At 38.2% G+C, this 288,358-nt stretch overlaps 1 protein-coding gene across 2 annotated transcripts; it reads right to left on the reverse strand.

The window, feature by feature from the left end:
* Window positions 1–29,107: 29,107 nt before the first annotated feature.
* Window positions 29,108–205,155, reverse strand: LOC131033277 (uncharacterized). 2 transcript variants are annotated; one of them, XM_057964452.2, is made up of 7 exons: window positions 204,627–205,155; window positions 166,280–166,466; window positions 165,896–166,146; window positions 164,573–164,687; window positions 105,885–105,977; window positions 29,608–29,754; window positions 29,108–29,488 (listed from the first exon to the last, which is right to left on the reverse strand). In XM_057964452.2, the coding sequence occupies exons 1-7, from the start codon at window positions 205,043–205,045 to the stop codon at window positions 29,387–29,389; spliced, it is 1,314 nt and encodes a 437-aa protein (XP_057820435.2). In that variant the 5' UTR covers window positions 205,046–205,155; the 3' UTR covers window positions 29,108–29,386. The 2 variants fall into 2 exon arrangements, with proteins under 2 accessions (XP_057820435.2, XP_057820436.2); XM_057964453.2 differs by having other exon boundaries at window positions 29,608–29,700; window positions 204,627–205,147.
* Window positions 205,156–288,358: the final 83,203 nt, after the last annotated feature.

The raw sequence follows: 288,358 nt of genomic DNA on the forward strand, positions 1-288,358 counted from the left end.
CCTAAAAGATATTACAATAAGATCATTACATACATCCATATTATAATGATATTCCATGTCGGCTTAAGACCAAAACAACAATAACCAATCCATAAATCATCTTGATAACGTGTAGAGAGCATGTTAACATGATATCGGTCCATAACCTAGATAGGTACCGGACCTAATCTGGGTCCACCACACCCAAGCGATGTCTCCAATCAGTCGAGGCACGATCAAGGATCACCTTCTGCATCCTAAATTCCATCTAGAAGCCGCACCAACACCACTTATGCATTTTGTCAAAGATTCTCAGTGAAAGCTCTGCTAGTTAAACCTTAAACCCTTACCGGTAACTAAAAACTGTCTACTGGTAACCAACCATAACAGCTAGTGTTGACATCAATCACAAAATATCAATGCAAAACATAATCAATTCATCCATATTTCCAACACAAACATACACCTCAAAGTCACCTTTGATTTCATCAAGGATTTCAATGTGAGAAAGTTTGAGGCAAACCTCATGATACCAGGACGAGCCAACTCGTTTTGCCCCGTGTATTGCCTCATAATGCTAAGGACCAATGCATGATTGTAGATAAACTTGCTGATATTTTTAGCCCTTTCAACTATTGATTTCACCCATTAAAGCTTACCAATATCCTCCAACATGAGGTCAAGGCAATGGGCCGCACATGGAGACCAAAAAAATTTTGGGTTCCTCTCCATCAAAAGTTTACTTGCAGGAATTTTAAATTAATTAGAATTTTTGATGTGTTAAGAAAATTTTAAATAATCATAGATGCCTCTCCATCGAGACTTGAAAAGTTCAAATTTTACCTGCAGCAACATAACTTGTTGCATTATCTGTCACCACCTGCACCACATTTTCTTCTCCCACATCTTGTAGACTTCCTCAATAGCTTCACATAAGTATGTGACATTTTTCACATGTGAGGAAGCATCAATAGACTTCAAGAACACGGTGGATCCTGAAAAATAGAGTTTCAAGAAATCAAAATTTAATTTATTCAATGAATTTGAGAAGTACAAATTAGAATGAATCATGATCAATCACCTCCACAGGAAACAAGAAAATTTAGGAGTGTTCTATTCCTCCTATCCGTCCAACCATCTGTCATGATGGTGCAACCCTTTTGGCTCCAAGACTGTCGGTGGTCCTCTAGCTGAACTTTTATATCCTCAACCATTTCTAACAAGAGGGGGCCACTTAACTCAACATTAGTAGGGGCTTTAAACCCCACACCACAAATGGTTATGACATCTACCATGCCTTGCCAATAAGGAGACCTATCACAAATAGATTATGATTAGACAAAGTAGAGTTCAACTTCAAACTATAAATTTCCTTTTAAACTTAAAGCAATCAAATCAAAAAGAATTACCTAGCTGCAATAAATGGAATGTTGCAAAAGTACCAAAACTTGCAAATTTGTTTTCTTGTAGCATCATGAGCCTCCTTGTTCCAACCCATGCTCTCAAGCGAGGGTTGTGCCCCAGGAGTACTACATGGCACAAAATAACTATCCAACCTAGATTTCTGAACTCTAGAGTCAAAGGTAATAGTGCCAATATGAGGAGTAGAAGTAGAAGCACTAGCACTAGTAGAAGCAGTAGGACGAAAGGGAGGCATGGAAGAACCCTCTCCAACACAGCCCGCAGATGCAGATGCGGGTGCATGGGAGGCTGACCCAATAGCACTTAACTCTTCCAATTGCCTCTTCTTAGTTAAATTTTCTTGTTCATGTGTTTCTAATTGGACATAACAAAAATGTTTTGCCTCGGCAGTTTGTAATTTGCATACCTCAATATCATGGCCAGGTATGCCAGCAATATGGTATTTAAATCTATTGATGCCACCAAAATTAATTTCTTTGCAAAAAAAACATTTTGTTTGATTTTTTGTCTGCCAAGAAACTCTTCAGTATATTTCCAAGCCTCATCCTTTTTAGGCATTTGTGGAAAATGAATGTTTTTAAAATGTGAAGGCTGCTGCAATAAGAAAATTTTATAAAGTTATAAACAAATAGAAAAAATCAGCAAACCCTACTTTTTTTTAAGAAAATATTGTAAATACATGTTTACAATTTTTTTCTAAAAAAAATGTAGGGTTTGCACTTTGCTATTATTCTACTTCTCTCATTGAAGTTACTCTAAAAAAATTAAACATTCAAGATTTGGAAAGTTAACTGTTAAACTAAAAAAATTAACAAACAAATGAAAAAAATCCATTAACATACCTAAAAAACGAACAAAATCTACACAGTTTAACACTTACCTCTTTCAAATGAGTTGAGAAGTCTTGCTATGGACTCCTTGATTCTTTCAATGCAATCCTATGGCTTCCCCAATGTGATTTTTGGTCTCCTTGATGCTCTTCTTCCCTACTGGTTGAAAACCTATGGCCTCTTGTTTTCCTTCCTCTCTCTCACTTTTCCTCTCTTCTTCTCACAACTAGCAATTAGAAGACCTTTTAGGGTTAAATGAAAAATAAATTTAAAAAAAACATGTCAAAAAGCTTTTATTTTTTTGCTTTTTGAAGTCGAAATTTGCACATGCCGCGGCCGAGTCCTGGAGCTCGAACTCAACGAGTTATGGTCAAAACCCGCTGAGTCTGAGTCCCGAGTCAGCAAAACTCGTCGAGCTTGGCTTGACTTGCCAACTCGGCAAACTCACCTAACTCGCGACGAGTTTGGGAACTCTGGTATGAAATCCTTTACACTCCAAAGTCTTGACCTCTTCATGCCATCATGATGTAATGACAGTTCTTGAATACCTTGAGATCCTTCCTATGTAATCACCTTCCTTGATACCCTTGTTCTTGTTGCTAAAATCCTTCCTCCCGAAGACTCCTTTCTTGGGAAACTTATTCGGATCCTTCTACAATCTGTCCCCTTTTGATTTCCTCCTTTGCCACTTTCAATTGATGCCTCTAGGCAAGAGATATGTTTGATAATGCTCAAGAAGTTTGTTGGTGTTGAAGGTGGTTGAGCAAATTAGACCTAGGTCTACTCCATTTCGCTATAGTTGTGATTGAATTCTTTTCTCTTATGATCAAATTCGCTGCCCTTTTGGTCAAATAGCGGTGAATGCTGATTAGAATTTGTTGGTGTAAATAAATATTCATTTTGGATATTATTACACTTACTTAAGTTAACTTAGGATAATGCATCTCTTTGTAGTTTGGATTTGAGACACTTAGGGAACTATGCACATAGGGATAGAGCTTGTAGGAGAAATTCCACCTTTTGTGGTCTTATTTTGCTGTTACACTCCACATTCGGTGGGTCATCCACCTATTGTGGAATATTATATTATTTCTCCTACCTACCCCTAGTATTTCTTACCTACCCTTGTTTCTCATTGAGCCACATGTCATATTTGTGTGCTCATACATCCATATGGCCTTGCCTATATAAGCAGGCCTTTATTCATTGTATTGGTTAATCCAGTTGATCATTTGCATATTGATGAGAATACAGTTTGTTCTTGTCATTCTATTGTCTCTTTTATGTTTTTCATTGTGCCCTTGATCTTGGCAAAATCCCACATGGTATCAGAGCTATTGGGGCTTCATTGATTGGTTTTTGGAGACATCGTGGAAGGCTTCTATTTTCGGATTTGGGGATCTTCATTTTTTGGGGGCATCATACAGCGATTTGGACATCACTGTTGAATCCGGGAAGCCGTTTCCATAAATTTTGACTATAAAGTCGACCTATTTTGGTAAGAAATTTTTTTTCCCCATTTTGACTATTATCGTACGGATTTCAAAAAAAATTATTTATTTTTCGAAAAAAAAAAAATTTCTGAAAAATTTCGAAAAATCAAAAAAAAAAAGTTTTTTTTGCTGGTTTTTGGGGGGTCCGCAGACCCCCCCGGGACCCCATACCTGCATGTTGCAAGTGTTGCAGGTTGTACCTGCTTTGCCACCCGTACCTGCCGGTCTCTGCGCTCGTGTACCTGCGCCGCCGCTGAGTCCCGTCGCCGCCTTCCGCAGGTCCCCACCGATCTCCGCCGCCGTCGGCCCCCTCTGCCACCGCCGCCGGCAACCTCAGCTCCCGGCCCGCCGCCGGCCCCTCAGCTCTGGCCGCTCCCTCCGTCGGCAACCACGTAAACCAGGCGAAAACCATGTCCGCCACGTGGCAGGTGACCACTGGCCCGCGGGCAAAACCGTACATTGCACAGTGCCACGTCAGCATCCGTACTGCACAGTCACCTGCCCAGTCAACAGTTCGTACAGTACGGACGCCTAGTCAGCAGGGAGGCAAAGTTTTCGCGACAGCCAGACGATCGTCAAATTTAACACAGTGAATTGCTGACGTCAGCGCCACATTAGCATTTTTTGAAAAAAATTTAACCCCTCTCCATTGGGCTTTTCAGTTTTGCAGTCCAACTTTGAAAGGCCATATCTTGCTCATTTTTGCTCCTTTTTTGGTGCAATTTTTTTGAAATGGGCTAAAATTTCATGATCTCCGCAATGGTGTGGTTATTTTTTGATTTTGGTGCACAGATTTTTCGAAATTTTTGGATTCTCTCAGCTGTACCTATCCAATCCTCAATTCTGCAACTTCAAAGGCCTCGTTTGAGCTCATACGACCTCCTTTTCAGGTGCTGTTTTTTTTTTAAGTGCTTATTTTTTCGTCTACTTTCATAATCTATGATCAGATTTTAGAAATTTTGAGTGGAAATTGTACTTTCAGATATTGGTCTTATTTGGCCTATTAGGTACTTATAAATTGCTTGGATCTTAGTTAGATCTCTTGCATTATCAGTTTAAGACTCTTTTGGCCTTATTGAGGCAGTTGTAAAATTGTAAATCAAAAGTCCACTTTGCCATTTTTTGCAAGTGGCCCATTGTATACGCACTACTTATAAAGTGCCAAAATCATCACATTTGGGGGGGGTTCTTTGATTGAGTGAATTTGGGGGGGTGTCTTGTGTGATTGTGCCTCTCTTTGTGCTCTTTCCATTTTTGTTGCAATGAGTCCTAATAAATTTCCACCTTTAACTCCACATAATTATGCATCATGAAAAATTAAAGTATGGAGTAAACTAATGGAAAAGGGTCTCACACACTACATAGATGGAACAATAATAGCACCACCTGATCTTAAGGCTAATCCAAATGCTCAATTAGAATGGCTCACAAAGAATTGCATGGCTCTTGGAACCTTATGCAAGTATGTATCAGATGACCTCATTTTTCACATAGAGAAGTGTAAAACAATCAAAGAGGCTTGGGATATGTTTCAGAAATTGTATAGACAAGTTGATGAAATCAGAGGCTATCAGATTGACAATGAGCTCACCAACCTAGATCCCAAGAGTTTTGATACAATCCAAGATTATGTCACCAAAGCAAATGAGCTAAGAGCAAAGCTTAAGGATTGTAGAATTGACAAAAAGGATGCTCAGTTGATATTCAACTATTTGCACAAGCTTGCACCAGAATATGCGGCATTTGTATCTAGCTTCCAAACTCATCGTTTGATAGTGGGGAGTTCTTATGTTATGCCTTCATTTGATGCTTTCACAGAAATGTTAATATTGGAACAATCTAAGTTGTTGAACATGGGGTTTCTCAAGTCTTCAAAGTCCAAGGCTTTGGTGGCTAATCAAGGGAATCAAGGAAGTCAAGGCAAAGATTCCAACAAGAAGAAGAAGCACTCTAAGTCTAAGCCACACCAGGAAAAAGGACAATCATCCTCTCCATCACAAGGTGATTTTTCATCCTCTTCCAAGAAGGGGACACCACCTAAGAAGGATAAACCAACTTGTGCATATTGCAAGAAGTATGGTCATGATGAGCATCGATGCCACGCAAAGCAAGTTGATGAGTTAACTAATCCTCTTAAGAAAAAGAACATCAACTTGCCATCCGCCTACACAAAGAAGGATTCATCTCCTTCCTCTTCCTCACAGTCTAAGGGAAAAGGGCAAGCATTTGTGGCTACAACAGGTTCTTCACAGCAATGGATACTTGACTCGGGTGCCTCATATCACATGGGTTCTACAAAGGAGCAGTTTTCTTCATTGGAGCCATCTCAGGTACCTCACATTTACATAGGTGATGACACACAAGTAGAGGTTGAAGGGAAAGGTTCAGTTGACATGGATGATGGAACATTTGAGAATGTTCTCTATGTTCCTAACTTGTCTACCAACCTTCTCTCCATCTACCAAATCACTCACTATGGGAATGGGAAAAAGGTTGAGTTTACACCAGATTCAGTTGTGGTAAAGGAACTTGATGATGATGCCTTGGTAGCAGTGGGACAAGTCAATGACAACTCAAGGCTTTATTTATTCTCCCACTTTGTGCCAAGTTCACCTTCTAGGGCCTTGCTTACTCATTCAAATTCAGAAAGTAAGCTATGGCATGACTGGTTTGGTCACCTCAACTACCGCTATCTTCAGCAGCTAAGCACTAAAGACATGGTCACAGGTCTACCTCGAATCAGTTTTTCAGAGGGTGTATGTTCAGGTTGTTCCATGGGCAAGCATCCCGAAGAGAAGTTTGATAAAGGGAAAGCTTGGAGAGCTTCGGAAATTCTTCAACTTGTTCACAGTGATGTAGCAGGTCCATTTCCAGCACCTTCATTTAGTAAGGCCCGCTATGTTCTTACCTTCATTGATGACTACTCCCGCTTCACTTGGGTCTACTTTCTCATTCATAAGAGTGAAGTATTTGACAGATTTCAGGACTTCAAGACTCGTGTGGAGAAGCAATCAGGGAAAGTGGTCAAGATTATTCGCACAGATAATGGAAGGGAATATGTGAACAAAAGACTTGAGGATTTTTGTACATTTGAGGGGATTGATCTTCAGCATTCTGTCGCATACACTCCACAGCAGAACGGGGTTGCAGAACGCAAGAATAGAACTCTCAAAGAAATGGCTAGCTGTATGATACATGCACGTTCTCTTTATCCCGCCTTTTGGGCAGAGGTTATCAGTTGTGCCACACACATCCAGAATCGGGTTCCTCACAAAGCTTTGCAAGGTATTACTCCTTTTGAAGCTTGGGCTGGTAGGAAACCGATTGTGAGACATTTCAGAGTCTTTGGGTGTCCAGCATGGGCTCGCATACCTCTGCAGAAACGCAAGGCATTGGAACCTCAGAGTTGGCCTTGCATATTTGTTGGATATCCTGAGGGTGTTAAGGCATACAGATTGATGGATCCAGAGACACATGAGGTGTTCATTGAGAGGAGTGTTCACTTTGAGGAAATCTCTCCTAGCTTAGCCTCTCTACCTCCTCCACCTTCCTCAATTGTGGATAGTGATGTTAGTGATTCAGATGATGAGACTCCCTCAACTCCGACTCGCAGGGTTACACCTCCGCAGGGTCCACTTGCAGTTGAGGAGCCTCGTTCTCCACCTCCACCTAGACCTTGTTGGGCTCGACAGACACTTGAGTCCGCGGGTTCTCTTGTTGGGGATCCTTCAGATACATGGAGAACTCGATCACAACATCAGGATCTTCCACATGCATTCATTGCTACCGCTTCCGATCCACAGACATTTAGGGAAGCATCAGGGGTTCCTGAGTGAGACCAAGCTATGGAGGAAGAGTATAGTTCCTTGATGAGGAACAACACATGGGATCTAGTCCATCTCCCTAAGGGGAGAAAGATGGTTCGATGTAAGTGGATCTATCGGACCAAGTTTGCAGCGGATGGTAGTGTGGATAAGTATAAGGCTCGGCTTGTTGCGAAAGGTTTCTCGCAAGTTGCAGGTGTTGACTATACTGAGACCTTTGCACCCGTAGCCAAGATGAACTCCATTTGTTTGACACTTGCTATTGTTGCAGCTCATGGTTGGGTTGTACATCAGATGGATGTGAAGAGTGCTTTTCTTCATGGTGATCTTGATGAGGAGATTTATATGGAGCAGCCACAGGGTTTTATCCAGGATACTTCCTTGGTTTGTAGACTAAGGAAATCTCTCTATGGCCTTAAGCAGGCCCCCAGGGCTTGGTACGCCAAGATGGATTCCTTTCTTCTCTCCACAGGTTTCACCAGGTGTCATTCCGATCCGAATGTCTACATTTTGCGACAGGATGACTCTCACTTGATACTTGTGCTCTATGTTGATGACTTGATCATTACAGAGAGTACTTCATCCATCATTAGCAGGGTCAAATCTGCTTTGCATGACAGATTTGCTATGACTGACTTGGGTCTTTTGCACTACTTTCTCGGGATAGAGATTTCACAGTCACCTTCCGGGATTACACTATCGTAGCCCAAGTATGCTCTTGATCTACTTGCACGCTTTCATATGGCTGATTGTAAGCCTACCCCAACTCCCTTTCTTTCAGGAGTCAAGCTTGAGGCTCAGTGTTCTTCTCCACCCGTTGATGCCACTTTGTATCGACAGCTTGTGGGTAGTCTCATCTACTTGACTCATACACACCTTGATATTTCATTTGCAGTTGGCATGGTTTCCCCCTTCATGCAGGAACTACATGAGCTTCATTGGAAAGCCGCCAAACGCATCCTTCATTACATCCAGGGTACACATCACTATGGGATTCACTATGCAGCAGGCACAGGACTTCGCTTGGTTGGTTACACAGAATCTGATTGGGTTGGCGATCTTGATGATCGTAAGTCTACTTCTGGTTACAGTTTTCACCTTGGTTCAGGCTCCATTTGTTGGCAGAGCAAGAAGCAACATGCTATTGCTCTCTCTTCGACTGAGGCTGAGTATCAAGGCGTTGTTAACGCAGCAACTGAGACCATTTGGCTCCAGCAGATTCTCACAGAGTTTGGTTTCACCACTCCACGGCCGACAGTTCTACATTACGACAATCAGAGTGCTATTGCAATCTTGAAGAACCCAGTCTAGCACCAGCGGACCAAACACATCGAGATTCATATGCACTATATCCGAGAGCTCATCCAGGAGCAAGTCATTGATTTGTCGTATTGTGCTACAGCAGAGCAGGTTGTTGACATATTCACCAAACCTTTCACCGAGAGTAAGTTCCAGCAGTTGCGAGCTCTCTTGGGGGTGCGGGATGTGTCATTAGGGGGGGTCAGCTGACTTCTCCTTCCTCTCTTATGGGGGGGACTTTTTCCTCTTTGAGGTTTTGTCCTTCTTCTTTGAGATTCTTTTGTACATTCATCTCTCTTTTGGGGGGGAGTTTTTTCCCACTGAGTTTTCTCCCTTTCTCCGTTTGTGAGAGATTGCATTGCATAGTTTTGCTTGCATTTGCATATTGTACATGGGTACCTATCATGGCCTAGTAGCCGGGACCCATCTTGCATTGTAGACTTGAGTCTTCATTCCCCTAAGTTGCACTTAAGGGGGGGTGTTGGTGTAAATAAATATTCATTTTGGATATTATTACACTTACTTAAGTTAACTTAGGATAATGCATCTCTTCGTAGTTTGGATTTGAGACACTTCGGGAAGTGTGCACATAGGGATAGAGCTTGTAGGAGAAATTCTACCTTTTGTGGTCTTATTTTGCTGTTACACTCCACATTCGGTGGGTCATCCACCTCTTGTGGAATATTATATTATTTCTCCTACCTACCCCTAGTATTTCTTACCTACCCTTGTTTCTCATTGAGCCACATGTCATATTTGTGTGCTCATACATCCATATGGCCTTGCCTATATAAGCAGGCCTCTATTCATTGTATTGGTTAATCCAGTTGATCATTTGCATATTGATGAGAATACAGTTTGATCTTGTCATTCTGTTGTCTCTTTTATGCTTTTCATTGTGCCCTTGATCTTGGCAAAATCCTACAGAATCGTTGCTCTGCTTTTGAATTCGCTATTAAGAAGAGTGAATTTCTTTGAAATGATGATCAAATGAGTACTTTGAATGCCCTTTTATGGGCGCTTAAGGAAAAGGATGTGTCTTTTGGGGTGAAAGCTGACCTGGTCTTATAAAAATTAAATTGTCTTTCCCTAGGGTGGCCAACTTAACAAGCATTTTAAAATTTTTCTTTTTGAATTTAAATTGTATTTGGCACCAAATGTGTTTTGAATTTCTCTTTCAATTGCCTAATAGAGAATTCGCTCCTAAACAAGAGGAAAGGAAGGACTTTTCGCTCCAAGAAAGGAGCAATGGAACAAAAATTCACTCAGCTTTCAGGGCAATGGAAACATAATTTGCTTCAACTTGTGAGCAATGGAAGTACGTTGATAACCACTCAGCTAGATTCCAACCTCTTATGCCTCAAAATTGGTGCCTCTCCTATGTGAAATGCTTTAAATTAACATCAAAATTGCCTTGGGAATATTTTCGCTCTCAAAGAAGGGCAATGGAAGGCAATTTCGCTCCACTCAAGGAGCAATGGAAGTGATTATCTTCAACGATTCCTTCTCAAAGTCTTCATCAATTTTATCCTTCCAATGGTTGAAAGTGAGGTTGCATTCAAGGTGGAGGCTCCACATTCATTCCTCATGAGTTAAAACCCACCAAATCACCTTTGAGTATGCCAAGACAGTGACTCGACTCCCAATATGGGACAAAGGAATCCATATTCCCTCCTAAGGAGGAGCAAAGGAAGTCATTTCCTACTTAGTCAAATTTTCAAGTTGCTAGCCGAAATTTGAATTCCTCACTTGACCAAGGCAGCCTACAATGACCAAAAGTTGTCATAGATTCTTTAGAAGGTGAAGGAAGGAATTTCGCTCCTAAGAAGGGGCAATGGAAGTGCAAATCGCTCTAGTAAGGGAGCAAAGGTAATTTTTCGTGTACTTAACCAAATTTTGTCCCTACAACCTTCTTCTCAATGAAATACAATCACGCTACTTGGCGGCTTTCTTGTGTTCCTTTGGACTTAATATCTTGGATCATGTTTGATGTGGCAGCAATTAACTTTTGTTATGCACATACAGGTTAGAATTTTGGTGTTTTATGCACAAGCATCTAGCAACCTTCAAGATCTTTGTACAAAATTTTCATCATGACTGAATTTTATCTCTTATTAGCATAATCAAGTCGGCATTCTGAGATTCATGTGCACAAGAATTTCAGCATTTTGACATCCAATTGCACAAGGGAGTTGGTATTTGGGGCTTCATTTGTAGGAGCAAGTCTATTTGATCAATATTGTTCACATTATTTCACTCAAGCAGATTAGTGTTCTATGCTATATTGGCAAAAAGTGGCATCTTTCACCTTTGTTTTGAACAAAACCTCTCTTTGCTTGTGAATTTCAACTTCCTTATTGTATTGTTGATTAATCATTCTTGTGATTATATCACTATGTTAGTGAGGTCTTATTCTACTTCATGTAAAGTAATCCTTGAATGCTTCCTCAAACTTGATGTTGTCTTGAAATGTGAGTTGCTTATCTTGAATTTGATCTTCCTTGCTTCTCCACGTGACTGGTCTTCCATGCTTCCTTAAATGCTTATCTTTCCCAACCTTCCATCCTTGCTTCAAAACCTGAATTTTGAACATAACTTGAATTAAGGAGAATGAAATAAACCTCAACCTTATACATCCTCTATTTAGAATGAAGAAAGAAAATAACACTTTACTAATCACATTTTGAAACCCTTTCAAGTCTGGAAATGATATTCTAAGTTGATGCTCTAGGTCTGGTTATTGCCCGGATTTCACTTGGATGCAACTTTTGCCTTGGTCTACTAGAAAATTTCACACTAATGCCATAAAAAAATGAGGATACCTCCAAAATTGCATCAAAAAAAACCTCAAGACTTTGCCTCAATGTCTGACTAAGAATTCACCTTGATCATGGAAGAAGTTTGTCCTAAAAATGAGATGGAGTTCACCTTATCTCTGCTCATGAAACCGAGTCCTAAACCTGTCGATGAATTCACTCAGGCCTGTACCTCCTGAATTCTCCTTAGAATCTTATTATCTCAATTCAAATATGAATTCACACCTTTATCTTGTCATTTACTTGTGCTCTTCTTATGATCTGGTTTTGAATTTAAATTCCCCCCATGTTTTGTTCATGTGACACATCTTTCACTTCAAAGGCCAGCTTGTTTATTTCTTTAGTGCCACACCTTGCCTTTGTATTTTATCGTGGATTTAGGGGCTTGAGCATGTGTTATAATAGTGAGGTGGATGAGAAAAAAAACAAACAAACAAACACACAAACAAAAAAGAAAGAAGCCTTAGAGGATTTTCTCTTAGAATTTGTTGGGGCCCAAGCATGCTATGTGGTAGAGGGGATGCAATTCTCAAAGGTTTTAAAATCCTCACATTAAGGTTTGTGGTGGGGCCCGATAATATGTGGCATGGTACAAAGGGATTAAAGGTAATGAAGTGGATGGAAAAAGGTGGTAAGGAATAGTCAAGGGGGGTTGGGGGTAGGATGTAAGGAATGTAGGATGGGAAAAATAATCCTTGCATCAAGCATCTTTTGAACTTCAGAAAGAATGGTACCTGAAATCTTCGGATTGTACTGGCGTTGCTTCTGTCTGAAAGGTTCTGCACCAAGCTTAAGAGGGATGTCGTGCTGCACTTCCTTGGGTTGAAAATATTTCAGATCATCATATGAGTACGCCAAGACATCATGGTATTGGCACAAAAGCTGAATAAACTGATCTCTCTCATCTGAAGTGCAATTATTGCCAATATTGACAAACTTTGGATCTCCATCAGATCCAATATTATTTCTCATATCCCATAGGAGAATCAGTACTTTCTTGTTGTCGTCTCTTGATATAACGATCATGTTGATCGAAAAGTTTTTCAAGAGAAACCAACCCCTTGGGAATTTTATTTCCTTTCAGCTGAAGGATATTTTCATTTGATTCAGATGATCTATCAGACACCGAATCTGATGACGAAGAAGAAGGAGAATTAATTCCTTCAAAATACAGGTTGTTGAAACCATCCTCAGCTTGTAAGAAATTATTGATCTACTTATCATCATTGAAGATCTGCCAATGATCCCAATTATCAGGCACACTAGGTCTGCAGATTATCTCAATGATATATTTATCTTGACCAAAGTCAAGATGGGGAATTAATGAAGTAGCTGAAACAGCAAGAGAATCAGCTCTATCATTGTATTCATGAGGAACAATTGAGATATTGAAAGAATTGAAATCTTCAATATTCTCCCATACCAAATTGCGGTAATGCTTGAGTCTATCATTCTTAGTTTGATATATGTTTCTCACTTGACAAACAATTAATTCTGCACCACCTTGAACATGAAGGTTTCTGATTCCTCTTTTCAATGCAACACTCATCCCTAACAAAAGCGACTCATATTCAGTCGTATTGTTGGTATTAGCAAATTGCAACTTGAAAGAGTAAGGGAAGATCTCTCCCTTGGGTGATATAAGAACTACACCAACTCCGGATCCATTCGTAGCGCAGCTGCCATCAAATTCAAGAGTCCACATATCATTTGAACTGTTGTTTTCATTGGAACGATTAGAGCCACCTTCATCCGAGATGAGCACATTGTGGAAAGAAAAGTTGTCATCTTCTTCCATAGGGAAAGATGAACTTTCCTTTTGAATAGACGAAGAATGAAGCTCTTCTTGTCGGAAAGGTTCTGGAATACTTTTATCAGCAAGTGAAGATGTGACTTCTTCAACCATAACATATGAACTGGATGACCCATCTTCTGATGCTTGGTCCTGATTGGTATCATCAAACTTTTCATTTGCTGAAAGTAATGAAATATCAGAGCTGCTAGAAGGATAATCTTCAGTAAATTCTGAAATCTCATCTATATGGAGGTAATAATTCCCAAAACCCGAAGATTCAAAAAGAATCTGAGCATGAGGGTCATTGGTCTTGACAACCGTGTACTTGGTTTCTCTTTCAGGAATTAACTTCTGCACAACACCTTTGACAGGTATTCTGGCTTCTGTCATATCCATGTTGAGTTCACCTCCAACATCTTTACAAAAATTACGGCCAAGTAACATTCCGTATGATGCAGGAACGTCAAGCACCAAGACAGTCATCTTTATTTTATTATCCGGGAAAGCAGCAAATGCAAATTGCGCGTCCTTGATTTGCCCAATAAGGGGCACTTGCTTGTTCTCCATGGAATAACAATGACCAAAAGTTTTGGTCAAGGTCAGCCCCAAAGCTTGAGCAACTTTTGCGGGCATGACATTATCAGAAGCACCAGAATCCAAGACACAATTGCTTAATTGAAACCCATTGATCAACAAGGAAATGTAGAAAGGTTCTATCTTTCCTTGGGTAGTAGATGGAATGGTCACCAAATGATTGGGCAAATTCTTGGGTTCTTGTGGGATAGTGTTTTCAAGTATAGGACGAGTCTCCTTACTTTTAACAAAATCAGCTAATCTATCAAATTGATCAGGATTAGCTTGTAAATACTCAACTTTGGACATTTGAATCTTAGTCTTCCTAGCATGGTCAATAATATCAAAGGCTTGAAATGAACCAGCTAGAAAGGGATTAACATTGTTCGATAATGGTTTGGGGTTGGGCATACTGGGCTTGGGATCAACAGATGAAGCAAGAGGAGGACTTTTGTTACTTACTTGGATTTTCGCTGCATCCTTTGGAATATAAGGCAGCGGTGTTCCTCTTTTAGCAATAACAACAGGTGATTGTAAATCACTTGCGATCTTTGTAGCTTCTTCTTGCTGGGCCAACCAGGTCTGGGATCTTGTCGTTACAGCAAATGCTTGGCTATGAGCCCTATCAGTAGCAACAGAGTCATCATAGTGCATGTAATTTACAGTAGAATCGCCAGTCACTTCTTCTTCTTCTTGTTGAGGAAGAGCAACTTCATCGGACTGATAATCAAAATAAGAAGACTCATTTTGATCAGTCTCATAATAGCCAACTGCTACCTTTGAAGGAGGTGGCTGAAGCGCAAGTCTCTTCGGAGGGGAAGGCAACTTGGGTTGATTTTTGGCAGCATAACTGGCAGCAGTATTAGGATATGTCCTTCTTGGGATATCCTTGTACGGTGCGGGGTAGGAATTCTGAGATACTTGCTTCTTTAAAGCAAGAAGTTCATTTGCCAATTTCTGTACCATAGGATCGGTAGAACCAGAAAATGAACCATCCATATGCGAACCTCCTTTGGACCGATTAGAATCTTTTTTGATCTTACCAGCTAAGATCAAATCGTCCTCAATTTCAGTAGCCATTGATTGAGCAACTTCTAAATCAGCAGGAGATGCTCGTCTTAAGAAGAAACTGACCTTGGGCAATTGAGTGTTGATGAAAAAACACTTGAGGTTTTCAGGAGTAGGCTTAGAATTAATAGGAATTCTATTTGCTAATTTGTTAAATTTAGCAATGAATGCACGCATGCCTTCATGCGTATCCTTTTTCATTTGTGTCAACTGGGCCAACAAGGCGTTCTCATCTTCTGTAGGCTTGAAACGTTCCTCGAACTTGTCTCTCAACGAGTTCCACGAAACAATCGAACCAGCAGTAAGATTGAAAAACTAGTCGGCTGCAATACCTTGAAGAGTCTCTATAAACAACCGAACAGCAACATCTTGATGTTCAACCCCAAGAACACCACATGCCATATAAAAAGACTTGACATGTTCGTCTGGGTGTTGCTTTCCATCGCCATAAAATTTGGGAAGATTTTTGCGTGAACCTTGTGGAAGCGGATGAAGAGGTGGGGTTAATGCCAAAGGACCAAAAGCTACTCCCCAGGGACCGGGAGGAGGAAGCGGAGGTGGATTAGCCATATTAGGTAATGAAGGTATCAGTGGTTTGAAAAAGAAGGAAGAATTTTCACTTGGGATGGATTTCTTCTTCCTTGAAGGAGGATAACTTGTGGTTCGTGAAAGGGAAGATGTACTAGTGAGCAAAAAGGATCTAGCTCTTTCAGCAACAGATATTTCTTTTGAATATTCACCTTTCTTCCGACGAACGTAAACATGCAAACTTTCCAGCTTAAAGAAATGAAAGAATTTCCAAGCTCTTCTTTCGAAAACAACAGGACACTAGTCTTCAAACGAAAGCGTGAGGCTTCCGAATGCGTCCGTGTCCCCAGCAGAGTCGCCAAAAAACTGTTGGTTGAAAATTTTGTACACTTGGGGAAATATACAAAATTGTGGTTTCAACCACAGCACACGAGTAAAAACTCTCCTAATTAAGGGAAGGCTCCCCCTATCTAACTAAAACTGAAATAAAAACAGGATGGGACAGCAGTCTTCCTTCTTTCTTTAAGAAAGACAATATCCTTTTCTCTTCACAGAAAAGGATAGCGATTGAAAATGAACAACAGTAACTACTCTTAAGTGAAATGAGAGAAAGGAAATGAAGTTTCCTGAAAGCACAAAGACTTCCGTCACTTCCTTCGGGACGGGATAGCAATATCAAGTTCAAAGACTTGACTATTGGAAGTCCTATCTACCCTTTGCTATATTAAATTTTTACAATGAATAAAAGATAACAGCTCAAAGACTGGAATAATCTATTCTTTTAACACAAAGACAAGAACTAATGCAAGCTCAAAGACTTGCTGCTATTTCTTATCAAACAGTAATTTTCCTCAAGAATAGACGCAAGCTCAAAGACTTGCTGCTCCTTCTAGAGATTTTCCTATTTTAATTAATCTTCTCTACTTGCAGCTCAAAGACTTCAAATCAGATTGGACTAAGCTCCTTTAAAAACACTTTGCATAGAAGATATAAAAAGATTCAAACTCAAACATGTAGCTCAAAGACTCAAAACTTGAGTAATCCTTCTTTATTATTCTTCAAAAACTTTCAATCGACATACATAAGCTCAAAGACTTCTTGCTGTAAATTTGGCAGAGTTTTTGCTTGCTTTCCAAAAGATATATTTACAATGGACCTCTCCAGTATTTATAGAAGAGGAGCCTTGAGAAAAAGGTGGGAGGATCCTAACTAACTTGAGAGATTCTCTCAACCACCAAGACTCATTCAATAAATAACTGAGACTTCATTAACTAACTAAGAGTTACTCTAACTAACTAAGACTTATTCCAACTAAAGTCCTAATCGGACACAACTTGTAGTTGCCTTACATGTAATTACAAAAGTGCAAGTAATGTGTAACTTGCATTTTACAAAAATTACTTTTACATGTAACTTGTCAAAACGAAATTACAACTAAAAATTACAAAAGAGGGAAAATTCAACTAAGTGTTGAAAAACACTTAGGTTGCCTTTTGTGAAGACACGAATCCTTGAAATTTTCTGATGCTCACTTGTAGTTCCTCGGGATTCGGTTCATGGGTGTTCTTAGCAACAACCATAGTCTTCACAATAGTGTCGTGACAGCGGAGGAGCGCAGAATTGTCTTTATCCAGGATAGACTGGATATCATGCAAAAAGGCTTCGTGTTTCATTAATGCTTGAATTGAAGCTGTCGAGAATTGTTCGCTCCTCCATTCATTATGAATCCTCATTTGTAAATCAGCAAGAACTTCTTCTTCTGGAATCAGCTCTCCATCCTGACTTACTATATTGCATGAGGCCCTTTCACAATGTGAGACAATACCTCGATAGACTTCATCCCAGAATCTCCTTGCATCACTGATCTCCTCAATGAGGGATTTAAGAACAAGGGTTTTGTTTTCTATGAGTTCCTCAAATTCCAAGTACATGACCCTGGAAGAGATGATGGCGTGCTCCTACAAAATACTCAACTGTTGTTGGGGCATGGTACGCCAGATTGCTAGACTTTTCTCAACACTTTCAAGATTCTTTTTGAAAGTGTTAGAAGTCTGATCCAGTTTTTCCTCAATGGTTTCCAACTTAGACATTATTTGAAAAATGTCTTTTACCACTTGAATACATTGATCATGAAGCTGATCAACCCAGGAATCCAGTGCTTGTACTTTCTGAGCAGCCCTTTCAACTCCACGAATTGATTCTTGGGAACCAGAAGAACCTATGGAGTTACTCCCTTCAGCAGCAAGTTTTGTGATTTTATGAATGGCTGCCATGAGCTGTCGGTTTTCTTCTTCTAGCTTGTCTTTCTTTGCAAGAAGATCGTCACACCTTTGCACTAGTGAAGCAACAGAAAACAGAGCATCATGTTTAATGACCTCATGTGTTTGCTTGCCCAATTCTACCCTTGTAACCTTATAATCAACAGCTGACATTTCATCAAATGGTTTATCTGTAATAGGTTCCACAATTTCAGCTACTTTCATCTTGTTGCTATCAACAGTTACCCTAGAGATAGTCTTTGCCTTCTTAGCAACTTTTGATCTGGACTGTTTGAGTTGCTGGTAATCAAAGGCATCAGGTGAGATCTCCTGCTTCTTTCTTTTCGGGGTGAAAGAACTAAGCCATGGAGGCAAAGTCATCAACTCACTTCCTGTAGTAGCCGTAGGTGAAGGAGAAGCAGTTTCTGTTTGAATTACTGTGGTCACCCTGGGAGGAATATCTGTTTGAATAGAGACCACGGTTTTCTCAGTTACCAATGGACATGAAGATTGTCTCATGAATTCTTCAAAACCAGAAGTGGAAGTATCAATTTCTGATAACTGAATACAAGTGGGATTATCTTCAGGAACTTCCAACACACTTTCTCATTGTTGATCAGGAGAAGGCTCGTATGCTGAAATAGGAACTGCATTCTGAGGAGACTCATCTATGAGCAAATTAGGAGGAGAAAGAGGTGTCTCAATGGAAACTGGAGGAATGACCTCGTGAGGTGAGTCTGAAACTGAAGACCTAGGTGCATCATCAGATTGCTGCCCCTCTTCTGGATTATCCAGATCGATCACCCAAACATGGAACCGTGATTTCTCCTTCCCACGAGTAGTCGTCTCCTCAGGAGGAAGCACTACTGCACGACTAACTCGTAACTTGATCCTTGTGCCTGAAGATGAAGCACCCTCCTTGTTATCAATCTAAATCTCAGACTTCCGTCCAAGAGGCCCTATAGAATCATCTTCTTTACCAACCTTGATTTTAATAAGTCTAACAGCATTACTTTTCAGCCATGCATTAGTGTTGGCCAAGATAGACTGAAATCTATCAAGGATGGAGATGCACTCCTTGTGTGACCATTGGATCAAAGGAAGTGGAGCTTCCTCAACCCTTCGTGAAATGTATTCAGGATCAAGTATATGCCCGTCATCGATCATCCCTTGTGGGATATCCACCAAGTTCAAGTCAACAATTTGCTCAACAGTGAGCCTGCAGTAATCCATCTTCAGAACTTCGACTTCCGTGCGGAGATCTACCTAGATGTCTTCAATGCGATGAACATGCACAAAGAATTTCTTGATCTTCTCCTTCATACCTCTATAATCAAAATCAGCTCTAAGTTTGAATCTCTTAAGCTTTATTTCCTGCAATTCAACCTCCATGGCCTTAGCCTTCACAGATGTGACAAGGGAGTATCGACCAATTTTCAATGGGTTTGTGCTAGAGATCCCCATTCCAACTTTGTGTCTAGCAGACTGAAAAGTATGAACAGCCATGATCTGTCTTCCCAACTCCATAAGAATTATCTTATCGGTTGGGTATCTTGGAAGCATGTATGGTTGTCCATCATAGCATTCAATCCTCATGTAGGTGAAGGTGGGAAATTGCAGGAATAAACACCCATACTCCGACACCTTGACCCATGCCTCATCTGATACTCTTTTGTTTCTGAGATCCATGTCAAACTGACACATGAAATATCCAAAGAATGCATCTTGGACTCTTCTGAAATGCAGTCTACTAGGTTTCAATGGCAACTGGTCATAATATTCCCAAACTGGTATAAGCGAGCGATCACCCTTGGTAGAAAGACCTGGAAAGTGTCTAAGTGACGCTGCTAAATATACCAAATAAGAATTCATGAAGAAGGTCATAGTGGTAGGAACTACTGCAAGTTGTTCACACAAAGCATCGCTGATGATTTCACCCCATGAAATATGATGCGACTGCCGTATGAACATAATGAATTGATACATCCATGGCTCAAAGATATTAGAGTGCTCAAGACCCATCATCCTACTGAGAAGAGTGATGGTGTCTCCTATCTCCCACTTGAAATCACAACGGTACAACTTTGCCCATCTTGAGAAGGAAGGACGAGGCTCTTGGATCCATCTATTGATGTGTCACTTGCAATCTTTTTCCCTTTTCACATAATACTCTGCTGCACTTTCTTTGGTGATTTCCATATAAACAGGTGCAGGAGGTATCTTGAAGACCTTCTCAATTGTATCCGCATCAAGGCGAATTATAGCTTCACCATCATCATTTTTGATGACTCTTGACTCTTTGTCAAAATGATGGGCGCATGCAAGAACAAACTCAGGTTCTAGGGCAGCCACTGGGAAAGAAGATGCATGATGAATATGGTTGTCCAACAGCCGCTGCAAGTTGTTATCCTGTGGATCTTCTACCCTGTGAATGAGTTCTGCCATATCAACGTGCCCTATTTCTGTGTCCCTGATGCGGTCCAATGGAGAAGATACCTGAGAAGGTGTAACCTCATTCTGGTATTTGTCATATTTGTATTTCATTTTCTTTGGAGTTGGCGATGCCGACAAATCTGACATTGATTGTGAACCTGGAATGCTGTGATGAAGACTTAAAAGAGTTAAGGCAACATCATAATCAGCTGCAAATATCATTCTTTCTTCTTCAAATGGGTAAAACTTTGATCTCTGAATTTCACGGTTTTGTGAGAGGAAGAGGGAAGATATGTAGAAAAGGGAAAATCTTGACTTTGACCAATTTCGGATCTTGGGAGAATTTTCGCAAGTATACAAGTTGGAAAGTACATACATGCAATCGGGGTTTTAAAACCCGAATACAAGTACACTTGTAAATTCGAAAATGGAGAAATGGATGAAAAATGGGATTTTGACTTGCGGGAAATGATGGAAATGGAAAGTACGGATATGGGGAACGCGAATGAATAGAAATGGGAATATCCGGGAAAGTCATTTTCATGAAAATGATAAGAACTTTTCAACATGTAATCCGGTTTTTAAAACCCGAATTTGCAAGGGAAGGGTATTTCACACTTTTCAAGCTTGGAATTTTAACCAAAAATAGTTAAATTCCTTAACCGTAGAGGAAGAACAAGAATTTCCAGCGAACTTGTAATCGAGATTAAAAATCCCGAATACAAGTTTAAGAGGGAATTTTAGGAAGAACAATGCAATTCAACAATTGCATTTCAAAGGGGAAGATTTCTTTCACGAAAACCAATTTTTAGGGGAAGAACATCACATGCCAAAAATGCAACTAATAACGAAAAATAAAGGAAACAAGAAAATAATAAAATGAAGAGAAGAAAGGAAGAACATACCTTTCTTAAAAATGCAAATGCTTCTCCAATAATGCAACAATTCTTGGAATGAAGAAGCAAAATCGGTCAACAAAATCAAACCGCAATGCCAAACCCTTTACACGTTTTTGCAAGAATGTCTTATATGGCAGCAAATTGCAAACTTAGAGGCACAAGCAAAGGTCAAATCTTCCTCAAATCCCAACGCCTTAGAGTGGAAAGCAAAAACGATTCCTCTTATCAAAGATTCATGGCATTTAAACCCTTCAAATTCGTAGTCAAAGGAATCACGTTTTTGCAAAAACGTGGTATTCAATGCATCACCAATGGATCATTAAATGTCTTGAAACTTATCCCATACTCCACGCCTAGATGGGAGAGGGCAAAACGCCTTAGGAGATTGCAGGTTTATGGAGTAAAAAGCGCCCAAAATGTGGATTGGATAAACCACGTTTTTGCTGATTCAGCTCCAAAAACCAATAATAATAAACTCTAAATGGCGAAAAATGTGTTTGAAAATGCATGAGAATAGGATACAATCCTAAACACCTTGTATCTCTAGCAAATCTCCCCAAAAAATCGCTTTGACATCTTCAAAAAATCCATTTTCCTTGCAAATCGGGTTTTGGGAGACAAACAACAAGTTCGATTTACCCAAAAACATGCAAATCGGGTTTTAGGGAGAAAATAACAAGTTTTATTTTCACTTTTTCCATTTACAAGCCAAAATCGGGTTTTACAAGACAAATAGCAAGTTCGAAATTGTTAAAAATGCACTTTTATGTCAAAAACGGGTTTTAAAAGACAAATGACAAGTTCAAATTTGTCAAAAATGCACTTTTATGTCAAAATCGGGTTTTAAAGGACAAATGACAAGTTCAAATTTGTCAAAAATGCACTTTTATGTCAAAATCGGGTTTTAAAAGACAAATTGCAAGTTTAAAAATACTTGTAAAAAGGAAATAAAACCCCTACAACAAGTTAAAAACACTTGCACATATGTAATGGGGATTTAAAATCCCTATTGCATGTGAAAACCACTAAAGTAGGGGTTTTTTGAACAAACTACAAGTTTACTTGCAGTTGGGTCAAAAAATCCCTATTTTAACTAAAAATGACCAAAACACAATAAAAAGATAAAAACATTAAAGGGGAAACTTAAAATAAATTACAAGTGACATATTTAAAACAAAAGTGCACATGTAATTGATCAAAAATTCCCCTACAAAGACCATAACAATGAATATCATTAAAACTTGCAGTTTGAAGAAAATTCTCCACCTGCAGTCTGGGTTTTAAAACCCGAAATTGAAGGAAAGGCATAGCAAACGAACCCAGAATTGGACGAAATTCGAAACGTAGTTCGATAATGGACTGAGGATCAAGCCAATCCAAGGATTAGTCGAAATTTTGCCTCGAGAAGCGTGCCATAGAGTAAAAATTTCAATTTTTTCATAAAAATTTCACTGTAGTGGTCCTTCATTTTTGAAAACAAAAATGAGGACAACAGGATGTAGGGAAACGAGGGGTAATTGAAGGTGGATACGGGGTTATAAATGTTGCGGCGGGAGGTAGGAGTTGGGAAAGGGAATAAAGGGGTAAGGGAGGTGGTTATGATATATGGGGAGTAAAGTGGAGTGGGAGGTATAAGGGGATAGTGGAAGGGTAAAGGGGATAAATTAAGATGGGATGAGGGTTGGGTAGGTCGGTAGGTAAAGGAAAAGGGTATGGTGGTAGGGGAATAAAATAGTGGATGGGTAGGCTAGGGGAAGGGTAGTAGGTAAGGAAAAAGAGGGAGGTCTAGAGAATGCATGGGAAGGTAGAGGTAGGAGTAAATGTAGGTGAAGATGAGGGTGAGGTAGAAGGGTAGGAAGTAGGAGGTGTAGTTTAGGAAAATGGGAGTTGGGGAATGAAGTTAGGAGATGAGGATAGATAAGTGGGTAGGGAAGCAATGATATGAAAGGTAGTGATATAGGATGGTTAATAATGAAAGATGTAGGGGAATGTAAGGGATAGTCAGGATGGGATGTAGGTAGTGGTAGGGATAGGTTAAAATGCGGGTAGTAAGGGATGGGAGGTAAAAAGGTTAAAGGATAGGATGGAGCTTATGTAGGTGAAGTGGGTTAGGATATGGGGATGGTGTTGTGGCGTATTCACACATCGCCCCATTGCAAATGGGGACCCCTCCTTTTTGCCATTTAGGGTTTGCTTTCTTGATCTGTTAGGTTATTGTCCATTGACCTTTTGCATTTGGAGGGTTGTCAGAGGGATTATTTAGATAATAGGCTTTGTTTGAGCTAGGGTGAGTCAGTAGGTGGTCCAGGTCAGGGTTTCATTGAATGCCTTCCTTAGGTCAAGTTTTTCTCTTGTTGCTAGTTGTCTTGTTTGAGTTTGAGGTGGTCAATGAAGTTTTGTGAGTGAGTGTCATCTTTTGAGGGTTTGAGATTGGTCCAATAGATGAAAGATGAAGTCCTGGGTGTAATTTGATGTGAAGTTAACCTATTTATCCTCTGGGAACGCCTTGGACAAGGCCAGAGTTGGCGAGATTGATGAAAAGGTAAGGAATTTGAGCAAAAGCATGAATTTCGCTCCTGACCCTTCCAAAGGGTCCAGAGCCAAATTTCACAAAAGACCCCAAATTTCACCTAAAGTCGTTGAATGGTTGGATTGATTTGCAAGGGTACGGAAGGAAATGTATCAAAGATCAAGCCTAGGGCGAAGTCAAGTCAGTTTGAAGGTGAATTGAGCCTAGAATAGGAATTTCACTCCTAACTCTTCCAAAGGGTCTAGAGCGAATTCCTCCATAAGACATTTTACCTTGCCCCAAACTAAGAACTAACCCATTCCCAGGCATTATTGAGGGCAAAACACTTGTTTGGATAAGGAAATGTGGGAGATGAAGTCAAGATTTGAGCCTAAGTGCAAATTTCGCTCCTGACCCTTCCAAAGGGTCCAGAGTGAAATTCTTGTATGACCTTATTTCCTCACAAAATCTTGAAGTGAAACGCCAGTTTGAGAGCAAATTGACTTGATGATGATAGGAGGAGGCTTGAGAAGTTATATCCGAGGTAAGGAAAGGAGAAAGGAGGTGTGAAATGACCTCAAGGAAGAATTTCGCTATTGACCCTTCCAAAGGGTCCAGAGCGAAATTCCCATAACCTCTATGTTGCTCCTTGTTATGACCAAATTTGTTGACTTCTAAGGCATGTTGGGAAGGCTTTGATGCATATTTGCCTTGGAAAGGTAGTTTGAGGCGATGAGGTGGTGAAAATCAACCTAGAACAATAATTTCACTCCTGACCCTTCCAAAGGGTCTAGAGCGAAATCCTCAACTTGACCCTATATTTTGCCTAATGCATCAAAAAGACCTTGTTTTGAGCTAAGTGGATGGCAAATTGACTTGATTGTGGTGAGGAAAGATGGGTTTGATCAAGTTTAAAGGTGAGTTGAGAGGAAGAAGTGTGAAATCAACCCAAACTGTGAATTTCGCTCCTGACCCTTCCAAAGGGTCTAGAGCGAAATTCTCCATAGACACTATTTTCTTCCTTGTTTAGACCAACATCCTTGTTCCTTGGACATAGTGGGGGTGGATTGATATACTCTTGCCTTAGGAAGTGATTGAAAATGAAGGAGATGAAGGATTTTGTCCAAAAGCATGAATTTCGCTCCTGACCCTTCCAAAGGGTCCAGAGCGAAATTCCTCAAACCACCTATTTTCTCCTTGTGTGAGCTCAAAACATTGGTTCTTATGGCCTGGTTGAGGGTGGAGTGATGTATTCTTGCCTTTTGAGGTGGATTGGAATTAATGAAATGAAGGAATTAAGCCTAAATCATGAATTTCGCTCCTGACCCTTCCAAAGGGTCCAGAGCGAAATTCTCAAAATCTCCTTTTTCTCCCGATTTCGTGTTGAGCCAAGTGTTGATCAAGGTGAATTGAGCTTGAAGATATCCCTAGGCATGTATTTGAATGGGTTGTGATTCCAAAAAGTGAATATTTTGAGCTAAAACTTGAATTTCGCTCCTGACCCTTCCAAAGGGTCCAGAGCGAAATTCCTTATAGGTCCTGTCCTTGGCCATGGTCTAGAGCGAATTTCTCCTTTCAGGCCTTCCTGAGGGTCAAACAAGTGTTGCATTCATGAGAGAGGAATCCAAAGATGAGAATCAAGGTAAAACGAAGTAAGAGGAAGGAGGAATTCAACCTAATGGAATAATTTCGCTCCTGACCCTTCTAAAGGGTCCAGAGCGAATTTCTTCATGAGGCTCTATACCTTGCTCCAATTTACAAGCTAGCTCATTCCCAGGCAATTTTGAAGGCCAAAGACTTGTTCTCAATGACTCAAATGCATGAAGGATGGGGCTAAGTGAGGGAAAACAAGCAAAGTATGAAAATCGATCTTGGCCCTTCCAAAGGGTCCAAAGCGAAATTCTCAAAAAACACCTAAGTTGCTCATGATGGAGGCCAAAATATGAATTCCTAGGCATTGGTGGAGCAAAGATTAATGTATACTTACCTTGAGAAGCAATTTGGAGCAAGGAAGGGATGGAATTGTGTCTTAATCATGAATTTCGCTCCTGACCCTTCCAAAGGGTTCAAAGCGAAATCCTTTGAAATCCTTATTTTCACCTTGTTTGAGCTAGGCAACGAGGCTAGTTGTGAGATCATGGTGGCAAGAGGATTGAAGGGTTAAGTTTAGCATTGTGAAATGTTGAAAATAAGGTCTAATTGAGCAAAATAGCAAAAAATCGCTCTTGACCCTTCCAAAGGGTCCATAGCGAAATTCCTATAAGGCCTGTCCCTAAGAGGATCCTAAGAGAATTCCATTTTGATGACTTCTTGTTAATGATTTGAGGTAAGAAATGCTATGTTGGATAAATTTATCATGTGTACTTGATCATCTTTTGGTTTGTTTTGCAAAAGGAGGAGGACTTCAAGTGTTCGAGAAAAGCATTGAGAGATTTCAAGTGTTCAAGGATTTCCAAGCTATCCTCAAAGACTCCATTCCGCCACACAATGGAACCATATGATGACAGAGAAGAATGACCTTACAAGCACTTCAAGATGAAGTAATGCTACCAGAGAAGAAGGAATGACCTGACCGTGAGAGGGCTTCATCCAGCACATGGGAGTCAAAGGGGTACATCATTCATCGCATCAAGGACAAAGGAGGATCAACCAAAATCAATGCAAGGGTACATTGAAGAAGCAGATAGTTTCAGAAGAGTTAATCAAAGTTAGCTTCTCAACATCACCAAATTGAGTATCAAAAGAGATATGAGCAGGTACCAGACAAGGTGGCATCCCAATCACCGTTCCTCCAGTCAGATTGCTCCACCTCAACACGCCAGATTCAATGTACTTGACTCACCAGTGATGGCACAAACTTCGAGGCACCTACCCCTGAATTCTATTGGTCCACACTCGTGAAATGTAATTTTCTCATTAGCTAAAGGAGTTTGTTGTAACAAATCCTAATTAAGGTTTTCATCTTGTAATCCTGGCCATTGATTGTAAATCAATCAGAGCCATTAAATTGTAAAGGGCTCCCTATATAAAGCTTTGGCTCTTCATTTGTAAGGTTAATAGTTAAGAGCTAGTTAATAGAGGTTATAATAGCTAATAGTCAATAAAATAGAATAGCAAATAGAATAGAAATAGAGTAGATTAGGAAGAAAAGGCAAGAAATTGTTACCTTGATTGTAAATAAACTCCATTCTCATTGAAATTATGGTGAAGAGTGTTGTTTCTTTGCGATACGCATGATCTCTTGCTGAATGTTCATTTTAGATGGTAAATAATTAGATTGAATGAAGAAAGTTATTGAATGCACTCGCGTGGAATCTGCCTAGTCCAAACCACTAGCCTCTTGCTGATTGTAAGTGCACCCTGTGTGGTCAACTAGCATAGAATGAACTTAATCTCGAGTTGTTACGCATCTATTGTTCATGCATTATCTTGAATGGCGATCAGTGTCTAATGGTGCGCGATTTGAACATATTCGAAACATCCCTTAGAAGATAGTATTGAGTTGGTGTTGAATTGTTCAACCTGATGGTGAAACCCAACACAATAGGACTCCAACTAGTCATTCATCCATCTTCTCGCATTCTAGGTCTTAGATTAGATTCTCCAAACCCTGTATCTTTTGCTATTTCTTTATCTTCCAACGAGTAGATAGGATTCAAGTTCTAGCAGATTAAACACTCAGGGCATCAAATGTAAGTCCCCTTGTGATTCCAACATAATCACATCAGACCAAATTGAGTTTATCCACACGCAGAGACCCTACATATAAGAACCTTGGAGTCTTCCTGAATTATCCGTAGGCGAAATCTTCAGCATTCGAAGAAACTTTGTTCAAGAGAGGATAAGATACTTTGGTATTTTATTCTGTGTTCGCATGTACATAAAAAACACATCAACAGATGGGTGGAAGGAAGGGTAGATGGAGTATAGAAAAGTAGGTAGAGGATGAGATGGAAGGAGAGATTTATGGATGAAATGTTAGGAAGATGAGGTGGAGAGGGATGAATGATGGAGAGGTGGAAGGGAAGATGAGGGTGCATGGAAAGAAATGGAAGGAGATGGTAATGAGAGAGGGAAGGTAGAAATGGAAGGAAATGGAACAGTGAAATGGTGAAGAATGGAAATGGGTGTGATCGGGTTTGGGCGCCCACTGACAATGTTGGGAGAAGTGGAAGTGATTATGCCTTGGCCGGGCAAAGGAAGTGTTGAACCTCACTTCATCCTTAAGAGAGAGACTTGATCAGCTCCTGAGCAACTACAAACAAAAGGTTAATAGCAAAGACTCGGCAACAACCAACAACTAAGCTAAGACAACTAACCTAGAAAGCGAAAAAGTGGGGGTCCCATTTGCAATGGGGCGATGTGTGAATACATCACAACAGGTATATTGGTGAAGTTCAATGGCTTCAAATGAACCCACCAGGGATCAAGTCTTGTTGAGTGCAAGACTCCAAAATCATTAGGCAAATTTGGCGGAATGGATTCCCCTCGGTCCTTGCCTCTTAGCTGAAGAGGTTTCAACCTATTACAAAAAAAGAATTCTATTTGTCCAATAGCCATCTGGTCAAGACAAATGATTTAATAATTATGCAAGGTTGCATGCTAAGTTCACTCCATTTAAGGGTGTGACTATTAGTTGAGCCAAAACAGTGCCCAACAACATTGCTTTAACCTCAACTCCATTGCCTCTACAAAAAATATTGTTGAGCATCGACTCAGTACTCTTAAACCTTGCATCCAAATTCTGTAAAGTTCCCTTAAAATTGATTTTATCCCTCAATATCCAAACCAGACTTATATCACCCTAAAAGGCACAACCTGGTAGTTGTCTAAAACAAATCCAAAAATTAGTAAACCTTCTTAGAAGAATATATTTTGCTGATGTAATGTTTGAACTATACTTGAAATTATTATATGTTAGGAAATACTTGATACCACGTAAGATGGTGATATGAGCAGCACTCTTATCTCTATTCTAAAACAAGCACTTAAGCATTCTAGCGGCAAGGAAAGACTATTAGTTAAACACATTGCTATATTTCATTAGGTCAAATGATGTATGTATCTTACTTTTGAAAAATAATTGAATCAATAATCGAATGATATTGAATGAATTAATAACGAATATACAAGTGTATATAAAAGAATTACAAGACGGTGTTCTAAAAAGAATGAACCATTAAACTAAAGCTTAAAACACTAAATGAAGCTAAAAAACTTATAACTAAAAAGCAAACTATGCATTCTTATAAAAGAAGCAATAGTTGCACTTAAAGTCTAAATGAACTAAAAAGCTAAATAAGTCGACAACTAAGATGACCATTATAAAATAGATATAATTATTATTTTAATAACTTTAAGCTAGCATGCACAGGGAAAAATACAATTAAAGCCTCAATTTTGTCAATACATTAAGAATACTATATCTTGCAACTGTTCATTTTATATCATTCAATGTCAATGTCCAGCTCCTACTTTGAAACCTCGTGTATGACAATCCCAATTCCAATGCTATAAAGGGCATGTCTATACCATAGTACAACAATTATGCCACATCTGCAGATGCTTGAGCATTGCACTGCATCTCTTCTAGGGTTAAGCCATAACCCAGGAATAAGCATTTAAATCTGCAATGGGCAATAAATTAGGCATTTAGATGCTTAGTCCGCCATAACTGTATCACATTCCTCAGAGGAATCAATAGATGACAGTAAATCTTCAATAGTCAGAGGTGAATGCCGAGCTGCATACTGGAAAAGAATCTGTATCATATGCCAGAAAAACTATTAAATAATGGGTTCACGAGAAAATCTTTAAAGATTCCATTGCATTGTAGAAGCTCAGAAACATATGCCAGTTTGGTGTCTACTACAGTACATACCTTTGAGCAGCTGTCTGCAAAAGCACGAGCATGAACAGTACCCTCAAAGTGCAAGTCAGCCAATGTGGGCTTTCCATCAACAATATGCAGGCCCTGATTACCAACCACAAACCGTAGAAGACTCCCAGGTTTCAGATGCTTGTTATTCTGCCGAGGAAGGAGAATATATCAGGGACTACATCTACAAAGAGCAGTACTACTAGCTAGCATACTATTTATGGTTTACAATGTAGAACAGCTTTATGATTCAAATGGTCCTCTGGTGATACGAAATGTATCTTAACAGTTACAATAGGCAACTTGCGTCTTTCCGAAGGTAGCAAGCATATATTCCCTCACAAACAAGCATATATTTATAAGTCAACAAAACTACAAAAATCAAGGAATCTTCCAAAAAGAATATATTGTGCTTTAAAGTACTCTAATAGGTAGATCACCGTGGAAGCTTTTACTGCCATATATTTTTGTTTTGAATTACTTCCAGGAATAACTATAACTCATTCTATGTCAATTTTGATAATTGTCAACAGTGCATAGTGCATCAGGTAGGTTTAATGATCCAAAAAATATTTGACAAACATTGAGATTCAATTGGACCATTGACAGCATGAAAAAAAAAAGTTTTGTTGCAGGGTCAAAAACAGCAAAAGGAGGTTCTCTACAGTGATATTTTCAGTGTTTCACAGAGTATCCAAGACGGGGGTGAAATTCAGGGATGGCAAATTCCATTCCAAACTTTGGGGATGCAGCGCCCTATTAACATAATATATAAATTTAATATTTGAAAAATTAATTATTAGTAAAATAAGTTGCAATATATGGTACATGGGGACACATCCCCAGGGAATTCTGCCCGTGTCACCTTACCAGGGGCATTTTGTCAGGTCTGAAACTCTATATAATACATGCTTTGAACAAGTCATTGGGTTTTCAAAGAAGGTATATAGACTTAGACTGACTATTCACAAGAATGAATCCAATGTTTAATAACATGAAGATTGTTGTGTTTTAAGGATTCAATAATGTATATGTCAATATGATGAAAGATTCTATAATGTATAAATATATTTTTATATGGCTGTCCCCTTAGTCATCCCCAAAAATGGCCTGAAAAAATCCCATCCCCGAAACACATCCCCCCATCCCCATGTCCCTGCGTTTTGAAAAGTTGGTGGCACATAGGTTCCAATTTATCATTTACATACACAATATGACAAAAAGAAGCTGAAATTATACAAAGTTGTGCTGATGGACAACATTTTGCATCTTAGACAATGAGTTTTAAATGTTAATGTCTTCAACCCTACCTTGCATGGAAATTTTAACATTGACCAAGGCTCCACGGTTAGATTTTGTAGGATAATCTTTTGCAGGGTCCAATGTCTCAATGTCAGCCATGCTATAAACAATCCGAGTAAATTCTAGCATTATTATTTATTTCTACAAAAGTTTGTTTTCAAAGATAATACAACCTTTTACCATGGAGCATCTAAAAAATTTAAAAAGAGTACAAGGCTTCAGCATTATTCATCAAACAAATAAAAGTAGAATACACCAATGCAGCCAAATTTTGAATGATCACTTTATAATATCAGTAGGAGCTTCAGCATGTTCCCAAGTAAGAGACTCACTAGAGAATAGAGCACAACAAAGAGGTCCAAAAAAGTTGTGGTGCCAATGTTAAAGGGATTCTGGTCAATTAGCAGGACCATTTGGATCTCATGCAATAGAAAAGAGGATATCCTAACACCACTGGGCATGCTAGAGTGATATACATCTCCAGTGGCAGTGGTATCCTTATTTAAGTCTTTTTTTAAAAAATGTAATAAATTTTTAGGAGGACACTGGTATATATTAAAAAATATATCATGTTAAATTTTGGACATATCTTTTTATAAAATATAATTTAATATATAATAGACAATTTTAATAATAATTATTTTTAAAATTGCTTGATAATCAATATCGACCATCTGATTTAAACCTTATCACAGTTGGTATATCCCCTTGAACCTTCCTAAGTGATTCTGTAGATTCACTTTCAATACCTATACCAGTTATCGAGCCTATTTAGGCCCTTAAATATACACCATTTGGAAACCTTTCACCCTCCTTATGGCTTACTCCTTACACCAATTATTTGACCTGGATTAGAAAGTCTTAAGAAACATTTATATCATGGATGTGTGCATACTCTTTTCTAAGATTCTATTTTATTTTTTTAAGACACTCTTAAATAATACTCAGAAATTAATCCATAATAAACAAAAGTTATGAATACTCATGATCCAGGGACTGTTCCAATTCAAATCAGAAGAATGAAAAATTTGGTCTGTAGCTGATGGAGGAATGCAAGGAGGAAAGTGAGTGGTTGAGCTGCAAAAGGATATAGAAGGAAAACTCATTCAAACTATAGGAGTGAAAGATGGAGAAAACAAAGTGGATGCTTTGCAGGAGGAGAAAGGAGGCAAGAGCTAGATGAGGCATTCAAGTACTAGGAGCACAAGTAGGAGAATTGTAAGTCCACCAGTATCCACACTCAGAGAGCATCAGAGAAAAAGCACTAGCCCTGCTAGTTGTAAAAGGTGGGGACCTATTGATGTGATTTTTACAGTGTTCCACGGATGGTGGGGACGGGGAGACGGGGGGACGTGGGGACGGGGAGATGGGGACGGGGGGACAAAGGGAAAAAGTTTCAGGGATGGGTTTCGGGGACGGGGGGACAAAGGGAATGGGAGGGGGAAACGCGTTTCCATGGAACACTGGATTTTTATGACAGCACCTAACACAGAATAAAGTTGCCTAACGGTCACTTCACTCTCACTTGATCTAAGTATGATTGCGTGCTAAGATTGTAATAAGTTCAAACAATCAACTCCAAGGTTCCTATATGCTACGGAGGTGACTCAGTTGACCTGAAGTAATATGCTAGTAATCCAATGGGCCTTACGTTTGGATCGTTCTTTCACTTCTTTGTTGTGGCATGGACCTTCATCATCAGATATGGCAATTCTGAGATGCTTCTGCTTTGAATGGATTGAAGTGGAATGGAATGAAATTAAAGGGGAAAGGGTTAGAGGATCTAAATCTACTCCTAAGGGCAATGATATCAATGAATAGTGCTCTGGTGGACAAATTCCAAATAAACCAAGCTCTGCTTCGCCAAGATTAACTACCGCAAGAACTGGTGCAATCTTTTGAGGATATTGAAGGACTTTCACATTGAGAAAGTGCATTTGAATACCCAACATTGCACAATCCAAACGACTATTCAGGCTAACTTTACACTGCAACTTATAATCAACAAGATGCAAAAAATATGAACCATGGAAATTCATCAAACACCATTACATTCTCCATTGAAATCAAAGCACTATACTACTACTCTAAATGAGGAAGGTGAAACCATGCAAGTTTTGAAAAATAACTTATCAAAGAACAATGTTTCACTGTTATTATCTCAAAAACTTATCGCAACAATTTTATACAAATCTCCCTCCCTTCACAAATGAGGGGGTCACCCCTTTATATAGGCTTCAAGCCTTGGTTACATGCAACTATAAAATTCCCCACACATTATGTGACAAGGTGGGAATCAACAATAAATGCCCATTATGCCAATATAAAATTAATTACAACCCATTACAATTGGTATCGAAAATGCATTAAATGCACCATTCTTTACTAAATTCGCTCAACATGCACTGAATATTCCTCTATGCACAAATCACCCCATCATGCCATAAATGCAACATCATCTCCACATGCGACGACTGCATGCAAAAGGAATCTGCCATAATGCCTTAAATGTGACAGCTGCATGCGAAAGATACTCCATTAATTCTTCATGCGTTGACCTTGCTGCCACTTGGCGAGAAACCCTTGGAAAGAGAAATCCCTAGAGAGAAAATTTTCAAATTAAGGTTCCAAGGTCTAGAAGGGAGAAAATTTTCTCACGAATCCAAATCTATCATCATTTTGAAATTCAAATGATTTTTGATGACCGAAAATAAATTTTTCAAATTTTTTTCCGAGGGGAAAATTTCTTGCTAAGTTCATCCTTGATTTCAAATTTCCATACCTTGGAATTCAACCTTCAATCTTGGGTGTTGGAATGACCTTGTGGAGCAATTTTCTTTGGAAGGAAAATTCCTTGACTTCAAATTTCCATGCCTTGGAATTTGATCTTCAAACTTGGGTGCAGGAATGAACCTGTGGAGGAATTTCATTTTTTCAAGTTTTCCTTGATGCCTTGATTTTAGTGTCATCCTCAACACTTGGGCGCCATTTTGCACCTGCCAAGGAATTTGGCATTTTGTAATTTTTCCTTGCTTCATTCATTTTGGCACCCCTTTTTAGACTAGTGCGTTGTTTCCACTTGATGAAGGAAATTCATGTTTTTAGATCTTTCCTTAGCAACCTCCTTTTGGCACCCTACCTAGCCCCTTGGGCGCTATTTCCACCATGCCATGGAATTTGGCATTTTTCAAACTTTCCATGCCTTGACCACTTTGGCGCCCTCCTCTACTTGGGTGTTGTTTTGTCTTGAGCAAGGAAATTTGTGATTTTTTCAATTTTCCTATACCCTGTCTCTCTAGCACCCATCATCTTCCTTGGGCGCAAAATCACCATGGGCAAGGAAATTTCCATTTTTTGACTTTTCCATGAGATGCTCATTTTAGCACCCTAACTCGATCTTGAGCGCCATTTTGCCTACATAGAGGAATTTCACAGTTTTAGATTTTTCCAAGGCACCCCTCATTCTAGCGCCCATTCTTCCACTTGAGCGCCAAAGTCACTGCATGGTGGAATTTTCAACTTTTTCATCTTTCCTTGGCATCATCTTTCCAGTGCCCATGCCTGACTTAGGGCACCACAATCACTGCATGGAGGAAATTGCGTTGTTTCTCTCCAGACTTGATCAATTTTGATTGTTTTCTAGATTCAAGATGTCATATTGGGGAATTGAAGTGATTTTCCATGTGCCAGACTTCAGAAGATTTTCACGCTGCTTTCCACTCCTAGAATGGATGCCCATACTTAGCTATTTTTTGATCCATTTAGCCTGCTTTTTCGAATTTTCCGGATTTAGACAATTCTTCAGGATTGTTCAGTCTTCATTACTTGCCTGCAAAGAACCTGCCACAAATAGACTTACCCAAAATAGTAAGTGTTTCGAAATGTTAAGATTAGGGCAAAACAGGTCAAGAAAGCACTGACTAAAAATAGAAACTACTAAAAAGAGTAAGTTTGATTTTTGACAAAATTAGACCAATCCAGGAGGCAGTGAAATCCCTAAAAAATAGCAAGTTTCTAAAAATAGAAAGTTGCTCAGAATTCGCTCAAATTTCACAGAGTACATTCCTTACAGGTCCCCGATTGCAATGCAATGTTCAGTTTTTCCAAAACCCTAAAGGAAAGGCCTCAAGTTCAAGTTTGAGGGTCAAAACCCTAAAACAAACAAAACAGGCTCTAGACTAAACCAAATTTGCTCAAACGAGAGTTGCAGGCTTGATCAAATTAACCTCAAAACACTTGTGAACCGAGGAGATCGAAGAGATTGTCGCAAAAAGAACCAACAAACAAAAGCCAAAAGACCAAGAGGACCATAAAAGTAGGGGTCCCCATTTCCAATGGGGTGATTTGTGAAAACGTCACAACAGGACATTGTTACGAACCCTCACTATATTATCAAACAAAAAAGTTGCAGCGTCAACATACATATTTGAAATAAAAGCATCTTCAATAAGATCATTATCTTTACTTCTTCAATCATTTGATTGTAACCATAACAAATGAAAAGTAATAATGGAATTCAACAACTCGGGCTTTAATCAAGCACAACCCACAACAATTTTTGTGTTTCGTTTTTTTCAACCAAAGCTAGGGTTTAGGGGCAGCAACAAGGACCCTAATTGCGTATGCACTTTTTTTTCCACCTTTTATCAAATTAAATGTCTTATTTCCAATTTGCAAGGGACTTCTTCCTCTCTTGTTTGTGATTGCATTAAAGCATGGGCTAGTACATTTATAAAAACCTAGGGTGGGGTCCTTTGTGGGTCCCTCTTTCAGGTTTATGTTTAGGGTTCTTTAATTCCACAGACCTTTTTTATGAGAACTTGGGGTTTCCCTACTATCCCTAGGACAGTCAAGGTGTTAGATCCCTCTTTCTTGACTTTGGGAAATGCTTATTATGCTTTGGTTTAGCTAATCAATGATATTGCTTTTGATTCTACTATGAGTAAAAATTCTTAAAGAATGGAAAATGAACGATGAAGTTATTTTGTTATCAATATTTTATGAAATTCGTTAATACGGTCAAGATGTGGCTAACTGAATTTTCATGTAACCAAGTGGATGCAGGAATCGCAACACCCTTAGGAGGGAGGTACAGTATCATCAAGGAGAGTGTTGTGACCTTTTCCCACATCGCCCCATTGCTAACGGGGACCCCCCTCTTTTCCTGCTTTCTGTGTTGATAGGTTAGGGTTTTGGCTGCTTAGTGGGCAATTTTGTGTTTCCCATGCCCGAGTCTTGGAGTTTTGATCATGCCTAGTGTCGTCTAGGGTTTTTGAAGGTGTTAGGATCAAGTTGCAAACGTTGATATTTTAATGATCCTAAGTTTTGTCTAAGTGTTGACGATTTGAGCATTAACGTGTTTTTAAACACGCGCATCAGTGATTTTAAAGTGCCAAGGTATTCCCCGACCTTTTGGAGTTGTTTTCTCGCTCCTAAGGTATTATTTAAATTGGTTTCACACTTTATTCCAATATTTTCCTAGCGTTTTGCTCATATTTTTGGAAAATTTGCCTAAGTCCGGTTTAAATTTAAAGTTTCTAAGCGATTTTGAGTGGTTAAAATGATAAAATTCTAAGGGAAATTCATATTCCAAGGGTTAGAGGGTCAAATTCCATGCTAGAGGTGCTTTTCCCCTCATATTCCAGACTGCCCAACCCATTCCCCCACTCAAAATCCACACTACACATGGGTTTCCCCTGAAATCCATACTGGCTATTATTTTCCACCACTGTTTATCCATACCCGGATCGATTTTCCCCTAGAAGTGTTAAAATTTGGCTAAGTGTCAGGATTTATCCAGACTACCATCGATTTTCCACCAAGAGTGCGGACTAGAGTGCGGACTATAGTGCGGACAATGTTAAGGATGATTCCATGCCTGGGTCGATTTTCCACCAGGATGTTTTGTGACAAGTGACTGCGGATTTTTGTCTGGATTTTCATTCAAACAGAGGTCGATTTTCCACTGAGAGCATTTTAATGAATTTTGAGTTCGTATTTTCATCCAGACTGAGGTCGATTTTCCATCAGGGAGTGATTTTTGCAAGTAAATTGAGTTTGGAGTGTGGATTTTCAATCCAAACTGCCATCGATTTTCCCCTGGGGAGTTTTGTGTGCATTTTTGATGAATTTGAGCATGGATTTTTATCCAAGCTAAGGTCGATTTTCCCTTGTGGGGAAATTTTTGACACTTTAATGATTTTTAAAAGGATTTTTCAATCCCAACCCAAGTCGATTTTCCCCTAAAGGCTTAATTTGGATTTAAATTGCAATATTTTAATAAGTAAGCCCCATTTTAAATGTTTTTAAGCAATGATTAATGATTATTTAAAATTTTAAAAGCAAAATTTAATAACTTGCAATAAACATTTAATATTTAAACCTTCTAGAAGCAAGTTAGTTTTTTGCCAAACAAGTATTTAAGCAAGTGTTTTACCCCACATTGCTTGTGTGGTGAAAGTGAGAGGTAAAAACAAGTATAAGAGAGGAGCCTTAGCATTATTTTATCATTAAATCTGTCAGGTGTCTCCATGAAAAACAATTTTTCTCCAAGTTGGGCAAATTTTAGCAAGGCATTGAAGTGAAGTGTTGGGTTGAGGATTCTTTCCTCCTCCATTTTTTCCAGCTTGCCAATCCATTCCCCTTGCTACCATTGAAGACCATTTCCAGATTTTCGATTTTCCAAGTTTGGCGATTCTTTGCAAATTTGGCAATTTTTGGTGAAGGGTGGCGATTTTGTGTTTGGAGACTTGGGCGATATTTTCCTCCATTTTTTGCTTGCTGTTCCAAACCTCCATTGTTGCAGATCCGGGCTGCCATTGATGACATTTTCAGAATTTTAATATGGCCCATAGTTGGGAAAATTTCGATTTTGTTTGGAGAAGTGTTTGGTGCCACATTTTGATGATTTTCATGCATGCTTGGTGGCTGCCATCATTTTCAGCTCGCCGATTCGCTTTAGATCTGAGGTTTGCGTCAGATTTGACCTCCATTAATGGCTGCCCATTAATTTTCAGACTTCAATTTTAGTTGCCCAGCCAATTCCAATTTAGGCGATTTACATTTGGAGGTGTTTTGTGGAGTTTTTTGTGCATTTTCAGACCATCTTGTCGTTGTTGCAAGTCTGAAAACTCCATTGTTAGGCGGTTGTCCTCAGAAATTTTCATTTCCAACCACCTAACCACTTTGACAATTTTGCTTGGAGCTGATTCCTTAGCTATTTTCCATCATTTTCAAGGATTTTTAACTACTTTGCAAGGTGTTGGTAAGTCTGAAGTAACCAATTTTCAGACTTGTCCTCATAAATTAATTTTTTACCAGCCACACTTACATTCCTGAATATGATTGTTTTCATCATTAAAACTGATTTTTATCAAGTTTATGCACATTTTTTAAGATTACAACGTGTTTTAAAAGTCTGATTTTCAGGTTGTCTTCAGAATTTTTGACCTCCATTGTTGACTACGGAAGGTGTCTTTAGACATACATTGTGTGAAAACACAACCTTTCACACCTTTCCTTAGTCATCATTAATCCGGTATACTCCTTTGCATTTTAGCTAGCATATTTTCTAAGCATAAGGAGGTATTAATGGATTTTATAGAAGGCTTCCATGCCTTAGTGTTGTCACACTTTGAACTTAATTGTTAAAATTTACCAAGTGTATGGATTATTTTCCTGACTCCATGCTCTAATTAGCTAAAATATTTAGAAAGTCAAGAATTTTATTAAGAGCGTTATTTATTTTCCTAAGTCTAACTTTGAGCTTCATACAGGTGCGATGTCAAAGTCTAGATATAAGGAAAGGAAAGTACTATTGAAGATGTTGGAGATTGGATTTTATCTAGAGCTCAAGATTTCATCGAGATGGAAGGAGATCACAGATACAAACATGCATTTCCTAAACTTTGACCAAATGCAACGGCGGATGTTCGGAATCGGAGATCAAGTTCCTTCCCCAGCCTATGCGAACATTATGAAGAGTGGCATTTTCCATGCCGCTGGATTTCCACAGTCTATACAGTGCAATGAGTTTATCCTGGAGTGTGCACGATGTTACGATCCGCTCACAAGAATGATCAAGACTCCTAAGGGCGTTGTCATCGCCTACCTTGCTGATGATGTTATTGCAGAGGTGTTCGGAATTCCACTCGAAACGAACATGAAGGATGTGACCAAGGATGAATATGCAGAAAGATACACGAAGAAGATGGGTTTATGCAAGAATTTGATTGACAAATAATGGATGATTGAGCCTAGGTCTCATCATTCCAAGGCTCCCAAGACACTCATGTGTAGATTTTAAGGAGGAATATAGTGATTTGATATTCCTACTCAACAGAGTGATGGGGATACCACAGGGAACAATATTTGATGGATGGATGTTCTGCTTCATCCAGGATTGTCTTAGAGGAACACTAATAAATTGGTCAAAAATTATAAGTGACAACTTGGATTTTCAGTTGAGGTATGTAGAGCGGTCCAAGTCATTCGCTATGACTTCTTACCTGGTATACCTGCTTGCACGGTTTGTTTCATACAGAGGATTAATATGCAAAGGTGAAATTGGGAATGGACAAGGACAATTCAGGAGTCATGAATGCTACCCCCAACTGAGCATGTATAGAATTGAAGACTATAAGAGAGTGAATGATGCATTCACTATGTACATCACACGGATGCTGCAAGGCGGAATCCACAGAAGATTGTCCAAAGAGGCAACAAAGTTAATCGAAAAATATGGATCGTGGTATATTCAATTTCCCATTTTCACATACCTTAGGATTCATGGGTTTCAATCTGAACCCAACAGACTTCCTAGGTAGTCGACCAATAGAATGATATTGTTGGAAGTGGTGAGACAGCTTCTAGAGTTCGATGTCATTCAGAGACAGAAGCACAAGACAGGCATGACATTCCCTATTTCAGTTGGGAAGACGTCAGAGGTTTGCCAGTCTGCCATAGCCGCCAGCACTGCGAGTGAGGAGCTTCCATTTTATCGATTTGCTAGGTACAAGAAAAGAGAAAGATTCGATCCAGACAAGAAAGTAGGAAGGATCAGGGGAGAGAAGTTCATTCACAAAATTGACATAGAAGATTATTGGGCCAACCTGATGGACGAGCAAGTAGTGAAGAGAAGAATGTGGTCCAGAATGTCAGTGGATTTTATGAGGAAGTGTGTACTTTTCCTCATTCCTGATCAAGTATTAGATGACAGAAATCATACACATCCACAGTAAGAGAGCGAAATGAAGAAGGCAATCTTATTGCCTAATTGGTCAGAGTCGGAAGAGATTGACCCGAATATATTGATGAGAGAGGTCTTGAGTTTCTCCCGTACATGGGTAGATATACAGATGAATAAGCTAGTTGACATGGGTGTTCCCTTCACTTATGAAAGGATGAAGCCGAAAGAGTCTACATCCGAGGATGATTAGAGGACTATCAGTGATGTCACGATTCATGCAGACGAAGAGAGTCAAGCTCCTAAGAGAAGGAAGAACACTCCAGGGGAAGTCAAGGCCAGAGGGAAGAAGATTGAGGAGGTGAAGGAAAAACAAAAGATTATCATTCCTTCACCCCCTCCCAGTGTCTCATCAATCGAAGTGATTGAAGCAACTGGAACAGAACAAGGAGACTCGGCAGTGTTCCAACACAGTGATACTACCAGGGAATACTCAGGAATTTCATGCCACAGCAACATCTGCACCTCCTAATGAGAATGATGATCAACCGGGATCCCCTACTGTCCTTTTGGAAGTTAGTTTGGGAAATGATCTATATGACTGGACCAGAAATAATCTTGATGACAATGATGATGTTATCTCGGCATTGAGAGGACTTGATCGAGAAATATGTCTCGATAATGATATGGAGATGGCCACTATTCCTAAATGGCTGATGAGAAGTATGGAGAAAAGTAAACAAATGATAGAGGTACAGCTTATTGATGATATTGATGACTACCTAGCTAGAAGTGCTAAGGAGAAAGAGCCCAAGAGAGCAGAGATTTTGTCGCATATAGCTAGAGATGAGACAGGAATGTGGATTGTGCAGATTGTTGTTCCTATTGCAGGCGTGACAACTGACATTGCTACTCCTATGGATTTCCAGATCACTTCAGTTGCCCTTGGTCGTACATCCAAAAAGCAAGAATTTCAGGAGGTGGATGAAAACCACAAGGCAATCGATACAAGGTTAGATAGAGAGATTGCAGAGAAAGAAAGGTACAGAGAAGAGAATATCAGACTTAGAGAGTATATTGCAGGGACAAGGCGTGAAGATCCCACCCTTATTTCCCCTATTGCAGTTGACCATGGAATGCATTCACACTATGAGGCAGCAAGAGGTACACTCTCGAAGGTGGAAAAGTGGATTGAGAATACAAGAAAGCAGGCAGATGATTTCCTTACTCAGTTTGTCCATGCGTATGATAGGACAATCGGGCTTGTATTTAGAATCCAGTATTTGGAGAGAGTTTGGGAAGAATTCCGGCCTATTCAAGACGAGACTATTCCACGCCTCCAGGCTTTGAAAAGGATTCCTAATTCCACCTTGGTCAGCGAGAACATTGTACACAATGGAGACAGATATGATTTCCATGGCAGGTATTGTTCATTAGCCGTGAAGAAATCAACTTATGAGAACGCCCAGTCGAGTTGTATGGAGATGGAAGGATTAATTCAAGACATTCAGATGAAGATCCTTGCCTCGATTGAGGAATTATTGGGTGTTGATGTTAGTGATGCTAGCGGTTTACACTTTGCCGAATTAAGAGACAAGATGAAATTTATGTATTTTTGTCAGTTGGACTCTTTGAAGAAGAGTCAGATAGATGACTTGGTCTCTTTGTTGATTCATATTCATAGTTTGCAGAAGCTCATGCCAGAATGGGAGAACACTTTGAATGCTTGCTCGGATTCACCGGACGTGATTGATTTACAACAGGATACCTTGCCTAGCATTTCCATGGAGGAGTTGGATTCAGTATTGGCTAGATTCTTGAAGTATGCTAGGAGAGAGAGAGATGCAGGGAGGAATCTTCTAGAAGATTCTCTATTTGATGACTAGGTATCTTTTCATTGGGCCATTTGTTGGTGGCACCATTTTTTATATAAACCCTAATTAGGGCAATTTTAGGGTTTTGTTGGCTTGATCTCGGCCGTTGATCTTGGATCAATCTTGGCCATCCATTTTGTAAGAGACTATATATATGCCTCCTTGTCTCTCATTTGTAAGAGAGAGTTTTTATAGAATTGTTGGTATATGCAGCAGCTATTTGAATCATAATCATTGTTCAATTGTTGGTGATTTTGCTCTTCAAGTGTTGTATTTGCATTCATGGTTCTCAATTCCTCCAAGTAAGATTAGAATTTTAGTTTAGAATTTATTTTCATGTATGTTAGATTGAGTGGAAGATTTGTTGAATTCATTGGTGTGGAATCCATAATCCATACCACTAGCCTCTTCCCGCTGGTAAGTGTGCCTTGTGTGGTCAACTAGAATTTTAAGTAAGCTTAACTTCAACTATTATGCATCCCTTGACAAGCATCAACTTGGATGGTGCCAACGTTTGATGGTGATAGCCTAAAAATCTTTAAGTATACCTTAGACGATTGCACTAAGCATGTGTCAATACCTGATTGTGAGACCTTGCCTAGTTTGATTCCACTAGATCCATTCATCATTTCCTATATTCCTAGTCTTAGAATAGATTTCCTGAACCCTATTCCTTTTGCCCACTTTTTTAGTAAGTAAAATCCAGAGCCATATTGATAAATCTTAAGTTGTCAGCACACTTATTCCGCATCATTCATGATAATCCAAACATTTGCGTAAGTCCCCAAGTGAAACACAACAATTCACATCAACCATTGAGTTACCCACTCGTCAAGACCTGACATGTAGAAACCTTGGAATCATTTTAGTTGATCTCATTCTTAGCATCTGAGGTGATTTTGTTCAAGAGAGGGTAAATTACCTTGGTACTTTATTCTGAAATATTTTGTGCATAAAAAACACATCAACAGAGAGGATCGCAGAATTTAGAAAAGAACAACTGCCATTGAGTCTTGAGCCAGGGAAGTAAGATGTATTCCTAAGAGCGTTGCCACCTTGGTTGAGTGGTGTCTGTTCCATCCTTCTTGTTGATGTCAGCCACTATTTAACTTGTCGCCTCATGTGTCTCTTGAGCAGTTAAGTATCTTTATGTTGAACCATGTTTTCATTTGGATGTCTTAATATTATCATTAGCAAATCATATACATATTCACACACTTACGAAGATGGACGTGTGTGTATGAATAAATAAATATATATCTATATATATATATATATGCACCGTTTTTCATATTTTGAATGCATATGATTGTGCTGGTAACCCCTTTGTGGCAGATTCCATTTTCATTGGTCATCGACAAAGCATGTCGAGTGAGTCCATGTTCTTTGTGGCTTATGTTTCCTTCGTAACGTTGGACTGTAATATCCCACTAATTTTTTTTTGTTTTTTCAGGCCAATAGCAATTCATCCACAACAATTACCCGTTAAGGTTAGAGTAATAAGCAAAACAACTAAAGGGAACCCTTACACCTTTTGTTCACCGAGAGCCCAGACTGGGAGGGTGAGAGCATACGGTGTTTCGAGGATCGTCAACATCAATAAACAAACTGAACATTACAACTGCATGGGCGGCAAGCCATCCCCTTCTGCTTATCCAGCAGGATAGAAACTAAACTTCTTGGCGGTAAACCGACCAAGGGAACTATTACAAGAAATAGAAGTTCAATCACTCTACCGCGTATTTCAGCGGGAGGACATTACATTAACAATCACTCTACCGCATATTTCAGTGGGAGGACCAAAACATTGAACTTTATCACTCGACCACTTATTCAGCGGGAGGACATTACATTAAAACATCACTCTACCGCATATTTCAGCGGGAGGACTATTTATCAAAGAAAACTGAATTACAAAACTGAGAAGGCGGCAAGCCAGCCTCTTCCACTTATGCAGTGGGAATTACAAAATAAGCAGATAGAATGGGATGCTCAGTACTACTGAAACAATCCTTACAATATGGAGATGAGATGAGAAGATTAACTGCAGATTTCTACACAATACTGTAATTTTCTGTTACACTGCTCTGCAGGCTGAAAGTACAGTTCCAGCAGCCCATGAAAACATGAAAATACTCATAACTCACTCAATTCTTACCCGAATTGACTCAAATCAAGCCCAATCCCACCATACATCCAATACAATGACAACCAATCACAGCCACACCCCAAACAACCCTCTTTTTATTTTGCACGCATCCCAATGCAACCCAAAAAACCCACGCCTAGACTAGGAATTTCGATTTTGCATAATTAAATCAATACTCAAACAAATGTGCTAAAAACTTACAAACTTATTTGCCAGTGCTGGGAAGGAAGATAGGAATAATACCCATAACTATCAGACGCTCCAACAGAGAGATATGAGCAAAAATGTGTTTCAGCCACAGGCAAAACCAGCAAGTCCAGAATCGTTGCAACACCAAGATGTCTATGGCAAAGCTCTGAAAGCGATAGGAGAATACAAGGCACAGCTAGGTACTGTATTTCAAGTACGAAACCGGGTAGCACTAGGGAGACGCACTCCGAAGCCTCAAGTTCTGTCGCCAATCCGGCAGCATAACATTACAGATTTTCAAGATGGTGCAAATGGGAACCCAAGCCTCATATTTATAACTTCATTCTTCAAATCCAAATGACATCCCTCCAAATTCCACGCTTGCATTTGAATTTCATTCCACTTTCATGTGGACCCAAGAGTAGCGCCCAACTCCCTAAGTCAAAAGTCACGCCCAAGAGAGGGGAGGACCCACGTTGGACACTTAGGCACAAAATGGCGATGTAAAGTGAAATAATATCCCTTTTTAAAAAAAAACATTTCACATCCCATAAAATAATTGAATTTCGCCCAAACTTAGGATTAAACAGGCATTAATCCCAAATTTAATAAACCAGCAGCCAATAAATAGATTAATTAAATATTAACCTTAGGAAAGAAAATAATATTTAATTATGTTGCAAATATCTCCCGCACTGATTATTATCACCTCCAAGATGAAACTGAACCCAGACGACCACAAACTGCCGCAGAATTCAAACCCCTGACTACTGCCAAAAATAGAAATGTGCCACCCAGCCACTTACTAAAAATAGTAAGTCAAGAATTAATGCTCAGAAAAATATGATCATCGCGTCCAGAGGCAAAGCAAGGAGTGTTCGGTCGGACAATGGCACCAGAACGGTCATCCCCTGACTTACTAAAAATAGTAAGTCTTCGTTTCATCGATGCTAGACCCTGATTACTCATTCCACCTAGCCTACGGGTCTCAGGAATAGGCAAATGGACCTCTGAAAGAACATCAGTGAGAAGGGGACATTACATGGACATTGCTACCTTGCACTTGCTATTTTGGTTTTCTTGGCTCGAAGCCTCCTCTTGCATCGACTATAGATAGCCATTTGATAGCCAATCGCGGGGGTTATGCTTTCATTTTCTCTAAAAAGACATTCTTGGAAAAAAATAGAAATATGTTTGAGAAAGGTGGTATGAAAAGAAAAGTAGAGCTCTGATAATCGAGAGCGGACCATTGTCCTATGTTAAGGAGGAAAAGAGTTCGTTGAGGACTCGGAGGTGTTAGTTTCTCCCCTCAAGCTTGAATTGTGTACTAAGTTCATCACCCATAACCAAAGCCGAACCTAGTGAAGCTTTGGCAGCATTGTCATTCCGATCCTAGTTATATAGGCATGAGTTTATCCTTATCGATCTTCCTATCAAATTTATTTGAGCAATCTCTATTGATTTGATAAAGTGATATTATGAGTCGTTTTTCTCTTATTATGTCTATGAGTTCTTTGTGAACCATTTTACTTGATGTGTAATGAATGTGAGAGCTTGAAGGGACATATATTATCTATTATTATTTCCTGTAGTATTTCACTATGTATAAGTTTGATTGTGTGAATGCATTCATCATGTTGCTATTCAACATACCCATTCCATGGTACTGTTACTAATCGATCCGATTGTAGATGTGCCACATATGCTTGAGCGTACATTCTTTTTTCTCTGTTGAAACTGTGTCAGAATCCGATCATGAATTGGAGGTTTGTTTTCTTAGAGAACCAAATCAATGTTGTGAAATTTGTATCAATAAAGAAAGTAAGTCAATGGACCAGTATGTCATTTCTCTGTCCTTGTTACCTTGATGTATTGCTAAATGTTAAATATTCGATCAACGTTCAAGTCTCTATCTGAGCTGAGTTAAATAAATTGTATACTTTCAGTTCTTGCAACAAGTTGAATTATTGATACCAAACCCAATGTGTTGGTAGTTAATGTTGTCTATTCTTTTACAAATGGTTAATCGTGGCTATATTTGGTCAATAGGACCCCTATGTAATGTTGTGAGTAAGAATACTTCCTTTCATTATGTCGAGTAAGGGTGGTGAACATTGACTGCACACTATCGTGCTTTGTTATGAAACCTTGGCCAAGGTGGCGCTGCAGTTAGCATGCGACCGTCAGTTCACAAGAATCGGATACACCACTAGCCACAATGTCATGCTAGTTAGGAGGTACCTGTTGTGATGTTTTCACGCATCGCTTCATTGCAAATGGGGACCCCTACATGTTTTTGCTTTCTGGAGTAGTTGTTTTAGTATAGTTGCTTAGCTTAGCAGGAGTTTTGGAGCTTTTAGCCTCTTATTTGAGAGAGGACGTAATGCAATTTCCAGGTCGTGTCCAAGCATGAATTCCATGATGAAGGTTCAAGGTAATTAATATTCCTCAAGCAAATTTGTATCTCACCAAAAATGATAACTGATAGGTAAGGGATGTATGAAAGAGTGAAATTTGGAATATCAATTGCTTTCAGAAATCCAAGGGTAAAATCTTCACACGAGGGAGTCCACCTCTCCATCCTTCCGTCCATCCATTTCAATCCTTCCTTTTGCTCATCCGTCCTTGATCTCCTTTTCATCATCCTTTCATCCATCCTTCCTTTCATCCTTCATCCTACATCCTCCATCCTCCATATCCTTTACACCTTACCTAGCCACGGCATCCTTCATGCCTCTCTCTATCCTCCCTTTCGTCCATCCACCTCCATCTTCCCTCCATCTTCCTTCATCTCCTCCCACACTCCATTTTTCATCCTATCCACCTACCTATCCTCCATCTACCCTTCCTTCCATCTCATCCATTTCCTAACCCACATCTCATTTATCTTCCCCTTCACCTTTCATTACCCATTTCACCTCCCCACCGTTCCTATCCTCCATCTATCTTTCACATCCTCATCCCTTAACCTCCTTCACTTTCCTACCTTCCACTACCCCTCATACCTACCACTACCCTTCCATTTCCTACATCCTATCCTAAACCTTCACCTCATACCCCTCTACCCTTCACCTACCTAAACCCCATCCAATCCTACCCTTCTACTACCCATCACCAACCCCTTTTATCTCCCAATATCCCATGGCACCCATCCTTATTTCTCCCTTTCACCTTCCACATCCTTCACCCCTTATACCTCCATCCCTTACCACCCTCTTTCCTTACCACATCCTTTACTTTCCATTCCTCATACCTATCTCCCATTTTCTACCCACCACCAACTCCTTATTCTCCTTCCCTACATCCCCTGTAAGAACCCAACTTGGCTCTCCTCTACTGACTGTTTCTTTTGAATGCAGTTGATTTGAATTTGTTTTGGTTTTTGAATGTTTATGGATTTTTTGTGTTTTTTGGTAATAATGAGCAATGATACAATACTGAAATAAACTCCTATGCTTAAAATAATTCTGAAACAATAATATTACTGCTGGAATTAATTTATGAGACTATCAAGGGAATGTTTGTTCTGTTCTATGGCCAATATGCCTGAAAAACAAATTCATTACAATGTAAGATAAAAACCTGATTTTTGCTGTCCCAGTAGTTGAAAATCTACAAACTGCAAATTTTAATCTTAAAATTTTTTTACTGTTCACGCGGTACTGTAGCAGTCCGTACGGTGGCACTGTTCACGCGGCACTATAGCAGTACGTACGGTGGTACTGTAGCAATCCGTACCATACTTGTTAATCACCAAAATTTCTTCAATAAATCTGCAATAATTTCCCATGAATTTATTCTTCAATTCTATACAATTAGATGCAAGTAAGACCTCTGAATGAAGTCTTCCTGAAACCAAATATCACTGAATATTTCATCAGCTCAGATGGTGAACATTGAAGCAACTACGTCCTCCAATGGTGGCTGAAAACCCTAGTCTCCAGAGCAAAACCCTTTCAATTTCACAATGTCAAAATAGCAAAATAGCAATCCCCCCCCTTCTTTCCAAACCCAACGCTATATATCCTTTTTGCAAATTGTACCCCAATCCTCTTAATTACAATTTTGCTTGTAGTTTCATTTAATTTCACTTTGGGTGTCAAAACGATTTTAATAATTAAATGGGCATTTAATTTTAATATTTCAATAGTCTGGCTCAGATAATTTAATTAAAAACATGGCCCCGTCTAATGATGAGTTGACCCTCAAGTTAAGTGATTATAATATAAAGTCACTTTATAACTTTATTATTAAATCACTTAATAATAAATGCTAAGTTATTCAAACTTGTCTAACTCCATGAATACTTTGAATTTAGCTATGTCGTCTGAAACTGGAGCTCACCAGTTGACCACCCATATGACCGTGATGTCTGCTAAAAATAGCAGGGGTCCATCTCCAACTGCTAAAAATAGCCTGACCAAGCCAAACTCAAAGCAAAACTCATCATAAACAAACTCTGGCAACCCAGAAGTGTACTCTGCTCTGTCCCCAAAAGTGTACTCTGCTCCAAGGTGACCCTCTATCCAATCCTACTAGCCTACGAGGGTCTTTGATAGGCTAATCACAAGCTAGAGTGATGTCTCTAGCTAGAAGGGGACATCACATCCCCCAACATCCTCTACTTCACATCCTTCACACCCTATTCACTGCGGCATATCCCTTATATCTCCCTTCCTTACACCTCTTCTCCCACGGCATGTCCTTACCCCATATCCCTTACCTCCTATCCACTATGGCATACTCTTTCACCAACCTTCCTTACTCCCTTTCCACCACGGCATATCCTCACCTTCCTTACCAACCTTCCACCGTGGCACCTTCCTTTCTCGACATTCTTCTCTCTCTTCCCACCACAGCACCTTCCATACCGAACCTTCCTTACTTCCTCCTCACCATAGCACATCCTACTTTCATATCCCTCCCAAGTCTCCCATCGTGGCACCTTTATTAAGCATATCCTCCACCAAAATGCCACCATGGCATGTGATTCCTAAGTCTAAAACACCCGACAGAAATGACTAAGATATATTTAAAGCCAGCAAGGATAAAGAGAGCCCACAAAGACAAGAGTGTAATGTCCCCTTCTCACTAGTTCGCAGACTTTCGTGGAGTTTGGCCTATAACTTGACCCTCGTAGACCAAGGATTTGATGAGAGGGTCATTTGGGCAGTTGCTTGTGGCTTCACATTTTATTTTTATATGATTTTGGGTGAGATAATGTATTCTCATATATGATGTCACAAATGGAGTCAATTGCACTTTACATTTTTAATGATATTTTAATATTATCTAAAGTGCAATTAAATATTATTTAATTAAAATGGAACCTTCTAGAGGGTGACCGATCCATGGGAGAAAAAGAATAAATTAAGAGGTAGGCTAATTGTTTTGACATCGAATGTTTTGACTACTTCTTTCTTGATAGCTTGTGGAGCCAAGGTTTCTGCAGTTCATTTTCAGTCATTGAGAACGATAACTCTCTTTGATTGGCATAATTGAGGTGGTGAAAGATCCTCCGAAGGGTTGCAATTGCGAGTGAGGGATACTTCAGTCCTTCATGTTTGAGCTTATTAAGTTTTGCGTCAGCACTCATGGAGATCGAATTGGGAGAATGCTTCAGCTACATGGTTAATTGATATCCATGATATATCTGCACTTCGAGGGAAGATAGGTGATCTCCTGGAGGTGATTTGGTGATGGTTTTTTGAGGAGTTTGGAGTTGATTTACAGTCATAATCGTGGTCTGCCATGGAGGCCGGTCAGACCTACTGAGACACACCTTTTGGTTCATTACTTGTGATTGAGAAGGCAGAATTTTGTGGGCAATTGTTCATTCAACTTGTCTTGCCTTGGCAATCATTTTCATCATTCCTTGGAAGGGAGAAAGCGCTGCATTTATTTTCATTGCATCTGCAACTCTAGGGTATATGGCGGCCAGCTCCTAGTGGGGCGATTTCACCTTTGGAGCCTCCAAAAATCTTGTGAAAATTCCTACATGATCGCTGGGATTCATCCTTCCTTTTGGCATCATCAAACCAGGTTCTTGATCATTATTTATTAATAAAATAACTATTTTCTGAGTACTGGTGATCAGAAATTGGAAGTCAGCCATTAGAGTTTTCAATTACATCTTGTACTTTTATCAATAATTGTTATTGTTTATCTAGTGAAGTCTGAATTAGGATCAGAAAGTTAGTTGCAGTATAATTCAGACTCATTATTTCTGACACATGTATGGCAATTATTTGACAAAATGTCAACTTCAGAATTGATGCATATTTGAGTTGTTTCCATTATTGTTCAGCTTGTTATATGATTCTTAAAAGCTTGCAATCAGTTTATGATAAGTTTCAGATCATATGTGAATTGTTTGACAATATTCCTCGAATCATAAAACTTCATTTCTTAAATATATTAGCAAGGAATATTACAAAGAGGATAAAGTGGCCCCAGTTGAGATAAAGAATAGCCAACTTCAAAGGAAAAAGGGTAATTAGAAATATGACCGTTGAAAGTCAAAAAAATAATAAAAAAAATATCATCCAAGTCGGCTGTGTATGAAAGTAAAGAGGTACGATTCAGGGAGGCATATATATAAGAAAGGTGCAAAGTAACATTTCAACATTATACAAATTTGTTTCAAAGCAATTTAAGGAGCAGATTGGAGTACGAAATGAAGGGCCAGGCATAAAAATCAGAGCAGACCTGAACAAGCAGATTGAATCTAGGAGAATCTAGGAGAATTTCATCCGCTTTATTTCCAACAAAGCATCCACGATTTTGGAAGCAAGAAAATTTGAGAATCGAAAAGGACATTATTGTTACAAAATTGTAAGCAAATCATCATTAGGACTCAAAGGAAGACGAGTAGATTATTGCCACAGCTAAAAGAAAACATTTTCAGACCTGAGACTTATATTTTCAGATTTCTAAAACATTCATTTCCAGAATTTTGTTATTGTAGGGGTAAAATTAGAGATTTATAAGGTCTAATTTATGGAAATTGTGAGAAGAAGTGTATATGATTTGATGTCTTGTATCTTGCAGGGAAAATTGAGAAGATGGCGAGTATGGGCTTGCCATTTGAAAGAGAGGTTGAAGTTTGAGCCACACAAGAAGGCGAATGGATGATTCATCAACAGATACACTCACTATTTCAACATTTGCAGAGGAAGATATTTTACAATCTTGAATTTTCTTTGGAAATCCAAGAAGCATAGGGTTAGGAGTAGTCGGCTTGTGGCCACCTTAACTCTTAGTTAAGTTATATTAACATTATTATAGTCTTGTTTAGATAATTAAGTCATCCTAGGCATTATATTTAGGTATCTAGGTCAGACTAGGTGACATCCAAAGCATGAGTAGGGTATATATAGGGTATATATAGGAGCTATCAGTCAGTTTAACAGCATTGCATTACAAATTGTGTTCTTCTTAGATACTTTTAGAGGTTTACCCCCTTCAAGTGGCTTATCATTCTCAACTATTATCAAATATTTGCAGCATATTTTCCTCTCTTGTGCAATTCGTTTCATTACAAATGTAAAAGTGGTACAGAGCAAGATCTTGGCACTTGGAAGGAAACAATCATATTGATTTTTTTCAACTCAAGAGGTCAAACAGTAAATCACATAGCTCTCTCAAAATGGCAAAAATTTCCTGATTATTAAAGAGTTATTCAACTGCATTTTGAAGCTGCTACAGTCTAGATTTGAGGTCAATTGGAGCAGATTTAAAGGAGTTATTGCAAAATTATGGTTTACACTAAATTTGCTCCCAAGACTGCAAATCAATGAATTTCTTGGAGATTATTTTGAGAGGTGAGATATAGGTCCAAATAAGTTACAATAACAATTTCATATTAGTTTGATTTGGTTTAAGTTATTATGAAAACTATATTGATGTCTTCATGGTGGGGCCTGCAGCAAAGGGCAAAGAGAATTTTGTCACACTTAGAAAATCTCTAGACAATGAGGATGTGGCAATTAAAGTGATTTATCCCATAGACAATGAGTCTATAAGGGAACAAACCAAGGGAGAAATCAATAAGACGCAGAAAGAAATGTTGTCAAACATGGATGGGAGCATAGAAGATTTCAAGATGATGACTGGACAAATAGCTTCTAGCCAAGGTTCTAGAAGTTCCAAATATTTTGAGCCACACAAGAAGACTTAGGAAGAAGATGAGTTTCCTAAGATAAATGATGCTTTTGAGTTTGAATCAAGTCTGAAGATGGACCGTCACTCATGCAATTATATGGCTAGGTATTTCACACCACAAATGGATATGAGTTAGTTCGTTTGTAAGGATCCGCCAATTTGCTTTGCCAAATAGAGTAGTTATTTGATCTTCATCATTTCCATGTCAACAAAAAGTTGCAATGGCATCTTTACCTTAGAATTAGACAAATTCAATTGGCTTCATTGGCTATGTGAAAAGAAGAAAAAGAAGGGATGTATTGTCACATGGTTTGTTTTCCAAGACAAGCTCCCTACACATTATGGTAACAATCATACAGATACCTATTGTTAGCGTACAATGTCTTATTATGTTAAAACAATACTGGATATCCGACTATATAATTATTTTCCGTATTAAGTGTTTCTCGGCCTCAAGTAGTTATAAGCATCAGTTGGTTGGCAATTGTGTTCCTCTTGGCAACCGTGTGGTCCTTTAAATATAGTGTATCATCAAGGAAAGTAGTATGATCTAGTCAGATCAGCTCCGATCCCTAGCTGACCATCTCTATTCTTCTGTAATAATTTCATGTGCGAAAAAATAATCTTTCACTCTCATATTTGGTATGCATTGTCATTTCTATTATTAATTGATGTATTTATTTTTGAGCTATTCTGTAATGTCCCCATTTTTGGAGAAGAATTGATTAATTAATTTAATTAGTTAAGTTGTCCTAATAATCATTATTTTTCATGGATAGCTTAATTAATAATATTAAGTTAATTATTTATAAAGTTATCAAATAAATTAAAAAATAAAAGATGACTTTATATTTAATTGATCTAATAAAGTGACTATTTAAATATTATTTCATAAAGTCACTTCTAGAAGCTTTTGGATGTTGGGATGAAAAAAATATTAAAAGAGATCAAGTTGAGCTTCAAAGCAGCCATCAGTTGATTATTGAATTGATTGGGTTTGTAGAACCAGGAGGTTTCTGCAGAAGAGTGTCTTTGGGAACGAAAACTCCCATAGATAGCATAAATGAGGGAGTGAAAGACCTTCCAAGGGGTTGCAGTTGAGAGTGGGAGACAAATCAGTCTTCCATATTGACCTTAATTGAGTTACTACATTTTCATGGTGAATGGGTTTCATGATATTATCAGAATTTTCAGATTATAGGCCCATAGTGTATCGATCTTGATTGGAGAAGTGAGGCGATCTTATTGGAAAACATTCTGAGGAGAGCTTGTGAGTTTGCTGTTGTAATTTCCAGGTCTGAAGCCAGTTCATGTTCTTCCAACGTATCCTATGATTTGGATCAGAATTCACCAATAAGCCATCAAATCTTCCTCCTAAGGTCAGCGATATTTTTGAAGGAATTAGGCAATTCATTTTAAGACAATTTGGAGGCGTTTTGTGGAAGAATCAGTGATATACCAGTCAGAGACAAAATCGTGGCAGTCAGCTTATACCTTCAATTTTGCTCATATCTCACCTTTGTGGTATCAAATCTCCTCAATAAGAATAGCGCTACATTGGTGAAGGGAAGGCGATCATTTTAGAAGAAGATTGGAGGACTTGCAGCTGTCATTCACTACTGTATCAGACCTCTATTAGCAGCAGCAGGGGCGATTTGATAAGGAGGACAAATTGACTCATTGGAGGCTCACAAGACCGTGATATTGCTTCCTTCTTCAAGGCGCTATACCCCAGGTTCATTTGGCATTGTTAATTTATTGTAATCTCAGTTGGTATGCATGAGTCTATAGCTGTCACTCGTCTTCAGAAAAACCTGAAAGTGTTCATTATTTAAGTTCAATGTGTTTGATCATAATGCTGTCAATGTAATGTCCTATTTGAGCATCATATGTAATAAGGAAGGAGTATTTGGTTGCATCTTTATTCATGATTTTCTGAGGTTGTATGTCAGTTGTTTGTCATAATGTCTGCTAGCTGTAACTTCATGTTTGTGGACCTAATCTGAAATGATAAATCATAAGATAATCGTATATGCATCCCTAGTAAACATTCAATCAATAATTGTCATTAGTAGTTGTTAAATCATGAGAAATACATGTGTGATAACCTTCATATCAGACTGAAAATTTCTGAGACACTCTGTCAGCATCACACGCAAATCTCACAACAGCATAACACGCAGTTTGGACGGTCAAATATTCCTTGTTTTCAGTCATTTCAGTACAGGGGATATTTCATATTCATGCCCTTAAATTCTAATAAAGGCGAGAAGAGGCCACAAGGTGGTCAAGACCATGAGACCAGGCGATCTTTAATAATCATCTAGCAAACGGAACGAATGAGAAGATTATGACAAACAATTGAAGAAAATACAACCAAACGATTTCCCAGTCGAAGCCCTTCCCAAAACTAGACAAGTTGAAAAGTCAAGACAACCTTCTCTAGATGAGGGAAGTTAGGAAACGAAGACACATTCATTCATAGAATTGTACAAGTGTAGCCTCCTGCGCATTGAAAGGTTGTCAATCAAAGAATAAGTCAAGAAAAATAAAATCTAAAGGTGAAACAAGTGCGCGGAAGGCTTATGTAAAATCCCTTAATTATCTATTCGACAAATATCTAATTCATCAGGAATTTTGATGTTTTAAGACATAGGTAATGAGTTATTGACTGAAAAAAATGAACAGTATTCAAACAGTGATATTCTTCTTTCCCAATGGATATTTTCACTTACTTACAGAACAACATTTATTATTCAAGGAATATACAAGTTTATCTATTGGTGCACCTAATATTCGTGCTAAACTATAGATGCTTTGTCACTTCCACCACGGTATGATACTTCTGCTATTCCGGTTTAATACACAGCACTAATCTGGAGTTTATCCTTCCGTTGTATATACCCCGTACCATATGCAGCCAGCATATATCACGTCCCACGCACAGTCACTTTGTTCTTTCCCGCACCATTAACCAAACTGTACGTTCCACGCACAGCTCTTGTATCCTTCGTGAATGTAGAATACGCAATTATAGACCCGATATTGGGTTTCCCTGGGTTACGTTATTCCGATAGTTTCACTTCCGTGTTACACACTACGGCAAGGGAAACTCCCGTGACATTTCACTTCCATCTTTTGTTATTCCACGGAGGCATTTGTGACTGCAGGATCTCATGCGAAGATGGCTATTCTCGGTTCTCTTTGACGCAAAGGGAAATGGGGTTAATGTGCACTTCCGCTATTGCTACAGAGTGACTTTGGCATCCCTGTGCGAACTGCAAATGTCGACCGGTCTCCGCAACCAGTCCGAAAGGATAATGCCGTCGGGACTCTATATCCAGAAACACTTCCCACACGAGCAATATAAATATGGAAGTGTGCTTGAAACTTCGATCAATGCTAGACTTCCGCGATCATACACGTGCCCGATGATCCTTCTAATGCACGTTGCCACCCACTGTTTACGCTTCCCTATTCCACCAATAGGCCAATTTCTCACTGACGAAAGGAGGATGATTTAGATAATTCTTTGTCACACCGGACTGTAAATTCTCTTCTCCACGATATCCTTCAATACTCCCGCTATGCCTTTTTATTCTTCTGCGAAGTAGTTTCATCAACTACCTTTATTGCATTAACAATACAACATTAATGTGGCGTTAACAATAGAAATTAATAATATTAATTATTTATATTAATCCCAGATTAAAGTATTAATATAAAAATAATTAATATCATGAGCCTTATTTTCACGGTTTATTTCTTATTTGGGGGACATTACAGTCTCCCCTGCCCAATGTTGCTTGCCCACAAGCAACTGTAATCTAGGATACTGAAGAACCTGCTCATTTTCCCAAGTAGCATCATCCAATGGTAAATTCTACCATTTAATGAGGTATTCCCTGATTGTCCTATTCCTCAATTGCCGATCTTGAGTTTCCACAATCACTTCGGGTATCATTTCTAGTTTCCCTTCTTCATTCAGTGGTGGTAAGTTCTCTGATATTGTCACCTGCTGACCCAAAGCTTTTTGGAGACAAGATACATGGAATACATTATGTATTCTGCTTTCTTCAGGTAATTCCAATTCATATGCCACTGCGCCAACTTTCCGAATCACCGAGTATGGCCCATAAAATCGAGGCTTCAATTTCTCTGCCCCGCTCTGTTTGAGAGTTGACTGCCTATAGGGTTGCAGTTTGAGGTATACCAATTCACCAACTTCAAAGTGACGTTCAACACGCTTCTTGTCTGCATAAATTTTCTGTTGATTCTGAGCACATTGCAAGTTTTCTTTAAGTGCTTTCAGTATATCTTGGCATTCTTGAAGCATGTCGTGGGACTTGGGAACATTACTCCGATCGAGAGCCAGATCAATAAAAGAAAGTGCATCATACCCATATAGTGCTTTGAAAGGAGTCATACCAATAGATACATGATGGGTAGTGTTATAGCAATATTCACCCAAATATAGCCAACGGACCCATGCTTTCTGATGACCTGACACATAATTACGAAGGTAACCCTCAATCCACTTGTTCACTATTTCTGTCTGTCCATCGATTTGTGGAAGGTAACTCGTGCTGTGATTTAACTCAATACCTGTCAATCTGAAAAGTTCCCCCCAAAATATACTCAAAAATCTGCTATCTCGATCACTGATGATATTTTTTGGTAAACCATGTAAACGGAACACCTCTCGGAAGAACAGTTCTGCGAGCTGAACAGCTGTGAATTCTGTAGTGATAGATAAGAAGTGTGCAAATTTAGTTAATCTATCAACCACAACAAAAATGCAATCTTTACCTTGAGATCGTGGTAAGCCTGTAATGAAATCCATAGATATACTTTCCCATTTCTATTCCGGTATAGGCAAAGGCTGTAATAGACCCGCTGGATACATATGCTTTGCTTTGTTTTGTTGACAAGTGATGCATTCTTTAACATAACGAAGAACATCATTCTAAAGTCCTTTCCAAGTGAATCTTTCTCTTATCTGTCGGTAAGTTTTGAAGTAGCCGGGGTGCCTTACTAAAGGAACATCATGCATAGACTGGAGGATTTTCTCTTTCAACTTCGATCCTGGAGACAAATAAATTATGTCTTTGTAATAGATAATATCATTTACAACCTTATATTTGTCATCTTGTACATTACCATCTAGCAAATCACAAGCAAAAGAATCCTTTGAGTATTCTACTAGCAATAAAGATTTCCAATCTGATGTTACTACAGAGAAAGCATTGAGTTTAGGCCTTCTAGATAAAGCATCTGCAACAATATTATTTTTACCCTTTACATATTCAATCTCGAAATCATAAGCTTGGATCTTACTAATCCATTTCTGTTGCCTATCATTTAAATCTATTTGTCCAAAGAAATATTTTAGACTGTTATGGTCAATTTTCACCATAAATCTGCTACCAACCAAATATTGTCTAAATTTTGTCAACACATGCATGATTGCCAACATTTCTTTATCATAGATAGAATACAATTTCTCAAGTTTATTAAGTTTCCTACTTTCGTAAACTATAGGATGCTTGTTTTGCATTAGAACTGCCCCTATTCCATCACCCGAAGCATCACATTCCAACACAAAAGGCTGATTAAAATCAGGAAGAGCAAGTACCGGACAAGAACTCATTACCTCTTTAAGTTTCTCAAATACCTGCTAGGCTTCCTCAGTCCACCGGAATGCTCCCTTTTTGGTAAGATCTGTTAAGGGTGCCCCAAGCTGTGAAAAACCTTTGGCAAATCTTCTGTAATAATTGCATAAACCAAAGAATCCCCTTAATTCTATAAGGTTCCGAGGTGGTGGCCAATCCAAAATGGCTCTTATCTTTTCTTGATGAACCTGTACCCCTGTTGCACTGATCATATGACCTAAATACAAAATTTCAGTCATTCTGAATTCACATTTAGACGCCTTTGCATACAAGGATTGTGATTCCATAATGCCAAGGACTATATCAATATGTTTCAAATGCTCTTCCTAGGTTTTGCTATAAATCAATATGTCATCAAAGAATACTAGCAAAAATTTCCTTATCTGCTTGTTAAAAATATGATTCATACAGGATTGAAATATTGCCGGAGCATTTGTTAGACCAAACGGCATAACCAGGAATACATAATGACCATAATGACAAGGGAAAGCAATTTTATGATACCCCGATCTCAAATCAATTTTAGAAAAATAAATGGCACCATGCAATTCATCTAGCAATTCATCAATTCGAGGAATTGGATGCCTATTTTTGATTGTTTTCTTGTTAAGAGCTCTGTAATCAATACACATTCGAAGAGTTCCATCCTTCTTTTTGACCAATACTACAAATGAAGCAAAATGACTAGAACTAGGTCGGATATGTCCATATCCAATAACTCCTTAATTGCCTTTTCTATTTCATCCCTGAATGTTTTAGGGTGTCTATAAGGAGTAGTAATCACTGGTTTAGCACCTTCTTCTAATTCAATAGTATGTTCAAAACCTCTATCAGGTGGGACTCCTGGGGGAATATCATTAAAAACCAAATGATGTGAATCTAATACTGTTAACAAATCAGCTTGATAAGATTTAGATTCAAAACCTGATACCTTGTTGGAGATTAAACATTGTGCTGACCATGCCACATCTCCATGTCTGAAAATAGCTTCCATTCTTTTCGCACTAACGACCCCGGGGCCACTATTAGACATACCACAAAGGACTACCTTCATATCATCAATTTTAAAAGAGAATTCCATTCTTTTAAAACTCTGTGTATATTCATCTAATGTTTCCATCCATTGTATGCCTAAGACAACATTAGTGTCAGCCAGATCAATCACAAAGAAATCATCAGTAACAGTGTAATTGCCAAGAGTAATATTCAATTTAGGAACTTTATGAGTGCTAGACAAATTAGTTCCATTTGCTACTCTAACATCAAATCCCTCGTGTTTTTCAGTCTGCAAACCACGTTTTTCCACAAGTGTTGCATCTATAAAATTTATGAGTAGAATCACTATCAAGCATAACAATTACACGTTGTCCATTCAAAACTCCTCTAACTTTGAGAATATTAATAATGTGGGGTTCTCGTCATGGATGCTATTACTCCTCCTTGTTTGGTACCTGCTTCTAACTCAGTATTCTAAGGTGTTCGTTCTATGTTAGGATCAACATTCTCTTCATCCTCACTGTCAGACATAACCTCAATATAATGAATTTTACCCTTCCCTAAACATTTGTGTCCAAGCTGCCATGCTTCCCTACAACTAAAACATAGTTTTTTCCTTCTGAGCTCTTTTCTTTCCTCTTTATCTAGCCTATTTTTAGGAAAATTATCTTTGTTGAAAAGTTGTTTATCCTTTTCGGGTTTAGGAGGTGGTCCTTTGTTAACAAATTTTCCTTTTGAAGATGGTTCTAGTTCTCTTGCTCTTTTGACAGTTGTTTGTAAAGTAAGGGGGATTAAGGACTTAACCCAACCTTTGAGGGAATCAGACAACCCATCTATAAATATCACAATCTTGTGTCTTTCTGAAATTTCAGTAACTGAGACAGCCAATTTTTCAAATTCAAAAATATATTGTTCAACAATTCCAGTTTGCTTAAGCTGAGTCAAATCCTTAAGATGTAATTCAAGATCTTTAGAATCAAACCTATCGATAAGTTTCTCAGTGAACTCAACATAAGTGCCTATCAAATATGACCCAAGGTTATTTGTCCATGATGCCACCATTCATGTGTTACACTGTCAAGATGTAACGCAGCATATTTAATTGCCTCTTCTTCCAACATAGGATTTAATTGGAAATATGTATCTAATTTTTGCACCCAAGCCCGAGCAGTTGTCTTACCTGAACCATCGAAATAAGGAATGGACATTTTCCCACTTTTTCTTTGCAATTCACTATTATTTCCTCGCTATCCTCTTGGCCTATGTTTCATTCTGACATCTAAATATTCTCTAAATGTCATTGATGATCTGAATTCTTCACCGGAACCTAACCAGCCCTGATGTATTTCTTCCTGTATTTCTCTTATTGTAGGTTCAATTTCAAGCAGCTGGTTTCTAGCGGTAAATGTAGGCATAAATGGTCTAGTTGTTCCTGTTCTTTCTGGCTAATTATTAACTGACTGTTCATCTCTACCCCCATTGTTTCCCCCATTATTTTGATGTTGATTATTCTGTCTTCCATTATTTTGGTGTTGATTTATATTATTGGCCATAAACTGGGTCATCAAATTGATCATTCTATTAACGTTATCTTGCATATCTTGCTGACTTCTGATTAATGCAGCCAATAGATCCCTATTGTTATCTGGGTCTCTGTTGTGACGTTTTCACACATCGCCCCATTGCAAATGGGGACCCCTGCTTTTTGCTTTCTAGGGTTTGTTTTCTAGGTCTTTTAGGGTTTTGTCCGTTAGCCTTTGCATTTTGAGTGTCGCCCAGGGGATCACATGGATAGCAAGTCCGGCTTGAGTGATGCCTGATCCTGAAATTTTGGCTAAGTCTGAAAGTCCTGATCCTGAAATTTGGCTAAGTCTGGAATGTCCTGATCCTGAAATTTGACAAAGTCTGGAAACTGAAAAACCTCAAAAAACTAGATTTTGCAATATAACTCCTGGAGGTCTAAAACCACTCTCAAACATCCTGAAAGTATATATGGAATATAACTTAAAGTATAAGAAAGTATAAGAAAGAAGAAACATAGAAGGAAATGTCACTTAAATGTTATATTCCATAAAACTTATCCTGATAGAGAGTTCAAAAAGTCAAATTTCGCTCCTGTCCTTCACTGAGGATCCAGAAAGAAAAGCGCTCCTGTCCCTCTCCAAGGGTCCAAGGCGAAGCGCTCCTGTCCCTCACCAAGGGACCAGGGCGAAAAGGCTTATTTGAGTCATTCCTGGCCTTGTTTGGTCAAATTGAAACATCAAAGGCATGGTGAAGGACAAAATGAACATGATAGAGCATCCAGACTTGATCGAAAACAATGAAATGATGAAGTTTTTGCCTAGAAGGTCAAAAGTGCTCCTATCCCTCACTGAAGGACCAAAGTGATTTTCTTTATATGCACAATTTTAGACCTTTCTTGGACATTAACTCTTATTCATAGCGTGAAGTAAGATGAAATCTTCCCTAGCAAAGGAATTTCGAGATGAAAAGTGAGACAATTTGGCTTAGAAGGCAAAAAGTGCTCCTGTCCCTCACTGAAGGACCGGAGCTTGATTTTCAAATTTGCACTGTTCTTGCAGGATCAAGACAATTTTATGATTTGAAGAGACCAAGGAAAACGTGATTTATCCATTGAATATAATTTAAGTGGTCTACAAAGGAGTAAATTAACCCAAATGACAAAAAGTGCTCCTGTCCCTCACTGAAGGACCATGGCACTTTTTCAAGTTTCTTCTCTTTGTTTGATATTGTATGGCAAAACTTGACTTGGATGGGAAGGACGAATGATGTTTTATGCCTTAGATGCAATTGAGAGGTTTAAAGAACAAAGAAATACACCAAGATTTAAAAAAGTGCTCCTGTCCCTCTCCAAGGGTCCAGAGCGATTTTCTAAAAAATGTAAATTTCTTGCAAAGCCAAGGCAAGTTTGTGATTGAAATGAATGGAAGAAGGCATGATTAGCCCATTGAAGATAATTTGGAAAGCTAGCAAAGGACGGATAGGCTTGAAATTGCAAAAGTGCTCCTCTCCCTCTCCAAGGGACCAAGGCGAAAAACATGTTATCTAGCCTTTCTCGCCAATTTTGGACAAATTGAGGCCAAGGCGCAAGTTTGAAATAATGTTTAAAATGCTTCGAGGTGGAATTGAGATGCAAGAGTTGCAAATTTTGACGACAATTTGCAAAAGTGCTCCTGTCCCTCTCCAAGGGACCAGGGCGAAATTTCCAAATATGCCCATTTACCTTACATTTTGAAATGCTATTTTTGTTTCCAGGACTCAAGAACGAGTGGGGAATGATGTTCTACGCCTTGAGGGTAATTTGAAGATTAATGTGATCAAGAATTTGCACAAGGACTCAAAAGTGCTCCTGTCCCTCACTGAAGGACCAGGGCGATTTTTATAAAATCAACAATTTCCCTCCAAGATTATGCTAAGGCAAGGTTGTGCGAGATGGGAAGGATCTTCTAAAGCATGATGAATAAAGGTTTGACTTCAAAAATTGAGAATCCTAGCCTAAAAATGAAAAAGCACTCCTGTCCTTCACTGGAGGACCAGGGCGAAAATCTTGGGAGAGCTTATTTTGCCTTGCAAAAACGAGTTAAGCATGCATGGAACAAGTGAAAGAGATCATTGCTTACTCCACAACAAGAATCGACAAATGAAAGATGAAGGATTGAGGACAAAAGTGAAAAAGTGCTCCTGTCCCTCACCCAGGGTCCAGGGCGAAAATGTCCTAAGGCACGTTCCTTCTAAAGATCAAGTGAATTAAACTCAAGACTCCAATCTAAAATGCCTAGATGAAGTTTTGAACGTGAAAATGAGGAATGCAAGGCCTAGATTGAGAAAAGTGCTCCTGTCCCTCTCCAAGGGACCAGAGCGAAGTCATTGGCATTCATTATTTTTTACCATATTTGGGCGTTAATATCCTCCAAATCGCATGAGATGCCAAACTTGCCAACTTCGAAATATTTGAAAAAAATTAATTAAATTGGCATTTGATAAAGAACATATTGGCATTTAATAAATTAATTTTGGGCCTCAAAAAAATCGAATTTCTATTATAAAGACATTTAAAATTAATTTTTGTGAAATTAAAAATTAAAAGTTGAGCGCACAAGGCATTATTTTGCCTTTATTTGACAAGTCGGCCTACTCCTTTTGAGGTTTTATTTATTATTTCACCTTTTATTTGCAAGGTTGGCCTCATGGGTAAGTGGAAGGTAAGCGCTCTATTTATTGGAGGTATTGTTTCACAATTCAAATCATTCAATCATCCTTTCAAGTGCGAATTTGGAGAGCTAGTTGAAGGTGCGAAATCTAGCTGGAGTGGAGCGAATTTCTACTAAGTGTGGAGACTAAGGAGGGCGAAATTCATCTTGAAGGCTATTGGAGAGGCGTATTTCTTGCTAGTTTGGAGGATAATTTCCAGATTTTTTGAAGACATTTGAAGGCGAATTTCCAGATCTTGAAGAAGCTAGTGGAAGGTGGAGTTCTTTTCCAAGCTAAAGGAGGTGCATTTTATCCAAGGGAGAGCTTTGATCTACACTTTGCCTAGCAAAATTCATCTATTTTTACATCATTTCTTAGAGTTTAAATATTCAAAGGAAGGTATGAAGAATTACTTTTTTGAAGATCTCATTCAAGACTTATTGTGATCCCATTGCAATTTTGTAAAATCTAAGTCTTGAAAATCCAATTTCCATTCATGGTTAATTTGAAAATGTATAGTTCTTGATTTAGCATGACTTTTTTCAAATTAATATCTTAAGTTTTACCTTTGAAAGGTCTTAAATTTCATGCTTTAAGGTTTGATGCTCAAAAGACTAACTTTAATATTTTGTGTAGGCATCAAATGGAGATCCCGGAGTTGGAAAATCAAGCAAGGACAAGGACGACCTTCTTCGATCCAGCCTAGCATCGACAAGGGCGACCTCTTCCAATCCAGCATTCCAAGGCGAGGTACATCATCATCCTGCAAATAAAGGACACAAAAAGTCAGAGCAAAGGGTTCGTTGAAGAAGCAGATAGTTCTGGATGAATTAATTAAAGCTAACTTCTCAACTTTACCAAATTAAGTATCAACCAAGTGTCAAATGAGGTGGCATCCCAGTCATCACTTCTGCAGTCGGATAGGTCCACCTCAGCGTGTCCAGATTCAATGTACCTAACTTATGGAAGGTGGCACAAACTCCGATGTACCTACCCCGGCTATTCATTGGTGGAATTTTTCAAAGAGGACATGTGTCCAAGCAATACAATTATTTCATTGGTCAAGCATTAAATGTTATGTAATGGTTGTAACAAACCCTAATTAGGGTTTTCATTATTGAATCTTGGCCATTGATCTCGAACTGATCTCAGCCATCGAATTGTATTGAGGGCACTATATAAGCCCTGGCATTTCATTTGTAAAGGCAGTAAGTTGGACGCAGTAAGTTAGAGAGTTAGAAAGGAGTTAGTAAATAGAGAGTAGTTAGAAGGTGATTAGAATAGCAATTAGAGTAGAGTAGAGAGAAAAGGCAAAGATTGTTGCCCAGATGTTGTTGTAAAAGACTTGTAACTTCATTGAAGAAATGGTGAAATTTATGGGTCGATTCGACAATTTGCATGGTCTCTATACTTCTCATATTTGATTTCGTGTTATTAGATGAGTGGAAGAAATGTGCTTGATTGATGGTGAAATTCGTATATCCATACTACTAGCAGTTTGTGGATTGCAAACTTGCCTTGTGTAGTCAACTGGAATCATTCAGCTTAAGCTCAACTTCAATTGTCGCTTCTTCATTGATATGCATCAACCTGATGGTGTCTATGCCTGTAGTGATGATTTGAACATCATAAAGCTTTCCTTTGAAGATCGCACTAACCTTGTGGAGATGGTCATGTGATGTCAAAACAAGACTTAGTTAGAATTTCATCAAAGATCATTCATTGCTCTTACATTCTTAGTGTTAGGATTAGATCCTTTCCTCGCCCTCATCTTTTTTTTTTTTTTTCTTTTTTCAAATCTAAGGCAGTAAAATCCTGTGTTCCAGCAATATTCAAAGCAAATCAGAAGTTCAATCATCAAATGTAAGTCCCCTTGTGATTCCAGCAAAATCACATCATACCACAGAGAGCTTATCCACACGTAGAGATCCTACAACGAAGAACCTTGAAGTCACCCTGATTGATCCTTTTCGCGATATCTTCAGCATTCAGAGACTTTACTCAAGAGAGGATAAGGTACCCTTGGGTATTTTATTCTGTGTTTGATAGTGTACAAAATACACGTCAACAGTCTCCCATGTTGGTTTCAAAGATAAATTCCTCATCAGTTTCTGTGTGGCTATCCTCAATTTCAAATGGAATAGATGAACTACTCTGTGCAAAAAGAGAGTTTGGAAATCTGTTCTGACGGGCCCTAGTACGTCGGAAATTATAATTTCCCTGGTGCATACGCAACTGTGCATTAAGTTTTCATAAGATTTCACTACCCTACAGGGTGGCAGGATTCAGAGCTCTGATACCACTGTAAAATCCCTTAATTATCTATTCAACAAATATCTAATTCATCAGAAATTTTGTTGTTTTAAGACATAGGTAATGAGTTATTGACTGAAAAAAATGAACAGTATTCAAACAGTGATATTCTTCTTTCCCATTGGATATTTTCATTTACTGATAGAACAACATTTATTATTCAAGGAATATACAAGTTTATCTATTGGTGCACCTGATATTCGTGCTAAACTGTAGATGCTTTGTCACTTCCACCACGGTATGATACTTTTGCTATTCCAGTTTAATACATAGCACTAATTTGGAGTTTATCCTTCCGTTGTATATACCCCGTACCATGTGTAGCCAGCATATATCACGTCCCACACACAATTACTTTGGTCTTTCCAGTTTATCACGCACCATTAACCAAACTGTACGTTCCACGCACAGCTCTTGTATCCTTCGTGAATGTAGAATATGCAATTATAGACCCAATATCGGGTTTCCCGGGGTTACGTTATTCCGATAGTTTCACTTCCGTGTTACACACTACGGCAAGGGAAACTCCCGCGACATTTCACTTCCATCTTGCGTTATTCCACGAAGGCATTCGTGACTGTAGGATCTCATGCGAAGATGGCTATTCTCGGTTCTCTTTAACGCGAAGGGAAATGGGGTTAATGTGCACTTCCGCTATTGCTACAGAGTGACTTCGACATCCCTGCGAACTGCAAATGTCGACCTGTCTCCGCAACCAATCCAAAAGGATATTGCCGTCAGGACTCTATATCCAGAAACACTTCCCACACGAGCAATATAAATATGGAAGTGTGTTTGAAACTTTGATCAATGCTGGACTTCCGCGATCATACACCTGCCCGATGATCCTTCTAATGCACTGTTTACGCTTCCCTATTCCACCAATAGGCCAGATTCTCACTGACAAAAGGAGGATGATTCAAATAATTCTTTGTCACACCGGACTGTAAATTCTCTTCTCCACAATATCCTTCAATACTCCCGCTATGCCTTTTTATTCTTCTGCGAAGTAGTTTCATCAACTACCTTTATTGCATTAACAATAAAACATTAATGTGGCGTTAACAATAGAAACTAATAATATTAATTATTTATATTAATCCCAGATTAAAGTATTAATATAAAAATAATTAATATCATCAGCCTTATTTTCACGGTTTATTTCTTTATTTGGGGGACATTACAGCTTAAGCCGAGGGAAGAGTTGAAGATTCCTACATACTCGAGAGTAAGAGAAGCATTGGGACATCCAAATCAGAACTCCCAAGCAAGCAGATTCTAGGCGCTAGATTTGCATCAAAATAAAACCATGGAAAGACCTAGTGGAGAAAAGCATAAGTTGCCCAAGTTTATAGGCAATGGATTAAAGGAGGGCTTCAAACAAGAGTTTAAATTGCTTTGTGGTGATAATGAAATAATAGCAGAAATTTACAATACAAAATAAGGTAAGCACAAAAACATACGAGCTTATAATCGTAGACTTGAAGAATTGCCGGTAAAATTGGAAATAGAACCAACTGACGGTCTAAAAAAGCCATGGTTCATCAAGGTTTACTTTTGTCATTAAGAAAAAAAATGAAGGTAGTACCATCATCGTCGTATTCTGAAGCCTAAAATCGAGTGATGGACATTAAGTGAAAATAAAATGTCCTTGTGTAGTTAAAGAAAAATAGAGGAAGGTGGAAGTTTCGATGAAAATAGTGACAATGAGTTGGGAACGATACAAGCACCTTGAAGGGACATGCTCTGAATGATGGAAGAATTGAAGGCAAAGAAAGAAACCAACAAAGAAATTAACGAACTATGTTGTACCAAGTGCAAAATTGAAGGACAAACAAAAGGTAATTGTCCTAGAATGATGTTTTGTGAGATTTGGCAAGTCATGGGTCATTCAATAAAGGAGTGCCCATACAATTTGAAGAAGAGTACACAAGTACTTTTTATGCAAGGAGAGAGAAGACCACTCCATCAGAATGCATCTCCAAGCGGTTATCGAAATCAAAGAAGAGAACGAAATCAAATATAATACAACTCCAAAGGACGTCCTATCATACAATACTGACTATGTAGCGAATGGGGGCACATTGCAAGAGATTGTCAAAACAAGCAAGACAAAGTGCAATTATTATGCAAATGGTGTGGATCAAGTGACATGAAGACACCGACCACCCGAAGCAAAAGGGTATCAATATGTTGAACAAGACAAGGTAATTCTAGGTATCACTATAGCACAAATGAAGAAAGTTGTTTACCCATACCCATAACAACTCCCAGAACCCAAAGCAAAAGCTGAACAAGCAATGGCAAATGAACAAAGAATTTCCAATTTAACTACAAGTACCTCCTTGCGGTCAGAGTCAAAGAAGAACATAGTATGGCAAGTGCTACAAACAACCATATCGATAAAGGTGACAAACCATAACTAAGAGTGCCAATCACCAACATGGTCAGTGACAATTAAAATCGAATACAAGGAGGTAAAAGCAAGGACATGATAATAGAACCACCACCACAAGGAGAACAAGTCATCGATCTGATGTTGTCGATGGTGAAAATAGGGAAGAAGTTGGTTATTGTACAAATGCAGATCATGGGAAGAATTTGACAAATACAATTGTCAATGGAGGATCGAGAGTCAATGTAATATGAAGAATACATGGAAATGCCTTGTGAAGCCAATCCTCTAGCCATTGACATTCCAACTAGTAGGCGCCAACCAACATGGAATCGCATTCTTGGAAACACTAATGGCCCAAAAGCTAATGACCAAGACCCAATAGTTCATCCTAAATTTTATGGTCATCCCATTGTAGAAGAAAACGTACGATGCGTTGCTCAAGAGAGGATGGCTGGTAGCAACCAAAGTTGATCACAATTAGAAAAAAAATACAATGTCCATTAAAAACGAGGGTCAGAAGTATGTAATTAATTTAAAGAACCAAGATGTTAGTGAGGAAGTAGCTTCCTTGGATTCATCACATTCAGACTTCGGAGAAGAATGGAAGAAGAGTCAAGATCCAACGAAACCAAATGACAAAGCAATTTTGGACTTACAGTCAAGCTCAGAGGATGAAACAAATCCCCTTCGTGGCCTATTTCACTTGCAAATGGAGGATTATGACGTATTTATATTGACTTGTAATCTTATCAAAGCTACAACTCTTAGTGAAAAGAAATCGATGAAAGAATGCAAAATTAACGACAATGCGTATCAAAGTACTAAGAGCAATTATTATAAATGACAAAGAAAATTAGAAAAAAAAGAAAGAAAAAGAAATATTGGAATAGAAAAGGAAAAAGTCAAATATTAATGAAAATATAAGAGGATGATTATAAAGTGTGGCCAAATAATTATCAAGCCATATAGCAGTGTATAGTAAAATTGCATTTAATGAAGAGAATAAATGGTAGCAAGAGTTTAGTTATTGCATTGTGCAACTTCCATTCCATAAGAAGCAATTAAATTATTCTTTCATTCGATAAGCATAAGTAAGTATTAAAATAGTGACAATCCATCAATTCACTCTCCTACAAGTTGTACAACACACTACACAAATTGTCAAGTGGCATCATCCAAGGGAATCCACTCACACTATATGGCCTAATCACATCCAATGACCAAAGCAGCATTCAAACCAACAATTCATACGACAAGGTATCTGATAGCCAAGAATTCACATCATCGAATGACATGCCCAAGCTAACATATTTCATTTAGCGAGTATGTAGGTCTCTTGAAATTGTACGGCATTTCGTGGTTCACCTCCTCAGCTATTCCACCCCAACGTTCATCAAATCACCTTTGGCAAAGATATCATCGTTCAAAGAAATATTTGTGGCGACTCGCTTGCATCATTTCCTCCCACCATGTAGTGTTCACACATTGTACAACAACTAGCATGTTCATTCATCACCGTACGACAACCTTGGGGAAGCAACGTGCTATGTTTTGTAAGGATGTCCCAACAATTCATGTGGCATTGCACCGTACAACACGAATGCTTGGCCAAAGCAATTAGACATACAACTTCTTTTGTCAATTTCCTTGCACATCATACAAGTTGCCTTCAACATTGTATGACGAGCAAAGCTCTTCTTGTTATGGCAACACACTACTTCCAATCATAGTAATTTTGTCCTCTTGCAATAGATAGATTCCCTCATCACTTGGCAACTTCTTTTCTTCATAGTATAGTGCAGTGGATTCTTCAAGAAACATCAAACTTTATTGTGTTGCATATGTTGGTTGAACACTCCAAAATATCTATTTTTTGGCTTTGTCAACATTGCTTTTTACCTCTTAAAAAATCACGAAATTATGTGCCCCTTGAACCTAGTAGGGGCTTTGCCCCTAGACCCCCCATTGCACTCATTTGATTTGCCAAGTATAGTCCAAGTCCAAGTTTGGAAAGTCTTCTTTTATGTTAATTGATGTTTGCCTGTCGTGTAGAAGACAACTTTAAATTGTTCTTTTTTTTCTTTCTTTTTGTGGGGGTGGGGGTGTGTGGGGGTGGGATGATGTAGTTAGCGTACAATGTCTATTATTATGTTTCAACAATATTGGTTATCCTTCGCATTAAATATTTGTCGGCTTCAAGTAGTTAAAAGCATCGATTGGTTGAAGGTTGTATTCCTCTTGGCAACCATTGGATCTTTTAGACATATTGTGTATCATCAAGGAAAGTAGTACGATTTAGAATTTTAGACAGATCAACTCCAATCCCTAGCTGACCCATCTTTCGTCTTCTTCAATAATAAGTCATGTGCGAATAAAGATAATTTTTACTCTCATATCAGGTATACATTGTCATCTCTATTATTAATTCATGCATTTATTTTATCAAATAGATCTGTAAACATCTTGTACCTTTGGTTTGCCAATTTTTCCCCAAAGGAATTTTACTACTATGAGTTGTATTGGTGTAATGTTTGATATGTATCGGTATTGTGTTGCACATTTGATTAATCAGAATCAGCTTCAACATATGAATTTTCCATTTACATGTGCAAGGTTCTATAGAACATAGGTTTACTACTGAAAGGGAGGGCATGAATCAGTAGTAAATAAAACTTTAAATCCTTATCCAATTAATCCTTTTGTAAAACTTATTCAAAGCTTATAAACTTAATTCTGAAATGAAAGCACCAAACTGAAATCTAAAAGATACACCCATACAAAGAAACCAATGCACAAGAGATTACGTGGAAACCCAAAACGGGAAAACCACGGTGAGAAATGCTGCTAGGATCTATTGTCCTAATCCAACCTCACAGTTAAAACTTCAATTACAATGTTTAAAGGCACCAACCCTAAGGAGTCACCAAACCCCTATTCTAAGAGCACCAACTCTTTCAAATATGAGTACTGTTAATGTGTTTTTTATGCACAAAACATTTCAGAATAAAGTACCAAGGTAATTTACCCTCTCTTGAACAAAATCACCTCAGATGCTAAGAATGAGATCAACTAAAATGATTCCAAGGTTTCTACATGTCAGGTCTTGACGAGTGGGTAAGTTCAGTGGTTGATGTGAATTGATGTGTTTCACTTGGGGACTTACGCAAATGTTTGGATTATCATGAATGATGCGGAATAGGTGTGCTAAACTTCTTGCTAAAAAAAGGGGGAAAAAGAATAGGGTTCAGGAAATCTATTCTAAGCCTAGGAATGCAGGAAATGATGAATGGAATTAGTGGAATCAAACCAGGCAAGGTCTCACAATCAGGTATTGACACAAGCTTAGTGAAATCGTCTAAGGTATACTTAAAAGATTTTCACGCTATCACCATCAAACGTAGACACCATCTAAGTTGATGCTTGTCAACGGACGAGTAATAGTTGAAGTTATGCTTACATAAATTCTAGTTGACCACACAAGGCGCACTTACCAGCGGCAAGAGGCTAGTGGTATGGATTAAGGATTCCACACAAATAAATTCAACAAATTTTCCACTCAATCTAACATACATGAAAATAAATTATAATCTAACTTGGAGGAATTGAGAACCATGAATGCAAATACAACATTTGAAGAGCAAAATCACCAACAATTGAACAATGATTAGGATTCAAATAGCTGTAGCATATACCAACAATTCTACAAAAACTCTCCCTTACAAATGAGAGACAAGGGGGCATATATAGAGTCTCTTACAAAATCGATGGCCCAGATTGATCTAAGATCAACGGCCGAGATCATGCCAACAAAATTCTAGAATTACCCTAAGTAAGGTTACATCAAAAATGGCGCCACCAACATATGGCCCAATGAAAAGATACCTAGTCATCATATATGGAATCTTCTAAAAGATTCCTCCCTGCATCTCTTTCACTCCTAGCATACTCCAAGAATCTAGCCAATACTGAATCTAACTCCTCCATGGAAATGCTAGGCAAGGTATCCTGTTGTAAATCAATCACGTCCAATGAATCCGAGCAAGCATTCAAAGTGTTCTCCCATTCTGACATGAGCTTCTGCGAACTATGAACATGAATCAACAAAGAGACCAAGTCATCTATCTGACACTTCTTCAAAGAGTCCAACTGGCAAAAATACATAAATTTCATCTTGTCTCTTAATTCGGCTAAGTGTAAACCACTAGCATCACTAACATCAACAGCCAATAATTCCTCAATCGAGGCAAGGATCTTCATCTGAATGTCCTGAATTAATCCTTCCATCTCCATGCAACTCGACTGGGCATTCTCATAAGTTGATTTCTTCACGGCTAGTGAACAATACCAGCCATGGAAATCGTATCTGTCTCCACTGTCCACAATCTTCCCGCTGACCAAGGTGGAACTAGGAATCTTCTTCAATGCCTGGAGGTGTGGAATAGTCTTGTCTTGAATAGGCCGGAACTCTTCCCAAAATCCCTCAAAATACTAGATTTTGAATATAAGCCCTGTTGTCCTATCATATGCATGAACAAACTGAGTAAGGAAATCATCTGCCTGCTTTCTTGTGCTTTCAATCCAGTTTTCCACCACTGAGTGTGTACCTCTCGCTACCTCACAGTGTGAATGTATTCCAAGGTCAACTGCAATAGGGGAAATAAGGGTGGGATCTCCATGCCTTGTCCCTGCAATATACTCTCTGAGTCTAATATTTTCTTCTCTGTACCTTTCATTTTCCACAACCGCTCTGTCTAACCTTGCATTGATTGCCTGGAGGTTGTCACCAATCTTCTGGAATTCCTGCTCTGTGGATGTATGACCAAGGGCGACTGAAGTGATCTGGAAATCCATAGGAGTCGCAATGTTCGTTGTCACGCCTGCAATAGGAACAGCAATCTGTGCAATCCGCATTCCCATCTCATCTCTAGCTATGTGCGACAAAATCTCCGCTCTCTTGGGATCCTCCTTCTTAGCACTCCTAGCTAGGTAGTCATCAATATCATCAATAGGTTGTACCTCTATCATTTGTTTACTTTTCTTCATACTTCTCCTCAGCCATTCAGGAATAGCACCCATCTCCATACCATCATCGAGACATACTTCTCGATCAAGTCCTTTCAATGCCGAGATAACATCCTCATTGTCATTAGGATTATCCCTGGTCCAATCATATACCTCATTTCCCAAGCTAACTTCCAAAAGGACAGTAGGGGATTCCGGCTGATCATTATTCTCATCAGGAGGTGCAAATGTTGTTGTGGCATGGAATTCCTGAATATTCTCTGGTAGTATCACTGTGTTGGAACACTGTTGAGTCTCCTTATTCTGTTATGTTACTTCAATTACTTCGATTGATGAGACACTGGGAGGCGTTGAAGGAATGATGAGTGGAGGAATGATAGTCTTTTGTTTCTTCTTCACATCCTCCGTCTTCTTCCCTCTGGTCTTGACTTCTCCTAGCGTGTTCTTCCTTCTCTTGGGAGCTTGACTCTCTTCGTCTGCATGAATCCTGACATCACTGACAGTCCTCTGATCATCCTTGGAAGTAGACTCTTCCGGCTTCATCCTTTCATAAGTGAAGGGAACACCCATGTCAACTAACTTATTCATCTGTATATCCACCCATAGGCGGGAGAAATTCAAGACCTCTCTCATCAATATATTCAAGTCAATCTCTTCTGACTCTGACCAATTAAACAATAGGATTGCCTTCTTCATTTCTCTCTCATACTCTGGATGTGTATGATCTCTATCATCTAATACCTGATTAGGAATGAGGAAAAGTCCACACTTCCTCATAAAATCCACTAACATTCTGGACCACATTCTTCTCTTCACTACCTGCTCGTCCATCAGGTTAGCCCAATAATCTTCTATGTCAATCTTATGAGAGAACTTCTCTCCTCTGATCCTTCCAACCTTCTTGTTTGGATCGAATCTTTCTCTCTTCTTATATGTAGCAAATCAATAGAATGCAAGCTCCTCACCTGCAGTGTTGGTGGCTATGGCGGACTGGCAAACCTCTGACGTCTTCCCAACTTAAATAGGGAATGTCATTCCTGTTTTGTGCTTCTCTCTCTGGATAACATCGAACTCTAAAAGTTGTCTTACCATTTCCAACAATATCATTCTGTCGGTTGGATACCTAGGAAGTCTGTAGGGTTCAGATTGAAACCCATGAATCCTGAGGTATGTGAAAGTGGGAAACTATATATACCATGATCCATATTTTTCTATCAACTCTGTTGCCTCCTTGGACAATCTTCTGTGGATTCCGCCTTGCAGCATCCGTGTGATGTACATAGTGAATGCATCATTCACTCTCTTATAGTCTTCAATTCTATGCATGTTCAGTTGGGGGTAGCATTCATAACTCTTGAATTGTCCTTGCCCATTCCCGACTTCACCTTTGCATATTAATCCTCTATATGAAACAAATCGTGCAAGCACGTACACCAGGTAAGAAGTCATGGCAAATGACTTGGACTGCTCTACATTCCTCAGCTGAAAATCCACATTGTCACTTATAATCTTGGACCAATTCACTAGTGTTCCTCTAAGACAATCCTGGATGAGGTAGAACATCCATCCATCAAATATGGCTCCTTGCGGCATCCCCATCACTCTGTTGAGTAGGAATATCAAATCACTATATTCCTCTTTAAAATCTATGCACATAAGTGTCTTGGGAGCCTTGGAATGATGAGTCCTAGGCTCAATCATCCACTCTTCGTTAATTAAATTCTTACATACACCCATCTTCTTCGTGTATCTGTCTGCATAATCCTCCTTGGTCACATCCTTCATGTTTGTTCCGCGTGGAATTCCGAACACCTCAGCGATGGCATCCTCAGCAAGGTAGGCGATGACAACGCCTTTAGGACACTTGATCATTCTCGTGACCGGATCGTAACATCGTGCACATTCCAGGATCAACTCATTGCACTGTATAGACTGTGGAAATCCACCGGCATGGAAAATGCCACTCTTCATAATATTCGCATATGCTGGGGAAGGAACCTGATCTCTGACTCCGAACATCCAACGCTGCATTTGGTCGAAGTCCAGGAAATGCATGTTTGTATCAGCGATCTCCTTCCATCTAGATGAAATCTTAAACTTTGGATAAAATCCAGTCTTCAGCAGTTCTTTCCTTTCCTTATATCCTGACTTTGACATCGCACGTGTACGGAGCTTGAAGTTAGACTAAAGAAAATATTCGTAATAAAATTCCTGACTTTCTAAAGATTTAGCTAATTTAGAGCATGGAGTCAGGAAAATAATCCATTCACTTGGTAAATTTTAGCAATCAAGTTCAAAGTGTGACAACACTAAGGCCCTTCCATAAAATTCATTTATACCTCCTTATGCTTAGAAAATATGCAAGCTAAAATGCAAAGGAGTATACCCGATAAATGATGACTAAGGAAAGTTGTGAAAGATTGTGTTTTCACACAATGAATGTCTGAAGACACCTTCCGCAGTCAATAATAGAGGTCAAAAATTCTGAAGACAACCTAAAAATCAAACTTTTAAAACATGTTGCAATCTTCAAAAATGTGCATAATCTTGATAAAAATCAGTTCTAATGATCAAAACAATCATTTTCTGGAATGTAAGTATAGCTAGTAAAATTTAGTTTTCTGAGGACAAGTCTGAAAATCGGATACTTCAGACTTACCAGCACCTTGCAAAGTGGTTTAAATCCCTGAAAATGATGAAAAATGGCTAAGGAAACAGCCCCAAGCAAATTCGCCAAAACTGGTTAGGTGGCTGGAAATGAAAATTTCTGAGGACAACCGCCTAACAATGGAGTTTTAGACTCACAACAGCGATAAAATGGTCTAAAAAAAAGGCACAGAAAACTCCATAAAACACCTCCGAATGCTAAATGTCTAAAAGTTGGAATTGGCTGGGCAATAAAAACTTAAGTCCGAAAATTAATGGCAGCCATTAATGGAGGTCAATATCTAAAGCAAACCTCAGATTTGAAGCGAATCAGCAGGCTGGAAATGATGGCAGCCAACAAGAATGCATGAAAATCATCAAAATGTGGCACCAAATCACCTCCTTAGCAAAATCGAATTTTCCCAACTATGGCGCCAAACTGAAAATCGGAAGATGATGTCAATGACAGCATTGATCTGCAAGAGCAAGGATGGCAACAATCTGAAAAATCGCCCAAGTTGGGATTAGATACCCCAAACACAAAAAACCGCCTGCCTTAGCAAAAATCGAAATTTTCAGAATTCTGAAAAATGTTGTTAATGGCAGCAATCTGCAGTAATGAAGGTCTGAACAGCAAGCAAAAATGGTGGAGGAAAAATCGCCCAAGCCTCCAAACATGAAATTGCCAATTTTCACCAAAAAATGCTAAAGTTTGAAAAAATCGCCAAACTTAGCAAAATCAAAATTCTGAAACTGGTCTTTAATGGTAGCCAAGAGGAATAGATCAGCAAGCTGGAAAAAATGGAGGAAAATAAATCCTCAATCCCACACTTCACAAAAACGCCTTGCTAAAAAATTCGCCCAACTTGAAGAAAAAATCGCTTTCATGGAGACACCTGGTAGAAATAATAATAAAATAATGCTAAGTTTCCTCACATATACTTGCTTTCACCTCTCACTTTCACCACACAAGCAATGTGGGATAAAACACTTGTATAAATACTTGCTTGGTGAAAACCTAACTTGCTTCTAGAAGGTTCAAACATTAAATAATTATTGCAAGTTATTAAATTTTGCTTTTAAATTTTAAATAATCATTAATAATTATTTAAAAGCAATTAAAAATGGGGCTTACTTATTAAAATATTGCAAATTAAATCCAAAATAAGCCTCCAAGGGAAAATCGATATAGGTTGGGATTGAAAAATCCCTTCAAAAATCATTAAAATGTCAAAATTCACCCCATACGGGAAATTCGACCCATGCTTGGATAAAAATCCATGCGTAACTTCATCAAAATGCACACAAAAAACCTCCCAGGGAAAAATCGATGTGAGTTTGGACAAAAATCCAGACAAAAATGCACTCTATTTGCAAAAAATCACCCCCCGGGGGAAATTCGATATTAGTCTGAACAAAAATCCACACTCAAAACTCACTTAACCTGGAAAAAACCTCCCTGATGGAATTTCGACCTCAGTCTGGATGAAAATCCGGACTCAAAACTCTTCAAAAATATTCCCAGGGGAAAATCAATCCCTGTCTGGATGAAAATCCGGACAAAAATCCTTACAAATGCTCTCAGGGGAAATTCGACCTTTGTCTGGATGGAAATCCGGACAAAAATCCTCACTTAGTTGTCACAAAAATCCTGGTGTAAAATCGACCCAGGCATGGAATTATCCTTGCACTCCAGTCCGCACTCCTAGTGGAAAATCGATGGCAGTCTAGATAAATCCTGACACTTAGCCAAATTTTAACACTTCCAGGGGAAATTCGATCCAGGCATGGATAAATAGTGGGGGAAAATAGTAGCTAGTATGGATTTCAGGGGAAACCCATGTGTAGTATGGATTTTGAGTGGGGGAATGGGTTGGGTAGTCTGGAATGTGAGGGGAAAAGCACCTCTAGCATGGAATTTGACCCTTTAACCCATGGAATAAGGATTTCCCTTAGGATTTTATCATTTTAACCACTCAAAATCACTTAGAAACATTAAATTTAAACTGGACTTAGGCTAATTTTCCAAAATATGAGCGAAACGCTAGGAAAATATTGGAATAAAGTGCGAAACAAACTTAAATAATACCTTAGGAGCGAGAAAACAACTCCAAAAGATCTGTGAATATCTTGGCCCCTCGGGACTGACCGGGGGGGGGTGGGGAGGTGGGTGGGAGGTTTTCCTGCGTGTGTATCGTAAGTCGTCAGTAGACCGAGATAGGCTGACGTATAGATGAGGAGAGATAGTTCTACACACCAATTCTATTCTACCCAACCGCCCATGTCGGTTGTTGCGGGTCACAGATCTTGGCACTTTAAAATCACTGACGCGTGTGTTTAAAAACATGTTAATGCTCAATAGGTCTACACTTAGACAAAACTTAGGATCATTAAAATATCAACTTTTGCAACTTGATCCTATAACTTCAAAAAACCCTAGACGGCACTAGGCATGATCCAAACTCCGAGACTCGGGCACGGGAAACGCAAAATTGCCCACTAAGCAGCCAAAACCCTAACCTAACAACGCAGGAAGCCGGCAAAGAGGGGGGCCCCGTTAGCAATGGAGCGATGTTTGAAAAGGTCACAACAAGTACCCACTCAATATTCAAAAAGCACCAATTACAAATCTTTTTAAACCACATTACACTTCATGATTATCATAAATGTTTTCATAAAAACAGCTTCTAATATATACTGCTCTCCTTTATTTTCTGTGATATCTGCATGAATGTAATTAACTTGTTCAAACTTCAAATACATATCACTGTTAAACTTCTCAAATCTTTCAAAATTAGTATCCACAAAACTTACAGCCCTTACGCGCTCCTCCTTCACAGCTTTTATGCACAGCTTCTTCACAGAATTACAAACTATTTCAATATACTTTAGACACTGTGTCTTCAGCACAACTCTCCTTCATCAGCTTGGAATCTGCTTCAGAAATACTCTACCATTCACTTTCCAGAAATATTTGAAATCATTCTCAGGAAAACATAGATACAATCATCTTCTTTACATTTTCTGTATTTTACTTCGAATCAGAACAATGCCATTTATCATGTATAAACTCTCTTCATAGTTTTTTTTCACTAACTCACAAATGCCACACCTACAACAGTCAGGTAAGTTATGTGATAGTTACAACTGCTGTTATAGTTTCTGCCAGATCATCAAATGTTACTCTATAATCAATGATAAATATAGACTACAAAGCTAAGTGTTGTGATGTTTTCAGACATCGCCCTATTGCAAATGGGGACCCCTACTTTTTTCGCTTTAGGCTTAGGGTTTTAGGTTAGTTGTCTTGGCTTAGTGTCAGTCTCTTTGCCGTTAGCCTTTGCTTGTGAGGAGGAGGTTGGTTCTATCGAATTGAGACTCTCATGATTAAGTTGTTTTAGGTGATCAAGCCATCAAGATTTCATTTGCAAGCATGAGTGGGTCTTAGGGTTTTTGGATGTCAAAGGCTGGGTTCGAAAAATGGTTGTTAGAATTGCTTCCAATGATGAAGAATATCTAAATGATGAAGTGTGAAAACATTGGGCTTTCCAAAATTTTGAAGGTGAAAAATTGACTAAGCAAGAATCTTGCTCAAGGCATCTTAGTACTGGCTTGCTCACCATGAGAATTTTGTGCAAATGGACCCTTGAAATGCGCCCATGCTAGAGAGGCAAGAATTCCAAGATAGCCTAAGGCAATGCTAGTAAGGGATCAAAACTAAAGAATTAGGGTGCAAAAACAAAATTTGGCTAAGTCGAGATTTTCTTCAAGCCATGCTCCTTGCCCTGAGCAATGTCATTTGTGCAATTGAGCATGAGACATGCGCTCATGCTAACAATTAAAGAGAGAGGTTAGTAAGGTGGTAAAATTGATAAATTTGGATGAAAATTCAAAACATTTGACTAAGGTAAAATTTTGCTCAAGTCATGCTCTTAGTAGTGGCTTGCTTACTAAGAGAAAATTTGTGCAAATGAGGGGTGAAAACCTGCCCAAGCAAAGGGCAATTTGTCTAAGGCAAAGGTGAAATTCAACTCCAACTTGTGCAAATGAAGCCCCAAAAGCTGCCAAAGTTGTGCAATTACATGATCAAATACTGCCAATCTTGTGAACATGGAGCCCTAAAAGCTGCCCAAGTTGTGCAAACCAGTCCCTAAAAGCCGCCCAAGTTGTGCAAACCAGCCCCTAAAAGCCACCAACTTGTGCAAACCAACCCCAAAATGCCACCAAGATGAATTTGTGTAAATGAGATCCAATTCACTGCCATCACTGTGCAAATGAAGCACAAAATGCCGCTTTGCATTGTGTAAACAAAGGTCAATTTGCCAAACTCTTTGTATGGTTAAAGGCTGAAAAGGCCGCCTAAGGCATTGTTAAGTGCAAATGACCATGAGATGTGCGCCTTACTTGTGTAAATGAGATCCAATTCACCCCCATCATTGTGCAAACCAAGGGTTTAAGAACGAATTGGTTATGCAAACAAAGAGATAAAGGCTGCCTGAAGTATGATTGTGTAAATGAAGGGATCAATACCACCAGGTTAGGACAAACAAACTATAAAACACTACCCAAAGCAAAGTGGTCTAATGCAAAAAAAGGATAAAACACCAAATTCATTATACAAATGAAGGGTTGAGGGCCGAATCCATTGTGTAAATGGAGGTTAAAGTGCCGCCTAGATAGTGCAAATGAAGCAGTAAAATCCACCTTCATTGTGCAAATGGAAGACTTAATGCCGCTAGCCAAGTCGTGCTAATCAACCACAAAAAACCGACCTCTCCTATACATGCTTATGCATTGATATTAAGTCTGCCATCTTGAGTGAGATAATGTAATGTCCCCTTCTAAATGATGTGCTTTCAGTGGTCCATTGGCCTATTACAGAGACCCATAGGCTATGTGGAATGGAGAATAAGGGTTTCAAACGTTGGTGAAGCGAGAACTTACTATTTTAAGTAAGTTAGGGTTTGGCTGTTTGGATGATGCTATCTTACTGAGCTTTCCAAGCTCTATCTCTCGGTGCGAAGATCATGATTTTCGGAGGAGTAATTCATGACTTACTATTTTTAGTAAGTGGCAGTATGGAGCATTTCTATTTTTGGCAGTGGACGGAGTCCTGATCCTACAACAATTATGTGGTCTTCTTTACTCCGCTTCATCCTAGTTTTGTTGATGATCAGTATGGGAGTCATAAGTGATTTAATTAAACATTATTTCCTTGTTCTAAGGTTTAATATTTAAATATTTGTATTTACTGATTAAATGTATTGAGGATGACTTAGGGAAAAATAATTATCTGATATCACTGTGTTATTTTCCTAAGTCAATGGCGTAATTTTTGGTGGCAATTTGGGATGATAAAACATCTCATGTTATATATTTTTTATGTTGCCAAATTGTCACCAAAGGTAAAGTTCAAACTTTGCCTAGGAAGAAGGGAAGCGGGCGCCATGTTGGGTGAAGGCTTGAAATGAAATGAAAGGAGTTTGAGATGAGTTTGGGCGCCATTTGCATTTGAATTTGGGGGAGCATGAAGTTATAAATATGAGCCTTGGGCTCTCATTTTGGGGATCTTGAAAAATTGCATCGTTATGCTGCTGGATTGGCGTATGAACTTGAAGCTTCGGAGTGTGGCTCCCTAGTACTACCAGTTTCGTACTGGTGACATAGTACCTACCTGAGTGGTGTATTCTTGTGACATTTTCAATGCGTATTTTCAGTATTTTGGAGTGGTGTGTGTTTTCTGGAGTTGCTGGTTTGCTATGGCTGAAGCAAGTTTTCGATCATACCTCCCTGCCTGAGCGACTGGTCATTCTGGGTACTGGCTCAAACCTTCTTTATGCTATTGGCGATATATCTTGAAAGTTTGCAGCCCCTTATTTGGAGTATTAGATTTTATTATGCAAATCAAAATTATCTAGCTAGGCGTGGGTTTTGGTAAGTGCATTGGGATGCGTGCAGGGTGTTTGCGGGGTGTTTAGTAGCTCTTTTTGGTGTGTTCTTAGTCATTGCTTGTCTAGTGATTGTTTGGGAGTGATTTGGGGTGAATTGAAGGAGATATGAGTGAGATATAGGCAATTTAGTGAGTTTATGTGTTGCTGGTTATGCATTTTCAGCCTGCTGTTTTTTGGTGTTGGGTTAGTTTGATGATAATTATCTCATGTGTTCAGCACTATACTTCTATTCTATCCTTCCTCTCTATTATAAGGTTAAGTAGTGTTGGTGTTTGTTTTATCATCTACCAAACATTAGGATAGGATACCCGAAGGCATTCTATCCTGTCCTGAAAAATCACTACTGATTCCAAGGTCTATATGTGCGAACAAGCGACTTTAGTGGAATAGCTTCTTGGGTAGTGTATGCTTAAAATCTCAAGAGGGACTTACGTTTAACAACTGTCTTGAACTGCTGGACTTAGATGGATTTAGCAATTTTAGGCTCTCTTTTTTTTTTGGATTTTTTGGGTTTAGACTTTCAAAAAGGAGAAAAGAGGTAGGGTTTAGGAGAGCTAATCTAATCCTACGAACTCTAGAGACGGTATCAATTGGATGCTCTCTAGAAACTAAACTTTGCTTCGCCACACTAGGGACAACTAAACAAAGCCGGTGCAATCTTCAATGGATTGTGCTTATGATTAATACATTGGGATGCACGGAGGATGCGAAGGATGGGCCCAGACTAACTTTGCATGATAAAATGGAAATCATCTATTTATCAAAAGTATGAGCGGAGATACACCATCAATTGACACTTATCAAATCCTTCATTCAAATTAACAACAATGAAATCTAGATTCATTTTAACTAAGTGTTGAGGAAATTGAAACCATGCAAATCATTCAAACGATAGGGATTACAAAGCAAGCGCACATGCAATATATTATTTGGAAATGACCTTACGCAACATAACATCAAAAACCTCACACTCTCCAAATGAGAGGAGGTAGCCTTATATAGTTTTTCAAAAATGAATGAACGGCCGAGATCAAAAAGTGATCAAGGGCCAAGATTGAAAGCTATAAATCCTAATTAGGGTTTCCCAAAACACTATTAGCTTGAATGAATAAGAAAGTGACATGTGGCACAGCTGCTAATCTCACTGAGGTGAGCATCCACTTTCCTCTTTCGCAGATTCGATGTACCTGCACACAATAAGCCTGACCTCCTCCATAGTGACACTTGGCAAACTGCTAATCTGGAAGTCGATGATGTCCACATCATCGGTACATGTGGCGAGGATGCTTTCCCACTCAACCGCTTGGGCAAGAAAGTTTTCATCGATGAGGAGAAAGTTTGCAATCTTTGAAAGATCGCCCTTGTCAATCATCCCTGAATCCTTGAAGAAGCTTGACTGAATCCTGGCTCTCAGGTTCTCTACCTACAAATGCTTCTCCCTTATACTCTCTTTCTTCCAGATATCAGACGCTACATGAAACACCTTGCTCAAGATCTGCCTGACACTTTCCTCTGTCTCGAAGCACTTGGTCTCGGATTTCTTCAAAACTTCAATCTGAGTGACCAAGGCATAATACCAAGTGTTGAAGTCATACCTATCTCCAGCCTATATGACACCTGCATCCACTAGGCTTCTCTTCGACAAGCCTCAGATAACTTTTAGATGCGGAATTATTGCATCCTGAATTTCCTCCACATCCATCCAATTGGTAGCTAGGTCTTGGATACGGCTGATCAGCGAAGAGGCCGACTCATGTGCTGACACTAAATTTTCTACTAGTATATCAGCATGTGCTGAAGCGTCTGAAATCCACTCCTTGGCTTGTGTAAACGTGCCCTTCATATCCTCATAATCCTTCATCGATTCCTGCTGAAGAGTCTGTGGAGGGTTAACTGGGATCTCATGGTTAAGCGGTCTGGTAAGATGGAGAACATACTTTCTCCACTGTTGTTTTTCTTCTTCAACCTTCTTTCTCTTTTCTTTCTCTTGAGCTAAGCTTGTCTTCAGAGCGTTACAAGAGTCATCGAAATATTGGACCTCTTGGTCTTGGGTGGGCTTACCCAGCTCTATCTTGTAATCATCTGCGGCAACATTGTCCCTAGTTTTTCCTTCTTTAGGCACTGCTATCTGGATTGTCCTGAATCCTACACTGTCTCTCTGAATCAGAGAGAACTTTCTAGCGGGCTTGGGTGGTTTAGCTGTAACTAGCTCATTCACCTTCTCCAAAAATGTTGTTGTGATTTCTTCAGAACAGGCCTCCTTGGGCACCTTAGCCTTTATTCTTTCCCTTAGCCAATCCGGGATAGTTGATTGCTCTACAGTATTCTGGTCAAATCCATCATTTGTCCCTCCTGGGTTTGCAGCTATGCCATCTAAGAAGACTGTAGGCGTTTCAGTTTGCTCTTTGTCCGGACTTTGGACAACTTCCTTCATTACTTCCTCAACCGAAGGAGAAGGAACTCTCACTTCATCACTAATCATGCATATGTTCATCTCCTGCTCCTCAACGGCATTCTGATTGGGTACGATAGAAGCGGGGCTTAGGATGGACTGGCCTTCGTTGGACTCCCTTCTTTCCCCTACAATCTTCTTTCCTGTGACCTTTACGAAGCTTCCAACCAACTCCTTCCTCTTCCGAGACCCAACACTTTCTGGATTATGGGCATTACCTACAGAGGTACAAGGATTGGAGGACAAAGAGTCATCCATTCCCATCAATTCATAGGTCAAGGCCACACCTTTGGACTTTAATTGCCTTGTCCTTTCAGATGTCCACCACCGAGAATACTCAACCATCGTCCTCATGACGTCTGCTAGATCGGATTTCTCTCCCTCTGCCCAATCTATCAAAACTAGTGGTTCATTCTTCATCTTTTCAAAGCCCGATTGCTGAAGCTCAAGGCTATCCTCTACTTGGTCAGCAACTCTGAATACCTTTGTTGCTCTTACCATGCTCAAAGGAATTCTTGACCAAAATCTCTTCCTGATCTCGAAACTATCGGCTGTGTTAGCCCAATAATCTTCTATATCAGCCCTGTGTTCAAATGTCATTCCTTCGACCTTCTTTATTCTTGCGAATGGATCGAAATTCCTTCTTGCCTTGTACTGATAGAGGGGATACCAGGTCAGCTCCTTCTCAGCAGTCGCAGCAGCTTGTGATGATGGACATGTTTCTAGTCCATTACCAATTGTAAGAGAGGAAGTTACCGCCTTCTTTTGTTTATCCCTTTGAATTGCCATATACCCCTCCAATTGCCTCACAACCTCGAGTAACACCACTCGGTTGGTAGGGTAAGCTGGAAGCTTGTAGGGAGACCCAGAGAATCCCTGAATTCTAAGGTAGGTGAATTTTAGGTATTGGATATACCAATATCCGAATCGATTCATGAAATCCATAGACTCTTGAGAGAGTCTCTGGTGCAGTCCACCTTGTAATGTCCGTGTGATGTGCATGAGGAAGGTATCATTCACTCTTTTAAAATGGAACTTTTCTTCCATGTGGAGCTGGGGATAGCAATCATAGACTAGAAACTTGTTCTCTTTGTTCCCTACTTCTCCTCTGCAAGTGAGGCCTCTGTATCTGTAGGTTCTGGCCAAGGAATAAAACAGGTACGAACTCATGAAGAAGGTCCTATTCGCTTCTAGGTTCCTCAGCTGGCTGTCTAGGTTGTCACTAATCATCCGGGCCCAGTCGATCATCTTTACTCCATTCATTATTTCATTAATCAAATAATACATCCAGGGCTCGAATGGAGCACCTTGAGGATTTCCCATTATTCTATTCGGCAGAACAATCATGTCTCCAATGTCTTCCTTGAAGAATGCTCTCACCAGGCTCTTCCTTTGAAGTTTGGAGGCGCCCTTCCTTGGCTTGTCCAGCCAGGAATGGTTGACTATGGCATCATATTCCTCCAAGTGGTCCTGATACATGCTATCAACTTCGTCCTTTGTCACATACACCGTGTTGTGATACTCTAGGATCCTGAAGGCCTCTCTGATGGCCTCATCACTAATGTTCGTGAGCACTCTTCCATCAGGTGCAACAATGTCCTTACTAGTGGGGTTGTAACGTTTAGCGCATTCAACTACTAATTCAATGCATTGCATAGTGGGGAGAAAACCAGCAGCATGCACGATGCCACTCTTCATCATCTTTTGTGCGGTTGTGGTAGGCACAAGGTTGTCCAGACCAAACATCCGCTTCTTAAATTCCCTCAGATTGATGTTTCCGAGGTTGGTGTCGCTAACATTTTTCCACTTCGAAGTCATCCTTGACTCTGGAGGAGCATCTTTGTCCACTTGAAATTTCATCGTGTCTAGGATCTGCAAACAGACAATGAAACTTAAAGTTAGAAATTAATTCGTAAATTGACAAAGGGGGCTGAACTCCAATCTGAAAATACTTTACTATGCTCTCCTTAAAAACTTCGAACTTCTTAGTGTAGAAATGAAGTTACAACGAAGTATTTGTAAACAAAGTTGAATCTTCAATTAGAAACACTCAAAATCGTCCAACTCATGTTTCCAATTTTAACTCCACTCTTTAGGAAAGTGTTGTCATCTCTCCAAGTTCGGAAAAAAATATCTTCCAAAAGTTTCTAATTTGGCTACAAGTTCGAAATCTTTGGCAATCTTCCAATATTCCCTTTCTGAAAACTTTCTATTTTGGTTTTTAAGTTTGAATTGCTTCATGGATTTTGATGATATCACTCCAAACTTGTTGACTTTGTTTGACTCCAAGGCATAGGGCGGATTTTTGAAGCTCTCTTCATGGGCGGACTTCCTTCATGTTTCGCGGACTTATTTCCTCTTCAAGGCATAGGGCGGAGTTTGGAGGCCCTTCCATCATAGGGTGGAATTTTCATGCTCCCTCTATGGCGGACTTTCAAGGCATCAAGCATAGGGCGGACCTTTGGTCTACCTCAACATGGCGGACTTTCAACTCAACCTTTACATAGCAGAGTTTGGAGCTTACTCTTCAAGGCGGAGTTTAGAGGGTCTTTAGCACCTTGGGCGGACTTTTGATGCATTTCCTAGGGCAGAGTTTTATGAAGGCTTCTACATAGGGTGGAGTTTGAAGGCATATCCTTCAACATGTATGGCAAACTTTTGAAGTGACCCCAAGACATGGCGGAGCTTAGAGTATTCCCTAGGGCGGACTTTTAGACTACCTTCATCATCTATGGTGGACTTTGAAGGTGACCCCTTTGAGGGCGGAGTTTTCATAAGGCTCCCACATGAAGGACTTTTCCCACTCCACAAGGCATGGCAGACTTTTGAAGGCTCTCCCTTGGGCGGACTTTGGCGCCCCTTCTATCTTGGGCGGACTTTTGGCCTACCTCCTCAAGCATGGCGGACTTTAGGAAGGACTCCATCCCATCCTCTTCAAAGCGGACTTTTATGACTCCTTTCATGGCGGACCTTTGAAGGACCTCTAACATAGCAAATCTTGATCATCTCTCCAACATGGCAGACCTTTGCTTGGGCAGACTTTCTGCACACCTGTCATGACACTCAACCTTATCCATTAGCCATACTTAGAAAAATTTTGGAAAATTTCAAAATTTCACATTTTAAACAAATTTAGCCAAATTAACTTGAAATTTGAAATCCATATTTAGGCAAACCATCTGAAGCAATAAGACCCCTAAAACGTAGGGAACTAGCCTTTTAGGTCAAAACTTGGAAATTTTGGGTCCCGGTCAAAGCAGGTCAGTGGTGTTAGTGCAAACCCTAGATTACCATCCCGAAAAAGCAAAAAGCAAATATCTCTAAAAAATAGGAAAAACTTTCTAAAAATAGCCATATCAAGGATCGGGCTAAAAATGCCAAAAATGAAAATTCCTAAAAAAATAGGAAAAAGCGAAAAAGCAAACTTTCTAAAAATAGAAAGTTGTCCAAATTCGTCCAAATCAATTGTGATCTTCGTCCTTTGGCCTTTCTAAGCACTTTGGCGGTGTTCATACTCTGGAATCACATGGTTCTCAAAAACTAACTTTCAATATCTAGGACTCAAACCGTCCAAAACTGAGCAAGGCTTGGCAAAACTGAGGTGGAAGGCTACGGGACACTAACAAAAACCCTAGAAAGCAAGAAAAGAGAGGGTCCCCATCTACAATGGGGCGATGTGTAAAAAAGGTCACAACAAGTAGTAGTACTACTAATCGTTTCTGGATTGTATTCTTCATATCCCGTTGAAAAGTGGAAGAGGCTGGCTTGTCGCCTATATCTGATATTTTGTAACTCAGTCCTCCCACTGCATAAGCAGTTGAGTGATATTGATTGTAATGATCCTCCCGCTGCATAAGCGGTTGAGTTGAGTTTGTTCGGTGTATTCAGTCCTCCCGTTGAAATATTGCGGTAGAATGATTTGTGTTTAAAGTATTGTTCTCTTGGCTGGTTCACCACCAAGTTCCTTGCTTTCCCTCTGGATAAATGGAAGGGGTTGGCTTGCCGCCCGTTATTGTATTCAGCAATTTCAGCATGTTATCTCTAACGATCCCTTGCTACTGTATGCTCCCACCCTCCTAGTCTGGGCTCTCGGTGATCAGAAAGTGTAGGGTTCTTTCTAGCTGTTTGGATTTCATTATCTAACCCTAACGGGTGATTCGTGTGATTGTGATATTACTCTGAAAAATCAACAAAAAAAATAGTGGGAATATTACGGTGGTATCAGAGCTGGTTTTCCTATCAGCCTGTGAGTTTCAAAGTGGTCAGAGTTCTCCATGAGTGACAGTAGTTTCAGATTCCTTCAGTGCTGGAAGAAGATACCTTCTCAGAGGTATTGAGAGACAGAGGGAAATAAGTGGATTCTGCAGATTCAGTGGATTCGATGGCAGATAAGACTATAGAACAGAATGAGGCACCTGATAAAAAGGCTGAGAGACAATTCAATGCCATGATGAATATAATGTCTCAATTCCTGGCCAAACTTAACCAGAATGTAGTTGGGAACCCTAATCAACCCAACACTGGACCGGAAGCCAGTACTTCTAATGCTCTTGTAGGTAATAAAAATGGGAGTAACAATGGGAGCAATAGTGGAGGTTCAGCACAGCTGAAATTGAGATACCTACAGCTGATGAAATAAGGAACAGCTACATGGAGTATGCTTCTCTCCCTGGAGAGATCTGAGATATCCTCACCTTAGATCAATTCATGAATCAAAAAATGAAGTGAAGGAGGAATGACAACAAATTTTCTGCCCCAAGAGATTATCAACAAGCTCTTGGAAGGGTGACTCTAGCACATTTTGATGGAAGCACTAAGAGCACAGCTAGAGTGTGGGTGCAGAAGTTGGACAATTATTTGTCCTTGAGGCCTATGCCTGAAGAAGACGCCATCAAGTTCGCTACTTTGCACTTGGATGGAGTGGCCCACGAATGGTGGTACCATGGGTTGGTCACCCTTGGTCATAACTTGATCACCACATATGCTGATTTCACCAACAAGCTCATTGAAAGGTTTGATACCAAGGACTCGAAGGTGAAATTTAGAGAACTTGCTCAACTCAAACAGCAAGGTTCTTTGGACACTTTCATAACTGAGTTTCAAAGTCTTTAAGTTATGGTTAGTAGCATCTCCGAGAAGAGGTTGGTGGTCCTATTTACTGAGTGACTTGAAGAACCATTGAAAGGTTGGGCAAAAGCCTTTGACCCGCCCACCTTGGCTGATGCAATCAAGAAGGCTCGAAGCATGGATTTGGCTGCCCCAAAGAACAAATTTCAGTCCAAGCCTTTCCCTTTCCGGAAGGATAAGAAGAAGTTTACAAATCAAACCAAGAAGTTTCCTTTGCGAATGGATGATGAGCTCCATCAAGAGCGTCGAAGGAAGAATCTTTGATATTCTTGCAAAGAACCTTGGGCCCCAGGGCATAAGTGTCATGGGAAGGGCAATTTGCATCAAATGGAGTGCTATTCTGCGGATGGATCAGATTCTGAAATGTCAGAACAGACGACTGAAATTGAGGACAGCGAGTATGAAGAGGCTCCTAAAGGGCCTGAAACTGAGTCAGAAGACAGAGGAGTAGTTGCTCAACTCTCGAGCATTCACAAGAATGAGTCCTTTAGAGTTCGAGGTGTGATAGGAGAACATCGTGTCATTGCTCTCATTCACACAGAAGCGACCCATAACTTCATTGATGAGAGAATTGTTGCAAAGAGGGGGCTAGTGGCAAAGGAAGTAGAAGGCTTCAAAGTCATGGTAGTTGATGGCTCCACTATATCTTGCAACCGGATGATTTCCAACATGTCTCTGAAGTTGGGAAATCATGAAATTAGAGATGATTTTTTTGCGGTTAGCATTGGTGGGACTAATGATACAGTCCTCGAGATTCGGTGCTTAAGATCTCTTGGTGAGATCACATTAAATTTGCAAACCATGAAGCTGAAATTCATGTTTGATGGGAAGAAGGTGGTATTGAGAGGAATGTCAAATGGCGATCTTAGAGTTGTTTCATTGAAGAGGATGGAGAGGCTGATCCGCCATAACCAAGTGGAGTAGGCAGCAGAGTGTTTGATAATGTCGTCAAATCCATTGGAAGACAAGGGTAGTTACGCAACAAACATTCAAGCATTGATCACAGACAAAAGTAAGATCCTTGGGAAGCCATATCTTGGTAGACCTCCTGAGATTATGGTCATGCCTTCCAAATCACTAGAGGAGAATCGGAGCTATCCCAAAGACATTCAGGCTTTGATAACCAAGAGAAGTAAAGTGTTTGAGAGTCCACCTCTTGGTAGACCTCTTGAAAGAGGTGCAAAACACATCATTGAGCTTGAAGAAGAAGCTAAGCCGGTTATGACTACTCCATATCGGTACCCCAAGAAGCAGAAGGATGAGATCGAGAAAGCAATCCAAGAGTTGCTTGACATGGGTTACATACGGCCAAGTAAAAGCCCATTTGCTTCGGCTGTTGTCTTGGTGAAAAAGAAGGACGGGACCATGCGCATGTGCGTGGATTACTGGGCCCTGAATCAGAAAACTATAAAGAATCAATATCCTATCCCGAGAATTGATGAGCTACATGGTGCAATATTCTTCTCTAAGATTGATCTCAAGTCGGGGTATCATCAGATGTGGACAAGACTGCTTTCAGATGCCACTTTGGGCATTTTGAGTTCCTAGTCATGCCCTTTGGCTTGACTAATGCCCCTGCAACATTCCAGTCATGCATGAACAAAATCTTCCAGAAACAGTTGAGGAAGTTTGTGCTCATATTCTTTGATGACATACTCATATTCAGCAAATCTTGGAAGGAGCACTTACAGCACTTGGATGAAGTGTTGAGCATACTGGAATCCGAGTCCATGCTTGCAAAGGAGTCCAAATGTGAATTTCGAATGGAAGAATTGCTCTACCTTGGTCACATTATCAATGCAAGAGGTGTGAAGGTAGACCCTGAAAAGATTAGAGCTATTATTGATTGGCCTCCTCCTGAGAATGTAACACACTTAAAGGGATTCTTGGGTCTTTGTGGTTTTTATCGTAGGTTTCTAAAGGGATACTCTCAGTTGGCTACCCCCCTCACAGATCTTACAAGGAAAGGAGCTTTTGAATGGTCAGAAAAGGCACAGACAGTATTTGATCAATTTAAGGGGATCATGAGCTCCTGCCCTATTTTGGCTCTACCTGATTTCACCAAACCTTTTGAATTGCAATGTGATGCATTTGGAGAAGTGTTGGTGCAATCCTCATGCAAGACAAGCATCATATAGTCTTTGAAAGCAGGAAGTTGAGAGGGTCTGAAAGGCTATATTCAATATATGACAAGGAGATGCTTGCCATAATGCATGCCCTTGCAAAGTTCAGGCAGTATCTTGTGGGGAGTAAATTCGTTGTTAAGACTGATCATAACAGTCTTAAACACTTCATGCATCAGAAAGACTTGAACGAAAGGCAGCAAAAGTGGGTGAGTAAGCTACAAGCTTACGACTTTGATATCGAGTATGTCAAAAGAAAGAATAACATTGTGGCCGATGCCTTGTCCAGAAGGCCCCATTTGAGCTCACTGTGCGAGCTTACTGTTGATTGGAGGGAGTGGTTGCTTGCTGATTATGCCAAAAATCAGTTTGCAACCAGCATCATAGAGGGTACTTTTCATGATGAAAAGTACAAATTGGTTGAGAGATTGATTCTATACAAAGGAAGGATCTTCATTGTGGCTGAATCTAAGCCAAAGGAGAAGATTTTGAAGACTTTCCATGACATTGCCCTTGCTGGTCACCAAGGTTACTTCAAGAGATACAGGCAAATCCGAGAGATTTTCTTGGAAGGCACTAAAAAATGATGTTTTGAGGTACATCAAGGAGTGTCATACATGCCAGAGAAACAAAGATGGGCACACTTTGTCAGCTGGTTTGTTGCAACCCTTGCCCATTCCCAGTCAAAAATGGGAAAGTATATCCATGGACTTCATCACTGGGTTGCCACGGGCTCAAGGGAAGGATAGTATTTACGTGGTGGTGGATAGACTAGCTAAGTTTGCTCACTTTTTCGCCATCACCAGCTCATTTACAGCAGCTCAGGTTGCTGAAGTGTTCTTTCGGGAGGTGTTCAGGTTACACGGGTTACTAAAAAACATTGTGAGTGATAGGGACAGCAAGTTCCTAAGTGCTTTTTGGCAGGAGATTTTCAGATTATGTGGTACTGTGCTCACTCCAAGCACAAGTTATCACCCACAAATTGATGGGCAGACCAAGATAGTGAATAAGTGGTTGGAAGGATACCTTAGAAACTATGTCTCGGAGCAGCAGAATACATGGGTGAGATGGCTTCACATAGGAGAGTATTTCTACAACCCCTCCTATCACATGTCCATCCGGATGTCACCATTCATGGCACTATATGGTTATGAAGCTCCTAGCTTCGCTGACTTGTAATTTGGTGATAGCAAAACCCCTCAGGCGAAGGATATGATGCAACAGAGTCGAGATATTTTGAGGAAGTTGAGGGACAATCTCCAGCATGTGCAGAATCAGCAGAAGTTGTATGTTGATCAGCAGCGAATTGAGCGTACCTTTGAAGTGGGCAACATGGTTTATTTGAGGCTCCAACCCTACAGACAGTCTACTCTCAAGAAGAGTGGAGTTGAGAAATTGAAACCACGATTCTATGGGCCTCTCAGAGTCAACAGGAGGATTGGAAAAGTGGCATATGAGTTGGAACTACAAGCGAGCAGCAGGATTCATAATGTATTTCATGTATCTCACCTTAAGAAGGCCCATGGACAGAATGTTGTTGCTTCGGCAGAGTTACCTCCGCTTGATGAGGAGGGAGAGTTAGTTTTGATTCCTAAAGCTATCCTTGATTTCAGGGAGTGTTCTTTGAGGAGAAGGGTGATCAAGGAATACTTGACCAAGTGGAAAAATTTGCCAGCAGAAGATGCTACATGGCAAAATGAAGAGATTTTATTGCATCCAACCTTACAGTTGCTTGAGGACAAGCAATTTTGGGGAGGGTGGACTGTAATGTCCCCTTCTTAATGATGTGCTTTCAGTGGTCCATTGGCCTATTCCGGAGACCCGTAAGCTACGTGGAATGGAGAATTACGATTTCAAGCGTTGGTGAAGCGAGAACTTACTATTTTTAGTAAGTTACGGTTTGGTTGTTTGGATGATGTTGTCTTACTGAGCTTTCCAAGCTCTGTCTCTGGGTGAGAAGATCATGCTCTCTGGAGGAGTAATTCATGACTTACTATTTTTAGTAAGTGGCAGTATGGAGCATTTCTATTTTTGGCAATGGATAAGGTCCTGATCCTACAACAGTTATGTGGTCTTCTTTAGTCCGATTCATCCTGGGTTTGTTGATGATCAGGATGGGAGTCATAAGTGATTTAATTAAATATCATTTCCTTGTTCTAAGGTTTAATATTTAAATATTTGTATTTACCGATTAAATGTATCGAGGATGACTTAGGGAAAAATAATTATCTGCTATCAATGTGTTATTTTCCTAAGTCAATGGCGTAATTTTTGGTGGCAATTTGGGATGATAAAACATCTCATGTTATATATTTTTTATGTTGCAAAATTGTCACCAAAGGTAAAGTTCGAACTTTGCCTAGGAAGAAGGGAAGTGGGCGCCATGTTGGGTGAAGGCTTGAAATGATATGAAAGGAGTTTGAGTTGAGTTTGGGCGCCATTTGCATTTGAATTTGGGGGAGCATGAAGTTATGAATATGAGCCTTGGGCTCTCATTTTGGGGATCTTTAAAAATTGCATCGTTATGCTGTCGGATTGGCATATGAACTTGAAGCTTCGAAGTGTGGCTCCCTAGTATTACCAGTTTCACACTTGAGACATAGTACCTAGCTGAGTGGTGTATTCTTGTGGCATTTTCAGTGCATATTTTCAGTATTTTGGAGTGTGGTGTGTTTTCTGGAGTTGCTGGTTTGTTGTGGCTGAAGCAAGCTTTCGATCATACCTCCCTGCCTCAGCGACTGGTCATTCTGGGTACCAGCTCAAACCTTCTTTATGCTATTGGCGATATATCTTGTAAGCTTGCAGCCCCTTATTTGGAGTATTAGATTTTATTATGCAAATCGAAATTATCTAGCTAGGCATGGGTTTTGGTAAGCACATTGGGATGCGTGCAGGGTGTTTGCGGGGTGCTTAGTAGCTCCTTTTGGTGTGTTCTTAGTCGCTGCTTGTCTACTGATTGTTTAGGAGTGATTTGGGATGAATTGAAGGAGATATGAGTGAGATATGGGCAATTTAGTGAGTTTATGTGTTGCTGGTTATGCATTTCCAGCCTGTTGTTTTTTGGTGTTGAGTTAGTTTGATGATAATTATCTCATGTGTTCAACACTATACTTCTACTCTATCCGTCCTCTCTATTGTAAGGTTAAGTAGTAGTAGTACTAACCGTTTCTGGATTGTATTCTTCATATCCCGTTGAAAAGTGGAAGAGGCTGGCTTGCCGCCTATACCTGATATTTTGTAACTCAGTTCTTCCGCTGCATAAACGGTTGAGTGATATTAGTTGTAATGATTCTCCCGCTGCATAAGCGGTCGAGTTGAGTTTGTTCGGTTTATTTAGTCCTCCCGCTGAAATATTGTGGTAAAGTGATTTGTGTTTGAAGTATTGTTCTCTTGGCTGGTTCACCGCCAAGTTCCTTGCTTTCCCGCTAGATAAGCGGAAGGGGCTGGCTTGCCGCCCGTTATTGTATTCAGCAATTTCAGCAGATTATCTCTAACAATCCCCTGCTACTGTATGCTCTCACCCTCCCAATCTGGGCTCTCGATGATCAAAAAGTGTAGGGTTCCTTCTAGTTGTTTGGATTTCATTATTCTAACCCTAATGGGTGATTGGTGTGATTGTGATATTGCTCTGAAAAATCAAAAAAAAATATAGTGGGAATATTACAGATAAGGTGCTCAACAAAGAGAGGAAATTAAAACATTTTATATGCTAAAACAATTCAGCCTAACATGAAGATGGAGAGACACAACCCTCACATCCACGCCTATATAGAGGGAGTCTCTCACCTCATTCCAAACATCATTCAAATAGTAATCAGCAATTCTGATCAGAGCAGAGCGAAATACCTTTAAGGCAAAATATTTTGATAATAAAGATCATTGAAAGTTTTATCATTTCATTAATCATACTCCCAAGGCAGATTTTGCTTAAGGCAGTGATTTTGTAGCAAAGTTTGATCATTTCATTGATCAAAATTTACCCCAAGGTATTGCGATTTTCATTAGAAGAGTTTTGAGCCTAATTCGAAAGGATTTTCAGTCCAATTTGAAAGTAACCTGGGAAGATTTTAGAAGAAATTCATCAAATGATCTAATCTGTAGCAAACATAAAATCAGACCCAAAGAGTGAGCAATCAGACTTCAATCAGACCTTGAGACACCATTTGATCACACAAAATCAGACATGTGGAGATGAAGGATAGGTAAAATTAATATGTACCTTATGATGTTTGATACCTTTGTGTTTGTTTTGCACATGAAAGAGAAGGAGCAGGTCTGATTGTTGGAGAATCAGAACAGCACTCCAAAGGGGTTACTTCAACATCAAGGTCAAGTTTAAGTCATGCAAAATGAAGATCAAGGTCAAGGTCCAAGATTGAAGAAAGATTAGAATCTTACACCCTAAAGCATATCAACATCATTGCAAATTCAAAAGAGAAAAAACTTCATCAGCTAGCAACAAAGAGGACATTCAAAGCTAGCATTACAACTTGAATGGATCTATTTGAAGCTTTCCTCACATCAAACTTACATCATCAAGGTCTCTACTTGATCAAGATATCATCTCAACACCAGGAAGTCAAGGCCTTAAGGCATGGTGAAAGAATGTTTTACAATATTGAATTTCCTTCGAGAATCCAAGAACCATAGTTAGTACATTGAGGAATTAAATCCAACCAGGTGTATCATTCATTAAGGTAGAATCATGAACAAGGGAAGTTCAACTAAGGGCATCATATAAACTACATCCAATGTGATCAAGGAAGCAGATAGTTTCAGAGGAGTTAATCAAAGATCGACTTGATCACAGTGATGCTTCCCTTCATCATCATACCATCACAATCAGTCAAAAGGCTAGAGATGTTGAGTATCAAGAGATATTGCTCAAGGCATCGACACTTGCTTGTGATGTTGAGTATCAAATATACCAAGCAAACTAAGGTGGTATCCTAGGCACCATTCCACCAATCAAGAGGCACCACGTTAGCATGTCCAGATGCAATGTACCTAACTCACCCATGGAGGCACAAAATTCAAGATAACTAACCTCAATTTCTATTGCTTCACATTCAGTATTGAACCTAAATGTAATTTTCTCATTGGCCAAAAGGATTTGTTGTAACAAACCCTAATTAGGGTTTCCACCTTGTAATCTCGGCCATTGATTGTAAATCAATCTAAGCCATTCATTGTAAAGAGCTATCTATATAAGGCTTAGTTTTCTCATTTTGTAAAGGTTAACAATAAGACAAGAAGACAGTAGGAGAAGAGCAGCAGTTAGATAGCAATTAGCCGATAGTTAGAGAAGAGTAGGAGGAGGAAAACTTGAAGTTGTTGCAAAGGCTTGTTGGAGTAATACTTAATTTCATTGAAGTTATGGTGAATTTGGTGTTATTTCCAGTTGTGGCATGGTTTCTTGTCTACTTCTCATAGTTTAATTGAAGGTCATTGATTATAATGTTTGCTTATGAAGATATTTTTGATGAACTCCTTGGTTCATACTTTTTGTAGCTTGCTGATTGTATGCTACAGTGCAAAGTTAGCCTAAACCTTACACTTGTGTTTAGTTCAATTGTGGATGCTTATTCAAGTTGCGTCATGTATGGGTATTTGCATGAGTATTCATGATACGAAAACCTTTCTCATCCTTAGAAGATTGCATCAATCTTGTGTAGTTGTTGTTATCATGGCGAAGAAAGATTTGATATGGAGGAGTTTGTCTATCCAAGTAACATTCATTGTATCTTTGCTCTTAGGAGTAGCGTAGTCTTCTTAAACCCTATCCTTTTGCCCTTTTTGATTCAAGCTAATTTCCACATTCCAGCAACATCCAAATGTTCAACATTCAAGTATTCAACATAAGTCCCCTTGGATTACCAACAAACACATCAACCAATCAAGCTATCCACAAGTCAAGACCTAACTATTGAAACCTTGGAGTCATCTTGGTTGATCATATAATTTAGCACTCGGGAAGATTTTGATCAAGGGAGGATAGAATGCCTTTGGTATTTTATTATGTGTTACATTGTGCATAAAAACACATCAACACTAAGTACAAGTACAACCAAACATAAACGACAACTATCAAACAGAAATTAAGATTAAGAAATCGTTCTTCTGAATACCGTCACTAATTTGCTTTTTAAAATAACTGTCAATTTGAACATATGGCAGATGTTAGTTGAAACCGATTCATCAACACATGTCAACCTTTGATATAAACATATAATTACTGCATATTACTAATTCCGGTAATCACTATGCATCAACATATACCCTTACCAAATAAAATGGCAAAAGATTATGTTCGAACTTAATCCCAAACACCGTCAAACATGTCTTGGATACGTTTCATATCATTTCATCTGTTGCACAAACCAAACATCAAGACCAATGATCGAGCATTGTCAAAATTGCCTAAATAGACGTCACGAGCATGTAAGAAAAAAAAACAATAGTCTCTGACATTTCTCACGACAGTCATATTGATGCCATACAAACGTGGTGATGATATTTTCATTCTTCCAATCTTCAATAATAATCTTCACTGTATAATATTTGAGCCTCCCAGATTTTGATGCCCAGATTCTGACGTCGGTACCATGCCTGTGGTCAGATAATCTCCCTTGCTATTTTCTCCAATGAAATTCGATTTTGTCCAACCATCTAGAGCAAGTTGTTTCTCTGCTAAAGAATGATCTCTAAGACTTCCATTCCCATGGATACAAGTTTAGGAAAATTCCCAATTCATATATAATGACACTCTTTCATTTTGTGACATCAATGACAAAAATACTAATGGGTCGATCTATCTTTAGAATAATTTTTGTGAGCAAATTTACATAGTTTCTTCAATTTATCTCACCATATGCTCTCACTTCGACTTTTTGGGATATTGGTGATTAGATAGTGGTTAAAATTTATTATAAATAGTTTATTATAGCTTTCATTTGATTATAAAAATTCTTTTGTTTTAGGGTCATGGCAGTGCATGTCTAGTTTTTAGGTGGATTTGAGTGCAAACTCTTCTTAATTATTATGGGTATTTCAGATTTTGGATATATTATATTTGGTTGTTAAAAATAATTTCAATATTCCAGATCTGAGTACATTTACATAAAAGTTAAGCTTGAAACATTGCATAACATCAAATTTCAAGAAAGAATAGTGGCAAAAGGCAATGGGATATTTCCAAGAATCAATCCAAAAGATATCATTCTCATAACCAAAGAAGCAACCCCAAAACCCATTATATCAAGGTGGATTATCAAGACAAGCCAATTGCAATCACAATACTAATACTCATATGGGATCTTGGACCCTACTTCCAAAGGTGGATATGTGCAAACTTACTGGTAAAGATCCATTGAATTGGATAAATCAAATTCAAAAAAAATTATTTGCATCAAGTTCCAAGTTGGCAAAAAATCACAATGGCTTCCTTATATTTAGAATTGAAGCAATCATGTCTTCAGACGTGTAGTGTCGCAATTAAAACACTTCATTGGTGAAACGGCCACCAAGGTTCAAACCCCTGTTGGGCCACTGTGCTCGCAGGCCTAGTGTCTTCACTGGGCCATTGTGCTTGCAGGTTTGAATAAGTGAGGTGTGGGGATGAGGTCCCATGTTTGTGGCCTCACTGGTTCATAGCTTCAGGTCAAAAGTGTTTCACGTGGAGTCGGAGGGCATGTCATGCCAACGTCACCGGTCATGTTAAAAAGTTTACCAGGCATTAATTTTTTTTTTAAAAAGAATTGAAGCAATCATTTGGTATCGATGGCTATGCATCCAAAGGAAAAAAAATCTCACTATCGAACAACTACAACAAACAAGATCACCCAACGACTATATTACCAATTCCAAAACCCATAATTGCAAGTGGAGACATTATAGAGAACTTGAATGACTAATTTCTGGGTGGGCTCAAGGATCACATCTAAAATGAGGTACACGTGTTTGGACGTACTTCTATATCTGATTCTTTTGACCTAGCATGCAAGGTAGAGGAGATTTTTTTAGTTCTTAGAAGGCAAGGCTTCAATCGCATAAAAGAAAAGAGCTTTCAAGACAACCATTCCCTCATGATTGACTCCTCAACAAATTAAAGAGCAAAAAAAAAAGGATTATGTTTTAACTATTATAGCAAGTCAATGCAGGACATGATTGTGCAAAAAATAAGTTGTTCTACATTGAAGGGTCAAGTAAGTAAGAAGATGATGAAATGGAAATACTAGAGTTTGGCGATGAGCTAGATGAGGAATCAAGAGACCCCCAACCAACCATTTATTGTCATGCCCTTTATGGCATTAGCACCCCACAAACTCGAGGCAATGGATTTCTTGAATAAAGACTAAGTAAGTCTTGACAAACTAAGGAAGCATCACAACTTCATCAACAAAAAGTTAGTTGCTCATCTACATTGTTTTATCCATCTAGCTCCAAAATCTCAAGTCATCATTGCAAATGGGAGCACTGTCGATTGTTCAAAGAAATGTCATATAGCATTAAATGTCTATGGGAAAATACAAACTCAATTGCCCTATGTTTGTTATCTCCATGGGTGCAACAACCACTGTATTGGGAATCCAATCACTTACTACATTAAGGATGTTAGCCACATTTTTAAACATACAAAATTTTAAACTTTTGTACCAAAATGATTGCATTGAGTACCTCCTTGTAAGAAAGGTCCTTGTTAACCCTCACACACTAATTGCATTGAGTACCTCCTTGTAAGAAAGGTTCTTGTTAACCCTCACACACTAGTTTATCTGCCATTATAGAGTGGAACCATCTATGGTTTTAGTCAAAAATCCTAAGAGCACTCATGCATCTCAACAAGAATCATGAAAACGGTTAAATTTGAAAATCTATGTAGAATGATGCAAAATCCTTCTGTAAAAGTGTTCTTGGTAATATTTTGGCTTATGTGGCAATTTGCAACTCGAGAAGTCTTTTGGATTGATATATTTTAAAGCTTCAAGTTTTCCTCAATTGGATTGTAGAAGTGATTAAATCAAAGGTTTTGTTCAATTTAAATGGAATTGGTTTTTGGGTTTTGGTCACAATAATATTCTTAGTGATATTGCTAAGTTTCAAAACAAAATCCTGTTTCAAGGAAAAGCTATGTGCCAATGTCCATTTTAAAATTGGTGCATTTATCAAGCAAATCCATAAAATCTCCAGAGAAACTAACCCTAATAGTTTAGAAGCATTTACATAAAAGATTTTTTGGTTTTCTCATGTGATTCTAAACATTGATGTGTTAAAGTCAAATTATGTCCTGCCCGCAATCTTGTACGAGTTAAAAGCAATCTCTCCAACTGTTGGAACAATTGTCACTACTCTTTAGGCATACAGGGTCAATTTTGTAAAAACCATCGCAATGAAAAATCTATTTACCAACAAGGGGCAATTGAGATGAACTTCCAAGAGCTATTCTTGTGTTTTCATTCAAAGAGAAAGATAGTAGAACTTGTTGGGAAAAGATGTCTCAACCTTTCATTCCTAATGTTCGTTTTAATACATTTTGTATGCACTTGCTATTTTGTCTTCTAATATTTATGATCTTCCTATGGGAGAGTTGGTGTCCCATTTGGAGGATGACTAGATTTTTTCTTTAATAAGTATCTAGCCTACATGGGGAGGTAAGCATCTCACTTCGAGGTGGCATGTTTTGACCATGTGCTACCATCTTGTGGCGTGTGTAAGGACATCATGAAGGGAGTTAAATATGACAGATTTTGTGATGCATAAGAGCATGTACGAGGGATGTTATATTGGAGAATTGATCAGCATTACGACAAGTTGGTAGACTTATCATGCAGCATATTTTGAATGTTTGAATAAAGACAGATTGGGGCTCCCAAATTTAGGTGGTCACATATGGAAAGTATGACAATTGTAAGGTGTACCAAGAATATGCTAAAATCAGTCAACAAGACCAAGACCAAGGAGGGATATTGGAATTTGAACCCACACATTTGCGGGCCACAAATCCCATGGGTTTGCAAATGGTTTTCCCAAACCATTCATGGTTTCTAATTTGCAATTGGAATTTAATTGTGATTATGTTTTGGAATGATGTGTCATTGGATCTCCTCCCATGACTGTCACAAGCTCAAATGGTTGTTACAAGCCAAGGAGATCAAGGGATGGAGCAAAGCAAAGAGCATCTTTCAAATGGCAAGACACTTGAGCAACATGTGAGCTCCAATTAAGCCCATTCGAATAATGAAAACGTAAAGAGGATAAGTAACAAATGAGAAGTGACAAAAGAACTTTTTATTTTGATTCATCCCTCGTAGAAAACTCTTTGGATCTGAAATGTTGGATGGAGTGGACCACTCGTAAAGGACCTTTATTGTGAGTTTGCATGTATTCCATGTTCATTAATAAGGAACCCTGAGCACTTACTGAAGTTTCACTAAAGGACTCTTCATCTTTTCTTGGAGATGATGTTGGTGAAGGATATCCAATATTCCCTGCATATTGACGAAGTGATCATTTCATCATTTGCTGTAGACCAAAATGTTATCATGATAAAAACTACAAATTTGTCAAAATGGGGTCAGAAAACATTGATGATACAGATTAATGTGGCAGGTGCATTGTTAAGGATAAAAGGTATAACCAACCACTCATACAATTCAAACTTGATTTTAAAATGCATCTTCCAAACATCACAGGCCTCCAAGAAGATCTGATGATGTCCAAAAGTCAAATCAAGCTTAGTGAAATATTTGGCATTGAAGGTGGTCCAAAGGATTATCAATCTTGAGATGTGGGTAGTGGATCCTTAAAGTGATTTTGTTGAGAGCTCAACAATCTATGACTAACCGCCACTCGTGATGTTCTTTCGTTGGCACAACAAGAGCTTGAGATCTGCAAGGGGAAACACTAGATTGAACATTAGCCTCTTCAAATATCTGTTTGATTTATCACTCTATCTCAGCACTCTCATAAGTGTAGTGAGGCAGCCACTCGGGCAATTGAAATCTGGAAACAAATCAACATAATGCTCAATGGACCTTAAAGGAAGAAGTCCTTTGATTCGCCAAAAACATCTCAATATGCATCAACAAGAGATCTGATTATTTTATGAGGAAGCTTGGCAACATTATTTGGCAGAGAATTATAAGTCAACTTAGTATTAATCTTAATCAGAGGGGAACCGTTCATCCATGTGTAAGAGGAGAATCTGTCCTCCCTCAAAACACATGGCCTGGATAGGTCCACTATGTCACAAGAAGCCTTAAGCATGGCATAGGTCCTCCAATTAGAGGGGGGGATATGGAATCTCTGCTGGAGAACATCCCAAGGGATCAAAGCAACATTGCAAATAATATCATTAAAAGTGTTAATACCTTTTTGAGCCCAGTTCTTTGTCGAGCATCCTTGGATGAGAGCCAAGGGTTTGTCCTTATGAATAAGATTGCACCAAATGGATTTCTCACCAGCAGTACTATTGTCCTTGTCCACAATCCCATTGTTAGCAATCAGGTGTCTAATGTACTCCCAAGCTTTCCAAATAGTTTTAAATACAGAGGACCCTGTTGGGGAGACAGGGAACTTGCTGGCAATCAAGTCAACAAAGGGGAGCTGCTTCCAACTCTTAGCTTGCTTAGGTACAACAAGTCTAATATTGTTTCTAACAAGAATTTTCCAAGGTTCATCACCATCTAAGGCCTGAAATATCCATTTAGCCGCCAGTGATATGCCTTGAAGCTTCAAGTCTTTCAGGCCTAGACCACCCATTCTTTTCTCCAAGCAACACCAACTCCAATTAACTAAGTGCCATTTCCTATTTCCTCTACCATCGGACCAGAGGAAGCGTCTGATGATCTTCTGAATATTGTTAATCTAATAATTGCAAAACATCCAGACTGAGGAATAATACAAAGTGTAGGAGGAGAGGATCTTTTGGCACACTTGTAACCTTCCTACTAGAGAGAGGTAGAGGCTATTCCATTTATTAAGCTTGCCATCCAATTTTGTCTTGATCCACAGCCACATCTCTCTCAAACATGGGTTAACAGCAAAAGGGATCCCCGGGTATCTGACTTACTTTGATGGTCCACCCCATTGAAATTCAAATTTGGATAACCAATGGGGGGGAGTCTTCCCATCCCAACAATATAGATTTGGGGGCAGAGATCTTGGCCCTACAAGCATCACAGAAAATTTTTAACTTACACATCAGGGAGGTGAAATTCTCCTCCTCTAGTTGGAGGAAGACAGTTGTGTCATCTGCGAATTGTACATTCACCAAATCCATATTGTTGGGAAGGGTAATGCCCTTCACCTTGGGCGAGGAAGACGTGTCTCTGAGAAGGTAGAACATAGCATCAACAACAATTACAAAAAGGGCAGGAGCCAAGGGGCAGCCTTGCCTAATGGATCTACTAAGGGAGATAGTCTAAGAGCGAGAACCATTGATTTCCACTTGTGCTGAAGCATCTTTAAGTAATACCGCTACCATCTGACAGAAGTCTTTAGGGAAACCAAAAGCTTCGAGCATCATAAGGAGAAATCCCCATTCCACACAATCATATACCTTATCAAAGTCAATAAGGAACATGGCAGCTTTCTGATTGGTGACCTTGGCCCAATTCATGGCTTCCCAACTTGTGATCAGATTTTCAAGAATGTATCTCCCTTTGATAAAGCCAGTCGGAGTGTTACTAACAAGCTTGGGAAGAATCACTTCTAATCTAAGAGCCAGCATCTTGGCTAAGATTTTATAAGAAACATTAAGGAGAGTGATAGGTCTCCAGTTCTTTATAAGAGGCCCAATTGTGTCAAAAATTAATAAAATTATCCAATTTTTTTTTTTAAGTCAATCTCATTCTCTTCATCAGAATATATACATGAAATATAACATTTAAATATATTCTTATACTTGAAGTTATATTTCATGTACATATTGGCAGGATGTTTGAGAGAGGTTTCAAATCTCTAGGAATTATAATACGAATTCTAGGTTTTAAATGATCTTATGAATTTTCAAACAATCAAATTTCAGTACTCAGTGGGCTCCTATCAGCATTCTCTCACTCTTTCTATCTCCCTATCTCTCTTCGTCTATCCCCTCTCTACCACCCTCTATCTCACTCTCTCCTCTCCCCCAAGATCTAGACCTATCTCTCTACCTCTCTCTCTCCCACCCTCAGACCCTCACGAGGTGTGCTACGCTCAACCTTGTTTTGCTGAGGTGGAGAAGCCACATTGAACTACTAGGACTAGACCCTCTAGTTCTACCTCTCCCCTAGTTTTCACTAGAGCTAGAAAGAGGAAGATGTAAAATGTTTTGATGTAGTATTTACTTTTAGTTTTACAAAAACAATTTGTTGTTTACATTTTTTTTCAAACTATCAGCCATCAGCATTCCACATGAGGATGTCATTTTGTACCCAATTTGCATTTAAATCAATCAATATAACTAGATTTCTCTTGTTTCTTTTATGTACTCATTTATTGACTCATTAGATACATCTCCTCATTGAATTTTGCAAAAAAATGCATTTCTAATGAAATTTAAACAATTTTTTAAGTTGCCGAGTTTTTTTTGCTGAGATTTTGCCGAGTTTTTGCCGACACGCATTTTTGGGCCTTGCTGAGTTTTTGCCAAGTCCGAATTTTTCAACTATGCTGGTAACTATCTGTCAAGGAAAATGATACAAAGCGGCCATAGAAAACTGCCACAATTATAATCAACAGTATATAAGAAGTGATAGAATGACAAGAATTGAAAACAGCAGCATATTTATGCAGCAGAAAAATGAGAGCAAAACAAACATCAACACAAAATCGACAGCATAATTTTGAAGAAGACAATTGATTGCAGACATTTTGAAGCAAATGAATGCTGAACTGAAAATCTAAAAATCACAATCAAGTTCTTTATCAATAATCTGAAATCGAATAAATAGCCATATTAAAGTGTTTCTTACTGTGCACGATACACACAAAGAATATTTGGTATATCAAAGGTTTAGCAATCTAAAATTTGCAAACATGCAGAAAAATTCAGACATAGGAAAAGCTTGAAAAGCTGAAAAAATTGAAATTTGAAAATATGTAAAATAAAAATATAGCTATAGGGAGATCCCGACTGTTAGACTTTGATACCAATTGATTTATTACATGAGACAGGCCTAAAAATATATTTCAGCTGTCTACCTTCCTTCTATATACTTCTATGATTCTATCTATCTTTTACAATTATTCCAGCTATCCATTTACTTTTCTAGTTAATTCTTGTCTACTTTTCTCAATTACTCCAATTGTTCTTTTTGCAGTCATATCTAGCTACCATTACAGCCCTCTTAATTCATTTTTTATCAGCCCACTTGTATGTGAACTCTAGCTAACTTTCTAACTACATAGTATGTCATCATAATGTTCTCAAACTAGGAAAATTCAATGTAGCTAAAAGCTATAAAAGGAATCTTTAACAAATTTCAAAACACTAGCCAATAGGATAAAAAGATTATTGAAAGCACCTGTGCAACAAATTGTGCAGGCATGCTTGCTAGAATAACTGGGGGATCATCTATTGTACCAACTGTTCCATCTTCTTTCAATTCCAAAACGATCTGTCAGTGTCAAAAAAAAAACTTCCAATAAAATGACACATAAGTCAAAAATGTAAATTTAATTCAAGTCTAAGAGAATTATTTAAATTGAAGCATTTTAAGGTAAACATCATACCACAAACCTAAAATCTCTAAAGTGATCAAAGTAATGTCCATTTGTGTTATGTAATAATGTCCATTTGTGTTATGTTATGTTCGTGTCTAGGCCAGCTTTAATGAAGTGAATCATTACATCGAAACTAAATACATTTTAAGATTGAGTAAGGCATTAACATATCAAAGGTGTTGGCTATACGTGTTGTCATTGATGTCAACCTGATGTCTGATAATATATGTTGTTTGTGATTGTTGTTGTCATTGATGTGGTGATTGGTCGTTAAGGTAGTCATGATGAAAATGTATATTCATGTTTGTCAGTGTATTGTTACCAGCAGATTGTCAGTTTTTTATCATTATGATTTGTATCACTAGTATGAAGAGATTGATATAGATAAACAGATGAATACAGGTTGCAGATGGTTTGTGGTTGTCCACCTTCTTGATGTCTAATGTCTACACTTAGTATGATATGTCGATACAATTAATGATGTTGACAATGTGGCTGATAGCTATGACAACATGATGAGGATTAGATAGTTTCAGATATTAAGATGAGGATTAGATGCATGGCAATAAAATGGTGATATTGTACTGAGTGAGAAGATGATGTCTCCAGGAAATTTTGGTCCTTTGTAGCTTGATGAAGTAAGTTGGCACAAAAATATATACAGATGGCTATTTAGAAGAATACTTCGCATTCCTCCGCATTTGATGATATGGCTTTGCAAACTTGAGCATAATGTTTATGCTCTATGGACATTGCACTCCTATCTCTCTAGGTCCTTGGCGTTGCAACTATTGTGGTTGGTAATTCCTGTTTGGTAACAATATGGTTGCTTGTCAAACTTCGTTCGAAAAAGGCTCCGCATTGATGTTATGAGTGTTGCAGCTTGGAAGACATGTTTATAATGTTTGTGCTGTCTCTCCATTCATCTTTCAGATGTTGGTGATGTTTGCAATAGGTAGTAATGGTGTTTTGTGCATGATTGGTTTCTCTGGATCTCTGGAATGAAGAGTTTCATATCAGTTGTGTTATGTCAATATGATCTTGATGTGGAAAGATGAAGGAAGGATTTGAGAATGATTTTAGATGTTCAACAAACGTCCTTGCATGCTCAGCATGATGTTAGAAGACTTGCATAATTGGTACATTGTGTCCGACATGTGGGTCTCATGGTAACTGAAGAGCACTCAAATAAACTGAGAGGGGGCGGTAGTCAATCAGTTTATTAAAAACTTTTAATTCCTTTTATATAATATTAAACTATGTTGCTACTTAAATAGTCATACACATACAAAGAACACAAGTTTTTCTCGTGGAAACCCATATAGGGAGAAAACCACGGTAAATGAATGTTTTATAAAATTATTTTACAATGACTTTAGAGGCACCAACCCCTTACTTGATTTGTGAGCACCTACCTGTTGACGTGTTTTTTGTACACTATCAAACACAGAATAAAATACCCAAGGGTACCTTATCCTCTCTTGAGTAAAGCCTCTGAATGCTGAAGATATCGCAAAAAGGATCAATCAGGGTGACTTCAAGGTTTTTCGTTGTAGGATCTCTACGTGTGGATAAGCTCTCTGTGGTATGATGTGATTTGTTGGAATCACAAGGGGACTTACACTTGATGATTGAACGTCTGATTTGCTGGAATCACAAGTCTTACTAACTTTGATTTGAAAAAAAGGAAAAAAGACAAGGGCGAGGAAAGGATCTAATTCTGATACTAAGAATGTAAGAGCAATGAATGATCTTTGATGAAATTCTAACTAAGTCTTGTTTTGACATCCCAGGACCATCTCCACAAGGTTAGTGCGATCTTCAAAGGAAAGCTTTATGATGTTCAAATCATCACTGCAGGCATAGACACCATCAGGCTGATGCATATCAATGAAGAAGCGACAATTGAAGTTAAGCTTAAGCTGAATGATTCCAGTTGACTACACAAGGCAAGTCTGCAATCAACAAACTGCTAGTAGTATGGATATACGAATTTCACCATCAATCAAGCACATTTCTTCCACTCATCTAATAACATGAAATCAAATATGAGAAGTATAGAGACCATGCAAATTGTCAAATCGACCCATAAATTTCACCATTTCTTCAATGAAGTTTTACAAGTCTTTTACAACAACATCTTGGCAACAATCTTTGCCTTCTCTCTCTACTCTACTCTAATTGCTATACTATTAACTGACTAATCACCTTCTAAGTACTCTCTATTCACTAACTCTATTCTATTAACTGCCTTTAGAAAATGAAGAGTCGGGGCTTATATAGTGCCCTGAATACAATTCGATGGCTCAGATCCATTTGAGATCAATGGCCAAGATTCAACAATGAAAACCCTAATTAGGGTTTGTTACAACCATTGCATAACATTTAATGCTTGACCAATAATAAAATTATATCTTTAGGACACATGTCCTCTCTGGAAAATTCGACCAATAGATAGCTGGGGTAGGTACATCGAAGTTTGTGCCACCCCCCATGAGTTAGGTACATTGAATCTGGACATGCTGAGGTGGACCAATCTGACTGGAGGAGTGATGACTGGGATGCCACTTCATCTGACACTTGGTTGATGCCAATTTGATGTTGTTGAGAAGCTAGCTTTAATTAACTCTTCTGGAACTATCTGCTTCTTCAACGAACCCTTTGCTCTGACTTCTTTTGTCTTTGATTTGCAGGATGATGATGTATCTCGGCTTGGAATGCTGGATTGGAAGAAGTTATTCCTGATGATGCCGGATCGAAGAAGGCCGTCCTTGTCGATGCTTGACTGGAGGAGGTCGCCCTTATCCTTGCTTGATCTTCTTGGAGGAGACCGCCTTTGATCTGGCTTGATTTTCCAACTCCGGGATCTCCATTTGATGCCTACACAAAATATTAAAGTTAGTCTTTTGAGCATCAAACCTCAAAGCATGAAATTTAAGACCTTTCAAAGGTAAAACTTAAGATATTAATTTGAAAAAAGTCATGATAAATCAAGAACTATACATTTTCAAATTAATCATGAATGGAAATTGGATTTTCAAGACTTAGATTTTACAAAATTGCAATGGGATCACAATAAGTCTTGAATGAGATCTTCAAAAATGATTCTTCATACCTCCTCTTTGATTGCTTAACTACAAAACCTTGGCAAAAGATGAAAGAAAACCGGATTTTGATGGACAAGCTTAGATTATAGTCCTCACTTGGATGAATTACGCCTCCTTTAGTCTTCAAAATGAATTTCGCCCTCCTTAGTCTCCACACTTAGCAAAACTCGCCTCCAATCACTTTCAAAGAAGCTGGAAATCATCCTTTAAATTAGCAAGAAATTCGCCTCTCCAATTTGTTCCTCAAATTCGCATGAGAGATGATGAAAGAATGATTTGAATTTGCTAAAATACCTCTCCCATTATATAGAGCGCTTACCTTGATTCTTGTTGAGGCCAACCTAGCAATTAAGCCTTAAAATTAAAAAAATTAAAAAAATAAAAAACCACCAAGAAGAAGGCCGACTTGATAAATAAAGACAAAATAATGCCTTGTGCGCTCAACCTTTAATTTTTTAATTATTTAAATTAATTTTAATACCTCTAAGATGTTTATTTTGATTATTTCAAGATACAAAATTAATTTATTAAATTGAAATGCCTTTAATTTAATGTAAATTTGATTTAATCTTCCAAAGGCTTCGAAGTGAGTAAATTTGGTGAATTTTTAAGAATATCACACTCAAATAATGTAAAAATGAAGGATATCACTAATCTCGCCCTGGATCCTTGGTGAGGGTCAAGAGCGATTTTTACAAATTAGGCTAGGATCATCAAGTTTTGGAGGCAAATCCTTGTTCATCATGTTTTGGAAGACCCTTTTCTACCTTAGCACAACCTTGTCTTCGCACAAACTTAAAGGGAAATTGTTGATTTTGTAAATTTTGCCCTGGGCCTTCAGTGAGGGTCAGGAGCGATTTTGAGTCTTTTGCACAAATTCTTGATCATTTCAACTTCAAATTACCCTTAAGGCGTAGAACATCATTCTTCACTCCCTTTTAAGTCTTGAGAATGAAAATATCATCTCGAAATGGAAGAAAAATGGGAACTCTTGGGAATTTCGCCCTGGGCCTTCAGTGAGGGTCAAGAGCGATTTTCCCTATTGTGATCAAAATTTGCACTCTTAGCATCTCAATCCCACTTCAAGGCATTTCAAACATCATCTCAAACTTGTGTCTAGGCTTAGCTTCATTCAATTCTGGAGGAAAAGGTTTGATTTTATGTTTTTCACCCTGGGCCCTCAGTAAGGGTCAGGAGCGATTTTACAAATCCAAGCTTATCCATCCTTTGTTAGCTCTCCAAATTATCTTCAACAGGCAAAACACACCCTTCCTCATTCATTTCAATCATAAAATCACTTTGTCCTTGCAAGAAAATTGTGCCTTTGAAATTTTCGCTCTGGGCCTTCAGTGAAGGCCAGAAGCGATTTTTGTTATTTAGATAAAAAAATGCTTCACCTTTTCTTTTGAAGACTCTTTGCTAGGGAAGACTTCACCTTGTTTTATGTTATGAATAGGTTTTCATTTCCAACAAAGGATAAAATAGTGTGTCCACAAGAAATTCGCCCTGGGCCCTCAGAGAGGGTCAGGAGCGATTTTGATTTGTTGCCCAAAATTCATCATCTTTAATGCTTTCCAACCTTCAATTTGCATCAAGTGATGTCTAATCTTCTCTCCGGGAGACCCTGCACAAAACAAGTTAGCCAAAATTAGTGCTAAAATAAACTTAAATAAGATTTTCGCCCTGGACCCTCAGTGAGGGTCAGGAGCGAAATTTACAATCTAGGCTAAATTGCTCAATCTTTTAGTTTCAAACCATTTCACAGGGCAAGGTAAGATAATTTTCAAGGCCAGGAACAAGGTTTCAAATTCAAGCGTGTTGGCATATGATGTCTACAATGAATTTCACTCTGGACCCTCAGAGAGGGTCAGGAGCGAAATTGCCTTCCTTGGCCAAAATTCATAATTTTCTCAAGGTGTTCAATCAATCCCAAAGTCCAAACAAAATGCTTTGCAAATCTAAATTTGGTCAAATAAGGCAAGGAATGAGTCCTAGATTGATTTTCGCCCTAGACCCTCTGGAAGGGTCAGGGGCGAGATTCGCTTTGGACCTCCCGAGAGGGTTAGGAGCCGAATTTGACTTTTTTGAATTCTCTATCAGGATAATTTTTATGGAATATAACATTTAAGTATAAGTGAGAAGGAAATGTCACTTATACTTTAAGTTATATTCCATATATACTTTCAGGATGTTTGAGAGTGGTTTCAGACCTCCAGGAGTTATATTGCAAAATCTAGTTTTTTGAGGTTTTTCAGTTTCCAAACTTAGTCAAATTTTAGGATCAGGACATTCTAGACTTAGCCAATTTTCAGGATCAGGACTTTCAGACTTAGCCAATTTTCAGGATCAGGACTTTCAGACTTAGCCAAAATTTCAGGATCAAGACATCACTCAAGCCGGACTTGCTATCCATGTGATCCCCTTGGCGACACTCAAAATGCAAAGGCTAATGGACAAAACCCTAAAAGACCTAGAAAACAAACCCTAAAAAGCAAAAAAGCAGGGGTCCCCATTTGCAATGGGGCGATGTGTGAAATGGTCACAACACTACCCACAGGAAGCACCAACTCCCCAAACTGTTTTGTGAGCACCAACCCACAGGAAGCACCAACTCCCACTGAAAGCACCAACCTTCTGAAAAATTAAAGCACTAACTTCACCACTAGAAGCACCAACTTCTGCACAAATTATGATCAAGTAGTACTGCTGCAAATGTCTGTTAATTCTGCAACACAGGTCTGATCCTGATCAACAAAATCTGAACCAGGAATTCAACATTGTATCCCTCAACATCTACCCATTAATTCTCTTAATTTTCTTCACAATTTTTTATTCTTTTATTCTCTGATAATGTATATTCATCTACAGCCCTCCACAATCGAAATATAGTATTCTATATATATTTCATCTTACATATGTATATCATCCTTGTTTGTAATATTACATTAATTTTCTTTCACCCTATCTTACTTACACACCACACACAGTGTTTTTTTTAATAACAATTGCAGCTTTATACACTTCTTATACTTCACATACACAATGTCTGTGTATGATCCTTTGACGATTTTCTTGAATTATTTCTTCAGCTATATCATATCACCACACTGCCCCCTCGTTTTTTTTTGTTTTTTGTTTTGACTTATAACAACAGCGCATATATATATATATATATATATATACACGTCATATTCTCTCTTCAAGGGGACATGACTATTCACTATTTCTCCAATAGTTACGTATTTGTTGTCCATATCGATTAGTAACTATTAATTACAATTGTTATAAATTAATTTATTAATTATAACTATCTTTGTTGTCCAAGGGGTTGAGCTTAATTGGTTAAAACACAAGGTTCTCACTATGGAGACCCAAGTTCAATTCCCAATAGGGACATCTGAAGTGGAATTCTAAGTTGTGACTCTTGGCCTTCCATAGGATGGGGAAGGTCTTGGGGTCAATCTAATCAAACATAATAATAATAATTCAAAGATATCTAATGGGGATGGGTCCCCCTACTGTGTCCCCACTGGTTCATAGCTCCAGTCAAAAGCTATTCAGGCTTTGGCCAATTACCGATCAAAAAAAAAAAAATTATAACTATCTTTGTTAAATTTATATCTTAATCAATTTTTATATAATTGTATGATCTTATGATAGCATCCTTTGTCTTCAATATTATCGGGTTTCTTCCGTTAAATGAAGATTGATGTATCTATTCCGTCTCTGCCACAACAACGACTCCAAAGGAGTCGGTTGACGACAACAACTCCAAAGGAGTCGGTTGACGACAACGACTCCAAAGGAGTCGGTTGTATTTGGGACAATAGTTTCTAAGTAGTAATGCGACCAATAGATTTGTTACAATCCGCCGCCAAGAGACAAGACCCAATAACCTCCTTATTCTCGCATAATGTATTATCCTCTTAGTATCGGTTAAAGTCACAAAGGTTTTTATTTGTATCAGTCATCTTAGATGTTATTTTAATCCATTATATAATCTGTGAACTGTGTGTCAGCACTTGACATCATTGAACCATGATCTTCCATATGTAACCATATTATATATATGTCATAAAATCTGATCTGAATTTTTTGATCTGCAAAAAAAAATATGATCTTGCCATAATATATATCTGTACAACCCCTAGCACAGTAACACTATTTGTAGTTGTATATCTGTGTGTTGTCTGTATATGAACTCTGGACTATATGGTATAGAGTTTTTATAGCCACTATTAACATATATACTACAGAGTAAGTATAGCATATCACTGTAATAGTCTGAGCATAGTAAATCTTTTGAATATGTAACTATGAAGGTTCATTACTATATAAAGACCCATCATCAACTCTATATATATCAACTCTATACATATACATATAGACCATCAACTGTATAGGCAATCATGGAAATTACTTTGACATCAATGACAAGTTTTCCATCAATCTCCCCCTTTGTCATTTAAGGCAACCTTTCAAAATGAATGATAATTAATGCTCCCCCTTAGTCCAATGCTCCCCCTGTCTCCAATTTCTCCCCCTTTGACATCAATGGCAAGGGATCTTTTGCTGCTTGTAACTTGCATTTTAAAGAAAAAATGAGAGTGATGTTACTCCCAATTTCTCCCTTAGATACTCAAAAGTCTCTTTTGGAAGAGGCTTTGTAAAAATATTTGCTATCTACTCCTTGGTTGGAACATATTCCAACCTTGCTTGCTGCTCAAGAACATGTTCCCTTAGGAAATGAATTTTAATTCGTATGTGCTTTGTCCTAGAGTGCATAATTGGGTTCTTCGATATGTTAATGGCACTTGTATTATCACAGTATATGGAGATAGGCTCATCAAACTCAACCTTAATATCCTTTAAGGTTTGTTTCATCCACAATACTTGGGTACAACACGTTGCTGCTGCAATATACTCCGCCTCTGCAATGGATAGAGAAACTGAAGCTTGTTTCATGCTAAGCCAAGATAAAAGATTGTTGCCAAGGTAGAAAGCCCCTCCACTTGTGCTTTTTCTATCATCAATATTGCCTGCTCAATCTGCATTTGTGTAAGCTTTGAGAGTGAAATCATCACCCTTTGGATACCACAATCCAAAATCCATAGTACCTTTTAAGTATTTGAAGATTCTTTTCACTTCTTGCACATGTGTTTCCTTTGGTGCTGCTTGATACCGTGCAACTACACCAACAGCCTACATTATATTAGGCCTTGTAGCCGTTACATATAGAAGGATTCCAATCATGGATCTATATTGGGTTTGATTTGCATCAGGAGATTCATCTTCTCTACTAAGCTTGCAACCTGTGACCATGGGGGTACTCACAGGGTGGCAATCCTCCATTCTAAATTTCCTCAACATTTCCTTAATATATTTTGTTTGTGAAATAAATATTCCTTCACTTGACTGTGCAATCTGCAATCCTAAAAAGAAAGAAAGCACTCCAAGCATAGACATTTCGAATTCTTTTTGCATGTTAGAGGCAAAGTCTTCACACATCTTATCTTTGCTACCACCAAAAGTAATATCATCTACATAAACAACTACTATCAACAAATGATTACCTTCATTCTTGATGTACAAGTTACTATCTGCTACTCCTCTTTTGAATCCTTGCTCTTGGAGGTACTTGTCTAATCTAGAGTACCATGCTCTAGGGGCTTGCTTAAGGCCATATAGAGCCTTTTTCAATCGCACACATGGTCCTTTTGATCTGATAGAATGAACCCTTCAGGCTGCTCAATATATACTTCTTCTAAATCTCCATTTAGAAAAGCTGATTTGACATCCATTTGGTAGACTTTAAACCTATTAGAATAATATCTTTCTTTTTGTGTTATTAATGGTCATTTAAGTTGTTTCTGATTTCGCCTCTAGTTAATGATTGTTTCTTTTAGAAACATCATCTTTGTAACTCTATTTAAAGGAGCTTTGTCTCCTTGATTAATTGAACAACATCGATTCTTTGAAATCCATATGCTTTTGCATCTGTATTATGGTATCAGAGTAGAAAGAAACTTTTTGTTTTTTCTAAAAATTTTCGAATGAAATTTTTCATCACTGAAAAAACAAATCTAGGGCCTGTGATTTTTTCAGCATTCGAAATTCAATTTTTTTTTTCTAAAGGGTTTTCTTTCAAGCGGTTTTTTTTACTGTTCTTCGTGTTTTCTGTGGCAGATTCTTTTTAACCAGAGTTTCGTCCTGCGACGCCACTAATCCTCTGCGCGTGACGCGATTTTTTCCACCTGCAATTTTTTTTTTCTGCCATTTTTTGATGGAAATCTGCATTTTCGATTAGGGGTTTTACCCTTCCAATCAAGTGGATTTTTTTTTCTGATTGCAGATTCTTGGTGGGTTTTTCAAGAGCTCAACTGGGTTGTTTTCAGAATTTTGTGGGTGCATCGTTTTCCATGCCTCGAATTTCGTGCCAACGGATTTATATTTTGATTTCAGATTCTTTCTGGGTTTTTCGCAAGGATTTCTGGGTTGTCTTCAGATTTTTTTGGGTCAGCCGTAAAATTTTCTCAAAATCTGTGCCAGTTGCACTTCATTTGTTTTTTGAAGTCTGTACCTGTATCTGCCTCTATTTTCTGCATTGGAATTTGTGTCTGGACTTGTCTCAATGCATTGAACCTCGTACCTCAGGTTTTGTGCACTTAGCATCTTCTCAGTACCTCGTTTTTTGTGCCTCGAAAAGCGTGAAGATGGCTTATGGACATTGATGTTTGTTTCGGTTTTTAATATTTTTTTACCTGAAAAAAAATCTGATGGGCTTTAATATTTTTTTCCCTTAAAAAAGTCTCTGGGTTTATAAATATTTTGTCCCTGTAAAAAATAATCATGGGAGGGTTTATGATTTTTTCCTAAAAAATTGTACATTGCTACAGTCTGTTTTTCGTCGCATCTGGAGTTGTTGTGCGAACATATGCACTAGTCTCTTATTTGCACTCTATTTTCGGGCATCTTGCTCATCTGCAATAGTTTGGAGGGTTTGCCGATTTTTTCCTCAAAATCGTGACAACTGTTCTTGGTGTGTCTCTGGTTACAAGGAGGGACAGTTCTCCAACATCAGGTTGGACGGTTGGTGTTGTTTTGGGTATCTCCAGAAGTTCTACAGTTTCTGGGAGGGTTGGTGGCAGACTCATCTCAAGTGGCAGAGTTAGTGGCAGGCTCTTGTCTTCTGTTGCAGCGTGTTCTGAGAAGAAGTGGACAACCTTCTCTGTTATTTCTCTTGGTAATTAGAACGATGACCATCAAGGGACGGTATTAGAATAATATCTTTCTTTTTGTGTTATTAATGGTCATTTAAGTTGTTTCTAATTTCGCCTCTAGTTAATGATTGTTTCTTTTAGAAACATCGTCTTTGTAACTCTATTTAAAGGAGCTTTGTCTCCTTGATTAATTGAACAACATCGATTCTTTGAAATCCATATGCTTTTGCATCTGTATTAAAACCCTTTGTGACTCGCAAGAGCTAGAAACATTCTAATGGCTTCTAATCTTGCAACTGGAGAAAATGTTTCTTCAAAATGGATTCCTTCCACTTGTGCATAGCCTTTGCACACAAGCCTTGCTTTGTTCCTAATAATTTCACCATCTTCATTCATCTTATTTCTAAAAACCCACTTGGTTCCAATAAAAATTTTGTCTTTGGGTCTTGGAACAAGCTCCCATGTTTTGTTCTTTTCAATTCGATCCAACTCCTCATTCATAGCTTTTATCCAACATTTGTCTTCACATGCTTCATTAAAATTCTTTGGTTCTATCTTAGAGAGAAGGCAAAAATGAGCATGCTCTGTAGTATTGGCAAGTCTCCTTCTTGTTTGAATTTCTGAATCCAAATCTCCAATTACCAAGTCTTCTAGATGATTTCTTTGAACAAACTTTGATGGAGTTTTTGATGATGCCTTTGATGGTGTCTTGGAAGGTGTTCTAGATGGAGTTTTATCTTGTGTTTGCTCCTCATTTTCAGTTTCCTCCTTTGACTCTTCTTCCTCAATTTGTTCCTTAGATTGATCTTCTATAATCTTCTCAAATTGTTTCCCTTCATCAATTTTTACATTGGCACTTTCAACTAATTTGTGAAGCCTTTTATTGTAACATTTATATGCCTTGCTTTCTATGGAATATCCAAGAAAGATTCTCTCATCTGATCTAGCATCAAATTTGTCCAAATCCTCTTCATCCCTTCTAATGTAACATGTGCTACCAAAAATTCTGAAATATTCAACTGTTGCAGCCCTTCCTTTCCATAATTCATAACATGTTTTGTCATTGTTCACCCTAATTTGAGCCCGGTTCAAGATGTAAACAGCTGTGTGAACAGGTTCCTTCCAAAAAGTGTCAGCTATCTTGGATTCATTTAACATGACTCTTGCCATTTCTTGGACAGTCCTGTTTTTTCTTTCCACAACTCCATTTTGTTGTGGAGTTCTTGCTGCTGAAAATTGTCTTTTTCTCCCATGTTTTATACAAAAATCTTCAAACTCATTGGAGGTGATTTCTCCTCCTCGATCTGATCTAAGGCATTTTATTTTGCATCCATCTCATTTTCAACTAGTTCTTTGAAGGCTTTAAATTTTTCAAGAGCCTCTGATTTTTCTTTTAGAAAGGCAACCCAGGTCATCCTCGAATAGTCATCTATTAGCAGCATAAAATATCTTTCTCCATGCAAGCTTTATGTTTTGGTTGGTCCACATAAATCTGTATGTATGAGTTCTAAAGGTTTTGATGATGACTATTCTTTAGGTTTGAAACTTGCTCGGGTTTGTTTCCCAAGTTGACATTGTTTACAAATGATGTTTGATGGCTTTGTAATTCTTGGCATATCTCTCACTGCCTCCTCCTTGCTGATTTTCACAAGATTGTCAAAGTTAAAATGCCCTAGTCTTTTCTGCCACAACCAACTCTCATCTTCTTGTACCAAATTACAAGTTTCATTGTTTATTTCAGTTAGAATATATAAATTATTTACTGCCCTATATGCATTTGCAATTAGTTTTCCCTCCTTTTTAATTTCACATCCATTGGGCAAGAATGTTACAATATGCCCTTGATCACAAAGTTGGCTTACACTCAATAAATTTTCTTTTAGGCCTTTGACATACAACACATTTTCAGTTTTAGTTTTTCCATGGTCTAGACTAAGAGTTCCTTTACCTCTTATTTATTTCCTTGAATTATCACCAAATTTCACGGTTCCTTCATCTGCTGGTTCAAAAGAGATGAACTTGTGTTTGTCATCTGTCATATGCCTTGAAGCTGTCCACATACCATCTATCCTTCTTATTGCTAGCATGAAGAGCTATTTGAACAAACAAGGAGTCTTCTTCTTCCTTCTTTTCTTCTTATTTTCAACTACTTTCCATGGAGTGTCCATGGTCTTTGAACTCGTGGCCTTTACTGTTTGGTCTTCCTCAAACCCAATACCTGTTTTGATGACTGTAGATCTTTGTGAATTGAGAAGTTTGTCTAACTTCTTGGTGTTCTTGTCAAACTTTTGAAGTTTTTCCATGTCCTTCCTCAAAGAGGCAATTTCCAACTCCAATTTGCTGCATTCTTCTTCGTTTCATTTGAGTTGATTTTTTGTTATTTCCTCAGCTCTTTTGGCTTCTTCTATTTGCACTTTCAAGTCTTCAATGAGCTTGTTTGATTCTTGGAATTGTGCCTTGTAATTTGAGATCCTTCCTTTTAGCTTCTCATTTTGTTTGTATGCATAATGTAACTCCTCTTCAAGGTCTACATCCTCTCCATCACAAGTCGCTTCCTGTTCCTCTTCTTCATTTTCATCATCTTCAACTTTTATTGCCATGAAAAGTATCTCCTCTCCATCACTGCTGGAACAATCTTCAAATCTCTCTTCTGATGAGTTGGAGCTTTTCTTGGAATAGAATCTCTTCTTATGTTTTAAATAATACTTCTTATAGCTTTTCTTCCTTTTCTTCTTTGAATAAGTTTTCTTCTCCTCTTCACTACTTTCACTCTCATTTTGAGGACACTTCGAAGCATAGTGTCCAACCTTGCCACAATTCAAGCATTTGAATGGGAATTTGCCTTTTTATTTTCCTTTACCCTTTTTGAACTTTCTCATGAAGTAAGCTTCTGCCTCATCTGATCCACTACTTGCACTTTCATTTGGTCCATAATTTTTATTCTTACCCTTCCTTGATGCTTTGAAGGATACCTCCTTTTGTGATGGTTTGTCTTCAACTCTCATTTCATACGCTGTAGTTTGGTCTCTTTTACTTTCTCATCCCCTTCATAAATACCTTTCAATTTGTTCCATATCTCTTTGGCTGATTTGCAATGCATGACCTTTGTGAACTTAGAATCTACAAGGCTACATAGCAGAGCATGTTTAGCTTTGGCATTATTCTCACTTTTCTTCTTTCCTACTTGGTATGTTGGAGGAATAGATGGAGGTGAGTAACCATCTACCACAGATTGCCAAACATCATAACCAAGTGCATTCAAGTAGACTTCCATCTTGATGCTCCAAAATGCATAATTTCTCCCATCAAAGATTGGGTTTCTAATTGCTACATAATTATCTGCCATGGTGCTCTTTAGGATCTTCCTTTAAGCTGTAAGGCTATCTCCAAAGGAACTGGCTCTGATACCAATTGAAGAGCACTCAAATTAACTGAGAGGGCGGGGGTGAATGAGTTTATTAAAGACTTTTAATTCCTTTTATATAATATTAAACTATGTTGCTACTTAAATAGTCATACACATACAAAGAACACAAGTTTTCTCGTGGAAACCCAAATAGGGAGAAAACCACAGTAAATGAATGTCTTATAAAATTCTTTTACAATGACTTTAGAGGCACCAACCCCTTATTTGATTTGTGAGCACCTACCCACAGGAAGCACCGACTCCCCATACTGTTTTATGAGCACCGACCCACAGGAAGCACCAACTCCCCAAACTGTTTTGTGAGCACCAACTCCCACTGAAAGCACCAACCTTCTGAAAAATTAAAGCACTAACTTCACCACTAGAAGCACCAACTTATGCACAAATTATGATCAAGCAGTACTGCTGCAAATGTCTGTTAATTCTGCAACATAGGTCTGATCCTTATCAACAAAATCTGAACCAGGAATTCAACATTGTATCCCTCAACATCTACCCATTAATTCTCTAAATTTTCTTCACAATTTTTTATTCTTTTTATCTCTGATAATGTATATTCTGTTAGACACAATTGCCACTGAGAGGGGGGCCTAAATCAGTGGTTTACAAACTTGTCCCTTCATCTAACCTATGTGTGTATACCGGTTATCAGATCTTACAGAAAGCAGACTTACCGATTAGAAGGGAGACTAACATAAATGCACTCACACACAAAAAAGGGACATCACACAACACTAGCATATACGAGGAAAACCCAAGATGGGAAAAACGTCAGTGAGAAAAGCTGATGGAGTCTACTGCTCTAATCCAGCTTCACAATGAATCTCTGATTACAATGTTTAGGGCACCAACCCAAGGAGCTACAACCCCTGCACCAAGCTCCAACTCAGTGGTCTTCAATAGACATAATCATTTACACAAGTAATAGTCTTGTTACAAATGGATTTTGCAACTCTTCTGCAAATCACTTTACCGGTTCTCTTCTCACCAATTCACCGTCGGTTCTCTGCTCACCTCTCTGCTACAACCCTATCTCTTGATGCAACTTACTCTCTGTTGCACCTTCACTGGTTCAGTCTCCTCTTCTTCTTTGTCGGTTCTCCCTCTGTCGGTTATGCTCTCTGTTGGCTCTGCACTCTGTCGATTCTCTCTTTTCTCTGTTACACTACTGCTCTCCACCGGTACTACAATCTACCGATTCTATGCTTGCCTTCTCTGCAATCTTCTGCAACTCTTCTCTGTCGGTATGGTCATGTTGTGACCTTTTCACACATCGCCCGATTGCTAACGGGGACCCCCTCTTTGTCGGCTTCCTGCGTTGTTAGGTTAGGGTTTTGGCTGCTTAGTGGGGCAATTTTGCGTTTCCCGTGCCCAAGTCTCGGAGTTTTGATCATGCCTAGTGTCATCTAGGGTTTTTGAAGTTATAAGATCAAGTTGCAAAAGATGATATTTTTAATGATCCTAAGTTTTGTCTAAGTGTAGACCTATTTGAACATTAACGTGTTTTTAAACACGCGCATCAAGTGATTTTAAAGTGCCAAGATATTCACAGACCTTTTGGAGTTGTTTTCTCGCTCCTAAGGTAATATTTAAGTTGGTTTCGCACTTTATTCCAATATTTTCCTAGCATTTTGCTCATATTTATGGAAAATTAGTATAAGTCCAGTCAAATTTAAAGTTGCTGTGTGATTTTGAGTGGTTAAAATGATAAAATCCTAAGGGAAATCCTTATTCTAAGGGCTAAAGGGTCAAAATCCATGCTAGAGGTGCTTTTCCCCTCACATTCCAGACTACCCAACCCATTCCCCCACTCAAAATCCATACTACACATGGGTTTCCCCTGGAATCCATACTGGCTACTAATTTCCCCCACTGTTTATCCACACCTGGGTCGAATTTCCCCTGGAAGTGTTAAAATTTGGCTAAGTGTTAGGATTTATCCAGACTGCCATCGAATTTCCCCTGGGAGTGCGGATTGGAGTGCAAAGATAATTCCATGCCTGGGTCGATTTTCCACGAGGATTTTTGTGACAACTAAGTGAGGATTTTTGTCCGGGTTTTATCCAGACGGATCGATTTTCCACTGGGAACATTATGAAGAGTTTTGAGTCCGGATTTTCATCCAGACTGAGGTCGAATTTCCACCAGGGAGGTATTTTTTCAAGTTAAGAGAGTTCTGAGTGTGGATTTCTGTCCAGACACACATCAAATTTCCCCTGGGGGTGATTTTTTGCAAATTGAGTGCATTTTTGTCTGGATTTTTGTCCAAACTCACATCGAATTTCCCTTGGGAGGTTTTTTATGTGCATTTTGATGAAATTGAGCATGGATTTTTATCCAAGCATGGGTCAAATTTCCCTTATGGGGCAAATTTTGACACTTAAGTGATTTTTAAAGGGATTTTTCAATCCCAACTGATAGCGATTTTCCCCTGGAGGCTTTATTTTGGATTTAAATTGTAATATTTTAATAAATAAGCCCCACTTAATTGCTTTTAAATAATTATTAAATGATTATTTAAAATTTAAAAGCAAAATTTAATAACTTGCAATAATTATTAAATGTTTGAACCTTCTAGAAGCAAGTTAGGGTTTCACCAAGAAAGTATTTATACAAGTGTTTTATCCCACATTGCTTGTGTGGTGAAAGTGAAAGATGAAAGCAAGTATATGAGAAGAACTTCAGCATTATTTTATTATTATTTCTGCCAGGTGTCTTTATAAAAGCGATTTTTCTCCAAGTTGGGCGAATTGTTTAGCAAGGCGTTTTGTCAAGTGTGGGATTGAAGATTTATTTTCCTCAATTTTTTCCAGCTTGCTGATCTATTCCTCTTGGCTGCCAATAAAGACCAGTTTCAGATTTTCGATTTTGCTAAGTTTGGCGATTTTTTCCAAATTTAGCATTTCTTGGCGAAAGTTGGCAATTTCATGATTGGAGACTTGGGCGATTTTTTCCTCCACCATTTTTGCTTCATGTTCAAACCTTTATTGCTGCAGATTGCTGCCATTAACAACATTTTTCAGAATTCTGAAAATTTCAATTTTTTGCTAAGGCAAATTTTTGTGTTTGGGGTATCCAACCCCAACTTGGGCGATTTTTTCCAGATTGCCGCGGATCTAAGCTGCCATTGACATCAATTTCCAAATTTCCATTTTGGCACTAGACTTGAGAAAATTTTGATTTTGCTTGGGAGGTGTTTTGGTGCCATATTTTGATGATTTTCATGCATGTTTTGTGGCTGCCATCAATTCCAGCCTGCTGATTTGCTTCAGATTTGAGGTTTGCTTCAGATTTTGACCTCCATTAATGGTTGCCATTAATTTTCAGACTTTAAGATTTTATTGCCCAGCCAATTCCAACTTTAACATTTAGCATTTGGAGGTGTTTTATGTCGTTTTCTGTGCATTTTTTAGACCATTTTATCGCTGTTGCAGGTCTGAAACTCCATTGTTAAGCGGTTGTCCTCAGAAATTTTCATTTCCAGCCACCTAACTAATTTTGGCGAATTTGCTTGGGGCTATTTCCTTAGCAATTTTTCATCATTTTCAGGGATTTAAACCACTTTGCAAGGTGTTAGTAAGTCTGAAGTATTCGATTTTCAGACTTGTCCTCAGAAAACTAAATTTTACCAGCCATACTTACATTTCAGAAAATGATTGTTTTCATCAATAAAACTGATTTTTATTGATTTTGTGCACATTTTGAAGATTGCAACATGTTTTGAAAGTCTGATTTTCAGGTTGTCTTCAGAATTTTTGACCTCAATTGTTGACTGCGGAAGGTTGTCTTCAGACATTCATTGTGTGAAAACACAACCTTTCACACCTTTCCTAAGTCATCATCAATCCGGTATACTCCTTTGCACTTTAACTTGCATATTTTCTAAGCATAAGGAGGTATAAATGAATTTTATGGAAGGCTTCCATGCCTTAGTGTTGTCACACTTTGAACGTAATTGCTAAAATTTACCAAGTGTATGGATTAGTTTCCTGACTCCATGCTGTAAATTAGCTGAATCTTTAGAAAGTCAAGAATTTTATTACAAGTATTACTTATTTTCCTAAAGTCTAACTTCGAGCTTCCTATAGATGCGATGTCAAAGTCAGGATACAAGGAAAGGAAAGAACTGCTAAAGACGCTGGAGACTGGATTTTATCCAAAGTTTAAGATCTCATCCAGATGGAAGGAGATCGCCGATACAAACATGCATTTCCTATACTTCGACCAGATGCAGCGTCGAATGTTCGGAGTCATAGATCAGGTTCCTTCCCCAGCATATGCAAATATTATGAAGAGTGGCATTTTCCATGCCGCTGCATTTCCACAATCCATACAATGCAGTGAGTTGATCCTGGAGTGTGCACGATGTTACGATCTGCTCACAAGAATGATTAAGAGTCCTAAGGGCATAGTCATCACCTACCTTGCTGAGGATGCCATTGCTGAGGTGTTCGGAATTCCGTGTGGAACAGACATGAAGGATGTGACCAAGGAGGATTATGCGGAAAGATACACGAAGAAGATGGGTGTATGTAAGAATTTAATTAACAAAGAGTGGATGATTGAACCTAGGTCTCATCATTCCAAGGCTCTGTTGACGTGTATTTTGTACACAATCATACACAGAATAAAATACCCAAGGGTACCTTATCCTCTCTTGAATAAAGTCTCTGACTGCTGAAGATATCGCAAAAAAGGATCAATCAGGGTGACTCCAATGTTCTTTTATGTAGGGTCTCTACGTGTGGATAAGCACCAGTGGTCGTTGTGATTGCTGTTTCATCAAGGGGCCTTACGTATCCGAATTGCAGGAACAAGATTTCCTAATACTAATGAATTCCAAAAAAGATCAAAAGGGTAGGGTTTGCAAGAGATAAACTCTAATCTAATCCTAAGAATGACTCAATGCGGGCAGGACTTGGTAAGATTCTACCAACTTCAATATTGCCATGAAATAACAACTCAACTGAAATTGATGCGATCTTCTACGATGAAATAATGATTTTCAAATCATCAAGAATCATAAGCACTACCATGAAGGTACATATCTATGACTCAATAATGAATGAAGGTTTATGCAATCCAAATATTTCCAGTCGACCACACAAGGCGTCCTTACAATCAGTAAGAAGCTAGTGGTTTGGAACGTAAATCTCACCAAAGATCAAGCCCAACACTTAGTCCTTCAAACTTAAACACTACTTTGACTGAGAATGATTCAAGAAAGTAAACAACCATGAAGATAGCCACAAGAATTGCAATAAAACACCATAACTTCAATATTTTATTGATCTCAAAGCCATCATAAACAACAATTGCTCGAAATTCCTTCTTCAAAGCTCAATCTTGCTACAAAATAACTTGCTTCTCTAAAAAACTCTAAACTCTAACTATTTCTTATTGCTCTCTCTTTCTATTTCTCCTATATCAAAATGAAAATGAATGAGGGTATAAATAGCATCCTCAATTACAATGAACGGTCCAGATCAAAAGAAGATCAATGGCCAGGATTATGACACCTAAACCCTAATTAGGATTTATTACAAATAGCCCCCTTTTCATTGAACAATATTAAATGCATAGCCAAATATTAAATTTGGCACAAAAACCTAGGAGACATAGACCAATGATAATTAAGGTGCCACATCATCTATAACAACCTTTCTTCTAAGATCTTATTCCCTTTCCAATGCTCTTTCTTAACATATGCAATGAATCTAGACACGATTCCTTCGATCTCAGCAATTGGAATCTCGAGAAGATTCTTCATTCGTTCCTCCAAGTGGATGACTTGATCGAAAGCCTTGAGAAGAGCAGTGTCCCATCCAGGTTCAAGTTCTTTGATTTTCTCAATCAAGAGCATGGTAGCAAACATCTGATCCCGTTGCTCATCTGTAATAACATTCTCATCTTTGCAAAAGATGACCTTGACTCTTTCTTCTAATTCTTGCAAATCCACATCTGTCTCAACTGCAATCCTCCTGCCAAGAATAGTACATAATACTTCAAACACTTTGTCCTGGATCGGATGGATAATCTCTTCAACTTGATTGCCTTTGTTACTGATGTCCTCAAAAAGAACTTCCTTCATCTGGAGTAAAGTTGACCATTGGAGTAAACTATGAGGTCCTCCATCCATTATCTTTTCTTGTGCTAGGACCTTCCTTGATGTTTGTCTGATTACTTGCAGGACAGGAATGATAACATCTTTAGTATGAGCAGAGGCGGCTATTGTTATCATTAGGTTGTGGATGATCTTAAGAACCTGGATAGCTCGATGAATGGTCTGCATCATTCTTGTTGCAAATTCAATAGCAACTGTATGGGATTTGTCAATCCAAGAGCTCATAAGCTGAACCAAACTCCTGACTCTCTCTGCCTCACCAACTGATTCAAGGGGAAGTGCCTGCGCAGGAGATACTGCTGGATCCTGACGCCTCAAAGGCTGATTGAGATGGCCAAAGTAGCCTCTCCAAGCACCGACCTCTCGCTCAAGCTTTCTATTCTTTTCCATTTCTTCTCTAAGCTTGTCCTTAAGTGCCTCAAATGAATCAGTGGCCTCATCCAATGTCTGCTCGGCTGTGAGTGGACCAAGCTCAAATGTCTCTACATCATACTCCTCTGCAAGGATTTCACCTTCATACTTGTCCACTGCTGGTGTAGCTATCTGCAATTTCCTTGATCCTGTCTCATCTCTAATCATCTTGGACATCTTAGTAGCCTTCCTCTTTCCTATCACTTTCTGAGAATTCCCAACAAGGCTCTCTAAATCAATCACATTATCTTCGTCCTCAATCACAGTCACCCTTGTTAGTCTCTCTTTTAACCAATCTGGAATGGCAGATCTTGTTTCTCTAACCCGTATCTCCTTAGGCAATGTTTCTTCTTCTCTGAGAGGAGATGTCACTTCGTCATCGTTCTTGTCTTCATGTAACTCATTAACTTGGAGAGATCGGCTTGATGAATGTTGAGGTGCCTGTCCTTCTTCATGTTTATCGTTCTGTACCATTGATTCCATAGATTCCTCCATTTCAAGTGTCTTCTTCTCTTGTCGAGAAGATGTGCCGGATGAACGATCTCGGTTGGCCTCTGGCTTCTTCTTGGAGGATTCCCTTTTCTCAGGTCTCTCTTTTCTCTTTGAGCCTCTAGGATGAGGATTACCCTCACTTACGCTTCGAAGGTTGCCTTCGCTTGTGCTTCTGGGATTAGGATTACCTTCACTTACACTTGCTCCTCCTTCTCCTGGCCTTTCCTCCAGAGTAAAAGTCATAGATATGCCCTGCTCTCTCAACTTTTGATGTTGCACATCAACCCATTTGCGAGTACAAGACAAAACTGGAGCCATCAAGGCATCTAGATCCAAAATTTCAGGTTCATTCCAATCTAGCCTCACTGCTTCGCTTTCTCAGTCATAAGATGATTGGAGATGTCTGCCACTGTCCTGAGCTTGGTCGGCCACTCTGTAAATTTTGCATTTCCTGATGAAGTCTAAAGGCAATCTGGAATGCATCTTTCTTTTTACTTCAAGATCATCTGAGAGATTCATCACAAAGTCTTCCACCTGAGGTTCATGTTTGTATTTCCTTCCCACTGTCTCCTCTATATACCCATAAGGATCAAAACTCTCTCTCAAGGCAAAGAATGAAAATGAATATAAAGCTAACTCCTTTTCTGCATCATCCATGGCTAGAGCATTAGGACATACCTCAACTGAATTTCCTAGTATGATAGGAACAGGAACTCCATTTCCATGCCTGTGTCTGAATGCCTCCGCATAAGCTGCCAACTGTCTAGTTACCTCAAGTAACACTATTCTGTCTGTCGGATATCTTGGCAACATATAGGGAGGTGAAGGACATCCATGAACTCTAATATATGTAAACTTCTGAAATTGGATGAACCAAGCACCGTACCTCTTTACAAGCTCTTGTGCATCTTGAGATAGCCGATTGTGAATCCCGCCTTGCAATGTCCTGGTGATGTTCATCGTGAAGGTATCATTGACTAACTTGTAGTCACTTCCTGGAGGATGATGCAAATGAACATAGGAATCACAAACTCTGACTTCCCCGGGCCCTCTTCCGATCACTCCTCTGTGAGGTAGTCCTGCATATTCAAAACTCCTTATCAAGGCATATATGATGTATGAACTCATGTGGAAAGACTTGGTAGCCTTCAGTCTTCTTAACTGCACGTCCAAGCAATGGCTAATCATTCTAGCCCAATGAATTGTTCCTTTTCCTTGAACTATCACTTGGATGAAGTAGAACATCCACTTCTCAAAATAGAAGGCTTGAGGAGCCCCTGTAACTCGGTTGAGTAATGTTATCAAATCTCTGTACTCCTCCTGGAAGTCGATCCTATGTGGTGTGTTCGGAATTTTGTTCAGGCGAGGACGACTCTTGAGTAACCAATTCTTGTTGATGATGCTTAAGCAAGTGTCTGGATCATCTTCGTACATGGACCTGGCTCCTTCTAAGCTTTTATAAATCATATCTCTGTGCTCTAGAAGATGAAGAGCTTCACTGATAGCCTCCTCTGAAAGATAAGCCAAAGTGTTTCCTTCCTTGGACACGATCGATCTTGATTGTGGATCATAATGGCGAGCACACTCGATCATCAACTCATGGCACTGGATTGCTGGAGGGAAGCCAGCCGCCTTGATAATGCCACTCTCAATTATTCTCCTTGCGACAGGTGATGGCTTGCCAATGTAAGGGACCTCTCGAAACTTCTTCGTACTGAAGTTTCCCAAGTTGGTATCTCCAATGTTGCTCCACTTCGACACGATCTTGGTCTCCAATTCTTCGTTCTTTTGATCTTCCTTCATGAGGGCTGGATGACTGGTAGATGCTCCTACCTTTGGGGTCGCCATCGTGACACCTACACAACATTTCATAATGAGTAATGGATTTTGCAATATAGAAATATAGATTAAAATTTACATTTAGGAAACTTCATGATAAATCCTTGAATTATCATTTCCTAAATATAACGATGCAATTCAAAATTCAAGATTGAGGCTAGGACAATTCAAAATTCAAAATTTGGACAAGGGAGATCTTGCCATACCTTTCTTGAGAACTAACTCTAAAAAAGATGCAAAATATAAGGAAATTTGCCAGGCAAAAATGAAGATCGAAGTCTTCAACGTGAGCTTCTCCTAGCAAATGCGCCTCCTTTATCAACTTCACCACCCTTGGGGTCTTCAACGCCTTAAAGGAAAATCCGCTCTACCTCTAATCACAAACAAAGTTCGCACTCCTCCTTGGATGGAAATTTCGCTCCTCTCCTTGGATCAAAATTCGCTCCCTCTATTGCTTCTCCAAAATCGCATGTAACAATGATTGAATGATGTTTTAAAATGCTTCAAAGTACCCTTCTTATATAGGTGCTCATCTCCTTATTCTCACATAGGCCGACTTTTGGAAATAAGGCCAATAATAAACAAAATTTAAATAAAAAGGAGGCCGACTTTTGTAAAAATATAAAAATATAACCCCAAGCGCTCTCCCTTTTTATTTAATTTAATAATTAATTAATTTAAATGCCTTTGTAATTAATAATTTCGATTTTTTCAAAGGCTAAATTAATTATTAAATGCCTTATGCGCTATTTTTAAATGCCAATTTAATTAAATACTTCAAAGTTTATCGAAATTAGCACTTAATGTAATTCAAAAATTATTGGCGCCTAAACATGGGAGGAATTTGGGACATTAATCAATATCACTCTGGTCCCTGGGAGAGGGACAGAAGCGCTCATGCATTTTGGATTGATTTTCACGTTCAAAGTCACTTCCTTTACGTCCAAAATGGGGTCTTCATTCGTAGCTTGGAGTTTGATCTATTCAATTTTTTGAATGAATGCCCTTTTAAACCATTTTCGCCCTGGTCCCTTGGTGAGGGACAGGAGCGATTTTTGCTTTAACTCCTTGGTCCTTGTTTTTTAAATCGTCAAATCAAGTTGCGAGGTAGGCAATGATCATCCTTGTTTGTTCTACGCATGCCAATCTTGTCCTTTGCAAAGCAAACTTGATATTCTGGAGATTTTCGCCCTGGTCCTTGACTGAGGGACAGGAGCGAACTTTACATTTTAGCCAAAATTTGTCGAGTCTTGGGGTCAATTCCTTGTTTATCATCTTCCTAAAGACATTTGGGATCTTGCATGACCTTGCCTTGACGTAGTTTTTGAAGGGAACGGTTGACTTTATTGAAACCGCTTTGGTCCTTGACTGAAGGACAGGAGCACCATTTTGTTCTTTGTGCGAACCCTTGATCAAATCAACTTCCAATTGCCTTCAAAGCGAAAAACGTTGTTTCTTATTCCTTCTTGAGTCTTGCAAACGATAGTAGTACTCCAAAATACTAGGCAATAAGGCAAATTTGAGGTTTTCACTCTGGTCCCTGGGAGAGGGACAGGAGCGCCTTGGGCAATTCCATCAAGTTCTCGGGTTATTTACAACTTCGTTCTTCTTTGAGGCATTCCAAACATCTTTACCATCATGTGCCTTGGCCTGGACTCAACCAAATTCGGAAGGGAATGCTAGATAACCAAGATTTCGCCCTGGTCCCTTAGAGAGGGACAGGAGCGAACTTGCATTTATAAGCTTATTTGTGTTTCGCCAACTTTCAAGATTATCCTCAACGGGGTGATCACGCCTTCCTTCATTCATGTCAAACTTGAAACTTACTTCAGCTTCGCCAAAAACTTGTCCTTTGAGAAAATCGCTCTGGTCCCTTGGAGAGGGACAAGAGCGAACTTGTACCTTGGGTCGATTTTCTCCTTCGTGGTCCATTCAAGTTATATTCAATGAGCAAAACGTACTTTACTTGATCTCTTCCAAATCGCGAAATTATTTAATCTTGCAAGAATAAGGCAAACTTGGAGTTCAAGCTCCGGTCCTTCAGTGAGGGACAGGAGCGATTTTGTCATCTTAGCATATTTCCTCGCTTGCAAATTACTTCAAATTATATTCAATGGACAAAACATGCCCTCCTTGATCTCCTCGAATCAACAAATTGTCTTGGCCCTGCAAGGACAGTGCAACTTTGAGAAACAAGCTCCGGTCCTTCAGTGAGGGACAGGAGCGATTTTTGTCCTTAAGGTCAAATGTTCAACTTTTATTGCAAATGACTAAGTCTGGGTGCTCCATCATGTTGATTTCATCTCTTATTGCGTTCCTGATGCTCCAGTTTGATCAATTAAGGCCAAAAATGCCCTAAGTAAGTCATTTCGCCCTGGTCCCTAGGAGAGGGAGAGGAGCGATTTGACCTTAAACCTTAAAAAACTTGTCATTTTGAGTCTCAAAAAATCTTCAAAACCTTCAATCCATGCTCGATTGTATCTCCTAGTGACCCTGCACAAGACAAATGAAACAAGTCAATAACCAAGATGCATAAAATACCAATTTCGCCCTGGTCCCTGGGTGAGGGACAGGAGCGATTTTCTCTCTATAGGCCAAAATACCAAGAATTTAGGCTTTTAGTCACTTCACGAGGCATAATTAGGTCATATCCAAGGCCAAGGGTCAATTATCAAACCTTCCAAAATTTGGTCAAAATTCACCCGGACAAAATTGCACAATTTCCATCATTAACACTAGGTAAAATTTGAACTTGCTTTCAAAATTCTGACTGGACCTAGACAGACACACCTGACATCCTGACAGACTCATCCTATTTCAAAATTGCAACCTACGGGAGGAAGCTCAATAATCTTTCAAAATTTGACTGGACTTCGGCTTGAAAATATCAACAGGAAACCCTAAGGCTTAGCCCTTGTCCAGACGACTCACTCACTTACCCAAAACCCGAAAAGCAGAGAGAAGAACAGGCAAAACCGAGCAAAAAAGAGGGGGTCCCCATTTTAATGGGGCGATGTGTGAAATGGTCACAACAGGCTCCCAAGACACTTATGTGCATAGATTTTAAGGAGGAATATAGTGATTTGATATTCCTACTCAACAGGGTGATGGGGATGCCGCAGGGAGCAATATTTCATGGATGGATGTTCTACTTCATCCAGAATTGTCTTAGAGGAACACTAGTGAATTGGTCCAAGATCATAAGTGACAACCTGGATTTCCAGCTGAGAAATGTAGAGCGGTCCAAGTCATTCGCCATGACTTCCTACCTGGTGTACCTGCTTGCACGATTTGTTTCATACAGAGGATTAATATGCAAAGGTGAAGTCGGGAATGGGCAACAACAATTTAAGAGTTATGAATGCTACCCCAAGCTGAGTATGCACAGAATTGAAGACTACAAAAGAGTGAATGATGCATTCACCATGTACATCACACGGATGCTGCAAGGCGGAATCCACAGAAGATTGTCCAAGGAGGCAACAGAGTTAATAGAAAGATATGGATTGTGGTATATACAATTCCCCACTTTCACATACCTCAGGATTCATGGGTATCAATCTGAACCCTACAGACTTCCTAGGTATCCAACCGACAGAATGATATTGTTTGAAGTGGTGAGACAGCTTCTAGAGTTCGATATTATCCAGAGAGAGAAGCACAGGACAAGAATGACATTCCCTATTTCAATTGGGAAGACGTCAGAGGTTTGCCAATCCGCCATAGCCGCCAGCACTGCAGGTGAGGAGCTTGCATTCTATCGATTTGCAACATATAAGAAGAGAGAAAGATTCGATCCAGACAAGAAGGTCGGAAGGATCAGGGGAGAGAAGTTCACTCATAAGGTTGACAAGTAAATTATTGGGCTAACTTGATGCACGAACAAGCAGTGAAAAGAAGATTGTGGTCCAGAATGTCAGTGGATTTCAAGAGGAAGTGTGGACTTTTCCTCATCCCTGATTAGGTATTAGATGATAGAGATCATACACACCCACATTATCAGAATGAAATGAAGAAGGCAATCCTATTGCCAAATTGGTCAAAGTCAGAAGAGATTGACCTGAATGTATTGATGAGAGAGGTCTTGAATTTCTCCCGCACATGGGTAGATATGCAGATGAATAAATTAGTTGACATGGGTGTTCCCTTCACTTATGAAAGGATGAAGCCAAAAGAGTCTACTTCCGAGGATGATCAGCGGACTGTCAGTGACGTCAAGATTCATGCAGACGAAGAGAGTCAAGCTCCCAAGAGAAGGAAAAACATGCCTGGAGAAGTCAAGGCCAGAGGGAAGAAGATTGAGGAGGTGAAGAAGAAACAGAAGACTAGCACTCCACTTATTATTCCTTCACCCCCTCCTAGTGTCTCATCAATCGAAGTGATTGAAGTAACAGAACAGAATAAGGAGACTCAGCAGTGTTCCAACACAGTGATAATACCAAAGAATATTCAGGAGTTCCATGCCATAGCGACATCTGCACCTCCTGATGAGAATAATGATCAGCCGGAATCCCCTACTGTCCTCTTGGAAGTTAGCATGGGAAATGAAGTATATGATTGGACCAGGAGTAATCCTGATGATGATGATGATGTTATTTCGCCATTGAAAGGACTTGATCGAGAAATATGTCTTGATGATGGTATGGAGATGGCCGCTATTCCTGAATGGCTGAGGAGAAGCATGGAGAAAAGTAAACAAATGATAGAGGTACAGCCTATTGATGATATTGATGACTACCTAGCTAGGAGTACTAAGGAGAAGGAGCCCAAGAGAGCAGAGATTTTGTCGCACATAGCTAGAGATGAGACAGGAATGCGGATTGCACGGATTGTTGTTCCTAGAGTCAGCGTGACAACGGACACTGCTACTCCCATGGATTTCCAGATCACTTCAATCGCCCTTGGTCGTCCATCCGCAGGGTAGGAATTTCAGAGATTGGTGACAACCTCCAAGCAATCAATGCCAGGTTAGACACAGCGATTGTGGAGAATGAAAGGTACAGAGAAGAAAATATTAGACTCAGAGAGTATATTGCAGGGACAAGGCGTGGAGATCCCACCCTTATTTCCCCTATTGCAGTTGACCATGGAATACATTCACACTGCGAGGTAGCGAGAGGTACACACTTAGAGGTGGAAAAGTGGATTGAAAGCACAAGAAAGCAGGCAGATGATTTCCTTACTCAGTTTGTCCATGCATATGATAAGACAACAACGCTCGTATTCAGAATCCAGTATTTGGAGGGAGTTTGGGAAGAATTTCGGCCTATTCAGGACAAGACTATTCCACGCCTCCTGGCATTGAAGAAGGTTCCTAATTCCACCTTGGTCAACGAGAACATTGTGCACAGTGGAGACATATATGATTTCCATGGCTGGTATTATGCATTAGCCTTGAAAAAATCAGCTTATGAGAACGCCCAATCGAGTTGTATGGAGATGGAAGGATTAATTTGGGACATTCAAATGAAGATCCTTGCCTCGATTGAGGAATTATTGGGTGTTGATGTTAGTGATGCTAGTGGTTTACACTTAGCCGAATTAAGAGACAAGATAAAATTTATGTATTTTTGCCAGTTAGACTCTTTGAAGAAGAGTCAGATAGATGACTTGGTCTCTTTGCTAATTCATGTTCATAATTCGCAGAAGCTCATGCCAGAATGGGAGAACACTTTGAATGTTTGCTCGGATTCATTGGATGTGATTGATTTACAACAGGAGACCTTGCCTAGCATTTCCATGGAGGAGTTAGATTCAGTATTGGCTAGATTCTTAGAGTATGCTAGGAGAGAGAGAGATGCAGGGAGGAATCTTCTAGAAGATTCCCTATATGATGACTAGGTATCTTTTCATTGGGCCATATGTTGGTGGCGCCATTTTTGATGTAACCCTAATTAGAGCAATTCTAGAGTTTTGTTGGCATGATCTCAGCCGTTGATCTTAGATCAATCTGGGCCATCCATTTTTGTAAGAGGCCCTATATATGCCTCCTTGTCTCTCATTTGTAAGAGACAGTTTTTGTAGAATTGTTGGTATATGCTGCAGCTATTTGAATTCTAATCATTGTTCAATTGTTGGTGATTTTGCTCTTCAAATGTTGTCTTTGCATTCATGGTTCTCAATTCCTCCAAGTTAGATTAGAATTTAGATTAGAATTTATTTTCATGTATGTTAGATTGAGTGGAAGATTTGTTGAATTTATTTGTGTGGAATCCTTAATCCATACCACTAGCCTCTTGCCGCTGGTAAGTGCGCCTTGTGTGGTCAACTGGAGTTTGAGTAAGCATAACTTCAACTATTACTCGTCCCTTGACGAGCATCAACTTGGATGGTGTCTACGTTTGATGGTGATAGCCTGAAAATCTTTGAGTATACCTTAGATGATTGCACTAAGCTTGTGTCAATACCTGATTGTGAGACCTTGCTTGGTTTGATTCCACTAGATCCATTCATCATTTCCTACATTCCTAGTCTTAGAATAGATTTCCTGAACCCTATTCTTTTTCCCCCTTTTTTAGTAAGAAGTAAATCCAGAGCCATATTGATAAATCTTAAGTTGTCAGCACACCTATTCCGCATCATTCATGTTAATCCAAACATTTGCATAAGCCCCCAAGTGAAACACAGCAATTCACATCAACCACTGAACTTACCCACTCGTCAAGACCTGACATGTAGAAACCTTGGAATCATTTTAGTTGATCTCATTCTTATCATCTGAGGTGATTTTGTTCAAGAGAGGGTAAATTACCTTGGTACTTTATTCTGAAATGTTTTGTGCATAAAAAACACATCAACAGGTCACCACCGGTTTACTCCTCTGTCAGACTCAGTGGCTGACTGTCGATTGCCTCAGTAATGTCGGTTGAACCCTTCAACCCAATTGTCTCTCACACTCAGTCTCTCCTCTAATACTCATTGAGCACTTGACTGATTTCTTCTCACATGCAGGAACACTCTCATTCAGCAGCAGCCTTCACCGATTTAGGCTTGCATATTTATCAACTAGTTTTCCCACCAAAAAACAATTCAAACTTCAGGTGATTAGGGTTTCCTCATCAACCCGAGGCAAACCACATCCAATCAGATCTCATCCGATCTGATCGCCTAGATTGATGAACTGCAACTCATCAATCAATCCCACCATTTCCGTGCCTTCCAGAACATGCCTTCCTCATTTAGCAATCTGCATTTAATCTGTCAGCTGATTTCTTGGTCAATCACCAAGAATGGCTTCGCGGTTTCCTTCACCTGCCTCGATCAGCTCAACCAGTATGTGTTGGATCTTTGTTGTTCGTCTGACCTCGAGCAGCAAACCTCTGTTGCACACCCCGTGAATCACGCAGTCGACATAAATGTCGACATGTCACCATCTACCTCACCGACAACACATTCACCGACATGTGCATGCATGCCACTTCACCTCCACATGGCCCCTTTGTCAGCATCCACCTTTGCTAGATCTGTTATGTCGGTCCAGACAAGATCGTCGACCAGCTCCATTACCGGGTTCTTTTACCGGTTCTTTAACCCTATCGGTATCTCACACTTTGCCAGTTAACCATCATATCTACACTTTGTTGTTCTGTCGGTGGAACACCTTAACCGGTCACCAGACATGCCTATCCATGGCATGCTCATCTTCATCAGGTGGGAGCACATCACTTAGCCTCTTTGCTCTCTTACCGGTTTACCTGCTTACCGATAGGCACCCTTGATGACACCATGTCATCAACCTTCAGCTGTTTACTTCTGACGCATCTGCATACTGGTTGCACGCTCTATCTGCAGTTGCTATTATGCCTTTCTCCATTATCAGTCCGGACCATATCTCAACCAGTTTGTCAAAGTGACAAACCCATCACTTCTTTATTCTTCCTTCTCTATCCCAGTGGCACAACATGCCAACTCTTTCTGATCCGGTGCACATCCCTAATCTCATGCATCTGAGGCATCTTAGTGTTTCACCTGTTCATCCGGTGTGAGCCTTCAATCACTTACCTTCTACTCTTCTCTCTTATCTCAAAGGACTATGATGCATTCTATGCATAATAGGAGATAAGCTCCACTTACTGGTGGGAGTGGATCCTTGTCATCTACATCTTGCAATGCACCAATGTGACTTCCTTGTTTGAGCAGCATATCTTCAAACAAGCACATGTGATCCGGTTGGGGCACATTTGTTGTTTGTCATCTCTTCAAATAGTGACTGCATCTTTATCCGATGGGAGTCCTACTGATCTTCATCCACACAGCATATCGGTGACCTGTACATCCTTCTCCTCCAATGTTGATGGGAGTCCTACTGATCTTCATCCACACAGCATATCGGGAATCAGCCAAGCTTTGGCCCACCAAACGCCCATTTTGAACCCAATCCCGCAACCGGCATATCAGCCTCAGCAGTCCACCAGTTAGTTGGTACTTCATCCAGGACCACCTATATCCCAAATCCTTCCTAAACAGCCCATCTATCTGCAAAATACCACGATGTCATCAAGAACCCAAGAGGAGAAAGATGAAATGCGGGAGCTGACTGACCAAATGAAAAAGCTGTCCTCTGAAGTCACTTATCTACGAAATCAGAATAATCAATTGCAAAGTAATCAGAGGAATCAGCAACAGGGTCAGCACCAGGGTCAATACCAAAATCAAGGATATAAAAGATCCGCGAGGACATGGAATACCCGTCCCAACAACGGAGGAGTGCCTACTCCACTTGACAATCCGCCAGCATCAGAAAACAGGACAACTGATAGGGTGTTTTTGGCAGAGGCAGCACTTTCTAACTGGTGCAGATTGCACAACACCAACCAACACTCAGAGTTACAATGCGACGAATTTCAGGTTGCAGCCAACATATTCCAGAGGGAGGTGGAGAACACAATACCTCAACCAGTACTTCCTCCCTCCAGATTTGAAATAGTGCCGTCACCAAGGTATGACACCGCACTTGTTCTAGAAACCTACATTCCCCCATTCTTCTTCCCTAGTCAGGATGAAAATGAGGTGGCCGACCCGAATCAGCCCGCCGATGTAAATGCATTTCAGCAATACCAGCGCGGAAATCGGGGATATTACAACAATAACAACCAGAACAGCAGCAGTGGTCCTTACACCACTTCCACGCCTCCCAAGGACATCCAAGTTCCTCCAGATCAGAATGCCAGCAATAACCCGAATTATCCTAAGGCGTCGCAACAGTATGCGAGCCAAGGTCCGTCCCAGAAGGCACCCCCCCCGGCCGAGAATGCTTGTTCCATAGAGCCAGCCGACTGCCGTCACAAATCCGGGCTCCAGTGATAGATCATCCAGCAATACAGAGATTGCTAAGCTAGGCCAGTTGGTGGCATACGAGTTCAAAAGGATTAAAGTCAGCTTACCCCTTGCTGAACTGATGAAAATCTCCGAAGTTAGGGACGTGGTCTTGAGTAGCCTTAAGGAACCCGCGCCAGTTCAATCCAAAGGAATGGACGACCACTCCGGACAGAGAATAGCGCAAGGACAACCCCAAAAGATCAGTGGTGAGGTAAGAGGACCAACAACTCCTAGGGGTGCAACAGTGAATTATGTTGCACCGCCTGATTTCCCAAATGATCAACCTATGGAGACTAGCTTTGGAGTACGTGCACGGGGAAGAACTCAGGACATCTCAATTATGAACAATGATACCTTACCATCGGAGCCTACAATTAGCTTGTTCACCGAAAAGCTAGAACCCACGCCTTTCCTATTAACTCTCTGAATCTTTGGTAAGAACTTGCACAACTGCCTAATTGACTCGGAAGCTTCAGCTAATGTTATGCCTTTGATCGTATGTAGTGCTTTAGGCTTGACCCCCACCAAGACTAACCGAAAGGTTACCCAGTTGGATAAATCTGAAGTAACTGTAGTAGGGGAGTTAAACAACATACACATGCAATTAACAGCAAATCCACGTATTCAAATGTACATCGATATTCAAGTGGTGGACATCCCGGGAGCCTATGGCATGCTGCTCAGCCGAGATTGGACCCACGTCCTTAACGGCTGGCTACATTCTAGTTTCACCCATATGTGGCTACCATGGAGAGGGGTAGCAAACCAGATCCGGATTGAGTCCGAACCCCGGCTCAGGCTGATGATTACGGAATATAATCAGGGCAATGAAACCCTATTCTTAGAATCAGACCTGGGCACATATAGGGCAGACATCGGTTCAATGAACGAAGTTTTATTGGTACAATGCTCAAATCCAGTCCAAAATTTGGGAGGAATTGCAGAGAGTTATGATAAAGAGGTCCCGTCGCCGGAAGAAGGTGAGTTATTCAGCAGCCTTAGGGAATTCTTTTGCAAATGTAAAGGACCAGTGTCCCAGCTTAACCATCAGGATTCTATTAGGGATTTGCTCCTAACCAGTTGGTGCAGAGTTCACAATGCTGCCCATTCAGAAACAACTTGTTCGTTATGCAGGGCAGCATTGAGTCAGGCACGCGAGAGACATTCAAAGGTGCTGCAAACTCATACTCTTAGGCCGGAAGACACCACATCCCCAAAGCCCTCTGAAAGGAGACCCCCTGAGCAGCAAAAGTATGAAATCATAGGCCCGACAGCCGCAACGAACGAGGTTACCAGCCCTAATCAAATTTGGACCTTAAGGTTCGATGGTTCCAAGTCCAAGCGAGGAGCTGGAGCAGGGGTAGAACTGATAAGCCCTACCGGTGAGACCTATTTGGCTTCTTACAGACTACAGTTTCACTGCACCAACAATATAGCAGAATACGAGTCTTTGATTCACGGTTTGCTACTAGCCATCAAAAAGGGAGCCCAGATCCTGCATTGTTTCGGAGATTCCGAAGTGGTAGTCCGGCAAGTACGAAAACAATATACCTGCCATGACAAGAGACTCAGCATTTACTGCAATCGCGTATGGGACATAATGGAGAGTTTTGATGCTTTCAACATCAAGACCATATTCAGATCACAGAACCAGGTTGCTGATTCATTAGCCCAGGCCGCAAGCACGCTTGAGCCACTATCAATGCAAAGTTTAAAGAAATTTACAGTGGAGTTAACATCAGTTCCATCAGTCCCAGACAATGTTACTAATTTCCAGGTGTTCGATGATGATAAACACATCATCGACTTCATCACAAGCTCGGATGTGTTTGCAACACAGATTATAGATGAGTAAGAACCTCAAGAAGCCGAGATTGACATAGAGGGGGTCTTGAATCTCAGAACAAATACTATTCCCAGAGGTATGGTGCAGTTAGAACGAATTTTCGACTGGGACCAGCTCAAATCTCGTGAGGAAGGCACTTCCGAAGGAGGCGCCTGTGATAAAATCAATATCGGCACGTGAGAGAATCAAAAGAACGTGCTGATTGGCAAGGTGTGTACGCCTCAAGAAAGAGACGGAATCCTCAAAAATATGAGGGAATTTCCAGATATCATCGCTTGGGGGTATGAGGATCTCAAAACTTATGATACATCTGTGATAACTCATACCATACCCCTTAAGCCAGACTCAAAACCTTTCAGGCAGAGACAGCGTCCAGTGAATGCCCTCCTCGAACCATTGATATATCAAGAGGTAAAGAAGTTGCTGGCTGCCCGCATCGTCTTTCCAGTGCGACATTCTACCTGGGTCGCTAATCTAGTTCCCGTAAGAAAGAAGAGCGAGGAAATCAGATTGTGTGTCGACTTCCGCAATCTGAATAGAGCATCAGAAAAGGATAACTACCCGCTGCCCTCCCTCGATGAAGTCCTGCAAATAGTCAATGGATCCCAGATGATGTCTTTCCTAGATGGTTACTCCGAGTACAACCAAGTAATGGTCGAGTATGAGGACCGACTCAAGACTGCATTTACCACTAAGTGGGGAATATTTGCTTATCGAAGAATGCCTTTTGGTTTGATCAACGCAGGAGCTACATTTCAACACGCCATGGACATCGCATTCAAAGATCTTGTAGGCCGCTGCATCATTGTTTACATGGACGACTTGACCGTTTTCTCCAAGCAAAGGGCGGATCATGTGAGTGACCTACGAAAGGTTTTTCAGCACTGTCGTCAATTCGGGATATCTTTAAATCCAAAAAAATGTATGTTCGGAGTGACCGAAGGTAAGCTCCTCGGCCATGTTATCTCAGAAAAGGGCATATCAATTGACCCTGATAGGACCAAAGCCATACTGCAAATCAATCTCCCCGCAAGCAAAAAAGAACTTAAGTCATATTTCGGAAAGATAAATTTTGTTAGAAAATTTATAACTGGGTTTGCTGAAATAGTTCGCCCTCTCAACGATATGCTAAAGAAAGACGCCAAGATAGAATGGACCCCAGCAACCAAAAGGGCGTTCGAAGAGATCAAGAAAGCAATCGTCCAGGCGCCGGTTCTAGTAAGCCCCAACTACCTAAGGCCGTTTTACATTTATTCCTTCGCTTCTGAACACACCTGTGCAGCAATCTTAACTCAGCGAAAGGAGGAAGAAGGAGAACACCCGATAGCATTCATGAGTACTCCGCTGAAGGAGGCTGAACTAAGGTACCCAAACATTGAAAAGCAGGCCTATGCGCTAGTCAAAGCCATCAGGAAATTCCGGCATTATATACTTAGGAGTAAGATATATGCCATAGTGCCAGATGTTGCAGTGAAGACATTGTTGATGCAAAATGAGCTAGGTGAAAGGAGAGGCAAATGGGTGACCATCATCCAAAAGTATGACATTGAAATCCAGCCTATGAAGCTAGTACGAGGTCAAGCTTTGACGCAAACCCTCGCGTCCGAATGCTCAGGAATCGTGCATCAGCAGTACCTGATTGAACAAGTCTCTCCAGACGAGTGGTATGATGACATAACTTTCTACCTTCTTAATCAGAATTGTCCATCACACCTTAACCCAGTGCAGAAAAGGGCACTAAGAATGAAGAGTAGCTGTTTCATGCTGCAAGGTGCCGTCTTATACCGCAGAAATCACGAGGGCATTTACCTGAGATGCGTGAATAGAGATGAAGCACGCCAGATTATAGAGCAGTTCCATACTAAGTTTGGAACAGGCCATGGGTCGGGCCTAGCAACAGCTCACCAGATCCTCAGGGCAGGCTATTATTGGCCTACCTTATTCCGGGACACCCACGAACATGTGAAGATCTGTCATGTGTGCCAAGTATCCGCAACAAGGGAGCGAACCCCAGCTATGCCACTCCGACCAGTCATAGAGGTAAAACCATTTGGCCAATGGGCGCTCGACTTCATAGGTACGATCAACCCGCCCTCCTCTTCGCAACACAGGTACATTCCAACCGCTTCTGATTATTGCACGAGGTGGTCTGAAGCTCAATCATTGAAACAATGCAATGCTGATGTTGTTATTAAATTTTTAGAAGAGAACATTATCACACGTTTTGGCTGTCCTCACGCTCTAGTCTGTGATAATTGTTCTGCTTTTGCATCATTAAAATTTTCAAATTGGGCCTTCGATTGTGGGATTACCTTAAAATTTTCATCTAATTACTATCCCCAAGGTAATGGTTTAGTGGAATCCACAAACAAGAACCTCCTGCATGTGATTAAAAGGCTCCTAGACAAGAATCCGAGAGATTGGCACACCCAACTCCGATTTGCCCTTTGGGCAGACTGCACCCGATGCAAGGCCGCCATTGGAACTTCGTCATACCACTTGGTATATGGCCTTGACCCCATCTTCCCGATACAATTGAGAATACCAACTTTGCAATTCATGAGCGAATACCTAGGAATCAATAATGCCGTAGAAGCCAGGTTGTCCCAGCTGTTACACTTAGAAGAAAAAAGAGACGACGCTATAGATAATTTTGCCAAACACCAAGAAGTGGTCAAGCGTTGGTTCGACAGAAGGGCGAAAGTAAAGGCCTTTCGCATTTCCGACCTCGTCCTTTGTTGGGACAAAGCTCATGAAAGAAAGGGAGAGCACGACAAGTTTGATAATTTGTGGCTCGGTCCTTTCCAGATTTCAGAAATTTTGGGAGAAAATGCATTCCGACTCAGGAACCTAACGGGCGAGGACGTTCCCTTGCCTGTGAATGGTCAATTCCTCAAGCATTATTTCCAGCCGTAGGCTTCCCTAAGCCTTTTCGTTGTAAATAGTGGTTTCATTTTCGTTTCCTGTTTTAGCTTAGTTTCCTATTTTCCGGTTCTGCTTTGGGACCCCTGTCATTTTTGAAGGAAGCCTTCGTCGTGTACAACTTTGGTGCGATGCCAGATTGCTGTAACCATCTGTTTTTAGGATCCAAGCTCAGGGAGACTCTTGATTGATGGAGCACCCCATGATAGGGTTGGTTAGATCTAGATGACCTTTCTCTGCAAGATCTTGTCCTAGTCAAAACCTATCCCCGATATCGTGATTACTGCACAAACACATATTAAAATTGCATACAATCAGTTGTTAATCAAAGGGACGCTATATCGATGAAAGGTCCGAAGCTATGCTTCAGCGACCACTGTTACGCTCAATCCCGCGTAGGCTTCACTGCCTACTATGCCAAAAAAAAAGAGAGAAGGAAATCAATCAAGCACTCTAAAATCAAGCGCTAAGCGTAAAATTGGCAAATGGGAATGCAGGCATCTCTGTCGGTATAGAGCAAAAAGGGTAAAACTTTCTTGCCGGAAACAAAGCAATCTCTGTGAGCTAACAGGCGATAACTCCGTCGGGGCTATGAACGCTTGCTGGCAGCGAGGCTCTATCCAGGTTGCTTTTGGAGTATCAGCTCGTTGGACATCTCGACACGGTGAAACATTGATGCCTCAACTTTTTCTAAGCTGGAATAAACTCCACTTGCACACACTAGTTAATCCGATCTGCGTGTGGTTTGATTTGACTAATCACATTATCTCATTTTGAAAGACTCTTCTCCTCCTCTCCTCTCAATCGTGGTGGTTAACCAGAGATCCTAGGTTCGATCCGAACTTGCGTCCCCGAAATGACTGGGAGCATTTCTCCAGCAGAATCGCCATTTGTTGTGCGTTGCACACGCTCCCTGTCGCCGACAGGGTCCCCTTTCCTGTTTTGAGCTTTCGATCGTTGTCCTGAGGTTCCGAGCAGAGTTTCTCGTGTCTCTTCGAGCGAGTTCATGACCGATCTGTAAACTGATTGACGTTGAAGTAATGAACCGATGAGTCCTCCTGACTAGTCTAGCTCTCGGGCGTGAACGCCAAGAGCTTTGTCCAAAATTTTGAGAATCGCCTTAGATAGGCGTAAGGTGGTAGGAATTGGCGGATCCCGCCAAGCCAGAGCTGTGAGGCCGATTGCATAAGGTTTGTCACCTGACCTTTATAAGGTTTGGGCGAGAGATGATTTTCGCCTGCTGATGAAAGATCGAATTGCCCGACCAAGTGCCTTAGTATTCTGATGCCTCCTAAATCCAGATTTGTGGAACCTGGCAAAAGGCTAGTAGGAGGTTCGACGTTCCGTGCAAATTTTCAAAATTGTCTAAGGGGCGAAAATTTCAAAAACGGATGCTCCCTACTTGGTCCGAAAACAATGCAAAAGTTCTTTTAAAATGTTGCAAAGATAGCTCTAGGCCTCAAGAATCGCTTTAAATTCCAAATTCGAACCTTGGGGCGAAACTGGAGCCTGTAAGAGGCACGTTTTGATCCGAAAGTCGCTTCAAACATCTATTTTCGGACCCCAGGGCGATATGTTTAAAACACGATTTTGCAAAATGTTTGAAAGCTCGGAAATCGCGAAAGTCCCAAATTCCGACCTTGGAGCAAATTGCTTTTTTTTTTTTAAAGATGGAAAGAGTGCGAAATATCCCAAGGACTCTCCTAGCCCCGAAAACCTTTAAGTTCGTCTTTTTTCGAACCCTGGGATAAAACGGTGAAAATCGTAAAACATGGCCAAAGTGCTTTAGCCTCCGAAATCGCTCAAGTATTCCCAAATTCGGACCTTGGGATAAAAAAGGGTTAAAACGCGAAATCCTAAGATCGCCTTAAGTGGTCCGAAGTCTTTTAAAAAGGTTGCGAAACATGTCCAAAGGTCTGAAGTTTTTTTTGAGTTCGCAAAATGTGTTAAGTGGTCCGAAAACGCCTTGGTAAAACAAATAAGTTTAAAGCTCCGAAATTCACCAGAAATCGCCAGAATCGCGAAGGGCGCCGTGACTCCAGGGTTTTGCAAAGCTTGCAAATAGCGTTCGGGCTCCGAAGTTTGTTTTAAATTCACAAAATACACTTCACAACCCCCATAGCCTCAGCAGATTGAAAAATCGCGAACCCTCCAGCTCGCAAGAGACGTTCAAGCTCCGAAGTTTGAAGGGGCGAGAGCATGCGAATAAGGATGCTCGGGTCCGAAGTTTTGAAAAGTTGCGAAGCGTGCTAAGTGCTCCGAAAATCTCCAGCTTGCCTAAAACCCCAAAGACCTCCGAAATTCGCCAACGGGTTGAAAATCTCCAAGTTTGCAAGAGACGTTCAAGCTCCAAAGTTCATGCAGGCTGGGTAAAACCAAGTTTAAATTTCGAAACCTCCAAATTCGTCAAAGAATCCAAAGTTGGAGAGAAAATGCAGTTCAAAATTTGAAAAAACTCTCCAAGGTCCGAAAACAAGAAGGTAAAACGCTACACCAACCACTCCCGATCATTTAAATTCAGATTGCCAATCACCCAGGGTAAAACCATTTAAAAATGATAAATTCTCTTTCGTCCAACAAACCGCGAAAATTTAAATCAAAGGGATAACCGTTGGGATTCAAACTTTGCAGGATCGTCCGTTCATTTCATGCGACGAGGTCGGGTAATCTCTCGCCATCCGCTCCCATCAGGTAAGTACGCTTTATCGCGTATGATCATTTGAAAAATGCTTAAATCGAATAGACAAATGCGTGAAATTTGATCACAATGCTTGAATTCTTGAAATCTGCATCTCTTTTTCATAAAACGTTGTTCAAAGCACTCGAAATTTAGAATTCACTCCCAAGGTTTAGCCAAAAATTGCATCTCTTTTCAAACTCAAGAAAATTTCCATGCTTTGCCTCTGTTGAAAGTTAATCCAAAATCCAAAAGTGATAAGTATAAATGCATAGTCACAAGTCTTCAAGAATACGCTGCAGTTAAAGTTAATCAAGCTGTTAGCTAAAATAATATTGCTCCATGTCCAGACTAAACTTTAAATTAATCTCGGCCTGCTAGAGCACTTCTTTTGTTATCTAACCCGCATTACCTTCCTCGTATCACCTCGTAATCCGCATCCGGCTGTGCAGGATAGATGCCTAAATCGGCGGTGGAATCATCAAAAACGCCCGTTGCAGCCGAAACCTCACGAGCATCCAAATCAGACATCCCGCGTAAGGTTGAAAAGATGAAGTACCAGTATCAAAGGGGAGGATTGAGGGAGTCGAAGATTCAGAGCATCTGGGACAACATTGGTGACACCGACCTTGGCCATATTGATATTCAGGACTTCAAGAATCGGGTCTTCTCACCCAACGCATATGGCAGGCCTAGGCAGATGGTGGAAAGTGGCATCGCTCAAGCGGCAGGTTTTCCTCCAGCAATCCAGAACTATGAATTAGTAGTAGAGGCTGCTCGGCATTACGAACCAAAGTCCAGATTAGTGCTTCTGGAGAATATGACTATCGCCAACTTCTCCCCTGAGGCTATTGGTGATGCATTTGATATCCCCTTTCCAAATAATCCCACAGCTACAACCATAGACGAAGCACAAGGGGCATATGATATGAATCCGGCCCGATGCAAGGCACTGATTAAAGAAGAATGGTTCAAGGAGAAAAGGCCTTCGAGCACCAGGATTGTGAAAAAGACCCCCAGAAGTGATTTTCATAATAAACATGGGGATATGGTCACCTTACTCAGCCAAGTCATGGGACTTCCTAAGTCCAGCTACTTTGAAGAGTGGATGTTCTATTTTACAGAGCAGGTCTTCGCCGGAAAGTCTAAGTTTGACTGGGCCCAGATCATAAGCGATAACATCCACACTCAGCTTATTGAGCTCGAAACAAAGAAGTACTTCACCATGACCTCCTATTTGGTCTATATGTTCGCAAAGAACCAGCCACTGCCAGGATTGATAATGAAAGGTGAGATCGGGAATGGGCCCGGTCAGGTGAAAGTCTATGATTGCTACCCGCAGCTGCACTACCAGGATACAACTCAAAGGGAAAAGAACAGCCCGGCTTACGCGGTTGGTCAGTATGAACGCGTCAATGACGCCTTCACAATGCGCCTGGTCAGACTAATGCAGGGAGGGTTACACATAAGGCTCTCGAAGCAAGCTACCACTTTAGTGCAGAGGTATGGAGCCTGGTTCATTCAGTTCCCAAGGTTTTCCTACATCCGAATAGCTGGCTTCGATGGTGCCCCCCTTCGACTTCCACGGTATCCAACCGACAAAGTAATCCTTATGGAGGTGGCAAGGCAATCACGCCCCGCCGGCATCTTACTTCGAGAAAGCAAGCAGGCTAGATTCACATTTCCTATGATCATAGGCAGCCATGATGTCCAATTGAGGACCCCTAACCTAGCAGAGGAGTCCCTTTCGGAATTGGCCTCTTATGGCCTCCAAGACCATTTCCCAAGAAAATACTTCGATCATGATAATCTGGCAAAAAGGGCCTATGGTCGAAGATACAGAGCAAAGGAGTCAGTTGAAGACTATTGGAAAAATTGCTTCGATGACTATGAAGTCAGGCGACGGGAATATTCTAGGTTGAGTGTGCAACAGATGCGACTCTTTGAATACCGTCGGGTCCCAGATCAGCTCACGGACTCAAGAAATTGCCTCGAGGTCCGAGAATTCGAAGCAGTAAGACACCTCTTGCCAGGCGTTGATTGGTCTCAGGACCCAATCACAAATTTCGAAGCAGTTATGGTAGCCCCAGCAAGATACACAGATCAGTGGTTACATCATCAAATCGAGAGGCTAGTCCATGAGGGGGTCCAGCTCACTTACCATTTGATGGGCAGTCTTGACTCTCAGTCTTCCGAAGACGAAGGGACATCAACTGAGAAACCAGAGAAAAGAAAGAAAGCTAAGGCTTGCAGAGGAACTCGGACGTCCAAAAGAACAAGAAGGGAGAAGATTCCCATAAAGAGGCCAGAGGTCACTTCATCTTCAAAAGATCCTAGTTCGTCCGACGATGCCATAGAATTGGATTGCGTACCTGCTTCGCCTTCCCAGAGCGACATCGATGCATTCGAGGCCAATGATCCTCCTGCACCTGATGTACTGGACACCGAGCCAAAAGGCCTTGAGTTGACCAAACTGGGTAACCAAATAGAAGAAGGAGAAATCCCATCCACCCAGGGGGTCGAAGTGCATGAACCTACCCAGCAGAGCCGTCACGAGTTGCTACTCCTTAATACAGCCAAGGACGACTCCACCGTCGAGGGAGAACAAAGGATAGACGAAACTCATGAGCCCGAGAGGACTGAAGAGCAACCTCCACAAGAGGATGTCAGGCAGTTGTTCAGCGAAATAGGGGAGAACTCAGCTGCAAGAAAAGAGCTTACTCCCTCTTTCACTCCTCCGATGGCGGGGCAGCTACGAATTTGTGGCCAGCCGGTTGAGAACGTAGGAGAACAGAATAATAACTTGACCCTATCATCGACCCAGGCAGTGCCTCAAGAGTGGCTGATCGCCAGAGCTCAACGTAGGGCCGCCACCAAAGCACCCATCGATCTAGAGGATATCTTCTCGCGAATGGATCAAGCAAAAGCTAGAGGGAAGAAGAAACCAAGGGCATATTCTAGAGTAACCAGGGATGAGCAAAGGAACCGCACTCTTCATATTGCCACCCCGCCCGTAGACAAGCCAGCAGATCAAATAACACTGGCAGATTATAGCATCACGACTGTCCCCATCGGACGAGCTACAAAAGAGCAGGAAAAGGAAGAATTTAAGGATTCAGTGCAGAACATACTCAGACAGCTCGAGGAGATCACAGCGGAAAAGGATATGTATCAGGCCCGTGCTGAACAAGCCGAGGGATACATCGATCAGCTCCTACGGCCATTGCACAATCCCTCCAAATCCCATATTCCCCCAACGGCATTGGCACAAAGGACCACGACTGAATTTGAAGGAATTCGAGATACCGCAAAGGCCATCAGGGAGTGGATGCAGGACATCAAGAAAAAGGGAGAACAGATCCTTAAGGAGGTGAAAGAAATGGCCCTCCATCGAGAGCTCACTCTAGTCAGGCTGTTGGAGGTAAAGAGGGAATCCCTTCACATGCACGAAGTGGCAGCCTCTACCCTTCCCCTCATGAGAGCTCTTTTCTGGACACATGCGCAAATTCCCACATTGTCTGACATCCTAGATCCCCATGGCATCAGTGTTCTCAAAGAATGGTACTGGACCATCACCATGAAGAACGACGCCCGGGAAATTATTGACAAAGAAAGTGACGCATGTGAGGTAATTCTGGGGAACACGCAAGAACTAGGTAAGACCATCCTCCGATCAATGGTTTCTGGATGGATAAATGACCTATCCGACAGTGTAATCCGGCCAGACTGGGAAGAAAGGTTGGGAGCAGATAAGGTTTCTTATTCCGTTGGAGACTTGAGTTTTGCTGGTCAGTTCCATTCAGACATATTATGCTTCAAGCGTAATCGCTCCAGCTGGAAGGACGGTTTAAAGCACGTGGACCAATATCTCGAGGGCATGCAGTACAAAATTCGCCACCCTCCCATGCCTCCTTTCAGTCTACTCTTCCAGTTATGTATCAAATTCCAGGAATACGTTCGCAAGGAACGGGCAGCAGGTCGTGATTTATGGCGAGAATACCTGCATGGCAAGGACCAGTTTCTAAAGAAAGAGTGTGAAACCGAAATAGAGAAAGTAGTTTCTCAAAAGTGTTTTTTCCCTTCCAAATCTTAAAATGCACTTTTTATCCCAAAAAGGTAACAGTTGACTTTTGGTCAACAAATTGTAAAACTTTTGTGCCCCCTTTTTGATTTGTTCCAAATTGTTGTAATTATCCCTTTTTGGGTAGTTATTGCCCATTTTGGGGTAGTTGTTGATATTTGCCTCCCATTTATGGGTATGGGCAGCACTGCTTTATGGATGAATCTGGGCCACTTATTTAGATTTAATCTAGGCCATTCATCCTTTTTGAAGCCTATTTAAGGGACTGGTTTTCCCTCATTTTGTAAGAAGTTCTTGGATTGTTGCGAAAGCTCTGAAGGAATTTGCAGGGATTAATACAATGAATTAAGACTATTTTCAAGTTTCCTTGTGAGTGCATGGTCTCCTTCTTCACTTAATTTTGAAAGCTTTTAGTTATGTCTATTTATTTTGCACAGCAGTTTTTCAATCAAGCATCTGATAGAATCTTCACAGTCCATACCATTAGAGAATAGCTGATTGCTTTTCTTTCCGCATGGTTAATCTGGACCATTTCATGCTCAGTTCGATTATCAAATATATACTATGAATGTAGAAATTCTAATATCGTACTTGGTAATATGAAAATCTGGTTTCTCCTTTGAAGATTGCACTAAGTTTATGCAAGCATTGTGTCTAAATGGCTGATGATGTCTAATCTAGTTTCCTGGAGGTGTCTGTCTGCTTGACTGAATTTGCTGTCTTAGTTAGAATTTACAGTTCATGTCTCTCTCTCTCTCTCTCTCCCTATCCTTCCTTTCTTTTCTCCCCCTTTTTTTATTTATTCGAAAAAAATCTGCAGCCCTACTAAAGCAGCATCAAATTAACCAATATCATCTGATGGAAAGATCGTAAAAGGTTCCGGGGAATTTATCCATAGAATTGCCAGTCAAGCGTAAGTCCCCTTGTGTTCCCAGCATAGCCACTGAGAGATCCCGCAGTCAACACCTGACAAAAGAAACCTTGAGGCTATCCCCTTTGATCAAAACGTAGAAAACAGCATTAGGGATTCCGTTATTTCAAGAGAGGGTAGGATACTCAGTGAGTTTATTCTATTCTGCGTTGGCCGTATGGAGTTTGCAGCGATGCGATTTCAGACACGTCAACCCGCCCCCACCCCCGCCCCCTCTCAGTCCTTGGGTGTGTTTAACAAAAGGGTTGAGTCAATTGAATAAATATTGTTCAACTTCATATTTGTATTCAACTCAATTCTTAAAAGTTAAAACAATAAAATTGATCATAAAAGTTTCTCTTGGCAATTTTCTTTTGTTCAAACTTTACAATTCTATCTCAATTACTAAAACATTGTATCAAAGAAAGTTGAGGACAAAGAAGAATTTTGCAGAAAAATAGGGCTAAGGCAACTACAAGGTTTCTAGAAGATTGCTCGAAAAACAAGGCAGACCAATATATAAAAATTACCAAATTAAGGAAATCCTACAAGAGGCAAATGGGACAGTTGTGAAACTGAACCATCTCTACTAGGTTGGTAAACCAAGGAATGCTACTCTTCCGTGCACAATATTCATCAAGAAGTGGAACTCGTTTAAGGATGACAAGAGCGAATGATATATGTATCTGCCAAGTTCTGTAATGTCCCCTTCTCCCTAGTACTCGAACATTCGTGGAATTTGGCCTATTACTTGACCCTCGTAGGCCAAGGAGTTGATAAGAGGGTCACTTGGGCAGTTGCTTGTGGCTTCACATTCCATTTCTATATGATTTTTTGGTGAGATAATGTGTTCTCACGTATGGTGTCACATATGTTGTCAATTGCACTTTATATTATAATGATATTTTAATTATCTAAAGTGCCATTAAATAATAAAGTCACTTAAATAATATTATTTTTCAAGGGGAAACTTCTAGAAAGTTTAATTAAATATTATTTTATTTCTTCCAGAAAGAGGCCGACCTCTTGAAGGAAAAGAATAAATAGAGGGGGCAGCCTCATTGTTGGGCATCCAAGAATTGATATTTGCATTGTTGAGTTTTGTGGAGCCAAGGGTTTCTGCAGATCATTTCAATCATTGGGAATGATAACTCCCATTGATAGCATAACTGAGGAAGTGAAAGATCTCTTGAAGGGTTGCATTTGCGGAGGTGATACTTCAGTCATCTCAATAGTGCTTAATTTGTGGCCAACGGGCAACTTGCTAAGGTTCGATTTTGGAGGAGACAAATGGAGACATTTTTGAATGCTAGAGAAACAAGGAGCTGATTGCATCGACTTATTTCAGAGTTATTGTCTAAGTCATATTCTAATTTTGCCATGCTTGAAGAAGAACCACGATTTTGATCATTGGGCTCATTTAATGCAGAGATTTAATTCCCAAACTAGAGCACTCTCATCCTAAGGAGAAATCGAAGGGTTTGGTGTAGAAAGGAGGTCATGGCAGCTGAGATTAATTTATTGAGGTCTAAGACACATCAGAATAGTGGCGGTTAAGGAAGGAATTCAATTTGTGCAAAAGGGAGAGTCCTTTTAGTTGGTTATTGCTTGCTTCTTCAAACATCACTTGGGGCGATATTATAATCAGGTTCCTCGTGACGTTTTCACACATCGCCCCATTCCAGATGGGGACCCCTACTTTTTAGGCCCTCTCAGTCGTTTGATTTTGTTTTTTGTGGTTTTTTGGTGGCAGTCTTGTCAATCTCTCTGCTTTGCAAGTGTTCGAGGGTCAAATTGATTAAGTCTGCTTTTCGTTTGAGTGAATTTGATGAAGTCTAGGCCCTATTTTGTCAATTTTAGGGTTTTTGCCTTTAATCCTAGATTTTAGGGGTTTCTGTTAGGGTTTTGGAAAAACTGAACATATCACTAGAATCAGGACCCCTCAAGGACCCTCCCAATAAAATTTGAGCCAAAACGGAGCAACTTTCTATTTTTAGAAAGTTCCTATTTTTTAGGGATTTTACTGAGTCCCGGAATGTCTTCATTTTGGTAAAAACCAAACTTACTATTTTTAGTATTTTCTATTTTTAGTAAGTTTCTATTTATAGTAAGTCATTTTGTGTCTTGTTTTAGGGTCTAACGCTGACATTCTAAAAAGTTTCTATTGTTGGAAAGATTATTTCTGACAGAACAATTCAGGCAAGCGATGAAGATCAAGCATTCACGACTATTTCTAAATCCGGAAGGTTTGAAAAGCAGACAGAATTAGTCAAAAATGGCTAAGTGTTAGCATCAAGTCCTAGAGTGGAAAGCTCAAAAAATCATCCAAGTCAAGAAAGCAACATAAAATCCTTCAATAAGTCAATCTGACATCCAAATGAAGGAGTCTAGCATCAAGGAAGGAAGAAAGATGAATTTCCTTCCCATAGGCAATCCAGTGCCCAAATTAGGAAGAAGGCGCCAAAAGTGAGGGGTCATGGAAAGTTCAAAATGCATTGAATTCCTTCCTCCTAGCAAAATTCCACCCGAAGACAAGGGAGGGCGTTAAAATCAGAAGTCATGGAGAATCCAAAAACAAGTGAAATTCCTTCCTCAGGTGAAAATTCCGCCCTAAGACAAGGGCGCTAAACTCACATCCCCATGGAGAAATGGAAGAAGTGCAAGACTCCAAGGCTAAGGCAAAATTCCGCCCTAGGCCTAGGAGAGTTGCCAAAATGAAGAATGCATGGAGAGACGAAAAAATCATGAATTCCTCCTTGTCAAAATCCGCCCCAAGCCAAGGTAAGGCGCCCAAATGGAATGCTCTTGGAAGGATGAAGACAAGGAGAAATTCCTCCTTCCTTGGAAAATAGCACCCATGAAGTAGAAGGGGCGCCAAAATGTAGTATGCATGGAGGGATAGAAAAATTGTGAATTCCTTGGCCTATGTATAATTCCGCCCTAGAACTGTGGAGGGCGCCAAAAGTCAAGTAGCAAGGAAAATTTGGAAGTCATTGAATTCCTTGACCAAAGGGAAATAGCGCCCTAGGGAAGGAGGTGCCAAAGGGAGGTAATGAAGGAGAAAGTTAAAAATCATGAATTCCTCCCTCAATGTAGAATACCGCCCAAAGTGTCAGGAGGGCACCAAACAGAGGTATCCATGGAGAGCAAGAATTTCATCCATCAAAGTCAAAATTCTATACCCAATTAGGAAAATTGAAAATTCTTCCAAGGCTTGGAAATGAGGAATTCCACCATGAAGAGTGAATTCCACGCTAAGTTGGAAAATTGAATATTTGTCTAAGGCATGAAAATCCAAAGGTCAAGGAGGAAGGAAAATCAAAAATCCCCTCGGGAAATTTCAAAAAAAATCCATTTTTCGACACCAAATCTTATCAAAATCTGGAAACTTTTGCAGATTTGGAATCATGAGAGAATTCCCTCTCTCCTAGACCCGGGTCCTAAATTTTAGGAAAAATCCTAAAAAATAGGAATTGTGGCAAATTGATGAAAAAGCTCCCTGTGGACATGATGAATTCAAAGAGCACAAAAAATTACATCCTCAAGGAAAAAATTTCAAGAATTTCTTCTCCAATTCCAAAATGTGCCCAAGGTTGGAAGCAAGGCGTAAAAATCAAGGTTCGGGATTGAGGAAATACCTTCCTCAAGGAAGAATTGCGCCCAAGAAGAAGAAATTCCAGGAAGGAGAGAATTTGGCTAAGTGTTGGAAATTCTTTCCTTCAACATAGAATTCCAGGAAAGTAAAATCGACTTAAGTGTTGGAAATTCCTTCCTTCAGGGCAGAATTCTTGGAAAATGTGAAATTTGGCTAAGACATGAAGGAATTCCTTTCTCAAGGGTAAAGTAGAATCGAGGTCAAAATGAGGTTAAGGAGGAATTTTTCCTCCACATCAAAATTCCTTCACCATGGAGAAAATGTGCTCTAGGAAACGAATAGGTGCCAAATGAAACTAAGGAAGGAATTTTCCTTTCAAGATAAAATTCGTCCATGACATGAAAATTTTGCCCAAGGAAGAAGTTGAAAAGAGAGGCAGGGAAATTACGTCAAGGATAGAGAAGAAAGAAAAATCCCCTCAAGAAAGAAAATCAAAAAAAATTCCTTCATCGCATGAATTCTACACCCAAGATGAATTGGAGATGAAAATTCCAAGGCACAGAAGGAATCAAAGATGAACAGAATGAGAAAATTCCCCTCGGGAAAAATTTTCAAAAATCCCACTTCAAGCATCAAAATTCATCCAAATTTCAAAAAAAAAATTCAGATTTGGATTCGTGCGAGAATTTTCTCTCTTGGACCCTAGAACCCTAATCTGAAAAAATCCTGAAAAATAGGAAATGTGCAAAATTGATGAAAAATCTTCTCCAAGGCAAGGAAAATTCAAAATCTCAGGAAAATTCTTCCCAAATAAAGTTTTCTCTCTCCAAGGGTTTCTCGCCAAGTGACAGCCAGGTCAACGCATGATGAATTAATGGAGCATCTTTTGCATGCAGCCATCACATTTAAGACATTATGGCAGATTCCTTTTGCATGCAGCCGTCGCATGTGGAGGTGATGGTGCATTTATGACATGATGGGGCATTTATTGCATAGAAGAATATTCAATGCATTTTGGGCAAATTTAGTGAGTGGCGCATTTAATGCATTCTGGTTACCAATTGTAATGGGTTGGAAATAATTGTATATGGACATAATGGGTTATTAATTGTTGATTCCCACCTTGTTGCATCATGTGTGGGGAATCTTTTAGGGAAAACCCTAATTAGGGTTTGCATGTAGCCAAGGCATGAAGCCTATATAAAGGGGTGACCCCCCTCATTTGTAACAGGAAGGAGATTTGAATGAAATTGTTGCGATAAGTTTTTGAGATAATAACAGTGAAACATTGGTCTCTGATGGTGTCCACTTAAGTTATTTTTTCAAAACTTGCATGGTTTCACCTTCCTCACTTTGAGTAGAATTTTATTTTCTCGGTTGTTAGATAAAGTGTTTTGATTTCAATGGAGAATGTAATGGTGTTTGATGAATTTCCATGGTTCATACTTTTGGCATCTTGTTGATTATAAGATGTTGTGTAAAGTTAGCCTAAACCCCTAAACTTGCGCTAAGTTCGATTATGGATAGTCGTTTGGATTGCGTCATTTTTGGGTATTCAAATGCACTTTCTCAATTTGAAAAATCCTCTAGCATCCCTAGAAGATTGCACCGGTTTTTGCGGAGTTGTAGTTTACCTTGGCGAAGCAGAGCTTGGTTTATTTGGAATTCGTCCATCAGAGCATTATCTGTTGATATCACTGCCCTTAGGAGTAGATTTAGATCTTTCTAACCCTTTCCCCTTTAAATTCCTGTTCATTCCAGTTGAGTTCATTCAAAGCACAAGCATCATAAAATTGCCATATCCGATGATAAGTTCCACGCCACAGCAAAGAAGTGAAAGAACGATCCAGACGTAAGGCCCCTTGGAATACCAGCATATCACATCTACCAACTGAGTCACACCTGTTGCATGAAGGAACCTTGGAGTCGATTGTTTGAACTTTCTGCAATCTTAGCATGCAATTGTACTTTGATCAAGAGAGAGTGAAGTGACTGTTAGGCAACTTTATTCTGTGCTCAACGCTGTCATAAAAAACACGTCAACATGACCTAATTCACACATCGCCCCATCACAGGTGGGGCCCACTATTTTTGTTTTTTTTAGGTTTTGTCCTAGCTCTGCATTTTCATAAACCTTCATGTTGAAAGAGTTAATAGTTAGAGTTTTGAGGTCATTCCGGGCCAGATTGAAAATTTATGCTCAAAATTGAATTTAAGTATTGTCAAAGTGTTCAAAAGGTTTGAAGGACGAGGATAGCAATTGTTTTGGGTCATTTCTGACAACCTGCTATTTTTAGAAGAAAAAAAATTGTTTTTTTTGCTTTTTTGAAACTGACATCTGGGTTTTGTTCTTTGAGCTATTTTATTACTACCCATATTGTCGAAATTTGAAAATCTCACCTCTAGATGTAAAAATAAGGGCTTCAAAAAAATTTCTTCTGCTAAGATAAGGGTTTTGTTCTTTAGGTCGTTTTGATCCTACCCATGACTTCAGATTCGAAAAATCTTGCTTCTAAGTGTATAAAGAAAGGGTTTGAAATTTTTTGCTTTTTTCCGAGATTAGGGTTTCAATCCTCATGCCAAATTATACCTACCCATGTTCTCAAATTTTGAAAATTATGTCTTTAAGAGTAAAAAGCAGAATGCAAACCCTAATTAGGGTTTTGTTCCAAAAGGTCAGCTATAATATCAGTACCCATGTTCTCATATTTCAGAAGTGAGATCTCCAAGTGCAAAAAGCAAAATGGAAATCCAGATTAGGGTTTTTGTCTAGATGAACCAACAAGGTATGAACTATGAACATGGCATGAAAACTGTTGACCAAGTCAAAAGAAGGCAAGTGAAATGACACACTAAAAATTTCACCCAGGTTGAAGAAATAAAAATGGCAGACAAATTTGACAAGGCTCAAGGTTAAGCAAATGGAATGGCAAATGATCAGTCAAAATCATCCAAGAATGTCAAAAGTATGGAAGATGTTTAAGCACAATCAATGTTTGCCAAGGCATTGGAGAATTGTCCAAGAAAAATTGTCCGACAAGTGTTAAACTCCTACCAAGGGTTAACTAACCCATGGCAAGGGTTATTCAACTCCTGCCTGAGGTTAGCTTATTCAGACACAAAAATGTCTGACAATTTTCGAAGTGCACCTCATGTCCAAGAAAAAATTGTCCGACAGATGGCAAACTCCTACCAAGGGTCAACTAACTCATGGCGAAGGTTAACAAACCCCTGCTCAAGGTTAAGCAAACAACAAAACAAGGCATAAAAATGGCTAAGTATGTGCAATTTTTACCATGCCCAACACTTTCAAAGTCCGCCTTAAAATTATGGCATGAAATAAAGATGGCAAAAATTCGTCCAAGGAACAAACAAACATGTCAAAGAATTTTCAAAGCCCCCTTGTCCCTCACACTTTCAAAATATGCCTAGGCAAGAAAAAAAACATGGCACAAGGAATTTGGAAAAAGTTTGCCAAAGTTTGAGAAAGAATAAAGGGCCCACTTAGGCGAAATTGAATATGACATGGCAAAGAAAGATGACATGTCATTCCAAAAGGATTGAAGATGATGACTTGGCAAAGAAAGCAATAAAGCAATGTGACATGTCTTCCTAAAATTCGAACTTCTAGAACGAGATTTAAAGCAAACAAAACTTTCTAAAATTTGATGGAAGCCTCCAAGGAGAAATTTGAACTTCTAGAAGAAAGCATTAAAACTTGCTAAATTTATTTCCTTGTGTGACAAGCAAGAGGAAAAGATAATGCTTCTAGAAGTCTCCAAGAAAATTATAAAACAAGGTTTTTTTGGGGTTTTTTTGCATTTAAAACTTCATTATTTGCCAAGTGATGAAATTTGAACTTCTAGAAGAAAGCAAAGGGTTTCAATTTTAGAGAATAAAATACAAAGCTTCTAGAAATTGCTAAGAAGCTATAAAGACTTGATGCCCATTCATTAATACTTTGTTTGCCAAGGAGAAGTTTGTATAGCAAAGAAGGAAGCATCAAAACTCTGTCAAACTTCGCCAAAGTTGAGAGAAGCTAGTAGCTTCAATGCATGATCAGATTATCCAACTTCAGAATCTGCCATGAGAATGAGAAATCAAGCATGCCTACAAGTTTGCAGATCAAACTAAACAGCTCTCTGGCATAAAGATTATCAGATTCATGCCAAAATCTAATCATATTATCAGAATGCCTTTGCAGAAGTAAAGCAAATTCAAGGATTTATAGAAAAATTCAAAGTCTTCAGAGGAAGCAGCTCCAATCCAATTAGATTATCCAAATTTCAGAAGAATGTGGATGAGAAATAAAGCAAAATCAAGGGTTTGAAGGAAATAAATTTGATAGTCTCCTCAAGTTCGCCATTGACAACAGTTTGAAAGTGTAAATTACACCTTGATACTCCCCAAAATTCACCTAAGGGATAAAAGCAAGACCAAGGGTTTGAAAGAGGTATTCAAGAAGTGTAGTATATCCTCCAAATTCGCCATTAACAGCATATTGAAGTTTTGATGATAAAAAAATATGCCTCTTTATATCTTATCATATTCAGAAAGATTCACCATTGTTCATCCCTGAATCTGCTTAAGGAGAGAAAGATCAATCAAATCTGCACATGGCCTTTTTAAAAGTATTCCAAATCTGCACTTCACCTTGTCCAAAAGATTATCAAATCTGCCTTTGATGAGAAAACAAGACAAATTTGATGAAGATACATATCAAAAACTCATCCAAAATCATTCAAGATAGTAAATTGAAAGTGGACTTGCCTAAGGAAGAATAAACTAGAAAGTAATTTGAATTCACATTGTCCAATTGCTGCTATCATGATCAACAAGGAAATTTTTAAACATCTCAAAACCCTCCTTGGAACAGAAAGATTGTTCAAATCTGATATACATGTAGGAATAAGACATGTCCAAAAATTTTGTCCAAAGAAACCAAGCACAAAATGTGTCCAATAAATTGAGAACTTTGCCTTGTCAAGAGGAAAACATACTAGCATGAAAACTTTTCCAAAAAAAATTTGACATCATCCAACTCCGCCTAGGGTTGGACAAATAAAGCATCGCATAAAGATGGAATAAACTTTGCCAAAAAGATGTGACAAAAAGACAAACTGTCTGATTCATCCTAAAATCACCATGGACAGCAAACACAACAATTTCCAAAATTCACTAAGTATAAGAAAAATAGTCCATAACAAAAGAGATGCATGATTGTTCAAACTCACCAAGACAAGATGGATAAAGATTCACCTAAAGATGACTGTCAGAAGACAAAATTGTCCAAACTTCTCAAACCCTAAGACATGAAGAAATTTTCCAAACGCTTGCAAGTTTATTCTAATTATCCAAGCATAAATGGAATATGTGAAGATACCTAGCCAGAGACCTGAAATTCAAGGACAAATTTGTCATGCCAAGAGGATAAGATTCTGATTACAATTCACATGAAATCAGACCAGCAAGTTGGAAGATAATTTTATTTTCCAAAATTTTCAAAATTATTATTTTCAACACTTCGAAAATTTTCAAAATTCAAAATTTCTAGAAAGTTCTAGAAGATTCTTGGATAAAATCGAATTTTTGAAAGAAATAAAACTTTCCATTTTGGAAAGATTAAAAAAAAAAAAAAAACAATAAAAAAATTATTTAAAATTTTTTTTAAAAAACAATAAAACAAAATAAAACTTCTAAGTTTATGAATCCAATATTCTATATATTCTCAACCCATTCACTTCATAATTCATTATTCAGGTTGAGAATTTTGGAAAGCTCTGAAGAGAAGTTTTCTCTTAAAGTTCTGAAGAATTGTCCAGAAGTAAAAAAAATTAAGTGTTGAAGGTCAAGAAATCAAGAATTTTCTTTGATTTTAGGACAGATTTTTAGAATCAGAGGTAAATTTCAGTCATATAGAGGATTCAAAACCTCAATTTGACTGAATTTCCACACCCTTCTATCTTAATTTTATCAATTTCTTGGCCAAACCCTTCACTTTCAATCTGTTTTTTTCAAACAATTTAACCCTTTTTCAGGCTGTAAGTGAAAATTTTAGGAAGGAGAATTAAAAATCAGAATTAAATTCTGGAAATAATGTTAAGTTTCATGTGTTTTGCAGATAGTAATGAAGTTCGCCAGCAAGGGAATGCAGCAGGAATCTAAAATCAAATCCAAATGGAAGAATATCACCGACACAGATCTTGGGCATGTTGATATGGAGGAATTCAAGAGAAGAATTTATGGATATGATGGACACATTCCTACACCGATCGCTCATAAGATGATGTAGAATGGAATCGTCCAGGCAGCTGAGTTTCCACCAGCCAAGGAATGTACTGAGTCGATAGTCGAATGTGCTTTGCACTATAAAGCACAATCGAGGGAAATTATTGCATCAGATGGAAGAGTCCTGGCTAATCTCTCAGAATTGTCCATCCAAGAGACCTTTGGCATACCAAAGCACAGTAAAATCACCTATAAAACAAAGGACCAAGCCCAGAGGGTTTATGATAGTCAGTCAAAACTCTATGCTGCGAATGTGAATAAGTTTTGGCTAGAGAAGAAGAGACCTCAAGGAAAAGTACCTAAGTATTTGTTGCGTCCATTCTTCAAGGAAGAATATGGACATCTCATCCTACTACTGAATCGAATAATGGGCAGCTCTAAGGGTCAATTGTTCCAAACATGGATGTATAATTTCATGGACGAGATCACTGCAGGAACCAAGTTGTTCAACTGGTCACGTATAATCAGTGACAATCTTCATGAGCAGTTGATCAACTTGGATAGGACGAAGGCATTCCACATGAGTTCATACATAATCTATCTATTGGCTGCAACCTACAAATATTCAGGACTGCTCTGTAAGGGCATAGTAGGGAGTGGGGAGAATGAGTTCAAGTCATATGATTGTTATCCTCAGCTACAACTTAAGGATAAGAGTTTTCGAGCCCATGATGCATTCCTGATGTACGTCACCAGAACACTGTAAGGAGGTACTCACAACAAACTTTCTCATGAATCAAAAAGTTTAATCAGCAAGTACAGATCCTGGTTTATCCTTTTTCCGAAGTTCACCTATATCAAAATACAAGGATTCACTAGCCATCCTTACCGATTGCCAATCTACCCAACCAACAGGATGGTCCTGCTAAAAGTTCTCAGACAATTGGAGACATATCAGAGCTTCAAAAGACAAGACAGAAGGCAGTTGTATCATTTCCATTCTTTATTGGAAATATGGAAGAATCTTGTTCGGCACAAGCCGCTGAAAGTGTCAGGCTAGAGATGCAGTGGTACCTTTTACCTTCTACCAATCCAGAACTAATTTTGATCCTCACCATAACATCGGATCAACAAAGGAGGAAAGATTCAGACATATAGTGTGGATATAGAAGACTATTGGGCAAATGCGGAAGATGAATTTGATATCAAAAAAAGAATGTGTTCCAGGCTGTCAGTCAATTTCATCAGAATGACCAGACCTTTCCTTGTGCCCAATCAGCTGGAAGATGACGAAGAACATACTCAGCCCGGCTTTGATGAGCATACACCCCTTCCTCATATCAAGTGGTCAGAGCCAGATCATGTAGACTTAACCATCCTAATGAGACCAGTCAAGAAATATACCACGTGGTGGGTTGGTCAGCAATGTCAAAGGTTGAATAAGAAAAATGTAACTTTGACTTATAATCTGATGGGAGTAGCATAAGGATATTCTTCAAATGAAGAAGCAACACAGAATGCCAGACCAAGCGAGAATGCCAAAAGGAAGGGAAAGGCAATTGAAACTGAAGAACTTGCTCAGAAAAGGCAGAGGATAGAGCCATCTCGTTCAGCCACATCAAGGAATGAGAAATACACACTAAATATTGATGAATCATTGGTTGAAATAGAAATTCCTTCTTCAATTCATGAGGAAAATGCAGAATTAGTCCATCAGGAAGATGAACAACCACCATCTTCTATTGGCACATAAATCCTGGAATCAGAGCATGACACAGATATTGAAGAGGAAGAGTTCCAAGAAGGGATGATTTCTACTCTCTGAGGAATTGCATGTGACCAAGAAACAAAAGATGACCGAGAAGCGTAAGGCGTTGAGCAGCTTACTGTTCCTACATGGTTGAGGGAAAGATTAAAAATGAACACACAAGCAGTAGAAGAGCCAGAAGAGGATGACATGGCTGATTTCTTAGCCAAATTAGAACAAACTGTTGTGAAGAAGCCAGCTAAAAGATTTTCTACCATCCAAAGAGATGAGGCAGGCAATCATACAGTACAGATTACAGTGCCTAAAGTAGATAAGGCAGAAGGGGACATTGGTCCACGTGAGTATGAAATTACCACCTTTGACCTGGGACCAACTACAAAGGCCCAAGCAAAGGAAGATTTGGACAATTCCGTCGCATCCATAAAGGCGCAGCTGGATGAAGAAACAAAGAAGAAGCAAGAATACAAGAAAGAAGTGGAACGTCTAAGAGATTATATTTGGCACTTGACTACCAAGCCACTCAATCAAGAAAATCCAGAGACTCCTACTTTTGGATTCACAGCAGGTGGTCAAAGGTTTTGAGGAAGATGCAATAACAGCCAAAGAAACTAAAGATTGGATAGAGAGTATAAAAGAAGAAGCACCCAAGTTCATAGAAGGGATCACATCAGCATATGATCAAACTTCTTCTTTGCTTTCCAGGATTGAGACTTTGGCAGAAATACGGGCTGATTTCCAAGATGTCCAAGATAGAATCATTCCATCCCTTAGAGAGCTGAGAGGAATCTCATCTCAAGAGTTGGTCAATCAAGAGATAATGGGCTGCTTATGATTTCCACAATTGGCTCTGGACACTGGTTGCACAGAATGAGGTCTTGAAGAAAGTGAAAGATGATGTTGATAAAATAGAAGAACAGATAAAGGCGATTCAAAACAAGATCTTTCTTGTAGTGGCAGAGATGGTTGGGAAGGATAGAATTTAAAGTTCTTGAAACAAGCAAATGCCAAAAATATTCTAATAGCATCTAATCTTGCAACAGGGGCAAAGTCTTCTTCAAAATCAATACCTTCAACATGAGCATAACCCTTACAAACCAATCTTGCTTTATTTCTTATCACTTGACCATCTTCATTCAGCTTATTCCTAAAAACTTACTTGGTACCAATCACATTCTTATCTTTTGGTTTTGAAATGAAAATTCCCATGTCTCATTCTTTTCAGTTTGTTTCGACTCTTCTTCCATAGCATCCATCCAATGCTTGTCTTCTCTAACTTCTACAAAGTGCTTAGGCTCTATTTTAGATAGCAAGGCAAGATTTGCATGTTCTGATGGACTTGCTAATTTTCTTCTAGTTTGTACTCCAGTATCTGTGTCAACAAGAATTAGATTTTTTAAATGAATTTTCTAGACAAATTTGGATAGTTCCCTTGTATTCTTTCATTCTATTTCTTCTTTTTCATCTTCTTCTTCCTTGCTTCATCCACTTTTGCATTGACACTCTCTATGATCTTCTGCAATCTTTTATGTAACATCTATAAGCCTTTTGATGTGGTTTCCTGCAATGAGATTTTGTTGATTGTGCCTTTTAATCAGCCTGTTAGTAAGATGGATTTAGTTGATCCTAGACTTGCTTGTGGTTGCTTTGTCCATGATGGTTCAGTCTTGTGCTTCTTCAATAATGTTAGAAATTCCCATGCTTCTACAACATGAGTCTATTGATCCACCTGCAGGGATCCCACATAAGTTTATTTATGGCAAAGGTAGCTCTAAGAGGATGAAGATAACAGTTAGCAAAGACCCTCCTATGGCAATTGATAATGGTGATTACAAACCGATGGTTTCTGCCATGAAATTCTGGTATAAGTGGGACTGTAATGAAATTCTTACAATTGGTTTAGACACAAAGGAATGAAATTCTGCTATAAAGAAGTTAGATTGCATGCCATGTCGATACATTATTTTAAAAATTAAATATTTGCAGATCATCTCAAGTTAGCTGTTTCAGAATTTAATTTTTCCAGCTAAACAAATGAATGAATAATTGTTCTCAATAGCAGCAGAGATGCCAAGCTAAATAGAAATAGAAAATAACCCAAAAGAAGAAGCAACTAACAGATTTTTCCTATATAAATATCCTTAACCATCTCCATTACTTGTGCAAGGCTCAACAGATCACATGCAGAAAATGACACAATGGCCGTTGTAAGATTGGGGCAGCCAAAAGATTCTGCTATGATGCAGTTAGACTACATGCCATGTTAATGCCAAAATGAAATATTACGAGAGATAAACATCCAGCTAATATTCAATATGACAAATCTCTTGTAAACTACATGCCAACAGTTTCATAAACTACAGAAACATAATCTTTTTTCCTCTTACAATTTCTGAGTATAGTTTAAAAACATTGAATCATGTATTTCATAGTAAAGCTGGATATAAATTGTACAAAACAGCATAGATATCTACTAAGCAAACATAGACATGGCAACAAGCAATCAAAAAATGTAATATGTCCATACATGCTGATGAGTTGGAACAACTCCCATCTTATCAGTGTCCAAAAAGTATTGACTGCAATTCTCATCCTTCCAGACCAGACTTAGTGGAGAAAGGCCCAACTCATAATGTGCATGTCTGCAAATCAAAAAAAATACAGATGCCAATGAGATTTATCTGTTACAAAAATAATTAACTACTAGTTAGCAGTACACACACAACAAAGGGGTGTGCCATTCGCCTTTGTAACCAACATATAATCCTAATCCAGGTAAATAATAGGGGCATCATATCTAGTTATTTATTTTATATATTATATTAATAATTTGTCCTCAAGGCCACTCCAAGTGGTATTAGAGAATAACTCTTGGACCTTGGAGCTTCTGCTGCAAAATCAACAATTCCAGATTTTTTAAATTCAATTCAAGCAACCAACTGGAAAAAACACTAGCAAAGAAAAGAATTTGAAAGTAGAGAAAATTTTCAAAGCCAGTTCAATTTGAACCAGCTGTTTTCCATAATTTGATTCTAATCACCATTTAAATCGCAAACATCATAAATATTATAGACTCTCGAAAGTGGTGCAATCAATCCTCTAGCTGTTCTTGTCAGTTGTATGCTTACTGGCAGCTACATCAGCACACTGTTATTATAATTGTTGTGCATCCTACTTCTTAATTTACCCTTATCATTGAATGTTGCACTACATTGGATGCTAGAAATTCACATCAGTGATTAATTAAATTGTTGTTTATTACCTGCTGCTTTGCTTATTAATGTTGTCTTTGGCATTGCTTTAAACTGCAGTTGCATCTAGGTTTTACGCTAGTTTCATCTTAGTTTATATATTGATGTTCTATTTCTGTTGTAGCCTGCATTCACATCACTTCAAGGGTTTTGGGTTAGTAATAGGATCTTTCATAACTCATTCCAATATTCTGAAGAGTAACCAATAATTTGGTATTCCATACTGCTACATAAGGTTTCATAAGTTTTAGGCAAGTATTACAAATTCATCTAGCCTTAAACATTACTAGTGTTCCACGGGGACGCATCCCCCAAAAAAAAAACTCATGTCCCCTATAGGGGGCCGTTTCCGAGACTTGGAGACTTGGGGGAAACATCCCCTGTAGGGGGATATTTCCGAGACTTGGGAACTTGGGAGACCATCACTCAAATTACTTTAAACATTTTGCTTAGCTTTTCCAATAATCAGAAAATACAAAAAACCATATATTTTCCAAAAACCGTACTTTACTTTCAATTGCATATTGTTCAAGATCCTGATTTAGGTACATTACATCTGCCATGCAAATTATTTGCAAAAGCTACATACTAGCAATTACCTATTACTGAATAAAAGTCCATCCCTGACATAAGGCAGTGGACCACTGTAAGCAGCCTGCAATCCTGCCCGATCACAATCATAAATAGGAACAACATGGAACTGATACCGATGGTGTATGGAAGGAGCTTCACAAGCCCCTGTTTCTGCAATTTTTGAGTTCAACCAAAAGAATCGGAACTCGGCACTGCAGTCATATAATGAGTATCCTCGCCAACAGATAATATCAATTATGTAATAACTTTGATTTGGCTGTGTTCCACACAAAAAGAACAGCTTTAGGATTAATATAAGCAGCCACAAATGCAACAAGCATTACAGTAGAAGCCTTGCCTAGAGAATAATTAACTTTCCCAAATATACAAGCATTGACATACAAATTTACCTCATGGAAAATGCAATCAAGAATACAAAACATGTGACTTGGGCCAGCAATATTTTTTATTCTTGCACCATTTGGCAAAGCTGATGGGAAGCAATGTAAAACCCGTCCATTGCGAAGCCTGCTTATTGTTGTACCATGAGAAGAAACCACAAGGCATCGTTTGCCTGCAGGTCTTGGCAAGACATACCTGTTAACAAAATGGGCAATAAATACAAAAGCAGATCCTTAAGCACCTGGTGAAAAAATAATAACCACACTCGAGCAAATAATCAGAGAAATTCATTCTAAAAGTTTATCTTGTATGAAGGATAATATACCCATAGTTGATAACAACTTTTTCAAAAAGTTCTATCTTGATAATATTGTAAAAGATACCATAGCAAACAATTGTTTATGGCTCGAATATTTCATTGATAATATTCCTATAGGATAATTCCAAAAGATTTATAGCAATCTTGATGGAAAACAATATTCTGCCTTTTGACAACGTAGGAGCAATTGCCAGCTGACATTATAGCAGATTTGTGGTTGGCAGTTAGCAGCAAATTATGAAAAGTATATGAGAGTTCCATTTTCAAATAAGCTAAATGAGCTAAATAAATTTGAAAATATATCTCCAAAGTTAAATGAGCTTAATAAATTTGAAAATATATCTCCAAAATTTTACAACAAGTGGCAATATTTTAACCTTCTTTTGTTATTTTTCATTTAACAACCAAAAGCTACAACCAATTTTAATCCACAAATAAGAACAGAAAATTTATTTGGTTTGAGAGATATCTTTCATCGTGCATCAAACTCATTGTTTTGTCCTATGTTACGGGGTTAAAAATTCAAAATCATATTCAACAAGCACATGATAAGCAAGGATCCTTTACAACAAAGAAAAATTTGGTCATTTAGCAACATGCATGCAAGGGCACAGACCCCTTATATGAAAGCCCTAACAAAGCAATAATGGTTGCATCAAAATAAAATAAAAGTTGATTTCTAAAGTTCATTTTTAAACGTAAGCATGGACTTTCTATACATTTCTTAAATGTTGTTAAAGTAAAAACTCAAGGATAGTGCATATTACACTGGATGCAGGTGAAATATTCTTAAAAAACAAACTTCAAAGTACTTTACAATAAAATATGGCATATTCAAGGTGCAGATCTATTATTTAAAGAAGTTACATGTTGAAGACATCTGCAGTGATGATCAAGCAGGAAATGACCGTAATGGATGGAGAATGCCAGACAAATCGTCAAATCTAATCTCAAACAGCACCTCTGATCACATTTATTTGTCTTGAACACTGTTCTAACAAAACAGCACAAGCAATCCAGACCAGCTCTGCTTGTTTCCCTAAAATAGGGGTATTAAAAAAGGATTTGTTCAGAAAGGTTAAAAAATGGAAGACTCAAAAATAGACACTTCTATTTATTCTTCTGCACAAACAGCCCAACAATAAAAGTTGAGACTTGGAAGCAGCAAATAAACAATTCAATGTTTGAAGATATTGAACACAGGGACTACACAGAAACTGGCTAGGTTTGAGATACTGTAAAGATGGCTCTATAAAGATAGTATTAGGCACCCATATTTCAGGTTCAACTAGGATATTTGTCTGTAGATTCTAATGACGGAAATTCTCAGTCTCAGTCTTCTATTCACCATGAATATGGATAGTATGTATAGACACTATGAACCAAAAGACTGAGAATAAGAATTCTGTTATTAGAATCTACAGACAAACATCCTAGTTGATTTGTCTCGCTGGAAAGAACTGCTAGATCCCTATCTAGAGGTCCAATACAAGCATGTGTACAATTACAAAAAGTTATCAGCTACAGAACAGTTTGGTGCAGTGTTGTTCACGAAGCATGTTGTTGTCTTTGGCACTTGGTGGCACTACAGAGCCAACAAAAATAGTGCCAACCTGAGGTAGGGATGAATTTCACAATGACTAAGGTAGCACCAATCAAGGAAAGAGCAAACTAGCAGTAGTGGTAGCCGAAGCTTTGGTGCCACCAGTGATGGTGAACAGGCTTGTGATGCAGCCATTCACATATCCTTTAGAAGTAATGGCTCCCATCACATATTTTATTAGCAATTGAAATCAAAACTGAAGTTGCTAAAGCTAGTACCACTTCCATGCCATTACGTTCCCTTGTCGGTAAAATTACTTAATTGTGCCTTCTATATTAAGTTTACTTAGATAATTAATTTTATTTACTTTGGTAGATTTAGCATTAATGAACACTTCACATCAAATTGACTTCACTTGACTTCACTGCTCTTCACATTGAGTCCACCACTTGTTTACTTGTGGCTAGCTCAACTCGTTTGGGAAACTTGCTTCTCCATTTGTTCTCCCAAAGTTTATATATTATATGTAATTTCCTTATTTTGATAAATCAATCAATCAATTTCATTTGAATATCTCCATATTCTCAATATTGGATTTTATCTAATATTTGCAGTCATGTTTGTATCTAGATTTTGCAATCTCTTGTCATCACCTAGATCTAGGCTTCTATTCAAATTCACATTCAATCCTACATGGTACTAGAGCATTTTGTACCAACTCTTACATGATATTTTAGCGAGCTTGGTATCTGTAGCTGGTTCATGTCCTCTAAGGAATGGGAGTTTCAGATTGAAGCTTTGATGAAGAGATTAAATAAGCCCACCATTGCATCCAAAGCAGTTAAGAAAATGAGATTTGACTTTAATTTCATTGAAATTGGACAACTACAGGTCATTTTTTTCAGATTTTGGTTGCTAATATTTTTGGTATCTTTTCTGAATAGCATGATTTTTGAGATAGCTTGGTATAAAACGAGCCTCGCCCTTGCATCAAAACCTATAAATCAACTATAAAATTGGGTAATCCAGAAAAAAAATTGGAGGTTGACACTATTGACAAGCATAATTCCGAAGTCATGTTGTCATATCGTCGTAGTGTTGTAGTATCTTTGTGTTGCATTAGCTGCTATTCCTCCAAATCTGACACCTCTACCAACATTAGCGATCTCCAACTATTTTTTGTTGCTATTTCTTAAGTTGGCAGTTGTTGGACAGTTCCTCCAAATTTGACTTTTTCCCCTATATTTGGATGTCTTTTACATTTATCCAGCAATTTGCCAGAATTGACAATGTTTTTTTACAGAATTGCCAAATTTTGGCACGTTTTGCTAAATCTTGCAGAGGTTTCTAAATTTAGTTGTGCTACTTCAATCCATCTTTTAGCACCTTGCACAAATAGTGACATAAATTTTGCTTAGAGTGTCAATCTTTTCAACTTCTTATAGGTGTTGTAAAGCTCTTACTGCGCTCTACAATCTAAAGCACTTTATTTTATTTAAATTTAATCATATTTATTGTAATTTGGATTTCAATCTCTCCTTTGCTTATTTGCATTGTAATCACTGTAATGTACCTATTTTGAAATAGGATTTATTAATAAATGCTAATAATAAAATTAAAATATAATGGAATTGTTATCCCTGTTGAGACATGGACCAGCTAGGACTCGAACCTAGGACCTTCCATACACTGCTGGAGTGCTCTACCACTGAGCTACTGGCCCCTCTTGGACCAGTCCATCGTCGGTCCAGGTGTGGCTTATTTCCAACACCAACACTCCCCCTTAAGCCACACCTCTCGGGTGCTCGGGGCTTCTAGCCTGGACCTGGCTCTGATACCATGTTGAGACATGGACCAGCTAGGACTCGAACCTAGGACCTTCCATACGCTGCTGGAGTGCTCTACCACTGAGCTACTGGCCCCTCTTGGACCAGTCCATCGTCGGTCCGGGTGTGGCTTATTTCCAACACCAACAATCCCCAATTTCAGCTTGCTCAATTGTGGGATAAGTGGATAACCCCTACGAAATTCGTCTGTTTTGTAGCCCACATCCTCTAAGTGCGCATATCGAGGCCTTTTTCAAGTACCCTCGCACATAGTTTGATCCCTTAAAAAGTCATTTTGATCGGATCCCCTTCTTGTCTTGTTGATTTTAGCAAATCATTGTTTTTCAAGGGTTAGAGAAATTCCTTCATATGTGGTTCAAGTTTTAAGACCTGAATTGCAAGTCATCCATGTTGCACAAAGCGCAAATCAGGTTTAAACCCGATTTGCATATTTCTCTCTTGTCCCACATGCACATCGGATTTTAAAACCCGATGTGCACTTTCCCTGCATTTCCTCACACACATGTAAACCTGATTTACATCACTTTGCACTTGTCACATGCACATCGGGCTTTATAACCCGATGTGCAACCTTCCTAAATACTTTTCCCAAATTGTTCATTGAGTTTTGAAACCCGATGAACATGTTTTGCACCATAAGTCCATCCTATGTGCAAATTGGGTTTCGAAACTCGGCTAACATGTATAATCCATTCTTAAGTGCAAATTGGGTTTTGAAGCCCGATTTGCATATTTTGCACTATCCTTTGTGCAAATCGGTTTTTGAAACCCGATTTGCATGTTTTGACCTACCTTGGTCCAAATCGGGATTTGCAATTTTTGATCCAAAAGGCAAAAAATTTCCAACTCTAGAGATTCTTCAATTCAATACTACAATTCCATTCTAGATGCCCGCTCCTACACACTGGTACCAGATGACTTTGAAGCATAGGCTACCTTGCAATAATATGAACATTTTCTCTAGAAGGGTGATGATAATGAAGATGTGTCTCCAGACACGTAGCCATTTTTCACGATTTCAAGTTGTGTAATTCGTAGTTTGTTATCGATATTTTACATGTCTTTTTGTACATATAAATTTACATGTAAGAACAGCACAAGTCCAAAGTCAAATAGGACTCTGTTGTTGAATAAGTCAAAGTTAGTTGCAACTCCCTCGTTTTTCTCATAAGCTCTCCTCTATAAATATGAGGGGCTTCTTTGTAAATATGACCTTTTGGCTAATGCATCGAAACTTTGCTGAATTGTAAAGCTTAAGACTTTGTGCTTTCAAGTGAAATCTGAAAATTCAATCAATAAAGAAATAAAGTTGTTTGCCAATCTTTGTCTTGGATTCACCTTATTTTATGGTGAGATTGTTATTATGTCATTCTTGTCACATTATCTTTAAAGATTGAATTGTGCAATGTAAGAGGTTGTTAGACTAAGGGGTATAAAGATATAATATTGTAGACTAAGAAGTTGTTAGTATTCTATTGGGAGTCATTTATTTGTGATTGATAACACGGTGAAGACTTTGTGCTACATCTAGTTATTGTTTAGAGTAGTAATAGTTGTGATATATACGAAGAGACTTTGAGCTATATACCACAATTCAGTATCAAGGATTAGTTGGAGGAACCGTGCATGATTTTGGGCTTGCTAGGGTTTCTTAGTTATTGTAGATTTGTGTACTATCCCCAACAATTTTTTTTGTTTTTTAAAACAGTTTAACAACAAACCAATCACCCGTTAGGGTTAGAAAAATGCAATCCAAACCAACTGAAAAGAACCCTTCCACCTTTTGATCACTAAGAGCCCAAGCTAGGAGGGTGAGAGCATATAGTGACAGGGTATCATTAGATGCAAAATCTGAAATGCTGATTACAATTCTGGGCAGCAAGCCAGACCCTTCCACTTTTCAGCGGGATGGAAACAAGAAACTTGGCGGTAAACCAGCCAAGGAAACAGGAACACAATCAAGCACAAATAACTCTACCGCAATATTTTAGTCACAAATAACTCTACCACAATATTTCAGTGGGAGGACTTATCACTAAATGAACTCAACTCAACCGCTTATGCAGCGGGAGGACAAATGCAAATAAGGATCACTCGACCACTTATGTAGCGGGAGGACTAAACTACAAACTGAATTACAAACACTGAAGGCGGCCAAGCCAGCCTCTTCCACTTGTGCATTGGGAATTACAATGAGCACTTCGGATACAATAGAGGTTAGTACTACCAACCAATCATTACAATGAAGTACTAAAGATTACAACAATGAAATTCAAAGAAATACAAGCTAAAACACAATTAACCAAATCTGATGTAAAATACCAATAGACTCCAGCACTGGACCAGCAACACTGAAAGACTCACAACTCCTCTGAAACAGCTCCAAATCGCACACAAACATAGGCAAAAGAAAGGTATGACCAAGACGACCAAGATAGCATCACAAACCGACATCAAAATCACCACCAACAAACAACACGCAACCTAAGGCAGCTCTAGGAAAAGTACGGCCAGCACTAGAAGTTCGATTTGCCACAAAAATCAGAATGCACACCAATAGCAACGCCAAAATAGAAGAATGATAACCCTCCAAATACGCTTCCAACGAGCCGATACTAAGAATGATGGGTCACACAGGCAAGGAGATATGAACAGTTCTTTGCCTCAACCACACCAAAACCAGCAACACAGGAAAACACTCCACACTCTGAAAATTCCGAAACACACACTGAAAACCGAAAGCACACTCACAAATGACTCCAACAACACACTGAAATCAGCTAGGTACTGTATTTCAAGTACGAAACTGAGCAAGCTAGGAAGCCACAACTTCGACACTCAAGTTCAATCACCATTTCAGCAACATAACGATATAATTTCTCCAAGATGTCCAAATGAGGCGCCCCACCTTGTATGTATAGATTTTTGAATCTCAAATTCACATGAAATGGCGCCCAATTTCCTTACATTAATATGCATTTCATTTCATAACCCCCTCCAAGTATGGCGTCCACTTTCCCAATCTCCCTAGTCGCACTTTTCCCAAAAAATCATCATGTTATAACATTAACATTGCAAAGCATAAAACACATTCATTTTTGACACCATCAGCTTAGGGAAATAAAAATGTGACTTAGGATAAATAATATAATATTTTCCTTCCTAAGTCATTCCTCCAAAATTGATTAGTAAAAATAATTAAATATCAAACTTTAGGATAAAGTAATAATATTTAATTAATCAATTAAAAGTCAACTACTGCGAGCTGAAGTGCATGAAAACACAAATTTGAACTGGATTGGGGCTCTGCCAAGACTGCCAAAAATAGTATTGCCTGAACTAACACTTAGTAAAAATAGTAAGTCAAGAAAACAACTCCAAAAAACATGCTCATCAAACCCTGTGAATGAGCTCGGAAAACCAAGAAAAACCCCAAAATCCAATCATCTGACATCAACTTACTAAAAATAGTAAGTTTTGCAAACTCCCCTAAACTGATTGCATGTCATACCACTGCGAAGCATACAGAAAACCCAGAAGGAAACCAGAATTCTTTCTGCCAAACTCCAACCAGAACATCCCTGAAAACTGCGAGGAATCCTCCTAGAAAATAGAAAACCCTAATTCTTCATTCCAATGACGCCTACGGGTTTCCAGAATAGGCTAATGGACCACTGATTACTTCCTACTGAGAAGGGGGCATTACAATTTTCCGGTACATCTTTGAGTCATTCTTTCATTTGGCTGAAATTTATATTGGTTATTATTGCTAAAATTAGCATCTTGTAATTTGTAATTTGTTGTAAAAGGAGAAATCCATTATGAAGTAAGAGAATTGGATAAACATTGATTTTGAAAAAAGAGAATACAATGATTATAACACCTGAAAAAAATAGTTTAGAATATGGAGATTAGGTAGATGCTAGTTGTTAAAGTGCAATAAGAAGGCAGCCGCCCCTTTGCGAGGAGAGATTTTATCTCATCACACCATGGCTGAAAGACACATTTTGTAATCATCTTCTTGATTACAAAATTTTCAACCAACAAGAATAAAAATAAAATTAAAATTAAAATATTAAAGAATAAAATTAAATAATTAAAATTAGTTAAGTTTAATGAATGGTCAAAAGGCATGAAATGAAAAGTTACGACTCCCTCAAACATGAGATATAAAAGGGAAAAGAGAACTTCATTTTAAGGGGGAGATATGGAGAAAGGAAGAAAGAATCGAGCATGCGAATCAAGGAAGGATTACAAAAGGTGCTAATTGTGAAAAGTCGTGACTCTTGCCAAAAGGCAAACATGATGAAGAGGTGTCACCTCTACCTTACATTGGAAGATATAAAGCGGAAGAAGGATCAAATGGAATGGAGGGGAATAAAGTGGAATTAGAGGAGATCTAGAGCAGATTCAGAGCAAAAGTATATAGAGGGCTCTGAAATAAGATTTGAGAAAGGAAGAAGAAAATAGGATATGCAAATCTAGAATAAGAAGATATGCAGATGCCAAATGGGATATATGCAGATTTGAAAAGCAATAAAGACAGATTTGAGAAGTGAGAGATAGGTGAAGATTAAATAAGAAGTGAAAGGGCAGCAATTGTTGCCAAACAGATGTACCTTTTCATAACCAAAGGATGTGTCCCTTTTTCTCCATGAAGGTTATAAAGTGAAGGAGGCATCATTTGAAGAAGGATGGAACCAAGAAGAAGATCAATTGATCCATTCAAGGGAGCATAGAACTTCATAGTTAATTTCAGAATAATAAAAGAGAGGAAGCCAACAGACTTGATAATAGTAAGGGCAAGATTTAGGGCAATCCCAAAAGGGGTCATTACAATCATACTAATAAAAGGTGCCAAAACATTGTAATTGGTGGGAGGGATTTAAGCATTAGATATGTTGAACTCGATGAACTGACATAAAGTTGGTTGTGGGGGCATGGGAGATGTTAGGTCCCAAAATTTTGAGTCCACAACCTTAGAACTTTTCTTACCTTTAGGGCCAAGGAGTTGTCATCAAGAAGGTAAAACAAGGGTTCATCAATAGCTTTTGATTAGAGGGAATTTGTCTATCCAAGTTTCATCCATCATTATCATTGTTCTTAGCATTAGAATAGATTTTTGTAAACCCCTTATCTCTTTTATCTTTATTTTCCAAGTCAATTTCCACGTTCCAAGTGTTCATAATACGTAAGTTCCCTTGTGATTCCAGCAAAATCACATCACAACACTGAGTCTATCCCGAGCATTAAGTCGCATTGTTCGCATTGTAAACCTTGGAGTCATCTCATTTGATCATGTTGTATAGCATATGAGATTTCTTTGTTCAAGAGAGGATAGAATACCTTGGTAATGTTCAAGGTACATAAAAAACACATCAACAGGTCCAAGGTCCGCTCATGAACTTCTAGCCAGAAGACATAGAAAGTGGGCACACAGAGAGGCGAGGGTTAGAGTTCCAAGGAAACTTAGAACCTTGAGACCTAGATCTTAGGTTTTAAATCTACCCCCAACCCAAGGAAGAACAAAGGCCCCTTGAGTGTGCACAAACGCATTTAAGACTTATTTGATTAGAGGTAACCATGATAGGAGAACCCACTTGGGAATTCTTAGATCAGTAATTAATGGTGCATAAATAAGGTTGACACACACAAAAGGAATGGGACTCTTGCAAAATTTGACACTACAAGTTCAAGTACCAAGAAAGGGAACAACAAGGAGTGCTCTGCATTAGCTTGTTTTGGTTTCGTGATTAAGTAGTCATGGGGTAGCCAATCATTTCTCTCACTCTCTCTACTTTCCATTTCAATATTTGACATAATCCTTGTAAATCATGCAAGGTCAAATGTGGTTACTAGAAGAAAAATCATGATAAAAACAATTGTTTTCTAAAGCAGATTCATGAACTGAAACAACTTCTTCAAGACAATCATGTAAGTTTCCTAAAACCTTCTACTCTAGCATTTGTAGAGAAATCTATTGTTCAAACTCAAAACATATATATGGACACATCAAACTAAGGACCAATAGTGTAGTTAGATGACAAGCAATGGGATACCATCTCCATCATCTCTTGCTTCCACTAACTCTAGTATTGCCTCCAATGGGGCTTCAAATGATTCAATTCGACAGAGACTATATATGTTTTCCAATCATAGTTCATTGGAAAAAGTACTTAGAAGATCTTGAATATTTGTTTTATGAGTCCTACCTTGCAAATTTGGACACCTTTGAGGACTTGAGTTTCCTCTTGAATTGCAATTCTATTACAACTGTTGTCATATCTTCTTTGGTTCCTATGCTACTTCAGTTTCCACCATGCTTCGACTTGCCACCAATTTCAATTAGGCCTAAGACAGCTGACAAATATCAGCAACTCTCATCATTGATTCAAAGAATGCAACATGGTTACCAGAGATATCCATCTTGCATTTTCTTCCCTCTTTTCTAGATTTGAAAGAGCTTCGACATGCACCATTAAATTCACTTCTTTCGAAGCGATGAATTGTGGTTTCGCACATGTGTATCTTCTTCAACTTGTTGTATCATCCTTCCATCTCCAATGCAAGATGCATCACTTTTTTGAAGTCAACAAAACAGCAAAAGATTTTTAGAATAGTTGAGGTGGGCCTCCTCGATAATAGCTTGGAGTGTAAACATGTGGCCAATAGTCTAGCAGTCCTTCTTGAATTCTTGAAGCCTACCTGCCCCTTAGCTCTAATTTTATTCCTTTGCAAGTACCCTAACAACTGCATTTCCAACACCATGGCATAAATTTTGGCAAATCTATGCCCAACTTAAGCTAGATATATCTAAGACTTATGAATAAGGTCAAAAATACATTAGGACTGTGACTAAGGACCTAAACACAACACCTTGTTAAAAAGTGTCGCAAGCGGAAAGGCAAGGAAATCCACACCATATTTAATGAATTCAGTTTGGAGATCTTCACAATCAATTGTTTTGCTAGTGCACAGCTTCAAATAGCTAACTTGGTGGAAAAACATATACAGTATAGAAACTATGTACACTATAATACAAATATTGATAGCATAAATGTTTAATATACCTATGCAAAGCACATGACCCTCTAACTTATAGAAGAATTTTACAAACAAATAGACGAATAAGAATGAGAGATAGAACAATAAAAGAATAAACAATATTGAATGTGACCACTAGGCTAATTCAAGCGAAATTTATCACCATTTTCTCCCACTCAGGATCAAAAGGAAATTCACCAAATGGTGCCTTAGTTAACTCTCCCAATGATGTCTCCCATGTAGATTTTGTAATTGGAGTGATTCCTTTCAAAAACATGTCAATCTAAAGCTTCAAAGATATGATTGCATCTAGCGCATTGTTCGCCTCTAGAAATGTTAGATAATTTTCCTGTATGCTTTGTCTAAACATATGAATTGGGGACTTAATATCTTTCAACTACTCTAACTTGTTCCTTAAAGTCCCATTGCCACCAAATGGGGAAGGTAACCCAACTTTGATTAGGCCAATTAGGGGCTCCAATTTATCCTTTATTACATTCCTCATCAAGGAAATGTGTGCCTCTAATTATTTATGATCTTGCAATTGTTTTCAAGGGCCTTCATGGAGTTTTTAAGTTGTTGGCCTAAAGAATAACCCTTTTCTTCGAAAGTATCCATCCAACTCCTACTTGACCTTATTGATAATACATGTAACCAACCCAAACTAGGGAGACCTCATGCCTTTGATACCGGATGATGGTCTAGTTGAAAATCATAGGCACGTCCAATTTTTCAGCCTATGGAAATTTTCCTTGATGAGATGAACTTCTTAGGATCATGAATCTAGATTGTTACTTCAAAAGAACACTTGTGCTCAAAAGTGAAGTCCCCCAACCTAGCATGAAAACAATCAATGCTTGATCATTGATTACTGCTGGTTGAAAATTTTGTACACTTGGGGAAATATACAAAATTGTGGTTTCAACCACAGCACATGAGTAAAAACTCTCCTAATTAAGGGAAGGCTCCCCCTATCTAACTAAAACTGAAATAAAAACAGGATGGTACAGCAGTCTTCCTTCTTTCTTCAAGAAAAACAATATCCTTTTCTCTTCACAAAAAAGGATAGCGATTGAATATGAACAACAGTAACTACTTTCAAGTGAAATGAGAGAAAGGAAATGAAGTTTCCTGAAAGCGCAAAGACTTCCGTCACTTCCTTCAGGATGAGACAGCAATATCAAGCTCAAAGACTTGACTATTGGAAGTCCTATCTACCCTTTGTTATACTAAATTTTACAACAAATAAAAGACAACAGCTCAAAAACTGGAATAATCTATTCTTTCAACACAAAGACAAGAACTAATGCAAGCTCAAAGACTTGCTGCTATTTCTTATCAAACAATATTTTTTCCTCAAGAATAGACGCAAGCTCAAAGACTTGCTGCTCCTTCTAAAGATTCTCCTATTTTATTTAATCTTCTCTACTTGCAGCTCAAAGACTTCAAATCAGATTAGACTAAGCTCCTTTAGAAACACTTTGCATGGAAGAAATAAAAAGATTCAAACTCAAACATTAGCTTAAAGACTAAAAACTTGAGTAACCCTTCTTTATTATTCTTCAAAACTTTCAATTCACATACATAAGCTCAAAGACTTCTTGCTGTAAATTTGGTAGAGTTTTTGCTTGCTTTCCAAAAGATAAATATTACAATAGAAACCTCAAGTATTTATAGAAGAGGAGCCTTGAGAAAAAGGTGGGAGGATCCTAACTAACTTGAGAGATTCTCTCAACCACCAAGACTCATTCAATAACTAACTGAGACTTCATTAACTAACTAAGAGTTACTCCAACTAACTAAGACTTATTCCAACTACAGTCCTAATCGGACACAACTTGCAGTTGCCTTACATGTAATTACAAAAGTGCAAGTAATGTGTAACTTGCATTTTACAAAAAATACTTTTACATGTAACTTGTCAAAACTAAATTACAACTAAAGATTACAAAAGAGGGAAAATTCAACTAAGTATTGAAAAACACTTGAGTTGCATTTTGTGAAGACACGAATCCTTGAAATTTCCGGATGCTCGCTTGTAGTTCCTCGGGATTCAGTTCATGGGTGTTCTTGGCAACAACCATAGTCTTCACAATAGTGTCGTGACACCGGAGGAGCGCAGAATTGTTTATATCCAGGATAGACTAGATTTCATGCAGAAAGGCTTGGTGTTTCATCAATGCTTGAATCGAAGCCGCCGAGAATTGTTCGCTCCTCCATTCATTATGAATCCTCATCTGTAAATCAACAAGAACTTCTTCTTCTGGAATCAGCTCTCCATCCTGACTTACTATGTTGCAAGAGGCCCTTTCACAATGTGAGACAATATCTCGATAAACTTTGCCCCGAAATCTCTTTGCATCACCGATTTCCTCAATGAGAGATTTAAGAACAAGGGTATTGTTTTCCAGGAGTTCTTCAAATTCCAAGTACATGACCCTGGAAGAGATGATGGCGTGCTCCTGTAGAACACTCAGCTGTTGTTGGGGCATGGTACGCCAAATTGTCAAACTTTCTTCAACACTTTCCAAATTCTTTTTAAAATATTAGAAGTTTGATCTAGTTTCTCCTCAACAGTTTCCAACTTAGACATTATTTGAAAAATGTCTTTCATTACCTGTACACATTGATCATGAAGTTGATCAACCCAGGAATCCAGTGCTTGTACTTTCTGAGCAGCCCTTTCCACTCCACAAATTGATTCTTGGGAACCAGAGGAACCTATGGAGTTACTCCCTTCAGTAGCAGGTTTTGTAATTTTATGAACGGCTGCCATAAGTTGTCGGTTTTCCTCTTCTAGCTTGTCTTTCTTTGCTAGAAGATCATCACACCTTTGCACCAGTGAAGCAACAGAAAATTGGGCATCATGTTTAATGACCTCATGCATTTGCTTGCCCAACTCTATCCTTGTAACTTTATAATCAGCAGCTGACATTTCTTCAAGTGGCTTATCTGCAATAGGTTCCACAATTTCAGCTACCTTCATCTTGTTGCTATCAACAGTTACCCTAGAGATAGTCTTGGCCTTCTTAGCAACTTTGGATCTGGACTGTTTTAGTTGTTGATAGTCAAAGGCGTCAGGTGAGATTTCTTGCTTCTTCCTTTTCGAGGTGAAAGAACTAAGCCATGGAGGCAAAGTCATCAACTCCCCTCCAGTAACAGTCGTAGGCAAAGGAGAAGCAATTTCTGTTTGAATCACCGTGGTCATCCTGGGAGGAATATCTATTTGGACAGTGACCACGGTTTGCTCAGTTACCAATGGGCATGAGGATTGCCTCATGAATTCTTCAAAACCAGAAGTGGAAGTATCAATTTCTGATAACTGAATGCAAGTAGGAATATTCTCAGGAACTTTCAACACACTCTCTTGTTGATGATCAGGAGATGGCTCGTATGCTGAAATGGGAATTGCATTCTGAGGAGACTCATCCACAAGCAAATCAGGAGGAGAAAGAGGCGTCTCCATGGAAACTGGAGGAATGACCTCATGAGGCGAGTCTGAAACTGGAGACTTAGGAGCATCATCAGATTGCTGCCCCTCTTCTGGATTATCCAGATCGATCACCTGAACATGGAATCGTGATTTTTCCTTCCCACAAACAGTCATCTCCTCAGGAGGAAGCACTACTGCACGACTAACTCATAACTTGATCCTTGTGCCTGAAGATGAAGCACCCTCCTTGTTGTCAATCTGAATCTCAGATTTCCGTCCAAGAGGCCCCGTAGAATCATCTTCTTTACCAACCTTGATTTTTATAAGTCTAACAGCATTACTTTTCAGCCATGCGTTAGTGTTGGCAAAGATAGGCTGAAATCTGTCAAGGATGGAGATGCACTCTTTGTGCAACCATTGGATCAAAGGAAGTGGAGTTTCCTCAACCCTCCATGAAGTGTATTCAGGATCAAGTATATGCCCGTCATCAATCATCCCTTGTGGGATATCCGCAAAGTTCAAATCAACAATTTGCTCAACAGTGAGCCTGCAGTAATCCATCTTGAGGACTTCGGCTTTTGTGCGGAGATCTACCCAGATGTCTTCAATGCGATGAACATGCACAAAGGATTTCTTGATTTTCTCCTTCATACCTGTTGTGACCATTTCACACATCGCCCCAATAGAATGGGGACCCCCTCTTTTTGCTTTGGGTTTTGCTTTCTCTTTGCTTGTTTTTCTCTCTACTTTTTAGGGTTTTGAGTGAGTGAGTGGTCTGCCTGGGCTGGCTAGATTAGGGCTAAACCTTGGAAGCTCGTTTTAGGGTTTCTTTCAAGCTAAGTCTAGTCTTGTTTTGGGAGGTTGTTAGTCATCTGCCTGAAGCCTCAAGATTGCCAGAATGAAACATGCCTTTCAGGAGAGTCAAGTTGATTAGATCAGGGGCAGGGTGAATAGGTCTCATGTCAGGTTAGGTATAGATTGAAGAGGGTTTTTCTTGTCAAGGTCCTGTTTGTTTCCCTGTCTAAGTCAGTTGAGCAAAGCCAGTGAAGAAAAGGAGTTGGTTTGATCAAGTTTGATGGAGGATGAAGCGAATCAAGGTAACATCTAGCTTGGAAATGTCAATTTTGCTCCTAACCCTTCCAGAGGGTCCAGAGCGAAAATCATTGTAAACCTCTTTTTTGACTAAGTGATACTTTCTAGGGCATGTTTGAGGGTAGATTGATATGTTCTTGCCTGGAGAGGGACTTGATGGATTTTGAAAAGTAAGATTGATGCTTGAAGGAGATTTTCACTCCTGACCCTTCCAAAGGATCCAGAGCGAATTTCATCCTAAACCCTATTTCTTGCCTTGGACAGACTTGCAACCTTGTTCTTAGCTTGGAAAATGACCTAACTTTGCCTTATGAGGTGGTTTGAAACATGAAAACTGAGCAATTTGGCCTGGAATGGAGATTTCGCTCCTGACCCTTCCAGAGGGTCCAGAGCGAAAATCTTATTGGAGCTTATTTCTCACTAACTTTGGCTAAGTTTTGATGTGCAGGGTCTCTTGGAATGAAGATTGGACATCATTTGATACCTTTGAAGATTTGGAAGCATGCAAAATGAAGAATTTTGGACAAGAAGGGAAATTTCACTCCTAACCCTTCCAAAGAGTCCAGAGCGAAATTCCCAAAAACTCTCATTATGCAATGAAAAAGGTCAAGATTTTGGCATGAATGAAACGAGAATAACTTGCTTTTACCTATTGAGGTTGTTTTGACTTGGAAAAATGAAGGATTTTACCCAAAAGGAGAATTTCGCTCCTGACCCTTCCAGAGGGTCTAGGGCGAAAATTCCTCAATCGCCTTTTTTTTCTTGCAAAAAAAAGTCAGTTTTTGGTTTTTATGGCTTGGATGAGAGAGGAGTAGTGTTTTCTTCCTTTGAGAGGTGAATTCAACTTGAACTGATGATGGAATAGACCTAAAATGAAAAAATCGCTCCTAACCCTTCCAAAGGATCCAGAGCGAAAATCTCTATAGGAGGTATTTCTTGTCTTGTTTGGTCAAATTGAGGTGTCAAAGGCATGATGAAAGGAAGAACGAGCATGTTGAAACCCTTGAAGATGTTTAGAAGTCATGAAAATGAAGGATTCTGGCCAGGAAAGGAAATTTCGCTCTTGACCCTTCCAAAGGGTCCAGAGCGAAATTCCTTATAAACACATTTTTTAGCCTTTCTTGGACATAAAATTCTATTCCTAGCACAATGAAAGATGAAATCCCACTTGGCAAAGAAGTTTCAAGGTGAAAAAATGAAGGATTTTGGTCAAGATTGAGAAATTCGCTCCTGACCCTTCCAAAGGGCCCAGAGCGAATTTTCTCAAAATCACTTTTTGCTATCAAATTTTGCCAAGTTAAGTATGGGTTAAGGTGAAACGTAGAAGGAATTGCCCCTGGGAATGACTTGAGGTTGCAAGAAATCATCAAAAAGTGAAGGAATTGAGCCAAATGGTGAATTTCGCTCCTGACCCTTCCAAAGGGTCCAGAGCGAAATTCCTAAAAACACCTATTTTCTTTGCAAGGTCAAGACAACTTTTTGTTTTTTATGGCTTGAATGGGTGTGAGGAAGTGTGTTTTTGCCTTTTGAGGATGATTGAGGTTGAAAAGATGAAGGAATTGACCCTAGAACATGATTTTCGCTCCTGACCCTTCCAAAGGGTCCAGAGCGAAAATCCTCAAAAGTCATTTTTTTTTCAAAATTTGGGCAAAGCTAAACTTAGACAAGGGTGTGAGAGGACTTTTGAAATACCTTAGAGTTGAATTGGATTGCCAAGAATGCAAGTTTTGATGCCTAGAGGGAAATTCGCTTCTGACCCTTCCAAAGGGTCCAGGGCGAAATTTCCAAATCCTCCTATTTTCCTTGCAGTTCAAGATAAGATTTTGGTTTTCAGGACTCAAAGAGGAGTAAGGCATGATGTTCTATGCCTTGGAAATGATTTGAAGTTGAAAGGATGAATGAATTGCCCTAAAACCTAAAAATCGCTCCTGACCCTTCCAAAGGGTCCAAGGCGAAAATCCTAAAACCAACATGTTCCTTTCAAATTTGTGCTAAGACAAGACTAGACCAGGCTGGAAATTGCCCTTGAGATCACTTTTGAGTGGATGTTTGTTTCAAAAAATAATGATTCTAGGTCAGAGAAGGATTTTCGCTCCTGACCCTTTCAAAGGGTCCAGGGCGAAAATCTCAAAATCCCCTATTTTGCCTTGCAAGAACAAACCAAGCTTGGGTGGAGTGAATGAAGAAGACCATTGCCTAACCTTGAGTGGAGGATTCAAGACAAAATGATGAAGGAGTAAGCTTAAGCAAGGAAAATCGCTCCTGACCCTTCCAAAGGGTCCAGGGCGAAAAACACTAAAGTCACCTTTTCCTCCAAAATTCAAGTAAAACTAAGCCTGGACTTCAGTGAAAGAACCCATTTGGCATGCCTTGGAGAGGTTTTGGACCTCCAAAAATAAGAATTTTGAGCTCAGGAGAGAATTTCGCTCCTGACCCTTCCAAAGAGTCCAGAGCGAAATTCCCAAAAATGCAATATTTCCTTCAAAGTTTTGATGAGCTAACCCAGTGATGGAGACAAATGAACCCTAGAGATTGCCTTGGAGGAGTTTAATGATCAAACTAAGGTGAATTTTGGCCTAAAATGTAAAAATCGCTCATGACCCTTCCAGAGGGTCCAGGGCGAAATTCACATTTTCACCTAATTTCCTCATGTGAAATACTAAAAAATGAAATACAAGAGTTTGATTAGGTCGAAACAAACATGAACTCGCCTTCCGAGAGATTTTGGAGTGAAGGGAATGAGGTATTCAAGACCTAATTGGAAAAATCGCTCCTGACCCTTCCAAAGGGTCCAGGGCGAAATCATCAAAAAACCTATCATTCAACCTCATTTGATTAAGTCTAAGACAAATTGCAAGATCGTGAAGACAAAGTCATGGAAATTTGCAAAAATAAGTTGTGAAGTGAAGTGAGTAAGTCTAGATGAGAGGTTCAAACTGTAGGTCCCGGAGACAACTGAGGGGGGGGGGGGGCGGGGGTGAATCAGTTGTCTAATAAATTCAAACCAAAAACTTATTAACCAACTTAATGCTTAATACCGGTAAGACAGTTAAGTATGCCGGTAAACAGTGTTAACAGAAAATTGCAGTACCGGTAAGAATTAATGCATGAAACATAAGCACAAAGTCATCCACAACACATGACACCAATATTTGTAAGTGGAAACCCTGTAAGGGGAAAAACCACGATGGAAAACCTTACCCACAATCAGATGATACTACTGCAAATAGTAAGTGTACAAAGAGGGGTCTGCACATGCAGAAAGGCCAACAGCCTAGAGCTCACTGCTCAATCACAAATGGGAGTCACACTGACTACAGTTGGATGGTTAAATCCAATGAGAATGTACTGCACAAAATAGCATCTTCATATGCTGGATTCAGTACTAGTGTAATGCTGATATGCTTCTACAAAAACCTAACTTCACCTTCAAATGATGTCTTCGTGTATATCTCTGTTTGATCTCGCATATACCCTTCCTTAAATCTTTTTCGCATTCCACACTTGATCTTACAAATAAGATCTTACATTTATACCATACCCTAAGACCAATTTTAGTAGGTCGGCTCTACAAGATATTACAATAAAAACATTTTACAAATAATACAATATCCGATGCAATAACCGATTGAACATGTCGGCTTAATGCATTTATAACAATAATAAATTATCTCCATAGCGTGCCATGCTAATCTGGAAAAGATAAACCTGCCGGTGTAACCCTAGATAACCTGGACCTATTTGCCGGTAAAAGCAAATATGCAAATAAAAATATACCAATGATTATTACTTCAAAGTAAAGTGTCCACATGATGTCTTCGACATTACCAAGTGTCTTCTATGTCATTTCAGGTACCAGTGAACATTATATCCTGTCGGTTGACTATATACCGGTAACTGTTTGCACAGTTTACTGTTTGCCGGTGAATGTTGCTGGATCTCCAAAGTAGGTGTATTTGGTAGGTGTTGACATCAATGACAAAACCATACCAAAATACCAACAATCTCCCCCTTTGGCATTGATGGCAACACAAGATGGAAAAACCATCAAAGTGCCAAAACAGAAATGCCAATTACAAAAACCAATTCTCCCCCTGGGAGTAATATGTGTTTATACCAATCTCTCCCCAATGTTTTTCCATATATCTCTCCCCCTTTGAAATCAAATGCCAAAGTCACAAAAAGTCAAGTTCATACAAAATACCAATCAAGTCAATATACCAACTACTCCCCCTGGGAGGTAGCTTCCACATCAAATACCGGAGTAAAAGATTTGTCCATTTAATTCTGCCGGTTGATGACAATCATCAACTATCTAAGTCTCTACCGATGGAGGTAAGACTCCGAGCTGATCTCTGAGATACTCAAAAGTTTCCTTAGGCAAAGGTTTTGTAAAAATATCTGCAAGTTGTTCTTTAGTATTCACATAAACCAGTTTTATCTCCTTTTCTTCAACTTTTTCGCTTAGAAAATTCAGTTTGATAGAAACATGTTTTGTTTTAGAATGTAATACTGGATTCTTAGATATATCAATTGTTGCAGTGTTATCACAATATATAGTAATAGGTTCCTTGCATTTTACCTTTATGTCTTTCAACATTTGCTTAAGCCAAAGTACCTGTGTACAGTTTGTTGCTGCTGCAACATATTCTGATTCTGCTGTTGATAAAGATGTACAACTCTGTTTCTTACTCAACCAAGAAACTAATCTCTTTCCAAGAAAGAATGCTCCTCCAGTGGTGCTTTTTCTATCATCCAAATCTCCTGCCCAATTTGCATCTGTGTATGCATATAGATCAAAATTTTCATCTTTAGGATACCATAATCCAAGATTTGTTGTGCCTTGTAAGTACCGAAAAATCCTTTTTATTGCTGATTCATGATTTTCCCTAGGATTACTCTAAAATCTAGAAACTATACATACTGCATTCATAATATCAAGTCTAGTTTGTGTCAAATACAGTAATCCTCCTATCATAGATTTGTATCTAGTTGGATTAACAGGTGTAGATTCATCCCTTTGAGATAATTTGTCATTTGTAGTCATAGGTGTGCTTACCGGTTTAGAGTTTTCCATCCCAAATTTCTTAAGTAGTTCTTTCAAGTACTTAGATTGACTCAAAAATATGCCTTTATCAGTCTGTAAAATCTGCAATCCTAAAAAGAATTTTATTTCTCCGATCATAGACATTTCAAATTCATACTCCATTTTAAGAGAAAATTCTTTGCATAATCCATCTTCTCCTCCAAAGATTATATCATCAACAAATACTTCCATAATCAAGATGTCATCATTAGTTACTTTGTAATATAAATTGCTATCTGCATTTCCTTTAGTAAAACCAATTTTTAAAAGATACTTATCCAATCTTGCATACCAAGCTCTTGGAGCTTGTTTTAATCCATACAGAGCTTTTCTTAATCTGCAAACCATATCATTGTCATCTGTCAAGGAAAATCCATCAGGTTGTTCAATATAGACTTCCTCTTCAAGATCTCCATTCAAAAATGCACATTTGATATCCATTTGATAAACTTTGTAATCCTTGTGAGCTGCAAAGGACAAGAATAATCTAACTGCCTCAATTCTGGCTACCGGTGCAAAGGTTTCATTGTAATCAACTGCTTCTTTCTGAGAATATCCCTTACACACTAGTCTTGCTTTATTTTTGACAACCCTACCATCTTCATTGAGTTTGTTTCTAAATACCCATTTGGTTCCAATTACATTTTTATTTTTAGGCCGGGGAACTAATATCCAAGTATTATTTTTCTCAATTTGTCCTAATTCTTCTTCCATAGCTTTAATCCAAAATTTATCTTCACATGCCTCATTGATAGATAATGGTTCAATTTGAGAAATAAGACATAGCTCTTCATTTGCCAATCTTCCTCTTGTCATGACTCCTTTAAATTTGCTTCCAATTATCTGATCTTCAGAATGATTCAGTCTTACATACCGGGGTGTCTTAGTCTGTTGTTGCTCTTCAATTACTGTGGAATCCTCTGATCATACCGGAGTAACTGGATCATCATTCTGTACCGGTGGATTTACAGTTGGTTCATTTGTCATAATTTCTGTTACCGGTTCAGAGTCTATATACCTTGAAGTTCCTCTGAATTGTTCATCAATCTTTACATTTGTACTCTCAACAACTTTTTGTAATCTTTTATTAAAACATCTATATGCTTTACTCTTAGATGAATAACCAAGAAATATTCCTTCATCACTTCTAGGATCAAACTTGCCAATATACTCATCTCTTCTAATATAACATTTACTTCCAAAAATTCTAAAATACTTAAGAGTAGGAGTATTACCAAACCATAGTTCATGAGGGGTCTTACCGGTTTCACCTTTGATGTGAACTTTGTTGAATGTATAGACAGCAGTGCTTACTGCCTCTCTCCAGTACACATGTGGTAGATTTGCTTCTGATAACATACTTCTTGCTGCATCCAAAATAGTTATGTTTTTCCTTTCAACAACTCCATTCTGTTGTGGTGTCCGAGGTGCTGATAATCATCTTTTGATTCCATTTACTTCACAGAAGGTATTAAAATCTCTAGATGTGAATTCTCCTCCTTGATCTGATCTTAAACATTTAATTTTCTTACCGGTTTCATTTTCAACCATTGCTTTGAATAGTTTGAACTTCCCAAATGCTTCTGATTTTTCTCTGAGAAAAGTAACCCAACACATTCTAGAATAATCAGCAATAATTAGCATGAAATATCTATCACCTTGTAAGCTTTTAGTTCTAGCTGGACCACATAAATCAGTGTGAATTAAATCAAGAGCATTATTGGATTTTTTTGGAATACTTTTGAAACTAGCTCTAACCTGTTTTCCAAATTGACATTCCTTGCAAATTGTATTCTGAGGTTTCACAATTTTAGGTAGATCTCTAACTGCCTTAGAAGTACTGATTTTTACCATGCAATCAAAATTTACATGACATAGTCTTTTATGCCATAGCCAACTTTCATCTATATGAGCAATTAAACATGCCTTTTCACTGTTATTCAAATGAAAGATATTACCTCTAGTCTGATTACCGGTTGCAATTTCCAAACCAGTTCTATTCATGATTTTGCATTTTCCATTTTTAAATTGTAACTGAAAACCTTTCTCAACTAATTGACCGACACTTAAAAGATTATGTTTTAATCCTTCAACATAGTAGACATTGTCAGTGTTATGTTTACCATCAAGAGATATTGAACCCTTACCTTTGATTGAACAGGCTTTGTCATCTCCGAATCTTACTAAACCTCCATTGTATTCTTGAAAGTTCAAGAATTTACCTTTGTCTCCAGTCATGTGATGTGAGCATCCTGAGTCAATAATCCATTCATCCTTTGATTCAACTTTAGTTGCTAGGGCTTGTTCTACCGGTTGAGCAATAGGTACCGGTTGATCTTCTGTTATAGCAACAAAGACCCATCCATTGTCTGCTAGATCCTCATCAGAATCATCAGTCACACCTTCATCAACAATGTAACAAGATTTATCTTTGTTTTTCTTAAATCTGTATCTCTGATATTCAGGATTAGGTTTGTATGTCCTTCTAGCTTCTTCTCTTAGTCTAGCATGTCTTTCAGGGCATCTTGAAGCCATATGACCGATCTTACTGCAATTGAAACATTTAAAGGGTGCTTTACCTTCATACTTACTTCCAATTGGACCTTTTGGCATTTTTCTTGCAAATAGTGCTTCAAGTTCTTCAAGCTCTTCATTCTCCTTCCCGGTTTCTTCAAGTTCTCTTGCATAAAAGGCTCTCCAGTCTGATTTGTCGAAAGATGGAGCGGATGATGTTGATGCTTTGAAGGCCAAATCAATTTTTATAGTAGCAACAAGACCAAATTCCTTAATTTCAAAAGCTGAAAGTTTTCCAATCAATGTATCCCTAATTACTGATGTATTAGGCATTGTTCTCAACTCATTTATAGCAGTAACCTTCATTTTGTATGCCGGTGGCAAACCTCTTAAGATTTTTGAAACAATCTCATCTTCACTCAAGGTTCTTCCACAACATTTGATACCCAAAACAATTTCATTTACTCTTTCCATAAAAGCAGAAATCCTTTCATCTTCTTCCATTTTCAGATGTTCATACCTGACTTGGAAGCTTTCAAGTTTTGCAATTTTGACTGTGGAATCCCCTTCATTCAGTGTTTCCAAATGATCCCAAATAGCTTTTGCAGTGGATCTATCTGATAATCCCATGAGTTGTTGATCTAATAATGCACTCAAAAGTGCTTCTCTTGCTTTGCAATCATTTTCTTCATCTTTAGCTAAAGTAATGGGAGCAGTCTGGCCAGCTACAGCAGCAGTATAACCATTCTTAGTAACTTCCCAGATGTCTTTACCAATGCAATTCAAATGTGTCTCCATTCTGATTTTCCATATCCCAATGTTGGTTCCATCTAGTTTAGGACTATCCTTTCTAAAATAATTAGTAGACATTGGATCTCCTCAAGTTGTTAAACTTCTGCAAAAAGAGGACTAAGCTCTGATACCAATTGTAGGTCCCGGAGACAACTGAGGGGGGGGCGCGGGGGGTGAATCAGTTGTCTAATAAATTCAAACCAAAAACTCATTAACCAACTTAATGCTTAATACCGATAAGACAGTTAAGTATGCCGGTAAACAATGTTAACAGAAAATTGCGGTACCGGTAAGAATTAATGCATGAAACATAAGCACAAAGTCATCCACAACACATGACACCAATATTTGTACGTGGAAACCCTGTAAGGGGAAAAACCACGGTGGGAAACCTTACCCACAATCAGATGATACTACTGCAGATAGTAAGTGTACAAAGAGGGGTCTGCACATGCAGAAAGGCCAACAGCCTAGAGCTCACTGCTCAATCACAAATGGGAGTCACATTGACTACAGTTGGATGGTTAAATCCAATGAGAATGTACTGCACAAAATAGCATCTTCATATGCTGGATTTAGTACCGGTGTAATGCTGATATGCTTCTACAAAAACCTAACTTCACCTTCAAATGATGTCTTCGTGTATATCTCTGTTTGATCTCGCATATACCCTTCCTTAAATCTTTTTCGCATTCCACACTTGATCTTACAAATAAGATCTTACATTTATACCATACCTTAAGACCAATTTTAGTAGGTCGGCTCTACCAGATATTACAATAAAAACATTTTACAAATAATACAATATCCGATGCAATAACCGATTGAACATGTCGGCTTAATGCATTTATAACAATAATAAATCATCTCCATAGCATGCCATGTTGATCTGGAAAAGATAAACCTGCCGGTGTAACCCTAGATAACCTGGACCTATTTGCCGGTAAAAGCAAATATGCAAATAAGAATATACCAATGATTATTACTTCAAAGTAAAGTGTCCACATGATGTCTTCGACATTACCAAGTGTCTTCTATGTCATTTCAGGTACCGGTGAACATTATATCCTGCCGGTTGACTATATACCAGTAACTGTTTGCACAGTTTACTGTTTGCCGGTGAATGTTGCTGGATCTCCAAAGTAGGTGTATTTGGCAGGTGTTGACATCAATGACAAAACCATACCAAAATACCAACACAAACAAGTCTTGAAATAATCTAGACCTTCATCACTTTGGACATTTCAATGCCTAAGGGAGAAAGGAAACTTCATTAAGCCTCAATCAAAACTTAATATTCACAAATTTTCTCTAAATTTGCCAAATTCAAGAAGTTAAATGAAATTCGCATAATTTAAGGCATTTGTAATTGAATTAATTAATTTTAAGCCTTAAAACAAATGAAAATGGACACCTTTCAAGCCTTGAAATTAATTTTAAACTTTAAAAAAAAATAAAGGTGAGCGCTCAAATTCATTTATTTGCTTTTACAAGCAAGTCGGCCTCCTTTTAAAAGGAATTTTATTTGTTTTATTGCTAAAAACCTAGGTCGGCCTCATGGTTAATTAGGGTGAGCACCCTATATAAGAGAGGAGTGTTGTAGCATTTTCAAATCATTCATTCATTCCTTCTTATGCGAATTTGAGGAGCAGATCATAGGAGTGAATTTTTGCTAAATTGGAGGCTAATTTCCAGAATTTGCTAAGTGGTTGGAGGCTAGTGGAAGGCGAACTTCTTTTGAAGGTTAAACAAGACATAATTCATCCAAAGGGAGATCAAAATTCAATCCTTATCCAGCAAAATCTGGTCTTCTTTCTTCCATTTTTCAAGGTTCATAGTTAAGCTTTCAAAGAAGGAGGTATGAAGAATCGAATTTTTGAAGTTTCTATTGAAGACTTATTTTGATTTCATAGCAATCTTTTAAAGTCTAAGTCTCGAAAAATCTAATTTTCATTCATAATTAATTTGAGAATATATAATTCTTGATTTATCATGTCATTTTCAAATTAATGTTTTGAATTATTCCCTTGAAAGGTCTTAAATTCTATGCTTTAAGGTATGATGCTTAAAGACTAATTTTAAATTTTTGTTTAGGCATCAAATGACAACCCCCAAAGCCGGAGGATCTACTACTCGGCAGGCTCTCATCAAAGAAGATCAAGCCAGATCAAGGACAATCTCCTCCAGTCCAGCATCATTAAGGACGACCTTCTCCATCTATCTTCCAGTCCAGCATTTGAAGGAAGGCATCACCAAATTGAGCATCAACCAAGTGTTTGACAAGGTGGCATCCTAGTCATCACTCCTCCAGTCTGGTTGGTCCACCTCAGCATGTCCAGATTCAATGTACCTGGCTCATTAAAGATGGCACAAACTTCGATGTACCTACCCCGGCTATCCATTGGTCGAATATTCCAGAGAAGACGTGTCCAAATAATGCAATTATTTCATTGGTCAGAATTAAGTTTGTTATAACAAACCCTAATTAGGGTTTCATTGTAAAATCTTGGCCATTGATCTTGAATTGATCCAAGCCGTTCATTGTATTTGAGGATGTTATATATGCCCTCACTCATTTCATTTTAAGGGGTTAGAAAGGTTAGAAAAGAGAGAGAGCTTAGAGAGAAGAAAGTTAGAAAGTTATTGTTGTAGCAAGATTGAGTAGTGAAGAAAGAATTTTGAACAATTGTTGTCCATTTGGCTATGAGATCAATAAAATATTGAAGTTATGGTGTTTTATTGCAATACTTGTGGCTATCTTCATGACTGTTTATCTTCTTGAATCACTCTCAGTTGAAATAGCATTTAAATTTTAAGTTTGAAAGACGAATTGTTGTGCTTGATCTTTGATAAGATTCACATTCCAAACCACTAGCTGCTTACTAATTGTGAGGACGCCTTGTGTGGTCAATTGGAAACATTGAGATTGATTAAGAATTCAATCATTCTTGGAAGTATTGATATGTATCTCTATGATAGTATCTATATCCTTGATGATTTGAAGGTTATTGAATCCCCTTAGAAGATCACATCAATTCCAGTAGAGTTGTAATTTCCTGGCGATACTGAAATTGGTAGAATCTTATTAAGTCTAGTCTTCATTGAGTCATTCTTAGGATTAGTTCAAGTATTCCTTCCTTGAAACCCTTATCTTTTGACATTTTTTTGAAATCTGTTAGTGTTAGGAAAATCATGTTCCTGCATTTGGAAAGAAAGTAACACGGACAAGCTTTCTCTGAAAGTACGTAAGGCCCCTTGAAGAAACAGCATACACAACGACCACTGGTGCTTATCCACACGTAGAGATCCTACAAAAAGAACCTTGAAGTCATCACCAATTGATCCTTTTCGCGACATCTTCAGCATTCGGAGACTTTAATCAAGAGAGGATAAGGTACCTTTAGGTATTTTATTCTGTGTTTGGTCGTGTACAAAATACACATCAACAATACCTCTATAATCAAAATCAGCTCTAGGTTTAAACCTTTTGAGCTTGATTTCCTGCAATTCAGCCTCCATGGCCTTAGCCTTCACAGATGTGACAAGGGAGTATCGGCCAATTTTCAATGGGTTTGTGGTAGAGATCCCCATTCCAACCTTGTGTCTAGCAGACTGAAAAGTGTGAACAGCCATGATCTGTCTTCCCAACTCCATAAGAATTATCTTATCGGTTGGGTATCTCGAAAGCATGTATGGCTGACCATCATAGCATCCTATCCTCATATAGGTGAAGGTGGGAAATTGCAGAAACAAACACCCATACTCAAACACCTTGACCCATGCCTCATCTGATACTCTCTTGTTCCTGAGATTTATGTCAAACTGACACATGAAATATCCGAAGAATGCATCTTGGACCCTTCTGAAATGCAGTCTGCTGGGTCTCAACGGCAACTGGTCATAATATTCCCAAACTGGTATAAATGAGCGATCACCCTTGGTAGAAAGACCTGGAAAGTGTCTAAGTGATGTTGCTAAATATACCAAATAGGAATTCATGAAGAAGGTCATGGTGGTAGGAACTGCTACAAGTTGTTCGCACAAGGCATCACTGATGACTTCCCCCCATGAAATGTGATGTGACTGTCGTATGAACATAATGAACTGATACATCCATGGCTCAAAGACATTGGAATGTTCAAGGCCCATCATCCTGCTGAGAAGAGTGATGGTGTCTCCTATCTCCCATTTGAAATCACAACGGTACAACTTTGCCCACCTTGAGAAGGAAGGTCGTGGCTCTTGGATCCACCTATTGATGTGCCGCTTGCAATCTTTTTCTCTCTTCACGTAATATTCCGCTGCACTTTCTTTGGTGATTTCCATATAAACAGGTGCAGGAGGTATTCTGAAGACCTTCTCGATTGTATCCGCATTGAGACGAATTATAGCTTCACCATCATCATTTTTGATGACTCTTGATTCCTTGTCAAAACGATGGGCGCATGCAAGAACAAACTCAGGTTCTAGGGCAGCCACTAGGAAGGAAGATGCATGATGGATATGGCTGTACAACAGCCGCTGCAAGTTATTATCCTGTGGATCTTCTACCCTGTTGACGAATTCTGCCATATCAACGTGCCCTATCTCGGTGTCTCTGATGCGATCCAAAGGAGAAGAAACCTGGGAAGGTGCAACCTCATTCTGATATTTGTCATATTTGTATTTCATTTTCTTTGGAGTTGGAGATGCCAGCAAATCTGTCATTGATTGTGAACCTGGAATACTGTGATGAAGACTTAAAAGGGTTAAGGCAACATCATAGTCAGCTGCAAATATCATTCTTCCTTATCCAAATGGGAAAATTTTCATTTTTTGAATTTCACGATTTTGTGAGAGGAAGAGGGGAAATATGTAGAAAGGGGAAAATCTTGACTTTTGACCAATTTCGGATCTTGGGAGAATTTTCGCAAGTATACAAGTTGGAAAGGACATACATGCAATTGAGGTTTTAAAACCTGAATACAAGTACACTTGTACATTCGAAAATGGAGAAATGGACAAAAAATGAGATTTTGACTTGCGGAAAATGATGGAAATGAGAAGTACGGATATGGGGAACATGAATGGATAGAAATGGGAAAATCCAAGAAAGTCATTTGCATGAAAATGGGAAGAACTCTTCAACATGTAATCCGGTTTTAAAAACCCAAATTTGCAAGGGAGGGGTATTTCACACTTTTCAACTTGGAATTTTAACCAAACATGGTTAAATTCCTTAACCGTAGGGGAAGAACAAGAGTTTCCAGCGAACTTGTAATTGAGATTAAAAATCCCGAATACAAGTAAAGAGGGAATTTTTGGGAAGAACAATGCAATTCGAAAATTGCATACCAAGAGGAAAAATCCTCTCACAAAAACTGATTTTTGGGGGAAGAACAACACATATTTACAAAAATGCAACTAAGAAAGCAAGAAAATAATAAAATAAAGGAAAGAAAGGAAAGAAGCCATACCTTTCTTGAAAATGCAAATGCTTCTCCAAAAATGCAATAATCTTTGGAAAGAAGAAGGAAAACCGGTAAATAGAAGCAATCCGTAATGCCAAACCCTTATCAAGTTTTTGCAAAAATGCCCCAAATTGATAAATGTAGCAGCAATCCCGAATTTGGAGGATTAAAACGCCAATAAGAGAGCACAACCAAGAGGATTGGAACAAAACGGCTAAGGAGGAGTTGAAGAAATGATGACAAACGTTTGCAAAACGTAGCCAAAGGAGTCACATGAAGAAAAACGTGGCCATCATTTGCATCTTCAATGGCATCATTAAATAGCTTAAAACTCTTCTCAAACTCCACGCATAGGTAAGAGAGGGCAAAACGTTTTAGGAGAATGCAGCTTCATTAAGTTCTAATCCCTCAAAATGTGGCATTAAAGAAAAACGTGTTTGCTGATCTAGGGCGAAAAACTAGTCAATGCAACCTCCATTTGGCGTGAAAGATGTCCATGAATGCATGAAAATAGGGTAGAAGCAAAAACGCCTTTCCTCCCTAGAAAATCTCCACAAAAAATTGCTTTGAATTCTTCAAAAACCGTTTTTTTCTTTGCATTTCGGGTTTTCTTGGAATGAAAGACAAGTTCGATTTTGCATAACAAGTGAAAATCGGGTTTTTGGGAGAGGAAGACAAGTTCGATTTTTCACTTTTTCACTTGGCAAGCCAAAATCGGGTTTTTCTAGACAAACTGCAAGTTTAAAATTTACTTTTTCACTTGGCAAGCCAAAATCGGGATTTTCTAGACAAACTGCAAGTTTAAAATTGTCAACAATGCACTTGCAAGGTAAAATCGGGTTTTTTGGAAAGGAATACAAGTTTTATTTACTTGTAAAAGGGAAATAAAATCCCTACAAGAAGTTAGAAATACTTGCACAAATGTAATGGGGATTTAAAATCCCTATTACATGCAAAAACCATTAAAGTAGGGGTTTTTTGACCAAACTGCAAGTTTACTTGTAATTGGACGAAAAAATCCCTATTTTAACTAAACAAGACCAAAAAAATTGCAAGTAACATCTTTTAATAAAAATGCACATGTAATAAGCTAAAAATTCCCCTACAACAACCAATACAATGAATATCATTAAAACTTGCAGTTTGAAGAAAATTCTCCACCTGCAGTCGGGGTTTTAAAACCCGAAATTGAATGAAAGACATAGCAAACGAACCCAGAATTTGACGAAATTCGAAACGTAGTTCGAGGATAGATTGAGGATTAAGCCAGTCCAAGGATTCGTCAAAATTTTGTCTCGAGAAGCGTGCCATAGAGTAAAAATTTTCATTTGTTCACAAAAAGTTCATGTAGTGGTCCCTCATTTTTGTTTCCGAAAATGAGGACAACAACTGGCTCTGACTGGGGAATTCTTTCATTTATCCTTCAAGATTGTGAAAGAAAAGAATCCAAAACTCTAAGTGCCTTCCTTTTATCCATTGGGTCACAGAGTCAAACAAAGCAAAAACAAACAAACAAAAGACGCAAAACAAACAAGAGAAAGACATTATGTACAAGAAGTTACCTCGAATCTTCATTCAAAGTAAAGCTTCAAATGCTGACCATTATAAGGCAGCGCAAATGGTGTACCATCATGATAAGCCAAGATAAAAATATCTTCTCCAGCAACACGGTGAATAGTGAAGGGCCTCGCCAAAGAGAATCAAATTTGCCATGTAAACCTTTCGGTTCCCTTCGCTTATCCCAAAGCAAAACACGATCACCAACTTGGAATCCTTTTTGCTTTGCTTTCTTATCAAAAAGAACTTTAACTTGTTGCTGATGCTGAGCAATCCGATCTACCACTTGTGTTCTTTGTTCTTCCAGCTGAGAAAGATACATGATCCTTTTGTCTAAAGCATTCTCATAAGTTTGATCTTCAATTGCTTTAGCCAACTTGAGAGCAAGAAGTTCCAAAGTGATGGGTATTTCTGCATTGATCCCATAAAGAAGCTGAAATGGTGACATACCAATAGCCCTTTTGGGTGTGATTCTGTCTGCCCATAAAGCATCAAAAAGAGCCTTATGCCAGGACCTTTGATTTTCCTCCACAAGCTTGCGAATGATAGTAATCAAATTCTTGTTACTAGATTCCGCCTGACCATTAACTTGGGGATAATAATCGGATGAATGAGTTAACAATATATTATACTCAAAGCAAAATTGTGAAATTTCTGAGGAAGAAAAGGTGGCTGCATTATCAATCACAATTTTGAATGGAACACCAAACCTGGAAATAATATTCTCCTTGAGGAATATGCATACTATCTCAGAAGTAGTGTTCTTCACCGGTATGGCTTCCACCCACTTGGTGAAATAATCAGTAGCTGTAAGGACATATGAATGACCTGCACTTGAAGAGGGATTGATGACACCAATAAAATCAATGCCCCACTGCCGGAAAGGCTCTTCAACAATAACCGGCTTCAATGGTAATGCTGCAAGCTTTGGTTTGCCTACAAACTGCTGACAATGTACACACTTACGCACCCACCGGAAAGCATCTTGAAAGAGCGTAGGCCAATAATACTTTGCTCTCAAAATTTTGTGAGCAGTCACTGGTGCAGAAAAATGTCCACCACAAGCCTTGTCATGGAAAGATTCCAGCAATTTGGTTTGTTGTGCTTTGTCAACACAACGGAGGAAAGTACCGTCAATGGCTCTTTTGTACAAACCAGTATCCCATAATACAAAGTTCGCAGCTTAACTTGATACTTCTTTTTTCCTTGAATGACAAATGTTGTGGACATTCGCCATAAGTCAAGAAAAATGCTATATTAGAATACCATTCATTGGTAGTACTGACAAACAATACCTTGGGAAGATCTTCAGAATCATCCAATTCTCGTTCCTCTGGAATACCTTCCACCATCAGCTGACAGAGTCCTCTTCCTCGGACAAGTTTTGTAGGCTTAATATCCAAGTCATACTCTTGGATTTTAGCAATCCAATTTCCTCTCTTTGTGCCAAAATCCTATTGTGTTAAGATTGATTTGACTGATATATCAGGAACTAACACAACGGTATGAGAATTCAAGATGTTAAAACGGAAATTCTTAACTGCTTTAACAACTGCATAGGCATTCTTCTCAATAGAGGAATATTTGAGTTCATGAGACTTCAAAGGACAACTCATGAAAGCGATAGGAGATTCAATCCCTTCTGAATTTTTCTGCATCAAAATAGCCGACAGAGTATGCTTGGAAGCATAACTATACATGATGAACTCCTTGGTGTAATTGGGACAAACCAACACGGGTGCATGGGCAAATGCATCTTTCATTTCATTGAATGTTGTTCTTCCTTCAGAATTCCAATGGAAAGCAGACTTTCCTTTCATCATATCCACAATATGACGAGTCTTTTCCGCAAAGTCCGGAATGAATCTTCGCAGAAAATTTACCTTACCAAAAAAGGAATGAACAGTAGTCTTGTTGGATGGAAAAGGGAATTCTAAATAGATTTAACCCTTTCAGGATCAACTTTTATACCTTCCTTGGAAACAATATGACCAAGAAGTTTTCCCTCCATCACCCCCAAAAACTGACTTCTTGGAATTAAGAGAGATGTCGTGCTTACGACATCTTTCAAGTACATCTTGTAAATGAAAAAGATGATTCTCACGATCTTTAGAAAAAACAGTAAGATCATCAAGATACACTACAATATACCTTCCTACAATACCACGGAAAGCCAAGTCCATAGCTCGTTGGAAAGTAGCCCCTGCATTGATCAACCTGAAAGGCATTCTGCGGTATGCAAATGTACCCCATGGAGTAGTAAATGCAGTCTTATGTTGATCAAGTTCACTAACCTCAATCTGATTGTATCCCGAAAATCCATCCAACATAGATAGCATCTCGGAACCAGTCACCGTTTGCAAAACTTGATCCATGATTGGCAATGGATAATTATCCTTGAGTGATAGCTGATTTAGATTTCTGAAATCAACACAGATACGTATTTCTCCATTCTTTTTATGCACCGGCACTATATTCGCCAACCATGTTGAATGATGGATGGGAAAGATAATCTGAGCATCAAGCATTTTTTGAACTTCAGAAAAAATGGTACCTGAAATCTTCGGATTATACTGGCGTTGCTTCTGTCTAAAAGGTTCTGCACCAAGCTTGAGAGGAATGTCATGCTGCACTTCCTTGGGTTGAAAAGATTTCAGATCATCATATGAGTATGCCAAGACATCATGGTATTGGCGCAAAAGCTGAATAAACTGATCTCTCTCATCTGAAGTGCAGTTATTGCCAATATTGACAAACTTTGGATCTTCATCTGAACCAATATTGTATTTCTCATATCCCATAGGAGAATCAGCACTTTCTTGTTGTCGTCTCTTGATATAATGATCATGTTGATCGAAAAGTTTTTCAAGAGAAACCAACCCCTTGGGAATTTTATTTCCTTTCAGCTGAAGAATATTTTCATCTGACTCAGATGATGTATCAGACATTGAATCTGATGACAAAGAAGTAGAAGTATTACTTCCTTCAAAATACAGGTTGTTGAAACAATCCTCAGCTTGCAAAAAATTATTGATCTGCTTGTCATCATTAAAAATCTGCCAATGATCCCAATTGTCAGGCACACTAGGTCTGCAGATTATCTCAATAATATATTTATCTTGACCAAAGTCAAGATGGGGAATTAATGAAGTAGCTGAAACAGCAAGAGAATCAGCTCTATCATTGTATTCACAAGGAAGTTGTCAATTCATCAACTACCATGTTATTGTCAGTTCCCACCACATGACAAAAGCAAGAGAGAGTTGTCATGAAATATCCTTCAATATTTCATCATTGAATGGCTCACACATGTTATTGGCCATACTTCTTCCACTATAACATCAATTGTTTGCATAGTAAACATACCTTCACAATTCTACACTTCTATACATGGACTTTTTTCATATAATATACTTAGTTTTGATAACTCAATTATTCAAGAGCTTTATATTTTCAGCACACAGACCAAAGCCTTCTTAATCATTGTCCTATTCAAGTCCAAAATCACTTTCACTTCAAAGTTCTTCACCACCCTAAGTTGTTCATCACTATTACTGGCAATCAAGCTGATATGATAGGGTATTCAAAACAATTACAAACTACTACTTTCCCTGAATCATATTCCCATATTTTATTGATCGACGCCTTGGACTTGCTCCTAGACCAAGCATGGAAGAACAATTAACAACCAATGGAGTAGAGGGTAACATCTGTTTCATTGGTTCTAGCATCAGTAAAGAACTTCCAGGTGTTTTCTTCTTCCTCTTTTCCAACAACCTTCCTGGTTTTCTTGATGGACAATATTGAAGTTTTAAGATCATCAAGGTTCTTGACCAAGCTTGACTTCTCTCTTTGGGTCATTTTTAGCCTAGGTTTTCAAAGTTTTCTCAAATTCCATATTCAAAAATCCTAACTTTCAGTCCTAAATACAGCCTCAATGTCAATAAGAAAACACACTACAAAAAAGATTTGTTTGCTTTGGGCACTTACAAATGCTCACAACTAGATCTTTAATAATTCAATTCTCAAACCTGCAAGATTCAACAAAAAATTCGAATTTCTAGATCAAGCATCAAATTATTCACCTCAATTTCACTTAATGCTCTGCCTTTACTTGCTCTCTGTGTTCTTAATCAGATTCAATCGATTCTCTGGTCATTGGCTCACATTAGTTTGCTCGGCTCACTCTACATGCAAATAACTTTGGTGAAACTCTAAGCAAACTCTCTAAGTCTCATAAAATTTTAACACAAGGAAAATTAATGGTGGATGCATTCAAATAAGCCCAAGCTAAACTGTCAATCATTCATTGGAATTTAAATTAGCTTTGATCACTCATTCAAGCTTCACTTTGTGGGACTAAATATAGGTTTGGCAAAGGCCATTGGTTGAATCAACAGTTCATATGCCACCTGTCAACAAATCAATGGTGATCAACTCATTGGGTGTTCAAAAGTGGACCCCATTTGGGCATTGGCAATTATCCCATTGAAGGAATCACTTTTATCTTTTGATTGCCCCATTGAGCATTCAATTACCCTTGTTAACTCTACCAAGCCTAAATGCTTGATCAAACAAGATCAAAGGCCCGTATTCACTTTAATTAGATTGATTGATGGCCAATGGACTTTCAAGGATATGATGACCTAAATTAAATATATCATTGTAATACAACTCAGCCAACAGTGTACAAAAACAAAGCCAGATCTATTCCAAGCAACATCCAGGTACATATATTGACTATTTTCTTTTGTTTTTTAGTCATATACATCAGGTTGTATCTACTAACATGATATTCCTTGTTAGGCATTCCCAGCATACAACACTATACTAATTGATACAGATCTGACCACCCTCGATGATTCCTGAGCATTCTGCAGTCTGCAAGTCTGAATTCACTGATGATGTTGACAGCCATCTGTACGAATCTGCTGTCAAGATATCCCACGTACTGCACCTGAGGGTTTCCATCCCCCAGAAGCAGGTTTGCACCTGAAGGATATTGTCTCCAATGTTCCAGCTGCTGTAGCAATGCCACTACACTGAAATGAGAGTTCAATGTTTGTTCATTTTCCAAAAGTGTCTTCTCTTCTGCTGCTTTATAATCCCAGCTTCCCCAATCATTGGCAATTGGTCCTCAATCAGAGGCAGATGACTGATAAGTTACTCCAACCAATGACAGTTAACTGAGTCGCTCCCTCCTTAATCACTGACAGTTCCAAACAGTTAAACCATTAATTGGTGGCAGTTACAATAATTAACTGACTACACATCCACCTTATTCCAGTTCTAACTAAACAAAGAAGTGGTGCGGACAGGTGTGATGACAACATACACAATGCCTTATTCTAATATGCAACCATCTTAACTGACATACCCAGTGGCTACACAACTGGAGGACACAAAGATGCATCTGTTTCATAACTGAAGACTCAATCCTATGTAATCGTAGACAGAGCACTTACTCAGTGCTGCAGGTAGATGAAGAATCGGGTCCTACATTTGGAACCAGTGAACGGCCAATCAAGGGAGGCATATCCCTTCTTTCATTCAATCATTTAAACATTTAATTTATCTTGCTTCTTATGCTGACTTCATTTACCCAATTAAAAGAATCAACTTTTGTTCTGGAACCCACTGGCACACATAGGGTATCATGGTCATAGAATAAAGTAGATTAATGGCCATCATGCAATCAATCATCGAGCTACAGCCCCTTTGGGAATCAGTAATTGAGTGATCAAAGCTGATCAAAGCAGTTTAATAAGCCTTCAGTTGTTCTTTTGAAGATTCAACCTACCTAGTTTCCTTCACCGAGTCTATTCATCCAATCCAAAGGCTAGTTAGACACCCTAGGACCCAACAATCCAAATTGAACCTTCCCATCCATCAGATTACGGTTTTAAACAAATCAATGACTATATTTGATGCAGTCTTCACTAAGCAGAAGCCTTTGTTGAAAGTGCGATTGACCAATAAAAGAGGTCTTTAATATCCTTTGTAGAATCTTTCACATCTGACATGTAATATCTTGACTGTTAGATCAACAAGATTGATGGGTCCACATTCTATCGCCTCTATGCCTTCAATCAATAGTTCGGACTTCATTGGATAAAAGGCACATTTGGTTCAGAAAATGCTCAACCATTTAGTTTATTGGTTGGCTCATTTCTTGCAGTCTTTCGGACTTAGGGAACGTAGCCAGCTAAACCAATTCACAAATACCCAATCAAAGACTTCTACAAACCTTTCTCAACTTGCCTTTGATCGCTTTATCAGTCTTTGTCATTCTTCGATGATATCAATTATTAATGAAAACCTGATTTGATTGTGACACCATGCCTATCCTTTGATTGTGCCTTTGTGCATTATACTTTAAATGCCAAACCTGAACGTGCAATCAAAGCAAAAAGTAAGCAGATTTTTCAATACTTAGCCAATTTTTTAATCTTCTGACTATCAAATATGAACCACTAATCGATGAATCAGACTAAACCAAAAGCCAAAAACCTTCTTAAAGAGCTACACAATCTCAGAAACAGAAGAATAGTTTGATCATTGTCAGACCCTTTAGATGGGACATTTCAAAGGATAACAAACCCAACATTGTCTTCAACTAATGTGAAACATTGGGATTGAAAGACTATTAATTGGTTTTGTTCTAATCTCATTTGGAAGATGTAAAATATATAAGCTGCTTCAAAACCAAACCATTTTGTTATTGGGATTGTGAGCTTACTCCACATTGACAACCACTGTAAGACGAGGAAGGCTATCTATTTTCATTGTTTAGGTATCAATATGTAAAATGATCATACATTGACAATTATCATAAGACACGAAAGACAAACCAATTTTGTTGTAAGAGATTGTGAATTTACTCCACATTGACAGCAATTGTAAGACAAAGATGACTATCCATTATCACTGTTTACATGTCAATATGTAAAATGATCATACATTGGTGTTGAGTATGAGACAGGGAAGGCCAACCATTCTTGTTGTTAAGCGTGTGAAACGAGCTTTTCCTTAAATGATTGCGGGAGAATAAAGGCTAAGCCGTTTCTGCGGCTGGGTATGTCATTTTTTTCCATATTAACAACAATTGTGAGACAAGAAAAACTCCCACTACTCACAGAAAAGTTTATGATGTCCGTAACTTCCTATGGCATGCTGGATACTGTGGACATTTCATTCCAGATTTCGGCAAAATTGTTGCGCCATTTCTCGCTATAATGCTTGAGGATGCCAATTTAAAATGAACAAATGCTCGTCAGATAGCATTTGATACTTTGAAGGATAGGCTGGTCACAGCCCCCGACTTGCAATGGACTGAATGTAACCTCCATGCCAAGGGCATTACAGGGACTAAAAGCTTTGTCAATCCAAAAGCAAGACTTGGAGTGCAAATTCACATGTTAATCTGATATGTTGGCATCCTGCTCTACTTTACTATTACCATCATCGCTGGCGACTAAATCGAATCTGACTATTGCACTAAAAATTACAGAATTCAATAAAGAAACACAACATAGCATCCCTTTTTAAAGATTTCGTGCTCCAGCAATATCCAATCTATCTCTTGAACTCACGAGAAGGGGACCTGAATTTTAATCCTAATTGCTCTGAGGGTATTACCAACACAAAAAAATTCAAAGAGCAAGAGTCGAATGCTTACCATTCTTGCTCAAGGCGGGGCGGAATATCGACCATCCACTCTGGCAGCATAAATTGGCGAGAGAACCAGTGGCGTGCGCTCGCCCCCTTGAGCTTAGTGGCCTCGTGCGCCTCTATCTTATCAACTGCCTTGGAACTTCCTGACGACGTGGCCTCCTCTTCCTCTGCAGTAAAATATGCGTCCCCATCGTTACTCCTCGCGCTGTTCACCACATCATCTAATGGCTGCTGCTGATCAGGGATATGCTGGTCCTCTTCTTCAGGTGGAGAGGAGAGCAAGGCAGAAGCGAGGCGCCTTGCTTGCAGCTGTGAGTCCTGGCGGTTGTGGCTCTGACGCTGCAAAGCCAATTCTCTGCGCTTCTGTTGATCCGAAAGTAAGCGCTTGTGAACTCGGTGCGAGGACGTGACAGGGCCGGCCATGGATAGCTTGCAAGGAGGTCTACAACCCTGTTAAAGCCTCTACAGAGGTTTTGCTATGCTCTGCTTCCCTCCTTGTCTTCAACTGCAGAGCTCTAGACTTTTGAATCAAGGCACAAATTTAATTAGGAAACCAATATTTATATTTTTTAAAAGTTATAGGTGTAGAAATATCAAATTTCAAAATATTTAATATATTTCAAAATATTTAATATTATCAATAATATCTATAAAATTAAAACAATTGAAATAAAAAAATTAATTTAAAAAACAAAATGATTTCATCACTATCCATCTAATTAAATATGAAAATTAGTATCCCTAATAAAAAATTCCACTACTAAACCTAATCTCACAATGTTATGTAGAGAGGGACAATTGAAGGAGGTGTTGCACATCCTATACACCACACACAATCTCCCTAAAGACTCCTTTACATATCTTCATTAATACAAACATTCTCAAGATCATGCTTTCACAAGGGAAAAATCCACTCTTTCATCTTTCACAAGAAGCTAATGGGCCTTTCAATTGCTCTAATACATTCATACTAATTGCATTTGATGGTGGTTCCATAATCAATTCATTTTCCACTATCGTTTGTTTCATTCCCATATCTGATTGTTCATATTATTGTCAGTTGCTTATAATGTCTCATCTTCTTACTTGTTGATTTCAATAGTCATCTTTCCATGCAAAACATAATGGTAATTATAAAAGAGCATCAAATTAAATCTCAAAAGAAGGGTCTTTAAGACCAATTATGCAACTGTAGACGCCTCTCGACATAATTATGTGGAATGATTTTTTGTTTAAGAAATGAGAGAAAATATATTTCAGGAGTTAAATGCACCCTATAAATTTGTTTAAGTGGATGAATTAATGAGTTGAAAATAATAATTAAGTAATTTGAGAAGAAATTAAATTCATAGATTAAAACGGATACCAATGTAATATTAACTTTTAATAATATATATGATAATCGAAATCTCAATTTAATATTATATATTTAAGTGATGCTTCAAATTTGACAATTTCACAATTTGAAATTAGAGAATTCTCTCATTCTAATTTAGATGGTATAGTTTTATTTAGGGGAAAAATAGATCATTGGTATTTATAGAAAATGTTTATATCTAGATAATATTTGTATAAAGAAACTTAGGTGTGATCTTAAAAAGCATTATTGGGACTTGTTATAGCAAAAGGGAAGGGCAGCCAAATTCCTTGTCAATAATCAATCCCTCAATTGATTCAACAATTATTAAAACAAAGAACCCTCATTTATAAGGCCGGACAAATTAATTTGTCTACTGGGATCAAGCATGATGTCAAATGGAAGCCTCCATATGAAGGATGGATTAAAATAAACTTTGACAAAACATCAAGGGGTAACTCAAGGTGGGCTCGTGCAAATCATGTTATCAAAAACCATGAAGGAAGGATTTTAAGGGTGGTGGGGAAATGGAGGGTTCAAAAAATAAATAATGAAGTGAAATTGCAAGCCATTTTGTTGGGGCTAAGGATGGGTAGGAATTTAGGATACAGGAGATTACATCTGGAAGGATATCCATAACTTGTGGTGAATGCAATTCAAGTAGGTCAAATCCAAAAGTGGAAATCAAACGAGTGGTTATGTCAAATCATGGAGGTGATAAACTTGTTGGAGGAGTACATCATATCAAATATATATTGAGAAGGAAATGATGTTGTTGATGTGGTAGCCAAGATGACAATAGATTTGACAAAGGAGGAAGTCAATGTTGCATCACTAAATGAGTGGCACTCTCTCCATAACCTTTGCGTCAATATTTTCACAAACTCCCACCCTTCAAGAGGATGGATGGTACATGACAAAAATTATAAATTGGGGAGGGTTAATCAAGGAGGGTGCTTTGGGCATCCAAATCATGATGAAACTAGGCCTATTTTAGCAATAGGTAGATGGAATGTGTTGCATTGTAACAATTGCTAGCAAGCATGGATGCTAGCATATGTTTAATGAAAATAAAGAGACAAATTGCATTCTATGGTGATGTCTTTAAGAGGAGGCTTGTGGAGGTATTCAAAACTAGAGTAGGGATGGTTCTTCATGTGTTGAGGTTGGACCTAGACGATGAATATCTGAGTGGGAACAATAGATATCATGTGAATTCTAACATTGCTTCAATGTTTCTATCAATGCTTCTAGATATCAAGGAACCAAAGAAGATGATGGTGCCTCACATTGCTTATCTTGTCTAGTCATAGTGGTGTGGGAGTTACACAATCTTCGGGCAAGGACTAATCCCAAATGACAAAATGAGATTGAAATTGAGAGAGGAGGATGAAGACCCTTCGCAATTGATTGCGGTGTAGGGAGTTGGCATGGATGTGGCAAAAAGAAGTAAAGCTCGTATGGGTATTGACTTCCTGAAAGTCTGTGTGGATGGGGTCAAGGTTGGGGATGGAAAATGTGCATTTGCTTTGACTGAAGATGAGGGTAATGATCAATAGGAGGAGGAGCTTGGGTAAGTTGATTTTTTGAAGGAACTTATTTTAATAGTTGTATGTAAAGGTTAAAATATAGTTGATAGTATGTTGTGGTGTGTTGGTGTAAATATTTATTTATCTTGGATATTATTACACCTTACTTAAGTTTACTTGGGTACATGCATTTCATAGTAGTTTGGGTATGAGACACTTGGGTATTTGTGCCACATTGGGATAGTGTGTGTAGGAGAATTTCCACCTTTTATGGTGTGATCTTGTTGTTACACTCCACATTTAGTGGGTGATCCACCTCATGTGGAATATTATATTGTTTCTCCTACCTACCCACACCTATTTCCTACCTACCCTTGTTTCTTATTGAGCCACATGTCATGTTTGTGTGCTCACATATCCATATAGCCTTGCCTATATAAGCAGACTCATATTCATTATATAAACAACATCGCTTGATGATCCAGTTGATCAGTATTTTCATCTTGATAGAATACAGTTTATTTCTATCATCTATTTTTGTTTTCTCTCATTTGTGCTTTCCATTGCCTCTTGATCTTGGAAAAATCTCACATGGTATCAGAGCCATTAGAGTGTCATTGGTTTGCTAATTGAGAGAAATTTGATGCAATTTGGGGTTGTGTATTTTGGAGTTTTCTATTGCATGTTATCATTGAAGCTTGATGGGTCAAATCTGAGGTTACCATTGGATTGAGGAGGACCAAGAAAGTCAATTTTGCCTTTTGTTTCATCCAAATCGGACTTCGGAGGCCAAATCTAGAGGCATTTGAAGTTTGACGCTGAGGCGGAAATTTTCCAGAAATTATAATTTTGCAGGCATTTTTCAAATAGCGATATCTCACTCATCCGGACTTGTTTTTTCGAGCAATTTTTTTTGTTTTGGGGCAAAATTTCATGATCTATACAGTGGTGCAGGAGTTTTCTGATTTTTGGATACAAAGTTTTCAGAAATTGTGAAATCACAATTTTTACAACTTTGAAGGCTTCGTTTGGGCTCATATGGACTCCTTTTCAGGTGCCTCTTTTTTTGATAGTGCATATTTTTTCATCTACTTTCATAATCTGCCATCTATTTGCAGTGATTTTAAGTAGAAATTGTACTTTCAGTATTTGGCCATTTTTGGCATATTTGGTACTTGCATTTTGCTTGGATCTCAGTTTAGATCACTAGTAGTATTTGTTGAAGTCTCTTATATCTCATTTTGAGATGTTGTAAATTGAAATCAGAAGTCCACTTTGCCTTGTTTTGCAATTGGACCATTGTATATGCACTAAGTATAAAGTGTCAAATCACCATTTTGGGGGGTTTCTTGATTGAGTATTTTGAGGGGGTGTCTTGTGTGATTGTGCCTCTCTCTATCTTGTGTTTTTCATTTTGGTGCTATGGGTTCTCCTAAATTTCCATTTTTAACTCCTCATAATTATGCATCATGGAAGATTAAGGCATGGAGTAAACTAATGGAAAAAGGACTCATTCATTATGTAAATGAAACTATTACAGCACCACCTAATCCTAAGGCTGATCCTAATGCTCAGATTGAATGGCATACTAAGAATGCTATGGCACTTGGAACTCTTATAAAGTATGTATCAGATGACCTTATTTTTCACATTGATAAGTGTACAACAATTAAAGAGGCTTGGGATATTTTTAAGAAATTGTATGCTCAAGTTGATGAGATTAAGGGCTACAAGCTTGATAGTGAACTCACAACTTTGGATCCCAAGGATTTTGATACAATCCAAGATTATGTCACAAAAGCAACTGAGCTAAGAGCAAAGCTAAAGGATTGTGGAATTGACAAAAAGGATGCTCAATTGGTTTATAACTTGTTGGACAAGCTTCCTTCAGAGTATGCACCCTTTGTATCTAGCTTTCACACCCATAGGTTAGCTCAAGGTTCCTCATACACTTCTCCCTCATTTGATTCATTAACGGAGATGTTGATACTTGAGCAATCTAAGTTGACCACAATGGGGATTCTCAAATCTTCAAAGTCACAAGCTTTGGTGGCTAACAAAGGTAATCAAAGTAATCAAGGAAAAGGCAAGAATCAAAAGCAACCTAAGTCAAAACCACAACAAGATGGAGCACAATCTTCCTCTCCACAACAAGGTGATTCACCATTCTCACCTAAGAGGAAATCATATAAGGACAATCTTTTTTGTGGATATTGCAAGAAGTCAGGACATGATGAACATCATTGTTATAAGAAGGATATTGATGAGTTGAAGAATCTTCTTGAGAAGAATAGAATCAACCTACCTTCTAGAATGTCTACATCGGCTTCTTCTTCCAAGGATAAAGGAAAGGATCACTCTTTTGGGACAGATAAAGGAAAGGGACAAGCTCTTTGTGCTACTACAAGTCATGATTCGGGGAGATGGCTTTTAGATTAAGGGGCTTCTCATCATATGGCATCTTCGCAGTCTATGTTTTCTACATTTGAGCCTTGCCACATGCTGCAGATTTTGATGGGCAATCATACATACATGGATGTGATTGGGAAATGATCTATTGCCATTGGGGATAACTCCTTCAATGATGTGTTGTGTGTACCCCACTTGACAAATAATCTTCTTTCCATCTATCAAATCACACATGGGGCAACTAGGAAAACTGTGGAGTTCACACCTGATTCAGTTATCATTAGAGACTTGGAGAGTAGAGCTATCATTGCGACTGGGGTGGTTGATCATGCATCTTGATTGTACTCTTTTTCAGATTTTGGTCCTATTGATAAGGTTGGTTCTTCCTATGTTGATGATTCAGATTTTGAGGAGAACTTTGGGCATTTGAACTTGGGGATTCTCACATGTGAACCCGTTCTTGAGCCTTGCATTTCATCTCCTTCTATTGATATCACACCACCTATTGCACCTAATGATGCAACTAGTGCGACAGTTTTGCCTTCTTATGATTCAGTGCAGTAGGATATTTCATGTCTTCCAGCTTCAGTTGATTGGGATGCCTACTTGATAGACATTGCAGGTTTGTTTATGGACTCCTACATTGCAGATTTGGGAGACACCATTGATGACATTCATATTCTCTTTGATGAAGATGATCCTTCTTTGATTGTTGCGAGGGATCACTCTGACCCTCTTGTGCATTCTCTACATGATCAATCTTTAGAGGTTAACATGATTGTGGATACTTTTGTACAACACTTGGAGGAGGTCTCTTTATCTTTTGAGGAGACATATGAGTCTTTGGATATTGTTCTACATTCATCTCCACTAGATCTTGGAGTGCCTTTTTCAGCAGTGTGGCACAGTTTACCACCTTTGGAGGGGGTATCTTTCAGCATCAACATGGGGACACTTGAGCAGTTTTTAGAGATTCCTTTCATCATGAGTATTTTTGTTTCATCTTCCCTTCATGGTTGGGGAGACTTCATGGATACACCTTTGGTTTTGTTTCTTTCTAAGGGGAGGAATGTTGTTCGACATTCATGGAGTAGCTTCTTCATTCATCTTCTAGCTTCTATCATTGGTACAAATTCTAGATTGAGGGGGGGGCTTCCTAGTCTCTCTTCTTCTTCTCTCATATGGGGGGGACTTTTTCCTCACATGGGGTTTTGTCCTTCACATACTTCTATGAGAATTCTTTGTATCTAGTTTTCATCTCTCTTTTGGGGGAGGGTTTTTTCTCATTGGGTTTTTCTTTCTTTCCTCGCTTTGTGAGAGATTTCCTTGCATTGATTTTCATGCATTTGAATTTGTACATGGGTACCTAACATGGCCTCGTAGTCGGGACCCATCTTGCATTGCTTAGTTGCATTGTAAACTTAAGTGCATTCCCCTAAGTTGCACTTAAGGGGGGAGGTGTTGGTGTAAATATTTATTTATCTTGGATATTATTACACCTTACTTAAGTTTACTTAGGTACATGCATTTCATAGTAGTTTGGGTATGAGACACTTGGGTATTTGTGCCACATTGGGATAGTGTGTGTAGGAGAATTTCCACCTTTTATGGTGTGATCTTGTTGTTACACTCCACATTCAGTGGGTGATCCACCTCATGTGGAATATTATATTGTTTCTCCTACCTACCCACACCTATTTCCTACCTACCCTTGTCTCTTATTGAGCCACATGTCATGTTTGTGTGCTCACATATCCATATAGCCTTGCCTATATAAGCAGGCTCATATTCATTGTATAAACAACATCGCTTGATGATCCAGTTGATCAGTATTTTCATCTTGATAGAATACAGTTTATTTCTATCATCTATTTTTGTTTTCTCTCATTTGTGTTTTCCATTGCCTCTTGATCTTGGCAAAATCTCACATGGTGAATTAAGTATAGCTAGTTGTAGTTTGTAATTTGGGTGTTGTTTATGGTTGCATGTCATTTTGGGCTTCTTGGATACCCCAATGTTAAGGTGGAATTTTGGATAGAATGAGATAGAAGGTAGTATAGAAAGTAGAATGATCTAGTTAGAGGCTATAAGTCATTTTGGTTGCCCATTGTATTAGTATTTCACATACTTTCTACATGTTCAGGGAATACAAATGTAAAAAAAAATTATATTAATAGACGGGTGTAGCCCCACAGAGTCACATTAATCTATAAAAAAATTTATTGAAACAAAGAAATAATAAAGGATTTATATGTCAATGTATATGTGGTACAATTCAATAGTTTTAAATTGAATACACTTTTGATGTTTTATCCTAACTATTAAAATTAAATGTTTAATGTGTATTTGATTATTAGAATGAACTAGGTTGATGCATTTATAACAAACCCTAAACTTGCAATTTAAAACCTTAAGGTCCTTAGTTGATAATAAATAATCATTATCTAGAAGACTTGGCCTTGAGAACATGGCAAAGGGATAAATTTACTATTTAGAATAAGAAACAAACCCACATATGTGATCCAATCCAAAATGGTCAATTCTCTAGCAAATAGATAAGAAATTCTCTAAGTTGTGATCTGACATAATAAAGTAGTGGGTTCGGGTTTAGGGTTGGTGAGTGTCTCAAATGTGACCAATAAAGTGCTTGGACCATGGATTAGTAACATTAGTACAAAATCTCATAAAATGAAAGGGGAAAATTGTTAGGATATAAATTTTCACCCCTATAATACAGCTATAGGGATAAATAGAACACCTAAATATTTAAGTGTTTAATTAAATGATAAATAAAATATCTTAGTTAAACCCTATATAAAAGAGTCAAGATTGATAAATGAGAAAGTTGGGGTTGCTTGGCTCTAATCAATGATAAAAGAATTTCAAAGATGGATATTATGTTTTTGATGGTGTACAATGATCAAAATGATATTATATCAATGTAGTGTGTGTTGGCATAAAGTTGTTTATGACTTTTGTTATGTCTAGATAAAATCACACATGTTATTGTCATCAAGCAACATTTGTTCCTTCTATTAACATGTACTCTTAAAACTGTATTTCTTAGGAAGATATCTAAATTTTGGATTCAATCATGATAATAAAGACCTTTGGGAATTTATTACTGGTCAATGGAAATCATATGTACTTCATTAATGTCAATTGAGTCTCTATTGTTAGTTTTACAATTTTGAAGGCATGAAAGATGAAATATGTAAAATATCTACATGATGCTAAGTGAAATGATTATGATACAAAATGATGACAAAATACTAGATTCTTTATAATGTTATACAAATGATTCCTTCCAATGAAACACGATGATATTTTATTGATGATCAATGTGCCCAAACTTACTATCAAATATGGCATCCTCAGTGCTCAATTCAAAACATTTGATCCTCTAGGGTGCACACAATCTAGTCTATATTATGGGTGCCTTTATTTATTTTTCCTTATAGGTAGTTGGAGGAATTGAAGGTATCTTTGAAAATAAAAGCATAGATGGTGCATGGTAGGATCTATTAGAATTACTTGTTTATGTTGTCATTGATGTCAATTTGGTAGTTAGGATTGGTTTGGATTGTTGTGGAAGATAGGTATGTATGTTGTGTTGCAAACTGTGGAAGATGGGTATGTATGATGCAATCGGGACAAATTGTTGTATTGCTCTAGAATTATGTATTGGCAGTATGACATTTTTGGTTCTCCAGAATTCTGTGCAATAATTGAAATATTCAAGATTTGCAGATGCCTGGATTGTTGATGGGGAGTCCTTCTCAAAGAGAGTTGATTCCTTGTTAAGGGCAGTCAAGTGTTATCCTAGTGGGCTTCATTCATTGTTAATCAGTTCTACTAACCAACTTAGACACTTCAACTCTCTAAGAGTGCTCCCAATCCAGATGTGCTCACTGGTTGCTCAAGCATGGTTGAGATTCACAAGGGTAAAGTCCACCTTACACTCTAAAACTCCTAACAAGTTCTTGTAGAGGTTGTAGTAGGTGTTTGAGATTTTTTTCAAGGGCAATCCATTGGTTTTGAGTGAGGGTTTTATTCTTTTCCCCATCTCTCCTTCCTTTTCCTATTTTTTAGGCCTAATAGCCCTAGAGCCCCAATTAGCCCTACCTAGCCAGTTTTTGAGGATTTTCTCCTAGTTTCTCCAAAGACCCACACAAACTCTTTGCTAATTAGGATACCCTTTTGGAAATACTTTCCAATTTCTAGATTTAGGAATCTCATTCTGACCGTACAAGTACAGAATCCGAGAATTGCTTGTTTTAGGTGGTTTTGGGCTTGTTTTTGTCCTTTTCCAAGGGTTAGGTATCTTCCTTGATCTGCTAGACCTCCAAATTCACACATATGTTCTGCCACACATCACTTGTTCATCCCAAACACTCTGCAACTCCAAGCCTGCTCATTCTTGCAAACACTTGCATAATCGCATTCATTTCCTAACTCGGCTATGACTGATCTCGCCTAGGAAATGATGCTCATTGGCCTTTCAATGACCTCCAAAGGAAAATTATATATATATATATATGTTGGCATATGGACACTCCAATGAGACATTGTGTGTGATTGAAGGTTTTTTCATTGATGGCAACCTTGCAATCCTCTGGCACCGGCAAGACATCATACCGACAAAGCATTATTCAAGCAAGACAGTGCACCAGCATCAACAAGATCACTCTACACCGACACCGACACCAGCATAGAAAAAAAGATGTATGCTGGCACAAAGGCCGACAGGATTTTTGATATGTAATATTTTGATTATTATTGCAAGCCGACTTGGCAAATTGTAAAATGACTCTTGTATATAAAAGAGATCATTGTAGACATTTTAAGAAAAAGTAAGCAAGCAAACAAAAAGGAAAATTATTAGGCAGACCTAATGTGCGAAATATAGGTTAAGGGTATATGTAAAGAACAGAGCAAGAACCGGTACTAAATCTGGCATTGGAGATGCTATTGTAAACCAGTACAAGTCATTGGATTAGTATAATCCTTATTGTAAGTCAGTGTGACTTCTCATTGAGTAGTGAGCTCTAGGCAATTGGCCTTCCTGCATGTGCAGGCCCCTATTGTAAGTAATATTCTCTTATTGGCCAGTAAGTGAATATTGTGGGTCACAAATCCCATCGAGGTTTTTCCCACACTGGGTTTCCTAGTCAAACATCTTGTGTTATGGTGTTCTTTTCATGTGGATATTTTTTATTCTATTTATTACATTAATTCTTGCATACCAGTACACTGCTACTTTATGTTTTGTATGTTTTAACTTAAGGAAATTTGACTACCGGTCAGATACTGATTCACCCCCCCCTCTCAATATCTGTGAGAACCCTAACAATTGGTATCAGAGCCTGGTCCTCTATTTTCAGAAGCCTAATAGCTTGAGGAAGATCTTGACACCGGTAAAGATGGAAAATCTGATGAAGTAACTTGAAGGAGCTCTTACTGACTATGATGCAAAGAAGTTGAAAAATATCAAATTAGAAGATGATTTAAAAGCAGCTCAGGATATCATTTAGGCACTTCAAGAAAATCTTACTGTTACAAGAAATAAGAGAAGAGAACTCTGTGAAAATTTGCAAAATGAGAATGATGAAAAGGAATCACTTAATGATATGATAAGCAAGTTGAAACAAGAGATCATGACAACAAAAAATGAAATGCAGGATATGACTATGAGATTTTGCAAAGAGATCGAGGACAGAAAGAAGAATGAAGAAGAATTGACCAGAAGACTAAGTGATGCAGCAAATGAGAACACAAGACTTAGCTATGAAAATGACATGTTGAAGACAAATCTGATGCATACTCAGAATGACTCAAATGAACTAATGAGACAAAAAGAAATCTTGGAAAGGGAATTGGAAACTGCAAATCAACATAAAGAAAAATTCAAGAAAAGCTCAGAAGAACTTGGTACCTTATTGAAGAATCAAAAACCCAAAGGTGACACTTCTGGAATTGGATTTGAAGTTGGAGAAAGTTCTGGTACTACAAATACTCAGGATCACAGCAAATCAGTAAGACCACCTAATACTTATAAATTCAATGGAAAATGCTTTAACTATAATAAATATGGTCATAGGGCAAATGAATGTAGATCTAGGAATTATTAGAATATCAATCCTCCCACCAGTCAATGCTCCAAATGCAACAAAGTTGGTCATAACTTTGAAAACTGCAGAATGAATGTAAGATGTTATGTCTGTGGAAGATTTGGACATCTATCAAATCAATGCAGAACACAAACCGACATAGGTTATGGGAAAGCTATTCAGAAAAATAATGTAACTTGTTATGCATGTAACAAGATTGGGCATATTGCTAAATTTTGTAGAAGTAAAGGTACACCGGTAGACAACAAAAATACTAGCTTGAAAGGTAAAGAAAAAGTTGAAGAGGTTAAGCAAGAATTCTCAAAGCAATGGATTAGAAAAGCTGATCTAAATATTGGGAATACACCTCCACCGACAGGACAAAGTGATGCTCCACCAGTAGGACAGAGCAGTGCTCCACCGGCAGGACAGAGCAGTGCTCCACCGACAGGAAGTTCTTCATCTAATTGAAGAAAAATGTCTTGAGGGTTTGGCAATCTAATGACACGTGCTATTATTCCCTCAGTTAGAGAAAAGAAGTTGAAAATCACTTATTACTGGCAAATAAAGTTAAGTGAATACATAACCGACATGCAATTAATGTGGTAGGTAGTGAAAAAGACTTTATAAAATAAGGTTTTGGGTCCATTTCATTTCACCGTGATTTCAAACTTTCAGAGAGCGCGAAGATTTCCAAGCTAAGGCATTTCGAGCAAGAAGCAAGCACACTCCAGGCAATCATTCATCCAAGACAGAAAAAGGTATTTTATCATGGCATCCACCTCTGCAATTGAATACATAGCGAACCCTACTATTGTGGAAGTAATTAAAAGACCTAGGCCCGTATTTCAGTTGGTCCTCGAAATAGCAAAGAAGGATGATACCTTAGGTGCATTCTCTCAAATCCCTAAAGGTGTTGTATATGTTGAAGACCCTAGAATGTATATTCACTGCAATATTGAAGAGCTAGGAGACAAGGAAATCAAAACCATGTACAAAACCAAGATATGTGATGATACTGGCAATATCAAAGTTGAACACAAAATCATTGAAACCCTTGGATTCACAGAAATCCTTAGTATTCCTGAATTTCCTAAGGATGTGATTACGATAGTGTTAAGAAAAGTTCATGGAGAATTTTTCTGGTTAGATGCAATTCATAAGATCACCAAGCAAGTGGTAAAGGCTGTCATAGGGTTACCGGCCACCGATAAAAGACCAGACAAAAACAAGAAAGTTTCAAATGATTTAGTCATAGACCTAACAGGTGCAACATTTGATAAAAGATCTTTAAGGGTTAATGATGTAAAGGATACAAATGTAAGATTCATAAGCATGATATTAGGTTACAAAGCCACTCATGCCAATAGACTTAACTCAGTCTCAAGTCTATACATTAAGAGTGCTTATGACATGATAACAGACAATGCAAAAATTGACATCTGTGAATGGTTAAAGGATGAACTGATAGACAACCTTGGAAAGATAAAGAAGGATAAGAAAGGAACCTTCAGATTTGGAAATTTGTTAGTGTGTCTAATGCTTCATATAACAAAACAAGTTCCCGGTATAGGATATAAAGAATTTGGATATGACATACCGATAGGAAAGCAACTGATAGAACTATTCAATACCATGGGTGAGAATAAGGAAAACAACATTCATAACTTTTTCCAAGCACTAAAGATGAAAATGAAGAAAACGACAAGGTTATCTCAGGAAATTGTAGATAAATACAAAGATGATATATTCTTCGTTATAAAAAAGGATGAAATATGGATGGAAGCAGTCATCCCTAGGACAATTTGGGTAACATAAATGGGCTATGAAACAGATGACCACATAGTTGAAACTTATGCCAAAGCACTTCTGGAAGCTCCCAATGAACCTAAGGAGGAAGCATTTGGTAGTGCTGAAACAATAGAAAAACAAATACAGTCCAAGAAAAGAGTGAAGAAGGTAGAAGCATTTGTGAGAAAAGGATCCAGACAAGCAAAAGCCATTAAGGAATATGTATTAAAGAAAACTGGCATAACTAAAGATGAGTTGGCAGCCCCTCAACTTGAAGCTCATCTATCACCGGTAGGTACTTCTTCAGAAGGAGACATGCCAGCAACCTTTAAAAGAGTTGTTAGGAAAAGAGATCCCTCACCGGCAACCACTCCTTCACCTAGAAGGACAAGGCAGAAGCAACAAGCTGTGAGATCTCCGGTCAGAAAGGTCACACCTAAAAAGAAGTTGACTCCTAAGAAAAAGAAAAAGGCAAAAACTGACTTGGCACCTCTAGACATTTTGTTAAATGAGATCACAGAGGAAGGAAAATTGAAGAACATAAGGAAAATTTATGACACCCTATCGGTTGATGAGAAAAGGCAAGTTGAGGAGAGTGTAATACTACACATGGACATGTTTAAAAAGGTTTTGATGGAAGTCATAAATGAAATTCCTGATGACTTATACAAAAGACTTGAGGCCAGAAGGCAAGGAGTAATTGAACTGGACAAGAAAATAAAAATAGAAAAACTACTTGCTGTATATCCGGTGAACTCCCCAAAAGAAATTGATGATCTGATAGCTCAGGCCAACCGGACAGTTTTTTCCATTGCACATCGGCATATTTCACTGATGGCAGGTAGAGTTACAGAGGTTTCAGAGGAAATAGAAGATGGTTGGGACATATTTTTGGTTGAAAAGGAGAAATAAGAAGAATATAGGAATCCCAAGCCTATTAAGGTATATCAGAAGGATAAGGACAAAGGGAAAGGGAAAATTGGTGGACCTCCAAGCATAAAGGTTAAAGATAACCTACCTCCACCTGTAAAAATTACAATCCCTGAAAACCAACCGGCAGCTGAAAGCATGGATGCAGAGGATAACAATACAAATCCTAAAGTCCTATTCAATGTAAATGTTGATACCCAGAAGATCAACATAATAGTTGATAAAGACTCAAGTGAAAAATCAGATATGGCTAAAGAGCCTCCGGTAACAGGAAATACAGAGCAACCGGATGAGGATACAAAGAAAAAGATGGAATTTGAGGCACAATCAAAGAAACCGACAGAGCTAAAGGCTCTAGAACAGATGCCATCGGTAAGCAATGAAGCAGGAAAACTAGTGCTAAAGGAAATGCAGACACAAACTGACCTGCCAGAGGTCAATACGAGCATGGTCACTTCCACTGGTACTCAGTTTGTTGGGTCACCATCAAAGTCAACAAATGTGACTGAGGGATTACTTGAATCCATCAAGAAAATAACTGACTATAGTTCACAAGCTTACAAAGCAATAGATGATTCAATACCAATTTTGAAGATAATCGCTCCTGATTGTAATATAGATAATAAAGATTCTTTAGGACAGTTGGATACATTATGTAAATACATCTCTGGAAATATTGAGAAAATAAAAATAGAATCTGTAAAGGACATTGTAGAAAAGGAGAAACATAAATTCTTTGAGGAAGAAATTAAGAAGTGTAACAAAGACTTTGACACACTTCTACCGGAACTGTGTAGTTTGTTAAAAGAGTACAAAAACCTGTACAAAGACACATGCAAAACAAACTTCCTGACTGTAGATATAGACAAGAAAATAAGCAAGACACAGGAAGAGATAAACAAGCTTGCAGACAATTTTGTCAACTCACCAGATTCACTATCTGTTTTTGAAAATCAGTTAGCAAATTTTGAGGTAGAATTACTTAAACAGGAGAAAGAGAAAGAGACAATAATAAATAAGGCAAAACACTTGAGATCTAAACTGAGTCCAAGATTGGACTATCTAGCATCTCTACGAAAGGAAATCTCAGAGGCATTAACACCGAGAAGTAAAACACCGACAGAACAATTGCAGCATCTCACCGGCATTGTGAAGAGGACTGAAACAACAGTAAAAGATAGCAAAACATTTATGGATAGTATAAACTTAATTTTGGGCAATCTTTTTCAAATAATAAGTACCCAACTACAAGTGAGGATATGGACCGGTATAACTACAAACTCTACTAAACCTTTGTCATTGATACCAAAGGGGGAGTAGTAGGATGAGAAAATTCAAAGACAGGAATCATATGCTCAGGGGGAGCCCCTCATATTTTTGGTAAATTTTTTTTGGTCTACACATTTTTGGACACCTTTTTGAAATTTCTCATGAGTGTTGCCATCAATGCCAAAGGGGGAGATTGTTGGCATATGGACACTCCAATGAGACATTGTGTGTGATTGAAGGTTTTTTCATTGATGGCAACCTTGCAATCCTATGGCACTAGCAAGACATCATACTGGCAAAACATTATTCAAGCAAGACAGTGCACCGACATCAACAAGATCACTCTACACCGACACCGACACCGGCACAGAAGAAAAGATGTATACCGGCACAAAGGCCGACATGATTTTTGATATGTAATATTTTGATTATTATTGCAAGCTGACTTGGCAAATTGTAAAATGACTCTTGTATATAAAAGAGATCATTGTAGACATTTTAAGAAAAAGTAAGCAAGCGAACAAAAAGGAAAATTATTAGGCAGACCTAATGTGCAAAATATAGGTTAAGGGTATATGTAAAGAACAGAGCAAGAACCGGTACTGAATCTGGCATTGGAGATGCTATTGTAAAGCAGTACAAGTCATTGGATTAGTATAATCCTTATTGTAAGTCAGTGTGACTTCTCATTGAGCAGTGAGCTCTAGGCAATTGGCCTTCCTGCATGTGCAGGCCCCTATTGTAAGTAATATTCTCTTATTGGCCAGTAAGTGAATATTGTGGGTCACAAATCCCATCGAGGTTTTTCCCACACTGGGTTTCCTCGTCAAACATCTTGTGTTATGGTGTTCTTTTCATGTGGATATTTTTGATTTTGTTTATTACATTAATTCTTGCATACCGGTACACTGCTACTTTATGTTCTGTATGTTTTAACTTAAGGAAATTTGACTACCAGTCAGATACTGATTCACCCCCCCCTCTCAGTATCTGTGGGAACCATAACAATATATATACACTATACAAAGGCTCCATGGCTCGAGTCCCAATGGCTATTGAGAAGAACTCAAAGGACTTCAAGCTGGAACCATCTTTGGGCCTCTCAAACCCTTACTTAGGCTAAGAGCTTGCAAAATTGAAAACTCAATTCAAACCTGCAAATTGACTAATCAAATTGCTTCCTGAGCACTACAAGAATATTTATAAAACAACAAACTAATTACAACAATGCAATCAATCCATTAAGTACGGAGTGTTGCTCTAATTCTTGAAAAATACAATGTAAAACTTCAAAAATGGTCACAATTTGTATTCCAATCAACTCCAGGTGTTCAAAAACCTCGTTACATTCATTTTCAAAGATTTTATATGTCATTATTTTCTTAATTAACTCTCCATTAGTTTCCTAACCAACCCTTTTCTCAAAAATGCAAAAAGTTGCTCAACGTTGCAAAAACTTATCAAGCAACTTTGACAACTTTTGCCAAAAAGTGCATTTTTGCCTTACATGCTTAGTTTTATCCTCCAAACCATCTAAAATGACTAAAAACCATTACATTTACATCTCCCAATACCAAGCAAGGCTATTCAAGGCATCTTTCATCAAAATGCAAGATTTTGCCATTTTAGGCTTACAAGCCAAAATTGAGCAAATGCATTGTTGTAAGGACTTTCAACCTTCCAAAGCATTTCAAAAAAAATATGAAGACCTAGGAGAAGACTCTTATTCACCACTCCAACCCATCCTATGAACAAACACACCAAAATGAAGAAACTGGACTCAAAACTAGGTGCTCCTGCACCAATTGCTCCACATTTCATGTTTTCTTGTTGCACATTTGAGATTATAACATTCATGTATGTATATATGTTATTCTGTCTCAAGGAATGTGTTATTGTGCTCCAAAAATTTGTTTTTGGTCATGATGTTTCTCATTCCAAATTGTCCTCAGATGTTCTATCTTTTGGTCTGGTAATTGCAGTGTTTGATAACATGGTGTTGCATTGTGGTGTGGTCTACTTTTCATTCCTTTCCATCACATGTGTGCTTAGTGGAGACCTATTTTTTGAATTATGATGTAATGTCTCCTTCATCAACTTGAATAATATATTTTAGAGATTCGTATATATAAAGATCACTTGTAATGAAAAATTATCAAGAAGGTTTAGAATAAGGAAGTTTATTGTAGAAGGAAGATCTTTCTCTAGCAATGTGAAGTGGTTGATTAGTGTGGTTGTTTGTTGATGTTGTTTGGTACTGGTGACAGTGAGCCTAAGGTTTCTTCTGACATTGGAGCAGAGTGGCGGTTGTACCTCTTGTGGTGGATTCTTTCTTTCTTCCTTTGGGCAGTGATCTCTCCTTTTTCTGGCAATTCTAGTCGGGTAGTGATCCCAACTACAGTGAGCAATTCTGGCAAAGAGTCATCTTGTAAAAATCACCTTAATCAGTGTCACCCTAACAGGTATTTCTATATTGAGAATTAACATTATCCATGGTTATTCCCTTCTTTGGTTTTCCACGTCATAACTAGTGTCTCTTGTGTGTTATTTTCATGATATCATTTGTTTATGGTTATGCAATCTAAAATCTATATTTGTCAAATTTGTTTCTGTGAAAAAATTAATAGGCTTTAATTGATAACTGATTCACCCCCCCTCTCAGTTATCCAGAACATTAAATAGGATCCTCCTCTACCAGGTTGCTTTAATGTTCCTACTAGAGAGGTAGGTCTAGGTGAAAAGAAGCTAAGGTGCAGAAAAGGCTTCCTAACAATAATCTAATGGGGAAAATGTTGCAATTTTTTCGTTACAATTTTTAACTATTATAGAATCAAAAACATATTCACAAGGAGATAATAAACATGCATAAAGATAAACACAATGAACACATGATACATCATGGGGAAAACCCTTTTGGGTGAAAAACCTCACACTCCAAAAGAACAATACTTTGTATTCCAAAAAACTTAATGGTTACAATGCAATATCAACACTTAGCTTCTTCAACATGAATCAAAAATTGACAAGCTACAATCTAGATTAATTTTGGTAGCATAACACTTCACCTGCAAACAACAACATGACTAATACTTTCCAAAGCTACTTGTTATCGAGAAATACAACTCAAGGAGATTCTAAATGAAGTTACAAGATGGGCTCATGCAAAGCATTTGGCCATATTTTTCGGCCACCAAAAAGCATACAAATGGCACATGTATGTCTCCAAATGACTCCCCATTCAAACCTCCCAAGTTGGTCACCCAAAATTTACTATTTGGAGGTATGATAGATTCTGTCATGCATTTTATAGTTATTGTAACTTACAACTCTTATAGTTGTAAGTGAATCAGTCATAATTGACTATTATTAGTTGATTCTCTTATAAGTTGTCATAACCCAGCTTGGGCACCCACCTTCTCCATGTAAAAGGTATCTCTTGCTACTTGTCCAATATGTCATATAATGTATCATTGGCTAGCACTTGTCAAGATCCCCAAAGTGGGATGCATACCTCCACATGTGCAACATATGTGTCATACAGTCATTGCCAAGTAGGATGCCACCAAGCCTGTAGGTCCCACTAGATGACTAGACATTTGTAGGCAATTAATAAATTAAAATAATAAATAAATATAGAAATATCAATGTTAGGATTTACAAAGGTTAAGACACCTTAATCCCAACATTTTACCACTTGTCAAAGACCTTTCAAATAGACTATAGATCAACTACAAGGGGCCGAGAGGCCCATAGAATTGGAACACCATATGAACTTCTTTGTGCTCACTAGGTTTGTCAATGCATTTGCAACATTCGTCAAAGTGTCAACCTTCTCCAATTTTACCTTCCCATCCACTACCATATCTTGAACAAAATAAAATTGAACATCAATGTGCTTTGTTCTGGTATGGAAAGTCAGATTCTTTGCTAAGCAAATCGCACTCTGCATGTCACAATGGTTCAGATCGTAATCAATCCTACATCAAACCCACTATCTAAATACAACTATTTAAGTCAAATGTCTTCCTTACAAGCATGAGTGGCTACCATATACTATGCTTCTATCATGGACAAAATGCCTATAGCTTGTCGCTTACTTATCCAATTAATAGCACCACCATTCATAGTAAAGACATAAGCAATGTGGATCTTCTATTTTTAATGTCAACTTCCCAATCTGGATCTTCTATTTTCAGTGTCACTATTCTTGGTAAAGACATAATTACTAATTGATCTTCTATTTTCAATGTCACTAGTTTTGTTAATGCATTTGCAACATTGGTCAAAGTGTCAACCTTCTCCAATTTTACCTTCCCATCTTCTACCATATCTTGAACAAAATGAAATTGAACATCTATGTGCTTTGTTCTAGTATGGAAAGTCAGATTCTTTGCTAAGAAAATTGCACTATGCCTGTCACAATGGTTCAAATAGTAATCAATCTTACATCAAACCCAATATCTGAATACAACTATTTCAGCCAAATGTCTTCCTTACAAGCACGAGTGGCTGCCATATATTATGTTTCTATCATGGATAAAATGACTATAGCTTGTTGCTTACTCATCCAATTAATAGCACCACCATTCATAGTAAAGACATAACCACTAGTGGATCTTCTATTTTCAATGTCACTTGCATAATTTGAATCCACATATCCATGAATACTTACATAATGCTAAGTTCCTGGAGGATAACCATGATAGCACAAAGAATACTTGGAAGTACCCCTCAAATATTTGAACAGTCTCTTAACCGCATCCTAATGCACCCATCTAGGAATAGCCATATATCATGACTCTCATTACTTGGGCAATGTCTGATCTTATATAGACCATAGCATACATGATACTGCCAACCACACTCACATATGGTACACTGGCCATGTCCTCCACCTTAGAAGGAGATTTTGGATAATCCTCCATAGATAATTTAGCTCCCAATGCAATAGGAACTATCATGGATCTACAAGTTGTCATGTTGAATCTCTCCAACATAGAATTCACATACTTAATCTAGCTTAACCAAAGCTTTTTGTTATATTTGTCTCTTCTAGTCCCCAACCCCAAAATGTGCCTAGTTGCACCTAATTCTTTCATCTCAAATGATGTTGAGAACTAAGACTTCGAGTCTGAAATCAAATATTCATTCCCAAACAATAACATATAATCCACATATAATGCAATAATGAGAATGTGACCATTATTAATTTTGAAGTAAACACAACGATCCAAATTCAGACCTCTAAAATCCCAAACTCAACACATAGGTATCAAAATTTTGGTACCACATCCTATGAGATTGTTTCAAACCATACAAAGAATTTTTCAACTTGCAAACCAAATTTTATTTACCTTTCACTACGAAATTCTCTGGTTGTGACATATAAATCTCTTCCTCCAAATCACCATGAAGGAATGTTGTCTTCACATCCATTTTCTTTATTTACCAGTCATGAACTATAGCAAGTGATAACAAGAACCAAATTGATATGAAATTTTCAATAGGAGATAAAATCTCACCATAATATGTTCCCTCAATCTGGGAATACCCCTTTGCAACTAATCATTCTTTATGCTTCCCAACACTACCATCGAGACCCAAATTTTTCTTGAAAACCCATGAGCTTATGTCCTTTAGGAAAAGGTACCAAATCCCAAGTATTATTCTTCTTCAAATATGTCATCTCATCATTCATGGCTTCTATCTATAAATTTGGATTACTCATACCCATAGCCTCTTTATTAGTCCTAGGCTCATCAGTATTAGCAATCAAAGCAAAAATACAACTAGAATCTAACAATGAAAATCCAAACCTTTTTGGTTAATAACCATATCTTATAGTTTTTTGCTTGTCATGAGTAGACCTCCTCAATGGCTAAGGTTGAGGTTCTTCATCCTCTTCTAAACTTTTAGAGCCACTAGAGCACTCCTCATCATTAGGTCCATCGGGAGCTCGTGGTTCTTATTTCTCATTGGTAGAAGGAATTTGATCTACCTCTTTATTTTGTTTCTACTCTTTCTCTGGTTGTGGCTCAATAGTGGAAGGTTTTATCTCTCTAAAAATAACACTTCTACTATAGAGAGCCTTCTCTGTCATAGGAGCCCAAAGCTTGTACCATTTTACACTGACACCATAGCCAATAAAGATACACTTCACTGCCTTGTTCTCCAACTTAGATTTTTTTTCACTCTAAACATGAGCATAAGCTTCACAACCAAATACTTTGAGATGTATCAATGAGGGCTTCTTTCCTAACCACATCTCCATAGGTGTCTTATCAACAAGTGTTGATGTAAGTGATCTATTTACCAAATAGAAGGCAATGGATACAACTTTATCCCAAAAACTTTGTTAGAGGCCAACACCACTAAGAATTCTCCTATCCCTCTCTATCACCATCCTACTCATCATCTCTGCAACTTCATTATGTTGAGAAGTGTATGGATTTGTTTTGTGCCTCTAAATCCCATGGACCTTACAAAACCTATTGAAATCTGTCAATCAAAACTCACCACCATTGTCAGTCCTCAAATGCTCAATCTTTCTACTATTATGATTCTCAACAAGAGCCTTAAACTCCTTAAACCGACTAAAGACTTCAAATTTACTTTTGAGAAAATAAGCATATGTCCTTCTACTATAGTCATTAATAAATTATACAAAATACATAAATTTTGAAATCGAAGGAACTTTAACAAGACCAAAACATTTGAATGTATCAAGTCCAACAACCTATAAGATTTGTGAGAACTAGACTAAAACTGAACATGATTTTGTTTACAATAGATGAAATGTGCACAAAAATAAAACTCAAGATTACAATTATCAACCTCCTCAATGAGGCATTTATTTTTCAAAGTTTTGAGTCTCTTCTCACCAATTCGGCCAAGTCTTTGGTGCCATAACACTATCTTCTCCACTAGGAGTTTCATTTCCAAAGCATTGGCACCCTTAGGTACCCAAAAATCATGACCATCGAATGTAGCAACAACAGTCCTCTTCATAGCTCAATATGATGGTGAGGATGAAGAATCTAGAGCCTTATTTTTGGACTCCACAAAAGCACTATTTCACTATACAATGCATGCATCTAACTTATTAAAGGTGCCTATCCACACACCCTTACCAAGCATAATAGAAGCTCTAGTCGTCTTGCATCCACCTTGTGAAAAAATAACTTGCACACCCACATTACTCAACTTACTTACAAAGAGTAAATTTTGTGTCGAACCCGAGATGTGCATTACACCATCAATCCCCTTCACTCTACCATCAGGGAATCTAATCTTGACTCTTCCATGGCCAACAACCTTTAGATGAGAGTCATTACCAAGATACACCTTCCCACCATCATATTCTTCATACATTAAAAACCAACCCCGATGTGAGGTCATGTGAAAAGATGCACCTAAATCTATCAACCACACATCTTATGAAGAATGCGTTTCAAAGGTTGCAACAAATGTTTCACTATCATTCTAACATGATTTGTTTGAATATGAATTGGAGGCTCTCTTCTTTTTCTTTTTCTCCTCCTTACATTCTTTGCAAAAATGACTGGTTTTGACACAGTTGCAACACTTTACCTTGGAATTTCTTGAAGACTTAGATCTCTCACAGGATTTGGATTTGTTTTCTTCATCTTTCTTTTCCTTCTTCTTGCCTTTCTCTTTTGATCTACCATGACCGACAAAATCCTCCTTGGTTGATTTAGAAGTCTTCCTCTGCATCTCTTCAAAAGGTGATGATGCTACCACCTCATCCATCTTGAACTTGGTGGTCGTACTCCTGATAGCCATAACAAGGTGGTCCCATGAGTCAAGAAAAGAACACAACAATAACATGCAACAATCCTCCTCCTTGATCTTATCACCAACATAACCCAACTGAGCAACAATCATATTAAATGCGTTGAGATAATAAAAAATAGATCCTCCATCTTCTATCTTTAGAGAATACATCTTCTTTCTTAGAAAAAAAACTTGTTTACTAGGGATTTAGCCTAATAAACATCTCCAAGCTTCTTCCAAAGACCTTTCACAGTTTTCTCTTCATGGACATTCAATAATATGGAGCCTGCTAAACAAAGCCTTATGAGACCCTTAGCTTTTTGATCCATTGAATCTCAAACATCTTGTGTCATATTCTAAGGCTTTTTCTAGATATCGTTGCCCATAGATATTAATCCATGAGTATATCCTCCATTTTCAACTTCCAAAGTTCGAAGTTGTTGCCATTAAACATCTCCATATCAAATTTTGTGGACGTGCTTGTCATCTTCTTCCTACAACAAGATTTTGAAAATACTCTGCAAAAGCTCCCAGTCAAACTGAGACCAATACAAAAAACTTGCTAACTACTAACCAAACCAAAAATAGCCAAGATCTAATACTAATTGAAAGGAAGCTAAGGTGCCAAAAAAACTTCCTAACACTAATCTAATGGGGGGGATAGTACAAATTTTCTTTACAAATTTTAACCAATACAGAATCAAAAACACATTCACAAGGAGATAATAAACATGGATAAAGATAAACACAATGAACACAAGATATATTGTGGGGAAAACCCTCTTTGGTGAAAAACCCCACACCTCAAAAGCATGGTAATTTGCATTTCGGTAAACTAATGGTTACAATATAATATCAACACTTGCTTCTTCAACAAGAGTCAACAACTGACAACCCACAATTTGGATTAATTCTAGCAGCATAATACTTCACCTACAAACAACATGACTAATACTCTCCAAGGCTACGTTTTATAGAGAAATACAACTCAAGAAGAAACTTCTAAACAAAGTTACAATATGGGGTCGTGCAAAGCATTTGGCGCTATTTTTCGGCCACCAAGAAACATGAAAATGACACAATGTCTCCAAATGACTCCCCATTCAAACCTCCTAAGTTGGGAACCCAAAATTTACTATTTCGAGGTATGATAGACACTCTTATGCATCTTACAACATTCATAACTTACAACATTTATAATTGTAAGAGAATCCATCATAATTGACTATTATTAGTTTATTCTCTTACAACTTGTCATGATCCAACTTGGGTGTAGACACCTAAAAATGTCTCATTGATCATGTACTAATTATTCCTCTAATTGATTAAATAATTCTTTAATTCTTTAATTAAGTTAATTAATCTTATTCTTCTAATTTCATATTTCCTCACCATCTTACTAATTGTTCTATTTTCAATTCTATCATCATTTAATCATTCAAACCATTTTCTAATGTTAATTAAATATTTATTATTTAATTAATTTTGATTATTAATCTTTCAATTTAAATAATCTTTATTATTTAAATAATTTCATTCTCTATTTCTATCTTCTAATCATTTAATCATTAACCCTTTTCTAAATATTAATTAAATATTTATTATTTTATTAATTGTGATTTTAATCCTTTAATTTAAATAATCTTTATTATTTAATTAAATTCAATTTCTAAATAATTAAATGGTTTCTTTAAATTATTTAATTAACTAATTAATTCTTCAAATTCCAATTCCCCAAATTCTAATTTCATTTAATTTCATTAGTTCTCCAAATTCTTCTAAGTATAATTTCATTAATTCTCCAAATTCCAAATTCAAATTCTTCTAATTTCAAATACATGTGCACGATTTCAAAAATCTAAGTCAAGTTCTAAATATATTCAGATATCAAATTGAATTTAAAATAAATTCAATATTTGAATTAAATCTCATGCAAAGATTAAATTGAAAATCAAAGTCAAAGTTCAAGCACATGCTAAATTAATTAATTCAATCAATTAATCAATTAATTCAATTATCTCTTTAATCTCCATTTCTATCTTTTAGTTAGCTTTTTCTAAATAAAGCTCTCAAAAAGCTTTCAATCAGTTAACTATCTCCTCCTCTTTATTTCCTCCAATCACCCTTTTTCATCCTTTAATAAGCTTTTTCTCAATCAGTTTACTCATTTAATCTATTCAATTAATTTTGTTTCACCTCCAAATCAGTAGTTCAACTATCAATCAACATGTGACCTCACCTGAGTTCCACCTCTCGATCAATTTGTTCCACCTCTCAATCAATTCTCATCCAAAACTCTATAAATTGAACATTCAATTCCTCACAATTCCTCTCAATCACGAACTTTGAATCTTTGTGTCAATTGCACGTTGCCAACGTGATATCTGAGAAGCACCATACCACAAAGAAGAGAAGAACAATGGAAGCAATATGCAGTCATGGAATAGGGAGAATTGATTGATAGATTATACATTCCTATTTCTTCTTTTTTGCATCATTTCATTGAGTTTGTTTGAATTCTATTAGGATAGGGATTAGTGATTTCCTTTATTTCTAGTTATTTGATGATGAATTTTAGCATACGATATTTTGGTGAACTTGACATGAACTAACAACAATTTAACCTTCTCTATTTTCTGTGTGATTTTGCAAATCGTACGGATTTTTTTCAATTTTTTTTGCAGGTTGTATGGATTGCATAACAGAGTCAAAATCACACAATCGTGTTTATACAATAACACAATTGCATAGATAGGATCACACAATCAAGCATACAAGGTCACACATTCATACGAAACCCATCACACAATCGTCTAGATACTGTCACACAATCGACCAGATCCTGTTACGCATTTGTTAGCTGGTTTGTGCGTTCTATTTTTTTGATTTTTCTCATTATCTGCATTCTATTCTGTTTGGATTCTCTAATAAATCTGTTAAACCTGAATATGGTTTATATTTATTGCATTCTTTAATTATGACATCTTATGGCACGTAAGGTACAATTCAAGATCTCAGGTGCAAGGAGGATGAAGGAACAAAGAAGACAAGACAAACACTATCAGCAAATCCTAGAGGTAGAAAAGAAGATACGAGATCTTGAGGACCAACCAGCCATTGATAGATACAATAACCTAGTTCTCTCGTATAGAGTAAAATACGATTTGCTTAACATAGAGTGGATGATGAGAGATCTTGCTAGGGCATCACAATCTGTTTTGCAGGTTCCAGATCAGAATTAGCTTTTTTTATTTTTATTTTTGTTTGGTCTATTTGTTTATCACACATTCGCCTAGGCAGAATTACGCAATCGTTCTGTCAAAATCACACAATTGTTCTGTTAGAATTACGCAATCGGTCATACGGGATCACGCAATCGCTTAGGTATCATTATGCATTCATTTTTTTTAATCTTCTATTTTTTGTGGATTTTCTTAGGTTACTGATTATCTGTTTGCAGCATGTGGCAAATTTACAAAGAGGATCAGATTATTACTGAATCATAAACACTCATGCTATCACACTTCAGTTTTGGGCTTAAAATAAACCTGGTTAAAATGGACATGCATGTTATCACACTTCAGTTTTGGGCTTAAAATAAACCTGGTTAAAATTGACATGCATGTTATCACATTTCAGTTTGGTGTTTTAAAATTGGCATGCACATGTGTATCGCACACCTAAACTTTGGGTTTTAAAATGAATGTGAATCGGGCTTATCAATATAATAACTCACACTTCATTTTATTTAAGGGAAATAACTTTTCATCATCTTTGGGGTGGACCTATTGTTGCATCAACTACCTTTCCACCCGCCTTCGGGGTCTTGCGAGAAAGGGAAAAGGTGATAACAACTCCCATTTTTTCATTTTAGTAGTGAGGGGTATCTTTGACTAGGGATTTCATCACCCCACAGAGGTACTTTGAATTGGGACGCGTTGGGGATATCATCTCTCCCAATGTACTCTCGAGCGGGTTTTTCAAGCCGCTATATAAATATACTAGTCAGGTGGCTAGAGTGTTGAGTGAATTCGACGTATGTGTGGGCCTTTCCTGCACCGATAAGCTCAACTAAAGTCTTAAGTGGCTTGCTCTGAGAATCTGTCATTTGATCGTGACCCCTCAAAATTTTACAATAAGAACCAACTTAGTAGCCCAAATCCTACATTTAGTCATTCTGGGAGTGCGGATTGTACCCCATAGATGCCCTTCATGTACCTTTCATTATGAGACATAAATCCCTCGGTGATAAGATCTTCGGATCTTCGGGGTAAGAGAGACTGGCATGCCCGAGAAGTGTGTATCGTGGAGTGGAGCCAGTGCTGCCAGATTCTCTATCTGTTCGTCTTGTTTTGGTATTTTTCTACGGGGGCCTCATTGAATGGTGTCCATTTTCCAGCCTAAGATTCTATTATGTTCTTTTATATGTATCATTGTACCAAACCAGTATTGAGTCAATATTTGGGCTATTTCAGGCCCTATCTTATGTATCTTTGAATTCTCAGAGTTGGTCAAAACACAGTTCAGTCAGCTATACCTATCTTCAAACAACTGTTCTCAGATTTGAAAAACAAAAAACTTGTCCTACACACAAAATTACTGGAAACAAAGTTCATCTTAAAACATCAGACAGTCCTGCAAACTCAAAATTTTACATACTTGTGACCATAGGTAGTCCTTACATAGTCCTCATTTACATCCTTAGAAATTGCATAGTCCTCATTTACGTCCTTATTCACATCCTTATTATCGTCCTTAGAGGTTGCATAGTCCTCATTTACATCCTTATTATCATCCTTAGAAGTTGCATAGTCCTCATTTACGTCCTTATTATCGTCCTTAAAAGTTGCATAGTCTTCATTTATGTTCTTTTTCACGTCCTTATTGTCGTCCTTAGAGGTTGCATAGTCCTTGTTTACATCCTTATTATCATCCTTAGAATTTGCGTAGTCCTCATAGTCCTCATAGTCCTCATTCACGTCCTTATTATCATTCTTAGAAGTTGCATAGTCATCATTTACGTCCTTATTATCGTACTCATATATGTCCTTAGATTTGGTCCTTTTTAAATTTCATATATGTCGTGCTCTGTGAAGTGTACCTGTACCTACAAACACAATGCACTCAATAAATCATTACAAGCATGGTTAGAAGATTTAAATCAAAGACATGTAAAACCATAGCTAATCGACTTATTGCCTCCTAGTAAATGCGAGTATGAAAAATGCTCTCATATCGGATTATGCAAAATTCAGTGACTTGATTACACTTAAATGGAGGATTTGAATGCTGAAAATGCATGATCTAGCAAGAATAGCATGATTAAGCTATATGAGTGTATTGATCTAGCATGATTAAGCTAAGATTTAAGCTAAAATTGAGCATGATAACATTGCTAAAAATGATAAACTAGAAGCTAGATGTCTATAATAACAATGTATAAGATGAGAATGAGATGGGATGCAATCGTGATATGAAATTGGGACATGAAATTGAATTGGGACCCATATTGCTCCAAAATGAGGTCTATTTATAGGATTTTCCAAGGCTAAGGGTGACGTGGCAAGAATCAACAGTTGAGATTGATCTGAAGATATCAATGGTTAAATTGGAGGAGGTTGGCAAAGGGGGTTGGATTAAAGGGAACATTTGTCATCTCTATGGTGACAAGTGTCAAGAGGCTTCTAGAAGAGGTAGGATGAAAGGGAACACTTAGTGACAAGTGTCACAAGGTTCTAGAAGATGTTGGATGAAAGGGGACATGGTGGTAGGTAGAATGGGTTAGGTTTAGGAATGGTTAGGTTTAGGAGTGGTAGAAGTTAGGAGAATTTGAATTTAGAAATTCAAATAAAAGGAAAAGGATAATTAATCTCAACAACTCATGAATTTGATTTGTTTTAATTAATTTGGGGATTTAGAAGAAATGATTTTGGTGGGAGGGAATTAATTAATTTGAATTAATTAATTAAAGGGGATTATTGGAATGAACCTATTTAATAAATCCTTAGATTTATTAATAAGTAGATGACAAGGAAGGATTTTATCAAATTGCTTAGTGAATTCAATTAAATTGGTAAGGAGAGATAATTAAATAATTGCTTATTTAATTAATTATCTTCAGACCATTTTTAGGTGTATACATTTTGCCCCTCTTTGAAGCGAGGTGTGATGATGCGTTGATTCAAAGAATAATCTCATTTTGATGTTGATATTGATTTGATAGGATGCTCCAGCTCTTGATTGCTAAATTCTGGTATGATGATGCCCCCTCGGGAGATCAATTGAGATAATTGATCTTTGGAGTTTTTGCGAGATTGATATCCCGATAGATTTGATTTGATTTCTGCCACTGTGGTTTGATGAAAATGTGAGTTCTTCAATTAGCTTGATTGCTTAGATTGATAAGATTGAAAACTCTTGATTGATTAGATTCAGTCTGGTTTCAGGAAGAATTCATCCTGTATAAGACAACGATGATCAAAGCGTCTAGTTTCAGGAAGGATTCCTCCTGTATAAGACAAGATCAGAACGTCTGGTTTCAGGAAGGATACATCCTGTATAAGACATGAATCAGAATCAGATTGTCTGGTTTCAGGAAGGATTCATCCTGTATAAGACGTGATAGAATCGATTAGGTTTGATTGATTGATTTGATTTGATAAGGTTGATAGATAAAGAACTGACAGTTTGTTGATAGCAAGTTGCAGAAATATTTGGATATGCTAATTGCTGATTCTGTTGAGAGAGATAGCATAAGATTTGGGCTAGGTCGATAATATCATGAGAGATATGAGTCATTCTGATTGCGTATACACTTGTGATGATACTTTGATGATTCATGTGATAGATTTAACCTTGGATAAAAGGAGCTTTCAAGATCCCATGCGAGAATGAAATACAAGCTAAAATGCAAATGAAAATGCAACGGAATGCAAAGCTATGACCGGACCAGTCACTGGATTATTTTGTGTTTTTTGTCATCATTGAGATTTTGAAATGTGGGAAGTGAGTGCAAACATCGATGGTATAATTAAACCATGATGACCTGAGCATTACTTTCCTGGATTTTGATATGGCAAGTTAACACAAGCATCAAGGTATAATTGAACCGAGGTGACCTGAGTGTTGTTTGCATAAAACAAGAAGTATTAATCATTTCAATACGCAAATCATAAATATCTTCAATGATACTCTGATGATCATATCTAGAGATAAATTTGCACATATTAATGATTAATTTTCAGACAGCAGACAAGAAAAATATCATGTTTCTTCCTTGTTCCTCTAGTCAATGACATCCTGGAGTCACTCAGAAATCATGATAGCGAAAATCAATATAGAAAAGTTGAACAATCATGTTACAATCATTATCCAGAAGATATTATTCATTGAAAAGTGTGTGCTTAGATTGATTTCGTGATAGATTGATAGTAGATAGTTTGATCTTGTGTTCAATGTTGGATGTGTCTTAGTTTTCGCTTGATAAGATTTGTCTAACTGTTTGTTCTACTTGTTTGATTAAGCTCAAAATGATCCAGAGTTTTGCCCCCAGCTAGGTGTAGGATTTTGCCCCAAGCCTAGAAACAAAGTCGTTATGATATATCCAGTGATCCAAACCATGGTAAGAAACTACCTGGGATGATTGTGTATGTCCAAAGGCTTAGGATGGTCATGTATAGCGCTGATGGAAGAATGAATGCATGAACTAATAGATGAAAGAGCTAGCTGACATATAGCGCCTGTTTGCCAGGTTTTCACTATCTATTTTTATTGCACTTTTTCTAATATTTGATTTATTTATTTATTTTCTACTTTTTCACTTTTTCTTTTTTTTCACTGTTTTTGATTTTTTCTGATTTTTCAGACATAGAACTTCTTCAAGTGCATGCTATTGATAGGTTCCTCGAGTTGATCATTGTCTTGTGTTGATAACTGATATGCTCCTGACCCAAATACTACTGTGACCACAAACGGACCTAACCAGTTTGGTTCAAATTTTCCTTTCTTTTCTCGATCTGCCTGGTTGCGTGGATTTTCCTTTAGCACTAGTTCTCCAACTTGAAAGATTCTTGTTTTAACCTTATGATTATAGGTTCTGCACATTCTTTGCTGATATACCTTTAGATGATCAAAGGCATTGTGTCTGCGTTCATGGATCAGTTCTAACTCTTGTAGTCTAGATACTCTTTGTTCTTCATCTGGGATGAGACCTTTTAGTGATACACGTAGAGAAGGTATCTCTACTTCGATTGGCAATATGGCTTCTAATCCATATACAAGAGAGAAAGGTGTGGCACCTGTCGGTGTGCGGATACTGGTGTGGTAGGCCCATAGAGTAGGGTTTAGTTGGATATGCCAATCTTTCCCAGCATCGTTCACTATCTTTTTGAGGATTTTCAGTATAGTTTTGTTAAATGCTTCTGCTTGCCCATTTCCCTGTGGATAATATGGTGTGGAGAATCTGTGCTGGATTTTGAACTTCTCGCATAGCTCTTGTACATCTTGATTATTGAATGGTAGCCCATTATCAGTGATAATGGTCATTGGTATTCCATAGCGACAGATGATACAGTTCAAGATAAATGCAGCAATTTGTTTTCTTGTGATATTGATGAGAGGTACCGCTTCAATCCATTTTGTAAAATATTCAATAGCGACAAGGATGAATTTGTGTCCATTAGATGAGGAAGGATTTATCTTTCCTACTAGATCAAGTCCCCATTGACAAAAAGGCCAAGATGTTGCTAAAGCATGTAGTTCTTGTGCTGGTGCATGGATCAAGTTCCCATGGATTTGACATTGTTTGCATGTTCTTTCTATCTTGAAAGAATCTCATTCCATAGTCGGCCAATAGTAGCCCAAGCGTATGAGTTTTTTCGAAAGGGTAAGACCACTTGAATGAGTGCCACAAATGCCATTATGGACTTCATGTAAGGCCTTCTCAGATTATTCTTCTTCAAGACATCTTAAGAGAGTACCGTCTAGACCTCGTTTACACAGGGTATCCGCAACGAGAGTAAAATGTGAGGATTGGCAAATAAAATTTCTCTTTTGGTTTTTCGATAAGTCAGGAGGTAAGATATTATCTTTCAAGTATGTGTAAGTTTGGCCATAGTGGGAGGAATCGCATCCAATAAGTTGACAGATGGTTTGGGAATCAGGACAATTAAATGCGGGATGAAACAACTCTTCAACTAGGAATTCATAACGCTGTTGATTTTCCTGTGTCTGCAATAGAGAAGAAAGTGTAGCCATGGTGTCTGTTGCTTTGTTATCATTTCTTGGAATCTGTTCAAAAGTTATTTCTACAAAATACTTCTTGAAATCATCAACTATCTTTTTGTAAGGCATGAGTTTGTCATCTTTGGTTTGATAGTCATCATTGATTTGATTAATGACAAGCTGAGAGTCTCCAAAGACTTGAAGTTGTGTTATATTCCATTCTACAACCATTTTGATACTTATTACCAATGCTTCATACTCTACTATATTGTTTGTGCACGGAAAGCTTAATTTGTATGCTTTCGAGATTGTATGCCCTTGTGGTGTGATGAAAAGAATTCCTACTCCTGATCCGCGTTGTGTATATGAACCATCAAAGTATAGTTGCCATGCTTTTGTTATAACTATTAAGATATCAACATCAAGAAATTCAATCTGTAGAGGATGATTATCTTGAAGTGGTGTCTCTGCTAGTTGATCTGCGATGACTTGTCCCTTGATAGATTTTATGTCAACATATTTGATATCAAACTCGCTTAGAATCATGATCCATTTTGCTAGTCGTCTTGTCAATGTGGCTTTGCTGAGCAAATACTTCAGAGGATCGATTTTAGCTATCAACTTGATGGAGTGAGATAGTAGATAGTGTCGTAGTTTTTGAGAAGCAAAAACTACTGCCAAGCATGCTTTTTCTGTTGATGAATAGTTAATCTCATATCCCACTAGTGTTCTGCTGATGTAGTAGATGGCTCGTTCTTTTCCTTCCTTATCCTCTTGTGCGAGCAAAACTCCCAATGATACTTCAGTAGATGATACATAGAGTAATAATGGTTTTTCTGGAATTAGTGACATTAGAATAGGTGGTTGCATGAGATATGCCTTGATATTGTTGAATGCTTCTTCACATTTATGGTCCCATTTGAAATTAACATGTTTGTGCAATAGGTGAGTGAATGGTTGACATTTATCTGCTAATTGAGCCACAAATCTTCTGATTGACTGGAGTCTTCCTTGTAGTGATCTTAGTTGAGTGATATTCTTGGGAGATGTCATTTCCATGATTGCTTTTACCTTAGCTGGATCTACTTCGATTCCTCTTGCTAAAACAATGTATCCCAATAGCTTTCCTGAAGTAACACCAAAGGCACATTTCTTAGGGTTTAGCCTTACCTTGTATTGTTCTAACCTATCAAAGATCTTTTCCAGTATGTCTATATGTTCTTCTCTATTGTATGATTTAGCTAATATGTCATCCACATAATCTTCCATGAATGTATGCATCATGTCATGAAATATAGTTGTCATAGCTCTTTGATATGTAGCACCTGCGTTCTTTAATCCAAAAGGCATGACGTTCCAGTAGAAAGTACCCCATGGGCATGTAAAAGTTGTCTTTTCTTGATCTTTGGGTGCTATTTTGATCTAATTGTATCCAGAGAAACCATCCATTAGAGAAAACATGGAGTGTCCTGTCGTTAAATCTACAATGATGTCAATGTTAGGCAAAGGAAAGTCATCCTTTGGACATGCATTATTAAGATCTCTGAAGTCTGTGCATATTCTGATGCTTTTATCTAGTTTTGAAATAGGAACAATGTTAGATACCCATTGAGGATACACTATAGGTCTGATGAATCCGACATCCAGTAATTTCTTTAGTTCTGCTTTGACTAGAAGAGCAATATGAGGATGCATTTTCCTTAACTTTTGTTTGACTGGTTTGGCTCCTGGACTAACATTAAGTGATGCATAATAAGTTCTGGATCTAACCCTGGCATGTCTACATATGACCAGGCAAAATTGATTTGCCGTCGTTTGAAGAATCCCACATATTGTTGCATTTCTACCTCTGATAGAGATGTTGCCGGATGAAGAATCTTTGGTTGCTCTGTTGTGCCAATGTTAACTGCCTCTGTTGGTTCGATCAAAATGGATGATCTTTCTTGATAGTGCTCAGGTAAAGTGTCAAATCTCCCATCTTCCGGTGCCTCGAGGAGGTTTTCACTGTTAGATGCGTCCTTTATTTTTACTTTTTCCTGGTCTAATGTTGCTAATAAATGGTTTTCAGCATTAGACCTGATATTGTTTTCTTTATTTTCACTTTTGTGACTAGGAGATTTGGCACCCACTTGACTGGAAGATGCATTGCTGAAATTCCTGGTGAGAGTTGTTATGGGTTCGATTGCGTTAAGATATACAGATATGGCATGGTCGTTTGCAAAGGTATTAATGGTGGTATGTCCTTCATTTTCCCAATCAATAAGCTCAGGATGGATTAGAGGTAAGGGATCTTCAGGTTGGTATATTTCAAGGGTTTCAAGGGTCATGATGGAGGTATCAAAGTTTTCAATATGTGTTCTGATGTCTAGAATAGTACTCTCATTAGAATGATCTCATGTAAGAAGTTCCTGATTGTCCTCGGTTAAGTCCAAGTTAGCCAAATGTGATTCTAATTCAAGTGAACTAGTTCCTGACGTTTGTCCTATATACGTGTGAACTATATCGACTTCTATATCTCCTTCAAAGCATTTTTCTTCAGCTGATTCTTTAGAGTGATAGGAATCCCATTCCCATTCATTAGAATCTATATCACTTGCAGCTTGTAGTCTACAGATTTGGTCATATAGCATTTCTTCCGCTTTTCTGGCTATACTTTTCCTTCTTTCATATTCAATCTCCTTAGGACTGAGATTGAGTTTTGTCAACTTTTCTATGAGTTCTCCTGAACTTATATTAGCTTCTTTCTTGTTTTGATTAAGATTTAAGGCTACTTGAGAGATGTTTTTAGTTTGTTTCTCTCGCTAATTTGAAGCTTGCTTCTTTTGCCATTTCAGGTTTGTTTGTGCATGCTGCTTAGCCGATTTTTCTTCCTTTTCAATTGCAAGTTGTTCTTGTCTATTTTCATATTCCTCTTGTTGTGGACTAAAAGATGTGTTTTCTGGTAGATTGACTTGTCCATACCCTAATCTTGTTTTGTCAGTTTTCTACTGAGTATGAAGCTTAATAGGTTCTAAGATACCTTCTTTTCTTTTTCCTATAGGTCCTGTTCCAGTGTATCCCATCTTTCGAAGAATGTTGAATCCTTTTCCATATTGTTCTGTAGGAATTCAGACATTGTTGACCTTTTGTTGAACTTCTTCATCTTTATATAGCCATTGTAGTATATCTTTATCTTCTGTCTCCTCTGATAAGGTTCCAGCACTAATAAATGCTCCATCAAATATCGGAAGATGTTTCACAATTGGTTATTGTTTAGAGCTTGATGGTTTTACCAAGGATTTAGGAGAAAGTGGTAAGTGTGATATTGAGTATTCCCCATTCCCTCGATCTCTTAACTGCATTTGTTTTTCCATACTTGACAGAATAGAGGCAAATGATTTTTCTTTGGATTGTATGTTCAAAGATGTTGCTTCCCTGTTATGCGGAACAATTACTTCCTGAGCCATTTTTAGATTGCTACAATATTGGAATGGATTTGCATCTACAAAGATTGTGATTTCTTGTCCCTCATAGGGAAATTTGACACATTGATGATAGGTTGATGGGACAGCTTGCAAGTCATGTATCCATGGTCTCCCTAGGAGCACATTATATGATAGGTCCAAGTCTAGAACTTGGCATGCTGTGTCTTTTTGTAGAGGTCCCACTCTGATTGGTAGTATCACAATTCCCTTGGAGGAATGTTCTTCTTCATCATAGGCTTTTATAGTGATCCTTTTCTAGACATCAATTGCATCTTTTGAATATCCTAAGGCACGAACAAGACTTAATGAGCAAATATTTAGGCCAGCTCCACCATCTATTAGAACACGCTTGACTCACGTTTTGTGAATAAGGACTTCAATATGTAAGGGAGCATTGTGAGGGTGTTGTAAGGACATGTCTTCTTCATCAGTGAATGATAAGCAATGAGGGGTTGTGAGGTGTCCCACCATGGTTTGGAATTGATCAATATCAAGATCTTTGGATAAGGTTGTATCTAGTAATGCTCATTCAAGAATTTCCTTGTGTGCTGGTGAAAGTTTTAAAAGTTCCAAGATTGATATTTGGGCAGGTGTTTTCTGCAATTGTTCCACTAGATTGTATTGTTTTGTTGTAGTGGATGATGTGTTTGTTGTAGGACCCAACAAAACAACTTTGGCTTTGCTTCTTGTGATAGCCTGAGCATGTTCTTGATTTTGTTTTTCTTTAACTACAATCACATTCACCACATTTTCATATGTATGCACATAGTTTACCTTTGCTTTACCCTTACCATTGTTTGTTGTTGATGACTCACCTTTCTCATAGTTTGGAAGGGGAGTTTTAAAGGTGGTATGAGATTCATTTGTTGTATGTCCATCCACAGTTATTACACCATTATCAATTAAGTCTTGTATGACATGTTTCAACTTTTGACAATTATCTGTGAGATGTCCTTTGTTTCGATGGAAATTGCAATACTGATTATCGTTCCACCAAGGTGGTTTGATTTGAGGTTCGTAGTTCCTTTCTTCTGGTAAAGTGATCAATTTGTTTGCGAGAAGTGTCTTTAGTGCTGATCCAAGGGGTTCACCAATGTTTGTGAATTGTCTTTGAAAGAAAGTTTTGATAGTTGGTCTTTGTTGATTGTTGTTTTGTTGTGCTGCTGCTGAGTGAGTAGATAAATTGAAAATTGGTTGTTTTGGTTTCACATTGTTGTTATCTACTAATCCATCATTGACGACATTTCGATTTCTATTCCAAAACTTTGGTTTATCATTGTGATTGTTGTTAGGTGGATGGACTCCTTTGTATATTTTCAACTCACCTTTCTTTATCATAGCTTCCTCCATTCTGATTCCATTATCAACCATTTTTCCAAAGTTTTGATTTCCTTGCATTTTTAAGTAATAACTCATTTGATCATTTAAGTTGTCAATGAATATGTCCATTTTTTCATACTCTGGCAATGTGCGAGGATACCGTGATGCTAGGCGTCTCCATCGTTGTAAGAATGTCATGAAGGGTTCTCCACTTTTTTGTTTAGTGTTACCGAGGTCTATCATGGTCACTTCATGTTGTATATTGTAGGAATATTGCGAAACAAACTTATCCACCAACTCTGAAAATGATCTTATTCCAAGTGCAAGTTTGGAAAACCACTCCTTAGCTAGTCCAGTTAAGCTTTTCAGAAATAGTCTCATTAAGTCGGTATCTTCATGTGCAAACTCCATACTCATGGTACAAAATTCTCTTATATGATCTTGAGGGTCAGAGCTTCCATCATATTTTTCGTATCTCAGAGTTTCAAAACCTATTGGAAATGGTATCATGTTTAGATTTCTATCGAATGGATAAGGACAAATTTCTTGAAGTGAATATCATCTAACATTTCCTCTTTGCATCTCTTGGATTTGTGTTTACATTGCATGTAGTTGTTGTGTGAGAGTCATGATAGGATTATCGACATGATTTGTTCTTGCATGACCATGATTTTGCGTTCTAGTAGGATCTGGATCTCGTCTTGTTTCATCCCTAGTCCTTCTTGTATTCTCATTGAATTGAATGTTATTCAAAATTTCTACTTCATCTCTTTTGGGGATGTAAGTCTCTTCATTGTTTTTGGTGTTAATAGGGATTGTCATGTTATTCATTTTGATACCAAAGATGTCCTCATGTTGTTCGTTATTAGGGGGAGGGTCACTTTTCTTTTGTGTCAATTTATTCACATCAAAATCTTGGGGAAGTGTAGCACCAGATTTGGCTAACATTAGAAAGTATTTTTCTTTTTCTTCCTCCAACAATTTTTGCATAAATTTGTCGAATTGGGGATCTTTCTTGATGTCTCTGATGTTTTGTTCTGTTATTTCTTCTTCAACTTGTACTTCATTTTCATGTTCCATGGTTATATTTGTTTCCAATGTTTCGATTTCCGTCTTTGCGATCTTTCATCTCTAAGCTCTAGTTAGAATGGGCATACACGTGTGTTATTTTGTTTAGGATTTGATTGTCCAAAAGGTTGTTTGGGGTAAGTGAGCAATTGTCAATTTCAAGGCAATAGAGTGATATGACACTAAAAGAAGATTCAAGTGTTTAAAAGTTTGCAAGTTTTCTGATCTTCAGTTTTAGAGTGCAATGGTGATGATTGATAAGAGCCAAGTCTAGTAGGAACGATCTATCCTACGATGTGGGACAAGGTTATCCAGACCAAACATTTTAGTTTCATGATAAAGGATGATTGATCCTGATGAGAAACTATGTTTGAGTGATCAGTTTATCAAAGAGGGTGATAGTGCACTTTGAGATGTTTAGATCTTGAACTTGTTGGGGGTGAGCACTTGAAAATCTTGAGGTGTATATTTTCTAGAGTTGATTTTGACGGATGATACTTGACCAAGCAAACCAAGCAGACAATATAAGCATGGATTGACAGATAACATGTGTTTATGCTTACTGCAAATTGATCAGGCAGAAATGATAAATCTGAAATAGGCATGCAAGACACAGTTCTGGACTAACAAATGCAGAGTTTCGTACGACAGATTATGCAGCATAGAACGATAGACTAGTGACTTCATGTGAAAAGCAGTTTTGTGTATGACATAGAACCTTGACTCATACGACAGAAGATCAAGAAATACGACAGAGACTCTTGACTCATACGACATGTATTTGAGCAGTTATAAAAAGTGCTTGCGTTTGAGTTTTGATCACTGAATTTTGATGTTTTACTTTGGTTTTCCAGTTTTAAGTGTCTGATTTTCTCATTTAGGGATGAATACACAGCAAACACATGATGTGATATATGACTCTCAATCAAGCTAAACCCTAAGGAATTTGGCTGAGAATGAAAACCTTTGCTTGCTAACTTAGGTACACACCCAATAGCTAATCAGAATACGACCGCTGAGTCTCACGCAAAGGATTCTCAACACCGTATTATCTGACTCCAAATGCTAATGGGGGCACGATATGGAAAGTGTCTTGGGAGAGTTACTATCTCTCTTTCACAAAGATTATCACCCTTTCGGAGGTGAATCGGGTAGCTTCTATTTTAACTGGCACTAGTAAGGGATCCGTTCGGCGTGTCGGGGTATAAACTCAATTAAGAGGTCTCCTAGCCTTGAAAACCAAGGTTTGATATACCCAAAGGTACGGAGGAGAGCTATTCTCGAACACTACTGTTGCTTTGATTTTCATCAAAAACACATTTATTTTATAGTGGGTTGGATTACTTGGCGTTAGCCATTCCCACTTAGGTCATTCCCCTCTCACTGGCCTTAAGGGCTAAGAGTTAATAACTCCTCGGGAGGGCAGGCCTGCTAAAGAGATGCACTAATGAAAGAAAAAAGATGAGTCTATCTTTCTGATCACCTAAGAAAGGTGAGAGCATACTCGCCTATCATCACAAGCACATAAGACATGATAGTTCATTTCTTTAAGCCCAAATTTAAATGTGCCTAAAAATCTTAAAGAATACACAAATTTTTTGTTGAATGCTTAGGCAACCTGCAAAATAGATCCATTAGTAGTCATGATTGTGTTTTGAATTTGTCTTTGACAAGCGTATCTTTGACAAGCATCCTGCAGAAAAGAGTTAGGCTACAAACATCTCATAGACATAACAAGATTAGCATTAGTGATTCAAACTACAAAATTTTCAAAAAAATTATATGAAATTTTAGCCTAACTTCAAATAGGCATAACTTTCTGTAGACGTCTAAAAATGGTCAACGCTTGCGGAGTCGTACTTTAACATTTGCGCATTGCCTTATTTTAGGGTTTTTTGCGTCGCATTAACATTTCTCCTATGTCACGCACTTGGTCTTTATCATTTGCGAGCATCGAGTCCTTCTTCTGCATTCTTCAGTTGTCTCGCTTTCGAGTTGGGTCTTGTCGATAACAATCTTCAGTCATGATTTTAGTCAATCTTATCCTGTTGCATAAATGTGCATGCTCATTTGTCATCATTTTGGACATCGTCAATCCTAATTAGGGTTTTGTCCTCTTATCAATCTTGTCATTTTGCGATCGATTTGTCAACAATCATTGTCCTCTTATCAATCTTGTCATTTTGCGATTGATTTGTCATCGATCGTGGTCATTTTTAATCTTGTCATTTTGCGATCAATTTGTCATCGATCGTCGTCCTTCTCAATCATGTCAATTTGGATCAATTTGTCATTGTTCCTCGTCAATTGGTGCGTTTGTCAATCAAATCACTTATCAGCATTGGTCATTTATCAATTCAAAATCATGATTGAATCGACATCAAATCAATCTTACATCAAGACCTAATTGTCGTTCTTGCATTTCTAATTTATCTTCTAGGGTTTCATGATTTATTTCATTTAACCTTGTTTGTCATTTTCTCTCCATTTTCTCTTTAGGATAAATGATTTATTTATTTATCCTAAGTCTTCTTGTCACAATTAAATGTTTATTTAATTGGCTAATTAATTCCCTCTCTTTGTGTGAATTAATTAATGAATGAAAACTTGTTAATTAATTCACTTAATTTCTAATTTCTCCTAATTCCTAATTTTCTAATTTCATCATTTCTAATTTTCTAATTTCCTAATTTTCTAATTTTCCTAATTCCTAATTTCCTCATTTTCTAATTTCCTAATTTCAATTTCCACCTAATTAATTTCTCTCTAGTTCTCCCTATTTTTGTGCTTCGGTGGAAGCATGAATTTCTCATGCGTCATACTATTAACATAGCAAGATGTCATAAGCTTTTAGTCCTCTAACCTTTGCATTGGCAATATGTCATAATTCATGACATAGGTGGTGTCATAACCTTCTTCTTTCCACTCAATTGTGCCATTTTTGAAATCAATTGCCTCTAATATCTAAGTCATGCTAATCTTGCCTTTTCTCCAATTTGTCTATAAATTGGATGAATTTCTTCAATCAAAGATCCCCAATTGATCGCATTTTTGAATCTACTACCTGGTCGAATCAATCACACTTCGAGTATTCTTGCACTACAATCTTGTCTACTTGCTTTCACATCATGCTTATGCACTAGTAGGTGAGATCCACAAACAAAGCTATTTGAAGGAGAAAGAAGGACAATGGAGCCACATGAAGGAGACATTCAAGTTTGCAATGGTTTGCGTTTGAATTAATGTCTTGTTTTCATGTCTTTATTGAGTGTTTTTAGGATTGTTATCACTGCATTTTAGTTTTCGTGATTGAACTAGGCCAATTTGTTACTTGCTTTGATGATTTCCAAATTTCCTAGCTACACTTTCTGCTCGGGAATTGAAATGACGAGCCGTTTACCTTGTTGGAAAGGTCTCCAAGAGTTCTAGATGCAATTTTCACTCTCAGGGGCTAAAAATAATCAGAAAGCCTTCAAAAACATAGATTACCAACGTATAGACAAATTTGAAATTTCTAATTTGCAATTTTTTTCAAAAAATCACAGAACCAAAGACTCGTACGACACAAATTTGCAATTAGCACGACAGAGGATTAAACTTCGCATAGAGAGAAAAATAGACTCATACGAGACAAAATCATCCTAGTACGAGTAAACAATTTTCAAAGCAGAAACTCGTACAAAAAGAATTTAGCTATTGTACGACAGTGAAAATAAACTCGTACTACAGAGGGTCAGCATAGTACGAGACAAGAATTTGCAGTTTAAAATATCGTACGAGTCAGGATTATACCTAGTATGAGTCAGGATGAGGTATCGTTTAAGACTAAAAGGAAGTTCGTACGAGCCAAAAAGGCAACTCATACGACATTCTGATTCTGATCCGGCAGAGATGAAGTTTGAGGCAGCTTGGGAGGCTGAAAATGATGATTTCGGCCCCACGGTGGGTGCCAAAATGTCGTGCTCTGTGAAGTGTACCTGTACCTGCAAACACAATGCACTCAATAAATCATCACAAGCATGGTTAGAAGATTTAAATCAAAGACATGTAAAACCATAGCTAATCGACTTATTGCCTCCTAGTAAATGCGAGTATGAAAAATGCTCTCAGATTGGATTATGCAAAATTCAGTGACTTGACTACACTTAGATGGAGGATTTGAATGCTGAAAATGAATGATCTAGCAAGAATAGCATGATTAAGCTATATGAGTGCATTGATCTAGCATGATTAAGCTAAGATTTAAGCTAAAATTGAGCATGATAACATTGCTAAAAATGATAAACTAGAAGCTAGATGCCTATAATAACAATGTATAAGATGAGAATGAGATGGGATGCAATCATGATATGAAATTGGGACATGAAATTGAATTGGGACCCATATTGCTCCAAAATGAGGTCTATTTATAGGATTTTCCAAGGCTAAGGGTGATGTGGCAAGAATCAACGGTTGAGATTGATCTGAAGATATCAATGGTTAAATTGGAGGAGGTTGGCAAAGGGGGTTGGATTAAAGGGAACATCTATCATCTCTATGGTGACAAGTGTCAAGAGGCTTCTAGAAGAGGTAGGATGAAAGGGAACACTTAGTGACAAGTGTCACAAGGTTCTAGAAGATGTTGGATGAAAGGGGACATGGTGGTAGGTAGAATGGGTTAGGTTTAGGAGTGGTAGAAGTTAGGAGAATTTGAATTTAGAAATTCAAATAAAAGGAAAAGGATAATTAATCTCAACAACTCATGAACTTGATTTGTTTTAATTAATTTGGGGATTTAGAAGAAATGATTTTGGTGGGAGGGAATTAATTAATTAAAGGGGATTATTGGAATGAACCTATTTAATAAATCCTTAGATTTATTAATAAGTAGATGAAAAGGAAGGATTTAATCAAATTGCTTAGTGAATTCAATTAAATTGGGAAGGAGAGATTAATTGAATAATTGCTTATTTAATTAATTAGCTTCAGATCATTTTTAGGTGTATACAATATACATCGGTCTTAGTCTGTCATCATTTGCATAATCATCCTAGAAAGTCATAGCATGCGTCTAAATGGGTCTCCCAGGTGATGGTTTGCTCCCCGTTGAGCAACCTAATCTAGTGCCAAATGGCAGTCAATGAGAAATCATTGACGGTTTAGGTAACATGGCCTGACAATTAAAGAGAAACGCACCTCATTATATAGGAGTTGAGTATGAGCTAAATAGAGAGTATAAGATTGCCCGTAGAATTGATAGAGAAATTGTTGCAAAACTTCTAAGAGAAGAGCTTGAAAAACTTGCGTTGCAAAAATCTAAAAATAATCAACAAGTCTCATGTCAACATCCTCAATAGAGAGTATGGTCTAGAGTTGCATATTTCATATTTAGGTCTAGAGTCTTACATTATTGTCATCTTGCATTAGGTTCTAAACCATCCTCATTTAGAAGTCTTGAATGCTTGTCACAAAGTCACAAAACGTAAAAAGTAAGATGGACCCAAACAACGACCTGTCAGTAAATCTAACTTGGAACATGGACATATCAAGTAGTCAATAGTAAAATCCTTAGGCAATGCCCACAATACATGAGCTACAACAAAATTTAACACGCGGAGAGATTGAATCAGCTCAACAGGACCCACATGTCCTTATGATCTTAGATGTTCTTATACATGTTGATATTTTTGTATGGTTTTGTCATTGATGTCAACACCTACTGAAACACTAGCACTTTGGAGATCCAACAACATTCACCGGCAAGCAAGTAACTATTGCACAGTTACTGGTATATGGTTCATCGGCAGGATATAATGTTCACCGGTACTTGGAATGATATGGAAGACACTTGATAATGTTGAAGAAATCGTATGTACACTTTGTTTTGAAGAATTGATCATTTGTATATTCATATTTGCATATTTGCTTTTACCAACAAATAGGTCCAGGGTTATCTAGGGTTACACCGACAGGTTTATCTTTTCTAGATCAACATGGCACGCTATGAAGATGATTTATTATTGTTGTAAATGCATTAAGCTGACATGTTTAATCAGTTATTGCATCGGATATTATATTGTATGTAAAATGTTTTTATTGTAATATCTTGTAGAGCTGACCTACTAAAATTGGTCTTAGGTTATGGTATAAATATAAGATCTTAATTGTAAGATCGAATGTGGAATGCGAAAAAGAATTGTGTGAAGGTATATGCGAGATTAAGCAGAGGGATACACGAAGACATCATTTGAAGTTGAAGCTAGGTTTTTGTAGAAGCATATCAGCATTACACCGGTACTGAATCCAGCATATGAAGATGCTATTTTGTGCAGTACACTCTTATTGGATTTAACCATCCAACTGTAGTCAGTGTGACTCCCATTTTGTGATTGAGTAGTGAGCTCTAGGCTGTTGGCTTTTCTGCATGTATAGACCCCATTTATGTACACTTACTATCTGCAGTAGTATCATCTGATTGTGGGTAAGGTTTCCCACCGTGGTTTTTCCCCCTACAGGGTTTCCACGTACAAATAATGGTGTTATGTGTTGTGGTTGACTCCATGTTTATGTTTCATGCATTAATCTCTACCGGTATAGCAATTTACTGATAACACTATCTACCGGCACACTTAACTGGTTTACCGGTATTAAGCATTAAGTTGGTTAATTGGTTTTTGGTTTAAACTCATTAGACAACTGATTTACCCCCCCCCCCCCCCTCTCAGTTGTCTCCGGGACCTAACAATTGGTATAAGAGCTTAGTCCTCTTTTGCAGAAGTTTAACAACTTGAGGAGATCCAATATCTACTAATTATTTAAGGAAGGATAGTCCTAAACTTGATGGAACCAACTATGGGATATGGAAGATCAGGATGGAGACACATCTGAATTGCATCGGTAAAGACATCTGTGAAGTTACAAATAATGGTTATACTACTGCTGTAGCTGGTCAGACTGCTCCAACTACCTTAGCTAAAGATGAAGAAAATGATTGCAAAGCAAGAGAAGCACTTTTGAGCGCATTATCAAATCAACAAATCATGGGATTATCAGATAGGTCTACTGCTAAAGCTATTTGGGATCATTTGGAAACACTAAATGAAGGAGATTCCACAGTCAAGATTGCAAAACTTGAAAGCTTCCGAGTCAGGTATGAACATCTGAAAATGGAAGAAGATGAAAGGATTTATGCTTTTATGGAAAGAGTAAATGAAATTGTTTTGGGTATTAAATGTTGTGGAGGAACCTTGAGTGAGGATGAAATTGTTTCAAAAATCTTAAGAGGAATGCCATTGGCATATAAAATGAAGGTTGCTGCTATAAATGAGTTGAGAACAATGCCTAATACATCAGTAACTAGGGATACATTGATTGGAAAACTTTCAGCCTTTGAAATTGAGGAATTTGGTCCCGTTGCTACTATAAAAACTGATTTGGCCTTTAAAGCATCAACATCATCTGCTCCATCATTTGACAAATCAGACTAGAAAGCCTTTTATGCAAGAGAACTTGAAGAAACCAGGAAGGAGAATGAAGAGCTTGAAGAACTTGAAGCACTATTTGCAAGAAAAATGCCAAAAGGTCCAGTTGGAAGTAAGTATGAAGGTAAAGCACCCTTTAAATATTTTAACTGCAATAAGATTGGTCATATGGCTTCGAGATGCCCTGATAGACATGCTAGACTAAGAGAAGAAACTAGAAGAACATACAAGCCTAATCCTGAATATCAGAGATACAGATTTAAGAAGAACAAAGACAAATCCTCTTACATTGGTGATGAAGGTGTGACTGATGATTCTGATGAGGATCCATCAGACAATGGATGGGTTTTTGTTGCTATAATAGAAGATCAACCGACACCTATTGCTCAACCGGTAGATCAAGCCCTAGCAGCCAAAGTTGAAGCAAAGGATGAATGGATCATTGACTCAGGATGCTCACATCACATGACAGGAGACAAAGGTAAATTCTTGAACTTTCAAGAATACAATGGAGGTTTAGTAAGATTTGGAGATGACAAAGCCTATTCAATCAAAGGTAAGGGCTCAATATCTCTTGATGGTAAGCATAACACTGAAAATGTCTACTATGTTGAAGGATTAAAGCATAATCTTTTAAGTGTTGGTCAATTAGTTGAGAAAGGATTTCAGTTACAATTTAAAAATGGAAAATGCAAAATCATGAATAGAATTGGTTTGGAAATTGCAACCGGTAATCAGACTAGAGGTAATATCTTTCATTTGAATAACAGTGAAAATGCATGCTTAATTGCACATATAGATGAAAGTTGGTTATGGCATAAGAGACCGTGTCATGTAAACTTTGATTGCATGGTAAAGATCAGTACTTCTAAGGCAGTTAGAGATCTACCTAAAATTGTGAAACCTCATAATACAATTTGTAAGGAATGTCAATTTGGAAAACAAGTTAGAGCTAGTTTCAAAAGTATTCTAGAAAAATCCAATAATGTTCTTGATTTGATTCACACTCATTTATGTGGTCTAGCTAGAACTAAAATCTTACAAGGTGATAGATATTTTATGCTAATTATTGATGATTATTCTAGAATGTGTTGGGTTAATTTTCCCAAAGAAAAATCAGAAGCACTTGGAAAGTTGAAACTCTTCAAAGCAATGGTTGAGAATGAAACCGGTAAGAAAATCAAATGTTTAAGATCAGATCAAGGAGGAGAATTCACATCCAAGGATTTTAATATATTCTATGAAGTGAATGGAATTAGAAGACAATTATCAGCACCTCAGACACCACAGCAGAATGAAGTTGTTGAAAGGAAAAACATAACTATCTTGGATGCAGCAAGAAGTATGTTATCTGAAGCAAATCTACCATATGTGTATTGGAGAGAAGCAGTCAACACTGCTATCTATACATTCAACAAAGTTCACATCAAAGGTGAAACCGGTAAGACCCCTCATGAACAATGGTTTGGTAATACTCCTACCCTTAAGTAATTCAAAATTTTTGGAAGTAAATGTTATATTAGAAGAGATGAGTATATTGGCAAATTTGATCCTAGAAGTGATGAAGGAATATTTCTTGGTTATTCATCTAAGACGAAGGCATATAGATGTTTTAATAAGAGATTGCAAAAAATTGTTGAGAGTACAAATGTAAAGATTGATGAACAATTCAGAGGAACTTCAAGGTATATAGACTCTGAACTGGCAACAGAAATTTTGACAAATGAACCTACACCAAATCCACCGGTACAGAATGAAGATCCAGTTACCCCAGTATCATCAGAGGATTCCACAGTAGTTGAAGAACAACAACAAACTAAGACACCCCGGTATGTAAGATTGAATCATTCTGAAGATTAGATAATTGGAAACAAATTTAAAGGAGTGATGACAAGAGGAAGATTGGAAAATGAAGAGGTATGTCTTATTTCTCAAATTGAACCATCGTCTATCAATGAGGCATGTGAAGATAAATTTTGGATTAAAGCTATGGAAGAAGAATTAGGACAAATTGAGAAAAATAATACTTGGACATTAGTTCCCCGGCCTAAAGATAAAAATGTAATTGGAACCAAATGGGTATTTAGAAACAAACTTAATGAAGATGGTAAGGTTGTCAGAAATTAAGCAAGACTAGTGTGTAAGGGATATTCTCAGAAAGATGGAGTTGATTACAATGAAACCTTTGCACCGATAGCCAGAATTGAGGCAGTCAGATTATTCTTGGCTTTTGCAGCTCACAAGGACTACAAAGTTTATCAAATGGATATTAAATGTGCATTTTTGAATGGAGATCTTGAAGAGGAAGCATATATTGAACAACCCAATAGATTTTCTTTGACAAATGACAATGATATGGTTTGCAGGTTAAGAAAAGCTCTGTATGGATTAAAACAAGCCCCAAGAGCTTGGTATGCAAGGTTGGATAAATATCTTTTAAAGATTGGTTTTACTAAAGGAAATGCAGATAGCAATTTATATTACAAAACAACTAATGATGACATCTTGATTATTGAAGTATTTGTTGATGATATAATCTTTGGAGGAGAAGATGGATTATGTAAGAAATTTTCTATTAAAATGCAACAAGAATTTGAAATGTCTATGATTGGAGAAATAAAATTCTTTTTAGGATTGCAGATTTCACAGACTGATAAAGGTATATTTTTGAGTCAATCCAAGTACTTGAAAGAATTACTAAAGAAATTTGGGATGGAGAACTCTAAACCGGTAAGCACACCTATGACTACAAATGACAAATTATCTCAAAGGGATGAATCTACACCTGTTAATCCAACTAGATACAAATCTATGATAGGAGGTTTACTGTATTTAACACAAACCATGCCTGATATTATGAATGCAGTATGTATTGTTTCTAGATTTCAAAGTAATCCTAAGGAAAATCATGAATCAGCAGTAAAAAAGATTTTCTGGTACTTACAAGGCACAACAAATCTTGGATTATGGTATCCTAGAGATGAAAACTTTGACCTATGTGCATACACAGATGCAAATTGTGCAGGAGATGTGGATGATAGAAAAAGCACCACTAGAGGAGCATTCTTTCTTGAAAAAAGATTAGTTTCTTGGTTGAGTAAGAAACAAAGTTGTACATCTTTATCAATAGTAGAATCATAATATATTGCAGCAGCAACTAACTGTACACAGGTACTATGGCTTAAGCAAATGTTGAAAGACATAAAGGTAAAATGCAAGGAACCCATTACTATATATTGTGATAACACTACAACAATTGATATGTCTAAATCCGGTATTACATTCTAAAACAAAACATGTTTCTATCAAACTGAATTTTCTAAGGGAAAAATTTGAAGAAAAAGAGATAAAACTGGTTTATGTGAATACTAAAGAACAACTTGCAGATATTTTCACAAAACCTTTGCCTAAGGAGACCTTTGAATATCTCAGAGATCAGCTTGGAGTCATACCACCACCGGTAGAGACTTAGACAGTTGATGATTATCATCAATCGACAGAATAGAAAGACAAATCTTTTACTCCGATCTTAGATGAGGAAGCTACTTCTCAGGGGGAGTAGTTGGTATTTTGTATGAATAACTTTGGCATTTGATGTCAAAGGGGGAGAGATATCTATGGAAAAACACATTATCTTTTGAGGAGAGACTGGTATTAAAGATTAATCTTTGGATAAACACATGTTGCTCCCAGGGGGAGAAATTGTTGTTTAAAGGAGATTGTTGGTTTTCGGTATTTGGCATTTCTATTTTGGCACTTTGATGGTTTTTCCATCTTGTGTTGCCATCAATGCCAAAGGGGGAGATTGTTGTTATTTTGGTGTGGTTTTGTCATTGATGTCAACACCTACTGAAACACTAGCACTTTGGAGATCCAGCAACATTCACCGGCAAGCAAGTAACTATTGCACAGTTACTGGTATATGGTTCACCGACAGGATATAATGTTCATCGGTACCTGGAATGATATGGAAGACACTTGATAATGTCAAAGACATCATATGTACACTTTGTTTTGAAGAATTGATCATTGGTATATTCATATTTGCATATTTGCTTTTACCGACAAATAGGTCCAGGGTTATCTAGGGTTACACCGACAGGTTTATCTTTTCCAGATCAGCATGGCATGCTATGAAGATGATTTATTATTGTTGTAAATGCATTAAGCCGACATGTTTAATCGGTTATTGCATCAGATATTATATTGCATGTAAAATGTTTATTGTAATATCTTGTAGAGCCGACCTACTAAAATTGGTCTTAGGTTATGGTATAAATATAAGATCTTAATTGTAAGATCGAATGTGGAATGGGAAAAAGAATTGTGTGAAGGTATATGCGAGATTAAGCAGAGGTATACACAAAGACATCATTTGAAGGTGAAGCTAGGTTTTTGTAGAAGCATATCAGCATTACACCGGTACTGAATCCAGCATATGAAGATGCTATTTTGTGTAGTACATTCTTATTGGATTTAACCATCCAACTGTAGTCAGTGTGACTCCCATTTTGTGATTGAGCAGTGAGCTCTAGGCTGTTGGCCTTTCTGCATGTGCAGACCCCATTTATGTACCTTTATTATCTGTATTAGTATCATCTGATTGTGGGTAAGGTTTCCCACCGTGGTTTTTCCCCCTACAGGGTTTCCACGTACAAATATTGGTGTTATGTGTTGTGGTTGACTCTACGTTTATGTTTCATGCATTAATCTCTACCGGTATAGCAATTTACTATTAACACTGTCTACCAGCACACTTAACTGGTTTACCGGTATTAAGCAATAAGTTGGTTAATTGGTTTTTGGTTTAAACTCATTAGACAACTGATTCACCCCCCCTCTCAGTTGTCTCTGGGACCTAACAATACATAATGATAGGGATAAATATCTATCGTTGTTATTACAAAATGGGGCCAAGTTACCTAAAGATTTTGATATCACAACAATCTTACCGCTAGGAAATACTTTAGGTCCAAATAGCAATCAAATACCCCATATGACACAAACACAAGCGATGACCTCAAGTTTTCCTCAGAATGCACCAACATCATCTATACAAACAAATATTATTCCAAACGTGACTTCTCAATCAAGTGCATCATCCTCAACAATAAACGTTAGCGTACCAACACGGGCTATCCTAGCCTCTCGTACAATACTGATAATGGCAAGTGTCTCAGCACCTATTCAAACACAAGTTCCTCATACAACAAGTGCGACTCAACCTCCGGTTTCCTATTCTATATGATCTACACACAGTCATCATAATACAAAACCAGGTTCCACTAATACATTGAATACAACCCAGTCAAACATGGGTTCACATGTCGCTTATTTCACAGTACCTAGCGGAACCCATAACACATGGAATTATAATTATAGTACCTTTCAACAACCTCCTAGTTATACTACCACAAATCCTTTTGTGGGAAATATACATGCGCAAAGTGTACCCCTGACTCAAACAAATATTTTGTCCCAACAAGTACAAAATCTGCAACAATAGATGGAAACTATGCAAATCGGTAACAATAAAAAGAGCTACATAATGCAGGACTTACATCCTTATCCTTTTGATCACACATTATACATTCTGCCTTTCCCACCACATTTTGAAACACCAAAATTTGATAGATACTGAGGGAAAGGTAATCCTAGAGATCACATTAGAGAGTTTTTAACATGTATAGAGGTTTCAACTGAAGACACTTATCTAATGACATTGTTTCCTAAAAGTCTGGGAGGTTCAACCTTGGAGTGGTTTTTGTATCTACCACCAACTATCACATCATGGGGTGAACTAGCTAAACATTTCATTGCTAACTTCTCACATAACATTGAAACCCCAGTCACTTTGATGGACTTATGTGCCACAAAACAATATGAGAATGAAACATTCACGTCCTTCATACAAAGATGGAGAGCTCTATATAGGAGATGCAAGACTATTATTCTCAAAACGAAACAAGTTGACATGTTCACATAAAACTTAATCCCTAAAATCAAGTACCCTATACAAATGCAATGTTTGACCACATTTAAACAAATCACTGAAAAAGCCTTAAAGTGTGAGAAAGGACTAGTAGAACAAGGTCTCATAAAATATAGCAATCACAACAACGATGATAAATCCAAATTTTGGTCAAAAAACAAAAATATGACCAACAATGGTGTTGTAGACGCTCGTACAGTGAACATAACTCAACCGATTTTGTCTTTACATGGCCCAAGTCAATCATTTAGTCCACATATAGAGAATAACACTGTATCGACCAATGTAAACGTTGCACAAATGATGAACACAAAATTCCCAAGGGTAGATGCTCCAAAAAGGAATTACACACCTCTAGAGGAACCTATTGAATCAACGTTAAAAAAATTGATACAGACAAACATGATCACTTTCTCAGAAGTAAGAGTATATGAACCAGGTCCGTTCAAACCTACATGGTGGAATGATAGTGATTTATGTGAATATCATCGTACTAAAGGTCACAAAACTACAAGTTGCTATAAATTGAAAAACTTAATCCAAGACATGATCGATCAAGGTGACATCACAATTGACACCAACAAAACTTCAACAAACACAAATCATACCATATTTAAGGATCTATTTGTCAAACATGATAAAGGGAAGGCATCAACATCGGGAACACAAGACAATACAACTAACTACATAGAAGTCTCATATGACTATACTATTCATGCCATTAGCTCAGGGGATGTAGTAAATGATGATTCACACGAAGCACTTGATAATGATGAGAAATATCAAGAGACTTACAACTATGATAACCAAATTTGCCTGTTGTTAGAAGCACCAAAATATGATGAAGACAAGAATCTCTGTCTTATGGACCGGGGGCATGAAGAACTGTTTCATTCGGGATGGTTTGAAGATGAACTTATAGCACATATCATGAATGTCAGACTTGCACATAATGACTATAGGAAGGGATATGAAATGAACCTTGATAACACAACATATGTTACAGACAGTTCTCTCACAAGAGATGATACAGTGGCTACATTCACAATAACTCCTAGAGACAGAGACTGTGCAGTAGTTATTCACAGATCTAAAGTAACTTTACAAGGAGTACCATCAAACCCACCACTAGTAGTAGGGACCTATAATGTTGTTGAGAAACTCAAGAAAACCCCGACACATATATCACTCTTTGAACTATTGTGTATATCACCAACTCATAAAGCTATCCTGGACAAAGCACTTCAAGATTCAGTAGTTGACAGAGATATAGATGAAAATTCCTTCCAATCCATGGTGGGGAATTTGGCTAATGGTACACATATTGTATTCACAGAACAAGATATTCCCAGTGATAGACTTCTCCATAATGACCTACTACATCTAGAAGCTTACATGCATAAGAGAAGAATCAAAAGAGTACTTATAGATGGAGGAGTTGGTCTCAACATCTGTACATTAAAGTTGGTTAAGGCATTGGGATATTTTGAGCGTCACATTGATCCTTAAAAAAGAAGAAACATCAAAGCATATGATGATGAAGAGCGTCCTTCAAAAGGTATAGTCATGCTACCAGTGCAAACATGACCTATAACAACAAAGGTTACTTTCCAAGTGTTGGACAAAGAACTAGGGTACAACATGTTATTAGGCTACCCATGGATTCACACCATGAAAGTTTTACCATCAATATTTCATCAATGTGTTAAATTATCATACAATGGCATTGAAATCACCATAAAGGGTGATCTAAATCCATTCCAACATTGTAATCACTTGAAGGCAAGTGTAGATAACCAGGTACCCATTAATCAAGCATCACCCCTCACTACACAAATGGAGTCATTAATGATCACAAAAATACCGAAGAATGCACCTACAACATCTTCTTTGCAGATTAAGGATGTTGGTTGTGGGGAATACTCTATTTCAAGTACCTCAAATAGAAAACAGTTCTTTTGGGAAGCCTCAAAACATAGTAATGAAACAAGACAAAGAAAAATAAATAGTCAGATACTCAGATGCATGCTCTTTCATTAGGTGGGGAGATTTACAAGAAGAATATCTGAATGAAGATGTAAATCACTGGATATACAAAGAAGAAGATGACATGATAATACCCAGGTTACCTTTAGATTGATATGGCAACAGATTCAAGATGCTACAAAAAACATGGGTATGATGGTATCACAGGCTTGGGATTACCAAAACAAGGAAGATTAGAACCTATTGTACCAAATCAAAATCCAAAGAATCAAGGGTTAGGATATAAACATGTACCAAATATAATAGAAGCAAGACAATTTACTCTAGATATACTAAACAGACCTAGGCTACCATCAGAGTACATATCTCAAAGTTAGTTGTCAACATGATTATTTCCCTCTTCATCTCAGACAAGCAAGAAAGAACCAACATCTCCTAGTACAAAATCAGATGGTGAAGATATGAGACAACTTCTACAAGAACCTAGCACTGAGTCACCCAACAATACAGTATCTGAAACATCCGCACAAGAAAATATGATAACAAATATAGGCTTAGCACTAGTAAATGAGCCTAATACTTGGTTGTTGTAAATACTTTTGCCAAGAGAAACAACTCAAGCTACACCTAATGAATCAGACGAAGAAAGACTATGATGACTTATACCAGGTTTGAGAAGGGTGACCCCCATACAAAGGAAGCTCGCAAATCTACCACAAAATCAAATACAAGAACAAGAGGAGATAAGTGATACAACCTCAGAAGTTGAAACATACATAGAAAGTGAGACAAATTCTCACGACTATGAATTCCTATCTGATCATGATTCTAACCCACGAACAATAGACATGATAAAGGATCACAAATCACCTATAGATGATGAAAATATCAGGTCACTCAAATAACTAGGTATGCATGTTATCAGAAATTGTTACAACAGAAGGGAGCAATGAATTAGCCCTTATACACTCACATTTGATTGATTGGGGATGAGAAGGAAAACCAACTCTAGATCAGTTTGAGAATGATGAAGCTATTGTAGAATTTCTTAGTGTCAGAGAAGGTCTTGGTGTCAAAGAAGGGTTTCCACAAGGTGATCATAAGGCAGGATTTTCTATAGACATGGATAGAACAACATACTTTGGAGAGGCAAGTGCCTCTATGACAGAAGATATGGATCAAAGTGATTGCAACAACAAGAGTGAGTTAGACAACCTCCCTATAGAAAAAGAGAATTCAACATTAATCATGGAAGAAACTGAAGAAGTCAATATAGCAGAAGGAGAAGTTGTACATAATATCCACTTAGCAAAATCATTAAACCAGGAAGAAAAGGACAAATTCGTACAATTTTTCAAACAATGTCCTATCAATTTTGCTTGGTCCTATGTGGATATGATAGGCCTAGATCTAGAATTGGTGTTACATCATTTACCATTGCTACCAGGAATTGAACCATACAAACAAAAGCTAAGAAAGATGGATCCATAGATTGCATAACTAGTCAAAATAGAACTCCAAAAGCTTCTAGATATGTGATTCATTTGACCTATTGATTATGTAGAATAGATATCCAATCTGGTACCTATGATTAAGCCCACTAGGGGCATAAGAATCTGTACCAACTTCTGAGATCTAAACAAAGCATGTCCTAAGGATGATTTCCCATTACCCAACATAGACATGATAGTTGACTTAACTGCTGGGAATGAAATGCTTTCATTAATGGATAGTTTCTCAGGGTATAACCAGATCAAGATTGCACCAGAAGATCAACACAAGATGACATTTACCCGTCCATGGGGAACATACTATTGGAATGTCATGTTGTTTGGTATTAAGAATGTAGGAGCAACATATCAAAAGGCTATGACAACACTATTTCATGACATGATCCATAATATCATGGAAGATTATGTGGATGAGCTACTGGCTAAATCATAGACAAGAGAAGGTCACCTTGAAGTCCTTGCAAAAATATTTGATCAATTAGAATAGTACAATGTCAGGTTAAACCCCAAAAAGTGCGTGTTTGGTGTAACAACAGTCAAACTTTTAGGATTTATTGTGTCTAATAGAGGAACTGAAGTAGATCTTGCAAAGGTCAAAGAAATCATGGATATGCAACCTCCCTCAACGCTTAAGCAGTTAAGAGGGTTACAAGGAAGACTACAGTCTATAAGAAGGTTCATAGCACAACTAGCAGATAAATGCCATCCATTTCAGTATTTACTCAAAAAAGGAGTCACCTTCAAATGGACAAAACAGTGCCAAGAATCTTTTCAATCTTTAAAGGATTATCTTCTGAATACTCCAATATTGGTTCCACCTACTCAAGAAAAGCCCCTATTACTATATATATCAACAACAAACTCATCTTTAGGAGCCTTGTTGGCACAACATGATGATCAAGGAAAGGAAAGAGCAATCTACTATATAAGTAGAACCCTAATTGGATATGAGCTTAATTACACTCTTATAGAATGAGCATGTCTAGCAGTGATCTTCACATCTCAAAAACTTAGACATTATATGTTGAGTCACAAAGTCCAACTCATCACACATTTTGATCCACTCAAATATTTGTTAAGCAGAGCAACATTGACTGGAAGATTGGCTAAGTGGGTCAAAATTTTAAGTGAGTTTGATAAAGAGTATGTGGACAAAAAGGAAATCAAAGGGCAGATTATAACAGATTAGTTAGCAGAGGCTCCCTTGCAAGACAATCACCTGCTACCAATAGACTTTCCTAATGAATATGTGTTTACATTGACAACATCCACCATGTGGAAAATATACTTTAATGGGTCCTATACAAATCATGGAGCTGGAGCTGGGATTATTTTCATCACCCCTCAAGGTGATTCTATCCCTAAGTCATTCAAAATAAATTTTCCCTGTACGAACAATATTGTTGAATATGAAGCTCTCATCATAGGACTTTGTACTGCTGTACAATGGAGGATAAAAGAATTACAAGTCTACTGTGACTCACAACTGATCATAAATCAAGTCAATGATGACTATAACACAAAAGATGATAAACTGTTGCCTTATAAACAAATGGTAAAAGATTACAAAGAACATTTCAATAACATCGCTTTCGAACAAATTCCAAGGATACAAAACAAGACAGCCGACGCCATGGCTACAGTAGGGTCTCTACTAAATATGCCTAATAATGAAACTCAGTTTGAGTTTATTGTAGAACAATTGATGATACCGGCATATGAGATTCCCTCATCAGAATATGTATGTCTAATTGTGGGTCCTGAATCCCCATGGTGTAATGAGATATATGCATACTTACATACTCAGTATATGTCTCCTGATTTGTCTAATAATCAAAAGAAAACTCTTATTTGTTAGGCATCCAGACACACTATTATTGCTGACACGTTGTATAGAAAGGGCTTTGATGGAACCCTTCTTTGATGTCTTGATGAAGAAGAAGCAAAACTTTCCCTCAAGGAGGTACATGATGGAATTTTTGGGGCACATCAAAGTGGCCCACCACTATCAAAGAAATTGTTAAGAACTGGATACTATTGGCCAACTATGGAAAAGGATGCTAATAAATATGTACAAAAATGTAAATAATGTCAAATGCATGGAGACCTTATTCATGCATCGACACAAGATCTTCAACCTATTACATCACCATGGCCATTTTCACAATGGGGGTTGGATCTAGTTGGTAAAGTTAATCCTACTTCTTCCAATGGGCACAAATTCATCTTAACAGCTACTGAGTATTTTACTAAATGGATAGAGGCAATCCCCCTTACATTTACCACTGGTAATAAAAAAGCAAAATTCATGATTGATTACATTATCTGTCGGTACGGGATTCCAATGTGCATAGTGACAGACAATGGACGTCCATTCCAAAATCAAGAAATGAGAGAATTATGTGAAAAATTTCAAATACAACAGAGATTTGCAACACATATTATCCGCAAAGCAATGGACAAGCAGAGGCAACAAACACAACAATATTAAAGATCCTCAAGAAATTTGTTATTGAAGTAGGACGAGACTGACATCTCTAGTTAAATCCCGCTCTTTGGGCTTATAAAATAGGAGTAGCACCCCTATAGGAGCAACACCATATTCATTGTTCTATGGTACATAAGCAATACTACCTATTGAAATAGAACTACCATCTTTAAGAGTCTCCTTAAAACACATCATATCAGAGGAAGACTATCAGGTTGCAAGATTATAAGACCGTGAAATGCTCGATGAAAAGAGACAAACTACTTTAAATCATTTGCAAGGTTACTAGAACAGATTGAGAAGGATTTACAATAAATGAGTATGCCCAAGGAATTTTGAAGAGGGAGATCTAGTTCTCAAGGAGAACCAAAGGAACCTAGTAGAACGTGAAAAGCCAAGGAAGTTTGAACCTAACTGGCTAGGTCCTTTTATCATAACAAGGGTTATAGGAAATGGACCATACAATTTGGCTACCATGGAGAGAGATCCACTCCCTGACCCTATGAACAATATGCACCTTAAACGATATTATATGTAAGGGCTGGGTTAGTTTAGGTTCTTCTTTCCGCATTGCATCTCATTTTATTCAAAGCACTACATCACATATAGTTTCCTTTTCAAATGCATTGAATTCACAAAATTTCCACATTTACATATAGCAGCATCAATAAAACAAGACTACTGTCCAAGTTTATCATTTGTTTGCATTCATGAGAAACAAGGGTCATCTCCTTTCTTAGATATTTAGACATGAAGTATTTGAGGTCCTAAGGTCATTCATTTTCAACATTACCCTGTGACAGTGCTTTACTTATGGTTGGGTAGTACAGGGCAATATGGAAACAAGGGTCATCTCATTCTTGATTTGGATGCCGAGGAAATACAAGGCAATATAGAAACCCCTATTTCTGATGCTAACAAGGTCTTAACCGATTCAAATGCTACTATCCAAGATTCACAGGTGCTTGATATCCGGTCTAACGCAGACAATGCTACACTACTGCATTCAGGAGGGCCTTCCCCCATGCAATCTAAGGAACTGACTGTGGCTCCTAAATGTTTAAGTGATTCAATTACCAGGAAAATAAATGTGGTGCCTATTTCAGTGTCGATGGAAGATGCTGTGAGTAAATGTCTGGGAAGATCCACAAAGCCTAAGTGGCCATAAATGAAGACCATGATTAATTTTGATGAAGGCACAAAATCTTGGACCATAGACATTGCCAAACCTACATCTGATAAGGATGCTACCACCGCCTCAGAGGCTGATTATACTATTGAGCGAGCTGATTTGGGGGTAGGAACCAGAGTAGTTGATGTGAAACATTTGGAGACTTCAACCAAAAGGATTATCTCCCACACTTGGAAGGACAACAAGGATAAAGCAGAGTTGAAGCAGAATTTAATGCAAATGGCTCAATACATTCATGCTCTGCAGAACAGTCCGCTGCCATTGTCCCAAATCTCTGTTCCCTTTAGTTCAAAATCCCTTGGTAATCAGAAGTTCTTTGATGATTGCAGAGATTTTCTCTGAGTGGATCACATCGATTGTGCATCAAGGAACTAATTATATATCTAATTTAGTTCAAATTTTTAAAGATGCTAATGAAGTAACCAAGGAATTGGATGCTGACTTAATCTCGTGGCATAAAGAAAAGACTAAATGGGCGGTGATTTCAAAGCAAATGCGCGATATTCAGCGCTATGGCTTGATGAATTTTCTTGCCGAAAGACAAGTGCCAGGGTTAAATGAAGATATAATGTTTATATGCAAAGAAATCATAGAGTAGCGTAACCAAATCATTGAATAAGGTCATAGTGAATCTGCCAATCTACGAGGTGAACTAACAACCCTGAGAACAACCATGCAAAAGGATTTGCGTTGCGTAGATGTCTAGTTGCTTAAGGAGGATAGCCAGAATTTGGAAGATACAACAAAAATGATCAATCAATTCAGCAGCCACATGAAATAGATTAAAGTGGAGAAATCCCTAGCTATGGAAGATTTTACAAAGATTTCCAAAGTGGAGTCAATGCTCACAGTTTGCCTAGATCACTTGGATTCGCATAGGGACAAAGTACAGATGGTGAAGAGGAAGAAAGAACTCTGGAAGCAAAGGGTAATACACATCAACATGCCGCATGTAACAGTAATTCAGGAGTTCTCGAAGGTTCATTGATAGTGGAGTGCGGCAAAAGCGGTTATGGTGTCTGTCCAGAATAACAACCCGGACAATCCAACTGAGACGGAATCGACAACATGACTAGCACTGCTGGCAGTTGTTTGCCAGCGAGTCTAGTTGTTTCTTATTTTTAGTTATACAGTTAGGGTAGTCTCTTATTAATTCTTTCAAGTTAATTTTACCTTTGGTTAAAACTATTGGTCTGGCAACCTATTTATAAGTTTTGTAATGACTTGGATGGGGTTCACTAAGTTTTTGGAAAAACTATCTTTTTAATTTTAGCTGAAAGACTTTGCGTATGTGGAAGGTTGATGATCATCTATGAATGAAAATCAAATGACAACTATCTTTGACTTCGAATATGTGTGTTTGATGTTTGAAATTTGATTTCTATGAGAATCTATTTCAAGTAAGGATCTGTTATAGCTTTCTATGTGCGCAAAAAATTATTAGTGGAATTCATCTTTTAAGCTTTTCATTTTGTTTTAGTGTACATATGAAGTCTGTCGACTTTATACAAAGAATTATATATGAATCAGTGCTTGCATTCATTTGGTGTTGACTCGTGAATGCAATTACCTTTCTATGCTTCTGGTGAAAAGTATAATATTGGTTGTGTGTAATTTGGAGATGATTGAATATCTATTAGGGGGAGTTGTACCTTAATTTAGAGGTTAATCAATATAATGATTTTCCAACTGTTTGATGAAATTTCTCTTTCATTTCTCGGGCTAAAGAGTATCAAAATTAAATAAATTGTGAGAGACAAATCTGTTTACCAACAAGGGTTTAATGTAGAATGTCTTCATAGAAGGTTGATCATGGATGCCATCTTGAATTCTTGAACTTGACTTTGTAATGCCCTGCCAAGAAACCCTAAAGGATCACACTAAAGCATAGGAATAAAAGAGGAAATAATTTTTTTTAAACATAACATATCATTAGGGTGCATTAAGTTATAACATTGCATTGATTAATTACACAAGCAGAAGACTTGACCATATTCCTAAAGGGTTTCCAAAGAAGATTAATTTAAAAAGAAACTGAAAGCATAAGGTTCACTTATCCACTTAAGATGCATGTTAACTATCCCTAATACATTGCAATGATATTCATTTAAAGAACTGAATTAGACATATTTAAAATTACATACTTGGATTTGATTTTATTACATACTAATGATTACATACATCAAGTTTACTACAATAATTCATTCAATAACCCCATAATTACCATTAGAAAATTTATCAACTTATAATATCTCGAATACATTACATTTAAGTTACATGATAACATATGAATTAGATAAAGATCATATAATGAATTACATAGTTTACAACATGCCAAGAAGGAATACTAATACAATGATCTACAACTGAACTCAAAGGGTTAATGGGTACAATAATGAATCCAAGGAGCACAAAGGGAATCCAACTGGAACAAGGAGATAATCAAGACCAAAGAGCAACTGGAACACCTGCAAAGACAACCCTCGCAAGAAGGAAGCGAACATGATACTGATGGAAAGTGACACTACCACCCGACCATGTGGCTCAAAAGAAGCACCCCTTAGTGCTAGGAGATAGAACTAAGACCCACTAGCAAACAAAGGAAAGAATACATGGTCTAACAAAACATCGGATCAACTCACAAACATACAAATACACACTAGATAAAACTTCACATGTATACTAGGTGACATCTACGAGTCTACACACTAGTGCACATAAGAGAAGAATGTCATCACATAGTTTGGCATGGTTATCCTAGCAAGCCTCCATAGGCTCCGACCCCCATCATGGGTTATCCTGGTAGCCTTTCTCGAACCACCAGCCCCATCCAAATCTAATGTGGACCCAAGCTATCCTTTTGTGATGACAAGGTAGATGGTTTGTCATTCCAGGCCTTCCCACTACATCCTGAGTCTATACGAGCACTCAACCATGAGCGAGGTAAATTAATCTTGTTTATTGTTTGAAGCTACCCATACCCCTAATTCATTATTAGGATTATCACTTATTATCTAACTTTCGATGGGTTATCCTCCTAACCACTTTGGGCGCGACCCCCACTCGAAAGCCACTCTCTCTTACGAAACCACAATCCTATTGAACTCTAAGGTACGACTCACAATACCAAAATACTCACGGAGTTCAAACACAATAGCAATTCACTTGGTCATACAAACCTAGTACCTAGGTTGAGTAAACTAGAGGACTCAATTGAATCACGAAAAGAGAATATAACAGATTAACAACACCAAAAGGATTGCATAAACAATTAACTTAATGATTTGCACCAAAACTTAATCATAATCTAAACACATAGGCAACCCAAGAAAATACATCATGATATAAAGGAATTCAGTAATGTTGTTTTTCCATCTATTTTATTTCGACCAAGTTTGCTATATTTTCCAATTTTGTTTGATTAAAAAATGAATACAAGTTCACTATCCCAATTAAAATAATTCATTAATAATCTATCAAATTTCTCGCAACACAAATAGATCATAATTAACAAAAAAAATACATATATAAATATATAAATTTCCCCAATAAATCATTTCCCACTAAATTTCCAACTTGCGAATAATTATTAATAAACATAAATATATAATATTTTACATATATATATGTATGTCTGTATATATATATATATATATATATATATATATATATATATATATATATATATATATATATATATATATATATATATATATGTATATACATATATATATATATACACACACATACATATACATATACATATGTACATATGTATGTATGTATGTATATGTATGTATATGTATATGTGTGTGTGTGTGTATGTATATGTATGTGTATATATATATATATATACACATACATATACATACACACACACACACATATACATATACATACATATACATACATACATACATATGTACATATGTATATGTATGTATGTATGTACATACATATATATATGTATATACATACATATATATATATATATGTATGTATGTATGTATATATATATATGTATGTATATACATACATATGTATGTATATACATACATATGTATGTATGTACATATGTATGTATGTATATATATATATATACACGTACATACATACATATGTATATATATATGTATGTATATACATATGTATGTATGTATATATGTATACATATATACATACATACATATGTATATATACATATACATACATATATACATACATATATATATATATTATTAATATTTTAATAAACTAATATTAAAATTTAACTTAATAATGAAATTATCTCAATCTAAGATAATTATTTTTAATATATTATTAAATATTAATATTTAATAATATATAATTACATAAAAAATAAAACTTTAATTAATAATCAACAACTTTTATTAAAATATTGTTAGTGTAAATAAATATTCATTTTGGATATTATTACACTTACTTAAGTTAACTTAGGATAATGCATCTCTTCGTAGTTTGGATTTGAGACACTTAGGGAAGTGTGCACATAGGGATAGAGCTTGTAGGAGAAATTCCACCTTTTGTGGTCTTATTTTGCTGTTACACTCCACATTCGGTGGGTCATCCACCTCTTGTGGAATATTATATTATTTCTCCTACCTACCCCTAGTATTTCTTACCTACCCTTGTTTCTCATTGAGCCACATGTCATATTTGTGTGCTCATACATCCATATGGCCTTGCCTATATAAGCAGGCCTCTATTCATTGTATTGGTTAATCCAGTTGATCATTTGCATATTGATGAGAATACAGTTTGTTCTTGTCATTCTATTGTCTCTTTTATGCTTTTCATTGTGCCCTTGATCTTTGGCAAAATCCTACATGGTATCAGAGCTATTGGGGCTTCATTGATCGGTTTTTGGAGACATCGTGGAAGGCTCTATTTTTGGATTTGGGGATCTTCATTTTTTGGGGGCGTCATACAATGATTTGGACATCACTGTTGAATCCGGGAGACCGTTTCCATAAATTTCGACTATAAAGTCAACCTATTTTGGTGAGAAATTTTTTTTTTCCCATTTTGGCTATTATCGTACGGATTTCGAAATTTAAAAAAAAAAAATAAAATTATTTTTCAAATTTTTTTTTTTTCGAAAAATCAAAAAATCAAATTTTTTTTTTTTTTCTGCATTTTTGAGGGGTCCGCAGACCCCCCGTACTCGGCTGTACTCTGCGTGCAGGGCTATACCCTTTATGCAGGTTGAGAACAGGCCGCGTACCTGTACCTGCCGTCGCTTGCGCCTGTACCCATCGTCGCCCGCGTCGGTACCCGCTGTCCCCATCGCCCGTCGCCGCCCGAGCGCCTAGATCTCCTTGACCGCTCCGGATGACGCGTACTCCTGCCGTCGCCGGCCGTCCCGTCCTCCCGGCTCCGCACGTCGTCGTCATGCTCGCTCCCGCCGGCCCCCTCTGCCATCGCCGCTGGCAGCACGCGGCTCTTGGTCCGCCGCCGGTCTCTTTCGCCTCTGGCTGCTCCGTCCGTCGGCGACCACCAAAAATAGGCGGCCCCGCATCCACCACGTGGTAGGCGGCCACTGGCCCATGAGCTAATCCGTACACACGTCATTTGCCACATCATCTGCCATGCATAGCTGACGCAGACTGCCCAGTCACCCGTCCGTATGGTGCGGCCTGCACAGCCACCTGCGCAGTCAGCAGTCCGTACAATACGGACGCCCAGTCAGCAGGGAGGCAGAGTTTTTGTGACGGTCATACGACCGTCAAATTTAACACAGTGACTTGCTGACGTCAGCGCCACATTAGCATTTTTTGAAATTTTTTTGACCCCTCTCCATTGGGCTTTTCAGTTTTGCAGTCCAACTTTGAAAGGCCATATCTTGCTCATTTTTGCTCCTTTTTTGGTGCAATTTTTTTTGAAATGGGCTAAAATTTCATGATCTTCATAGTGGTGTGGTTATTTTCTGATTCAGAATTTTTGGATTCTCTCAGCTGTCCCTGTCCAATCCTCAATTCTGCAACTTCAAAGGCCTCGTTTGAGCTCATACGACCTCCTTTTCAGGTGCCTTTTCGAAAGTGCTTATTTTTTTCATCTACTTTCATAATCTATGATCAGATTTCAGATATTTTGAGTGGACATTGTACTTTCAGATATTGGTCTTATTTGGCCTATTAGGTACTTGTAAATTGCTTGGATCTTAGTTAGATCTCTTGCATTATCAGTTTGAGACTCTTTTGACCTTATTGAGGCAGTTGTAAAATTGTAATCAGAAGTCTACTTTTCCATTTTTTGCAAGTGGCCCATTGTATACGCACTACTTATAAAGTGCCAAATCATCACATTTGGGGGGGGGGTTCTTTGATTGAGTGAATCTGGGGGGGTGTTTTGTGTGATTGTGCCTCTCTTTGTGCTGTTTCCATTTTTGTTGCAATGAGTCCTAACAAATTTCCACCTTTAACTCCACATAATTATGCATCATGGAAAATTAAAGTATGGAGTAAACTAATGGAAAAGGGTCTCACACACTACATAGATGGAACAATAACAGCACCACCTGATCCTAAGGCTGATCTAATTGCTCAATTAGAATGGCTCACAAAGAATTGTATGGCTCTTGGAACCTTACGCAAGTATGTATCAAATGACCTCATTTTTCACATTGAAAAGTGTAAAACAATCAAAGAGGCTTGGGATATGTTTCAAAAATTGTATGGACAAGTTGATGGAATCAGAGGCTATCAGATTGACAATGAGCTCACCAACTTGGATCCCAAGAGTTTTGATACAATCCAAGATTATGTCACCAAAGCAAATGAGCTAAGAGCAAAGCTTAAGGATTGTGGAATTGACAAAAATGATGCTCAGTTGATATTCAACTTGTTGGATAAGCTTGCACTAGAATATGAAGCATTTGTGTCTAGCTTCCAAACTCATCGTTTGACAGTGGGGAGTTCTTATTGTAGCTAGGAAATCAGAAATCATCAAAGCAAATCAATATTAATAATCATTGCTCAATCACAAAAGCTCAAATGCAATGATCAATCCTAATTACATCCAATAGAGATATGAAAACAAGATATTCAAGATTGAAAACTTAAGCAAACCAAATGTAGACTTGAATGTCTCCTTCATGTGGCTCCATTGTCCTTCTTTCTTCTTCAAATAGCTTTGTTTGTGGTTCTCACCTACAAGTGCATACTCATGAGATGAAAGCAAGTAGACAAGATAGTAGCGCAAGAATACTCGAAGTGTGATTGATTCGACAAAGTGATTAGTTGGGATTGAAGAAATTCATCCAATTTATAGACAAATTGGAGAAAAGATCAAATTAGCATGAAGAGATTCAAATGGAAATTGCAAATCAAGAATGTCAATTATGACAAATTATGACAAATTGAAATGTCATTCCCATGAAATTAGGAGAAAAATAGGAGAGAATTGAAAAATAGATGGAATAGAAATTAGGAAATTAGGAATTAGAAATTAGGAATTAGAAATTGATGAAAATTAGGAAATAAGGAATTAAGTGAATTTGAAAATTAGGTAAATTAATTAATAATTTGTCATTTATTAATTAATTCACAAAAAGAGGAATAATTAGTTAGCCAATTAAATATTTAATTGTGACTCGAAGACTTAGGATAAATAAATAATTTATTAATCCTAGAGGGGAAAATGTCAAACAGGGTTAAATGATAAAATCATGAAACCCTAAAAGATGAATTAGAAAATGCAAGAACGACAATTAGGTCTTGATGTAAGATTGATTTGATGTCGATTCAATCATGATTTTGAATTGATAGATGATTTGATTGATAAATGCGCCAATTGACGAGGAACAATGACTAATTGACACAATTGAGAAAGACGACAATTGATGACAAATTGATCGCAAAAATGACAAAATTGACAAGAAGACAAGGATCGATGACAAAATAAATTGCAAAATGACAAGATTGAAAATGTCAACGATCGATGACAAATCGATCACAAGACAACAAGATTGATGACAAATTGATCAAAAGACAAGGATCGATGACAAATCGATCGCAAGATAATAAGATTGAAAACGACAACGATCGATGACAAATCGATCGCATGATGACAAGATTGATAAGAGGACAAAACCCTAATTAGGATTGACAATGTCCAAAATGATGACAATGAGCATGCACATTGATGCGACAAGATAAGATTGACCAAAATCATGACAAATATTGTTATCGACAAGACCAAATTCGAGAGCAAGATAAATGAAGAATGCGGAAGAAAGACTCGATGCTCGCAAATGATAAAGACCAAGTGCAAATCATAGGAGAAATGTTAATGCGACGCAAAAACCCTAAAATAAGGCAATACGCAAATGTTAAAGTACGACTTTGCAAGCGTTGACCATTTTTAGACGTCTACATTTTGCCCCTCTTTGAGACAATGCGAGTTTAAGCGTTGTTTCAAAGAACGATAATGAAAATGCCCCAGACATTGACAATGACATATGCATGCCCCCTCGAGGAATTGGCTGGAAACATGCAGAAAAGAGGCCAATTGATCGATAAGAATGACAGAAGATGATAGGTTCTAACAGATCAAACAGACTGCCAAGACTGATGGAAGAAATGTTAGTAAGTAGAAATTAGACAGAGGATAGTTAGAGATGAAGGAAAACTTGCTTTTACAAATGCACATAAGTAGGTGAGAACCTTTATTTAATGTAGCAAAGCGGATGCAGAGCATCATGGCATTGAAGGCCAGAGCTGGAACGCAACCCCTTTTACAAAAGACAGATACATCGCACACAAGGAATGAGTGAATCATCCTAGGGTGCATACATCAAGGGTCGAGGTATGTGCGACGTTCACAAAGCGAACATACTTATCACAGACACCCAATGATATAGTTGTCCCAGTTTGTAACAAACATTCCACAAACAACAAACACAACAAAAAAAAGGAAAGGGACCATGAACCATCCCGGTCACTCTAAATCACTTAGTGACATCCTCAAGCAACATAGGAACATGATCGAAGCCAAAGATAAATCAGTAAAAAGATAAGATGCACAAATTCGACCAAGTCAAACAAACATTCCGATCGTCATTGTCAAAAGTGGAACACAAGAATGATCATGCTCAGGGAATGCGGTACCCCGTCTAAGATAGGACACAGTCTGGTTTCGAGTATACCACACCCTGCATAAGACCCATGATAATAGTGACAAGGACACATGATATTGATGTTGATGTTATTTGGATTGATGTGACAACTGTGATTAGGTTGAATGCTTGCTTGGTCAAATAGTTCATCTGTGAATGTGTGATTTCAGTAAAGCGCAGTGTGCGATTGCGTGTCGTTGGAGGTATGCTCAGTGATCTGTCTATGCACAAAGGGATCATTTATTGCAAAATGCTTGTTTTTGGATTTTAATGTTTTGAAATTTTTTTGTGTTCATTTTTTCAGGACTTTATATGATTTTTAGGGATTTTTTCAGGACAGTATTTGATTTTTAGAGATTTTTGCAAGACATTATTTGATTTTGTTGGATTATTTCAGGATATTTTTCAATTTTTTTGAATTATTTCAGGACATTTTTCAATTTTTTTGAATTATTTCAGGACATTTTTCAATTTTTTTTTGAATTATTTCAGGAGATTTTTCAATTTTTTTGAATTATTTCAGGACATTTTTCAATTTTTTTGAATTATTTCAGGACATTTTGAAATTCAAAAGCTCCAGTGATTGATCATGACAAAGGGAATGCACCCAATGCACATCTGAAAGACATATATAGAGGCCAGGACCGAAATGTATGCACAAGAAACGGAGTATGCAAGACAATGATGTTGACCAATCACAAGCCTGAAACATATCATTGGGTCAAGACAAAGATAGACATGATAAACCGGCCGAGAGAAAGCATAGCTAGAGGTCATGACAGATGATGGAGCAATGATCTCGTTACACATGGTGCCTGATTACTAGGTTTTCACCATGGTACTTGCCCAAAGCGCCTGTTTGCCAGGTTTTCACTAGAGGGCGAATCATTTTTCTTTACTTTTTTTCTCTTTTTCTCTTTTGTTTTGTTTTGTTTTTTTTTGATTTTTTTGTATTTTTTGCTTTTTTGATTTTTTTGTATTTTTTCAGGATCATACTTGAAGAAGTGCTGATAGAAAATTATGCCCAGTACTTGCGAAGGTGCATGCTATTGACAGGATCAGACAAAGGTTCACCTTCTGGAGTGGCAAGCTGATATGCCCCCGAGCCATAGGCTGCAGTTACTATGAAAGACCCAACCCAATTAGGTTCAAACTTGCCTTTGATGATGTCAGTAGATTGTGTATTCTTGGGGTTTGCCTTTAAAACTAGATCTCGCACTTCGAAGTGTCGCCCTTTGACATTCTTATTATAAGAACGACGGAGACGGTTTTGATATGCTTGCAAATGTGTCAGGGTTGTCTGACGTTTCTCATCTAACATCTCAAGCTGATGCAACCGAGAGACTCTATGCATCTCATCATCAATCAGATGTTGCAAGGAAACATGCAAGGAAGGAATCTCCACTTCCAAGGGTAAAATGGCTTCCGCACCATACACCAAGGAATAAGGTGTTGCGCCAGTAGGTGTGCGGATAGAAGTGCGATAGGCCCATAGTGCTGGATTTAACTGTACATGCCAATCTCGACCAGCGTCATTGACAACCTTTTTCAGGATCTTGATAATGGTTTTATTTGATGCTTCAGCTTGACCATTACCCTGTGGATAGTATGGACAGGAGAAACGGTGTTGGATATGAAACTTTTCACAGAGTTCCTTGACATCTTTATTCTTGAAGGGATGACCATTATCTGTGACTATGGAAAGGGGAACCCCATACCGGTATGATATAATTCAATAGGAATTTTGAAATTTGCACACCAGTTATATAGGTCATGGGGATAGCCTTGATCCATTTTGTAAAATACTCTGTGGCTGTAATGATAAACTTGTGTCCATTTGCAGATGTCGAGTGAATCTTGCTAATAAGATCCAATCCCCATTGAGAAAAGGGCCACGAAGATATGACAGAATGAAGCTCTTGGGCTGGTGCATGAATGTAATATCCATGGATCTGGCATTTGTAGCACTTCTTAACAAAATTGTGAACATCTTTTTCTAGAGTGGGCCAATAATACCCAACACAAATCAACTTTTTAGCTAAGCTCAGACCATTGAAATGGCCCCCACATATACCATCGTGAACCTCGTGTAAAGCTGTTTGTGCTTCGTCAAAATCCAAACACCTGAGGAGGGTATGGTCAAAGGAATGACGGTAAAGGGTGTCGGTGATGATGACATATTTGGCTGTCTGTCGGATGAAGGCTCAGCATTGGTTAGCAGAAAGGTTAGGTGGTAAGGTTTGGGATTTCAAATATTGATATACATCATTGTACCACGGGGAGTTAGGACCAACAAGAATGCACATCACATCTGCTGTCGGAATGTCAAAAGAAGGAACCAGCAATTGTTCGACCAAAAATTCACATTTGTCCATATTGTGGGGCATATTCAACATGCAAGCGATCGTAGCCATCGCATCTGCCGACTTGTTTTGCATTCTTGGAACTTGACTGAAATGGATAGCCGTGAATTTTGTCTTGAAGAAATCTACCATATGCTTATAGGGAATAAGGTTTTCATCTTTTGTTTCATAGTCATCATTCACTTGTCGGATGACTAATTGAGAATCTCCATAGACTTGTAAATGCGTGATGTTCTAGTGGACCGCTACTCGGAGTCCTGTGACCAGTGCTTCATACTCTGCAATGTTATTGGTACAATGAAAAGTGATTCTGTAGGACTTGGGAATAACATCACCTTGAGGGGTGACAAACAAGATGCCTGCTCTGGACCCGAACTTAGTATGGGATCCATCAAAGTATAACTTCCATTCATTAGAAGATGTGAGAGCAAAGACTGATTCATCTAGAAAATCAGTCAACATGGGATGATCATCACAAATAGGAGCTTCTACAAGTTGATCTGCTATGACTTGTCCTTTTATTGCCTTTCGCTCCATATACTCAATATCAAATTCACTGAGGATCATAACCCACCTTGCCAGGCGACCCGTCAAAGCTGCTCTGCTAAGCAAGTATTTTAGGGGATCAATTTTTGCAACCAGCAATGTTTGGTGATTTAACATATAGTGTCGGAGCTTCTGTGTTGCAAAGACCACTGCTAAGCATGCCCGTTCAATAGTTGAATAATTTAGCTCATAGCCTACTAGTGTTCGACTGATATAATAAATAGCCTGCTCTTTGCCGTTCTCATCCTGTTGGGCCAAGAGAACTCCTAGTGCCATTTCAGTTGCTGAAATATACAATATAAATGGCTTTCCTTCTATAGGAGGCATTAGAATAGGCGGCGACAACAAATAGTCCTTGAGAGCTTGAAAGGCTGATTGACATTGCTCAATCCATTTAAAAGCGACACCTTTATGCAATAGATGCTGGAATGGATGACATTTGTCTGCCAACTGAGCTATAAAGAAGCGGATTGACTATAGCTTTCCTTGCAGACTTCTTAGTTGCCGGAGATTGGAAGGAGGAGGCATATCCATTATTGCTTTAACCTTGGCCGGGTCGACTTCGATGCCTCGGTGAGAAACAATGTACCCTAGTAATTTGCTGGCTATGACACCAAAGACACACTTCTTTGGATTGAGTCTGAGCTTGTAGGTCTCCATTCGGTCAAAGATTGGGCCCAGGATGGCTAAATGACTATCTCTTGTGACAGATTTGCATAATAAGTCATCAACATAGTCCTCCATCAAAGTATGCATGAAATCATGGAAAATTGTTGTCATCGCTCTTTGATATGTTGTGACTGCATTTTTAAGACCAAAGGGCATCACATTCCAACAGTAGGTACCCCAAGCACATGTGAATGCAGTCTTATGTTGGTCTTCAGGAGCAATGTGAATTTGGTTATAGCCAGAGAAACCATCCATCAATGAGAGCATCTCATATCCGACAGTCATGTCAACTATGATGTCGATATTTGGCAATGGAAAATCATCTTTAGGGCATGCTTTATTGAGATCCCTAAAATCTGTACAGATTCTGATGCCCCCAGTTACTTTGCTAACTGGTACCAAATTTGAAATCCAGTTTGCATAATCGATGGGTCTGATAAAGCCCACATCCAGTAATTTTTTTAGTTCTACCTTGACCAAAAGAGCCACCTGGGGATGCATCTTTCTAAGTTTCTGTTTGATAGGCTTGGCATCTGCTTTTAATGGCAAGTGATGAAGGACTAATTTTGGATCAAGGCCAGGCATATCTGCATAGGACCATGCAAAGCTGATCTTCTTCTCAAGAAAGAAATTGACAAAATCTATCTTTTCCTGTTTTGATAGAGAAGCAGCAAAATGAATGACCTTAGGGTTGTCAGGTGTACCCAAATTGATTTCTTCGGTCATTTCTACAAGCAATGTTGATTTATCCTAACTTGATAGGGGTATGTCCACTCTTCCACCTTTGGGCGCCTCAGAGAGGTTTTCACCTGCAGGTACGTCTTTTATTTTTACTTTTGTATGATCAGAGAGTGCCTTACGGTTTTCACTCAAAGACCTATTCTTTTGATTGTTTACTTTTTCTTTTCTTTTTTCATTTTGATGACTAGAAGATGGAGTTGACTCCCCAAAATATGCTATGGAATCTAGGTCAATAGCAAATCCTGCCTTATGATCACCTTGTGGTATGCCTTCCCGTAGTCCAAGGAATTCTGCAATTGCTTCATCATTTTGAAAATAGTCCAATGTGAGTGGTTCTTGTTGGTCATGTTGGATAAGCTGGGGATAGACGAGGGGTATGTCATCATCGGTTTTAAGGAGGGAGAGGACTGAGATGGTAAAGATGTAAACATCTATGGTATCACTGTCTGAACTACTTGTATCTGATTCAGAGCTTGGATCCCAGAATGACTCTATCCAAGCATTAGGACATGTTTTAGGAAGAGGAGTTATTTCATGTTTGTCTTCCATAGGCAAATTATCAGGGTCAAGGAAAATATTGTCAAGGGCATAGGAGCTAGAAGAAAAAGAACTCCACTCCCATTCATTGGAATCAGTTTTGGGTCGGGTATCCTCAGGTGTTATTTCATCATCAGAGTCACGCCCTTTTCTACACGTGGTCACTTTGGTAGACGAGGATCCAATTCGCAATGGTACAAAACCTAACCCTAAAGTTGGAGGTCGCATCTTGGGTATAACAGGTTCTAGCCTTCCATTCTTGTTCAGGCCTAAGCCACTGCAGCCGTCATATCCTTTCTTTTGCAGCATAGTAAATCCTTTGCCGTACCGTTCCACTAGCAACCTGACAGGTGGGGTCTTAGTTGGATCCTTATAAAGCCAATCTATGATATCATCATCGAAAGTTTCTTTGTCAAGTTCACCCCATCTTGTAAATGTAGTGGGAGGCTGATATTGAATAACTACCTTAGGTTCCTTTTGCAACAAATGTGGTTTGCCATATGATTTTGGAGATATTGGTAAATTCCCAATGAGGAATGTTTGATCCATTGAATATTCTTCGCATCCTTGGTCCTGTATCTTCAATTTTCCTTTGACAGCATCTAACAATTCATTAGGATCCACATAACTATGTGATTTGGCCTCTCTATTGATGGGGACTTGCTGCTGAGGGGTATCCTTTAGAGTAGCACAAAATTGAAATGGATTAGGATCTCCTGGAATTGTTATCTCAGTTCCATTGTAAGGATATTTTAAACATTGATGATAGGTGGATGGAACTGCTTTCATTGCATGGATCCATGGACGGCCAAGAATCACATTGTAAGGGAGATCAAGGTCTAAGACCTGCAAGAGAGTGTTTTCTGTCACTGGACTGACTCTGATAGGTAAGGTAATTATCCCTTTAGATGGGCGCTCAACATCATCATATGCTTTGATTGTTATTCTTCTGGAAGCATCAATGCCATTTTCTGTATAACCAAGGCCAATGACCACTCTCAGGGTACAAATATTAAGACCCGCTCTGCCATCTATCAAGACTCACCGAATTTTGCAATTATGGACAAAGACTTCAAGGTGTAAAGGATCATTATGAGGGAGCTTATCAGGTGAGATATCATTATCAAAAAATGCAACATTTTGGGAAACAGCTAGATGTCCAATTCGGGCTTGAAACTGGTCAACATCAATGTCTGTCGGGACAGTGGACTCAATTAAAGCTTTATCTAGGACTGCACGGTGCATGGGGGACATTTTCAACAACTCAAGGATTGATATTTGTGCAGGTGTCTTTCCTAGATGATCCAAGAGATTATACTGACTTGCAGGAGTTGGTTTGGGAGGAGTGGCAGGAGCTCCTTTCAGGACTATTTTGGATCGACGAGTGGTGACTGCACAAGAAGGATCTTGTCCCTTTATTCTTAGGGTGGAAACATACTCATTTGACATGCGGAAACAATTGATGACATTGTTGTAACCAGTACTTGCATAATTTGCTGTTTGGGTAGAGTTTGAAGAAGATGCTTTACCCTTGTCATGATCAAGCAAAGGAGTTTTGAAAATGGTATGATCAGTGTTAGAGGTCGCGTTGGGTGGATCTACCTCAATTACTCCTTGCTCTAACAAGTCTTGAATCATATGTTTCAATTGAAAACATGATGCGGTTTTATGTCCTTTTGACCGATGGTACTCACAATATGCATTATCATTCCACCAATGCAGTTTTACCACTGGTTCTGCCTTGATATCTGGTAGCTTAATAAATTTTGCTTGTATTAATTGTTTCATTACTGACTCAATAGGCTCTCCCGATGGCATAAACTGTCGAGGAGGCCCATCCCTCGATTGAAAAGGTTTGTGTTGCTGGTTTTGTTGCTGGCCTTGTTGTTGATTATATTGTTGAGTGTATTGTTGAGTATGCTGTTGGTATTGCGGCTGTTGAGTAACATTGCTCACTGGTGTTTGATTTTGTTCCATAGTTGACATATTAGGAACACTCAATTTCTTGATTGTGAATGAGGGTTGATTTGCATTCACCGCTCTTGCATCAACAACTCCATCATTAGTGACATTCTTGTTTTTATACCAAAATCTATTTCTGTCCCCTGAATTGTTTGTGTTGTCACTGTCTTTGTTGAGCTTAATGATTCCTTTAGCTACAAGAGTAGTTTCAATATTCATCCCTTTCTTAATGAGTTTCTCAATAGTACTGGGACTTTTCAATTTGAGTTCATACATCATTTCTGGGACCAAATTTTGGATAAATAAATTCACTTGTTGTTCTTCAGGTATATCTAGGGAAGAACGACTATACAAGCTGCGCCATCGTTGCAAGAAAGTCACTAATGGTTCACCTTGCTTTTGCTTGGTGTTGCATAAATCTAACATGGTCACGTCTTTGTCAATGTTGAATGCGAAGTGTGATATAAATTTTTGAGCCAATTCCAACCAAGTCTTTATATTTCCTGGCAGATGCGAATACCAATCCATGGCTTGTCCCGTGAGACTTCGTGCAAATAAGCGCATTAAATATGTCTCCTCATAACTCACTTCAGTACATTCTGTGAAAAATGCTCGAATGTGATATTTTGGATTGCCATTCCCTTTATATTTCTCAAAATTAGGTGCTTCAAAATGCTTAGGGAATGGAGGCATGTATAAGCTCTTGTCGAATGGATTAGGACATAAATCCTGATCTGTATACAACTTCTTTGTTCCTTTGGTTTCCAATGCGTCAACTTGTTGTTGCAACTTCTCAAGTTGTTGCGCAATTGTATCAGATTTTGGAGGTCCATCATTAATCCCGGTGGGTACTCTTTGTCGATACATCGTGTTTCCGATCGGTTGTTGATGCTCTGAAATGGCCGTTTTTGGTGTCTCCAGCATATAATGTTCTTGATACATCTCTTGTTGTTGTGGTTGTGCCATGCCTTGATATCGACCTTGTTGCTGTGCTTCTTGTAGCCTAGGTTGATATTGCAATTGAGTGTGTTGTTGATATTGCACAGGCGCCAATTGCGGTTGTGAAGTATGATAGCTTGTTTGTCTTGGCACATATTGAGGCACATGTTGTTGTTGATGCTGACGAATCGGAATTTGCTGACTTTGTGCCAGTTGTTGTCGCGGTGTAAATCCCATCATTTGCAAAAAACTTTGTTTGGGTGGTTTTTGTTGTTTCTCCTTAAGATGGGGTATGGCACTTGCATTAACTTGCTATGTTGTTTGTCCAATCCATTGTGATGATTGCAAGTTTGCATTAACTTGTAATGGGGCAGAAGGCACTGTAATTTGTTGTCGAATGCGATATTGTTGTTGTTGTACATTGCTTGTTTGTACATTCGATTGTATCTTTTGTGTATTACTCAATTGTTGCAACAATTGTTGTTGGTGCAAACCACTATCCGTAGCTCTTTGTGTCACCATTATCGAAGGATCTGTCGCAATAGTGTTTGGCAAATATATTGAGCTTAACGAGACATAAGAACTTTGTTGCATCATGGAATTGTTTTGGACATTGGTGATATCAGGCATTCCAGTCATGAAGCTTTCTTGTATCTTATATTTTGATCCAATTTTATGCATGTAAGGAACCACTTCTTGTTGAGGGATAGTTGTCAATATTTGCGTGGTCTTCATTTGATCTTGTGTTATAGGTGTTGTGTTGAATAATGGATTATTTATTGTCTCAAATGGTGACTTTTGAGGAATAGTCACTGTCAATGCCTTTGAAGCATGTTTACTCATCAAGGTAGGTTGAGTTTCTTGTTGCATATTTTCTTCATTTGGATGCGGAGAGAAACTTAATAGCTCACCGCCTTGTTGTTTTTGCACATTGATTTGCTCACTTGAGGAGGTCACATTACTCATCATGTTAAGATATTTTTGTGGGAACATTTTAAAGACCTTGTTCAAGAATTTATCCATCTTTTTTGTCAACTTTGGATCTTGAAGGAACATATCAACATCATTAGAAGCATTGGAATCTGATGAAGAATCTGGTTGGACATTTGGATTCGTTTCTTGTTGAATGCCTTGATCTGAACCAAATCCTTGTGAAAGAGTTTGTTCCTCATGTAATGTTTGAATTTCATGTTGCAGGTTTGGTTGATTCCAATCGAAAGGTGCATTTCCTCTTGGTGTTGGTGGAACACTCCCATGTCCTGGTTTCATGGGTACAAATACTAGTTCATATAATGGAGGTGGTCCAAGTTGAACCATTCCATATGGTGGTAGTGATGTTGTTTGATAAACCTTCAATTTTTACTGTTTGACTAGTTTGAAATTGTGAGTTTGATATGTTGTCAATGGGTTGATACGTTGGTTCACCCATCTTTTTGGATTTTGATCTTGTTTCAACAGGCATGTCACTTATGCAAATGCAATATTTTTGGAAATTTTCAAGGACAATATATGATATGCAACTAAATGCAAACTAAATAAATGAGAATGCAATCTATGGCAAGAATGCAACCTATGTTTTTGGTTGTTTTGCAAGATTTTGACAAACTTTTTGGAATGCAAACCTAAAAGAGACCCTTAGGAAATTGAAATGATGTCTAGACCTCAAAAGACAAAAGGACCAAGTGACAAAAGGACAAAATGACAATGTCTCCCCTATATGCTTGGATACTAAGCTAGGTTTGACCAAATGACAATAATGACAAAAAGAGAAAAGGTTTGATAAGGTCTAGACTTCCTAACAATGACTTAGGGTTTATTAAAGATTTGGATTACTCAAGTATGACAAAACCTAGTTTTGACAATATATGCTAAGGGACAATTACTATGCAAATGACCCTAATATGATATGATAATGACCTAAGCTTAATGAAGAGACCTAGGGTATGCAAATATGAATGTATGACAATGGTATTACTCTAATGCAAGAGGACACATGCAAATGAATGACCCTTATTGATATGCAAAGGAGTATGACTTAGGTGAAACCTAACCTTGGTAGTTGACAATGACTTTGCAAAATGCAAACCTAAGATGAACCTAAATCTAAGTGACATGAATGTTGAGACAAGATTTTGAAAAATGTTTGACAACCATGTTTGAAGGTGTTTTGAACTTTGTTGGATGAAATGCTCTTGTGTTTAACCTTGTTTTGAATCAATTTATCTTGTTTTTGAAATGAGACACAACTAAACTTTTGACAAATAAAGAAGACAAGATATTTCAACTTAGACTCAAGACAATCATGCTCATTCATACATTTCTTATGGTAGGCAAGGACATTAGGTACTTGAGAGGTAGACTCGTTATGGGATTCAAGGAGAATACATAGATGCTTGACCCCACGGGCTCCCCTCCATGGCACTCACTTCTCAGGGCAGCCAAGCATCAGTCCCCATGGAAATCTCCCCATGGCGAACTTAGTATCTCTTCCAAGTATCCGAACTTGTCCTTCTCAAGCAACTAGAAGGATTTTTGGCCTCTAAATACAAGGTGTTTAGTAAGGATTTTTGTTAAGCATTACTCCTTGGTGTCATGCAAGCATGATTGAGACATTAAAACCACCAAGATACCAAACAAATGTAGTTGCGCAAGCACGATTTAGACCGTGAGGTCCTACTTAGATGTTGATATGAGAAAGAGTTCAAGGGTCATCACTTCCCAAGTAACTGCAATTCCCACGTAACCCTTCCTTCAAAGCTTTCGCCCATCAGGTATTTGTTTATAGTAAGTTATAATGCCAAGGTATTCTAGCCGTACTCGCTTTGGGTCATTCCCTTCTCACGATTGTCACTTGCTTGCAAAAGCAAATGGTCGGAAAGGCAGGCCCTCTAAAGGTGACACACAATCAAAAACATGAGCATGGTATCGAAGATCTGGATTTCTGATCACCCTAAGAAGGATGAGAGCATACTCTCCTACTCCAATGTCAAAATCAACAATCAAAGCAAACATACATTCATTCCATCCTATTTAGAAATCATACTAGGTGCCTAAATATTAATTACAAACACAAAGTTTAGTTGTAGTCCAAGGCAACCTGCAAAACCCAAGTCAGAAGTTTGATATGTTTAGTCTTTGACTATCGAACCTGCATAAAAAATGTTAGTAGTTTCATTTGTTGTCTTTGCCATGCATATGCCAAGGTGCTGCATAGAGAATCAATACCAAAAACCAAAAAAGCAGAAACAACATGCAAAACAGAACAATTTGCAAGTAAAAAACATTGCCTTTTACCTCTGTTTCTGGCCCTACACAAGCGCAGAATGTCTCACACAGGCACAAAATGCTTGACACAGGTGCAGATTGTCCTTGACACAGGCGTAGAATGCTTGACACAGGCGCAGATTGTCTCACACAGGCGCAGAAGTTCCCAGAAAACCCTGCATTACCCTGTTTCTTGGGTTTTTAACCTGCAAATCAACTCAAAATCACTCAAAAGCATGGTTAGGGGGTTAGTTCACGTCGGGTTCACCAATTAATGTAGCTACGAAATCAGAAATCATCAAATCAAATCAATATTAATAATCATAGCTCAATCACAAAAGCTCAAATGCAATGATCAATCCTAATTACATCCAATAGAGATATGAAAACAAGATATTCAAGATTGAAAACTTAAGCAAACCAAATGCAGACTTGAATGTCTCCTTCATGTGGCTCCATTGTCCTTCTTTCTTCTTCAAATAGCTTTGTTTTTGGTTCTCACCTACAAGTGCATACTCATGAGATGAAAGCAAGTAGACAAGATAGTAGCGCAAGAATACTCGAAGCGTGATTGATTCGACAAAGTGATTCGAAAAAGTGATTAGTTGGGATTGAAGAAATTCATCCAATTTATAGACAAATTGGAGAAAAGATCAAATTAGCATGAAGAGATTCAAATGGAAATTGCAAATCAAGAATGTCAATTATGACAAATTATGACAAATTTGCACTTTCGATGCAAGATTGATTGATTGTCAATTATGACAAATTTATGACAAATTTCTATGTCAAAATTGATTGATTGCCAATTATGACAAATTATGACAAATTGAAATGTCATTCCCATGAAATTAGGAGAAAAATACGAGAGAATTGAAAAATAGATGAAAAAGAAATTAGGAAATTAGGAATTAGAAATTGATGAAAATTAGGAAAGTAGGAATTAAGTGAATTAGAAAATTAGGTAAATTAATTAATAATTTGTCATTTATTAATTAATTCACAAAAAGAGGAATAATTAGTTAGCCAATTAAATAAATATTTAATTGTGACTCAAAGACTTAGGATAAATAAATAATTTTTTAATCCTAGAGGGGGAAATGTCAAACAGGGTTAAATGAATAAAATCATGAAACCCTAAAAGATGAATTAGAAAATGCAAGAACGACAATTAGGTCTTGATGTAAGATTGATTTGATGTCGATTCAATCATGATTTTGAATTGATAGATGATTTGATTGATAAATGCGCCAATTGATGAGGAACAATGACTAATTGACACAATTGAGAAAGACGACGATTGATGACAAATTGATCGCAAAAATGACAAAATTGACAAGAAGACAAGGATCGATGACAAAATAAATTGCAAAATGACAAGATTGAAAATGTCAACGATTGATGACAAATCGATCACAAGACAACAAGATTGATGACAAATTGATCAAAAGACAAGGATCGATGACAAATCGATCGCAAGATAATAAGATTGAAAACGACAACGATCGATGACAAATCGATCACATGATGACAAGATTGATAAGAGGACAACACCCTAATTAGGATTGACAATGTCGAAAATGATGACAATGAGCATGCACATTGATGTGACAAGATAAGATTGACCAAAATCATGACAAATATTGTTATCTACAAGACCAAATTTGAGAGCGAGATAAATGAAGAATGCGGAAGAAAGACTCGATGCTCACAAATGATAAAGACCAAGTGCGAATCATAGGAGAAATGTTAATGCGACGCAAAAACCCTAAAATAAGGCAATGCGCAAATTTTAAAGTACGACTCCGCAAGCGTAGACCATTTTTAGACGTCTACACTTATGTTATGTCTTCATTTGATGCTTTCATAGAAATGTTGATATTGGAACAATCTAAGTTGTTGAACATGGGGTTTCTCAAGTCTTCAAAGTCCAAGGCTTTGGTGGCTAATCAAGGGAATCAAGGAAGTCAAGGCAAAGATTCCAACAAGAAGAAGAAGCAATCTAAGTCTAAGCCACACCAGGAAAAAGGACAATCATCCTCTCAATCACAAGGTGATTTTTCATCCTCTTCCAAGAAGGGGACACCACCTAAGAAGGATAAACTAGCTTGTGCATATTGCAAGAAGTATGGTCATGATGAGCATCGATGCCACGCAAAGCAAGTTGATGAGTTAACCAATCTTCTCAAGAAAAACAACATCAACTTGCCATCCACCTACACAAAGAAGGATTCATCTCCTTCCTCTTCCTCACAGTCTAAGGGAAAAGGGCAAGCATTTGTGGCTACAACAGGTTCTTCACAGCAATGGATACTTGACTCGGGTGCCTCATATCACATGGGTTCTACAAAGGAGCAGTTTTCTTCATTGGAGCCATCTAAGGTACCTCACATTTACATAGGTGATGACACACAAGTAGAGGTTGAAGGGAAAGGTTCAGTTGACATGGATGATGGAACATTTGAAAATGTTCTCTATGTTCCTAACTTGTCTACCAACCTTCTCTCCATCTACCAAATCACTCACTATGGGAATGGGAAAAAGGTTGAGTTTACACCAGATTCAGTTGTGGTAAAGGAACTTGATGATGATGCCTTGGTAGCAGTGGGACAAGTCAATGACAACTCAAGGCTTTATTCATTCTCTCACTTTGTGCCAAGTTCACCTTCTAGGGCCTTGCTTACTCATTCAAATTCAGAAAGTAAGCTATGGCATGATCGGTTTGGTCACCTCAACTACCGCTATCTTCAGCAGCTAAGCACTAAAGACATGGTCACAGGTCTACCTCGAATCAGTTTTTCAGAGGGTGTATGTTCAGGTTGTTCCATGGGCAAGCATCCCGAAGAGAAGTTTGATAAAGGGAAAACTTGGAGAGCTTTGGAAGTTCTTCAACTTGTTCACAGCGATGTAGCAGGTCCATTTCCAGCACCTTCATTTAGTAAGGCCCGCTATGTTCTTACCTTCATTGATGACTACTCCCACTTCACTTGGGTCTACTTTCTCATTCATAAGAGTGAAGTATTTGATAGAATTCAGGACTTCAAGACTCGTGTGGAGAAGCAATTAGGGAAAGTGGTCAAGATTCTTCGCACAGATAATGGAAGAGAATATGTGAACAAGAGACTTGAGGATTTTTGTACATTAGAGGGGATTGATCTTCAGCATTCTGTTGCATACACTCCACAACAGAATGGGGTTGCAGAATGCAAGAATAGAACTCTCAAAGAAATGGATAGCTGTATGATACATGCACGTTCTCTTGATCCCGCCTTTTGGGCAGAGGCTATTAGTTGTGCCACACACATCCAGAATCGGATTCCTCACAAAGCTTTGCAAGGTATTACTCCTTTTGAAGCTTGGGCTGGTAGGAAACCGATTGTGAGACATTTCAGAGTCTTTGGGTGTCCAGCATGGGCTCACATACCTCCACAGAAACGCAAGGCATTGGAACCTCAGAGTCCACCTTGCATATTTGTTGGATATCCTGAGGGTGTTAAGGCATACAGATTGATGGATCCAGAGACACATGAGGTATTCATTGAGAGGAGTGTTCACTTTGAGGAAAGCTCTCCTAGCTTAGCCTCTCTACCTCCTCCACCTTCCTCCATTGTGGATAGTGATGTTAGTGATTTAGATGATGAGACTCCCTGAATTTCGACTCGCAGGGTTACACCTCTGCAGGGTCCACTTGCAGTTGAGGAGCCTCGTTCTCCACCTCCACCTAGACCTCGTTGGGCTTGACAGACACTTGAGTCCGTGGGTTCTCTTGTTGGGGATCCTTCAGATACAAGGAGAACTCGATCACAACATCAGGATCTTCCACATGCATTCATTGCTACCACTTCCGATCCATAGACATTTAGGGAAGCATCAGGGGTTCCTGAGTGGGACCAAGCTATGGAGGAAGAGTATAGTTCCTTGATGAGGAACAACACATGGGATCTAGTCCATCTCCCTAAGGGGAGAAAGATGGTTCGATGTAAGTGGATCTATCAGACCAAGTTTGCAGCGGATGGTAGTGTGGATAAGTATAAGGCTCGGCTTGTTGCGAAAGGTTTTTCTCAGGTTGCAGGTGTTGACTACACTGAGACCTTTGCACCCGTAGCCAAGATGAACTCCATTCATTTGACACTTGCTATTGCTGCAGCTCATGGTTGGGCTGTACATCAGATGGATGTGAAGAGTGCTTTTCTTCATGGTGATCTTGATGAGGAGATTTATATGGAGCAGCCACAGGGTTTCATCTAGGATACTTCCTTGGTTTGCAGACTAAGGAAATCTCTCTATGGCCTTAAGCAGGCCCCCAGGGCTTGGTACGCCAAGATGGATTCCTTTCTTCTCTCCGTAGGTTTCACCAGGTGTCATTCTGATCCGAATGTCTACATTTTGAGACAGGATGACTCTCACTTGATACTTGTGCTCTATGTTGATGACTTGATCATTACAGGGAGTACTTCATCCATCATTAGCAGGGTCAAATCTGCTTTGCATGACAGATTTGCTATGACTGCCTTGGGTCTTTTGCAGTACTTTCTCAGGATAGAGATTTCACAGTCACCTTCCGGGATTACACTATCGCAGCCCAAGTATGCTCTTGATCTACTTGCACGCTTTCATATGGCTGATTGTAAGCCTGCCCCGACTCCCTTTCTTTCAGGAGTCAAGCTTGAGGCTCAGTGTTCTTCTC

Source organism: Cryptomeria japonica, chromosome 10 (assembly GCF_030272615.1).
Source record: "Cryptomeria japonica chromosome 10, Sugi_1.0, whole genome shotgun sequence".
Lineage (NCBI taxonomy): Eukaryota > Viridiplantae > Streptophyta > Pinopsida > Cupressales > Cupressaceae > Cryptomeria > Cryptomeria japonica.

Coding starts and splice junctions, on each gene's coding strand:
- LOC131033277 (XM_057964452.2), bottom strand. CDS start 205,045: ATGGCCGGCCCTGTCACGTCCTCGCACCGAGTTCACAAGCGCTTACTT. Junction 105,978..164,572: donor TTGTTCCAACTCATCAGCAT/GTATGGACATAT, acceptor TGACACTGACAG/ATCGTTTTGGAATTGAAAGA. Junction 29,489..29,607: donor TTGCAGACAGCTGCTCAAAG/GTATGTACTGTA, acceptor CATATGATACAG/ATTCTTTTCCAGTATGCAGC.